Below are 224,664 nucleotides of genomic sequence, written 5' to 3'. Positions count from 1 at the left end.
GCTGTTGTATTGTTTCCAGTAGCAGTGATCTCATATGTGGTCCTCTTATTCCTCTGCATTACTTATTTTCAACTGTAGGAGGTAAAAAATGTTTGTTTGTGTATGTGTAAGCCATCTTAAAACCATTAAATAAATCAAGCAACTTTAGACAAATAAAGTCATTCTGTTCAATCACTGATCATTTAACAACTCTCGTCTAGTGTTTGACTGAAAATACAAATTCACTCTTCAGCTGACATTTACAGCTCAATTCATAACAATATATGACAACTTCAATTTATCTCAGTGCTTCAGTTTTGACCAAATCATGAACTCCCTAAAGATAAGATAAGAGATAAGATGACGAGGTGAGATTAAATAAAATGAGATGAGATGAGAGAGATCATTAGTGATCAGCCATTGGAGGATTAACATGTTGTAGCGACAGTTGAAGTAATGTAAGTGGACAAGGATAAAATGGCTTTTTAGGTGTTAATATATAATGCGTGCTTAACGAATGCTTCAACCTCTCTTAATATTTACACCTTAAAAGCCATTTTATCCTTGTCCACTTAAAGTAGCCTACTTCAACTGTCTCTACATCTTCTTCTTGCTTAAAAAGTGGAAACATTTAACTTTCAGCTGCTCACAGAACATTTTTGTAACTCTTTTATATCACTGGCAAGCTCTGATTTGTCTTTTATTTTATTAACACCTGTCGAATGAGTCATCAAAATCTATGGTGACGTCTTTTCTTCAAACGTCATCGTCAGGACATTTTTTATAAATCCAATACTTTGACCTTCAACTAAACTTGTGGCACTCCTCAGACATTAGCATGTGTATACACTGAACAAAGAAGAAGGGTCATCATTATGGCTGCTAAATGTTAACGTGCTAAGGTTGTCATTGTGACCATTTTAGCATTATTAATCCTAGCATTAGCTCAAAGCACGACTACGCCAAAATACATCTCCTGAGTGGTTTTAATCAGACAAATCAACTACTAGTGCATACATGATTTTAAACAAAACAAGTTTATTTTAATGGGTCAACTGAGGTTGGAATCTTTTAAGTGTGAACATTTAATACTTATTGTCTGCTCTGCTTTTTACAATGCTGATGAACAGTCATCGCAATGAAGTCAGAAAGTGTACAACAAGAGTAATGCGGGGGACGGGCAGTGCCTTGGTTGCTGCCATCACCAAACCACACACACACACACACACACACACACACATACACACACACACACACACACACACCCCTCTGAGGCACTAAGAGATCCATAAATCCTGTCACAGCTCCCAGACAGTGACAGGTCTGGCCTTTGCCTCTCTTCCTCCTCGCCCTGACTCATCCAGTCATCCACTAAACTGCGGCCGGGCCTGCACCTCGCCAGTTGTCTTTTCTTCTAACACCAACAGGGAAAAATGAACAAGGAAGTGTTCATATTTGTTAATATTAAATTTGTATAAGCAGGGACCATGAGAGTCGTTTGGGTTGCTCATGAATGTGTGATTGAAAGTGAAGTGTCTTTATCAGGGAGATATTGGGTTGACATTTTGCCTGCTAAAATGTACATTCAGAACTATGCTGCCTGTATGAAATAACAAGTAAATCAGCAGTGACACTGATTGTACTCACCACTAAAAAAAAAAAGGGTTCTCAGTTTGAACAATGGAACATTTTATCATATGCCCACAGACTGCAGCTGGAAAATACATTTGCACTTTGTCAAACTGGTCCCTGGGAAGAAATTCTAATATCATCTGTGTGTCACGTGTAGAGTTTTGTGTGTGCATGTGTGTATTTGATATTCAGGAGATGACTGGAATGCTTGAGAACATGTGTGAAGTGTAAAACCAGCTCTTGGAGCTTCCAGTGCTGGCTGAAGCCACCTCAAAAGAATCATTAATTAACATGCCATTATCAGAGCTGAATGCTGGCGGGGGGAGATAAATGCTGCACGGAGCTGCCAGTGGATTAAAGGTCACATCCTGTGTGTTAATCAGCCAGCACCCCTGACCCCTGGAAGGAAACATAGTAGAATGGGTACATTATTGCCACCTGGCTGGGCACCAATCACTGCCAGGATCAAAATGAGGACTGTTCCTCTGAGAAGACAGTGAATAGCGGGATAAAAGAGAATAAAAGAGATTCATTTTATGTTTATTTTTTGCATAACAATGACAGGAGAGAGAGGATATTGGCAGGGGAGGAGGACTTGAATATCATAATTAAGATTAGGCACATGCAAGGTTGAGGTTTCAACCATAGACCGTACATAGCCCCTTGTTTTAAAAGGGAAGCTATACATGCCTTAATCCTGCATTCTTTCTGAAGGTCTCAAGGGGGATACTCTTAAATGCAAAGATTAGTCTCTTTGTATGGAAACAGATGTAAATTTACTGTGCTAATCGTTTTATCTCAAACATTAATCAGTGAGATTTTTGGTCTCAATGCATATTTTCAAGTCTTTTGTTTACAATATGTTGTTTGTTTGTAAGTTATGGTCCCATTTAGTTTAGTTTAGTTTATTTGTACATTTTTTGAAAGAAGAATCAAACAGAAAATAAAAAATAAAAAATAATAAAAAATAAAACACATGTGCAGGTGAGGTAGAAACCCATGAGGGCTTATCTCAAAACCTCACTTTAAGAGATTAGACAAAGTTAAAATAAAATACAGTAAAAAATAACAAAGTAAGAATATTTACTATCGCAAATAAAATTTACCCAATTGAAAATGACATACAAACATTGAAAACAAAAATAGAGCAAAGCAGGACATACAGTATGTAGACAATATAACAAAATCAGGACAATTCACTATTCACTACAAATCTTTCTGACATCAACACATTTCTGAGTCTCAATTTGTATCTAGAAAAAGACAAAAAATCATCAAGTAAATAAATATGCATGTTCCATAATTTGACTCCACGGTATCTTATTGAGTACTGTCCTCGAGATGTACGACACATTGGTAGGTATAGGTTATTGGTTTGTCTAGTTGAGTAATAGTTCACTTGAGAATTCAAAATGAAAAATGCTTTAAAGCTTTCTGGCAAGTTTGCACTCATGTATTTAACTTTAAAAATAAAGCTACTTATTTGAAGAATATTGACATCAAAGATTGTCAATATGTTACACTTCAGAAAAAGAGGGGAGGTTGCATCACAGGGCTTGGAAAAAGTTGCCATTCTGACAAAACGTTTCTGGAGTAATAGAATTTTATGAAGGTATATTTGGAAAGTGCTGGCCCATACAATATTGCAATAAGTAAGATACGGATATATTAGGCTGTAATATAATGTTGAGATACAAGAAGAGTGTAAAAAACCACAGATTGTTTTAGCTCTATAATAATGTCATTTATCTCATTACAGTTAAGAGGTTCAAACGAGCAAAATGATGGAAAGCTCTCTGATATAATCGGTTGGACTTTCATTTGTGTTTCCAAACTGCTTAGAGATGGAAGTTCCCACATTCACAAAAAACTCATTGAATTTGCAAGCAACATCGAAACAACTTGTGATGGATGTTTTCCCATCGGAAAAACTAAGCGGAAAAATTGTTGATGGTTTTTTCTTTTGGAGTAGCTGATTTATAATTTTCCATGTAGCTTTGATGTTCCTTGCAGAATTCTTGAACTGCTGACTGAAAAAGCTTTTTTTGGCTACTCTAAGAAGATGATTATATTTATTCTTATACAATTTATAATTTGCTTGATTTAGGGGTGTAGGACATAAACTATATCTTTGATGATTTTTTCAAGCCAGCAGTAAACCAAGTATTATAATTATTATCTTTATCCAACCTTTCCGAGCAAGTTACTAAAGGAAAACTTTTATTGAATACTGAATTAAATGAGTTCATAAATATATTGTAAGCCAAATTAGCATCACTCTCCTTAAAAACATTTTCAAAAGATACCTTTTCCAACATATCTTGAAATTTGCGTATGTTACTCGCATTGAATTTCCTATAAGTTCCTGTGACAACTTCATTTTTGGTCTTAGCTCCATCCATCATTGTAAGTTGGAAGACTGGAAAATTATCTGAAATATCTGAATATAATATTCCTGGAACTGACAAATTCTGCATAGAATTTAGACTCAAATTCTGCATAGAATTTGTCAGTATATTATCAATCAAAGTTGCCGTTTTATTTGTTACCCTGGTTGGTTTACTAATGGTTAGATAAAAATAATTTGCATATAAATTATTCAGGAAATCTTCAGTCGGACAGTGAGTTTCCCCCTTAAAAAGGTTGATATTAAAGTCCCCAAGGATGTAGCAGGTTTTCCCCTCCTTATTTATTAATTCCAGTGTAGTGTTCAAGCTATCATTAAAACTATTTATGTCTGTGTCTGGTGGTCTGTAAATACAGCCTACAATCACATTTTCCCCAGAATCGTGACAGCAGATTTCAGTAAACACTGATTCTGTATCAATTTCAGGGAAAGATCAGATCTATTCTTAAAACTGTGTTTTCTATGGACATAAACTGAAACACCACCTCTGATTTTATGTTCCCTAACAAAATGAATAGAGTTATACATAGACAGTTCATATAAATCCTTAGTTTCTTCAGTAAGCCATGTTTCTGTTAAAGCAACTACTGAGAAGTCATGTTCTAAGAGTGATAGATAATGCAAAAGCTGGTCATAGTTTTTTGGAAGGCTGCGGGTATTGAAATGAAATAGTGAAAAAATATTTGATTTTGTTGAAAGTGACTTGATATAGGCACGATGAGCTTGTCATATCGTAGGTAAGCTATATCACCTCTCTCTCGTGCAGCTTTCATCTCTGGCAAAAGTTCATGTAGCAAGTACATTGTGGAACATGTTCACCATCTTTGTTAAGCATCTTGGTATGCAAACATTTGAGAATAACCAATATACCAAAACTGTGTTTTGTGGCTAAATGAAATATTATTTATTTGCTTCTGTAGCTGTGTCTGCTACACTTCTGGTTTAAAAGAAGAGAAGATGGTGACTGACAAGAATCCTGAAGTTGAGGTTTCAAAAGGGGGATTTATAGGCCATGGGTTGAAGTCACATATGTAAATCCAATTCTTTGATACACTCTACAGTCCGTACCTTTAGTGGTTTGATGTGAAGGCTGAGGTCACTGAGTGCAAAGCTGCTTCAAGGCAGCAATTAGATCTGCTGTTGTCGACACAGCACAGAGACAGGGACTTAGCAGAGGAAATGTTAATATCATTAACATTGATATATAATAAAAAACCCATGGTGAATGTGCTTTGAATGCAAGCCTTTCAACACATAAGGTGTATTGTTGGGCTCTGCCATGGTCTCCTCTACTAACATAAACAGATTTGAAAAACTAGGCGATAGGTCTCTTACAAACACTTTTCATTTTTAGTGTGAAAAGCCTTGAGGACTCTTCAAGGTGGATGGATTAATTTCTGGGTGTTGGAGAGAAAAATGCTCGCAGGCTGGATCAGCGCTTCTATATCATATTTCTGCAGCCCACACACACCTCCCACTCTCCCACATCTGACAAGAATCTCTCAGATCGGATGTGACTCACACGCTTTGGCAGTCGAGGGCTAAATTCTTCTTCTGTTACTCTCCTAAGATGGCCACTCAGCTCTTTCCACCGCCTTGATTTTTTTTCATATACACTGTAGTCCGGCCTCAGATGTGTGTTGACATATTGAAGAACACACTGTTTTACAGGAATTCCCCGAGTGCTAAAATGAGGGTTTGATTACACTCACATGAGCACCATCTGACAGCTGTGGTGGTTTATTTCACATAAATCAGTGATGAATTCTATTCTATTGTTTTCAGAGCATGCGCATGCAGGAGCATGACAAAGAGGTTTCTGCAAACACACCTCGAGTGTTGTTTCTCCTGTGTTAGAGGACAAAGGTGCAGGTCAGGTGGAAAAACGGAACAAACACTGTGAATGCTCAGGGAGGGTTGTAGATGCTTACAGAGCGGCCTCTATTCTCAGAGGACCCTGTATTCCTGCATCGACGCTTTCCAGGATGCAGGCGCGTGGTTCGCTGCTCATTTGATGGACTATTTCCCCTTCTTCCCGAGCAGGGCTGTGTACATTTTGACCTTGGTGTCAGCAGAGCCAGACAGAAGCTGCTGAATAGGATATCTCCCTCTTCCTCAAGGACGTGCTTACAGCAGCACACTCCCTTTGTGTTTCTTCAGACGATTCTGAAAGGATGCAATGAAATGCATTTGTTCTAAATATATTTATTTGCATTATTACAGCTACAGTAATGTGTAATCAATTTGATAGTAAGTAATGGTAATCAGAAACATGCTGATCTACAATTTCTCTAATTAGATTAAATCAAGTACAATGTTACATTTCACTTAGCAGACGCTTTTATCCAAAGCAACGTACATCAGAGAGTACAACACTAATCCATTCATACACCGCAACTGAAGCAGCGGGAGCAATGAAGGGTTAAGTGTCTTGCCAAAGGACACATCGGACATGTTGCTCAGCTGGGGATCGAACCCTCGACCTTCTGACCTTCTGACCTTCTTGAGAGGCGACGACTCTACCAACTGAGCCACAGCCGCCCTATATATGGCTGTGAATATGTATATATATATAGCCTGATGTCTGTTTTCTAGTCACATAACCACTTGTGTCTTAACTGTAATAACGGTGAATGCTTTTACATTTTGCAATATGTGTCCCCTAAGGCTAAACCATGCAGATTCTTAAAATGATTGGTAGCATGGCTTGAATATGTCTCAACAATGAATGGATCAGTTGCAATGAAGTTGTCATCAGCTAACTTAGGACTCGTAAGCAAAGCTTCATGTGCTAACTTTTAAAACAGAAATGGCCAACATGGTTAAATTATAGGTTAGCGTTTTAGCATTGTAATTAGGAGCATGTTAGCTCTCTGGCATTAAGCTCAAAGCACCTCTGCGCCTCAATACAACCTAATGAGAGACATAAGCATGGTTATATATTATAATGTTAAAGGGGTCCATATTAGAGAATTGTCCCTAAACTGTATGGTGGACTTCGCAATTGTCTTGATTTTTCTGGCCAACATATCTTCTGTTTGAGTACACTCTCGTTTTTGGTTGTAATAGGAAGAAGTAAAAAAGAAGTCTGAAAACCCACTAGAGATTTGTAAAAAGTAAAAAACCAGACTTTATCAGGCCTATTGTAAAGAGGAGAATAATGAACATGCTTTTTTTTTTAAAAAAAAAGGGAGTCAGTTCAATCATTTCTGATGCGTTACAGGTAGTCAGGGAATCTAAACACTATTGTGACTTAAATGATTTATGACATCCGGTTACAGAGACAAATCAGAAGAATACCATCGATGGGACATGATTGTCACTAGTGCGGATAACAGTCCGCCTGTTTATTGTTATCCACAAAGACCATTTTACCTATGTACACCAAGGCCTGCTGATACGTGATTGGTCAAAACAGCTCGGACTACAAATGTAGTACAAGCGGAAACCAGAGCGCGTCATATGCTGATAATAACGGGCCCTGTGTAAAGATTCTACATTTTTATGTAGGATCTGAAATGAACTTATAGTAAGAGGGGACAATACAGCACTGTTGTGTTTTAACGTGCGTCTTCTGCCCCAAGTGGCTGAAGTACAAAACAACTGGAAGAGTGTGTATCACATTTAGGTTTCTTTGTCCTTTGTTTGCTGTTGGTGCTTAAAAAACGATATAAATAGATAGTCTGTAGGGAGCAACAGCACTGAAGATGTACCTACAGCTGGGAGTAAAACTACTAAATCTGTGCAGCAGCTTATAAATAGCTCAATCCTCCATTGTCCTGTCAGGGTCTGAGTCTCGGGCTGTTGCAATTCACTAGAGAGCTCCAGTTTTATGCCTGGAGACTCTTCCTGCTTTCATCGTCAGACGTTGCCTAATCAGGTTGTCTGTTTGTTGAAAGGCACGGCTGAGTGCTGAGTGGGGAACTAAACTCTGAATAACCCCGCTAAGGCTTACAGTGTTGTCTCAAAACACAGAAAAGATAGAAGTGAATGACGTAGCACGGTGTAGAGGCTTAGCTTTGAGGAGATCCAGTCAACTTCATTTTACTCTCTAGAATGCTTAAATCACTGAGCTTCACAAGTCCAAACAGCAGCGTTTCTCTTAGGGGGAAATCGGGATGGAAGCAGCACTTGGTCTCACATTTGGAGTTGGAAAAAAAAAGAACCATGGACTGCAAGATAGAAAGTGACAAGCATTTGATTTGATGTCTTTCTGTGGCCCGTTTGAGTGTCAAGCCTCCTCCTTCCTGCTGAAAAGCCCTTCCCTCAGGGCGTCTTACTCAGCCTTGACACAAACTCTGCCACTACCTTGTGATCTCACAGCAAAAAGCACAAGAAAGATCACTCCCTAACATAGAGAGAGAGAGAGAGAGAGAGAGAGAGTGTGTGTGACAGAGATTACTTCAATCACGCTATCTGCTATTGCACGCTATTCTTATCTCTACACCGTTATCAACTCCCTGTAGACCATAAGCTCTGTTGACATTTCACCTCGATTCTGGTGTAAAATACTTCCAAGGCCTTATTATCTCTATCAAAAACCTCGTTTTAATCCACTTCTCTTTTTTTTCAGTGAAGAAAACACTTCCTTCATTCTTTCAGTATGCCCCATGGGAGCGTTTATATTCAGAGCTCTGTTTATAGCACATCATAATCGTAGGCATGCGTACACCTTTCCTGCTCTAGTTTATCAAAAGCAATGTATATGAATTAGAGGAATCTTATCAACAATTTATCAGTCTGTGTCGACATTTCCTTTGATGATAGCTCCATGCGTCATCTGATCCGGAGAATGAATGCTTATCTTTACTCCATCCACCCACAGAATGAGAATTAAGGCACCATGTCTATGTCGGAAATGACGAATGCATCAATTTCCACAGCCTGTGAGATGCATGTGAGCATGAGCTGCTGCGATGTGCTGAGCATGTTCTGTTCTGTACATTGCGCTGCCCCCTGCACTGCTCCCCTAAAGCAAACCCATCCCCCACCTGAGACATTTCTGCTCTCTATGTGTGACTACATTACGCCTGCTTCCTCTCCCCCACTGAGTGAGCCTTTTCTGAGCTGGTCCCTGGGGTGGGAGTTGGTGTGGAAAGCAGGCCTTTTTCCCTGTCCATGGGATGTTATTGATGAGGTGAGGTAATGGATCTCCCCACTGTGCTCGCAGGGACACTGAGGATAAATCAGACACTGGGTAAGACCCAACCAGCCATTCCACCTCTCTCCAGACTCAACTGCCATTTCATTAGCTTTATTTATGGGGGTGCTGCACTCTTCTGAACCCCTCCCCTTACCGTTCTCCCACTGAAAATGCTGCTATTCTTTTCCGTCCTCCCTTATAGTACTATGGCAACCCATACACACCCCTGTCCTTCTTTCCTGGCCTTTTCCCGGAAAATCTTTTTTTCCCTCCAGCAGATTTTCCTGGGAACCATTCCTGCTAAATCTTGTGAATGTGGGAGTGAACACTGTAACCATCCCACGTACCTACAGCCCTTTATCATGCAATGGACAAAGGGTCGGGAAGATAGTGTTGTGGTTGAAGGACAGCGCACTGGCCAGGCTTTTAAAATTACATGCAGCAGTGCAAGTCTGTCCAGCTCAGCACTTCCTGCAGAGACGTATCTGAGCTGGCGGAGCTGCAGCAATTCACCTCTGGGCTTATGGCTCAGCCACTTAGTGAGAAAAACTGCAGCCAAAAGGGGCTTTGTCCTTGAGGGAAGAGAAAGAAATTCCTTATGTGTCCTCGCTAGAAAGCACTATCTTCACCACAGGATCAAATGTCAATCCCTCTGTCAAAGAAAAACGTCCATTAACTGGTGGACAGACTTTCTTTGGTCTGCTTGATAAAGGTGACGAGCTGACATGTCATTTCCATATCCATGCTGGCAGAATACCCTTTTGATTCCCTTTGGCTTTCATCACAGAGTGCTTCTCAGCTGCCAAGATTTATCTCACATTTCAGAATAACATACTGAAGAAAATCCACAACACCTTGACTTGATTTAATCTGTACAAGGCACAAGTTTTTATCAGTTACCGTAGAGGTTGTGGCAAATGATCAAAAGGTAAATATCCAGGCTGACTAACTGTTTGATTTGTCTGAAAAGCCTCACCAGTGCCAAAATGTGATCCATATGTGAGTGCTTACGCACATATATAATATATGTTGTATCATGTCCCTGTATCTAATTTATTTAAAGCAAGGACACCTGGATTAGACATGAAAGGCTGTGAATCACACTCTGCTCGCATGCTTTTCCATTACAGAAAGACAAGAATGGTGCTTTTTATTCGTTTCATGGTGAACATTGATGTCATGACAATCATACTTGTACATGTCCATACAAGGTCCACTCTGGTTTTCTCTGCATGAATCCATGCAAGCTAACAGATGGTTGACTGCGCTAAGCTCCAGAGCTGCTGTGCCACTGCCAGTTCATAACAGAGGTGCACTTGGACATGGGACAAGTGTCTGTCACGCCCCTGGCTGCCAGTGACACTGAAGAAATGAAGGAAGTGTTCGCTGCATGAAAACAGGGGAAACATAACATCATTGCATGCCCTTTATTAGGTTTGATTAAGTTTAGCCAGAGAGGTTTGTCTGATGCATTGCACATCCTCCACCATTAAAGCATGTATGTATCAGAGTATGTGCTCTTTCCATCAGGCAGACGATACAGGTTTCCCTGATGCAAACTGAACCATTTTAAAAACTAATTTGTGCCTTGCACAATTTATTTTTCTAACAATGTTTCTTGAGGCTGTATGGGTTGTGCAGTATGTGGTGTTAAATGTTCAACATGTTCAATGTCTATAATCTATAATATAATGTTCATTTTATGTTGTTTTTGGTTTTCATTGGTAGGTGCTTCTGTTTTTTACATGTGGATTGTTGTTCATTTTTATTTTTTAATGATACTCTGGGTCAGCTAAATGCATACAGCACTTTGAGTGCAAGTCAAATCTCCCTAGAGGATAATAACGTACAGTATGTTTCATCGGATCGTATCAAATCGTGTAGTATCGTGTAGTAGTGTAGCGTATCCACTGACACAAACACTGCCGTGCGTGTGATTTTAATTATGGTGCATGTAAGATTGAATTGTCAAATACAAATTATTAAACACATCATGTACCATTTTGTGTGCATTACTGCAGTTATAAAGGTTCAATCAAAAACGTGGAAAAAACACTTCTTCTCAGCACAGTTTGAGATCAAAACCAATCCAGCAACAAAAAAAAAAAGCGGTTTAAATTCTTGTTAAATGATGTAACAGAGACAGGGAACACAATCCAACTTTGTATTACCTCTGGTTGAAAACCTCTTTGAGGTTGGAAAGACTCATATTTTTGTCTCTCTATAGTAAAATTTAGTCTACATATGATCTTGATAAAGGGAAGGAAAGGAAGAAATGAGAGAAAAGCGCATGTTGGCGGTCGTCCAGGTGTGGACAGACTCAGGAAGTTAAGCCGGAATTCCAACAATGCAGGCAGTCGTTTCACTCTTCCCTGAGATGCTGCCATTTTCGCTCTCAGTGCTGTCTTCTTGTTGCTGTGAGGACGAGGCAGTTAGGTGGCTTTGAATGTGCATTGTAAACCAGAATAATTAGTGAATGATAAGAGGAAAACAGTGTTAACCTGAAGCAGATAAAACAACAGGTTTCTCTTAGGCTTTCGGCCTCTGAATTCTACAGAGAAAGATCATTTTCCCATTCTGTTTGAGCCCAGTCATGACAATAATAAAATGCCTGCCATGGCAGAATGAATAATGTCTCAGCTAAAAATGTACATCATAGCCAAAGGAAGAACCTGGCATGTAATTACACCAGTGTTATAAATAGAAACACATGCCATTTTGTATCCATCACGTCATCTAAAAATGGCCTTATAAATGAAACACTCAAGACATTTTACAGCTATGATTCTTTGTTTGATTTAATTGCGCCTGAATTAAATTAGTGTTAGTTGCACTGAACACGCCTTACCCTTGAGGACAATAGAAAACTGAGAATGGCAGGGTGTAATAATGTGTTCTTAATCAGGCACAGTTTTGGAAAATGGCACTGAGCAAAAGAGTTATTTGAATTTGTAATCAAAGCCGATCAGTTACAAAGCGGAGCTCCATTAATCTGCTCGACTCCCGATGGCAGGAGTGTTGTTTTGATGAGGATTTTCCCTCAAGCCTCTGCTCTGTTCTCAAGGATTTTCTGTTGTTCATCTTTTATTTCAGAGCTGTAATGACAGTCTGCAGTGCATCTATCAACCGACAGCCTTCAAAGGTCGAATACTGCTTAGCTGATGCAGTCAGTCTCTGTGGAGCCTTTCATGTGGGCTCTGTGTCTATTGAAACAATTCTCCTCCAAATCCTTTTAAGAAACTCTAGAGGGGAAAGCTCAGGTGTTTCTGCCCTGAGTAGGCTACAAATTCATTTTTTTTAATCATGCAAAGTGTGCCTTGTCCAGATATCAACTTTTATATTACTGGTTGTGTACATGTGGCCATTTGGGCTTTGTCTGCAGCTCCATTTAACTCAACAGGGGATCTGGCTGCAGATGAAACACAGCTGTTGACATCAAAACTGGCAAGTGAGAAACATTTGTGCTTTATCAGTGGGCTGACAAATTGGGCATTGCAGAGATGGGGGATAGATTATTGCGATATGTGCTCTTGTCCAGAAAGCCTGGCTGAAATAAACAGCTCTTTCCTCTTCCTCCGTGACGGCTGGAAGAAGAGATGGTGGTTATACTGATGGTTGGAGGGGGTCTCCCAAACCACAGAGCAGAAAGAAAAACACGGGGAAGAAAAACAATCCCATGTGACATCATAGGAAAGGCTGCCGCTGAAATTTAGGTCAGGATATAGCCTGCCTGAAGTGTGCCAGATAGTTAGATGGCAAAGCCAGGACGCTGTTGCCTCATCCAAGAAGAATGACATAATACAAAATTATAACTACAACATAAAATATAATTAAAGTAATGACATTACCCCGTCAAAACCAGGATTACAAAGTAGCAGGTTTCTTTCTTTAATGAGCCCTGCTGACTGACTTTAATGCCTTTCCGTGACTGAGAGATCCACAGTATGGGTGGCTGTGAAGCAGACAGAGAGGTTTCAGACCATTGAGAGGGCAATGGCTTCAACAGAGTCATCAACTATGTACACAGCTTGCTATGTTGTAATCGCCCAAATACTATCATTCAATGTTGAGTCACTGTATTCACAGCTTGTACTTCTCCACGGGCATCAAGCAGCACAGATGTAGACTTCCTGCAGTGTCAACGCTTGAACTGACCCCCCTTTTGGACCCTCTAAATTCAGGCTGGAGCAGGACAGGAGGGTGGGAGAAAACAGAGGTGTTTGTCTTTATAGCCGACTTGTCTCTATAGTCTTCATTGCTGTGGTACAAGAGGTACACTGCAAGTTGTTTATTATATGTTTACAAACCTAATGATGTAATGAATCAGAGGATGGTATATCTGAACAGTTTTGCAGAGTGTATTTATTATGTCAGTCTTCTCTGTAATTAATTTGTGGAATATTTGCATTGTAATGCTTAACATGCGATGAAGCATCATGAAGCATATTCGTAATTAAATAGTGTTTGTCAGCATTTTACATTTTTAGATAATGTTCCCAACATAAGTCCACTTACATTAGTCTAAGAAGGCTGTGTAAATGAAGGCATAATAGTCCCATATGTGTCAAAGGTATTGTTATACCCCCCCATGAAAACAGAAACTTTGGAAAATACATTTTGCCTTATAAGAAATATACAAGTACAGTACAGAAACTAATAAGAAGCCTATGCATGTTTATAACATGATATGAGAAGAAAATTGCACAGCTTGTGTGGAGAAATACAATGTATGTATTATAAATAATGTTCGGGAAGTAGTAGATAAAAACAGAAAAGTGTTTCCCATTATTTGCCTTTTGTGTGTTCTGATGCCTGACTTAAACAGTATGGCTATATTTTTTAAGAATTAAAATCGTAACGATAAGCAACTGTGCAGTAAAAGATCACACAGTGGAATCGAAATTGCGTTTGTCTCCGTCCCACGGTGCAATACAACCAAAATAAGGTAAAATAAGATAAAATAAGATAAGGTAAAATAGATCAAATAAAATGGGGTAAAATAAGATAAATAATATTTACAGTAATAAATTCTAAATTGTGCAAAAGGTACAAAACAAAATGGTAAATAAAATAAAATGTAAAGAAAAAGTAAATTTGTGCAATATGTGCAGTAAAGTGAGTGTACTGAGTGATGGCTTTACACTTGATCACTAGATTTGTTGTGGGCATGAGGAAAGTGCAGTGCTTGAGTAAAGAGGAGGGGCGAGAGAGCATGCGGACCTATGGAGAGAGAGAGGCGGTGCAGCCCTGCTATGGTCTCAGCAGCAGCGGCTTAGGGGAGTAGAGCTACAACACTGTGTTGTGCAGGAACAGACACGACAGAGCTGAAAACCGCCAGCGGAACAAATGAAAACGAAAACTACCCTTTCATTTGGATTAATTTACCGGAGATACACTCAGCCGAAGAGGGGAGCTATTTAGGCGACATTGGAGCGACTGACGAGGACTGGGGACATCAGTGTATGATAACACCGCCGAATGGTTTCTGCTGCCCCGCCGCTAAGGTTTGTTAGCTTCCATTGCTCTCCTTTGGTTTGGGGGGTCTGTGTGTGTCTGTGTCTGTTGTTGGGCGACGGGGTCCGGCTATTCTTTGGAGCAGGAACACACACAACAGTGTTGACCTTTTCCAGGCTACACGATAACGTTACAGGCAAGCTGTTCGTCGACCCTTTTGAACAATGAGTGTAGTGCCAGACAGCAGTCAACAACCTTCTTGCTTACATCACTGTAGTACTCATAGGCGGCTGGCTTTCGTCCGCTTGTTTAATTATTTTTATAAATCAGGAACACGTGCTACATGGCTAAGCTAAGCTAGCTACGGGCTAACGCTGATAGCTGCGGAAGCTAGCTGTCAGAACTGCGGAAAAGCTAACGCAAATGTTACTGAACTGAATGAATTCCTACATTTGTGTTCCCAGCGGAAATTAAAAAATGGTATCCCTCCGCCACACATTTACGGCAGTTTGTTGATAAATCATGTCAGCTCCCCCCCCCTGTGTGTGTGTGTGTGTCAACCTTATTGTGGTGTCTGGCTCTTTTCGCTAGCCTGCTAACTTGGCTACACAGAAGCTTCAGGTTTGTAAACAATGCTTTTATTTAAAGTTGACTTACTGCACTGGAGCAATACCTCATCTACAGTACACCGGGAACACATTGTTGTGTTGTCATTTTGATGGTAATATGTGTATTACTGACTAGTTGGTCAACAATATTGATGTGAAGTGAGTGACACAGTCAGCAGGATCTTTAGTTGACTTTAATGATTGGTTGTCTCGGATTGATTTATTGCTTTGGTAGACTACTGTGTACAGTGTAAGAGCTTTGTGTTGGGCCGTGGTGCTTAACCTTATGTTTTAATTCAATGTAAAGGTAATTTTGTTTGAGAGTTACAACTATATCATCTGTAAGCCTTTATATTGTATAGTGTCTGCTTATTATATGTCTACACTCATGCACTTTAACTTATGTCAATGCTGTCCATTTACAACTCTGTTCTTGCACATTTACATTTAATCTTTCATATTTAATTTACAACCATTTACAACTCTGTTCTTGCACATTTACATTTAATCTTCCTATTTAAGACTAGTAATGCTTAGTTAAATCCTGGTTGTATATATTCACATTCTTATTTTTGATATTTTTAGTGCTTATTTACTTTGTATTTAATATTATATTGTGTTTAGATTTGCTAACATTGTGTTTTTTACTCATATTGTGTGTTGGATAACCTGCTGCTGTAACGCCACAATTTCCCAGTTTGGGATCAATAAAGTAATTATATTCTATTCTAAACAAATATTAGGCGCATATTAATTTCTCACCCAAGTGTAATGTTGTCAAACTTTCTAAAGCAAGGTCAAGTTGATGTCTTTAACAAGAGAGCCAAACATTGTACCAAAACTCAGGTGATCATTGCCATGTTACAAAGTTACCATGAATAGTTGTGTAAGATGTAGAAGTATGTTTATTGTTAGTTGCTCAATCTCTACAAGCACTTGCATGATAAGCAACCAGAGGCACTCAGCAGTTTGATTACATTTTCCTTCCACTATCACCGCCTCGGGAAAATAAACTGACCATATAACAAATGTGGTTTTGAATGCATATTTGCAAAAACAAACAATCTCTAATTGTGCAAGCATCCGCATAGTCTGTCTTAGTGAGAATATATATAAATAATGAAACTGCTGTGCTGTTAACATTAAATCTGCAAACCTCTTAGGGTTTATGGCTATATAGCTGATGAATGAAAATCAAACACACAGGGAAGTGAGAAACAGATTTAATTTAAAAGATGTATGAGGAATAGTCAAAGCTAAAGTTTTATCTGTTACCCTGAACTGGGGAGGTAAATTAACTTTGGTTGTATGATGGGAAAATGTCTAAAATTCTGGGAATATGTCTACATCGCTAGATACTTCGAGTGATAAGTGACACATTTGTTGTGCCTGTGGTGAACTCTCCTGTCTAGTTATGTAACCCAGGGTTTCCCCCAGGAAATGGTTTGGCTGAGGTAATAAGCCACAAACTTGATGCATCTGATCTTGTGATCCACTGAATAGTCGATGATGAACAAACAACAGCCTCACTCGTTACAACATTTGCTATGTAAATGACAACTGTTGTCATTTCCTCTTATGTTTTATTTCATAAAGGGTTTATCAAGATTTATGATGATAGCAGAGATGGTCTTTTGTCTTTTATAACAGAGGTGGGTTGTATCACCTGAAACGATACAATCGTATTGTATCAAAAAAAAGGGGAGACTGTACATTAGATAAGTGTATTGATCATGATTGTTGATCCTATACATATTAAAAAGGAGAAAAAAACTAAAATGGTCATATTTTCCCAGCTTTATATCTTGGTCATTGATATCTTCATCTGTTGGACAACTGCCGGTGAAACTGGCCCAAAGCAGGAAATTACTGGTTAACGTAAACCCTGATTATGACATTACTGACTTGATCCCTGTGCACTCATAGTACAGTGTCAGCTGAGTGTTTTTGGTTTTAAGGAGTTATATAAGACTGTGGAGATATCTCCCCTTTCAAAAAAGGGTAATGGGGGCAAAGATAATCCCGTGCTCAGCGTGGTGCCTTAGGGAGACCATTTTACTGCTAGTTCAATTTCTGCTCGTATTATGAAACAACACAGTTATGAAACTGGAAAGGGGTGAGTGCTTGCTTGTTTTATTGTCGGTGAAAGATGAATCCTCACAGAGTTCTTGTGGGAAGCGAAAACACACTGCGCCATCATTAATCACAAAATACTTACATTTACGTTAAGTCCTTTAAAGCCAGCTACATCAGAAATTGTGAAGTAGATCTGTGAACCATGTAAAATCTTATTTTGATAATTTTCAGAATGACAAAGAAAAACATGTTTTTCATTTAACTACTTTCCCACCTGGAACTACCTCTCAGCTTCAGAACAATAATAAAGCGTGTTAATTACATAGTTATGGTAATTTACTATCCATATAATCAGCATGTAAGATCAACTAGAAGTTGATCAATCTCTCTTGCTCTGTACCACTTGCATTCAGTACATGCTGCAGGTTTATATACTATGCAGGTGACCAGATAGATAGAGAAAGACAGAGATGTCTGCTGCTTAGTGTCTTTAAATGTGATGATTGCAGTGCAAAGTTTGTAATACAAAACTTCTAATACCATTCTTTTTTTTTAGTTTTTTGCGGCTGCTTGTTGTGGATGAGATTCTTCTCTGTTTTGGATTTGCTGTGTCTTGATAAAAAGCCTAACCACCAAGGCTCACCTGTTGTTGTGATAATTGCAAGTTGTTTGTTTTACTTTCTTGAATTGAGGACTACATTTTCCTCTGTCCATTGAGCTTGCTGAATTGGCTGAAGGACAGATGTTGAGGGCTGACTGGAGCCAGCAGCTGGCCCTAAACATCTAAATGCAACCAACCTGTTGACAAGGTGTGCAACAAGGAGTGCTTTTTAAATTATGTACCTCCTTTGAAATATATTTTCATCCAGATTCCCCTTGAGCCAAAGGTTTTTGGTGGGATAAAAGCTGACATAATGCAATACAAAGTACAGCTTTGCTTCTTCATTTTCTGGTCTACTAAAAAAAACAATTTAATTGGAAAACACCAATGCTACATTCTAGTTGCCGTTTGTGCATTCTGCAAAGGTGCTGTTATGAAGTTTCATCTTCACGCCTTTGTACTTTATAATCTATACATGGGTATACAAGCTAAAGACTCCCATTTGACAATCCTTGATCATTAGCTACTAATGACCATAGAGTAGGCTTTCCCAACCATGGGGTCCCAACCCCATGTGGGGTCATATGGAATCCAAATGGGGTCGGACTGCCCGAAGTTCTTATTTATTGATAAGTATAAAATATATCGTACTATTGAACACAATATAAAAACGATAAAATAATTAACATCCTTTTGATCAAACTTCAATTTCTCAAGTGTACCTCGTACCCAAACTTAAGACCCATTGGTCTTAAAAAATATTTTGATACATTTTTGTGTAGAAATAAGCTGATTAGTGGGATGGATGTGAAATTCAATCCCGAGTTAACATATTCCTTGGCCTTGTTATTTTCAGCAGACGTAAATAATCTGTCTCAGAGTGTTCAAAGGTGAGCAACTTTAATTTTGGTAAATCCATCTATGTTTGTATGTATTTGAACTGTTACACCACTACATATTGTCCAGAAATGTGGAATCATTGAAAGTACAGTATATGAAATAATGAATTGGGGAAATGACAGCATTGGCATATTGTGATGCACTCCTTGAACCCTTAAAGTTAACGTGCAGAGACCAAAGAGGGAAATATGAGACAGTCACTGTGAAACTGCCTCCCAGGCGCATCCCCTCCTCCCACCCAATTTCCCTCTCACTGAATGAGTAACAGCAGCTGTCTAGCGTTTCTTCCTTCCTAGTGGAATGCACCTGGGAAGTTTCGTGTATGGAGAATTATACTTGACTCGGGGTGGTACAATCTTATTATCAGATCCAGGTGGACCATTGCAGCACCTCAAAATACTCACAATCAAGAGTGTCATTGAATTGGACGTAGTGCCATCTTAGTTTGAGTGGTTGATCAGTTTCAAGATTATCTGTGCTTGCTGAATTAAGCAGAATTGTTTGAGGAAAGTAGAAAACATGATGATTCTGTGAGATGCCATTCTCTTCTTAATTTTTTCTCTCATCCTTAAATTTGCCCCTTTCATATTTAGGTCACAGTCGTAAGGGCCATTCGTCAAAGGATGGGGGTTGGGTGTATTGGAGCTTCTCGCCTCAGGGGTTAATGGGGTCTGGAGGTCAGACTGATTCTGTGGCTGTCACTCTGCAAAGCTCAAAAGAACCGCAAGATTTATCTAACCCTCCAGGAATTTGTGAGGCTTCTTGCAATAATTGAATTCAACAAATCAGACAAACGAATCAGACAAATCATGCGTCTAATTTTCTCTAATTACCACACTGTCCAGCATAAAATCCAATGAAAAACAAAAGTTTCCTTTCTTTGAGGAAATAAAACAAATCTTTAACATCAAGACACAACTTACATTTTAACTGAAGCATAACGTTTTTTTGCCATTAAAGGTCCCATATTATGTTTTTTCTGGTTTTATATGCCCTTTAGTGTGTTTTCCAAGTGTCCTGTGCATGTTTAGGCACATCTATGTGCAAAAATTCAAAGTCCGCGGAAACGCGGCTTCTCCTACGTCTTCCTGTTAGCTGTAGCATTAGCTGCATGTAACGCTCGGTTCTAGCCCCCCTCGATAAAAATTTGTCAGTCCGACGTCATTGTCAGTGTGAGATCACTGATCTAAGTCCATTGGCTCGTTGTGGCAAGCCCTGCAGCTCATGTTGAAATTTCCGAGACGCGTGCTGAGCAACTGACCAATAACGACAGAGCGGATCGGCAGACCAATCAGAGCAGACTTGGTCCACGTGGGGTCTAACAGTGGGGGCTCAACAGAGTGTAGCTGACAGACTTTGAGCGTAGAGGGAGCAAGGAGGAGCAGTACATGAAAACAGACACTTTTTTCGAACTTTAGCTATTGTGAACGTACAAAAGTAGATACATAGATTAAATATACGAACCCCAAAAGGGCATAATGTGGGCTCTTTTTTTTTTTTTTTGTTTTCTCATACACCCAATTCACCAATGTGTTTGTAACACATCTTCCAAGAGCTGCCAACTTAATTCTCAGCAAACCAATTCAACATCCATTGCTTTCTGGCAATTAAAATGTTCAATAAAGTCTTGTTTAATTGTGTGCTTTACAAGTTCAACTCACTTGGGGACCTCTGCTAGCTGACATTTTAAGGCTTTACACATTTTTTAACAAGCAAACGAAACAGATCAAGCCATCTCGCAGCTATAGTGTGTCTGGATTAAGCCACAGTCAATTCGAGGTAAAGAAATAAACAAGAATGCTAGGGACAGGGGACTTAGACCTAGCTGCTAGCTGACTAACATTCGCAGACGTCATGTCAACATTTGACAGTGACATATGTCTGTACACTGAAAAAATGACACTACAACCCACAAAAAAGTTATCACTAGTTATTACTTACCCATCCAGTTAGTCCACTGTTCTCTTCCATGTTGTTGATCCTGCAGCAGTCATAGACGGTAAATTTGCATAAAAGCGTCTGCCAAATACCTAACCATAACCAGCGGTGGCTGCACAACACTGCCATCTACTGGTTGTTCAGGGGAGGGTGTACTCGTATTCGATTTCGGGGGTATTTATTTGTGGATTGCGGTGCGCGGTAAGAGTCTCAAAATTACGTCATCGAGAGAAAAGCCCAAAAGCTATCCACGAATGCAGAATCCACACACAAAGTCAAGCATATTTATACAAATATGTTTATTTATAAAATTAGATTATTTATTTGTATGTCACGTTTTTATTTGTATATTTATAAATGTATGCATATTTATACATATCATTTCAATATGTATAAATCTTTTTGAGACAATCTATCTCCATATAAGGATTTGTTAAAGGGGCTATATGTAACTTTCAAAAATACTGCGTTTGTAGTGACACCGCAGGCCGTTAGGCGAACTGCACCAGTAACCCATTGCTCGCTATCGCTCGCGTCCTCTTCATAAGTGCCTGTATGTACACAAACGAGCATCACCATCGACCGCGAAACACTGGATATTTACCGGCCTAATGTTTACAGAGGAGGTAAGTGGTCATACACATGTGAAAGTCTGTAAAGGAGTCTGTGGTGTGCTTGAGGCCGGTCGTTTATTTGTACTAACAGTTTCCATATTAGATTCATTCGCCATCCTACAAACAACAGTCTCGGCACGCACTGGCTGAGAGCAGCGTGTGGAAGTCGGCCTCTGGCTGTGGAGGTGAAAAGTGGGAGTGTGTGATGAGTTTGTACTGTTGATCTCTGTAAGCGGAGTGAGGAGGACGTTGAGAACACACATATAATGTTTTCCGCCCCGAAAAATGCGTCTGTTTGCGTTCACATATAGCCAAAAGCCCCTCCGGGTAGCCTAATCTCCAGAGTTTTTCAGGAGATTTCCTTATGTGTGAAAAGGGTTAAATATTAACAGTTACAGTATAATTCGACATGGCGAGACTTTCACCAACATTTGATGCTGTTCCAGTTGTGGATTTAAACTTACCTGAATATGGCGATATTGAATCATTGTCTGGACTGCATAAAAGCAGGGGGAGGACTAATACACTTGTTTATGGAGGTAACACCATGGTGTGTTGTGTGTTAATGTGACCATTGCTGTTTAAAATGAATAGTTGCATTTATTGAACTCCATATTGTATCAGTGTAAATGCAGCCGTCTACCCTCTGCAGTTTCACATTGTGTGTCGTTTCATAATGGCACAAATAAGGGTTTCATATCTGATATTTATAATGGGGAAATGAAACACAAAAAACAACAAAAGACCTCCGTCTTTGAAAAGAGGAGACTGTGGTTGCACATAGTTGGACATAAGGCAGAGTAGGAGTCAAGAAACCCAGCGCAATAATGAATCACACACAATCACTTTAAAACACTTAATACAGAATGAGTCAGAGAAATCAGAGATCACCTGCTGGTAGAAATGAATGAAAGCGAGTAGGTATGGATAATAATTATTTTAAATTACAGTCTTGGAAATCAAACAACTTAAGCTATGAAAGGATATTTTTCTAAACTGCATGAACAATTTTTGACAAACTTTCTTAAGCATGTCTCAACATGAGAACTGGCCCTCTTGCCCAGAGGCAAAATTAAAAGGCTCCAGGTCAGCTGATGTCACGTTCCAATTGGGCCAGTTAAAAGGCCTTAGGTGTTTTGTCATTGATTCTAGTGATTTCATCTTGTTTATTTCTACATCAACGTTTCCTAAGTGCCTGTGCACCAGCACAGTCAGCCACTGCTGTCACTCTTGCGAGCACACTCATTACACTACACAGATTGTAGCGTGTGTTTGGTCGCTTAAACTAGTAAGGTTGACTGTTTTTGAAACCATCGGTTCTCTGCCAAAAGCTGAGCAAAAATCAACCCCAAGAAACAAAAAGGCAAATCACTTGAGCAGTGACAGAGAAACGTTTTTTTAAAATAAATTACATTGGCATCTAGGGATGTAACGATTCACTCAACTCACGATACGATTCTCTCACGATTTATTTTACAAAATAAGACTGAAGACAAATTATGAGATTCCTCATGAAAACACCAATGCACATCGTAATCTCTTTGGCTCTTGCACTTGTTTTGACTAGCGGTGCTGCATACCGGCTTGTTAGTATGGTTTGGCCTCCCGACTGCCATGATTACGCCTGCATCTTTGAATCGATTTTTAACTGCCTCACAATTAATCTTTACATCCCCTTTGGCATCAGATCGGAGTATGGGTAGTTATGGCGTAACATATAGTTGTCTTGGGCGTTTAACTACATTTCTCAGCAGCTTTGTGTTGGCATCAATGTTTTACTATATATTTCATGGATAAATTAACATGGTCTTTCCTCCTGTGGATTTATTTTCCTGCTACATGAAGAAAAAAAAAGAAAAAAATAACATGTTTTTTTCTAAAGCTGCTTGATATACATTTCTTTTAGTTTTCATTTATAGCACTTAAAGAATTATTTATATAAATCACAATGGACTCAAGTCAACCAATGGATCAGCAAATGAGTTAGTGACCTAATAACTACTGACCACAATGTGTTAAATTGGATATCTGAGAGACTTTTAATTAAACTCCTCATTTATAGACCTTTTTTAGTATGTCGTTGTTTGGTGTTTATTATAAACTAATAAATTAAGTCATTTATTATTCATATGGCTTTCTGTTTTGATTTCCCAGGCTATGAATTGGAGTTGCTATTAAAACCAGTCAGCCATATTTAAACACAGTAACAGAGAGGCAGACAGCAGATTAGCTGAGATTACAGTTGGCTCTGTGGTAAGTTATTCACTTGACTCTGTTACGCAACACAGATGACAGGACATTACTTGTGTGTGTGTGTGTGTGTGTGTTTGTGCATGCTTCAGCTGCCGGAGCGTTAGATTTATCCCTCTGATTAGCCTTTGTTTTTACTAGAATGTGTGTTACGGCACATGTTGTTTTTCACGTTCTGAAAAGCATGTTTGTAAGTGCAGCCAAGGGCACACACCTCAGGGTTGATCTTTTTGTGGAAATATGACACACTTACAACAGTGAAACGTACAACAGCCTAAGTGGAGCGTAATTACAGGTTTTGTTCTGCTCATGCAGCAGGATTCTTCTCCGGATATGGCATATTTAGGCATACATGACGGTGCAGTTTGCAAGAAATGTGTCCTCCCTACGAATCAAAACATTAACTTGATGTGATGAGGACTATTGGTTTTACAAATAGAATATTCTCTGCCCATAATTAAAATAGCTGTGTATAAAATCTTGATACGATGTGTTGTGTAGTATGTTGTCTATTTAAATAACACCAGCATCTATGTGCATTAGGCGCAAGCCCCCTCTCGAACTGTACGCACACAATCAAGCCCTCTCATGCATAAATTGCAGCTTGGTACGGCTGCTGTCATGAGGGGCAAACAGAGGCACTCGGCATGCATGCTGCCATACAGAAGAACATTTCAAAGCTGATGAATAATTAAGTAGCAGTAAGGAAGTAGGTCAGCCCAGCAGACAAGTGCACTCCTCAGTTTCATTTCCTGCTCCTCTGCATGGAGAGCCGAGTGTCAGGTGGGCTTTAATAGAAGAGAGAATAAAGAGAGATTTGTAAATAGAGCTTCATAGATCAGAGGGATGCTGTCACATTGTGTCCTGCAGAGCTGAGGAGTGTAGGTGTAGAGGAGCGTATTCCTGGCTATTAATGATAAACAGATAGGAAAAAAAATACATTCACAATAATCCTTAAACCTCAATCAATGTGTGATTATTTGATGTTCATGTCTGTTTGTTGCATGATGTCTGGGGTGATACATTTAGACTCATTTGATATTAAATCATGTACAAGAGATGGTCAGGAAGAAGGGCTTTTAAAATACTGATTTCAGGCTGACTTTGACTGGCTTTGACTACTCTTATGCTTCTTAAATTTATGCACAGCAACCAGGCGATACTTTTGATACTTGTAAGTAAGACCAGATATTTCTATGAGAATCTCTTACCAAAACGCACAAAACATTTAAAAGAGATAACTTTAGTGTGAATAAATGTAGAATAATAATTTAATAGACACAAGTTCTTGCATAATGTACCATAGTCAACTACACAGATTAGGTTATAACCTTAAATATAAGAGTGAGTCACATCCTGTCTCTTACACATGAAAAACAGGTCATCATAGGAAAGAAGCAGCATGCCCTTAAAAGAACATTAATGGAGGAATCTGTTGTGACCAGGCCGAATAGTGATGCTTTTCTCCCTGATGAAAAGATCAAGTTTGAAAATACTACTTTATGGTGAAAAAGTTACTTATTGCTTCTTTAAATTACACCACAACATAACAGCAATGTTTTTTTTCTGTTAGATTTGTTCTGGAAGTGTGAAAATATATTTACAATGGTTTGGGAACTGATGACTACTTTTTAAAGATTGCACCCATATTCAACAAAATTCAGTGGTATTCCACAATAACAGGTGTCCCTTTTTTCCAATCAGATTCTGATATTCTGTCCGTGTTTGCTGCATCACGAAAATCACAGGACTGCTTTCTTTTCCTGTTAATGCAACATTGTAAACAAAACAAAAAACCCTATGTTGATATCGTAGAATCCCTGACAGATTTATTCATTTAATAGTTCTTTAACATTCTTACATTACAAAACTAATATAACATGTATTGATTATGTGTGTCCAAAGAATGTGTCCGAAAGCAAATTCAATCTGCAACCTGCAAGTCACACGGACCCGCCATGTTGAAAATCAACAACACTGAAATGATTAAAGATTGGAAAACTTGATGAGCTTTGATGTAGTTTGCTCAAATGTCACGAAGACAATTGGAAAACTTTGGTGATTGTTTAAAAGAGTGAACTGAGTCAGTGTTGACGGGATTTGGTGCGACAGAGCTCTCTGACTCATTTCTCAGTGAAGTGAACAAGTGTTTTTCCCTATTTTGTTCTTCTTGTAATGACATGGATTACAAAACAACTTAAAGCAAAGCTTAACTGTTAAATGTCTGTTAGGGATAATTTCAGGAAGACTGCTCAAGACATTCTCCTGACCTGGCCGTTCACATATGCTCCTCACAGCTGGAGACTATCCCTGTCAGATGGGAGGGGGGGTGGGGGAGTCTCCTGAGATAGGACAGGACGTGACGTAAGGTCGAGTGTATACATTCTATGCACCGTGCAGCAGTCACGGTATATAAACGTCACTCCCCCTACTATTGGCTCAAGGTGAATTTTCCGGAGATTATCTGCTGCGTTCTCACCTCACTCGGACTTGCTGCCGAAAAAATACTAGGTGTCTGGTAGGAGAAACTCTGGGTGAAGTCCTAGTGAAAAATGTGGCTGCTTGCCTTCACATACAGCTCCTCCTGGAGTCCTTCTCTGCCTTGGACACTTTTATTGTAAAATATTGCTTGACCTACATGAATGTAGTTATGGACTACACCTAGAGTGCAGACAGAGCTTATATACGTTAAAAAAACTATATTGTGTAGTGTAGATTTTTACAACAGACTTGTGTAATTTTAGATTTTTTAAGTCATCATTGACTCTTAAGAACTCAAATCTATCGACATTGTACGTTCATTTCAGTTAATTATTAAAGGCTTTATATGCGATTTTTCACACTTAAATATAATAGAAATCAAGTATATCCTCTGAAAATAACTCTGAGTCATGACTGTCTCCAATGAGTGTAACACCCGAGTCCTATCTTCAGTTTGTTTACATCGCCGGGACGGCCGGCCGACTCCTCCCCTCGCGAATAAAAGTTGTTTAATTGAGGGACTAGAGAAAATAATAATAACATAATATACTCACTGCTTAACTGTGTTTTCTAGATCACGCTCATTTCGGGTAAATTTACATGCAGTGTGAAGATACGAGCATTAGCATGCTAACACAACAATGCACCGCAAATTGTTTTGGTTTCATGCTGGTGCTCAAGGGCGACATCTACTGGATCAAAAAATCGCATGTAATCGCCTTTAATGTATATTAAGTGATTAAATGCTATCAACATTTACGTCTTTGTAAAAGGATTAACAGTTAACAAAGTTAAGTACATTTTTGATCAACTGTGCCCCCCACTGGTTTTAATAGACCAGTCAAATCACCAGTATTATTTCTACAGTACTGAAGAACCTTAAGAAGACGTATTTTCTAGTTACAACTTTTCCTTAAATATTTGCTCAGCCATCTAAACAAAAGTCAGTAGTCGGGAACAATTACTGTGTGAAGTGCAGTGTGTCAAGGCCCCAGTATTCAGCCCGCCAGCGAGCAGGGTGGGGGAGGGGGAGAGCCTTATGTAATTTCACAGTGTGGCTGAGGCGGCCGGCGGCAGGGGAACAGTCAGGAAATCCAATACTGTCCAGCATGGATACAGCTGGAAGATCACATCTGGAGCAGCCAATCACTGGCCCTGTTGACCTCATTCTTCTATTTCCTGTCCGAAACATTTACAGTCTCTTACTTCAATCTTTATTTGTATAGTGCCAATTCATAACAAATGACTTGACTGATGAAATGACGCTGTTTACAGAGCCTGTAATTCATTCAATCTCAAACACACTGAGTAGTTTTATCGGGTTATGAAACAAGCTAATATAATACTAATGCCTCAATGTGACCTACAAAAGCAAATAAGACCATAAGAAGAATATTGATTATTGTTGTTTTTTTATTTATTTTTGCCATCACTGTCACTGAATCAATGTCAGACAAGGATTTTACTGCACACAGTTTAAAAGTGCGCTTGATCACAATTTCCAGAGTGACTTAAAACGGTAAAGCTATGATACCAGTTTTAAATTAATAACCTGTATTCCTCACAGTGAGGATTAGGCGGGGGATACTTTGTGTGTAAGGTTGCATCAGCTTTTCCCAACTTTGTAGACAACTTTAAATAAATCAATATATTCAAACTAACTTAATTACTGCTGCAATCTGACCCAAAGTCTGTTTACCACTTGCCATCACTCACCCTCTGCTGTCACAGTGAACCCTTGTTGAGATGCTCTGTATGTGTGAAAAAGCCGAAGCGGTGCACTCCTTTTTTTCCCCTTGCTTTTTCATGTTGCTAAAATTGTCTCTAAAATGTCATGCTCTTAAATAAAATGAAAAGGTTACTGCTCTAACGTTGTAGCTTCAGCTTAACGTTTTAGCTCCAGATATCTGTAGTGAATCTTTTAGCTCGTAGCACGGCACTGTGCTGTAACATAAATGGCTCCAGGTATCTGTGGTGAAGCTTTTCAGCTTTTACATCCATAACTCTTCTCATAAATGTTCTCATACGTTCTTGAAGGGGTCAGACAGAACTCCTTTAGAAATAATTATACTGTACCTTGTACCCTAGTGATTTGTTGCTTTCAAACCATCACTGAGGCAGTACACCTGGAAGTTTCTCTCATATTTGTAATGGGGACGACAAAGTTAACTATTTGTTGTAGTTTCATCTTCCTTTTTCAGATATTTAAACTGAACTTTAAACCACCACCCCTCTAAACATGAGCCCTGTAGAAATTGCTTGCAGTTGTGGAGGTTGTTGGTGTGATAAACAAGAAATACATACAAACTGTTTTCGCCTTTATTGCTAGCATCGTCCATGCTATGTTGGTTCCACCTAGCAGAATGCGTAGTTTTCCTAGCGCACCGATGACAGTGTTGACGCGCGTGCTGCTGTAAACACAGGATGGCCTAGAGCTAAGTTGTATAGATCAGCTCCATGGATCGGCCTATTGTCACCTGATCTAGCTATTTCAGCCAGGATCTGACCAAATACTGATAACTTATAAATTCAACTGATACTGATTTTAAATGTTGTTTGTCTAATGCTACTTGGTTCCAGTTGAATATGTTTTTCACTCCTGGCTCTCTGCAGGAGTTGTCCTTGAGCTAATCATAGTGTCGTTAACTTTTTGGGAAGTGTGCCGCTCTGTTGGATTCAAACAAAGGTGTGACAGGCTGTGGTTTACAGAGATGATTGTACCTCTTTCCGTCAGGCAAATTATAGCTGTGCCAAAGTTGACTGGATGTTCATGCTTTTCTCACAGTGCCTTGGGTTGCTGACTGTGTTGTGCTGCTGATTTCCTGGTTGAAAGGTAAGCATGTGTAGAGCAAGATCAGCTTGTGATGTCAGGATCTATTTCACTGTTTAGTACCTAGAGCAAAGCTCCAGCCACCTGCCTGCCAGGAGCTGCACTATATATCAAGTCTGCAGAGCATACAGGTAGCCTGCAGCCTTTTATAGCACTACTCTGTCACCTATCATTTGATTTTATCTTCCTCTTGGTAACTCATTCTCTTGCTGACGGTAATAGTTGTCCGACATTTGGTTTGGATCTTTGTCATATGAAATTGATGCCCATCCTGTTCTGCTGTTTGATGTTTATTATACTTAAAATAAATCATCTTACTTTATGACCTGTGCACTATAATGGTCATGTGTTGTATTCCTATTCTTCAATGTCAGTATGACAATGGCTACCAAGAAAACATCCATCTGCCTTGTCAGTTTTGGTTATTATTGTTCTTCAGTTTAAAGGAATGTGGATGTGGTTGCGTTACCCATAATAACATATTTATGATCATCCTTTTTTTGACGATTGTTGTGCTGTTATTTCCCCCTCTTCACTTGGTCTCTTTCCGTTAACTCAAGACCTAAATATTTAGCTGATACGTACTGTGAAATGAATATAACACAGATAGATTGACATTGTGAAACACTGTACTGTGATATGAAAATCCCCCAGCAAATTTCACCAGTTTAATTTAGTGTACAGATCTACAGTTTAGAATCAGTCTGTTTATCATCTGAGTAATTCACAAATCTATCATCATTCAAAGATACCATTGTTTGGCACCTTCTCCAAACAGTCTGGGACTCAAAAGCTGGTTCTCGATGTGATTCTCAGATTTTTTATGCTATGTTAGTGGTGTCACAATAATCTATATTTATTTAATAAGTATGTATTTGGACAGGCTTTTGCACAATACAAGACTCTCAGAGTGTACAGAATCAGTGTTTCCCATATATTGATTAATCCGTGGCGGCCCGCCACATAATTGACAAGGACCGCCACGGATACATTTTTTGTATTCATAAAATTGCTGCGTGGACGAGAGAGAGCGCAGGCGCGCTATGAGTATGAAGAGCGTTAGATGTTTTCCCTGCTCCTCTCTGCTGTCATGACTGTGAGCATCGTGGGGAACATTGCAGCACAAACGCGCGCACACACACACACACACGCCCCCCCCAGAACTCCACCACCCAGATATTGCTTAATTCTGTGGGAAACACTGAGAATACATCGTCAAAGATATCTTAAATATCTCTTTTTAATTTCCTATAGGGGAAATTGCTTAAAAGTGTCTATGCAAATTGGCTCAAATATTAATATATTAACGTTTGAGAACATATGATTTGATAACATTTAATACACTATGTTGTCTATTATCAATTACTATAATTTAGTAGCTCATCATCAACCTACTAGTGGGCTAGCCAGCTAGATCATGCTAGCCTGTCGTGTTGTGTACCTCATGGTGAGGTCTGGGTGTCTGACGCTGAGGTGCTTGGTGAGGTTTGAAGTGTATACTTGCTTGTACGACACAGTTTTGTTGCATCTTTAGCATTCCAGAGGACACGTTGGTAGCCTGTTCTGTTTAGAAGTACAGGACACAGAGGTGATCGTAACAAATGTGGAGGCAGAGGCAATGCTTCTCTCTAACTTGACTGCCTTGCTTATACTGCAGCCTAGAGTAGATACAGATAATCATTTTTAATTATCTCAGTATCATACTCTCTGTCACTTACACTGGAGCCACATTTGACCTTCAAAAAGTACTGAACATTGGGAAGTTCTAGTGGCAAACCTGTTTGAATAAAAAGGTCAGACATTTTTATATACTGTGCATTAGGCACAACATTAGGCTGCGTTTATGTTTGTAGTCCATGACACCATGACACACAGAATCTTCATTCACAGCAGCAGGGTCCGAAATTAACACCCGCCAAGCGCCAAATGCGGGTAGATTTTCTGTTTGGCGAGTACTTTTCAGAGGGCTATCCGCCACAGGAAGGTTAAATGTTTTATCAAAAAGTCATAAAAAACTATGCTATGAGTATTAAGCACGGTTGATGTAGCCTAGCTGCAGCTACTTTTCCCTGCTCCTCTCTCTGCTGTCATGACTGTCTGTGAGCATCACGGGGCACGCTGAGACACACCAACATACATTGCAGCGCAAACGCACGCACTACTGCCTACAAATAATACAAAAAACAAAGGCCAGCAAATATATATATATTTTTTTTTACAATTTCTCAATTTCCTGATCTGATGACATGATCGAATCTGTGACTTAAATTTGTTATTGATTAAACAAAACATAATGCCTTCTCAATTAAATGTACTGTAACAGATGTGTATAGGACACAAAAACAAAATTTGTTATTTTGGCAGGTAAAAAAATATGTTTGGCCGGTGATTTTTTTCATCTACCTGCCACCTTGGCCGGTGAGTCAAAAAGTTAATTTCGGACCCTGCACAACAGTAAGTCAGATGTTTGCTCTGCTGACATGCTCCTTGTGTTTTGTAATTTCAAGCGAACTTTTCTTGTAGATTAGTCACATAAGCATGACTTGTTTTAGCTCATTTTTCTCAGATTACGTTGCTTCATGCAATGTGGCAGGCTAGCATGTATCCATGTTGATGGTTTTGTGCAGCATTATATATAATTAGTGGTTAAACGGATCAGGCTTGATATGTGATCCTTTTGGATCATCCTGGGTCGGGGCCCCACTTGATCCGTGGATCGGTGGAAAATATATTGGTGTAGACGTTAATAAAAAGGCTACTGAAATGAAAGCAGTTTTTAAATATTGCCATGTAGACCTAATAGTCTAATAGTCTTTAGTCTAATATATGTAGTGCTTTCACAAATGATATAAAATATATTTCATTATACTTATGTTCAATAAATGAGGCTTTACTGCATGGATGTTGTTCAAAAAAACAAGAGGGCCTCTGAAGGTATTAGGTTTTGCAAGGTACCCTGGGTATATGAAGTGCTTTGCAGTACACCATCCATCTTTCTGATGAAGACAAGAAAACATTCAAAGTCACATGGAAAGGAAAAGTGATCCTGCTGGATCAGTTTTAAGGAACTGTGGTTACCGAACGGCTTGTTTACCACTCAGATTACCCTTGTTTCTGATCCCTGACCTTAATAAACCTCTTGGGTCTAAAATACTGAAGCTTTAGTGGATTAATCGTAAGAGCTTTGTTTTCATGTTTAATGTGGATGGACAGTTTGGGAGGGGGAGTCTGGAAGTAGAGAAACGAACACATGATGGATGTTGAAGCCAATACAGGAGTTTCTAGAGATTAAGGCTGTTTGATGCCTCCTGTCGTTTTGACGTGGAAAGGATCGCTAAGTTTCTCTGAATCATACAAAATTATACAAAATTTGCAAACGGTATGGGTAGGATATAGCAGGGGTCTTAAGTTTAAATTTAACAAGATCGGGTTCGAGGAGATTACCTCACACCATGGTTGGCAGCGTATACAACTACTACGCTTAGTTGTATCAACTATCTGTGTGTTTCTGTGTTATCACACACCCACAGTGTTCACTGGCAGTGCTTGGTCTTAGAAAAGGATTTGATTGGCAGAGAGGCCACACACAGATAACGCAGTCAAAAGGGTTATTTTTAACTAAAATAATCAAACATACCAAATAACTCGTGATATCTACTGTCAGTGTGAGAAATCAGTCATAGTGGAAATGTGGTGAGATGTTTGTGGTAAATGCAGCAAACCAAACGAAGGAAAGGCTGAGTCAGTTAGAGTCTCAATCAGTACAGTATCAATCACACAGTATATTGCTTTTCTGAAGGGCCCACCCAGCTGAGCAGGTAACAGGTGATGGCCCTCCCAACTCAACCCACATGCCAACTCCAAGCACCTGAAAGAGCAAGACAGGGCTGAGAGACATGGTGCTGCCTGTTCATTTAACACTAAATCACTTTTTGTTCTGATAAATTGATCTGGACCACCCATGCTGGTCCTAAGATGAAGGTCATGTGTGAATCAATCTTCAAGCTAAGGATTGCTTGTATGCATGGCGATTTTGAGTGGTTCCATATTGATATGGAGGGTAAGCAAACGAGAGCCTTCTTGTCCGGGGCCTTTTGTTAATGAGGCTCCAGATAAATTCTTATGAGACCTGACAGGGTGCCACATTCCTAGGCTGAGAGTCCTAGCAGCCCCCCTCCCCTTAGCTTAGCTCTCTCTGGCTCCGCTTTAAAGAATTCTGATGTTGTTCCCAGACCAAGCATTGTGCCCATTACTGTTTACTCATCTGCCTCTTAGTACCAGCTGCATGTATTTGAACTGAGCCAGATTCTCTCCTGGTTGTCAATGTAATAGTAGACCTTGTTGCTGACAGCTCAATGCTCTAATATGATTGTTTTCTGTGTGAACATATTTTTTTGGGCTGAAATTAAGTCTAAACCATTTATTTTAGGCCGATTGTCTATTCACAGCACCCTCGCTTCTATCAGTTTCCAAGCTATGCTATTAAGGCTCTTAACAAAAACGTGTTAAAAGCTGATGAATCCCTTGTTCTGACTTTGAGACTAGAGCTTCAATGTCAAGCTACCAAGTGGAACCAGACAGAGATTTGATGAACTGTTTATGTCAGGAGAATTAAACTGTTGTTTTGAAGTCAGCCTCCTGCTCTCCTTGGCAGACGGGAAGCCGTCTGTGTGCTCTGTGCTAGTATTTCCACAGCCATTCCTGAAAATGTGGAGGAGGGGTGGGTGGGTGTAGGGGTAAGAGGATGAAATATTGGCTTGCACCGCTGAAAGCTGGGGCCCACTCTACTCTGTGCAGAAGACGAAAGCAAAAAGAGAGGGGGAGAAGGAAAAGCGCGCTAGAGTGAGAAGAGTGAGGTGAGTGAGTTCATTCGCAGTGCTGGCTGTGAGCCAACGACTTCCCTGTGGGTGTCTGTAGCAGTGCCAGTGCATGTGTTTAGCCTCCTGTCTGGAAGGCCCCCTTGCTTCAGAGTTTATGTCAAAGCTCTCTCATTGTGTTGGCCCCTCTCGTCTTGATTCAGGTTTTTTTTTGTCCTGAGTAGATCTTGTGACTGCCTTCAGATTTGTTTTTGTCCTCCTCAGTGAAATCTCTCTGGACTGGCCGGTCATCAAAGAGAGTCTTCAACAGAGGATGGCTTATCTCACCTTCTCCTGCTCACCTTTTTTTCTTCACACATTTGCATGCTTTGTCAATATAAAATAGTCTTTCACCAGCAGTGAGGTTGGTCTACTGGAAGTTTAAACCACTTCCCCTTTTGTGAATTGTTTACCTAGGTCTGTCAGATCAAACCATGAGAAGCTCCAGTTACTTGAAAATATTTGAAGCCGCAGTTTTGGCTACTTGACACAAAGGCAAAGTCCCGGGTCAGTGTGAGAATTTCAGCAGCGCTTCCCTATATCATGGCCTCTCTGAGCCAGTGTTTACAGAGCTTCTCTGTTCCTTAAAGCCTGAGCAATGTTCAGCTGTTGGTTATAGAGCCCTTTGCATAACTAAAATCAAGTGACACTTTGTGTTTGTGACAGTCGAGCAGGAAGGAAGGACAGATAGTGCCTCTCTTTGTTCTCCTAAAAAGTCCAAACTCAGTCAGACAATGGAGACTGGCACACTGGCACTCCACACTATTAGACCATGTCAATAAATAATGTAAGTTCTAGGCGGTGTTGTGATCTGGTTTGTGTGACTGGCCATTACTGTCTAACTGTCTAACATTTATTTACTTCACTATTTAGATTGGACATTTTAAAGAACTACTGTAAGGAACTATCACCACCAGGGGAAATAGTTGCCCTGTCATTGGTGCTATTAAACTAGTATTACATAATTTATAGACCACTTTTTGGCTGGGGATTAACAATGTGTTTTTGTGTTAAGGTACAAGGTACATTTAGATGCCATACTTCTGTGAAAAAACTGTATTTTCCCAACAAGTGTAGATTGCTTCCTGGACTTAACTATCTTATCACCACTTATCTTTCACTAGAAGAAGGCACAACATAATTCATGTACACAGTGCACTACCTGTGCCAGCAGTGACTTGTGACACTGCCCTGGTTTGTGGACATAAAAGTACTACTTAATGCCAATGAACTCCACTGTTGTGGAGAACAAACACATGCTCTGTTATCAGATCCAAACTGACAAAAAATCCAACTAATGTGGACTGACAGATGTTATGATTTATACAAGGCCAGTAAACATGACCTTGTACTTTACTCCACTATATGTTTACATCTTTCAAAGCATCAAGGACAGCTCTTCACTTAGGACTTGTTTTCTTTATTGATAGAAAGCCATTGTTAACATGCATTGAAACTTGTAGTTATCATCTTAATGCTCCTTTTTTGATTCTTAAATATGGACATAATTTCTACCCATATTACTTATACTTAACCTCTGTTTTAAATCTCTTTCTGACTTTATTCATTACATTTTAGGGAGGTCGTCTTGGTGCTGATGGCTTTTCCATTCAGTAAACAGATTACGTGAGCACAATCTTGTCTAGATTTTGATCAGTGCCATGTTGAGCCCATATTTTTCTTTCCTGCCAAAATCGTCCGGTCACGGTCACCCACTGATCTATCAGTGCACCTTTAGTTGAGAGTACTACTGACTAATTTCACATGCTTTTGAGATTGTCTGAGTGAAATGGCTGCAGTAACGAGATGAGCACGGCCGAAAGTTGAATTTTAGGTGAAATACACCAAAAGTATTAGGGATGGGATCACCAGAGGCCCCATGATACCATATTATTACGATACTTGAGTTATTATTGCAATTTTAAACATTTTGCGATATTCTGAGAATTGCATTACAATATATTTCAATTTAACTTGTTTAACTGCATATTATGTCCACAAAATTAAACTAAATCAAGAACTGTTTTGTCAAATAAATCTCTTTATCTCACTTCAGTCTTTTTATTTCTACACAATGGAGTCAAGCCCACACACTGACCAACACTGTGGTCAAAGTAATGCTGCATGCACCTCTCAATCTGAACTGTTAGTATTTCAGTCTAATTGAATGTGAGCATGATTTTTTAACAATGCAACTTGTTCAAAATGAACTGTGCTGCCGCTTCAGCAATTCATAATTGCAATAAAAAAAAATCACATTTGCTATTAATATAATAAAAATATCAATACTTAGCGGCAAAAAAATCGATATAATATCGCCACACCAAAAATCGCGATTTGTTTCCATTGCGTTGTCTTTGAGAGTTTTAGGCTATTTTTCATAATACTACTTATGAATATCTGTTTAGATCCATACTGCTGAAACAAAAGATCTTCTCAAAAACATTCAGGGACTTCACCAGGAGATCATCAGAGACACCACTATGTTAACATGACTGGCTGAATGAACACCATGTGGCATGAGAGTGATGTATGGAAGTATATTAACAACATAGTAAACAAAATGAATATGCAGTTTCAGCTCCTTAACGTTAAACTAGTGTTTCATCAAACTAGTAAAATGATAAACCACGTGTAGAATACAGGAGACAGGAATAATAGGCCATGTTTCATGTTCTCAGACGGTCAGACTTTGTGAAACATTAGTGCTTTGGCAAGCTCATGGTGTTTCTGAAGACACATTACAAGCTTCTATCGTGACAAAAAACCCCAAAAATGAGCGAGGAATTGATGTGTGTTGTTGACATGGTAGCTATTACTAACTTGATGGCAGCTCCTACTGCGGAGTAATATGAAACTTGCCATTTCTTTCCACACTCTAGTATTCTTAACAAATTTAAAGTTTGATATGGAGATACATAAATTCCCATTTGTAGTATGTTTAGTCATCCTACATGTTGGTGTGTACCCGATTTTACTTATTTATCATTCTGATTCATATCTGACACTCCTTGTTGATAAGACCACTCTGGTTTGCATAATGTCAGCTGGAGTTAAAATCTAGTGCCTGACTCTCGAGGTCTACATCTCGATCTGTCGATGAGTTATTTTTGTTTGCTCCAAAGCCCCATTAGACCCAGAGTATTTTTGGGTTCGCAGGCCAGCGGCTTGACTTGGCTGGTGTGTGTCTTAAGTGTGAGGACAGTGGGCCATTCAGTCAGCAATGGAGGAGCAGTTCAGCCTAGCAGGTGCAGGGGCGCTCAGTCCTTTACTCTGAGTGATGTAGGGGGGAGCAGCTGTGTGAGGGAGGTGATATCATTCTGTCATCCTGGGAAGACAGACATACACACACAGTTTCATCTATCACTACCTTCAGTGTTAGCCACAGTAAACATCATTGTTTCTGGGCAGCAGTTACACATATTGCATAATGTTTTATACATTGTTCTGTGTAGCTCTAAAGGTATCAAAGCCATCAAATGGGGTTCTTCTAATCTAATCTAATAAAAAAAAAAAAATTGTCCTCTACAGGTTGCAGGCTAAGAGAAGCAGCTGATAATGCCTGGCATCTCCTCCGGATCCACACCCACTTCCGGCCTTTAGAGGAAGCGGCTGTGCCAGCATGTCCTCTCATCCTCAGTCTGTACCCCCGGGCCGGAGGACTGTGGATACCCGGCACCTGCCAAACCCCGTCACTCTACCACTGCAGCTGCAACGGGCACACACGGTAAGGGGCGTTCAATGGCACCACTGCTAGTGCCTGAGATTTTTAGAGATTCGTCTGTCATAAACAATATGTACTTGTTGGATATTGTGTAAACAAGGCATTACTGTGAACCAATGCAGAGAGCATGACCCCAGGGGCCCCTTCTGATGTTTTAACAACAGAAACATTCCAAGGTTGCAGTGTTGTGCACACAAAACTGTTCCCTCATTAGATGTTTGAGTTGAAAGTTCATGTTTTCGTTGTGGCCTCGCATTAAGGCCTTTCCCATTATTTTCACCCACATCACCTAATTATCAAGATTATGTTCCTCTACATATCAGGGCTGTCTATGCTTCAAAGAAGAGGCCTCTAGCTGATGCACAAGTTAATTCAGTGACCTCCAGTGTTCACAGGTCTCTTTTTGTTCTGGTTTGGCGGTAGAATTGAGGGCTTACCCCCCCAGGATCCCCACAGCTGCACCTGTAGTTAATCCTTCCCCTCTCTCTTATCATCACATTCAGCAGGAGATCAAGGTTGACAGGCTGTGTCCCACAATCCCTGATTGGCAAACACACACTTTTACAGTAGCTGCATGGGTTTCCCCACTTGTGTGACACACAAATAGAAGCAGAGGGAGAAAAGAGAGCTGGAATGAAAAGGACTGGGTGTTAAATGAGAAAAAAGGCAGGACATGGAAATGCTTAAAATGTTTTTTTTTTTTTTTTTAATATTTATATTTTTAAACAAAGGATTAAAGTAGGGTATCTTATTCCCCACTGACAACTTGTCATGATTTATTTTTCCAGGAAGTGGGACTGATTGACTACCACTCTCATCATGCTAGAGACTACAGCTCTCACCTGGCACAACCCCATCGCCGTCGGCCGTCCTTGCTTTCAGAGTTTCAGCCTGGAAATGAGAGGTATGTCCATCAAGCTCACAGTCTTTTCTTAGGAGCAAAAAAGTACAACTACTAAAGATGGCAGTGTGTTTTGATTGTATGCATTTTCCCCATTGTATGTTTGTATAAATGATTTGTGCAGTGTTATTGACTGTACAAACACAACAGAGGGTAACCCCAAATTCACACATATTCCATCCCCACTGGATCAGTTTCTGGAAGCGTAGTGCACTGATGACCAGCTGTACACACATCAGAGGATAACTACTACAATATCCCGCTGAAAAAAAAACATGCAAACAACATGTTCCTTTGTCTTTCTTTTTTCTTTTCATATATATTTTATTCATTTTTCACATAACAAACACAGCACAAGACAGCACAGACGTAGCCAAATTACTGAAGAGAAAAAAAAAAAATATATATGTATATGCTTTGTCTTTCTAAAGATGATTTGGTGTTCATTCTGTGCCTGTTTTGACATAATGTTGATAAAGTGATGAAAAATATGATCGCGAGTCCGTATGTTGTGTTTTATTTTGAAAATGACCGGATGCTCTGTGCGTTTCCTTGTCTGACTTCCTGTCCGGGCTGTCATATTCTGTCCAGCTTGACGCGTGCCCGCAGTGTACTCTGTCAAAAATAGACTCGCAGCGTATTCGAAATGGAGCAGAGCGTAGTGGCGTTGGCGGCACGCTCCGGAGACGGACCGCAGTGCTCGCTGTGTGAACACAATGATTGACTAGAGTGGCAGCTAACTATGGCCTAGTGTGCTGACAGACCGCGGCGTGCACGGCGTATGTGTGAATTGGGGGTAATGTAACATGAAAAGCACAATATTTATGATTTTATACATTTTTCGAACTGCATTTTTGTGTTTCAACGTCAATCAGTGCAAGAATATTGTATTCCATTAGTATCCCAAGTGTTTTTTTAACCTTTTTCATGCAGTATTATTCTAGTAAAGCCTCCGCCTGTTAACCCTCCCCCAGTGTAATCCTTATGTAATTGGCATCCGCGAGCCGTTCTCTGTAATGTTGTGTTAAACGGCTCTGCGGGGCAATGGAGCTTGCAGGGTTTTGCCATCTTCAATAGACCAATAGTAAGTCTGCCAAAGCATTGTATGTATAGTACTTTCTCTCTGGAGACTCTGGTCTTGTACCTACCAAAGGTTGTTTATTATTTATTTAGCTGTGCTCTTCGAGGATGAGTCTCGATGAGCATTTATAAAAGATTCATGGGAATATCATGAATTTAACATTATGCACAGAAGATAGGAGGATAAGTCACAAGATTGTTTTTTTTCTCCCAGTTGATTGTCATGGCAAATCTTCTGGCAGATGTTAAAACATGCAAGAAGCACAAAAGTAACCTTTCAAGAGGCAGAATTTACTAGAAAACAGCTGGAAGATGTACAATGTGTTGTGTACAGAGCAGGGCCAGTCTTTCCAAATATGCCAGATCATTTGTGCACCTTTAGCTCCGGGAGCACAATGGAGTAATAACAGCAGACAGCAGATGGTGGAATGACTCTGTAGCAGTGTGTGGTCGTCGCATGTTGTGTCGGTGTCTTTAAATATCAATCAGATGGGATTAGGGTCTTCACTGTAAAGCACTGAGCTGGTAGAGTCAACAGTTAGCTTAGCCCAGGCAACACACACTACGGAAAATCTGGTTCTGGGTTGACGCACAAAGAAACTCTTACTGTTCAACCAGCTCCTAAATAGCTTCATTCAATGACTGGTGCCTTTGACAGTCACTATATTGGCTGTGTTTCTGCAAAATAGATGCCTTGTTTACTTATACTGTGAATATAAGATAGTTAGCAGTTAGTTTCTTTGTGCAGACTGGGAAATAAACTGCCTTTGCTGGCAGGTGCCCGTGGGTGGTGAGTCTTTCAGTTAGATCTATCGAGCGTTCAACATTCCTTCACAGAGCTTAGTATCCGGCTTGAAGCCCTTATTCTACACTCTCATTCAGAGTGTGAATAGCGTAATTCTGGCCTTGGCGATTCTTCAATCTATTCTGCTCTCAGATGTGTGTTCCCTTTTTTCACAAGTCTCAGTAATTCTGCACACCATGTCTCCATTTGTGGCGGGCTCAGGGTTTTTCACATTCTGAGTGAGAATATAAGAGAAGTGTGATCTCTTTTCTCTGTGTTACATCTACATATCCTTCATCTCCTCTTCAGTTGTCTTTGACTAAGGACAAGAGGACATTTTGCTGTTTAGTTAATGCTCTAAATTAACCCTAATTATAGGTCAGAAAACCACCACAGAATAATCATTTGTGGGCCACTATACTTGTGTGTTTGTTTCATGCCCCTCTTAACTCGAAGCAATATATCAGTCACTCCGCCTCTTCCCATCTGTGTGAGATCACCCAGACTACTTGAGAAAGGAAGAGAATACATTTTATAGCAGGCATAACAACACAGAGTAAGCACTTAACAGGGTGTCGTTTCAGGCCAGAACAGAGAGTGCAAACAAACCTGCTGCAGTACTGCAAAATGAGTTTGTGTAAAAGCTGTGATTATTCTTCTCATGGAACTGTGAACTGTGAATAATGTCGTTAATGGATATCAAAGTAGTATCCTTAGGGCTTCTGTTTAGACCTCAGCATGCGCATAGTTGTTAAAGAAAAAAGAAATCTGGATATTTGCACTAGGGTTGTCACGATGCAAGAATGTTAATCTTTGATCCGTTTCTAGTCAAACTCAAACAATATTGATACCTGCTTTAAAACCATGGCAAACAAAAATAAAGGTCCCAGGCCTCCAATTTCAGGCAATTTCTTTTTAAAACATTTTTTATAACCCAAATTCAGACAGTATGCAAAAGTTTTTGATGTTGAAACATTGCTAATGTATTTATGCAATTCAGACAGTGTCTCCTCCATTGTCACCTCCTCCGCTCTTTGTCTGGTAGTAAGAGACAAAAACTTTATTTTAAATACCCTCGATCATAAAGATAAAAATAATGGGCAGTGCAGAGGTGCAGTGCAGTACTAGGGATGTAACAATTAGAAAAATCTTGCAATACGATATCGCTGTAACAAGTCCATGGTACAATATTTATATATATATATATATATCTATATGCTATATATTTTATATCAATGCTATCAGTATTTGAAAACAGCTGTTTGATTTTGAATGAAAGGTTTAGAAATTCATTCATTTAATTCCCAATTGCAAATATGTGATCAATTACTTTTCTGGACCATTCCTATATGTAACCTTCCGATCTCCATTTTAATTTCAAAAATATGGTTTACATTTATTTCAAGCATTCAGTTGTAAGTACCTGAGTCACTGGTTGCTTCAAACACTTAGTAACATTTTGTTCAGCAATATGAACGGAAAAGTTTCGGGCTAAAGCAAATTTTGCATGAAGTTTTTTCGACTACACCCGTCCCTCCTCTTTCATTCATTCCAGCTGTGGTGCAGTTTGCTGGCCACTCGCTCTGTTAACAGTGTCTGTATCGTGCACAGCTGTGGAGCTGCTCCTCTGGGGAGTTATGCAGCGATTGGCAGCAGCAAAAGCGCTGTAGTGCTTTTATAATAACAGGCTGCTATCGGGTTCACATGATCTCTGCTCAATCCTAATGGGGCCAAAACCAGTAAAAAATAAATGGTGGTGGGGGGGTGTTGTGTTGTGTTGCCCCCAGTCCCCCACCTCCACACGTATCTCTTTCTGTCACCCTCCAGACAAATTCTCGCTGGGGATCAGATTATTCTGCACGCTCACAAGAGGGATGGGGAGAAAGAAAGAGGGGGGGGGGAGGGAGAGTGGGAGTGGGAGTGGGCTAGTGCTTGATGATCTGATTATGTAAGTGCCAACCCTCAATGGAGATGAGGAAGTGTCTGACTGAATGAATGAGAAAAATGTGTTCTGGGAAGTAGTCACACACCATCTGGGTATTAATTTTATCCCCTTATTTTAAGGTTTAACTTAAGCAATCACATGGATAACCATGCACAATCAGTTTCTTTCCTCTACAACCGTGATACATTTTTAACATGTATATTTATTCATATTACATAAGTACACATTTATCTCCCTTATAAATCTCTGGGGATTGGTGTGATTGTTACGCCACGCCACCAGCGGCCTGCTGTGCAGAGAACAGGCTCCATGCTCTTGGCACATACGGGAACCACACACTAGACTGTTGTGGGCCTGGACCAGCAATTATGGTTGTGTTTTCCCTCTTCTCTACAGATGCCTCTTCCATTTTAACACAGGCTGCAAAGTCACTGACATTCTGGCATCTGGCTGCAGGGCCAGTGGGAGAGAACTGTTACCTCAAACAGAACCGAGAGAGTCATTTCCACGGGGCCTAATATCATTTCTTAGTAACTTCTGCAGTCAAAATTCAGAAGCTGTCATTTAACTTCACATGCTCGCAATCTTAACCCCCCTCCAATAAACTAATGAGTTAAACGAATGTGATGAACATATGCTGAAGGTGGTTTACACTAGCACCACACACAGTGGATCACGATCAGATCACATTACAGTGCGTTGCCCCGTTCTGTTTAAATTAAATCGTCATTGACCCTCGTCTCTCACTCAGAAGATCAAATTTGTCTCAATATTTTTAGCTGACTGTACATAAAAGATATACATTCAATACATTGACATACTTTTCTATTCTGTTTTGTTGTTTGTGTTACAGAGGACAAGAGCAGCATATCCGCTATGAACACCTCTACCTGCCAGAGCACAGCGGGCAATCAGAGGTGGAGTACACGGAGATCAAAAGGCCTCGTTTAGACATGGTACCAGAGTCTTTGATGAGGCCTTCATCCCACCGGCTGCCATTGCCTCTGGGAGGGGCTGAGGATATGGCAAAGGTCAGTAGTCCCTGTAAAATACAGCGCATGATGTCGAGATGTTTGTGTATACGATATGAAATACGATTTGTGATACGTGGCCCACAATAATAACAATTATATCACAATACATAGAGATACTGTGCTATTTGATATATGGCAAGACAATCTTACTTTTTTCCTCATTTCTTCTCAAATCTTTTCGGGTTGACGATTTGTCAAAAGGCTTTTCATATTACTTGTTTCCCCCCACGTGTAACTGCTGCAGTCTGGCAGTGTCTAAATAAATATAGATTTTTTTTTTTTGTTGGTCATCTTCTCCGTTCTCATTTCCTGACCCGGGGAAACCGAAATTCTTTCACACAGTCAGATTTAAAAGTTGCTGTAGCATTTACAATTTCAACGACTCTCTGTTCTCCCTCGCAACTACTGCCGGTGTCGGCCATTTTCGCTAAACTGAGGCAGCGAGCGGATGATTGCAGCATGGGACGATGCTATCTGTAGTTCCCACATCCATCCGCTCTGCTCAACTGAAGACATATTGTTTCATACCATCACAGGTCCATGATGGTATTGAGACACTTTTAAAGTAGCGATATCATGAAAATGACGATACCGTTACATCCCTAGTTTACAAGCTGCAATGAACAATGCGACTGACTCTTCCTTTAAGTATGAACCAGTTGATTTCAATTCTGCTACTAAGCCATATTTACAGATATGTTGACCACTTATTTCCTGTTATTATTCACACTGTATTGTGGAAATCTTTTGTGGTTGATTAATCCTGGCAGCCTCCTTCTGAGCCCCGCACATTATTATTAGACGCGCTGCAGCAGAAGTCGTAGACATGAGACTCTGCTTTGTAGGAGCTGGAGCCCTGTGAGCAGCAGCGGGAAGACTAAGGGAGTTGTGAAACAGCAATTAATAAATAATAGAGCTGACCTAGATTTCTAAAGACTGAGGATGAAATTGTGTGAGCTGCACATCAAAAGGACTTGCTTGCAGTGTTGAAGCACTGATGGGGAGGTGTTCCTGGCATTACACAGTGCTTCAATCTGCCAGGGGAGGCAGACAGCCAAGGAATGGTAAATAGATACACCAATAACAGAGGGTACAGGAAAAAAAACATTGACTTTTAAGCTAGCAGGGAAATATTCAGGAATGCCAGTAATTCCCCTCAGAGCGCAGCGGGCTGTAAACCCATTATATAAGACATGTCAGATGCAATCACTGCATGGAACAAGTGCACAGAGTGATAGAAGGGAGAGAGGGAGAGCTGCATCTGAAAATGAGGCAACGGGTGAATGCAGAAAAGGGAAAGGGAGGAGTAATAGACAAAGACCAACAGGAAAAGAGGGAGTACAGGCCAGTAGTATCAGACAAAGCTTACACTTGTGTTATGACTCACACTGACAATGAATCACAGAAGGACAAAAGCATCGTTTAGTTACTGTTACCAATGTTCAATGAGTCTGATGTGACCCTTAGTGGTAAGAAAGGGAATAAGGTGCAAAATCATAGCAGAAGAGACTTGGTTTACTTGGGTACTGATGGCTAAAAATTATGACTACTATCTGTAAATGACTCAAAGACTGAGCACTGATATCAGCCATATTTATACTGTTAAGCAACTCTTCATGAGACAAAGTTGAATAAACCACGAGAAAGGGATCCTGCTCAGACCACTGCTGGCAATGTGTGTGAATGGGTCTGTGTAAGCTAGCATGGTGTCCTTCATGACAAGAGCTAGACCAATAAATCATCTTGGCTGACAAAGTGAGTGTTTGCCTATCAAAGATGAATATGTGTTGACTTTTGAAGCTTCAATCTAAAAGATAGATAATTCTATCATGAGGCAAGAAAACCCTGAGTCACATCATGTTTTGTCAGTTGATTCGCTGCAATGTTTTTGCCTAATTAGCTGGTCTGTGGTAACCATGGGAACAAACACAGTCATAGAGTGCAGGAGAGTGTGTAGGTTGCTTGGGAACAGGTAAGGTTCAGTTAAAAAGTAAAAGATGAATTTGAAGTAAAAAATGAAGTCTTTACAGTTTGATTTAAAAGGCATGAAGCCTTGTGCGTATGACTAGATCACAGCAGTGCTGACATTCAGTGCATCACTATCTCTTGTGTGATATTACATTCATTTTTATATTTTTATACGTTTACTGTATTGCCAAAATATTAAATTTACCAAAATAATTTGTGCAATGAAAGTTATTTTAAAGCTCCTATTAGGAACTTTCACTTTGTGTCAATTTAAAGTGATCCCTGGGGACAAATGTTAATGTCTGATCTCCTTGCCAGTTTAGTCCTGTACATGTGTAGGTATTGCTTTTTTTCACACAAATCCTATCCAGCTTTCATTCACTTCAGTCAAATATATCACTCATCAAAATCTTTAAAGTTAAAAAAAAGGGCTGTTTCAGCAGAGTGAGGTCAAACACTGTGCCTGGCACATACTGTATCCCTGGCAGCAGTTTCATGCATCAAAATTACTTTATAGAATGAATCTCTCTTAGTCTCTTTCGCTTTAGTATTTCATAAAGAGAGATCAGTAGTTATTTAATAACTAGCTTAAAAAGGACATATTATACCCCATACCCCATATTTCCACCTTTTAAAACAGTCTCCTGTGGTCTAAATGAAACATCTGTGCTGTGCTTTGGTCAAAATATAACATGAATCAAGCACCAGATGAGGTTTGTGACCCTTTATAAACAGCTCTCTGAGAACGCTCCATTTTGGTGTGTGTGTCTCTTTAAATGCATTGAGCTTTATTCATGTGTTGTCTGGAATGTGAATACTCATGAGTACGTGACTCAGTTAGACAGGCTGGTGCTCAATAAACAGAACACATTTACACAGACACGCTACAACACCTGGAGGTTATTTAAAAAGAAATAACCTGACACATGAACAGCCGAAGACGACATGCAATGGTATGTTCTAAATGTGACTCGGGTTGTCAGGGCCGTATAAGCTGTAAGCCGTGCTGGGCTTGGGGCTTAGCTATTGCCCTTTGACCTTTTCACACTATGCCGCAGGTGTAGTAGCTGCTGATGTGCTGCTGTCATTTTGACAGGGACAATATAGGACACAAGATCAGGTGGGACACCATACATAGTCTGAGGAGAACTGCTTTTCATAGGGGTGTAACTGAGGTTACTGTTTGGTTCAGTCTTTGGGGTTACTGTTTGGTTCCAGTTTGGTACAAGAGGAAAAATCAACAAAAGTACTGAATGCATAATTCTAGGTTTCTCTTATTTAATTTGAACCATCAGTAATTCAAGCTATAGAGGTTCAAGCAAAAACAGGTTGTAAGAATTGTAAGAAAGGTTGAATGTCCCTGACCTGTTAAAATAATCTGAAAGTATGAATAGTTATTGTAAAAAAACTAAATCACAAACTAAATGTTGTCATGCTTTGCTTTAACAACAAAAAGGGTGTAAAATATATTTGCTTTACCTCACATAAATACTGATGACATACATACTGATGACTCTTAATTGAAGTTCTTTCATCGTGGGGTAAAAGTTCTTATACTAATACCAAAGGCACACAGTACAATTAAGAAGCCTTAGCATTAAAAGATTATTGATGATACCATACAGACTTCAGTCACTCACTGCTTGGCCAGACTCGTTAGGTTGTTAAACACACCACACACTCACACGTTCACGCACACATGTGCCTGCACCTCCTGCTCTGTGCCTGGGAGCCCACACACACCTGTCCTCTCTCCTGCTTGTATTTTGACAGACACATTAGACCCACAGTGGGAAAAATAATGACTGACGGCACACTGCTTAAACTTAAGTCCTGTTTCATCTCGTTACCGAAAACATAACTCACATGTTGTAAGATTGTTTTTATTATCAATGATCTACTTTCAGATTGCCACGTCTGGTCTTTGTTTTGATAAAAGGTTGTTTAACAATTATTGTTTTTATTCATTGAATTATCACCATTATTAAGTAAAGTTTATTAAAACAGTACATTTAAACAAAGCGCAGGCTGACCAAGTGCTGTACAACACTCTGCTCAGCTGTCTGTGTGCGACATAATCAGCTCGCGACATAATCAGCTCGCATCACTGCGATTGATGGAAAAATCGGGAAACACAACAAAGCGATAGTCCAGTTTGTTGCAGCCAATTTTAATAATCCATTTTAAAAAATGTAATCGATTCGTTATCACAGCTCAAATGAAAGCTCACCCTGTCCTGAGCTGTCTGTGATTCACAAAACACTGTGAGCGCTGCAGGTGTAGCCGATTAAAGTAAACGATCAGCAGCACATCCGCACTGCCAGTATGTTTACATGAACAATCACCTGGACAAGGGGTGGCTGATAGCAGGATTAAACACATTTCATATCTGTGATTTAGCGTCTGCCTTTAGCGCTATGTCGTGGTTTGTGTAGCATCGTCCCCTGTAGCCCGTACACTTTTACATGCAGGGGACATGCAGCCTGTATCAGTGGTCAGTTCAGTGTCAATATGTTCAATGCTTTTTCAACCTCGATGGGCACCTCATGTCCACAGTGCTGCCGTGTTAACTTGTGTGTGTGTGTGCTTGTCTCTTTAGTGTTTGTGTTGATGTGTGTATCGCATTAAATGTGCAGATTGTGTACCAATCTGACATGGGCATACAATTTAATATACATTAGAGGATCGGCAGGTCACTGATCACGGGGTGGGGATGGGTACACCACTAGATATAACCATCCTCAGATTTAAACAGGACATATAAATTCTCTGTTTACACCACGTTTCTGTATAATTTCAGTTTGAGGTTAAACTGAATTACTAGTAGGTCACATTTTTGCACACTCAACACTTTAAGTGGTTTAATGACCTCTTACTGTAAAACCAGTTGTGGTTGCTGTTATTTAGACGAAGGACGGTTCATCGTAGGCTCATGAGAGCTTCATAATGTGAGAAGTGTTTTCTCACAAGGTGTGTGCATTGATTAGAGGTGGGAAAATACATTTATGTAAAATCGATTCATAATTTAAAATCGATTCATAACTTAAAAAAATCGATTAAAAAATATATATATTTATATTATATTAAATACATATATTTTTTGGGCTAATCAGTCACTCCCTGCTAAGTGCTAAGGCTAGCTCTTTAACTCAGTAGAATGGCAAATAGAGCAACATGAAATTCAGCCAGTCCCACAGATGACTGGAGTAGATCTTGAAGTATGTACTCATTCAAAAATAGACTTTGAACCCATGTATCAATGAATCCAGAATCGCTTTGAATTGAAAAAACGATTCTGAATCGAATCTTGTCCCCAAGAATCGAAATCGAATCGTGAGACAGCCAAAGTTTTCCAGCCCTAGCATGGACTATACAGTACTATACTCTCCCTGAGATCAATAGTTTGATGCATCACTCATCAACACTCTCATTAGTACCACTGCTCTGTTGATGAGCCGCCCTGTGTGTTGTTTGACTGACACACGCACACCATTTCCATTGTTCTGCCAGAAGACTATTACAATTCGGATATTATCTGCACACATGTAGTACTGGCCTTTGAATTCCCCTCTACAGCCCAAAGGCGTTTTATTTCACATTTCAAACAAAGTCTCTTAAACAGAGCCAGCTGCCAGGGCTTAATAAGATGCATGCATAATGCTGGCGAGGGAGGCTGTGACCTCATATTCATTAGTGTGGTCGAGTGACACTGAGACACTACGCTGGCTTTCATCACTCAGAGGACTTAATTATTGCCGTGTGTTACCTTCCAAATGATGCACAGACTGTTGGGATAATCTCCTGTAGAGTAACCTACAGACCTTGCAATCAGAGGAGGGCAGAAGTTTAAACAAGAGAGTTCATTCATCTTTCCTCTCCCATCACACTGTATTTTAATTTATTTCATTTGACTTTTGATGAAGCATAAAATAGAAAGTACTTTTGAAGAGGGTATTCTAAACCTCCTAATGTTCCTCTCTGCTTTTCTTCAATAGGAGCGTGGAAGTGCCATGGGAAAGCTGGAGCCAATCTCCCCCGTGAGCCCGGTCCATATGGACCCTGACTTGGATCTGGTGCCGGCTCGCTTCTCAAAGGAGGAGCTGATTCAGAACATGGACCGCGTGGACCGGGAGATCACCATGGTGGAGCAGCAGATCTGCAAGCTTCGCAAGAAACAGGTCTGCACACTCATTGATCTGATCCCAAATTGAAAATGTGTAGACTGATGCTTTGCCAATATATATTATATAATATTTTTTTCTGCTTAGCTCTTTGATTCTCACAATGATTTATCCTTCACCATTCTGATGACTAGAGTAACTCCACTAAAGTACTGGATTGATCTGTTGTTGGGAACATGTCCAACTGACAGGGCCTTTTAACCTAGATGACAAAAGATGAAGTTCTCTAGCAACTTTATTGAGCTCTGCCTGGTGTGTTTGCATACTTTCATTCGCTTTATAATAGAAATTTTGCAATGCAAAGAGGGCAGAGTATTGCAGAGGATACTTATACTGTGTGCTTCAATGATGTTTCTTGTGTTGTTTTTGTTTTATACAGTTAGACTGGCTACACACTGGACGATTTTAGGCCTGTTTTCTCGGCACCCCCCGCCCAAATGATTAAGATTATGTGACCCCATTTAAGGCATTTTGGCGACGATAAATTGTCCAAATAATGCTCAAGTGTGTGGTGTCAATACAATTGCTTTGCTGCTCCCAAATAGAGTCGTAGCCTACCGATCTTGAATTGTAAAAAACAAATGTTACGATTACAGATGGAGCTGTCTCTGAAGGAGTAAACCGCAACAGCCAATGAGAGCGAGCAGACTGTGAAGCATCACCAACTGGATTTTACATACTTTTACAGCTCAAAAACATATATAAACATAACTATGTCCCGATCCAAGTGGAAATATGGCAACAACACAAGTGCCATTATAGTGCCTTCTATACAGTCACGTTTGATCACGAGTTTCTGTGAGATCTTGTGTCTTTGGAAATCACACTGGGAAATCATAACTACAAACAGCAGGTGTGTGGTCAGATCGTTTAGTGTTTGGGTTCAGAGGATTGTAATGTTAAAAATAGTTTGAAACTGTCCTTATGTCTTTTACGTTTTTAAAATCGGTAATCATCTCATTTAATATGCAATCAGCACATCTGTTGACCACGTGAGCAGGATGCCTAAAAGCACATAGAGGTTCTGAAGAGTTTATTTGTCGTGGTTGTAGATATCAAAGTGCTGGACGCCTTGTTACATATTTTCATTAGCAGTGTTTGGCTTGTTTAAAATGATCATGTAGGGTTTAGTGCGACTTTCCCTGCCTGACTTCAGTTGGCAGCACTGAAGTCTTAATAAGACTTTGCTTTGTTGTAATCGCTGCATTCAAGTTCTGTGGCTGTTTGTTGCTCAGTGCACCACATTTCTGCACACACAGTCCTCCAGGCAGCTGCATTCCCTTTTCTCTTCTCCTCTCTTTTGCTTTTTATTCAGGAGAAAAGTAGGTTAAAAATATATAAGGCTATAAATAACCGTTTCCCTGGGGGAGGAGGAGGATTATGGCAGAGGTTTTGTGACTGCTAAACCACTCATATCCCTGCCACACAGTCTGATTTTTGGCTGCCTGCCATGTTTCAGAGGAACTGTGTGGTGGAGCTCACTCTTTCTAACTGAATCCCCCACCGTGCATGCTGGTATATTAAAGTACTGTTCATTTACTCAATCATTAAAATAAGAAATCATAATTTCAGACATTATTATTGCTCACAATTGACTCTTGTAAATGAAATCCTGACATCTTTCTAGTGTCGTAGCTTGAGCTAAAGCTGGCTTCAATGACTCATAGACGATGGGAAAAAACTCAATTTATCCCAAGGGAAATTGTTGTGCAGCAGTGTGTAACAGTCAAAATAGGAACACCGCAAAAGAAATGAAGAATGAAAAGCTTCCATGTATCTTAAAAATCCTGGATGTTACTTTGTAGGTGTTTTTGTTTTGATAAGCAAACAATATCGATAATAAGTTTGATCATGATGAACTTATCAATCAGCTTTCTGTAGTTTAGTTTAGTATTTTTTGACTTTTTTGTTTGAAGTTAAAGTAAATTGGCTTAAGCTGATCAAATCTGCCAACAAACTAATTTCCCCTGATGCAGTGATGTTTGCCAGATTATTGAGAAGCATCCACCTTGACTGATCGTATGCTGCTCTTTGGTAATAGAAAAGATTTAGCACTAGTGTGAAATAAATGAAGCTGCAAAATAAACTTGCAAGTTAAAACTTGTGAATGATCGAGAGGCCAAGCTCTGCTGCTTACAAGCACAAATCAAGACCCTCCCCCCTTCTCTCAAAACACACACAGTGTTTATACGGATATTTTCTTACAGTTTGGCTCTCTTCAAGCATTAAAACATCTGGAGTAATGAAGTGTCACGGTAAAACTTTATTTAAAGAGTCCTGGCAGAGTCAGTGGAGAGGCGGGGGTAACAGCTAAAGTTACCGCCAGCCTGTGTCGTGTCTGCCAAGCCAAGGATGGCTGATTTATTTAGTTTTACTCTGGGGTGGGAATGTCTGTGTTTTGCTCACAAGATGCTTATCCAGGCCTATCATGACGCATGATGTTCCATCATGCTCTGCTCTCATATGGATCCTCTTGATTTTAGGGACGGGACGGATTTTGTCCCCTCCCTGAAGCCCTGAAGAGGAGTAGGGGGAGTAGGGGGAGTAGGGGGAGTAGGGGGCTGTCTTTACTGTATATCCACTACATGCATGCCACTCAGGGACACTTGGCCTCGGCCTACAGACAGCTAGTTATGGCTGAATACACTCAGCTGCTGTCTCAAGATTATAGACTCGAGTGTGCAATAACGGTGTCCAAACACTTTGTTATGCAAGGTATGATGTCAGAGGGTGTTTCTGATGTCACAAGTTTTGTTCATTCAGCAGTCAATTATGGTGCTTTAAGTCTTTTGTTCCTTGTAAAATGTATATATTTTTTTAATTCTGGTAGAAAATCCAAAGTTTTGAAATCTCATGAAGTTAAAATGAAGACAGGATTTGGTGCTCAGGACACTTCTAAGTTGACTCTCAATATTTAAGTTAATTGGAGTAGAAAGTGGTTGCCTAATGATCCTCTTTTTTTTACTTTAACTGATAACAGTCAACATTTGGTCTTGCTCTTTATATACTGTAACAACCGACCGTAAGCAGGATAATACACTGAACAGACCTTTAAGTAAAGGCTTTTAACCTGAATTTTAAATCAGTATCAAATATCATATATAATTCAACACATGAATTGTTCTTGTTATTTAATTACTAGATGTCCTAAATATACCCCGGTTTGGAACAACGTGGGACACCAAAGTTTGAACACTAGGCCGTGCTAACAAGTAACTCACACAGACACATTGATGAGTTACAAAGCTAAAGACTTGAATGTAAGCTGTAAGGTACATACAGCAGCAATTTCATGACAGTATTTAGCAACGCTTCTGTTTCTTAAATTGCTTTGGAAAATTTAAAGTCCAAATAATTTCAGCGTTTGAGCCGTATCTGTCTCGTTTCTTATTATTATTGCAGAAGGGAGAAAGTGAATACATCCAAATGCTACTTATTCAGAAAAATGTCTTCCATTAATTTACATTTCTTTTGGTTAGATGATTATGAAAACTTGAGTTGTACTTTAGAAGAGGACTGCAGCTCACTGCAACTGAGATTCTGGTCTCTTATAAACCCATGAGGGGAAGGGTACTTTGTGTGCATGACACCTAAATAATACAATCAATCATATTGTTGTAGTTAAGGGTAGGAGTGTTGAGAGTTTTTAACATCTGCACAGAATGGATATCAGTCTCTCTCTAATCATCATGGTTTTATTTACATTTGGCTGTTTCAGCTTCTAAAAACTATCCAGGCTCCAAAACAATGCAGAAAATGTGCAGTGAGAGCCTAATGCAGCTTAAATACCTATGGTACATGTCCTTCAGCTTCTTTAAAGGTTTCTGCTCTTCAAAAAGAGCTTCAGGGAAAGATTGAAGGAAAAAGAATGACTGAGTGAACAATGTGTGATAGGCATTGAAACATAAAAATTAACCAGCCAGATCGTCTGTTTTACATCCTCAGTTTATTTTTCTGCCACCTCAGAGTTCTAACTTGATGGTATGCCTGTGGTTTGTGAACATTTCTTCCTAATTATCACTGTTTTGTTTTTTTAAACTTAAAACAATCTGCAGATGGATTAGTTATTTAAAGGACGTTGTTTTTCTAACCATCGTCTGATATTTATCTCCTACGTTTTCCTTTTCCTCTCCCTCTGTATTTTCTCTCTCTCACTGGATGTTCCAGCTTCACAGCAGGCTTTGGCTTTGTTTACAGCCTGTTGTAGTAACTCTTTGATTAACAAGGCCCCAGGGAGTTAATAGCCATTACAGCTAATAGGACAGTTAGTCTGGTCCCTGCAGGAGAGGGACAGCCTCTAACACACACTCTCTCTCTAACCTTCCAACAGGAACTGGTTAGCCACATGTCTTACTGGAAGATGCTGGCCTTATTCTGATTTGTAAAGTGCTTACCATCATCTTTGTGTGTGTTACAGCAACAGCTGGAGGAGGAGGCTGCAAAGCCCCATGAGCCGGAGCGGCCCATCTCACCTCCACCCAGTGAGGCCAAGCACCGCAGCCTGGTGCAGATCATCTACGATGAGAACAGGGTCAGTAAAATACACACATGCACCACATGCACTCAGCCCCTACTGAGCCAAAACTACCTTATAATTGAAAGTGGTTTAACTTGATCACATAAACAAGTTTGACATTTACTTGTGGTAATGAATAGAGAGAGAGAGAGAGAGAGAGAGCTGGTTGACTTTAAACCATGGTTTGGTTTATTTTTACTCTGCTGATGTGAGAAAACAACCGCAACCAGGTTCTATGAAGGAAGTTTAAGTAAATTGATACTGCCACTGCGTCTCGTTGATCAGGGTCCTATAACGTGGTGTCATATTTTCAGTCGATTCATGTCTTTCATATGAAATCACAAACATACTGTACATTTTGCCTAATAAGGTTTTTGCATAAGATGTAATAATCAGCCAACAGATATTTAACCACTTCTCTTGCTTGAGGGTGAACCTCCATGGCCAAGCACATCAACACTGTGCATCAAATGAAAGCCAAATTGCAGTAACTTTGACTATCATATGTTTGAAAAAAAACTCCCATCAACTTGTACAGTTATCTTCCTCCTCCACTCAAAGCAGCTAGAGTAAGCTCACCCAAACGTTATAGCCAGTCCCATTAGCTAAAAAAAGTAAACGTTGAATAATAAAAAATTAGTAAATGTTGAAATCCCTGTTGAAATTGGCAGGATAAAAGTTATCTAGCTAACTCAAAGATGTGACATAACTGTGCTTTATAATATGTCCAAGGTCAAGTCAGTGGAATGACTATTAGACAAAGGTTAATAAAACGTCATCATGATGTGTTTAAATGTAATGTCATGAAAATAAAATCAAGGTGTTGGTGAGAAACTTAAAGACCTTTGTTTGTTTACACAGCAACAGTCATTTAATAAGCACTAAAGGCAAATCCAGTTCTGATCAAAACATAGGTATTGATAAAGACTTGCATAATTAGTGATTCTTGATAAAAACAATATCAAAAACAATGAAATGTCCCCATCCCTAATAAGGATGACTCCTGTACCTTTTATTACACTGAAGTCTCTGAGGAGAATTTTTTTTTTCCAGGAAAACTGTCTTTTTTCTTTTACTTGGTTTCTGTAATCCTCAAAAGCCTTCGTCAACAAGTTCCAAAGTGTGTTCATGTCCTACCTGAGCCTCCCACTCTTTACTGTCATATGAGGCGGGACTCTTGCCTAACAGAAAAGGCTACTAAAGGTCAACATAGCAGGCATGATGAATCACACGTGTAACATGCACAGACGAGCTGAAACCGATCTTTTATCAGCTATGCAAGAATAGCACATTTCCTGTTCTTTCAAGGAAAGATAACCCTTGGAGCTCAGAGGTCATATAAAGACATTTGAATTTGTTAACTGTGTCCTAGTCTCAGAAATGCTTATGTACAGCAGAGCTCTGTGCAGAGGATTAGTTGAGTGATTCTCAGTGCTCTCAGTCCCCCTTGTGGTGAAGTGCGCAAGTGCCTTTTCTTTTCTTTTTCTTTTTCTTTTTACTGGAATTGGCATTCAAAGCAGAGAGCTCCTCTCTCACTGTATCACAGCCCAGATTCAGTCGCTTTGAACAAACCCCGCTGGGAAACTGGGAGTAATGTTAAATCTTCACAGCTAAGAGGGGAAAAAAAAGCTGCTTCTCTGACACATTCAAAGCAAATCATTTCATAGAATAGTAAAGCAATGTAGTGTGAAAAGAAAATACATGCCAAAGGAGGACCTAGTTTAAGGACTGTGTCCACCTGTGCCAGCTTCTTTTTTCAGTTGTTCCCAATGAGGAGAGAGCGTTTGCAGCGCCCAGTGTCCTTTTCCCGAGCACTCCACCTTTTTTGTGCACAATGCTTTAAGTGTCATAGAGCAAGATACTTAATCTATATATCAATTCTGGGGACGTATTTGTGACACGGCACTCTAACCTGCTCAGGTGTCCCCAGATAACCGCCACAAAGTCCTGAGCAGTCCTTTAAAATGGAAAAGCACAGGACAGGGAGTGTCCTTCATGACTTTCCCCCTCACTGTTATCAAGTGCAGCTAAATCACAGCATTTTTATGTAACAGCAGGACACTGCAGATTGCTCAAGACCATTTTGGAAGGCTTGATGTTTAGGAATGACTCATAGCTTACTCCACAATGCAGCTTGACCTCTGTAACACTTTCCACTTCCCTCTTAGTGCCTGGATGTACTCTGGCCTACTGCCTGTCCCTCTTACCTCTCTCTCTCTCTCTCTCTCCCTCTCCCTCTCCCTCCCCCTCTCCCTCTTACCCTGGACTGAACTTGAATCTTCAGCTTTGTGTTAGAAAAGCTTTGTAGCATTTGTAATAACATATGAATAAACATTAAGTCAGCTTAATTTACACTTTGTATTTTTGAATCTTACCAGGATATAAGACACCATGAACATCCTCTCCATTTGCCAGATTATACACCTGATTACATCATCTCAATTTTCCTGCAATAATGCAAATCAGAGCAATCAGCTACTCCTCCCTGAGTTTGGTGATGCACCAAAAACATTTTTATAACTCAAAAAAGCACTTTGCAGCTTATTTCAGTTAATACAACTTCAAATACTACTAACAACTGGGGATGTAGGGAAAATGGATTCAGCCCTGCATCACATTATACAGCATATATTGCAGTAATGTGTTTGTAATTACTCCAGTGTTTCCCCACACATAGACGATACCTGGACGGGCCGCCCAAGTAAATTTATGGCCGCCCAAGTATATTTCCGAGTCTGACCTGTTTTTATTTAGTTTTTCATTTATTCATAAAATTACTGCATGTGCGAGACAACGACAGCGAGAGAGACGCGGATGTGCACAGTGGACCTTCTCTCTCTCTCTCTTTCTATGAAGCTGATGTGATACTGCTCACTTGGTTTTCATGTGTCTGCCATTAGGTCCAGAGAGCGTGCGCCTGCACTCTATCGCACGCTCTCTTGTAAATGCACCGGTTGAGGTGTCTTGCTCTTCTCTTGGCTTCGTTTTAAAATGTTAATGTACAGCTGCTTGCTGTTGATTCTGTGCTGAACTCCTATTAATAGTGGAACTTTTCAAAACGAGAGGCGTAGTCGTTGTGTCTGTGTGTGAGCGTGCATGGATAAATTGAGCAGATTTTGAGCAGAAGTTGTTTTTTTTGCAAAAACTACATTAATTTAGAGGGAGAAACACATTTGATATGAATACAAACATAATATTGAAATAAACCCTAAGGTAAGAGAAAAAGAAAATCAATTAGCCTTTGTTTTTTGATTCCTTTAACAGTTATATTGCAGATATAATCAAAGCATTGGCTCTAATCATGCAATCATTATCACACATCATGTAAGGTAATGCTTATTTAAAAGAGTTTACTGTAATGATCCAGTCCGACTTCTTCATTTGAGGTTGATTAAGTTAATTGTAATCCATTTTTATTTATTCTAAACTTCAGTTTAACTTAAAACGGTTTCTTGTTAGATGTAAAATAATAAATCAAAGTTAGTTTTATAGCAAAAACTCTGCATTTTGCACTTTCCCCCCCAAAAAAAATAACAACAATTTATCTGTCTTATATATAATATCTACAGATTTTTTGTGATTCTTGCCCTACAAACGTCAATAAACTTAGATATATACAACGATGAAACACATTAATAGCCAACTTTTTCACCATTTCTGACTCAATGCTCTGCCTCGTCCTATTTGGATCCATCTACGCCGTAGAAGGTTTATTTGTTATACTGATCATAGGTCATGTTTGTATTGTTTGTTTTAATTCCTGGAGCAGCTCCTTCCTATAACTTCATTAGCCTCTCTTATGCTGCCTTGATCACAGTGGACCCTCTGAATGGTTTCTAGAAATCACTACAGTTTATAGTAGTTATATTATATAGGGATGCTGGTATATCGCCCCATATTCTGAGACTACAGTCCTGGATGCATCGGACAATGGTTCGACTCCCGGCCTCAAAACTTTGATGCATGTCTACAACTCTCTCTCCTCCCTAACGTTTCCTGTCGCCCTCTTCATCTGTACTTTCTGTAGGCAACAGACCCAAAAATAATCTTAAAAAATAAAAAGCACTAACATTATAAGAGTGCTGATGAGCTGATTTAGCATCAGGCTTGAACACATAACAGCTTGACTTTTGATACTGGATAGATTTTCAGTCTTCAGTCATGAAGTGAGTAAATGTTAGTATATGTTAAGCCTGTAGAATGTGTATTTTATGTTCATACATGGTGTATGTGTGAGTACAAGCACCTGGTCATAATTACTCCAGCCTCTGCATGCCTTTAAGCTCGTGTCTCTATGGTGTCGGCTGTCCCTGCTGTGATCAGTGTCCCCAGCTCTCACAGACAGGTTTACAGTCACATTTTCACTTATAGCCCTCTGTCAAACCTCAGGGTCGGCTTGACCCCAATTCACTGTTCTTATATTTGGGGACATGGCTGTCATGGGCATGAACACAAGAGAAGACAGCCCCAGTGAGACTGCATTTCCGTGCAGTATTATGATGTAAGGTTTTATTTTTTTTGTCTCTTTTTTTTCTTCTTTTTTCTCTAAATGGTAGATACTAAAAGTGATGTGATTTTAGTAGCGTTTGCACCCACATTGTTATTTTGGTAGGTTTGTGCCAAGTTCTCACATGCTTAAAAATAGTAATCATGCAATCCCCGTGGGAGAACAACATTTTTATAAATGCCAGACAGCCTGTTCATATAATGAAATAAAGTCATGGCCACATTCAGGTGCAAGTATCAGTAATGCCTCGATTACCAACTGAATTAATGGAGAATGCCTCTCAACTTGGTTTTGTAATGAGGTTGTGTGTGTGTTTGTAATTGTGTGGTCGAGATGGATCATCAGAGAATTTACTAGATCAGCAGCGCTCTCTGTGTAATTATCCACACTTGTAGAGTAAAGGTAACACTCTGCACAGATTCTGTTGGATCTCATTAACCCCTCTCCTCTTTGCTAAATGTGTCATTTTTAGCATTTTAGTTTTAAGGTCAGTAACATGCAGTTTTGAAAAATGAAAATAAAGAGACATCCTTGAGCTTTCCCTCTGCCTTAGGATGAGAGGCTGTTTTTAATAATGCTGTTCATGAGCTGTTGCTGTAGTGACTGAGCTCTGTGAGGCAACACTCTGCAGCCTGTTACACTTACACCTTCTCACTAGCTTTGTTAACATGTACATTATTTATTCAGTCTGATTTAAATCATTCACATTTGGGATTCCAATTTCACTGTTTTCATGGAGGCTAAATAAAATAATCGAGGTATGACGTCTGTGTTCATGCATCAAGCATTTAATCCGAATAAAAGAATTCTGACATGCACAGTGCTGTCCTGTCGGTCTTATCTGTCTGAAATAGCAGCAAAACAAGCTGTTCCTTCCTGTTAACATACATAGAAATGTGCTCTAGCTTGTGAGAAATTGATCTCTGATCTTAAGTGCGTCAGGTAGGCCTATATGTTTCTGTTAATGGGCATGTCTTAAAATAGTTCTCCTCCTGAGGTAGATCATTTCAAGCAGAAATCAAGCCCTGATGTGTGATTATTCCTTTATTATTATTTTCTGTCTAGTACACTGCTGTCGCTGTACATCTCCAGATATTGCAGCTCGGCCCTCCCTGTTTCACTCAACTTCTGTCTCACATCTGTGACTTTGAATTTATTTGAACCTTTCTTATTTTTTTTGTTCTCCTCTTCTTTATAATGTAGAAATCTCGGCAGTACATAATTGCCCTGAAATCGGAAAACGGCGGGAGAGTGCAGGTTTGACGGACCATCAGACATGTGCAGTTAGGAGGCGCTGGTGGCGCAGTTGTGCGCGCACCCCATGTATGTCAGGCTGTGGTCCTCCAAGCGGGTGGCCCGGGTTCGAGTCCAACCTGTGGCTCCTTTCCCGCATGTCGTTACCCAATCTCTCTCCCTAATTTCAGAAAAGACATGTGCAGTTAGAATACTCTTACCCCATCCAGGAAGACACGGTCAAATCAAGCATGTACATGGATATTGATCCAAACAATGATTGGCATAAATCACCCCACTCGTCAATAATGAAATATGGTGATCAGTCTCTTGTGATTTTTATTCTGATCAGACTTTTATTCAGAGTATTTTTGTCTATGTAAACGATGTTGAGGAAGCAGCAGGAATGAGGAAATCTTGGATCAATGCAAAGTGAAGAATAATGACACTGAGTTGTTGCATTATATTTAAACATGTTATTACATTTAAGCGGGTTGTTCAGGGACATTTTAAAACTTTGGCCATTCACTGATTTGCCTCCTCAAATGTGACCCAGTTGGAAAACTGCATTGACTCAAGTTAATCTGAGTGCGTGAGCTGCTCTGGGGTCTTATATCCAAGTATGTTAGCGTGAGACTTGAAGTAGATCCCAAACACCTCCTGCGTTACCTCCACAATGAAGACAGAGTGAACAAGACAAGGAAGCAGCATGACAGAGAGGCTGCTGAGGAATAAAAGTTGATGTGCACATACGCTCTGGCAGGTTCGGTCTTTGTTATCAGCGTTAAAAACCTCTCTCCCTCACTGTCCTACCCTCCTGTCTGCGAACGTGTCAGCCCTGACATCCTCACTGTGCGGTCACTGAAGGAAATGAAGTGAGATGGAAAGCAACAGAGCATGTGGCGTGTCACTAAGGAGAGTCTGTTTGATCGATGAAGCAGAGAGAGGGAAATGAGAAAAAGTGGAGCGAACATGGAGAGGGGCAGTCTGGGACACTGCTCACACGTTTGTCTGATCGAGCTAAATATAAGTCTATGAAGGAAGGGGGGGGGGGGGGGGTCATCCACAGACACAGATGTGAATTTTGTTTTACTGCACAGCTTCCTTCCCAAACACCTCTCATCTTGTCTTCGCACTCTCTGCCAGGATTTTCATGTTTTGAGGCTGATTGTTGTAGGTAGAAAGCTGGAGGTCAAATCTTCTGTCTCTTATGAGATAAGCACCAAAGCCCTTTAGCCCCCTCCTCCTTTCCCTGACTTTTTTTTTCCCCTCTTCCTCTCCCACTCACTTTCTCTTCCACTCCCACTTGTTATCCTGAATGCCTGCTCTTTTTCTCTACCTCTCTCCGCTCAGGGGAGGTGAGTTAAACCTTCTTTTTTTTTTCTGCCGGAGGAGAGAGAGGAAGCTGAGACAAGGAGTTGTGGCTAGGCCTGCTTTTAAAAGCTCTAATAATAGTCTCTGCACCCATTTCTCCATCCCTCCATACCTCCAGCCATTCACCCATCCAGCGATGCAGCCCGTTGTAGCCTCGGTGATCAAGTGAGCATGCTCACTGTGTTGCCGTGGTGATGGCAGAAGTGCAGGCGGCCGGCTAATGTACTACCTCTGTTTTTGTTCCCTCTCCAGAAAAAGGCAGAAGAGGCTCACAGGGTACTGGAGGGACTGGGACCCAGGGTAGAACTGGTGAGTGGAGGCTTTGATTCTAAGTCAGATTTCTGGTTTTGTATTCTGTTTCTGCTGCTCACATGTGTTTTTGTTTTGGCATGGTAAAAAAAAAATAAAAAAATCTTGTTATAAGACCAGCGGATGCTTTAAAGAGATGGCGACTAAGTCTGAAGTATAATGTTCTTATCCACAGTGTGAAATAATGAAGTCAAAATATCTGATTCATTTCAAAGCTCCATTAAGCAATATTGAACATTGTGTGAAATCACACCAGGGAGCAGCGGTAATGGATCGCTTGTACCAAAACCTGCTGAGTAAATGAAACTCAACCCTGCAGATAACTTTTCACCTCACTCTATTGAAAAACTCTCCTAATACTCCTTCACTTTATTGTTTTTTAAAATACAAAATCTGCTCAAATCCCTACTGTTCTGTCAGCCTACAAATTGATCAATACATATTCCTCTTAAACATACATTCACCCAATTAATCTAAGCAACATGTAAACATCTGTTGATGTTGATCAAGTTATTTTACTTCAGTCAGAATTTTAGGTCACTGATATTATTTAACAACAAACGTCTGCAATGTCCTGATATCCTGCATTTAGTTGTTGTTTTTTTGCATGTGAGCAGTATTTATCAGTTTTTGTTTATAACCTGCACAACTGAATGTATGCATAACTGCTTTATTTATTTGTTTGTTTGCTGCAGCCTCTGTACAATCAGCCGTCTGACACCAAGCAGTACCATGACAACATCAAGATGTGAGTCTTTCTCTTCACATGCCTACACACCTGTTTCTATGAGGAGATGACGTTCATCTTTAGATAGGCTGATAAACAAACGGTGTCACCACACATTTCTAAGATGGATGTGTTTTTTTAATAGTTAATATACTGAAATAATCATCAATTGTAAATAATCATCATGCCATGTAGTCTTGATGCACTTGACAAAAGAGTTTGAACCTTTCAAATGTTAGAAGATCAGAACATGTTTGAGTAAGAAAGATGTTGAAACACAGGATGTGTGGGGAGAGAGAAAGTGGGAAACAGCATCAGGAACGAAAGTTGAACCTGTGACCAGTGCGACCAGGACTGTAGCCTCAGTATACTGGGATCCTGCTCTACCAGCTGAGCTTAACCAGTGCACATAGGGCATTTTTGTTTGCATTGTAAAAAACATTATTTGAAGTGGTATTTTTCATTGGCCTGGGGGCATTCAAGTATTTTCTCGTTTTTGTGACACTTAACTGACTTCCACTACAAACAGAACAGGTACTTATTGACCTGAACAGTTGTTACTTCCCCGTAGCTGTTGTATGTTGTATATTTGCAGCTGGTCTGACCTCAACTCCCTCTTCCCCTTTGGCAGACTGCAAACAGGGAATCCTGGGGGATATGAAATGATCATTATGTAAGCTCAGTTTTAAAGCAACTTACTGAACTAAACTTGAGGGCAGTTTGGACTTCTATCACTGAAACAGCATGCAGTTTAGTTTGAGTATGACATATATATAGATTTACAGAAAAACTATTTTGTCAAACATTAGCAACCCCTTTAAGTCTAAAGTATCTACATGTACATAGACAGATGCAAAGGTAGTGCAAGTCATGTTTGGATTGTAGTTCTGTGTAATTGCTGCTAACAGAGTTCAGATTGTGCTAAAACTGAAGCTGTATTATTCAAACAATTAGACAAAATTAGCTATAAATTAAAATGTTCTCCCTCTCAACATGAGGTTTTCTCAAGGTTGTGTCAAGTGAATGATTAATAAATTTTTTATTTAGTGGATATCTGCAGCAAGAGTAGCAGGAGAGTAAGCCATGTCTATCAGTAAGGCTTATGTGCATCTGTAATCTTTTAAGTACCATAATTCACTGAGGCACATCAAAGGGCTGAGGGAGGGTTATAATAGCTCGTCTCCATCGTTGGCACAGAGGTTTGGGCACAGTGGCAGCATACCACAAGACGTGTCTGACCTCTTAGCCACACACGGCTCTGTCTTCACTCCTTTTGATCTCTGCACCGTTTCATCAGTATTATTGCCTCAAAGGAATTAACTGCAGACTCTCCTCTCTCCCTCTGCACATGTCATTAAAAACCACTGTGTAGCTTTGACCCAGCACAATTGACTTCTTTGTTTAGTTAACCAGTTTGATAACCTTGGCGCTCGTCCCTGCTGGGATAGATGGGTATGAATATCTCTGTGGAGCTCTCCGCCTTTAAATCCTGCACGTGAAGTTTATCTTCCGCTCAGATGAGGAAAAATTTACAAATATCCTTTGCATCATGCAGAATATTAAAATTATGGACACATGTTGATGTCCTGAAAGCTTTCCTAAAGTGTGCTTCTATCACCTTTTAAACGGTCTTTGAGCCGTAATGTTTTGGAAGTATTCTACTAAATTTGAGTGAATGGCACAGGCTTATTAGTGCAGGACAAAGGAAACCTTTCGCAGGAGTTCAGGCCTTCTAATCTTTCACTTTGCCATCTGGTGTCCAGGGTACAATGCCATCTCTGTCCTGAATCTATCATTTTTTTTTTTTTTTTTGCTGTACCATGTTAGTTCTCACCCATTATTTCCCTCAATGGGTGCAGATATCGAACATATTGAGCAGGATTTGGCTGCTGTTCCTTTCTGATGCAACATTTGGCTCAACCTGTGTCTGTTTGTTTGTGTAGGAGTGTTTATGTAGGATGGGGTTAAGGCTGTTTAAGTTGAACTTTTTAAGGTTTGTTATTGCAGATAACGTGTTTGCTAAATGAAGACTGGGTCATTTCGCATGTTTATCCCTCTTAAGTCCATAAAGTTATCTTGCTATCTTCTGTTTTTCTTGAAACCCATTTACCACTAGTAGTAGCCCACTTTCTCGTCTTCCGTCCTTGCCTGTGACCCGGCAGGCCCTGCGGCTCAGCTGAAGTGACTAATGTAGAATAAGATTACATTAATCAGCAGGGAACGTGACCTTACAACTGACAGATTAAGTGTCAGGAGTAAAATTCTGTCTTGCAGCAAAGAAAGAGACAAACTGAGAGGCAGCCTAAGGAGATTACTGGCCCTGACCTTTATTTGAAGCGGGGTGGCTGGCTGTTCCTGCCCAGACAAGTTTTATAACTTTGGCTCACCTCGCTGGCCTTTCCACCCAGAAGCTAGTTTCACTTCATCGAGGGGTGGCAGACGAGGACAGTGTGTGTCTGTGTGGGTTTAGTTTATTTATTAGAGAAAGATGAGGGACAGAGAGGTGCGGAGGGAAGAAAGTGTGTACCAAAGGATAGCTGAAATATTGTTCAATTTATTATGTGATAAAAGCCGCAACACTAACCGAAGTGCCTTATCCTTTGTTTCTATCCCCCTTCCCCCTCTTTTTTTCTCCACCATTCTCTTCCTTTCTTAATCCCTCACAGAAACCAGGCGATGAGGAAGAAGCTCATCTTGTACTTCAAGAGGAGAAATCATGCTCGTAAGCAGTGGGTAAGTACAGCGCTCACATATTTCTGACTCTCTCTGCTGGGAATCAGCCCATGATAGATGACTGGTGTAAACTGGGCCAGCTGCTTCTTGAAGTATGTGGCCATTCTAGACAAACACGAGAGGAATAGAGCTCTCTGGTTCATGATCTGTTGTCAGTACTCTTCCTGTGCCCTGGGGTAGTGACTGCTTTTGAACATCAACAACAACCCCCCACCCCTCCCCCTCACAAAAAAGTCTCCCACAATACTTTGAAAGAAAACCCAACATTTTGTTTTATACTTGTTACATTCACTGTCAGCCAAGCACATCTAATGAGCAGGGTTAGTCTGTGCTGGCAGTGATTGAGCGAGACGGAGCCAAAGAGCATGACTATAAATGAAGCTGGGATCAATTGGGGTGAGCTCTGATGCCAGAGCCAGGCAGACATCTTAAAATCAACTAGCTTGACAGAAAATCATTATAACAAATCAAGTCCAAAGTTTTACTATGAGCATTCCGCTACCCACAAGTGGGAAATATGGTGGGAAAATTGCATTTTTTTCAAAACATCTTTCAAGCTATGAGTTGGTGCCAACAGCAGCCTTCTCACAGCTCTGCAGTTTGAAAGTTTATGTGAGTGGAGAAAGAGGAGTTGAAACGCAGCACCTGCATCAGAGCCTGTTAGGCGTGGGCGAGTGTCCAGTCTTCTCTCTTGTTGAGTCTAAGTGGGGGAGGGAGCTCCTCGTGGGCAGTGAGGTGGGAGACATCACCCTGTGGTTTACGAGCCCGCAGAGGGCCATGTCTCCTCCAGGTTTAATGGTTCGCTTTACAATCTGCCTGCAAGGACGCTGGGAAAACAGTGGGCTTCGTCTGCCAGGGTCGTGGCTTCAGGCCAGACTCCCCATAGAATACCAACAGATTCCCCCCCCCCCCTTAGACACATGGTTTGACACAAAAGAGAGCTCAAGAAGGTCCCTTAATGTGGTTAATTGGAAAAAGATCTTTAATAGATAGTGCAACCTTTGATGACAAATTCAAAGGCACTTTATGGAGATTATCATGACATAGTGATGCCAAAACAGTGCAATCATTACATTTAAAGCCACTTGTCTCCCCCACTTAGACATACACTCCCCCTTGGCAGATTGCAATCCAACATTTTTTTGGCATTATGAAACAGTGGTGGTAGTTTCATGACTTTGTGCCTTTAGTTAGTTTCTCCCTTTACAATAATGTAGTAAATATGTTTTTTTTTTTAATGACACTTGCTAATGAAGTGTGGACTAGCTCTAAGTGAGGAGAGTTTCTCACAGAGGTTATTTTGTCTGCTTCAGAATATAACTACTAGCTGCTATCTATCCCCCAAAACATCTAGAGAGGCACATGATTGGACATAACAGAGAGCCGAATAAAAGGTTGCTGAAAATAGTTATTGATGAAAGGGATCTTTGGATTATAATGCAGCCTTTAATAACAAGTTCAAGGAGGCTTTTTTAGGCCACTTCAAACATAGTAATTGTCAAAGCAGTACTAATAGGAAAAGTACAGTTTTCAAGATGGAACATTAAAACAAATTGTGTTAACATTACAGTGTAAAAATTTAAGATTATCTTTAACTGTCACTCTGTGCCACTGGGGATGTTTTGGTACACAATAACTATTCAATGTTGCGCATAAAGACATAGTATTGATAGTTCTGTGAATAGCAACTGCAGCATACTGAGCTCTTTTTTCTGCGGTGCTTCAGGAACAGAAATTTTGCCAGCGCTATGACCAGCTGATGGAAGCCTGGGAGAAGAAGGTGGAGCGCATCGAAAACAACCCGCGGCGCCGGGCCAAGGAGAGCAAGGTGCGGGAGTACTACGAGAAACAGTTCCCAGAGATCCGCAAGCAAAGAGAGATGCAGGAGCGCATGCAGAGGTGAGATCACAGATTTAGTTTTCTGTTTCACTACCACAGTCTGTGATGTTTAAAGAGCAACTAAAACCCCAGACCACTTTTTTCAGCTCAAAACCTCTGTGTATGGGTAGAGTAAAAGGCGGATCTATTCTGGAACACAAGTAATTATTTGATTTGTTGCTTCTTAACAGCGCTTATTGAGGCTGACATTTGCTTTATTGCACAATGTAGGTGTTGTAGTTACAGCACTTTGTGGGTAGCTGTTACTGACGGGCCTTCTGAATTTGTCCTTGTAGCCGTGTTGGGCAGCGAGGAGGTGGGCTGACCTCGTCTGCAGCTCGCAGTGAACATGAGGTCTCTGAGATCATAGATGGAATATCAGAGCACGAGGTAAGCTCTCCTGCAAGGGTGGTTCCCTCCTCTTCTTGTCCTTCTCCACTACCTTGTTTACACTATCACAGTGTTGAAGTTCAAATTGCTGTGTTGCTAGACATTTGTTTATCCGATTATTTTTAGTGGCACACGCCCAAAGGGTTGGCACTGCTATCAGATTCTTTAAAGAGCTGGATGAAGCCTGTCTGAATTAGTTTAAATGACATGCACATAGTGAAAATGAATAACAGAAGTCAGATGGACCATGTGACTTTAAAATGAAAAATTGTTTTCTTTGTAGAAAAAAACCCCAATAATATGAATAAATGTTACAGTATAAATGATTAAAGATATAAGTACCCACGTCATGATAATATAACCTGCAGTATGTGACCCAAGCCTTCCTAAATCTCTGCAATAAAGGTTTTTTTAGTTGAAGCATGTGCCAAGCAACATTGGCATTTAAAGCAGATGTTATACAGATGCTTTTGTATGCCACAGGAATATTTGAGGTACCTAAGCTAGCAGGGCTAACCAAAGCTAAATACTAGCCCTTTAACGCCACCACAGCCTAGCAACACGCTCGGCAGCACAGCTGCTTTTAATTGAAATGTTTCCAAAACTTTGATAGTTTCTGGCTGCTTTTACTGCCTGTCTCTTTGTTTTGTTTTTACAGTCTTTTCCTGTTTCTCTTTCTTCCATTTCTAATATGTGCAGTTGTCACATGCTGTCTGCTCTTGGTGCAGCAGTAATTATTGTCTGTGTACTTAGTATAATAGTTCTGTGATGAATCTTCATTTGGAGAATACAATGGTTAATGTCAGTATAGGTACAAATGTTAAGGCCTGCATATTCTGCTGCTTTTGGATATGATTCAGTTTCAGCAGTGTCAGTCTTGTCTGAGAAAGCATTTTTTAGCCATTGTTCAAGCTCTCCGAGGAAAATTACGTAAATAAATGGGCTTGACTTGAAACACATCTGCCAAATTCAAGCTGTTTGGGATGACAGAGTTGCTGTAGTTACACTTCAAATTTGTAAAAGCTCATAGCTCACACATTTTTATACCAATACAAACCAAACAGGTATTCACAATGAGATTTGTTATTTATTTCAAATAATTCTATCAATCTGTTGGAATAGACTTAAGAAATCCTCAAACACCAACAATTTATTTGCACATCATATATGCTAAAGGTTAGCGTGTGAATTATATTCAGATCTCTGGTGCACTAATGATGATTACGTGATCTCACACTTGGCATTTTTCTTTCCTGGTGAGTTCTTTTTGTAATTGTCGCTGCAGCTATACGTGTTCACATGTATAATTGGTCATGTGCTGCTAGCACCACCTCCACTGTGTGAACACGCTCATTAAACTCTGGGTTAACTTATCGAGGTGAAAACCAGCTTCATGGGAACACAAAGGTCAGTCTCCTTTGTCAGGGTTAGTGAAGCCAGATAACCGAAAGATACCCTGGGTTTGCTGAATCGCTTTGTAGTTCAGGCCTCTGGTCCCATTAAACTGAGCAGTGTGTCTAATGTGGTTGTCTTTGCACCTTTGTCAAGATAGCACAACCATCAATGTTGAGCCAGCTGTTGAGACAATGAAACACCTCTAACTTCCTGTTTTGTTTTCTGAACTCTTCCACACTTGAAAAGAGAATGTATTCACCACATTAGGTGTTATAAAGAGCATGCTAATGTAAACACCATGTTGTCAGATAGTTTCCCTTTGAGACCAGCCCACTCATTTCAACATGATGGTTTATGTGTGTGTGTGTGTGTGTGTGTGTGTGTGTGTGTGTGTGTGTGTGTGTGTTTTGTTTGACACTTTTGTACATCAGAACACAGAGAAGCAAATGCGACAGCTGGCGGTTATTCCTCCCATGCTGTTTGACGCTGAGCAGCAACGCATCAAGTTCATTAACATGAACGGACTGATGGACGACCCCATGAAGGTGTACAAGGACCGGCAGGTGATGAACATGTGGAGCGAGCAGGAGAAGGACACTTTCAGAGAGAAGTAAGAAAAACACTTCAGTGATGTCACAGTGGCTAACATCATTTCCTCTTTTAATATTGTTTTATCTTTTAGGTTGGATGTTGTTGGCAAAAAAGTGTACCTCATAATACTACTGACTGGAACAATAAAGCATTTTGGATGAGAGTGCTTTGACTGTCCTTTTGACATTCACGCTTAGAATTTTTGATCAAATCCAATATTATCTTCCAGCCCCATTCTCATGTTGTAAACAGTGCTAAAAAGCTCCCTTTAAAAACAAAGCAAATCATCTCTTTTACTTCCTATGAAGTGTGTATGACCAACAAAGGGCTCGTAAGTTGTTGGTAAGGAAGTGAATCTTCTGTTTTCGTGAGAAATGAGTGGAGGCGTTACAAGCTGCCAAATTGGATCAAACCCACACAGTTAAAAATCTGTGACTTTAGAGTCAACCCACAGGCAGAGTAAGAGCTTCAGTTTCATCTGGTAATATCACTGATTTAAAAGTGTCCAGTTATTAGATCTCTTGTAAAATATTTGATTGTGTATTTTTCTGTGCCAGAACAGACGTTGGCTTCTCAGTGATTGTCTCCGTGTTTTTTCTACTTTTGTTGGAGTCATTCGTTAATTGTTTTAAATTCTTCAGGTTGCAACAGTTTCTCTGCTTTGCTCCCCCCAGGTTCATCCAGCACCCCAAAAACTTTGGTCTGATTGCGTCCTTCCTGGAGAGAAAGGTAATGATTCAATTTCTCTCACCTTTTCCCCTCCAGTTAACTCAGGACATTATCAATTCAACAAGCCTTTCTTTCTTGTTTTAGACTGTGGCTGAGTGTGTGCTCTTTTACTACCTGACCAAAAAGAATGAAAACTACAAGAACATAGTGCGGAGGAACTACAGACGCAGAGGAAGAAGCCAGGTACTCTCCCATTTGAAGTTCTCTCCAAATGATACTCTGCTTTGCTTCAAAGCTAGATGACACAACCAGCTTTGTAAGCCTGACAATCTGAGGAAAACCATCCATCATTTGTTTGAAGAAGATCAGTACAGGCAGAATTACTGGATGTCTCTTTATCTATTGCTAGGCAACCATGAAATCAGCTGCTGTCAGTCTCTGAGCCATATGCTAGCTAAAGACACTTGATTTTCATGTCAGTCATTTTACTCGAGGCCTGCAGCCTTTCTCTGATGTCAAACAAGTTTGTCAAGATCTACCACTTCTTATTTCCTCATCCTGTCTGCTGTTATTGTTACTTTAAGACATGACTCTGATTTAATCAGGATAACAGAGACACATTCACATTTACACTTTTCCATGTGCAGTTTTAACCTTTGGCTGCACAGGGCGCTCATTCATACAACTGAGATAAGGGATTGGTATCAGGCATAAAAATAGCACCAAAATGACTTCAACACTTCACATACAACAGAATACGGAGCATTGTTTTTCATTTTAACATGCCCTGTATGAGCTGGAGATACACTGATGTCATTGCAGAACAGTGGCATACTGAAAGCTGCAGAAATTCCACTAAAAAGGGAAAAAGTGTCACTAATAATAATAGTGTAGTAATCATAAAGTTCTGTCAATCATGTGCTACAATTGTCTTTTTTTTTTTAAAAAAAGGGTAAACTCTATTGCCAATTAGCTAGTATTAACTTAGTCTTCAATCAGATATTAGCTGCGAGACTACATAGAAGCCGGCACTTCAGGGACTGCTAATTAATTTACCAGTGACCTTTTCCTGTGAGTACGAGGATGTTGTCTCCTCATCTCTCCTGAAGAAAAACCCTTTGCTCATTAGTTGAGTAGCAGCTTGCACAAATAGCTCAGAGAAACAGAGGGAGGCAACTACAGAGGAGGAACAGAAAGCGCACCACTATATGTCAGAGCAGCTGCAAAATGCTAATAGAGATCATGTTTGGGTGTTGGAGAGATGGGGAGGACAAATACTAGCTAAATGTTAAGAAGAGAAGCTGCTCTGTCGTCATCCTCTTTCTTTAGAGCTGCCCCCTTGTTTAAGACTTTTTAGTCTTTCTTTTCTCTCTGCTGTTTTGCTCCTCTGTTGTATGATAATGCTTGCTTTCATTCTCTTGCACTCACTCCTTCTCTTTTTCAATTCCTTTCTTTTTTTTATGTTGCCTTGCAAGCAGCCTCATGTACCATCTTTATTTAGGGCAGATATGTAGTAGAGATCCACAAAGGTTCTTTAGATGAGCAGTACTGTAGCTCAAAGGCAAAGAGCTGAAAATACATCTAATAATAAAAACAAGTTTGACAAAGCAAACATACTTTTTCTGATTCTGTGTTAAGTAGTGGTTTCATTTGTTGGTCAGATGGCATGTCTGCGTTCATTTGAACTCTAACCCCTAAAGGCCAGACAGGCAGGAAATCAGTAAGGAAGTGGTTCATGGGTGCTTAACGAGCATATTTTGGAACTTTCGCATCCTGTTTTGTTTTACGTAGGCAGAAAATGAATAGAATTCCCTTGGTTAAATCTATACTGTATTAAAAAAAACAACAACAATAAGTCATTCAAATCAGCAGGAGAGCTGTTCTATGGTTCATGTTTCTTTGTAAATACAGGATGTGGGTGTTAAAACATCTAACAGCCATCCAGACACCAGGCCGTATACGACTGTGTGCTGAAAGTACATTTAAGTCTGATTAATGTTTGAGATATCAGATCTGCTACAATGCCTCCTAACTGTGCCACACTCGATGGTTATGAGGGAGAGATTTGTAGCTGGTAATTGTAGGCAGAGATTTGAGAAACCTGCTGAAGTGAAACCAACACATTTGCCTGACATACACTGAAGCAGCCTAACTCATGTCATATTAGTTTTGCAGGCGTTTACTCGGATCATTTAGGCAGAAAATTCATAATTTACCTGTGTTGGGCTCATGGACCCAGTAACTGTACTGTTAAATGTTACCAACATGTTGTAGGTGTTCATTGCATCTATTTTTCATGTATGCGGTAGCACACATTGTGCACGAGTGCATCTGTATTGGGTGTACGGGTTACAGGAGAGGTCAGGGTGTGTGTTAGTAAGTCTGTAGATCAAGTTACCCGGTGTTCTCTTTGTAACAGAGTGCATTGTTTGTTTCTGTCACAGCACGGCCAGCAGCAGCAACAACAGCAACAAGTGCACCGGAGCAGCCAGGACGACAAGGAGAAGGAGGAGAAAGAGAAGGAGGGAGAGAGGGATGAGGAGAAAAATGAAGCCGAAGACAAAGAGGATGGAATGAAGTGAGTCTCTTTTTAATACACATTACAACTCATTTTAAACAAACATGGTTGTTTTGAATAGATAAGCCAAAGACAAGATCAACTTTGTTTACAATTCACTCAGGGAAACTCAACGTGTTACAAGTTCAAGAGTCTGAGAAAAATCTAATGGGTAATCAAGTGGTTATTAAAAAACAAACGGTAATAAAATCAAACTAAATGTACAAACATAATGTAAATAAGGGCTGTAACTGTGTATGATCTATTCATTAGATGAATTTATTTCTTTTTTTTTCAAAGGTATTTTATTGGCTTTTCATGCCTTTATTTATGCGATAGAACAGTGGACAGAGTCAGAAACTGGGAAGAGAGATAGTGGGGAATGACATGCGGGAAAGGAGCCACAGGTGGGATTAGAACCTGGGCCGCCCGCTTGGAGGACCACAGCTTCCGTAAAGAAAGTTGCGCTGCCCTGCTCCGAAGTCACTCTTTAACTTTGATATAGGACTCTTTCAATCAAAAAGCACTCAACAAGGTTTATTTAAGGAACAATTTCCCACCGTTTTCTGTAAATGTATGATTATGACCTTGTGAGGGAGGAAAGATGTGAAAAAGTAGCGCTGCCAGCCTGGTATGTTTCGCTGTCTTTCCCAGCACAGCGTGCAATCAGCTTTCAATACACAATGAACAGGGATGCATTTTTAAATCGCATCAGGTTACAGTGATAGTGGCTGCTGCACCTGCGGTAATGATGGCGCGTGTGTCAGCATTTAACTGTATATTGGTCGCACAGGTGTATAAGACGTAACCAACTTCTAAGATGAAAAAATAAGTGTTAAAATGCATCTTATACAACAGATTTTACGGTAATAGCAGTTGACTTACACTTAGCATTACTGCCACTTGGATTGGGTCTTGGGTACAGCCATACGTTACTGCCTTTTTTTCTTTAGTCAGACGTATTCGTCCATTGACTGCATGCACCGACGTGACTTCCATACAGTGTTGGTTCTGGACAAATACCAAAACAGGCCTAGTTTAAACATTTCCCAAAAATGTGAGTAACTGTGCTTTGACAAGATTACATTACTCACTCATTCATTAGAAAAGCACAAAATGATTTGAGAGGGAAAGATGCAGCTGAGAGGGAGCATTTTCCCCATATTTTATCAGCCTCCACCTGCACAGCTGCAGCAATCTTTTCCCTTTCTCTAATTCTTCCACTCACTATTTTCGAATTGTTCCAACTCCGCTCCGGCAGAAAGAGTAGGAGTGACTTTAGGCCAGGGGGAGCAGATCTGGAAATCTAATCAAACTCTTACCCTTGAGCTCTCACTCACTCACCTACAGGCAGACTTTCCACCTACAGCAAATACTAGCTTCCCTTTCTTTCCCCTTATTAAAACAGCTGTTTTCCTGTTTATGGTTCTCCCCTTCCACACAGCATGCCAAGTATCATATTTAAAATGATGTGCTTATTTTGTTTGTCTGGGATTCTTTGGTGGGGAAAAAAGGCAGAATGATTGACCTAGCTGTCAATTTTTGTGATTTCAGTGTGCAAGGAGGAATGTGTGTGTGTGTGTGTGTGGGTTGGTCGGGTGGGTATGCAGGTGGGAGCAGGGGTGGTGGTGGAGGAGGTGTTTTCAGGCACAGAGCCAGCAAAGGATACAAAACAACAGATGGAGTATCACTACTTTGTAATCTCTGAAAATAAAAAGATGAATACAACAGTTTTCTGTCTGTATTTACGCTCTTTATTATGATGTCTGCTGAGGATGTACACTTCAGCAGATTGGACTTATAGCTGGTCGTATTTATTAACAGTTGTGTCGACAAAAAGATGATGATGAAGCACTGCCTTCTGCCTCCCTGCTCTGAGGCGAGGCCGGGGGACTCTGTGACTCCCAGCACACCCTGCTGCCTGCCTGTCCCTGGCACAGCTGGCTCGCCTATATTTAGGGTGCCACCGGCTCCCCTCAGCAAGATTAATGGAGCGCAGGGAAGATGAATGGAGGTGCAGTGGGTTCAAACTCCATGGCTGTCTCCTGACATGCCACTGTGCTGACACTCAATAAATTATCTCGGAGAAAAAAAGGCAGAAAAAGCTGTCTCCATGTACACTTTCACATTCAGTCTTCTACGTTTATGGTTCACTCTGCAGCATCCTCTTGTTGACTGTCCTCTTGCAGATAAACATGACTGTTTCCAAACTGGCTTTGCTAATACCAATGAAACTTGGATGCAAAACAGCACAGGGGATATCATTGAAAGAGATGTCCTGAAACCAAATGTTCTGTCCTGTTACTGAGTCAGAATCTTTGACTTGACTTTTGGCTCATACAGACTTTTTGCTAGCTTTGACTAACATTGCACCATTATGGGGTCAAACTTGTATCAAATCTGGAGAGAGCAATTTAACATACCCATGAGAAATAATAATGACAAGGTTTGGTATAAATTTGGTTCATTGACAGAGCTACCACTGGCTGATTGAAGATATCCAATTTTAGCAATAATCTGATGCTTTTCCAGGACTGGTAACAGTATTTGATGAGAGTTTACATTTCTAAAAAGAAACATTTGTGGCCATCTGAATATCGGGATGGCCTATATTCCCATGTCAAAAAGATTCAAAGTGTATAATTTGACTTTTGAGTAGGCCTGTAATGGTATTTGTATTCAAACCTGAACTGTCTCGGTTCAGACGTCACGGTTTGTTGACCATGACCCCGACATGGAGGTACAAACTGAACCATGACCTCTGTCAACCGTTACGTGTGCTACTTTTTCTGATTTAAGCGTATGATGTTTACACTTGCAACGGTTTACTGAAATTAAGGATATTTTTTCAATTACTGTAAAATTTTAGATTGAAAGTGTCATTATACTTATTTGGTAAGCATAGCCTGAAATCTGTGACTCTCTCATGAGCCATCTCTTTATCTTCCTTGGTGATGCTGTGCTTTTGTTCCTGTATAACATTTCAGTTACATTTTTGTGTCAGGTTTTTTTTTTTTTTTTTTTTTTTTTTTTTTTTTAAACTTCAGTCTGATTATTGTCATTGAAACATACTCAGTTGGACTGGGTACATACATGTATTTGGCATTAATAACCTACATTATAAAGCATAGCTTTGCTCTGAACTAGTCTTTTACAGTGTCTCCAAAACTTGGACCAATCTCTAAAGGGCTTTGACTCTGTGACCCATTAAATGTACACCTTCAAACACCCTGTGTGTCTTTTGTTGACCGTGTTGACATTTCTCAAACACAGGGATGACACCTCTGGTGAAGATGCAGAGGACAAAGAGCCCACTGTGGCTTTCAAGGGTCGACGCACAGCCAACAGCCAGGGGCGCCGTAAGGGCCGCATCACCCGCTCCATGACCAGTGAAGTAGAGGAGACCACTACACCGCCACTCAACAATGAGCTCGGTCAGTCTCTGCTGAACTGCTCCAAAATGATGCTTATTTACTTCTATGAATTTAGTGTTGGGAGTGTATGGTAGGGCTCAGTCACATGCTGTTAAACCTTAGAAATAAAGGTGAAAAACACACAGATATGAAGGAAAACTTTTTAAGTTACCGGTAAATAAAGAAAAATTCTCTTTCTGAATTTTACAAGAACCACAGCCAATAATGTAGGGGGAAATAATTTCCACCCTGAGGTGTGAAAGCAACAGTACACCAGTAACCAAGTATTTCACCAACATCATGTGGCATTGACTTTGTCACCTTTGTCCTAGTTTTGGGCCTCTAACCCACACCACAAGGGTGCACTGTTGTTCCTTTGTTTCACTCCATTAATTCAGTCCTGTGCTCACTACTTTGCTGCCCCATAAATGGCATAATAAGAAAACAAAACAGTGAGAAAATTGTGACAGTATGAAAACATTTTTTTAAATCCCATCTGTGGGCAAAAGACAAAAGTATAATTTAAGGACAAAATAGTCAGTGTGTCAGCAGTGTCCTCCCACTTAGCTCTTTGTTTCCCCCGCAGATGGTAACTCAGCCGTGAACACACTAACACTCTTGCTGCAGGCTATCAGAGATTTTTGATGTATCAGCGGTTGTGAGTATATGCTGCAGTCTGTCCTGCAGCAAAGGTTTATTCACAGGGAATCCCCAGGTGACCCAGGCTGTAGAAGCCCTCCCCCCCAACAGCCATTGTTTGTTCCCCTGCTGGCAGCAGGGCTAGCTGGCCCACAGTGCCCTTCACGGGTCCAAATAGAGGACACACAAGCTCAGGCTTCCACTCTACTGTCTGCCAGGCAGGGCCAGAGTCGGCCTGGCTTCTGGCCTGTGTAGGGACAGAAGCCAGTTGTTATGTCTATAATCATTAACTGACTTCTCTCCTTGGATTTCCTGCTTCCTCCATTAAAACAAACAGTCCCCAGCGACCCACACTGCACTGCCTCACTGGCAAGCAGCACAATCTACCCTGCCCCCTCCCCGTTATTCATTTTTCTTCTCTAATTTCTCTCTCTCTTTCCTCTTGTCAGTCACTCCCTAACTGACTTTGTGACAACTGCCCACCCCACTCCTCCCCCTCCTCCCCCTCCTGCCGCCTTCTCTAACTTTGTGGTTCTCTTTTTTTAACAGCCAATCTGGAGATGAATGAGAGCTCTCGCTGGACTGAAGAAGAGATGGAAACTGCCAAAAAAGGTAAACCTTTCTTCTCCCTGTGAAGTTTAATTTCAACACAGTTACAGTGCGTAATGAAAGAGATACAAAAGTAGACAACACTTGTAGAAACCCGAGCGCGCTTGTTCTTTTTCTAAAGCATAGACGTGTGATGCGGCTGTTACTTCCTGTTAGTGAGACAGGAACCGCCACGTGCTGCTACGTTGTGTCTATGCAACTATGTGTCAGTCTGCCTGGACTGCCTCTGTTGCTCTTTGGAGCCATTTCCCCATCTCTCTGGGTCAAGGCAGCCTGTCTTTTTATCAAGCAGGCTGTAAAGTCTGCCTCTTATCAGCCAGCCCTTGTAAATGCACCAGTTATTAACTCAGCCTGTTTATTGTCTCTGACTGAAGATTACCCAGAAGCCTGTGGCTGATTCACAGAGGTCACTGACATTCTGCCTATTTTCCTAGCACCAGCACTCTGTCTGAGTGTGCTTGACAGTGTGTGATGCGTGCAATCCAGGAGTCTGTTACTGATGTATCTCCTAACCCACAATGCTATCCAATACATACTTCTCTTTGCAGAGGGATTCCCTTCAGGCAGATCTGGTTCTTATCTGTTATTGGTATTGGTTTCTGGATGCTACAGGCAGTCATGTTGATTTGAATGAATATCTTTTACTTTTGACTGTCTGCCTGAACTGTATGTCTAAATGCAACATTTGAGCAGCAATTTTAAGAAGCCAGGTCTTGGGTGGAAAAATGGCACCTTTGCACTTTCAAGTGCTTTCTGTGCACAACTCAAAGCAGTTTCACTGCAAGGCAGCCACTTTCTGCCAATCTGTAGATGATATGATATATCTTGGTTCTGCGTCTGTGACTTTTGCAGCGGGCTACGGTTCTCTCGCAAGTGCATGCAGTTTTACGGCACAAGTTAATTCACCAGCCTTCAGCTAAATAGAAGCCAGTTAGCCTATTTTGGAACTGTTTGATACAATAGCTAGGGCTAAGACACGGAGAGGAAGGTGATGGATGAAGCTAAGAAGAGAAAAAGAGTTACTGAGCAAGAAGACAGAAATATTGGACCTTTTCAGTCGACATTGTTCTTTGACTTTTCACAACGTCTTTGCCGGTGTTCTGTGGAGATGTGCTGCCTTGTCAAAAAATGCTACCATAGTGCGAAACAATAGCAGAGGCATCCCCTTTTAAGTGATGAGCCACCAGAACAAAATAACTTAATATTAATTCACTTCTTACTCTGTATGCATTATCAGAGTATGGGAAGCAATGTTTAATACCCTTCTATTTAAGATTACAGGGAAAGCCTGTCTCAATGGAAAACTACACCTTATCAAATAATGCTCCCAGTACTAAATGACTTTGAAACATCACTGCTTGCTGCATTTGCCCTGTAAGTCTAAAATCTACTTTGAAATCAAACGTATATGAATTAGCTCTCCCAGTAGTTATCAGCAGCTTGAATGTGATATTTAAAACACGTTTGGTCCAGAGGAGTTATTGCATCTGGTTTGCGGTTGTGTGTGTGGTGTCTCCTGCATATTGGGGTCCAAGTATAAATTCGGATTTGTGTGTTAAGGGGTTACTTTGTGATAACTGGCGCTGGTCTGGCTCGAACACGGTCCTGTGTAGTAATCCTGGTTAATGTCTTCAGTTCCATTCTCCTGCAGCGGGATTAGTGGGGCTCTCCATCCCAGAGGATTAGCCTGGCGGCTCAGTGGGAGCAGGGCTTCTATGAAGGGCTTATGTAACCACAACCACAGAGCCCCGGCTACAGTACCCAGGGTTGAAGAGGTGGAGCTGCTCTTGCCTTTCTTCATCAGTTTAAACAACCACCAACTAACCTGCCAGAAGGAATTCCCCCTCAAAGAATTTATGCTCCAAGTTCATAGCACCCTCAATTTCCATGTTGTATTTAATTAGCTCATCAAGGTGCTCCGCTTTGCAGGTACCTGACATGTATATGTTTTAAAGAGGCTTAGGTGTCCTGATGCTAATGTGTGCATCCCCTTGAGCGAAACAGATCTGAATAATGGCATTTATAAAGCCTGGCAGGAAATCTGCATTCCAGCGTGGCAGCTGCCAAGCCAGCGCTGCCTTCGAGGATGGCACGGCCACATGGGGAGATGGATCACTCTTCTCTTCACTGCTCATAAAGACGGCAGCCTCTAACAGGGGACAGCCAATGTTTGCAAAACCTCCCTCTTAAATCCACCAGTTCTGCCTGCCTGCCTCTGTGTGTATGTGTGTCGAACTTGGTCCAAGCTGTGTGTTTGCATGTGCACCCTTCTTGGCTTGCGTTCATGTTAGTGTACTAATCTGGCAGGCTTTGCTTGGGTGCAGGCAGGCAGCTGGATAATGGCCCCTGCTCTCTGCTTGCTGGAGAAACCCATTTTCAAAGAGCAGCAGGTAGAGAATGCCACGTTATTTTCTTTTCCCGTCTTTCTCCTCCACTGTTGCTCTATCTCTGTCTCTCGGTTTGTCCGTCTCTCTGGGATTGGAGGTGGCAGTGGTCCAGGTTGGCAAGAGCTGTGGAAGGTTTGGCAAGTGCCTCTTTTCCCCCCACTCACTTTGTCTCTCGCCTCTCTCGGTGTTGTTATAGACTGGAGAGAGGTCACATTCAAGATGAAAAGCAGGTCAGTCAGGAAAAATGTGAAAGCCTTTATGCTTTCTCATGGTATCAACATCAAACCCCCCTCCACCCGCACCCCTTCCCCTTCTCTCTCTTTGCTTACTCTCCACTTCTGTATCCTTTCCCTTTCTCCATTGTCTCTTTGGCTCAGCGGCTCTTCTCTCTCTTTTTCTCTTCCCTCCCCCTCTCTCTCTCTCTCGCTCCCTCTCTCTCTCTCTCTCTGTTTACTCTTGGACTGCCTGAGTGTGTGCGTTTGCGTCTGTGTGCAAGGGTATTAACGAGAGAGAGAGAGAGAGTGAGAGAGTGAGGGAGGGTTCGAGTGAGTGTGTGTACTCATGCGTTTGTGTGTGTGTGTCTGTTCGTGCCGCTGTGCCTGCTGGCAGAGTGAAGTAGGGGGAGGGACGGACCGACGGAGAGAGAGTGAGGGAGGGAAAAAAAAGAGAGATAGAGGAGAGATCAGATGAGGGGAGAGAGAGGCAGAGCACATAGCACCGCCCCACAGTCCCACTTTCCTGTGGAAGTCTTCCCAGACGACCGCCATTGGGGAGAGACACGGCAGAGAAGAACAGAGCAGCGCTAACTGAAGCACGGGAGGACAGAGTGAGAAGAGTAAAAGGAAGGGAGAGGCAAAAGAGCATGTGCTGTTTTGGAGCATGTCAACCTGACACCGGCTCAAGTATCAAGCCAGCTGGCAGGAAGAGCACAGAGACTGAGCTGTTTTCATCTCCTCTGCTCGGGATCGGAAGGCCCAGCCCTGAAGAGCTTCACGGCCGGCCCTCTAGAGATCAGACCGTCTGATAGTGTTATCCATTACAGGGCCACGACACGGCGCGAGCAGTGACAGGCATGTGACAGACAGGAACAACCACTATCTGGCTGCACCAGGTGTTGATTGCACTTTCCAGGGGAGGAGCTAACGGGAATACAGTGTCCTGATTGGGTGTGAGGATACCACCTGCTTTAGTATTGCTTCTGCTGATTGGCCGTTTGTTCCATGTGTTTTGCTCCTGCAACTAAGGCCCAGAGTCGAGCAGAGCTGATTTGGATTTTGTTTTTATGAGCTTGCATGTGATGGAATAAACTAGATATTGCAAGAGGCCATAACAAAGTGGCTTTCTGTAAATTATTTGCATTTATAGCTTTAGGTTCAGTGGGTGCAGCGAAGTGTGGTCTTACTTGTTTAAATGCGTGTGATAATAGACCACTGTTTGTATTCTGTCAGAGCATGTTTATGTGAACTCCGTCGGGTCAGAGGTAGTCTGACTTGTAGGGCAGTCTGCTACAGCCTCCTCCCTTCTTGCGAGGCAGCTGTAAAAGGTTAATAGGTGTCGGTCACGTGTCTGAGTCCTTTTGGAGCTCATCATGCTGACCCGTCTGCTTTTTTTTCTTGCTTTGGGAAGTCTTCCTAGCAATGCACTCAGCCTCAGCGATGAAAGAAAAAAAACAAAAAACTTCACAGTTTTAACACTTGACAGGTTGTAGGTGTGCAGTCGCTTTTTAGATAGCAGCAGCCCAGACTGGAAGATCACCTTTGCTTGTTATGGTTGTTCCTTTTTTTTCACCGGCAGGATTCAAATCTCGGCATGACTGTGAATATTATTCATCATCTCACATCTGCTGGATGATACACAGCTTTTCCAGCTCCTTTGGAAAAAGTGTTTTTTTGTTTTATCACTTGATACGTGTGACAGGGGAAGTGTTTGAATAATATCTGTGCGATGATAAACATTATAGCTGATGATTTCATTTAAGCAGTTTTCAAATGCCAACTGTCTTTTGGTGGTTATTTTTTTTGAGAGGTGATGTCTTAGTAATAGAGGTGTAAGAAAATATTGAAACACTTTAATATTGCAAAATATTTTTTTGGGACACTGTCAACTTTCTAGAAGACTACAGTAATTAAAGGATGAAAAGCAAAGATTTAATTTATTTTCTAAAATGTGGAGTTCCGACCGATATGTTTTTCAGGGCCGATACTGATGTTGATATTGGATAGATGCCATATTGGGGAGGAAAAAACTCTGATACTGATATATTGGCCGATATCTTTCCAAGCTTACATCTGTTTGATCTGTAGAGATAGATAGATATAGATACACATGTATTTCATTGATCCCTCAAAGGCAGTTATCAAACACTTGCGAAAAAGATATGAAGTATAACGCAGACAAGATGGTCACTCAAATGGAAAGTAACTGTGCATGTACAGTACGTGCATCACCGCTTGACACTTAGGAGACTGATATTGCTTGTCGTAATCTATATAGCCCACTCTGCTGGTGAAAGAGAAGTGCTAGTTTAATACAATGAAACTCAAATGCAATGCTTTTTAACTGGTAAATAAATCTAGTAATATCTGCGCATATCTGCAATGAAATTAGCTGATACCAATAGTCCGTGGATATGCTAATATCGGCTAATATTATTGGCTGGCCATTTAAAAAGGTCAACTTTGATCCCTTATTTGCTCGAGTGATATGACAGTTTCCTTCAAATGAACGTTTTTTAAAATACCATTATATTGCCTTGCTTAATGTATTGCTTTGTATTGAATTGTAACTCCTGCATCGTCATAAGATAATTACCAATATATGGTCTAATTTTTTTTTCTCCTTTTAGCTTGATTATGAGAGTCCCTGTAGACATGATTAATTAAAGAAGCGTGATTAATACTCTTGAAATTAGCTAATAGACTAGCTTTTATTGCAGATATTACTCATTAATAACATAACTCGTTAAATTCTTGGAATCAGAGTCAGCCTCTCTGATTAACAAGAGGGGCTGAAATGACAGGGCTGTAAACAGCTGTCCTCACCTCTGGCTAGGGTTAGGACTTGTGCTTGTTGTCCCACTGCCTCCATTAAGTGATGAGATGCAGAGACCTCTGAACCCGTGTCCAAGGTTATCCCATGGAGATGTTGGCTCTCTGCACGTTAATAACACCACCCTCCCTGACAACCCTTTGAGAGGCTGTCCTGTTGCCAGGACCTGTCAGGCTGGCACAGGAAACAAGTGGGTGGTGTAAGCTAAGCCTCTTACAACACACACTGTTAATGAGCTGCCTTTAGCTAACAGCAGACTCTGGTGTGGGGGGGGGGGGGGGGGGGGGGGACACCGGAGCAAATTCTACGCGATCTGTCTTACTCAGTCACTGCCTCTTACACACAGACTGCTCTCTACATGTCTTCTTTTACCACACATACTTTGAGCTGCTCTGTGTGTGCGCGCGTGTTTCCTGACAGGTTGATCTATCACAGCTCAGCCCCAGCGGGTGCATGTAGACTCTTGTGTAAGGCACAATCATGTGGTTGACTGGGTGAGGGACCAAGGTTTCTTGGAAATGGGTCACATCAAAGTCAGTCAGAATTTGACACAGAGTGACCCTGTTTTTAGTGATGTCATTGGTATGACTGCCTGTTCAGCCACTGCTCCAGCCTCTCTTACACTCTATCTCTTTTTGTCCCTTCTTGCATGTGGCACCACGCCATGCTGCTGCTGGGAGAGTGTTTCTATGCAGCATTGTGACTCCCAGGCTGCGCTAAAGCTATGACCGCTGTATAGAAACAGATGTTTACTGTTCTACTCCTCTTACTCTTGATTTGCTTTAAGGAGATCTTCATACTGTGTGCCTCCAGAAATTGCGGTTTGAGATATTGTTCATTGTTTAAAAAACCAAAACAAACCTATTAAATTCACAATCTTTACAACGAGTGCTTTTTGCAATGCTTACATCATATTTTTTTACAACTGTATGGAGAATATCATTTGATATGAAGAATTTGTTCAAGACAACATCTATGTCATCCATCTTTGTTCCTGTCTTTATTCCTTTGCCTGTCCTTCTGCTTATTCCAGGCCTTCTCCAGTATGGTAGGAATTGGTCCGCCATCGCCAAGATGGTGGGATCCAAAACTGTGTCGCAGTGCAAGAACTTCTACTTCAACTACAAGAAGAGGCAGAAACTGGATGAGATTCTGCAGCAGCATAAAATGAAATCGGTAAGCACAGCGACACATATTTTTTTTTTTATGTGATGCAGGAAAATCAAAGACATTCCTGCTTTTTGTGAATGATCAAACTGTAAGAATGTTCCTGGCTTTCTGCAGTATCTTAAGCCCTTTGGTTCTTTGGGCTGTTTATATTTAGTATCTGTTTGTTTTGACCCAGGAGAAGGAGCGAAAGGCCCGGCGTAGGGGCAAATCCTCACAGAATGAGGAGACCAGTGCTACGTATGCAGCAGAGGAGGAGGAAATGGAGGGTTCAGGAGCAAGTGGCAATGAAGACGAGGCCCCTGAAGATGGAGAAGGTACTCCAAAGAGCTCTGAAATCATTATGAAAATCAACCCTGTATTAATGAAGGTTCCATTATCTCAGCATATCTTTACTCTTTACAATGTGATGCTGCTATTTTATTTAAGTTGAAATAACTTTTGAGGTTTGAAAGTGTAGTGATAGTTTAGTTCATCATCATTTATTGCTGTAAAATGAATTAAGTTATGCTTTTTATATTGGATTCTTTTTAGTTAAGCCCAAATCTGGGCTATCTAATATATTTACTCCCAACTTTTAAAAAGCTTGAAATGTAGGTTGTAAAAAAGGTTGTAATACCACTGTGTGTTTATTACTAAAGTGTTAGTGAGCTGCCCTGTTGCCCTGTACTGAGTATTTCTAAATTCTTAACCATTGATTTTTTTATTTGGATTTAGCAAAACATAGGAAACACATCTCGATATCATGTAGTGGATTGTAGTTTCACACCCCTTCAAACTACAGCCTAAACTAATTTTTACATTTAGAGATCGATTATGAGTGTGTCACAGGACCAGCTACACCTGATCATTATTATCTTTGTCAACGTAGGATTAATGACTGAGTGGTTTTGTTGCGTTGGTAGCAGCTACCTGTTAGCCTGAACAATCATGTTCTGCAATGACAGAAACAGAAAAGTATCCTCATAGAAGTGTACTGTGTAGACCGTACTGCCACAATAGAGCGCCGAAGCCCCGGGGGATTTCGTCCATCATCCCAATTGGTTTTGTGTTCCTCCTTATTGTACAGTGAAACCTGATTAGGCAGGAGACTGGCACTGTGAAGAATCTGGTTTAGCAGAAAGAGATGGGGTAAAGATGGAGGAAAAAAGGACAGGGACATGTAACATGATTTACAGTACAGTCTTGTCTTCTGATCTGTGTCTCCTTTTGTCCTGCCAGGTGGAGCCAACAACAGCTCTGACACTGAGAGCCTGCCCTCGCCACACTCATCAGAGGACAGCAAGGCTAAGGAGGAAGGCTCGAGCCGGTCAAAGGCTAGCTCCAACAGCGGGGACAAAGAGGCTAGTGGGTCCGACATGGGCCAGGCAGGGGACGAGAGACCTCCTGTAAAGGAAGATGCAGACTTAGCAATCAAGCAGGAGATAAAGACTGAGACAGGGGAGCCCAACAAAGAGCCGTCAACAGCACCCAGCGATGCCACAGATAAAAAACCTCCTTTAGCAGAGACAGAGGATGTCAAAACCTCTACCAAGAGCTCCAAGAAGGAGCATGGGGCCAAAAAAGACTCCCATGGGGACAGCGACTCTAGTGCCACTTGCAGTGCCGATGAAGTGGAGGAAACAGAAAGCACAGAGAAGAACAGGTAGGAACTCTTAGCAAACGTGAGGTTGAAATTTGATCATCTTCCCCTTAAAAACATAACCTTATTCATTTAATAAATTGTCCTGTTCTGTTTTATCAATGACATCATTCAGTCTGCTGGAGATTATTAGTGTCGAAGGTCCTGTGCTTTCTGAGCAGTGGTTTAATAGATGTCCTACTTCTCTGGTCCTACACAGCAGACATCAGAAAGCAAAGCAGCGGCCGTTTTGAAGTGTTATTAGTTGCCTAGCTACCCAGTAAAGCAGTGAAGCCTTATTTGGCAGCCCACTTATGTCTCCACCACAGATATCTCTTTTTCTATCAAACTGTGATTTTATTTGTACTCTGTATGAATGGCAATATAGAAAGCCATATATATACACACAACCACACGTACACACAGACTTCTACCGAGTGAGTTTTGTGAGTGTTTATGAATGAGACCAGAAGAAATGGGTGTCAAAGTGCGTGGGAGGAGTGATTAGTCCTGTTTGCACGGTATTTGTTCAATTTTTTTTCCATGACAGCAGACTGCATGTACTGGCAGAGCCAAGGGAAACGCTGCCCTCTCTGCCAAAGCAAACAAAGGGAGTGAGTGAGTGTGTATAGTTGTGTGCATGTGTGTACACACTTTTGTGTTGTGTGCATCAAAGTGTGTATGTGGCCGTCTGTGATTCGGAGTATCATGTGCACTTTCGACAGATGTGCGAGACATGGATATGGATTTTTCCTTGCAGTTTGTTTCCGCAGTATAAGTCTGTGTCAACACACACAATACATAGAGTATAACCCCACAAAATACGCACAGACTGTTGCGCACACACACACACACACTCACCAAATGTATTTCCCCATCATTTGAATATTTAAGGAAGTGAAGGTTTGAGATTGTGCCAACGCCTCCTGAGGTAATGCATTGGCAGACAACATGGTTGGAAACATGAAAAATCACTGCCCTTGTCTTTTTCTTCTAGACTTTTTTTAAAAGATGCCTCTGGAAAACTGATATGCTTTGTCTCAACATGGCAAGATTATAAGAAATGTAACATGGGGTCATGAATAAAGGGATGATGTAATGTATATATCTGGTCCCATAGGATGACTTCACCTAGGCCAAGCCTGCTGAACTACACTCACGATGGGGTCATATCCTCGCCGCTGCAGAAGCCCCTGGACCTGAAACAGCTAAAGCAGAGGGCTGCTGCCATACCACCTATTGTGAGTCAAAAGTTAAACTTTGTGCATCTTAAAACAGCCAAGTGAAGCCTTGCAATGCATCTTTTATGAAGTCGTGTTTTTTTTTTGTAACAGGAGACTGATTTGCCCAGATGATACTGACACATTTGAACACACACTCTCTTCTCCTGCAGTAGTATCAATGTTATGTTGTCTCCATGCTTACAGAGAGAACAATCAAGCAGGTGAAATTGTTAAGTCATATTTGTATTAGATAAGCCGACCAGATGGAGGCTGTTGGGATACAGTGCTTCATGGAAAAGAAATAAGATCCCCGGCATTAGGGGAACATTGGCTTACCAAGAAACAAGAGATGTTTATTAGATATCATGTTTCTGAGATACTGTATGTGGATTAACCAGATGTCAAACACCAGGCAGGAATTGGTTTGTGTTATGTGTGAAGTGTGATTGTAACCTTCTTTTCTTCTCTTCTTCTCATCCCGTGTGTAGATGCCAGAAGCCTCAATGCATGCTGGTCAGCGAGGCGGGGGCGGTAAGGCAGTACTGCCCCCCCACGCACTGGCACTGTACCAGCAGCAGATCACCATGGCTCATGGGGAGTCCTCTCAGGAGGTCAAACAGCAACAGCAGCAGCAGCAGCAGCAACAACTCTCAGGCCAGCCAGGCAAACCGCAGCCTTACAGCTCACAGGGAGAGAGGGAGAGGGAAGCTCTTCACAGCAGCAGCCCTCGTGTTTGTTCACGCAGCCCCTCCGCCAGCGACAAGGATGGTATGCACACCTCCATCACAGACTTTAATATTGTTACGTCAATCTTCATGTTGTCAGTCATACTGTTACATAACCAGAAAGATTGTGTTTAGAGTAGTAAATAATCTTTAAACTTGAAAGCGTTACATATAGAGGAACCTCTCTCACAACTTTTTTGTCTCATATAAAGCTGGATTTCTTTTCCATTTCACATTTCATCGTTCGCTGTTTGATCCCTTGCTTTACATGTCTGCAGGTTGTATGTATGCACAACAGGGTACTCTGCTATAACTCTCTATTTCAACCTGTGTGTAAGACATGGGTTTATGGAGACGAGATTAAAACTGTAAATGAGGATTATTGAAATGCTAAAACGTGCATGGGGGTGGACAAAAGTGTTCTATATCGCACAGTTTTAGTAGCATTTGATCTAGTTAAACTTAGTTGGTCCTTGCTACACGCGCTAACCTTGAGCTGGTTTTCTTCAGTGCTCAGGGTATTGAGGTGTTTCTGGGACACTCGTGGAGAGAGAGATCTGATAAATGATTTGGTATTGCTATTGACCCAGAAGGGAATACAGTCTAGTTCAGTGCACTTCCTGTGAGCTGGCGGGATGTGAGAACACAGAGTAGTAGCAACAGAGTCAGAGATAAGGTCTTTTATAACCAACTGGCACAGCAGCTGTGAACTGTGAAGTATGGCAACCACTTTTTTTACTTTCTTAGGAAAAAAAAAAAAGGTAAAGAACTCATTTCATAGAGTGCCTGCCACAGAGGTAGATGTAGCAGACTTACGAGCTACATGTAGCTTTTACTTGTACTGCTTTTGGAGATAAAAGTCAGGCAAATGTGGTATTAGTAGTAAAGTAATTATGCTGTTAGAGCTTTTTGAGATAGAGAAGGATGCGATGATCTGTGGTGTGTTTGTGTCCCTTCAGAGCTGGAAGGCAACGAGAGGTGGTTACTGATCCTCCTGCAGGGATTAAGTAGGTTCACCAGTTGCCACACCATTCCCTTTTTAATCGCACCTTAACCACACTGCAGGGTGATCACGAGCCCTGGGGGATTTCACTGTGTTTACTTTACAATGAATATTAGCAGTGGCTTTTTGTGTATGTTGCGTAATAATTAAGGGATGATATCACCCTGTCTGGGAAGTGATTTGAAGGGGGTGTTATGTGCTTGGATGATTATGATGAAAATGTGAGCAGAGCCTGGAGAACAGCTTCTTGATTAGTCAAAGTTTTGCTAAAGGCTGTGCTTTAATCTGCACTCTGTTTGTGTGTTGTTGTTGCAGAAAAGTCCCGGGATTTCTCTCCACACGGTGAAGCCAAGAAGCAGGCGCTGGGCCCTGATGACCTGAGGACCTCCAACCTGGGTCGGCAAGTTCTCTCTCCGTACCCCATGTCCCCACGAGACATGGCCAAAATCAGTCACGACCAGCACCTGCTCCACTTCAATTGTGAGTCCTCCTCTCTGTTAGGTCTTTGTGTTCTTATTCTCTTAATAAACCACTCTCCAGAAAATCAATCAGTCTGATTTCAATCCCATATCTTTTCTTCCCTTTCAGCTTTCCAGCAAGCAGGCCACCCTTCACTGTCCAACCTGCCCCAGGACAGTGGTAGGTTAGCAGCAGTGAGGCCCCTCACCATGCCAGATCCACCACCACTCATCTCCTCCTCCAAGCCAGGAGGCTCCATCACACAGGTCAGCTAGTAACAAATTAACACTAACTATCTGACACCAAAAAAACCATTGTGTACTGTATCAACAGTATGATAATAAGGGTTGTACTTGTTTTCTTAGGGCACCCCGGTGCAGTTGCACAGCCCAGCTCATGGGATGGACCATGGGAAGATTCCTCCCACACAGATGGGTCTGTCTTGGATGGACCAAAGGAAAGTGGGTGAGTAAAGTTGTCTGGAGGGAGACGTGACAGATGTCATTATTACTTTATTTGTAGCTTTAAGTTACCATCCACTTCTATCAAAGCCATCCTAGGATCACAGCATCACAGATTTAACTGTTTTCTCATATATGCGTCTCTCTTTGTCCCTTGCTTTTGTCAATGTCTGCACTGTACAGCAGGACCGTACCCCGTGGTGAAGCAGGAACAGTTGTCCCCTTGCAGCTCTTCCTCCCAACCCGACAACCTGTCCACCCAGGGGCCGTCTCATGATAGTGCTGCTGGACGTGGTGGGTTATTCACGTTTGCTTTATTTCCTTATAAACTTTACCAGTATCGCTTCTTTGCAACTATGTTTCCATTGTCCTGTGTAGTGGGAAAAGAATGATACCAATGCATCTCATACCGTTTTCACATATGCGATTCTGAAAATATTTAGATGATTTAATAAAACGATAAGGAAGTAGCAGCCTAAGCAACAGAGTCCGCTGTAAGACACTATAATGGGAAAATCTGCCATGATATCAATGCTGAGCGTAGTTCAACATAATCACAATGTCAACAAAACTGCTGAACTAAAACATAGTGCAGCAGTTTATTCATGTGTTCAGAGATCGTAGTGGTTGCGTGCAGACAATCTATGCATCGTGCTCTGGTCACAGGATATAAATGTCACCACCCACTCCCCCTGGCTCGAGGTGAATTCTCCGGAATATATCCTGCTGTGTTCAGCATCAGCTCATTTGGACTTATACCAGGGGACTGGCAAGTGTGAAAGCTCTATAAGAGAATATTTAGAATCATTTAGTCTAAGTTTTGTTGCATCACAGATTTATTTGAAACTCTTTGGATTTTTCCTATCAATCAAGTCGTACACATTTTAAATATCAAAGTCAGATCTTGGGTTTTCCCACATGTTTTGTTCAGCACTGTCATGCTGACAACATTTTCCTTCTCTGCATGAGAGTGGCCTCAGGCACACAGCAGGGACAACACTGGGGTGACTTTGGGACAAGTCTCTAAATGCACTTGATTGGCCAGGGTTAGAGTTGAATCTCAGCGTAGAATCGGTGGGGAGTTGAGTTCACCGAAGCTTCTCTAATCTGACACAGCTCGAGAGGATGTGAGGAAAAGTACAAACTGCCCAAATCCATGTGTGCAAAGCAGCTAGATGCAAACTCAAAGCGATTGAAGGCTGTGATTACTGCCGGCAACGACTGACAGAATTATAAATACAACTCTAAATACATATAAACCAAGAGGTTGGTGTTGGTAGCAACTTTTCAATACCAGCGACTTTTCAAACCTGTATTACCAGTGCTTGTTTTCTAGTGTATACATCAAAGTATTGAATGTCCCTCTCATTCTCTTTACAGCATCTATTCCAGCCGTCCAGGGGGGGAGTATCACTAAGGGCATCCCAGGGACCAGAATGCACCCAGATTCCTCAATCTCCTACAGAGGGGGCTCCATTACTCAGGTGAGCACAGACCACCATCATTTTATTGGTTTAACTGTTTGTTTGGCCGTTTAGTCTCTTGCTGCCAGTCCAAGGGGAGATCTGTGGGGAATTCACAATATCACATGACTTCATACATGAAGATCTACATAAGATCAAGTCTGTCAAACCTTGATAAGTTTGAGAGGTAGCTGGTTTTTGAATAAATAATTTTTAATTATAAGTTTTTCTTGCTGCAGGGAGTCCTTACTGTTCTCTTTTAACATTCTTGTAAAAGTTCCACCTAGAGGTGGAAGCTGTTGAAATCACAGTTAATGCTCTGCCACTATGCCTGTACTCTGGCGAAGAGGAGAATCTCATATTTGTGCTGATTGTCATGGCTGCTCTGTGTGCAGAACAGCATGCAGTTATGAATATTTTGCTGACAGTGTTAAAGTTTGAGAAGTGCATTACGACACACAGCTGTAAACCGTTATCTTCCTCTTTATTTGGAGAACCTCTGAACAACCCCCTGACATTCATTAGAATAAGTAAGTCTAGAAAATGAGCTGCTGCATATGAGCTGTTATTCACATTAAGGAGACACTTACAGATACAATTATATTTGATTCAGAGGTTCTCTGAGGTGTGGCACACTCAACCTAATGTGATTGCATTTGTCTAGATATAGGCCTGCTGGATATGAGAAAAATATGCAATTTGCAATAAAATGTTTCCATATATTTTACCAGTGTTATTATCCATTACTATTATCTGCTGTTCCTCATGTGTCTTCTTCAAATTACCTGTGTTTGTGACGGGTTTCTTTTGAATCCAAAATACATTCTTAAAGCATTTATTTTTCATTACTTTATTGGCAAAGATTTATTCAGGGGATTCCTTCTCTAAGACAGGATCCAAATATTTTTTGTTTTTATGGATCACACTAATCACTTAATGCCAAATATATTTATATATTTATTTAAATCAATTGGCCATAAGTGATTTGTGTGCTGCAGAAAGGTTTTTTCTTTGGATCCTAACTGAGAGACGGAGTCCAATGAATTATATTTTTTGAACGTCTAAGGTCCTTCTCTGAGAGTGCCGACCTCCATTTATGGAGTGGCAGAAGCGCAAGAGTTTTCCTCTACTTTGCAAATCTTAATCTTAGGGTAGCTGATAGCGAGCTTAAGCTTATAAAACTGAATGAAAATAATGTGAAAGCATGGCCATTATACTCAGGCGTCCATCCAATGGGTAAAATGTACGCACTCTGAGGGAGAATCTTAACTTGTTTACACAAAATATTTTTTCTAATTTATTGCAAAAATTCAGACGTTTGAGATGTGTTTGTTGTGAATGCTCGTCACAATAACGAGAGGGGAAAAAATGTAATTAATACTGCACGCTTCAGAGACTGATGGAGGTCTCTGCTAAACTGAAAATGACGGCATGACAAACTGCGTCAAGGTTCATCGTAAAAGCTTAAATGGCCGGTACACAGACAGCCCACATTTCCTGACCTTATTGCTGGTTAAAGCTATTTGGCTCATATCAGTTCTGTCTTTTATAAAGCCACTCTTGTCAAACTAGCACTCTTTGTGTTGGCCTTTGCTGTGTGTGCTTATGATGAAAGAAAGCTATAAAGACGTCATTAGGCGAGCAAAGTGCTGTAACGGCTGGATTTCCCTGCTGCTGTGACATAACCACAGCTCTGAGTGGCCCTGTCGCCTTAGCAACAGGTACACACTGTACCGCATCTGTTCCCTCTTTAATTTATGTTTTTACTCCAGACTCCGGCCAAATCCAGTCATTGATATGCCCACTGTTATATCACCTCCAACTGGCATTAGAGAAAACAAGTATTTAGGGGGCTGTTATCCAACATGACAGATTAGAAATTGAAAGGTGAGAGCATTAAAAAATAATCAGTTCTGTTGTAAACACCTAATTATGGCAGTGTTAGGGGCAGACAAGGACTGCGTTTGCTTTGGACAGCGCCATCTGATCCTCTAAATGTAAGCCTGTACTAGTCCAACTATTAGCTGTGTCTTCTTGGAAAAGCTGCAGTCAACAGATAAGAAATGTGATCTCAGGCACTTCTGTGTCACCCACTCAGCCCTCCACCTCCGCTCTCACTCTAAAGTTGTACAGAAATATTACTCATAGTCATGGTACGAGTGATGTGAGTCAAGGTTTTAACAAAGCTGCGTTGTCGTCAAGTGTTGCCAAGTTGTCTCTCCCCCGCTTCTTCTGGGACTCCGACTTTATTTTTCACACTTGTGTTTGTTTGTTTATTGGAGGGGGGTTGGGGGTGAGGGAGTCCTCATCATCTGTCACCGTTGTTTTTCTGTTACTTGAAATGTTTGTGCCCCAGAAAGAGTTTCCGTTACACGTATTGTATGTAACACAACCTTTGATATGCATTACAGTAAATTAACAGCTAACTGCTGACTCAATTAAATTAACTTGAAGAAAAACAATGAGTATTACTTTTTACTATCACCTGCACTGTGACTCATTAAAAGCAGAACGTGCAAGACTTTACACATATATACAGCAGGAATCAAATATATCCTTCATACATGTCTCTCTGAGTCATGACTGTCTACAATGAGTGTGAAGCTCGAGTCCTGCTGGCTGTTGTTATTGTGTTATGTTTACATCATGACATGTTTACATGGACGGGAAGGCCTTACGTATAAAGTTGTTTTAGTCAAGGACTAGATAAAAGAAGAATAACATACTCACTGCTTATTTGGATGTCATGTAACTGTCTTTAGCTCACTCTCATTCTGTGTCAATGTATGTGCGATATGAAGCCATGAGTTAACTAAAGTGTGCTAACATTAGCCTGCTAACACAACAATGCAGGACACGGGCAATTGCAGCTCGAGCAAAGGACAAATTTTGTCTGCTGCTTGTGCTTAATGGTGCTTAATTATGGTGCGTTGTAATTCATAACTCCTTAGTGCGAATACGAGAGCAGTTTGTTTTGGTTTCGACATCTACTGGATCAAAAAGTCACACATTCTTCTTTTAATGGCCCGGTTTGATTGATAGCTTTGTAACTAATGTTCATTAAGTTGTTGTGTCTTCAAGTGTTAAGGGGAACCTGTGTTCATTTATGGATCGCCATGTTTCGGGATAGTGCTTGTCCTTAAGAAAGACCATTTGTTTATAGAACAGAATTACTTAATTTAATCACCTTGACATTGTAGAGAATTTAACTGAACTGGAGAAAGTGCATTTAAAGTCCTTAAATTGTGTTTCCTCAAAAGCACCGTTACTAAGCTCAGCCATCATTACGTCTATGTGGATTCATATTGATTCCATGACAGAGTAATATTGGTGTTCCATTGTATGAATCACATTTTGTTTTAGAGTTCAGAAAGCATGGCACAGCTGGAGCTCCCCATACTCACTCAGTCAGACATGCACAAACACACAGCTCTGCACTTCCCTGCAGGCAAAGCTGAAACCATCTCGCCTCTGTAACGCCTCTGTTACTAACTCTGAAGACGATACAGAGGGGGCTCACGTCTCCCGTCCATTACGCCTCCACAACATTCAGATTGAAAGCGTAACGCCAAAGGGACGTAAATATCACGTCTTTAGACTGCGATATCTGGCTAAGTTAGCTGGTCCCTTTGTAGGAACAAATTGATTTTAAATGACATTGAGGCAGGTACATCAGGCTGCAGATGTTTTCCCAAATATATTTTTAATTGTGGTCAAGTATTTGCTGGTTTCATTTAGGCCTATTTCATATCTTTTTAATGTATTGTAGTCACGTCTCCTGTGATTTGTTTATAAGTAAGCTGGAAACTTGCTGTGCTATGATCGCTTGTCTGGACAGGGCACTCTTGTTGAGATAAAAAAAAAAAAAAGTGAATTTTGTGCTCAACAAGTTTCATTTGCTTGAATGAATACTAAAATGTGACATTTAACAGTCCATTCCCCTGAGCCTGTTTTGTTAGCGGACATATTGGCAGCTGCTGGCCAGTATTAGTCTGTCTAGTTATCTGTTTGGAGTCTTTAGTATGTAAAGGGTGGTTCATAAATCCTTTTTTATAGAAGTAAAGCTTAATAAAGGTGCAGACTGTAGGTCTTTGACAATTTGTCAAATACAATGTGTCATCATCCAACTTTGAGTTTTCTGTACACTGCAGTTAATAAGGGCAGGTCTCATTCTCCCTCTCTTCTCCACAGGGGACGCCGGCTGATGTGCTGTATAAGGGAACCATAACCCGTCTGATCACAGAGGACAGCGCCAGTCGAGCTGAGAGGGAGCGGGATGAGGCTCTGTCTAAGGGCCATGTGGTTTACGAGGGCATCAGTGGACACATTCTCACATATGACCGTGAGTACAGCAGCTTGACTACAGTGTATATCATGTAACCACCAGTGTTATTTTTCGTTTTGAGTAAGATCTGGTTCAATAAATTGAATGATTTTAACTTGCAACAACAAAATCTAATCAAAATAGTCAGACTTTAATTGGATTGCAACACAAAGTGCTTCCCACAAAATACCCACCCTACAAAGCAACACATGGATAAAAAACTGTTATTAACAACAGAGACACATTTTAAACTTTAGCTTTGTATATATTTTTGTCATTTGTAGGCTCAGCTTCCCAGACCCCCAAAGATGAGGGCCGGGGCTCCGGGCAGCCTGGGGAAATTCTTGGCCTGAAGCGTCCTTATGACGTCATGGAGGGAGGCATCTCTCGGGGACAGCCTTTGAGGGATTCACTGTCTGCACCGAACTGTGAGGGTAAGAGACGATCTCATTAAGCCTCTGTCACTTCAATGAAAAGCTACTGAATTTATACCTGTTTAAAAAAAGTCCCATTCACCTCCCATTACTGATAAACTCCTGTATTAAACATCTCTATTGTTCCTTCTCTACCTCAGGTCTGATCGGTCGAGCCATGCCTCATGATAGGGACAGTCCGCACCACGCACCTTACAAGGATGCTCATCACATCCGTGGTTCCATATCACAAGGTAGGACGACGTCTTAAATTAACACACAAAATGTGTCAAAAAACCTTGTTATGCTGAATGCTCAATGAAAAAGCATTTAGACACGGTATGTATGACACCAGGAGAGAAGGGCTGATTTTGCATCGCTGATCACAGTTGACTAGGAGATAATATATGGTTATAGGCTAAGTAGATCTGTGATACAACATGACTGAAAGATGTTGCAGCAGATTAAATCCTTGAACTGAAAGGAAATATATCTTCCTGCCAGAATACACTGTTTAAAATCATGTGTCTTCTCTGTTTGCATTCTTGTGTTGTGTATTTTTCCTGAAGGTACTCAGTCATTGTGCTCTTTCCTCTTTTGACTGCACTCTTAGTCTCAACAGAGCTGCAGCTGCTTTTATTTTTAATTTTCCTTTCAGGAAACAGATTGTACCAGTTTATCAGATCTTGCCTGATGGCAGAAAAATTGCATGATAATATTTGTGTTTATCTGAAAGCAGCAAAGTCAGATAACCATCGTGTTTTATTTTACCAGAGATAGTTGAAGATAAAGCTGCTTGTTCAACTGAGTTGATACAATTATATCAGAAACTTTCTTTGTCTCCTGTAGTTCCTGTCTGTCTTAATTCATGAAACATGAAATGTGCTGCACACTCTTTGTGTAAAGGTCAGAAATAGAGAATGATATATTCTTGTTATTTCAGGTATACCTCGTCATCTGGACCCTCAGGATGGTTACCTGAGGAGGGAGGCTAAGCAGATGAAGAGAGAAGGTTCCCCCCTCCGTGGCCCTGGTTCACTCTCAGACCCGATGAAGGGCAGAGAGGGCATGGTGCCCACAGTGAAGGAGGGCGGGCGCTCCATCCACCTCATTCCCAGAGAGGAGCTCAGACAGCCTGGAAAAGAGGTATATATATACTTTTTTTTAAATAAATAAAAAAATTCCAATGCACTGCACCCCAGCATGTATAGCTAACTCTAATTTATAATGCCTGTCCCTGGAATGACCTTCAGTAAAAAATACATATATAATATGAAAAGAGCATGCTTACAGACAGAGCTTACATTTGGTTGACAGTTATAAGGAGCTTCAATACTCACTTAAAGCATACATGACTGTATCATCCATGTACATATTTAAAACTGGCCCCTACACATGATTCAGGGAGGTCATTTATCTATAGACTTTTAGAGTCTTGATCCTAGGACAGATCCCTGTGAGATTCCTGTTTTAGATTTTTAAGAAGGATTACTTTTTGTTATTTATTTCAACACATGGTTGACGGTTAGAGAGATACGATTAAAAAAAATTCCCAGGATTTTTCTGAAAAGTTATACTTTGAAAGTTTGGAAATTAAAATGCTATGGTATCAAATGCTTCCTTGAGGTCCAGGAAGAATGCCCCCACCAAGTTCACTTTGTCCGTATACGCTTTCAATTTTTCAAACCCTCTCTATCTATATCTGTAGCTGTGTCAATCACCCAGACAGTTGGAGTAAAATTATTGACAAGTTCTCCAACTGATTTGATAACATATTCATGAACATGTGTGCAAGTTTTTCGCTTTCAGAGATAAGGGTGTCAACTTTGACTTCACTCTAACAATACATGCTATCCTCTGGATTCACACAAAATGTATTGTGTTCTCTAGACTGAAATCCTCTTTTGCTTTCCTTTAGGGAACACCCATGAAGCAGGAGGCAGCTGGTTCAGGGAAACGCCATGACGTTCGCTCCATCATCGCCAGCTCACCACGTTCCTATCATACCAACCCCTCCCCCCTGGAGATGCGTACTGAGAGAGGGCGCTATGAAGAGGCACCTAAAGGGAGGCCCAGTGCTGTTGTTAGTACTGCTAGCCCTATCGCCCGCTCCTCTCCACTCACACTGGGGTCAGATCAGGGAGGCAAAGCCCATCATAGTCCAGTTGGCTATGATGACAAAGGTGGCCTTAGGACCCCTTACCCTGGGCCCTCACATAGAGGCTCCCCCCTCTCCAGGGAGGCAAGCCAAAGGCAGCATGATGGTGGGTACATCTCATTTAGTTAAGAGGTTATTTTGGTTGTCTTGCTTGATTCTTACTATGACCATACCATCTAAAATGTTTAAAAAGGTCTAACATAAGAGGTCTAACATAATTTTTTCTTCCCTGGTGTGCACTCTAGGTTCAAGTAAGAATCCATCTCAAGAGCGCAAAGCTACGCCATCCCCGAGGGAAATGACTGCTACCAAATCACCACTACAGGGTGTTACCGATCAGCAGACCTACGAGCGTCTGCTGCAGGGCCTCGGAGCAGCAGATGTGTACCGTCAAATCCCCTTGGCCTTCGATCCTTCATCTTTGCCCCGCGGCATCCCCATTGACCCAGGTACATCCCAAATTGAACTAAGTAAATACCAGTATAGCTTAGCCCTTTTCTGTGCAAAACCCATGTGTGAAGTTCATGACGTGTTTTCAATCATTCTGTCATGAACAGACCTCTGCTTATTTGAGGTTGCGTAGAGCTATGTTAAGTCAACAAATACGTTTTAATGATGATCCTAAAGGCATAGAGTACAATTAGCTTTAAAAAATGCAGCCTGGTCTTTTATTGAGACTTTTATTGAAGTGTGCAAACCCAAAAACAGACTTATATTCACTTTAACATACTGTATCGTCATTTAGCATCCCACCGCATTGACCAATCATTAATATTCAAAGAGGTGGGCAAAAGCTTCTCTCATTGCTTTCAACCTTGACTTCCAGGTTGGTATTTTGTCTTCTTAGCAGTACCTATAGTTTTACCAAAGGGCCTGTCGCTTTAAATAAAGCCTAACAGGTAAAACTGCAGATACAAGGAGATGCCAATCAAACTCCGTTTCCACACAGGCCTGAGAAAACATATGTATAAGGAAAACATGTTGTTGATGGATTTTTTTTAAGTTCAACATAATTGACATACAGTACATATCCTGACAGACGTTTCCTTCTCTCATCACACAGCTGCCTACTACTTGCCACGCCACCTAGCCCCCAACCCAGCATACCCTCATCCCTACCCCTACCTCATCCGTGGTTTTCCCGACACAGCGGCCCTGGAAAACCGCCAGACACTGCTCAACGACTACATCACCTCCCAGCAGATGCACCAGTGGCCTGCAGCGGCTGCCATGGCCGCCCAGCGCTCAGACTTGCTGAGGGGTCTTACTCCTCGAGACCAGCAACTTCCTATGCCCTACTCAGCAGCCCCACGTGGTAAGACCCGGTGATCAGAACCAGCCAGGCCACTTTCAATCATACATTACTTTTGGACAGAAAATAGCTTTGTGGCATGTTTTGCAATCATCTGATCGATACCAAACACTGCCAGCACAAACCTGAAGCGTGCTAAACCTGCAAAGGTCAGTCAGAGCAGAGGGGTTCATGTTGACTGGTTTTCTTACAATAATAGAAGCATCTGTTTGCTGAATCACAGAAGTGTAGTGCTGTTCGTGCTCTGCTTAACATTACACTTTACACTGCAAGTAAGGTGGATGATGGGTTCTCAAGCATTTCTATTTGACATTGTAATTTTCTCCAACAACTTTGATGGATTCAGCTTCATAGATATTTAATTCCATTGCTCCTTTAGTCCATTGTTTCTTCACTCATGGTTATTTTTTGTAAGCTGGATCAAAATGTATTTCTTAATCTGCATGTGGCATGTCCATAATTGATTTTTATGTCTGGCACAATCAAGTTGTGGATTATCAGCTGGTGTTCTCCCTCCAGAAGCAGTGAAGGTAAAGCTAAGTAGAAGCTGCCTTGGACAGAAACATCATGAATAGTATGAAACTAGGTTGTCACTGTCCGCCTTTATTCAGGCTTTAGATAAATGGATGTAATTTGTGAAAGCATTTATCATTCGTATTCCTGAAATCAATCAATTTAATTTAAAATAATGCATACAGGCTGGTTAAATATTGTCAGCTAGGGGCAGTAAGCGAGCAATTAGTGAGTTTGGATTTCAGTTTAATGAACGTCAACAAACTGAAAGTGCAAGTATTAACAGTTACATGGGTTGCATCTGACTTTAGTATCTTGGTCTTGAAACACTCACTATAGCAAAGTCTTATGGTATCAACTATTCTCTTCTCTTAAGCCTCTGTTTTCACTTTCATCTTTGTTTCTTGATTAAACATTTTCCATATTTGAACCAGCGGGTAAATTCTTCCCTGGAGGCGATTCATCATTTCTTATTTATTTTTATTCTAAAGTTGATTTCAATAATATTTATTCATAACAGGTTTTTGTTAACTGCATATTCACTATGAAATAAACTCAGACCATAGCATTCATAATGACAAACAGCAGTTCCCTCTTAGGTTTAATAAATACCTTGTGCTTGATCTGTGTAACAGCTCAATGTCAAGTGTACCTTAACCTGCAATCTCTTATCCTCTGAGACCCAAACAAAACCAGCTGTTATCTTTTGTGTTCCCTTCAACAGTCCCTTCTTTCTGTTCTCTAGGGATCATCGATCTTTCTCAGGTGCCACACTTACCTGTCCTGGTCCCTCCCTCTGCAGGGGCAGCCGGCTCCCCCATGGACCGCATCACCTACATCCCCGGGGGAAGCGCAACCTTCCCTGGCAGGCCATACACCACCTCCCCCATCTCACCAGGTAGAATTCACTTCTCATCAGTAACTGCTCTAATGTTGCACTGTTTTAGTTTTGTTTGTAATGTTTTTTCTCTCTTTGCCTTTTCTTACAGTTGGGTCCTCACACATGAACAAGATGCCGGGCGCGTCCTCATCTTCAGAGCGCGAGCGTGAGCGAGATCGTGAGAGGGACAGGGAACGTGAACGAGAACGGGAGAGAGAGAGGGAGCGTGAGCGGGACCGTGAGAGAGATCGAGGAAGAGAGCGAGAGAGAGAGCGGGAGAGGGAACGGGACCGCGACAGAGAGAGAGACAGAGACAGAGAGCGTGACAGAGAGAAGGGCGGGTCTATTGGAAATGTGGAGCATGCCCCCATCTGGAGACCAGGTACGGAACAGATGCCATACCTGATACTTTTTTATCTACAATTAAAAAGAAACATACTAGCAGCAAAACCGTTTTAATGGAGAGATAAAGATTTGTTTAATAAAATGAACATGTTTGTGCCTCTTAGGTACAGAGCACAGCTTGGCAAGCAGTAGTAGCAGTAGTGTGAGACCTTCCTCCCAGCCGTACAGCCACCAGCACTCCCCAGTGTCCCCGCGCACCCAGGAGAACGTGCAGCAGAGGCCAAGCGTCCTGCACAACACCGGGGGCAAGAGTCTCTCTGTCAGCGAGCACTCCAGCTCTTCTGTGTTTCGGTAAACCAAACTAGTTCTGTTTTTATAACACTGGGACATTTTCAAGATCCAGTGACTCTCACAAAACATTTTCTTTGCCTTGTTTACTTAGTGTGTTTTGTTTGATTTCCAGGTCCATGTCCTCTGGGCCGGGCCGCTACCAAGTTTACCCCGGCCACCTCCAAAGGACCGGTGTGCCTCCTGAGGCCTACCCACCTGCCATGGACTCAAGTGTAGCCAAAGAGCAGAGTCGGGATGGAGGAAAAAACAGGGGAGGTCTACCCAAGCATGTACAGGACCAGCACGGGCCCTCAAGCAAATCTGACCCCAAGCTGTCCAGCCCAAGTCCAGGAGGAATGTACCCGGGTCCCTATCCCACGGCTTCAGGCCGGCAACAACACCTCCTACCCCACCAGTTGGATAACCCTTCTGGCCGTGGAGAAAGCGGTACTCCTAGTAGGGAAAAGACTCAAAACAAACCGATGTCCATTCAGGAACAAGAGCTCCGAGCACTCGGTAAGACCACCATGACTGCGGCCAACTTCATAAACGCGATTATTATGCGTCAAATTTCTTGTGAAACGGGGATGCCAGAGACCGGTTCGCTTGTTGCCAGCAGCGCCACTGATGGTAAGACGCTCTGGATCCCAGGGTCCCCCCTCATCACCAAGACCCTCCCCCGTCAGTCTGTGGCCTATTGCACGCTGTGGTGGTTGGCATTATCAAATCAGCCCAATTCATTTACATTATTTTTTCCTTCAATGCTATACTTTTTTGCTTTATTCCAGTTTTATTATTAGTTTTTCTTTACAGACTTAAAGACCACCAAGGGTGCCCTCTGGAAAACCAAACCTCTAGCCAGTTCAAATTGGACTTGACTGGCTGAGATCAGATAAAAAGAGGCAGTGATGATAAATCAGTGATCTAATATTGAAGGCGAACAACTCAACCAAAATAACATTTTCCATGAAGAAGATCCGAGGTGTCCTTTAAGGTTTCCTTTTTAAGGTAGTAAAGCTGCTGGGACATCAAGGCAGAACATCCTTTGCTGCTTATTTTCATTTTCTTTTTGTAGAGGATGTGTCTTGAATTTAACTTGCGGCACCCCTTCTCCTTCCCATTCGGCTGCGTACTTTATAACAAATATTTCACCACATACAATGAGGCATTTCATTGCCGGAAGCTTCTTCCGATGTTAAATGAGACTGCCTGTAATTCAGACACGGAGGCACTCCTTCCTGTCTATACTCCTAGGCATATTTGAATTTTTCTGTGGCCCATATTTAACCCACATGTCTGAAGGAGAATAGAGAATTGGTGTGAGTCTCTTTTTTATTAAACATCATTGAAAGCATTACCAACCACCAAACTGACTCCCTGGGGTCCCAGAGAGCACTGGTGTTGCACAGGAAGAGGGTGGGTAAGGGGGCACGGAAAAGACTTCCAGGCGGAGAGGGGTCCTGCAGCATCCCCCCTCCCGCACACACACACACAAATCTCTGCATGTACCTATTTATGGCTCACTGTAATTTATGCTGATTGTTTTTGTTTTGTTTTTCTCACACATGCCACACGCTCAACACATCTCTCTCAATCAAACCTCTGGGAGTTTGTCCGTCATTTGGAATGTGATTCTGTTTTGTTGTTTCTGTAGAGCAACGTGTTTCATTTATATAAATTACAAGCCTCTGGGGCGAGTAAAAACCGCATGCTGAGTCCAGATGAGTGTTGTGGTTTAAGTCAACAGGAAGCATGCTTCTCAAAACAGACAAGACTGCTAGGCAGACCTATTAATAGGACATCATCACCTTGCTGTTGGCATGCAATCACAAACCAGAGTGAAATGAAAACTATTGTTAGCTGCTGTTGAAATGAACCTATAGTATCTTGTGTTTTTGCTAGCTAACAACAACTACCACAGCATCCTGTCCTCTTGGGGACAATCCCCCTCCCTAGAGTTAATACAGTCCATACCAACCCCCCCACTCCGCTTACATCAGCATCTCTTGAGATGAATAGTGCAAGGAGGAAACACAAAATGAGACATAATGCACGAGGAAAACACCTTCTAATAGGCTCCTAGGAACAACAATAGTTAAAGTACTAATATATATATGTATATAAATATATATATATATATATATAGATGGTTTGTGTGAGTGCCGCGGGGTACTTTGAAGACTTTTAGAGCTTATAGTCATGACAGTCAGTCAGTGCTTTTTAATGGTATTTTCTTTAGGCAATACGTTTTGGGGTAATTTAACAGAGAGATGACGTCAGTTAAAATCTGAGGTTCTGTGACTTCTCCATTTATGAATCATTGATGCAAAACTATTTAATTTTAGCACCATTTCAGGGCAGTGTTATGCTTGCTAGGTCTCTATGCAAAGAGTATAATGTATTTAAATAGAAACCAGTGTTTCCTACAGAATGACCTGGGTGGTGAAGATCCCATGGGGGGGGGGGAGGTGTCGAAACCTCAAATGAGATTACTAGTGTTTTGAAAAGTTTCACTCGCTATTCCGTTATCACATCAACTGAATTGTGTATAAGGGGTCTTATTGATGATGGCGCCAGGAGTGCAGGACAGCATCAGCAGCAAGCAGCTTTAGAAAAATTCTCTCTCTCTCTCTCTCTCGCTCTCTCTCTCTCTCTCTCTCTCTCTCTCTCTCTCTCTCTCTCTCTCTCTCTCTCTCTCTCTCTCTCTCTCTCTCTCTCTCTCTCTCTCTCTCTCTCTCTCTCTCTGATGCTGATGTAATTCTACCTTCTCTTGGTTTTGCTGAGTCTGGATAAAAAGCCAGGCTCAGAGGAGGCTCATCTGTTGTGAAAACGGAACCACCAAGTGAAACTTCTTAAAATTGAGTTTATGAAACATCCAAAAGCCCAGTAAAAAAAACAAAAAAAAAAAACAGCCACTTGCAAATCCGTAACCACGGTTTCCAAATCCCTGCAGCAAACTGTGGTCATGGTTTATTAACTGTGCGCACGAATTTGCATTCGGTATCTGTGCTTACAGTGAGGTCAGGACATTGTCAAGTTCAGTGCAGCATATCTCTCTCTCACTCTCGGTTGCTCTCTCGCTCTCTCTTGCACATGGCAATTTAATTTATAAATAAAAGCAGGTCTGAAATATACTTGGTTGCACAGCGATGAGTATAGTATCGTCTATGTGTGGGATACATACATTATTTCTGTAGCTTTCATGTGATGGTACCACTTGAAATGTTTTAAGTTTCACATTTACCTTAAGTCCTTATTGATGGCCAGATATTTCTGAATTCTGCATTGTTAATGAGAATATATTCGAGATCTTTGTGTCCCCACTGACTGAAAAACAATCTAACTTTTATCATTGTGTGGATGTCATGTTTGTCTGTGTGTGTGTCTCTTTGGATTTGACTCTCAGCTCAGCAGAAGATGGAGCCACATGGTCTTTACGGTCCTCCGCCTGAGGACAGACTGTCTCCAGGCCAGCAGCCCCCATCTCCCCATGTGAAGGGCAGCCAGAGGGTGGTCACCCTGGCACAGCACATCAGCGTATGTCCCACTGACCAAAGTATCAAAGATAACAAACACAGCACAATAACAAGAGTAAAGATACTGCATGGAGAACTCAGTATTTAAAGTGCTGGACAGAACAGGTTTTGTCATGAAACGCTGATGTTATTGTCTGTCTTTACGTAAACAGGAGGTGATAACTAAAGATTACACCAGGCAGAGTCAGCAGCAGAGCTACCACGGCTCTCCTGTCCTGGACCTGACCCGTCCTCCCAGTGCCTCCCAGCCCCCTCCCACCTCACAGGAGTCCGCTCCAGGGCCCCGATATGTGGACAGCCTTGGTGGAGAACGAATCAGAGAACGGTAGGAATCTCCGTCAAACATCAACATTCTTAAACTACAGAAAAATGTTTATCACATTGAGGGAGCGCTGTCTACTTAACATGCCTTTCACCCTTTTGTACTGGTGTTAGTAATACTGTCAGTCACTTTGGATTGATTGGATTCATGTTCAGTCTAGGCATGTTGAGGTTAACTGCTTACACTATTAAGCACGGTTTAAAACGTCATGGTTCATTAACCATCCGGTGCATCGGGTGGTTCTGTTCTCACGCTCAAAAAAGGGGGCAGAGTATTCTATTTTGTCCAACCTATTCAGAACGATGTACGAATACATAACCTAAAAAAAAATGTATTTATCATTTTGTACTGTATTATTGACAACTGTTCTGTTTCCAAAGGCAGCAATAACTATCATTAAGATTTCTAAATTTAATTCATGCATGATAATTGTGAGACTGAGGTTATTCTTCAGACTATAAAAGTACAATCAAAATCTATAATCATTGCACCCCTATCTCAGTCCCTATCTCAGTCCACATGGACTCGGATTTTGTAAATATAACCAGTAAAAACTCTAAATATTCAAAGTCTGTGTTCCTTGATGCTCTTTGGCAAGCACATGACAAAATGAATCGACGTCTATGAGGGGATCTCCAGCTCGTTGTTGGAGGTTGTTAATCTTTTCTTTTTGGTTAGGATTCATTTAGCTTGCTCCCGTGTTCGGGACGGCCAGCGTGTTTGGTAAATATTTTGTAGGTTGATACAGGAGTTTGGTGTGGATCTAAAAGTCAAAGCTTCTAATTTGAACACCAAAGTGTGATTTGACTGACAAAATTCTGATTTGGGTGCAGCCGGAGAATCCTTCTGTAAGTGTTTCTGTCTTTGTTTACAGATCTCCTCCTCAGCTCAAGTCATCCCCGGTCTCAAATGACGGAATTGAACCCGTGTCTCCTGCCGGAGCAAACTCTGAGCCTGAAGTCCAGGGAGGGGCTTCCTACCCCAACGAGCAGGGGGATCAGGGGTAACTAACGGCTCACATTACTGTAGACGTCCACAGAAAGAGCTTGCTGCAAATAGTTTTTATTGCTTGTATTAACTTAAGTGGGTGCTGTCAGTTTTAAGTTGTCCCACTGAGAAACCTTAGACACTTTTTCCCAGGCAGGGTCGGCTGTATTACCCCCTTCAGGGTGGGAGTCAGAGGCTGTCCTATTTTTTGCAATTGTATACAATTTCAAGTTCTCAATTTACCAGCCAGTTGATGCTCCAACTCTCACCTCTGGTCATGAGTGATTTACAGACCATACTTCATCTTAACTACATTTAGTAATTGTTGGGTATTTCACAGGCCTTTGTTAGTGTGTGTATTAACCTGGCTCTCCTTCCCCTTCTGCAGGATGGGCTCCCGTTCCCCTCCCAACGCCTCGCAGCCTCCAGCTTTCTTCAGCAAGATGACTGAGAACACGTCAGAAATTGTCAGGTCAAAGAAACAAGAGATGAGCAAGAAGATGACTGTGATGGGAAATGAGGGGGATTTCAGTAAGTGTGCGCTCAGCACAGACACGAATGCACATTTGAGAACGAGTAGATAACGCTGGATTTGATTTGATGAAGAGAGTTGACTTCCAAACTGACACTCTGTTCCCCTCTCCAGATGCAGGTCAGCCTGGGACAGAGATCTTCAACATGCCAGCATCTACAACTGCAGGTAATCTTCTTTTTAAACCTCAACAGTTATTGAATATATTAAAGTGAGACGAGTTTATAAAACACTTAGTGTTTGATGCCCATGAATCAGTAAAAATGAAGAGTGGATCATGTTTATAGAAGGTGTTAATTGAGCAGCATTGTGTAACTTTGTGATCAATACATGTAAAGCTCTTCATTCTGCAAACATAAATATAAATGTAACGTTCACATCATCCTCACACTAATGTTAAGCAAAACAAATAAATACAGTTTGAACGCCACATCTTTAATATGAATTCAATTATGACCATCAGTATAGAGCTTAAAAGTAGCTAGTATATACAGAAAACGTAAATAAATCATCATGACGTGTATTCTCAATGTTTATCTGACAAACTGCAGGCAGCAATGTTAATGAGCGACTTTTGTTTTGGTTTCAAACTTTGTATTTTACAAACATCAACAGGAAAATGTAGATCCACTTATACTGCTATCTAAAGCCACAGCATGAATTCTCAGATTTAAAATGAGCATGTGTTTATTTGTAGAGGATAACATGTTGGAAAGAAGGATGTTTTGTGTAGTACTTCTCTATGGAATCTGCTTTTTCAGCCTCTCTTTTGTCTGCTCTGTAATGCTGTGACCATCATTTCTCACTCTGTTCAACGCTGTATCTTCCGGCCCCCTTCCCACCCTGTCTGTGTGATTGCACTCTCTGTACTGGCTTTCTTCCTCTTAACTTTTTAAACACTTTTTCTTTTTCATAGGACCTGTGAGTGTACGCTGCCACCCGACCCCTGAGACCCCCGGAAACTCAATCGGCCTTGAGGCCATCATAAGAAAAGCCTTAATGGGCAAATATGATGAACAGTCTGAAGAACGTCCGCCATCCAACGCTGCCAACATGATGGGCTCCGGTGTGTCCTCAAATATGCCTGACGGACGCGGTGACGACTCTTTCTCACAAGGTGAGACGTCCTGTGACACCAATGTAGTCTCTCCATGCTGTCCATTTTTGAGCAGTTTTCAACATCCTGGAATGACATTTGGAGTAATTTAAAAATGTGTCCTTCAAGACCCTGGTTCTGGTTCTCATGGCTTTTTTTTAGTGCAGAACACAACTGAACCTTTAATAATCTGATCTGCTGACTCAGTGGTTCTACTTAAAAAGTCAAAGAGTCATCATTTAATCATTTGGCAAATATGCTTACTCATTATTGTGTTCAAGTTTTTCCTCCCTTTTAAATGTTTCCAGTTAATTCTTATTTTTAAGTCTTCTTTGAAGCCTCTTCTAACAGCTTTGTCGATCTTATTTATTACAAACAGTTAAAAAATTAAATACTGAGAGATTGAATTATGTATTTGATTATTTGCTTTCAATTAGTTTGCACATAACATTAAAGCAATATTACTGTTCTCTTTAGCCAAAAGCCTGTGGTTCAGTTTTCTCATCTGCACTGTGTCAGCTCTAAAACTGAGCCACCGGGCTCTTAAGAGCTGGTTTGATTTCCACACTGTTGAGACTGGGACACTGGGTTTAAGCTCCGACTCCTCTGTCTGCAGGTGGGGGAAAGTCCTCAAAGGGCAACGGGCGCTCTAATGGACGGAAGGCCAAATCTCCAGGACCGGGCCTGTCGGGGGGGGAGAGACCGTCGTCTGTCTCCTCGGTCCACTCTGAGGGAGACTGCAACAGACGAACTCCTCTCACCAACCGTGTGTGGGAGGATCGGCCTTCATCCACCGGTAAGAAACCTTTTTGTGAGTCTTTGATTCACTTTCCTCTGGTTTGATGATTCAGTTTATCGAACTTGTTGTTCAAAAAGAGGAGATAAATGTTGAAACATATCATAACTCTTCTGTCACTCTGCTCTCTGCAGGTTCAACTCCTACCCCATTCCCGTGTAACCCGTTGATAATGCGTTTCCCCAGCGGCACAGTGTCCGCTCCCTCTCCTTCCTCTGGGCAGCAGGGTGGCCAGGGACCCGGGTTAGCACCTGGACAGGGCCGTTCCTGGGAGGAGGAACCAAAACCTCTGCTCATGTCTCAGTATGAGACCCTGTCTGACAGCGAGTGACCTGAAAATCTGCCGTACCACAGGACCTGCTAACAGTCAACCCACTCATTGCTGCTGCAGCAACACACACACACACATACACACACACACACACACACACGCACACACCTACTGGCACCTGCAAACCTCCCTGCACCATTCCACTCCTCTGAATTTCCTCTGTCAGTCATGAAGCAAGCATCATGTCAACAACACTGAGCTGTAACACTGCTGCTCCATGTGTGAGTATATGTGTGTGTGCGTGTGTGCGTGCGTGTGTGTGTGTATGTGTATGCGTGTGTTAGCACTTGTGCATTCACTCCAGAACTACTCTAAAGGACAAATCACTTCTTTTTTTTTTAAACTTTACTACTTTTCCTCACTGGCCTTAACAATAAAGACACATGGACCTGCACTTTTTAGGTGTAGCGCTCTAATGTGCTGACACTTTGCAAGTAGGGGACTCTGAGGTCCTGTTGTTGGTCTGATCATGAACCTGACGACGGCTCGAGTGACAGATTTTGAGTACAGATCGGACCAACACAGCGGTGGACCCTCTCATGTTTCCTCACAGTGGACTCCCGGTGCAGGCGGCCTGCGCGCTGCTAACACTACAACAATTCATACAAGCGGACGAGAGGAGAATCAACATCCTGTTTTCCTTTCTTTTTTTTTTGGTTATTTCTTTTAAATTCAGTCCAGTCCTGTGTTTGGAATGTGAGCTGAGACCTGTCGTACATTTTGATGGTGAACCTTTGATGGTGTCATTTGTTGTCTATTATCTGCAATGATGTATCTTTTTTGGGGGGGAATGGACGGGGGTCAGAGATTGTTATGCGGGAGGGTCATATCATGGTTTACAGGGTAAACATGCTGTTCATGCTGATGTCATATATTAGGGGAGGGAGGGGTCCTGAGGAACGGGGAAGGCCTGTTGACTTCAGGCGTCCATGCGGGGAGAGATGATTTGCCAGATGGATGGCACTGAAACCAGTGACACTTTCTCACTGTTTTTATATTAACCATGTCTGTGTTTGTTGAAACCGTTTTTGGATATTAAGCACTTAGTTGTCAATCTGTTCACAATGGCATTTTTAAGAATCTGTGTTTCCTGGGGGAGGTGAAAAATTGATTTAAGAATAGACACCTCATCACGGAGATATCCTACCACACTTATGGGTTTAATTTTTGTCATAATGTTCTTTAGCGCTCCCACACTCAAAGCGACAATCACATTTCAGTGACGACTTAGCCGCTTCGAGCAGGTGCACATCAACCTTAAAGCTGCTTACAGACAAACTCCACAGCAGCACTTGGAGTTTACTCACATTAAAGTGGTGAAAAAAAAGCCATCTTTCTATAACCCTCGGTCCAAAGCGACGTCGGCTTCAGCTAGCTCGCTAGAATCCCGTCTAGGAACCGTTTGTGACGGTCTGACTTTAACCTTTTACTGCCTCGGGAAGGAGCTAAGACCTGACTCCTCAATCAGGCAGATTTTTGTACATTATGAGATAGTCCTAGTGTTAAGTGCCATTTATCTTACATATACAGAACTGAATTTATCAATTGACGCACAACCTTTTCTTTTTTTCTTCAAGCCCCCCATGAAGGGGGAAAACTATCCACGCAGGGAAATCTGAAACAAGCAAACAAAACGTCCTTTTTTAACAAGTTTTACATGTGCTTTTTGTCATTCGATCATCAAATCAATCACAGATTATTAGATTTTAAAACTTTAACTGTTTAGATATATTATTAAAACAAACTAATACTGCGAACCAGGGCCTGCATCTCATGTTATCTCCACTCACACATTTGACATACTTCCTAATCACACTTCACGTTTTCTTCTGGTTAGATGATGTTAAGGGGAAGATATTCATTCTGTTAAGTTTCTGAATCATTTGGGCACTTGTTAAATTTTTTCTGCCGTGTTTAAAACATCCCTCTCTATTTTAATGTTGCGGATTAGCATTTGACTTTGTGCAACCGGGGTTCCTACCTCTGATTGACAAGTCTGACACAATGTTTGTGAACATTTTTTACAAAGGCTAACCTCTCCTATCTGTAGTTCATTTTGTCATCACACAAACATGACTGTTATATGACTACCTCCTCTCCCTCTTACATCATACCTGTCCTATGGTCAATCATAAAGCATGCCACATCTGCAGAAAATGGTTTTAGGTCTGAATTTTATCCCCCTATAGACGGTTTGTTATTTCATCCAGTTAGGGAAAAGTACAGCCAGGTTTGTCCATTGATCTCTCTTAGTGTTTAATAATCCATGATCATATTGAAGAATGTGACAGTTAAACAAACTAAGCCATATCCAGCTGCTCCCTAAACCGATGACAGACGAGTACATTGTTTTAACAGTACACTGATACGATTTTAACATGCATCATTTTGTTGTTGTGCATACAGCTTGTTTTGATTTCTGTCATGTCACAAATCAAAAACAGTCATTCAATACGTAAACTTTGATTTCTGAAGTGTTCCCTGGACTGTCCAAACATGGGCGGGGGTGGGGGGTGGGGTGGGATTGACATAAACGGTAAACATTGTTCAACCATTTTTGTGCATAATGATTTTTTTTTTTATTGTAACCCACTGTATAATAGCAAGGATTGTATATAAAACTGAAGAGATGTAAATATTTATGTGGCTTGCTTTAAGGTTGGTATTACGATTTAAAAAAAAAAAAAGAAAGAAAAAGAAATATTCACATGGTTTAATTCTACATGCCCACCAGCAAGCTTTGTGGATAGCAGTGTAAAAATGAAAACAAAAAAAGACACTGCCTTAATGTTTAAATAAAAAGCTTATTGCCATTCATAGTCTCTGAGTCATGTTATTTATCCTTGTGTATGTATTCATACAAACCTTGATTTATTTGGTCTTGCAGGGAATGTCAGGTCCAAAGTAATAAAAGTCAAGCACCACCAGGGGGCAGTAGTAATATATTTTTGAATGTATTTGATGTTGATAATTCTGGATTCTCCTCAGCATCATATAGAGTAGATGGCTCAAAATAAGATGCCTAAATGCGGATTCCAACTCTTGTTTCTGCTGTTTTTAACTCTTACCGTCATGATGTGAACAATTGATGTTCAAAGTGCTGTTCAGCTGGGACTTATCGGCTCTCATTTGTATAAAGGTCAAACAGTCCGATATGACCCCTTCATCCTAAAATTACGTCAGGCAAAGCTTTCCTTGGTGGTTAAATTTAGCAGCACAGTACACAGGCTGCAAACAAACTGACCCATATTCATGAAAAGGCAGTCCCAACAAATAAGGGGGAACATTTTAAGGTACTACAGTCATCCATTATATCACCACTTTCAGCGTCTACCTTCAGAACAACGGTACAGAATCCCCTTTGCAAAGACATTTTTTATGAAAAATAGTTTGACCCAGTTGTCATTAACATTTTACAGTCAGCCTGCTACCCCATAACACTATATCATAACTCAGTAATCGAGAAACAGTGTTTTTAGTGTGCCAACATGTGTAAACCTTGTTACCTTGTGTTTTTTAACTGCATGTATTTGCACATGCAAGACATATTTATGCCCACAAAGTATACTAAGAACTTCATCAGGCTTCTGTTCTCCATTTACATTTTAGAATTGAATCCTACTTCCAACCCCCAAAAAGTACCCCATGTTGTTCCTTTTGAAATGGTCTTACTTAGCTGTTTTTAAACAAGATGAATGAGTACTTAATAGAGACATGGTTTCTGCTCTCTTGCCTGTAAACTGTAAACTGATCAGGTGTTTTGATTGTACAGCACCAGTTTGGCCAGACCACAGAGGGAGCCTCCAGGACTGTGTTTCCATAAATCTTAACTTGGCTTTGGATTAAATAACAGGAACAGAGCAAAGAAAGGGGGTCCTCTCTACGTCTGGAGAACTTCCTCTTTCCCATTTTTTCAGAAACATAAAAAATGAACTTGTGCTCAGCAGGAAGATAAAAAGTAAGACAACAAATGCACTCAGCACAGAAGCTTAGGGTTTGGGAATTCTTTTTTTATTCAATAAGGATATACATCTTTTTAAATTATGTCCTTGGATCAGAACAGGAGCAATGATTGACGTACAAAAATATAAAGAGAATTATGAAGTGCCTCGATGCCACATATACAAGAGGAAAATATTTTACAGTTACAAAAATCAAGTGTTCGGAAACACAAAAGTATCTCTCACAAAACCACCAACGTTTTAAACACCCACCAACTTTCTCCCATCACTCTCTGACATCTCACAGACCACCAACACATAACAAAACTCTACATCACCTTCTCCGTCACCTCACCCAGAACGTAACCATTTTTCATAAAGAGCCTTCTAAAAAATAATCCTCTCCAAATTGTCTTCGGAAAGAGCAGATTGCTTTTCTCATCTTGCTCTTGGTTTATCTTCACTTACAGTTCCCCTCTTTGAAACACAGCACCTTATCGCACAGTACTGATGCATCACCTCAGCTTTATGCCATCCACATCTCTCCTACACTGAACCGCAGGGCATTTAAATCGTGAAAAACAACACCACCAACGCAAACTCAAGACCTCGAAGGACAGTCAGGAAACACATTTGTAAAGAAATAAAACTCATATCTAAGACAATTTGAGGTAAATTCCAAAGTTTCAATATTTTCCATGATGAGTTATCTTATTTTTTGAATACAAACTATATATCTCCAACTACTTCATTAGGTCCGAATGTACAGTTTAATGTGATGTGAGTTGCTCTGCCTAGAATTATTTCTCTACATTGCTTGTATTTCAGTTTAAATTGTCTCCATCACAAATGTTAAATGGTACAGTTGTAGCTCATTAAGTGTCTGGTGAGTGCATAAAAGAAAGACCCAACAAAAAGTCATGGAAACACTCAATTAAAATCTATTTTACATCTTCAGCAGGGAACTCAGGTTTCACTGCTCCCCTTTTTACATGTCATTTATTCATTGAATCAGAAACTGCCTTATATGACAACCTGTTGGTACCTGAAAACAACACGAAACAATCAGTTGCACCAGCTATTTGTAATTTCAAGCTAAGTTCAAACCAAACGGTCCACCAGTGTGAGTTTAATAGATATTGGTTTCAATTAAATATTTGTATTTGTTGCCAATAACTGCCTGGTGTTGGCTACACTGACAAGACCAAATGACAAAGCTAACGTTGGCTTGCTAATGTACAAAATGTTAAGAGCAGCTTAGAGTGAAAAATTAGAGGTAATATTTGATATGTATGAAGCCAATAACCTGAAACTAAAGATTTTTAATAGCGTTTCACAACAAGCCTTAAATTACCAAAGTTAATGCTAAGACTAAACGACCAAATGATGTTAGCTAGGTTAGCTTAAACCCCAAACATCTCAACGTGCACATAGATTAACTGAAGCAAGTATAGGTTATTAACAAGTATATTAACAAGGACAGATACTTCAGTTTTATATATTGTCTGCCTCTTTAAAGTCTTATTTGTGGGGGAAATCGATATGCTAAATGACTTAGCATAAACTTTATCTTTAATGGCTAAAACAGTATCAGGTTTTGTGTATCATCATTTATCTTCATAGTCTGAAACTATCGACTTATCCTAATCTTGCACACACTTTAGTGTGATGTGACTACATCACTAAACTTGTCACTTGAACTGTTTCTTTGCACCCTTAATTGTTTTTTGCCACCTCATCTGTTTTTGTCACTTCAACTGTTTGTTTACTGTCTGACTTTTTTGACACAAACTTTTTTAATCCACACATTTTTTTTTCTACCTCAACAGTTTTAAGACACTTTGTATCTGCATTTAATCTCATGTGTCTACCTTTAAATTCTCAAATGTCTTCATCACAGTCTTAGAGGAACAAAATTACATCAAAGAGAACTTGACTTCACATACAGCTGGTGCAGACTTAATCCAGAACAGCTTTTACATCATTTGAAGTTGAAAAAGATTGTCATCAAATACTTGTAGAACTAAACCATCCAGGAACAATTGCAGTTAAAATAATTAATGTTTTAGTGTTCAACAAAGAAGTATTTAAAAGTAAAAAAACTTTTCCCTGATGGTTCCCTCAATTTCAGGTTTTTTTGTGAACAGCTCCATCATCTGACTGAAAAACAAAATAATGATTGTCATCATTAAAGGCCCCAATCAACATCCTCTAACTACAGAGGATGAAGTCCCACCAAAGCCCCAACTAAACAGATTAAATGAATGTCTTAACTCTTAATAAATAACAAGGATAGTTTTTTTAATACCCAAACTTCTTGATTGTTGCTATTCAACCCTTCTGCACCTCCTAAAGACCTTTGAACAAAAACAGCCTTAAATCTGACAGTCTCTTAATCAAAGTGTTCAATAGAAGATAAGTTTATCTTACCCAGTTTAATATTCAATAGAGAGAGACACTAATAGCTGGGAGATTGTGACTTAAACAATTGTACAATTTAAAGGCCATCTCCAAAGTCAGAGTTTGGTTTGTCCATTTATGGCTTCTTTGAACAATATTGCAAACATTTCTTAAAACTATTTTTAAGTGATTATACACAAATGAAAACTTACTTATAAAGATAATGACTCACCTCGCAAAATAGATCTCATTTTAACACATTGAACCTTTAAGATTTGAAACCAAGTTTTAGAGGATAGAAAAATGTCCCTTTTATTGTGCTTTCGTCCTTTTGATTAAACACCAGTCCTTACCCTGGAGACTATTCTGCCTGTGGAAAAATTGAAAAATGCATTTTATCTCGGTCAAATGCTTGATCAAAGTCTTGTGTCTCGGTATGTCGAGGTGATCCAAAAACAATACTGTTCAAACTATCTTTGGTCCAACTTTTCATATGCAGCACTGAAATAACCTCCTGCAATGTCGAGTCCACTGAGAGGACTGCTGATATTCAGAAAACAAGTGCAATAAAGCCACATTAGAAAGCTTTGCATTGGTGTGACTCATCTTAAATCCACGACATATACCATCATGACTTTCCTCTATATAAAAACACATCTGTTTCTGCCCTCACTCCAACCGGAAGGAGAGCAAAGGCCACCAATTTGTCAACTCTTGTATTAAATAAGACATTAACTGTTGAAACAGCCAAAGGACCCCCTCCCCTTTTTAAAGACTGCATCAGAAGAGAGTCTACACTCAGGTGAAGAATCACTAAAGGGTTACTAGAGTTTCCTCCATATTGAACAGAGTAGAGAATCCAGATGTTACTTAAAGTATTTCCCTTTCAAATCGGGCCTTCAAAGTTTCTCGTCCTCCAAATAAAAAACAAGAAGACCAGGACGTCCTCTCTCTAGTCTGGGCTCTACAGGTCCTCTGTGTAGATGATACAGGGACTCGTATCCTCGCTTGACTCCAGCTGCACCGTGGACACAAACCAGCGGCGTGACCCAGTAGCATTGTAGTTGAGCGTAGTGCGGTAAGTGTTCTTTGCGTGTTTCGGGTAGATGATGGTGGTGCTCCGGTAGCTGATGGGCTTCTGCCGTGGCTCCAGGTACACCTGGGACTTGTAGCTCCTCCAGGTGCAGTCTCGCACAGCCACCACTGTCTCACTGAAGGAGGTTGCAGTTGGAACAGGGGCGCAGTAGACCTGGTCCCGGTAATGCTTGTCGGAGTCGTACTTGACCTCTGAGTTGCACCTGAAGAAAAGAAAGTGAAAGCTCTTTAAAAACCTCAAAAGTTTACCACCAGGGGGGGGTGTTGACACAGGAAATATTGATCAAAATAAGCTCCATATTAAAGGAAGCTCTCTTACTTGATCTCCTGTTCTGGTTTGGGGTTGACCTCGATGCTTTCTCCAAAGAACACAGGGTGCATGCGAGTCTTTGGGTCCGTCCCTGTGGAGTTCAGCAGCAGGTAGGGCAGCTGTGCAGAAGGAAACACAAGAGTCACAATCTCACACAAACCTCCATGAACTGCTGAACTGTTTGTAATCAGCCTGCCAACGTGTCCATTCAAGGAATTCCAGTAAAAGACCCAAAAATGTCAGCGTTTTTTAGGGTTTCAGCCAAGCCAACAACACATCGCTCCCCTCCCGCATTCAGGAAAACACACTCCTTGATCAGCTCCTCATGAGAACTCGCATGGTGATTACTACAACAACAATTAGACAGAAAAATGCAGCAGTGGGGGCAACACTTCCATTTTAATCCATATAATTACGCTGTGTGGGTCTAGTTAAATGAAGTGTTGGTGGTAAATGTCTCTCCTGCAAGGTTTCACTGCAGCTCAGGCCGGCTGGAGACGTGTGATCCTTACAGCCTGTGAGTGTCAGTGTGTGTGTGTGTGTGTGTGTGTGTGTGTGTGTGTGTGTGTAGACACAGATGTTGGGTCCACAGTAGTTACAGAAAAGTGAAACACACTTATTAAAATGAGTCTACAGAGCAGCTGTAACCAAACTGAGAAATGATGATTCAAGAAAAAGGCAACTTAGTGTTTCAAATTGCTCGGTAGTAATACTTTCTGTAACAAGTTTCCTGATATGAATAGTGGTTTATTTTCATTGAAATTTACATTTTGCTTTAGAATAACAGTCAATAAATATAAATCTGGCCATTATTATTTTCCTAGTTTTATTAAACATCCTTATACCAGCATAAATTAATTCAATTAAATTTAAATGATTAAATGAGGTTAGATAGGCAGACACAGGTTGCTGGATAGCAGGAAGGTTCCTGGTTCAAATCCCTTGCCCGACAGGAACCTTTCTGTGAGGTATTGGCATGTTCTCCCCGTGCATACCCTCTTGGGACTCTGGCTTTCACCCACAGTCCAACTAAATACTTGTTGGGTCAATTAGTCACTCTACATTTCCCATCGGTGTGAATGTGAGTGTGACTGGCTGTATGTCAGCCCTGGGATTGACTGCTGACCTGTCCAGGTAAACTGTCCAGTTGCCTCGTCAAAAGACAACTGCTGTAAGCTCCAGCCCCCCACAACCCCTAAAAGGGTGAGCAGAATAGGTAAGTACTGTATTGATGGATAGACAAAGTAAAAACATAACCACTTCTTTGGCAGAGCTAATTACTCAACATTTCTATACTGCTACCTGGGAATTTTCTGCCTGATCACTGATTTATTTTTTGATTACTTGTTTCAGCTGTAAAATAATCTTTTATGAATTCAAGGGATTCTTTCAGAGCTTCTGTTTGAAGCAGTGCAGATATCAGATAGGATATGATTTCCTCATGATAATATCGGTACCCAATAAACCTTATGAACAGGGTCTGTGCCGATCCCTAATCTTTGACAAACAGACCTGTACCAATAAGAAACAGATCCTTTCCAACACTGTGAATCGTGGTGTTTGCACATTTGTCTCCACATACTGACCACCTCTGAATCAAATGGCCCACCGTCCACAGCGCCGGCCTCTCTCACATTTCACATAGGAGGCTGTCACATGCTGTGGTTTGGCTGCAGTTGAGCGCACATGCCACTACATGGAACGAGCGAGAACAGGCCAAGGGCATGGCGGCTCGTCTTACCTATAACCTGATCATTGACACACACTATCAGCACAGTGGAGCTGAACTTTCACAGCTGCTAGTTTCACCATAGAGGACTTAAAACCCTTCATCTGTGGGCTGTTTGTTTTCTGCTGTTTCTTCTTCATGTCCTGCAGAAACATTACAAATATGTTGTTGTCTGTCCTGCTCATATTGTGCGGGCACGGTGAGCATCCCAGGTATTCCTGCACGGTGCATTCTGGAAACTTCTGCAAATGCAAACACTCGTGAATTGCTGGCAGGTCACCTCTAGGATCCCCTGGTGTGCACACAAAGCTTTACCCCCCTGGAAACACATTTCTGCCCAGTAAAAACAGTCTGCAGCTGAGAAACCCACACAGTGTACAAAGCACAATGCAGAGCTGTCGAGACAAACGCCAACGCAAACACAAGTCCTCCAACTGCTGCCTGTTTGTAAAGTAAAGCCTCAGATTTTACATCCTGAGTTTGCAAGGACATTAATTTTGCAGCATCGATATCGCCCAGGGAGGCAGATTTTAAAAAAAGTCATGAGATCTATCCTCCAGTCTAATCCCACTGACACTTGACCGTTATCCTTAAACAGGACATGTTAATGACCTTTTAAAGCACTGAAGCACCCGAGATGACATGACCACACTCGTATTTTTCATGCATCTGGTCCCTCTTGTCATTTAATAACATGTTAAGGCTTATATTAGATTAATTATCCTGGATTAGCATAAGTTTTTCTCATGTTTGAAAACAGACAGAGCGTCTGAGCATTTATCCACGTTTAATTTAGAAGTGAGAGGTCATCAAACACTTATGCAATGTCCTGCAGCCGCCCTAACAAGCCCCCACACCCCAGAAATAGACCCTGGGGATTGTTCTTAGGTGGCATACAAAAACAACACAAAAATGTATTTGCGATGAAAATAATCACACATAGGTCTATCCTCACATGCTGCAAACAGACATGTACCGAAACAACCCAAGGAAACTTTTATAAAAACAATAAGTGGTGGAAAGTTTGACTCTTTCCGTGCAAACAGACAGGATTAGAAACACAAACCTCTATCAGATCTGATCTTTAAAAAGGGAAACCACAAAGAGGGCAGTCCTTCTTCTCTGAACCTCCAGAGGATTAGAGGACTTCTCTCTCTCTTTCTGTCTCAGGCTTCAGCACACCGAATGTCACGCAACTCCCAGGATGCAGCACTGCATTTCTGAGGCCTCCTTCAGACTCTTTAAAAGCCACCCCGACTTGCGCAGACATGTTCTTAAGACTTTGAAGCTGGGAGTGACCTGGAAATTATTTTTCATTAAAATCAGCATCGTTATGTCACGAGCCACACAAATCACTGCAGGATAAGGAAGGTAGAGGGTTGGGAACAGCATTAATTAGCATCCATTTCTATGGAGTCATTTATATTTTTGTGATTTGTCATGTCTGTCCCTGAGCTCTCTATATACTAATCTCGGCTTGGGTTGCTTTGGTCCGTATTTAGAGAAGCTTTTTTTTCACAAATCGATGGAGATATTAAGCAGTTTTAACCCTAACATTTTATTATTCAGTAATCTATCTGGCTTTAAAAGCATGGCGATATATTGTTCAAAAAACACAATACAGTTTTATGTATGAAATTGGTCATTTCTGTGGTGGGATATGAGATGACATATTGAAACAAATATTTTATAGTACCATTAGGAACAGTGACATTTTTCATTGAGAGCTGAACATTATTTAAACCTGCAAGATCCTGGCATCCAGCTGCAGATCTAGCTTTATTCAATCATTTGTTTTGAGCCTTAGATTAACACACTTTATTGTGTTTGTCTGCTTCCTGCACTTTTTTATTTCAGCATTTTCTTTGATTGATGATTTTGATATCAGTGTTCACAGACTGAGCGAAACACATGTGGACCATCGTGCAACAGCAACAACATCAACACTGGCAGATTCCAGCAAGGGTGGCAAAGTGATTAATAAGACGAAAGCAGAAACAAATATCTACATTCCTGCTACACAACTCTGACTTTCATCACTTTGTTATTACTGCATTATCTCTACAGTTGTCCTCGTTTGGGGTTGTTGGAGGGCTGGAGTCAGTCCCACCTGTACATAATCAATTTTTCATTATGGGATATTTACACGTTTAGGTAAATGACTTTAAAGAAGGTGTTGCACATCAACATTGCTTCACTTTGCCAAAGGAATGGGGAAGTACTGATCTAATAAATAAGAACTACGCTTACTTCTTCCCATTCATTTTAAAAGGTTTTCTAAGGAGGACAAGAGAGCAATCAGCAGCAGATGGCTTATTTAAAAAAAAAAATGTTGGAGCTTAAAGTCCTGCTCAGTGATGATTATAACTTCACTGAGACTCAGCCTTCTAATCAACATGACAGAAATGACACACCATGGAGACCAACCCAGAGTTGAACAGTCCCCATGTTAAGCCAACACCATTACCGTGTCACAATAGTCATGCTCATATGTACCTGCACTCATATACATGCCAACAGCCATTACAAACCTGGGTTGATTACGTCCACTTGTAATAAGCCTGCAGTGGGGCCCTGAATCCTGGCAAAGACCCCTGGGAGTCCCTGGACCCCAGCTTGGAAACTCAACTGTGCCTAATCAACCCACTGACCCCTCTGAAACCAAGTGGTTAATGCTCAGCTGATGCAGCAGAGTGAATCTTTTCTTTTGTATCATTATTATCAGGACTCTGTGGCATCTTTAGCACAAGTGCAACATGTGAAGTTTGCAGCTGAGGAATTTAGTGCAGAGTGAGAAAGAGAGAGAGGGAGGGATTGAGAGAGACAGAGAGAGAGAGAGAGAGAGAGAGAGAGAGAGAGAGAGCTTCCAGATGTGGTGAGTGGGTTTGAAGTAAAATCAGTTTCTTGCCAAACACTAAACTGCTCTCAGATTTTCAGTTTCTCTCACAGCAGCTTTATTATTTGAGTGTTTTTATCCGTTCATTCTGGTTGTCAAATAAGTGACTGAAGGCGAAATTATTCAGGACAGAAAGCAGAACAGAATCACTGCTTCAGATCACAATTGTTTCAAAACGTAGAATAGCCTAAATGCAGCGATGTGTCTCTTACCAGTTTGCCTTCTCTGTTTTCCTTTTTATAAAATCCATGATGGCTTTCGACGGGCGTCGTGCAGCTGCCGGAGCGCGACTCGATCAGACCCGGAGAGAGGGAGCAGAAGGGCGGACTGGGACTGGGTGGCAGACCCGAATCCGGACTGTCGAGTAGCCCTTCTCGGTTCTTTCCTTTTAGACTATCATCCATCGCTTGTAAATGTAGGTGCCCCACCATTTCTGGGACCGCTCAGTACAATTGAAATCAGCCCGGACGAAGTCGCACTGACAAGTCTCTCTCTCTCTCTCTTTCTCTCTCTCTCTCCTGAAGCGCTGCGAGCAGCTGCTGCGCGCTCCTCGGTCGAAATGAAACAATCCCTGGGAAACTTTTCCTGGATGACTTCTGAAAGCAAACAAGTTGTAAAAAAAAAAAGAAGAAAAAAATCATAAAATATTCGTTAAATCATTGCCCGCACCCACCGTGGACAAAACATCCACAAAGTGATGTAAATCCCAGCCTTTATTTCTCCAAACTTTACCCTACCTGCGCGTAGTGACAGTATCCAACTTTAAATCCCGATAATATTCCAAATAAGCGTCAAAAAGAAACACAATTTAAATAGGCCACACTTGACACCAGAGTAAGTAACAAACAACTCTTAATATAGTTATTTAAAAAAAACTTCTCAAACGTTGAACAAGTCGCGCAAAAACAAAAGTCCTCCGTGCGTCTGGCACCGATCTGGAGAGAGCCTCTCTCTGCTCTGCTCTGCTCTGACTGTGTGTCAGTGTGTGTGTGTGTGTGTGTGTGTGTGTGTGTGTGTGTGTGTGTGCGCGCGCGCGCGCGCGCGCTCTCCCTCTTAATGATCCTGCCAGGCTTTTTCTTTTTTTTTTTGCACCTGGATCCAGTCCAGCCCTCATGATCTGGATCACTTCCATGTACAACCAGCAGCGGCGTGCACGTCCTCCTAGCTCCTGCTGTACAGTGCAGAGAGTGTGTTTCTGAACAGCTTCCCTGCTGAAAAGACTTTAAGCAAAATACTTCAATCCTGTCATGCAGGTCGAGTCATTAGCTCAATTAGCCTAATCGAGGGATTAGCATTAAATAAAATGCCACTTTTAGTTATAACTAAGTGAAAACTTAATTGATCAGCAGTTATTAATTGTAAGCAAATCATTTATCACAATTTGTAGCAGCAAAATACTAACAAAATGACAACAAGAGTCCCCTGAGTTGTGCCAATATCCTCAATGCCTGTTGGTTCCCTTCTTGCATGAGAAAACAAAACGATTTATTTTGTTATCATGATGAGGCACATTCCACATTTAGTCAAGAATTTAAAATACATAAATATCACAGGCAGGTGATTTGATTAGACTACTCCTTTTGAGAGAAGCACCACAGCTATAAAAAAACAGTATCATCAGCATAACAACAAAAATTAAAGTTAGAAACTACATGTTGAATCATCAGTATTGCATATCCCATAGGCCCACATGTACACACAAATATAACAATATTGCCCATATTCCTGATTTGAGGAATCTTGTAATTAAGGCACACTGATTGGGGTTAGGTCAAGTGTCTATGGATGAACCCGCACATTACGCTAGCTGTCCTTATTGGGAGTCTAGCAAAACAATATTAGCCTTAGCTAAAACTTGTGCTCCCTTTTCTAAAAAAATGTAACCCTAATGTAAGCTAGCAGGTCGCACAGCTTAGAGTTGAAACTGCTAAATAGCTGACTAGTCGTGCTCTTAATTCTTACTATTAAAACGTCACTGGGTAAAACAGTAGGCTACTCCTTTATGAGATATAGACTAAAACATTAAAATCAGCTAAATTGAATTTCTTTAAAAAGTCAGAAATAAAAGTTGACCCCCCGAATGTCAATGTTGGCTATTATTCACAATCTTCACTTTCTTTTCCCATGTTAACAGTTTTTGGTAAAACCTTGAGTGACTGAGGTATGATAATTAAAATGGGCTTCGACTTTAGCTTGAGAAAAAGTATTACCTTAAACCTTAAACAATCCAAGTTATCCAAGTTATTATCCAACAGATTTCTACCCCTGTAATCGTTTGATTTCCCCATGTGAGAAAACCCCCTGATGATGCTCCGCGTTTAATCTAAGCCTTTGTGAAATCAGTCAGTCGCCTTTGTGGATACATTTGATTTGGTTTAGAAAGTAAATTGTCTCTAGAGGGATTATTAAAGGATTCAAACAGCTACTTTCATAAAGCCTGTCAGTGGATCTGTGTCTGTTACCATCTTGCCTGGTGTATTTCAGGACTGGGTGGAGATGGGTGGGATCGCTGCACATCCACCAGAACCTAACCAGAGTTTGTTGTACAAACACACACAAACACAGGGACACACATTTACTCACAGCGAGCAGACACAGAGGACCTGAGTGAGCCGTCAGCAGTCATCACAGCAGGCAGAGGAGAAAGAATTGACTCCTTTTTGATCGCTCCCTTCAAATAATGTCGGTTCTTGCTGTTCATACTGTTACTCTTACAAAAAGCAGCTCTGCCAAAAAAGAAATCAGAGCATAAATAAGAGCCACTCAGAGCCGCACAGAGCTGACTGTGTGTCTAAAGTAGTTGATTGTATCGTTGATGGTCCACCAGCTCTCCATGGTGATTACCACAGATTGCCAGGAAATCATGCGTGATGTTTTTATTTTCTCAGCTCTCATAAAATCTCAAAGATAACTATGTGTTTGCTTTGTTGTCTGGAAGATATTCTTAATTACACGTCTGTTAAACTCGTGCAGCTGTAATCCTGTTGGCTGAGAAATGGTTTCCCTATTGTTCTAAATCTGCAGCAAGAAGTCGTGGAGCGCAGTGTGAGTTTTACTGCCATTCCTTCTGTCAGGTGCGTTTTTGTGTCATCATCTTAAAGAGGCCATCATGTTGATCCTCAGGCAATCAAGGGATTATAGAACAGGTCTGGTATAGATTAGCCAAAAAAACACTGGGACACAGACGATGAGCATGTTTGTGGGTATAGGCATGCAGACTGGAAAGTTTCTTAATTTCATCATCACTGAAGGAGAACCCAGAAAGCTCTGAAAATGACCAGAGTGACCATGCTGCAAATTCATTTAGATAGTCAAACATCTAGTTTGTTTGATGGTCATCTCCAGGTTCAGCCAAGCACAAGTCAATAACGGGGTTTGGTTTTGAGACTTTGCATGGCCCAGATTTTAAAACCATCTCTGGCTCTATCAGGTGTTATTATACCAACTTTCCAGACTGCAGGGAAGTTGCATTATTGTCATCTCCAAAAAGAATCACATCCAGGTCAATAACTCAATCAACCTTTATTATTTTTACAGAATTTGTAGAAAAGAAAATAGTCATCTCAGGACACTTTACAAACAGAGGAGGTCTAGAAGGGACTCTGTTATATTATTTACTGAGACCCAGCGTTAATCCAGCATGTGCAAAGCACTTGGCAAAGTAACAGCGGCTAGAAAAAAACACAGTTTTAACAGTCAGAAACCAGTAATAAAAGAATGTGTGGTATTTGCAGGACAGTGATATATGATAATCGACTGATGTGTTTAATATTAACATTTACAACTATAATGACGATAAAATTAGGAGGTCTTACAATGTTAAATATAAAGCAGGTTGAGTCAAGTAGCTCTGATTCACAATAATATTGGTAATAATGAAAGTAGTAGGTAGTAGACTCACAAACTCCCAGGAAGATATATGCTTAGTAACTTGAACGGTACATGAAGATTTAAACTTAGGGACTTCCGGTAAAGTGATTTGAATGCATACAGATAGAGGGAGAGATAAGGGAGAGATAGGAGCTTGGTCTGCCAGATCCCCTGGCAGTTTAGCAGCATAATTAGGAGCAGGTCCAGGCCTAAGCCAACCATATCTATCTATGAGGACCAACAAAAGAAAAACCAAACACCCCCAGAACAGTTACTTCTTAACTTCATCAAACCTCATAAACAAGACTGGGATACCTGCTCACAACTCATCACTATCTCTCAAATATTAGAATTCATTAGTTTATATTTGGCACATCTCATACTCTTATTTTTCCCTTGGGTCATCTCTTCAACCTTCAATCTCTTTCTGTTAATAGTTAAAATTTTGCACCAAAACTAAAAGACAAAATGTGATACCTATGTATAAAAATTGTTTCGGATCATCAAAGATTAGTGAGCATAAACTAGTCACAGTTTTAACAAACTAAGAAACAAACAATAAAACCATGTTTTAACAGGTTTTCCCCATGTTTTCTCCCAAGTTATTCTTAGACAAACTGCAATTATTCATTGCTGTTAGCATACCTGTGTTTTATCCTTCTCATTCATTCTGTACAGTGACTTTAAAGTTGGATATGAAACCTTTGACCTTTTAACATGAAAGGTAGTTTAGAGACCTTATGGAAAAGACACCTTTACCATTAGTTGAAGCGGCCGCCCCCGTCATGTGGGAGTTGATTGAGGAGATCTGCAATCAGGATTCTGCTCCTGAGAGCTTTGAGCTCCCAGGAGGCTTTGAGACAGACACTGAGAGGGAAGGACCGCCCGGCAGTCTGCTGATGATTCATATTTTTGTGCTCCATCATCCATCTCCCTCACAGGGCGATCACTCACATCCTGCCACTAACACACACACACACACACACACACACACACAAACACAGGACAGAGAAAAACACAAGGACACAAACATGTTTACTGCTGACTTTAAAACACATACAAGGAGAGAAATTGAGCTCTCCTGATCTGCAGAACTCTGTAGCTCGTTCTCACTGCGTTCACATAACGTTGCTAAGTTAGCTGTATAAATAAAGAAGCGTATTTCAGGTGTGTTTTTATGTGTGTGTTTTTGTGTGCATGCGAGTAAGAGTGAGACAAACAGACAGAAAGCGGTACCATTATTTCGCCCCCTTGACCGATTTTTGAGGCCTGTTTTTTTCAGTTTCAGGCATTTTCTCGGTGTGTGTGCGCCGCGTTGTGCACATAGGCGTGTGCATGTGCAGTCTGGAATAGCTCTCAATGTAAACAAACCACAGAGAGGCCGGTCCTGGCAGGGAGGTTGTTTTGAGCTCACGGGGACGTCACTGTGGTCTCCACACACACACACAATCCTCTTCTTCAGACTCCCAGTCACGAATCTAGTTCATTTCACAGATAGGTGACCATTCTCCAGTTTGCTTTTCACACAACATACACATAAACACATTCACCTGACCCACAAACCTCTGCGCTTTTCCCCTCGACTTGTCAACATGCTTTTACCTGATGATGGATGAGTCTGACAGATTCTAAATATGCCATGCAGACCTTCAGGTTCACTCTTAAATGCTCCTCTCATCTCGGGAGACAGCTGCATCTGGTTTTAATATGTGTAGGCCTTTAGCCTTCTCTCTTCCAGTCCTTTACAATATCTATCTTTTATTCTCTTCATGAAACACCTCTTACCGTGCACATTTGATTATTTACTTACCTCTTTACTTTCGGTCAATCTTTACATTTATTTTAAAGAAATCTCCAAAATACTTGGAGGGATTTCGTATTTTGTTTGAAAATGTAAATGTTCTGGTCAAGTTCAGTAATTCAAATTACAGTAGCCTAATATAATTTAGTACTTATTCGATCTAGATAATTTATTGATTATCATCTGGTTATATCTAGTGGATATTAAAGGGCATTTTGTATGGCACCCTTATAGTGTGCTGCCTAAATACCAAAATGTGAAAATAGAATAGGGCTCAAAATGGGGGGAAGCCAGAGTACAGGAATGACATTAACTGCATCAGGAAGTGAAACCTGAGACTAGTACGATGAGTGTCTGTGGCACGCCTGCTCTGCCAAACTGAGCTAAACTAACGAGCCAAGAACACTGGATCTTGAGAAAGAAATATTGAACTCAAGTTTAAATTCACAGGAATCGGGGGAAGAATCATGTTCTATTCGTTTTTGTAGGCCTTTATGAATTTAATCTGCATTGGGTTAAGATTTAAGACTCAAACTTTATGTTCTGTTGTATTTCTTTTAAAGTGCCGTTTTGCTTGACAACAAACAGCAAATTGGTCCTTTCGCCCCTCTGGATGAAAACCTGTTGTCTATTTTCAGACATTTGCCGCCTGCTGTGTTCATGATTCTTTTGGGACCAGTTTTTAATCTTGTCTGTTTTTAATTAGATGCACGGCTGTACACTGATTAAGCATGGCCGTCATGACACGTTGGCTCTTCACAAGTTTTCCACAATTTTACTAGTCTAAATCTTTGTCACAGAGAAGATGGTGTGTGTCTTGATGCAGCCTTCACACTCTGTGACCTCCGCACTGAAACCTCCCCGAGGCAGCACAGCTGTTAGCCTCGCATGTTAGCAGCTCATCCACTCGGAGCTGTAATCAGTGATTCACCTGCACATGCTTCCTCTGACATTTGCACTTCCTTACAGCTTTGTGTGTCCAGTCAATAGGTAAACACAGGACTGGCTTTTGTTTAATGTGTAACCATCAGATATGTGGATAACAGTGTTTAGTGGCATGCTCAGTCGTGCAGATGTACAGTATAGGTCGTTATCTGTATATATGTGGATCCATATTCTGCTTAGGTACATTTGCAGAGACAACATGAATGCATGAAATATCGTTAAAAATCAACTTTCGGTGCAGACGGTCAATAGTTGTGACGCTGCTGCAGAAATGGATGGTGCACATGACTCACAGATGTCAGACAAATATCAGGGAGTGGGATTGTCAACAGTTTCAACCCTGAGAAAAATGAAACGTGGACGTAGATACAATCTGTGCTTTGTGTCAGTACGTCGATTCTCAGTGTTATTTATTGACTAAACAAAGTGTACAGTGGTCACAGGGAGAGCCGAGCTCTGCAGAGGAGCAAACATGGCCATCTGAGTGAGTCGAAGAAGACGGGAAAAGGTCACAGCAGGGGTAGAGTACGGAGATAAGAGCTGTTTGTTTCTTTTCCCATTTATCTCCATTGAGATGCATTCATCTCTACACTTAAGGAGAAAAGGCCCTGCCCTTTGACCCGCTCTCTGTGAGTATGAAGCATAAACAAGTCCCACTCTCGGGTCCTGAATCAGCCCGGCCTGTTTGCTCAGGGTGTTTGCTTAGGACTGCGGTTTGGATTTGAGTGTTAGCTGTGCACAGGTAGCTCTAGAAAAAATAAAATCAATGCAACAATTTCAGATTAATGTCAACATGACGGCAGCTCGCCACAGTAACACAATATTTATCACCCTGCAATTACACCAGATGATCGTCCCTCGATGTAGGAAGAACAAACATGATGTGACTTCCTCTTCAGTGACAGAAGGATTTATTCTCCACATTATATTCTCACAATGAAGTGTCCTTTCTGCCCGACAGATAGTTTAATCGCTGACTGCTTTATAGACCGAACCTTCATCTCCAGGTAATTTGTGCTGCACTCAGAGTTCATGGCTTGTCTTCTGTCAGATTTAGAGCTGCTCTTACTCCCAGTCATCAGGGGAGGTTGTGTTTCTCATGGTGCTTTGTGTTTGCCTTCTAGCCTGCAGGGATATAATGACAAGTGTGGACCACCCATGTCTGCCTTGGCCTCAATGTTATTTAAGGAATTCCCCCGGCTTCAGTGAGTCTGTGTGTCTGTGTGTGTGAAAAACCTTAAGCTCAAGTTTATGTTTGACATGCTTGTGCTTAAGCCAATGTGATGAACCTTTATTTTTAAAGGCTATTAGAGTGACTAACAGAGATTACGCTATAATAACTAATAATTGATCTTTTTCTTTTTACTACAAACAATGCTGAAACAACCATTCATACAGTCTGGGCTGTTCCTGGCAAACAGTCATTTTGACTTTTTTTGTATAATTTCTAAAATTGTCCAATTGAATGTGTCAGAAGTCAAAATAAATCACTCTCATAGTTTTGTTTTGTGTTAACAATGATCTATAGGTATGTTTCAAACAATTTGTATGTTGATGCATCACTTGGACACTTTTTTCAACTGTTGAATATACAGTAAATATCTTAAGTCACATTCACCTAATACACAGTTACTGTGTGCATAATAAAGTATTTATGGTAAATGGAATTGAGCTTGTATTGCGCTTTTCTAGCCATTCACACCCTGAGATAAATATGTAAACTGTCCAACAGCATTAACTAATCACATTCATACACCGCAGACGAAGCAGCGGGAGAAACTTGGGCTTAAGTGTCTTGCCCAAGGACACATCAGACATGAAACTGCAGTACGTGGGGCTCGAACCACCGACCTTTCAGTTTGAGAGTAGATGGACGCTACCACTGAACCACACAGCCACCCCAAGTTATTATACTGAGTATACTCATTATTATATTAAATTGAAGAGTTTGCAAGGTCCTACTTTTTTGATTACATTTTACAATTTAAAACCAAATTTGACTGTTTTGATCATATGTCCTATCTTAATTCGTCCTAAAACATATGAGGCAGTTGGGACTTTAGGATGAGTTTAGGAGGTGAAAGTCAGGACTTTGTATGACATGGCCTGGTCCATCACATCTGGTGTTGGTTGAGGGCAGTGATGGTAGGGATGTTGTCTTCACTCAGGATGTTTCTGCTGTTGGGTCCATCTTCCATCTGATTTTTGAGGATTTCTTCTGTGCCTCTGGTGCCTTTAAGTTCCTGCTGTGGTCTAGGTTACTGATCCATTCAAGTATCACACAGTTGTCAGCTGCTGCATGACCCTCTGTGCAGCAGATGTGACATATTGTAGCTAAAACTGTTTATATACTAGTTATGTGTTTTAGTGGATAAACCATGGTGGTATAAACTATGAATATATTTTTTGTATTTTACTTTTAGATGCTGAATAAAGTGGGTTAGACAAAAGTGAATTTGTTTGTCTTTAGTTTTAGGAGAGTCACTGCTGACTGGAAGTTAAATAATTCAAACAGTATGATCTGTACATTCAGACTGAGCTTTGCCAAAAAAAAAAAATTCACTGGGTACAATGTTACATGTAGGATCTATAACCACTGACAGTGCCTCTGTCAAAAGTAATCAACATTTCATGCCCCCCCCCCCCCCCAAAACATTTTTTTTTGTTTATCTCTGCAGAGTCCTGAAGACAAAATGAAGCTCCGGTCAAAGGAGAAGCTCGGATGTGCAGACTTCAGGTGGAGCAGCTTTTTCTCCAGAAGTCAGGAGATCAACTACACAGAGTACCTTTTGCAGCAGCCTGATGACAAACCCATTTCCTGGCTCGGCTCGTTTCCAGGGGTACAAACTGCTGTCCATGTGTTTCTTTCTGCAGCGTCAAAGCCATACATGTGTTTCCAACTTGTTGAGCATCCTGGGTGAGGCATTCACGAGGCCTATTGTGTGGGGAAGTTCATACTTCTCTCAGGAAGCTGTGTTTCAAGAACATATGGTCTAAATGTATTAAAACACAAACATTCATAGACATTGTAACCTCGGATAATCACAGCAGCTATATAATAAGGAATTTCTTACGTTTGCTGGTTACAAGCTTTTGTCTATCTTTATGTGTCCTCTTTGTCCTTCTTCTGCCTCTGATCCTTTCTTCATTATTCAAAGTCACTCAGTTTCACTCACTCATGCAATCAGTTACCCACTCACTAACTCAGTCTGTTTACTTGTGACTTTTGCTACACTTCTGCATGTGCAAGAGCCACAAATAGGTACACAGAGCCACAAGTGCACGTGGTCATCCATAAATGGTTAAAGCGACCCACAAATGTGTGTGCCAATGTTTGTTTTTATTGCCCTGAGCTTGGGCTAACAGGCTTACAGTGGCTTACTCTTATCTGCCCAGCGACTTGTTGGTCACCTGCTGTCGTGAATTAAGGCCAGTTCATTTCACTTAATGGAATAACAAGGGGTATTATGAGATAATTGGGGAGAAAATCTGTTAAAAAGTTGCATAGGAAAATATTAGATATCAATGGTCCCATCCCAGCAACAGAAGACAACCTGTGTGGTGTCATATGTCCGGGTGAATGTGGGCGGTGAGTTTCATATTTATTTCCCTAATGATGAACACATTTTTAGGGAATTTTAAATCTTTATTTCTGTCAAAAATGGCTTGAAAATATCTCATATAATTGCAGAATGTGCCCCCCCCCCCCCCTTTTTTTTTCTATTTTGTCGCCTTTTTTATTTTTTTAATTTAAACAGTTTTCTGGGAGAACCACTGGTGAATGTTTGCACAAATTTGTGGATCTGTTAAAACATTTACAAACAGTTTTGCTAGAATAATATCTCCATAATTATACGTAAAAAATAAAATTAAAGCTCCTATGAGGAGTTTTAAGATGGTAATCAAACAAAATGAAATGAATGGTGATATTGCTTCATAGCCAATAGAAGCAAAAAGAACCATCAGCAACAAGACAGATTCTTTCTATATTATTATAATAAATGCCTAAAGCTGCTGCTGGGGGGTTGGTGTCAGATGAAGTTATAAACAACCCGCTGCAGAAACCGTATTTGTTTACATTCTGCATGGCGTTCATTATTAGTTATATCGTTGGCTATTAAAAAAAAAGCAGGATGTTAAAAATACCGCCTACACATTTACAGGACAACATCGGCAAAAAGAGAAGTAAAAAAAAAGTTCCTCACAGGAGCTTTAAGTTAATTTTTCCCACCTGAATTGGTCAAAAAAGGTTATCCAGTTAATCCAGTTCCTCACTGACTCACTCATTCACCTTCTTTCAGTCCCCTTTCACACTCCCACATCTTCTTTTTCCATCTTCAGTCTGACATTACCTCTTCAATGAAGTGTCGACCTCTGACCTTTTAGAGATGGACCTCTTTCCACTGACTGACATTTCCTTCCTCGCTCTCTTCCTTACTGGCAGGGACATGTCATGTGAAGTAGGTTGCCATATTAGGATTGAGAGAGTTAACATCCGTGCGTCCATCTTTGTTTTCCAGCACGTCAAACTTCATACCTCCTGTGTGACATCTGAAAGAGGACGAGTGCAGATACAGTTTCAGTCCCAGCTCTACAGTTGTGTGTAGGACTGAAAGTGTCTGGAAATGAAAGGGAGGAAAATTCCTCACATTTTACCCTATTATATTTTCTGCTCAGGGATCCAAAGTGAAAACCACTTCAACTTATGAAAGATTCCCCCTGCTGAAGAGCTAAATGGTGCTCCAGAAGCTCTTCATGCATTTGATGGAAATCTTTGAAAAATTCAGAGTGGCCTGTGAATTGATTGGAAAATGTATCATCACTCAGAGTGCCTAAAGGCTCCTGTTGATGGCAGACTTGTGAGTCAGACTCGTCTGTCGTGACACATGCTGACAACGCTTCTTGTTTTCTGCAGCCGCTGTCTTGCCTCGGGCTTCAGTGAGGAAACTCTCCGAAACACACATACTCACAAACACGCACACACACCCCACACATCTCTGAACTGTTGCTCAACACAGCTGTGGGTAAACAGGCTGTGTTTAGATGCCCTTGTCTCAACTTGTACACACACACACATGCACACACACACACACAATAATTCTAGGACACATACACAGAAATGCTACAAACCCTGCTGAGTGGGCGTATTTGCAGCGCCACACCAAACACTCTTGCCATGACTTGTTACAGTGAAGGAAATTGCACAGTTGCACTAAAGTACAACATAATAAAATAATGCACATCTGCATTCTGCAGCTCAGAGATGTACAACAGCATGTAAGTGTGGTAAGTAATTGATATAATTGTTGCTTTGTATTAATAACATCTGGTCAAAAGGCTTTAGCTGGCATTAAAAGAAAACTTGAACACAAGACCGTGGAGAGATTCTCTGTTTGGTTCTAGTTGATTTTTGTGCAGTTTGATGCATAACATTGACCAAAAAGATAAATCTTATTACTGATATCCATGACTTTTATCACGTTATTTGAAAAATAGACTTAATGCCAACGACAAACATTAGGAAAAAAACAAATGAGGAAATATAATGCCAATGCTTACAGCATTGCCCTTAGACGTTGTGTATGGCATTATGGTGTAATACTCTTTTTAAAATCTCTAATCACGATTTAAGTTTGTTGCTCTAATCAAATAACAGTGTAATTTTGCACTGTAGAAACACGCAAAAACACACTGTATACAGTATACAACATAAACACAGTGACATTAGTGCACAAAATAAAAACATTAGAAGAACGGGGTCAAGATTCAAGAATGTCCTTTAAAAATAGGGAAAATCTGTATGTAGGTTTTTTTTTTATAAACAGATACAAGCTGTGGTCAAGAAGACACTGCCAGGAAACAATCGTTCAATCAATAATCATTCCATCTTTCGCAAAAAAAAACACTTTTTGCTGAATATCCCATGACTGAGCCAGAGATACTGAACATGAATCTGCCGCATGTAAAGGATCTGTTGGAGTTTAAAAGTGTCTGAACTTGGTCGGGATGAAGCTCTGTGATCTGGTGAAACATACACAGCAGTTTGTCAGTGTAGCTGCCACATTCCAGGATGTTATTCCCTAAAAGCAGGTCAGTCATGTAGAGTGTGTCTTTACAGCTGATTCAGGCCAGGTCGCTCGTGTAGCTCACAGGGAAACAACATATTTGACCTCCTTGATTTTGACTGTTTTTGTTAAATGAGCAATCTGGCAGTAGATTTCCATCTTGTCTCAATCTGTTGATGATGTAAAATAATTGCAATACCTCCAAGACTACCTGCTCCAGAAGAACAGGAGCAATTGCATTTCATTTTGTTTGAGGCATAGACTTTAAGAAGAGGATTTTGTCACTCAGATGTACAGTATGCTAATACACATTTATATATGCTTATATTGTATAACAGTATCTGCATACACATTTCTGTTTATGAACATTTTGTGCAATAGGGCTATGCACAATTACACCAGCACGTATGCCAATGTGCAATTACAGCAGGCTATATTCACCACTAACACATTTATATGAATTAACATAAGAGTAATAATGATTTTTTAAAAATCTCTGTACCACTTGACCCTTTGATGGCTCACGATTGGTCCACTGACCCACCAATCAGAGAACTCCCACTCCGGTAACGCAAACTTTCGCCCAGGCCAAGTCTTTTCAGTGCGCACAGATCTGTAGCATCTAGCTCTAATTGATGTTGCAGTCATCGTCAAATTGTGCACATAACTCTCAACGGTGTATCAAAGGCCTTATCAACTTTTCAACTTCTTCCTTTTTCATGTGTTGCCTTCGTTTACAGTCAGACCAGGGACTTGAGAACCAAGAAGCTAATTGGTGTTGAGAAACAACATACAAGACGGAACTGTTAACTACATCTGCATGCAGGTATCTGTTTAAGGACATTAATTGCACCAAATTATTGTCAGATGACTGCCGGTAACTTCTGGGATTGTTTTACGGCAATTTGCATGGCCACATGGATTGTGTTCCAGCATATAGCAAATGCCAGCTAAAACAGTGGTGGACGGTGAATTAGACTGCTAAAGGTAAGTCAGAACACTTCTCATACCAAAATCTGGACCTATACCAACAAATTTAAAAATTTTATGCAGAATCTGTGGGTAGAGATTACACAGTAGCAAACCATCTGGTGAACCAACTCTAAGCCAAGAGTATTCTGGAAATATTATTCAACTTGATTAAAACTTGATCCTGTAGAGTCCCGTCTAGACAAACTGTTGCATTAATTTATCCTCTTCTGTTTAAGAGCGTAAGAGACACTGCTTTGGTCCCTTTTTAAAAAAAATAGGAAATGAGGGTTCGAACTTGGACTAAAACTTGGTTTTGGCAGGGTGTCTTCTCAGCTGTGTGGAGCTGGGCTGAGGTCAAGTCTTAACGACTGTCCCACCAGTCCAAACTGATCCTGACTGACCTGTGGGCGGATTGAACAAGCAGCCAACAGCAGCAGAACACACGGCTACTGGCCTCCTTTTGACGACTAAGAAGTCCATGAGGTGGGCGGAGCAAGTCAGATAAAAGTAAGAAAGCTGCTCCCTTGTCGGCCCTTCACGGTTTATTTCTCTCTGAAAGGTAATATTTTCACATTGACTGTATTGGCCCCCTAGCATCCAAAGAGCCAAGTCATAATACGTTTTGTGCATATGTAAGCTATAAAGGGCTTGGATTGTTGTGGCAAGTGTAACTCTGGCATAAAACCCCCGGCCTTATTTGAGTTGGAGAGGAGGGATTTAGATCTGATGTGTTTCTTTTTGCTTCTCTGCACTTTCAGCCAACTGCTCCATTATCCCCCATCAATTTTCACCAGCTGCTTTTATCCCTCACAAAGCCCAAATACCACAGAGAAAATGGGACAGGGCCGATTTCAAACGACAGCTTTAGTTTTATGTTTAATGTAATGAGAAATGACTTTTTAAATGCAGCTCTGTATTTGTTGCCCTACTGTAAGAACTCCGTTAATGAATTAAATGTGCAGTTGTTGGCACTGGAAATTCATTTTTCTTCTTCGTTGGATTAAAAATAGAAGTGATTTACAGCTGCAGCGGGAGTGCTTTGTCATGTGGGCGCCTTATTATGACTCCAGCTCCCCTCATTTGCGTCACTACCGTATCACACTGTGTCAGACATCTTGTTGAGTATGTTGTGCTGCTGGTGAAATATTGCGTCTCAGTTGTAACTTGAAGACATTTCTCCAAAGTCTACAGCGCTCCAGGCCGCTGACTGACAGATTGAGAGTGAGTGTGGCACAGACACACAGATGCACGCTCCCCTCCCTCATATTCATGTGGCAACTCAGCATTTTTCTGACAGAGAAACATTCTTTTAGTTAAAAGAAGCATCTTAAAAGAATCTCGGTTTAAACTATGATCGGTCACATGAAAACACAAAGTTGGGGCAGCTATATTCAGACACACAACCACGCTAACATGGATTCAAGATTTACTTCTTGTCCTCGTGAATCAAATCAAACTCCACCTGCCTGCTGCACATAATCACACTAAATCAGCAGTTTCCTAAACCATTATCTGTGCAATAAGCCTTAACAGTTAGATTGCATGGTGCTTATCCTGCCTGGTGTTTGTATGTTACAATTTTAGAGCACTTAATTTGCATCTTCTGTGTAATTTGAAGTTCTAATGAAAATTTTTGTGGACAACAGTGAGGGAAGTGGTGGTACTTATCTCCAGAGGTGGTCTGACCTCAGCCCCAGAAACTCATGTGTTATAGGGCTTTTATCAACTGTGAATGTGCTGCGTGTCACACTGAATCCAATCATATCACCTAAATACTGCAATCATAAGAACAACAATAGAATCACGAATTATAAAGAATTTGCAATCCTTATTATTATTTTTCAGACTTCAAGTTCACAAGCTTTGCAAAAAAGTCAAAGCAAAGAGGCTCACTCATATATTATATGTAATTAATGAGATTTTATAGCATTTTAATCTTAAGGATAACTTCAGAAGATAATTAGCCCTAACATATTTACATTTAGCATTTGGCTTAGTATGAACGTTTAAAAGCAACAACCCGTTAGAGCAACATTATGTAGGAAGCTGGTTTGGTGAATGGCACTCTGCATTAAAGACAGCCAGCTACTTTGCATTTATAGCTCACACTCATGCAGGCAGATGTCAGAAAAGTTGGATCTGCCAGGGCTCTCTGGCTCTGCAGTACCAATCTACTGGAGAACAGGCGAGTCTGCGTTTCTGCCCGGCACAGAGGAGGAGATACATGTCAAGTTTAATTGGTCAAAACAATGAATTGGAGTGAAAGGAACAGAGCGATATGGATGTTTCCCCCTGCATTTTATTTGTTTGTATTTGCATTAAAGAATGGTCTGCCAAAGACTTCTGCTTCTTTGTCAGACTCCACAGCAAAAGAGACACAGCAGGAAAGTGGCGAGCCAAGGGATTTTTGACGGAAACATTCTTGCCCCCCTGCTCCCTCGACATTCGCAGGCCATAAACATGATGAAGATTTACTGCTGATGCTGCTGATGGATATATTTAAAACCATCAGTCTTTCACTGCTAAGTTAGTGAAATCTCGTCCTTAGGGTACAGTGGAGTGCAATGATAGCTGTATCTCATAATTTATCTGGACTGAGTTGACAATGTGATAATTGATAAGAAGCCAAGCAGAGAGACGAGAGATCATTTGTTCCGTCACATATTTTTCTTCTGTTTTAACTTGCGTACTACCTGTCAGACCTCAGGGTCTTCTATAGGTTGGAAAACAGAACTAAGGCTGCATGCTTTCAACCTCAATATCATCGTTATTTCGTTCATGAAATCACAGAGATACAGTATATGATCATTTGTCCAGTTAGCTTTAGCATGTTCAGCATTACTTACTGAAATCAACCCTGCACAGAGACTAAGTATGTTTCTATAGAGGCGTATTGACTCACAGAAACAGAAACGATCTAATAAATATCTCAGAACGAGTTACTTTATCTCGTAATTCTCAAAAACAGAGTAGATCTGTATTTGCTCATGTGAATGCTGTATTTATCAAATTATTTCTGTCACACAATAAAATCATCTTTAATTGAAATAAGCAATTGAAATGTCTTTTTTCTTAACAATTGGAGGAGAAGGATGAATGTCTATTTGGTAATGTAGTTCTGCTATGCCCCATTTAATGTAGTATGTTAGTCATGTTGAGATCACTGAGGTATAATCAAAATCATCTATGCTGAGTTAAAGGAGCTATGCATGTAGTATTAAGTTCAGAGTATAGTACCCTACATTTTGTTGTTAACTCTCGCTGGCTCCGTTGTGTTTATATTTCACTGGTTCTATGGTTGAATCAAATAAGATTACTTTTAAAGGTCCTGGTTGGCTGATTATGTTACATTTGGACAAAGCCTGGTTAAGTGTTTTCCAGGGTTTCCAATCTTTATGCTATAAATGTTTGTACAATCATCAACTGTCCCAAACTTTAGCCCCGGCCTTATATTTCTGATTCAGTTTGATATTTTCCATGTAAAGTAGAAACAAGTTCTGCTCAAATGGAAAACACTCACAGGGACACTTGTAATAATAATAATAATAATAAAAACACTTGTCCTGAGCAAGTCATGATATTGCATTTGGACTGCTGCTCCGTGATATGCACAAATCTGATGGTGTGTATATGTGTGAGTAGGCACTTAAACATGCTAGCACAAGCATGCAGGAAGTGTGCTAACTGAGCAGGACTCATGTCTTTGGTGGGTGCTCGTAAGAAACACAAACCCCGTAGCTGCTGGGTTAGGGTGTCTGTGTGGACGGGGATGCAGACTGTGACTCATGCAACATATGAGACACCTGCATCGTCCAGCCTGTCACATGTCACTGAACCACACCCGTCTTGTGCAGAAACTCCGCTTATGACGTAAATCCTGAAAATGAGTCCTGCCTGTCAAACCCTGCAGGCACAGAGAGACCTTTCAGCCTAACAGGGCTTTTAGGAGCCTTTAATGGCTGCAGCGGTGATGCCTGCGTTTCCATTGATTAATTCATCGATTTCCCCAGTCATGTGTCGAACTTAATGGGCACAGCGGTTTTTTTTTCGTGGCCGAATTTTTCCTCCACATGTGTGTTGATAGCATGTGGTTCCATTTAATGTAGACCCATAAAGCAACGAGCAGGAAGAATTAAAACCATGTGAGGCTGGCTGTGCCGCTCTGCAAAAGACCCACTTCTCAATCCAGCATGTGTACTCACAGCCTGAAACCAGGACACACACGCACGCACGCACACACACACATACACACACACACACACACACACACACACACACACACACACACACACACACACACACACACACACACACACACACACACACATGGTATTTACCTGTTCAAGCAATTAGAAACGCCTGTCCTCCATATTAGAATAATAAATACAGACTGAGTAGTCCTGCAGAACTGTACCGAGTTAATGCTTCTCTTTCAGCCCTGTGCGCCTTATTAGAATAAACAGAAGACATTTGCTTGTTTGGGGAAAGTTGACGAGTGGCAAACAGACGTATGAGTTCAGCCACTATGAACATGTATTTCTTGTGGTTTGTTTAACAAGTTAGGCCCTTTAATAAACTTAGTACAGTACTCATATTATTAGAAAATGTATCAATATTAAAATAAAAGTTGAAATTTGCAAAAAAAAAAACACTTTTCTTCCTTTAAGTCACATGTTGCTGGGGCAACGGGATAGGCTATAGCACTAACTACTCAATTCATGTTGCTGTCAGGATCAAATAGAAATTATGCAAATGTCCCTCTGAAAACAAAAAAAACTGTTTGGTATTTATAAGACTTTTCTTAAATGCTAAATTCTGTTCATTTAAAAAAACAACTTTATAAGTCAAAAAGGTTAAATGTAAACAACACAGAATTCTTTACTGGTCAAATGTTGGAAATAGTGATGTGAAAAGCAGTTATTTTCAATGTACTGAATCAGTAGAATCAGTTCAGTAAAGCGATTCGTTCAAAAGATTTGTTCAGTACTTCTCCGCAGCTCTGCCTGTGAATTAGAATTTAATAGGCCGAACGTTTAGTTCTGCTCGCGATCGTACTGAGAACAGCCGGTGGTGAATAATAAGCCAATGAGCTGAGAATTTAGTTGTATAAAGCTACAGTTTGCAAACTGAAAGTATGGATCGGATGCGTGCTTTCAGGAAATGAATTGTATTTTAACTCCCACAATGCTGTGCGAGAAGTCCCGACTGAAATCGCTACTTTTAGTTAACAACAAAAAATGTAATAAATGTCTGCATTATTATAAAACCTTTCCCCCTCTATTTAAATAATGAATTCACTATTTAAATGTGTCTTTATTGGTTTATTTTATATTCTGTATATTACTGTCTTTCATTTGTACTTTCCTTTATGTACTGTATGTTATTTAGTTATTTAATCTGCCTTTTATTTGATTTACATTGTGATATTGTTTTTTGTTTGTATTACTCTTCTTGAATAAAGCGGGTGGATGCGGCCGGTTCGGGTAAAGTAAATGACGCCACTTCCTTACTGAATGAATCAGATGAAGTAGGAACAAATATCTGCCTACTGTGCGTGCCTACTGAATAGTAGGTACTAAACAGTATACAGCACGGATAGTAGGAACATACAGTACATAAAGGAAAGTACAAATGAAAGACAGTAATATACAGAATATAAAGTAAAATAAACCAATAAAGACGCATTTAAATAGTGAAATCATTATTTAAATAGAGGGAGAAAGGTTTTATAATAATGCAGATATTTGTTATATTTTCTGTTGTTAATTAAAAGTAGTGATTTCAGTCAGGACTTTAACTCTAGATTAAAAATTGATTCAATTAATCCCTGCTCGTTTGTTTTGATTTGGAGGCGGACGTGACGTGACGATTTACGTTTAATTTCGCACAGCATTGTGGGTGGTAAAATACAATTCATTTCCTGAAAGCACGCATCCGATCCATACTGAAATGTTCAGTCTACTGAGGTGGACCCAAAAAATGCATACTGAATGACCACGAAAGTTCAGTATACTGAAACTCCCTACTGAAAAGTACGTACTGTATACTGAACTGTGGCTATTCGGAAAGTGCCACTCACTGAGCATCAGTCAGTCAATGATTCGTACACTGAGTCTCTCTCTCCCTCTCAGTCAGTCAGTCAGTGAGTGATTCGTATCGGAGCTTCAGTCAGTACGTTCAGTGAACGAATCACTGACGGAACGTGAACGAGCGAGACTGCGAGTCACCAGCCTCAGTCACACACACACTGTACTGACTGAAACACGATCGTTAGTGGATGTTAAAACAGTCAGCTGAGTGAAATTAAGTTGGATATAAAAGCCGTTTGCAAACTGACAGCAGCTATAAAAAGCACATACATTTTTGCGACACCTAAATGTTAAATAATATATTTGCTACTTCCTCAATTTTCGAGACATGAGAGGGAGAAGTAGGGGCGGGCTTGAGCGACACAGAGCTCCCAACCGACTCCGTCCTGTTGGTTCAGTCAGTACGTATCACTGACATGAAAGGTAGAGGGAGGGCGGGCTTTGAGCGACTCTCACGGTCTGGAGAGAGAGACATGAAACGGGAGAGAGGAGAGCGCAACTGAAGTTGAGAAATGAACGACTCTTTTCAGTAAGTGATTCAGTTCAGTTCGTTCACCCAGATGATTCGTTCATTTTGAACGTATCGTTCACGAACAACACATCACAAGTTCAGCCTTTGGCACTTCCCCTATTCCAATTCAACCCTATTTAAAAGTAAATACATAAGCCTGGTTTATTCCAAACCTGGGATATATGTATAAAAGTTAATGTTTTTTGTCTTTCTATTAGAGACCAGACTCTATTTTAAATGTGTTGACACAATCAACCCCACTCATGTGCTTCTCTGAGGAAGGGAGACAAATGCTTATTTGAACTACTGTTTGACCCAGCTCTGTGGCTTGATATCATTTATTTATGACACCTAATCGTGTGGAGTGCTCTTAGCGAGATTCCCTCCATGGTAAACAGTCATAAAAAGCACAGGATTCAGTTGCACAAACATAAATAGCTGACTATTCATAGCACTAATGAGAGCAGCCAGACACACCAGCGGGCCTTGAAATGCACTGTCGCCACTTGTAGAGTTATGGCATGACTCAAGGTGGAAACCATGGCTTGGTTAAGGGCTGGAGGTGCAAAGAAACCCTTGAATAAATTCACTTTTCCCCTTTATTTTTGTCTGCTCTTCTAATTTTTTTTGCTTCAACAGTTAGGATCGCCCCATTTTTTTTCCTCTGTGTTCTCTCTCTGCCCTGTTCTCTTTGCTCAAACAAACCCACTCCCCATCTTAACTGCTAGGATGACCATATTTTATCATGATTAAGATGCTTTCCTCCAGCACATATATACATCACATTAATCGTACTTGTGTCTGCTTTTATAAACAGTAATATGTCCTCACATGACCTCATCACGTGAACCATGCTGCACATTGGATTATGGAAGTGTCAGGTCTCTCCCCCGTGGTCAAAAGCAATTTTCTAAGTGAGACATTAACTTGCCATTACCCCCCACCAACCACAACTAGGGGGGGAGTAATTTAGCAGCGTACTGATTGATTGGTCTGTTTATTTTTTCATTGGCCTGACATGAATTTCAGACTTCAACCTTCAAATTCCTTGCAGATGGCCAGCCAGCACTTTGAAGCCCCTCTGTAATTAACCTTTGGAGGAGAATAACAAACCGGTCCACGGGGGCACTGTGGTCCGGCTCCGCTGCTTTGATGTGGCTCCTGTGTTTGCTCTGCTGTTCTTTGGATGGGAGGTGAGCTCTGCTGACATGTTCGGGGCTGCGGAGAGGCACGTCTAAAGCCGGGGTCCTAACTGCACCCGTCGCAACTCTGCCAGCAGGGAACGACCTGTTATCGCCTTCATGAAACATTGGCCTACAGAAGAGCTTGGCCATCAGCCACAGTTTTAGTTGTACATATCATACCATGCAGTTCACTCCCCTGTTGCCTCAAATGAACCAGTGAACATGATTTTGCTCTTAAGCTTGGATGACTTGATAATGTTTGAGTGTCGTAGCCTACCTGTAAAAAAAAATCTAAACAGCTGCCAACTTTTCCCTCCTCTATGCCTGTGATTGTCCTTGATAGGTTGACTTTTATTGTTAGCTTTCTTTCTCTGTGGGTTAGGGTTGTCTATCCCAGTCGTTAAGCTTTTCTTTGTCTTGAAGCTAAGCCCATATTATGCCCTTTTTGGGGTTCGTATATTTAATCTATGTACCTACTTTTGTACGTTCACAATAGCTAAAGTCCGAAAAAAGTGTCTGTTTTCATGTACTGCTCCTCCTTGCTCCCTCTACGCTCTGAATCTGTCAGCTACGCTCTGCAGAGCCCACACTGTTAGACCCCACGTGGGCCAAGTCTGCTCTGATTGGTCTGCCGATCCGCTCTGTCGTTATTGGTCAGTTGCTCAGCACGTGTGTCTCGGGAAATTTCAACATAAGCTGCAGGGCTTGCCACAACGAGCCAATGGACTTAGATCAGTGATCTCACACTGACAATGACGTCGGACTGACAAATTTTTATCGAGGGGGGCTAGAACCGAGCGTTACATGCGGCTAATGCTACAGCTAACAGGAGGAGGTAGGAGAAGCCGCGTTTCCACAGACTTTGAATTTTTGCACATAGATGTGCCTAAACATGCACAGGACACTTGGAAAACACACTAAAGAGCATATGAAACCAGAAAAAACATAATATGGGACCTTTAACTTTGTCTTCCAATTCCGTCATCAGTCATCTCACGTTATAGGAGTGAATTGTTTATGACACACCACCAAAGCTGACTTTTGTTTTTGCTCACACTTAATAGTCTGATTCAAGCACAACCTTAGTGTAGCCTGCGTCACAACCCGGCTCATAGATTACAACAAAGTCGGGGCACAAGTCGAGCTGGCTTTTTTTAACAGGAGATTTAATTACAAAAACATCAGCAGGGCATGTGTGAATGTTTGTGTGCTAAACAGAACAGAAGATACATTTTTGACAGGTGATGGATTCTCCAGAGCCTGAATCAGTGCCAAAACCAGAACCAGAGTCAGAACAAAGAGTTAGGCCTAGTCCACATGTAGGCGGGTATTTTTTTGTGTGTGCATTTTGGCCTATCATACTCACACAAACTGCGTATTAAGTCACTGAAAACACACCTTTGGAAAACTCCTTGGAAAACAGAGTTTTGGGCTTGTAACATCACACTGTGTGCAGGTTTCTCCTCTGTTTGTCGTGATTGTGCAATGCTGTCACTTAAGTGTACATGTGTTGAGTGCGATGGCAGACGTAACCAAGCTAGTGTTAATGTTGCTAACTGGACCTTTGACAAGCCTGCACATACATGACACAGTTGCTCTCCCACTATGTTGACGAGCAGAGACGCCTGAATGGACAACTTTGTAAATTAAATGGTCATTGCAGAGGAATGGTGAGAAAATGTTAGCATGTCAAGGACATCGTTTTTGACTTGGCATGCTCATGACAGCCGTAACAGTGTGTTTTGCGTTTTCATGAGGACAAAGATGTTTTTGAGAACTTAGCGTTTGTGGACAGGATTATTTTTCAGAGGACAACCTTTGTTTAAATAAAATACCCATCTACATGTGGACTAGGCCTCAGAGTTTTAGAAACTGCATGTCTGAAACCACAGACTGAAAAATGAATACCTGTGACACCTTTTCAGCATTTTTCATCACCACCTTCATGCAGTACTTTTTCACCTATGCTGAGAGCTAAGTTACAGAGAAATTGATTTTTTTTTCCTTCTTGCTCAGGACTAAGTAAATCTCTGTATTTGAGTGAAAACTCCAGAAGGCAGCCATGTTTGTCTCAATCTAGCAGTTGGGTCTGGAGGCTATTTTGGCTCATTCCTACTTCAACTGTGGTGGCTTTTAATTAGCTTGGGCTTTAGAGGGAGTTCAGTCATCAACAGAGCGTGTCGAACACATTTCTGTTTCTCTGCTCATTAGACCTGTAGAGCAGCTTTTCCACTTGGCAGGCTGGATGGTGTAGCAAGGCAGGCACCTTATATGTGATCTTTATCATTCACATATAAAGCGCCATTCACCGTCTGTGCTGCTGTGGCATGAGGCCAGTCATCTGTGTTCCCTCTAAAAATATGTTACACATTTGTGATGAGTTAATTCTAAGCAGACCAGTGATACCTGGCTTTGTATTTTCCCCCCCTGTACGGTAGGCTTCTTGCACAACTCTGTTAAGTTGAGTAATATGTGAGTGTGTTTGAGCTATTTACAATATGCTTGTGTATCATTACATATTTTCATTTCCTGTTAATGTGTCTCCAACTACTTTAAACTTTTTTTGATAACCCTTGTACTTTTAGTTCAAGACTTTGCTCTTAGGTTGTGAGTGAAATCCAATTATTAAACATGATGCTTTCCTCTCCCATTGTGAGAAAAACTAAATAATGCCACTGTGGTACTGTAATTGAGACCAATACCCTACAAATAATAGGTGGGACATTTGCTCACCCACTTCTAAAGATCATATCTGCCAATGGCCTAATTTCTCACCCACAGTGCAGCAGTAGGCTTTTTTCCTTCAACGTCTCCATGTTCATTTTAACAGGCCCGAGGAACAATGTTGGCCTTGTGAAGGCTTCCCATGCGTTTTCTGTTGAGGACGTGGCATTTGGTAGAGAAACAGATTCCTTTGAGCACTTCACAACAGCGATGGGTTTTGTGTGTCAAAATGTGGGCAAAGAGGGCTCTAGTTCAGTGTTAAGAAAAAAACCACTCACTCCAATGAAAATGTACTTGTAGATTGACGTGTGTGTACTTGGCTGCCAATGTCCTTTGCGCGTGCATATATCGTGTCTGTGCTGTGAAGGTTTCCACTGGCCCTGGAGTGTCGGTGGTGGGTTGGAGGCGGTGGGGAGCAGTGCAGCGCCTCTAAGCTGTGGACAGATTGGTGCTCCGTCCTATCTGCTGTGTATGGCTGACATTCTGGCTCAATGGGCCGTTTCAACACCTCGACACTCTATCCACACGGGACAGCAAACAGAGCACACGCTCTCTCTCTCTCTTGCTCTCTCTCTCTCTCTCTCTCTCTCTCTCTCTGTCTATCAGACCATCTCTCTGTAACTTTTTATCTCTGTCGAGACAGTTAAATGTACTTTCTGTTTTCTTTCGTGCAAATTCTTTTATACAACATTTTCAGTATACCTGGTTATCTTGAAATTCCAAAGCCCTGCATGAATCGATATTTATAATAAAGTGAGAGCGTGTTTTTTGAGCCTCTTAAAATGAACTTTTTCGGAACTATTTCAGATCCAGCCAAGTAAAATAAAAAACAAACCCATGTGTTACATAGCCTAAATCCTGACCTACAACGATCACTATGCAATACATACTTTTACTCAAACACTGGATGCAGAGTACAGTGGTAACAACAACTTTCACCACAATAGTGCACTCCCTTTCCGCCATAACCATTATAGGGCCTGTAAGTTCTGCCTGTCCAGGTTAAGTTAGCATTCAGTTAATTTGCCATAGAATTGGTCACTCTTGACTTAAAAATGAAAAATGTGTCTTTATAGCTATTCAATTAATAAGTGAACAAAGCAAAATTTGTCTTTGAAGCTGTTATATAAGTAATGGCTCTAAAGGCTATACTGACAGATTTAGAGAAAAAACACCTGACTGAAGTTTCCTTCAGCTTTAGAGACTGTTTTAGTGTCTTTGAGCTTTTATGACTCTGGTAGTGGGGTTGTTGTAGGCTCATCTGTAGGGGAGAGACGTGTAGGTGGCTTGGGGGAGCAGTGGCAGAGTTAATTACCACAGGTGAGTTGTTAAGTGATTGCTCTCCTTCTCTCTCTGCAGTAGAAGGCTGGAGCTGGAGAGAGACACACACGCACAAGCCTGAGCAGCAGGATGTACTCCTCGCTGGAGGAGCATTTTCTTTTAAGACTTTAAAGATAAAAGAAACCTGAATAAGGTCTGGAGACACCAAACCCACTAGCAGTCAACTGTTAAAATGACCAACGGACATGTTTTTTCCAACAACTTGGTGTATTTCCATTTTAAAGACAGGATAATCCCACAGAATCCTAGCCATCACCAAATAACAGACTGAAAAAATGAATGCATGTCCAGGGCACTGATAGCCTCGCAGTCGCATGTCCCATGTATGGAGGCTATAGTCCTGATCGTAGGAGCCGTGGCTTCACACTCGAGTCCCTTCTTGACTCTTTGTTGCATGTCATTCCCCACTCTCCTCCTAACATTTTCTGTCTCTCTTCAGCTGTATTACTGTATCTAATGAAAGCAAAAAAGCCCAGCAAATAATAAAAACAAATTGATTGCATATCTTGTAAATTATAATGTGACTTACTGTGTAATAGCCAATGAGACAGTTGGTACCTCAACAGAACTAAAAGGAATCTTAACATTGGACTAACATTAATTATTTGACCAGAAACCAATGATAAGGTTGCACAATCTCTGCTTGTGTTAGTAAGCAACTGTGTACTAATATAGTTACCATTACAGTTGATGATAACATGTCTCAATTGGTGATAATGGTTAACAAAATATTGCCAAAAAATCTAGTGATTTCTTTGACAAAACAATCCATGTGATCAGAAGCAGAACCGTGTTTATTAATCAAATAAAAGAGAATGCTACAACTTTTTTCTTCAAACATAAAATGCTCCTTAAATAAATACAGTCAAATTTAATCATTTAGTTTCTAAGCTGTGCACTTAACAGCCTAAAGGAAAGGCAGTCGCAGCTGTCAATCAAAGTTCCTAAATTCTGCTTCTTTTTTTCCAGATGAATGCCACGATTGAGGGGCTTTCCGTAATGCTAAAGGCTAAAAGTCAATAGGACAACATTATGGGTTATAGCTGGTTAGCCAACCACATGCAAGTATGATAATAACATGCATAACAACTATTGGTACTTTAATTTTCAGAGCTGAATAATGGATGGATATGAGTGAGAGCTGATGGAGAGCTTCAGAGAGAGGGAGTGCCCTTTAGCTTGCTCTTTTTTTAACTCCCCGTGGGTTCATGGAGGCTCCTGTGTGGCTGCCCTCAGCATTTGGTTACCTACAAGAATCTCATGTGTGTAAGCTTACATCAGGGGCCACCGGCTGCAGGAGCATTGCTCTGATGATGTGACAGTGTGCGTCACCTTTACTGGAAGCTGAATCACAGAGGTGCAGTTTTGGGGAGCATGCAATAAAGCATTTGTGGAGGCTACTGCTTTGAGCATTGAGTTACTGTCAGATTTCTTTCTCTGATTATCGGTGGGTCGGGTATAATTGGAGTGTTAAGTGGAGTGCATAAGTATGCTCAGTGATGATGATGATGATGATGCTGGAACACAGAAATGGAACACGTTTTCTAAAACAGCTTATTCAGTCATTATTTTCTTAAATATATTTTTGTTAAAAAAAATTATATAACTTAGTATTAGTGTTGTTAGTTACATCATCTCCTAACGGTCTGATCCTAAATTTGCCCCTGCATGGTTCCACATCACTACATCATGTGAAAGTATGTTTCCACAATATGAACACAACAGTCTCATAATAGTGTAAAGACAACTGAGGATGGCAGTACTTTGATCAATCTCAGTACCCCTATTCACACTGCCCATTTAAGGCACAATATGCCCAGTGGCCTCACGCATTCACTGTGAATGTCACATCGGGGTAATGGTGGACGAAGTGATCCCACCCACCTCTGTGCTGCCATCTGAGGTAGAAAAAGATGCGTTACAGGGGCGTGCCGAGAACGGCATAGTGCTGTGTGTGTGCATGCCTCAGTATGTGTGTATGTGGAGCTCTTGATCTTCACGTTGTGCTTCTGCAACGCTGTGATGTAATGTGAATTTACAGACTGGGACAAAAATATCATGCCATTCAATATGGATGTATGAATGTACAAAGACATAATGACGGTAGAGCTTCGTGAAAGCGCTGTTGTGAAATCACTCTCTGATGAGGGCTAATAACATCATCAACCTGTCCTCTCACGTGTGAGGAATGATCTACACTTTATCCTGTTGGCAACCACAACTTCAGGCAGACCATTTTTTTTTACCAAGGATAGATTGCATAGTCTGGTTCAACAAATTTGGCCATATGTGTTCACATAGCACCACTAGCGAAAAATGTGGGGAAATATTCAAGAGTGCAGTGCATGTGTGAAAGGGGCTAAAGACAGTCTTTATATCTATTTTGTAAACCTGTCTGATCATGGGACTTCTGTTTCTCACCTAGCAGGATTTGATTCCCGTCTCTGCTAGTGATGTTAATAAAGGAAGTAAAGATGGCTAAAAGTCTGTCAATATTTCCCAAGTTATAATGAAGATATTGAGAGTTAGAAAAGGGAATGATCAGAGCTTCTCATGGGAATATCTAAGGCCTCTGTGGCCTCCATTTTGACAGTTTGAAAGCAGTGCAGGTGGTCCAAGCATGTCTCGGGTTCTGAGCTGCTTATGTCCTCAAACAGTCAGCAAACACCCTCCGCCCACACACAAACACCAGTCAACCATCCCACAGCACCTAATGACCATCAATCTCCTCATCTTAGGCACCGACAACCAGGAAAACAATCCACCAATCAGCTTCTCCTCTGTCTTCATTGCCACCTTACCCCTTTATTTAGTCCTTTTTGTTAGTCTTCTTCTGCAGACAGCCTCACTACTTCATTGCAATCATTCTTTTACTCACACACACTGCTTCTCTACTTTACCGCTGTATGTATAACAGGAATCCACGGCTCGGCTCCAATGAAACTCAATCCTCTGTGTGGGAGTGGAAGAAGGAGCTGCATGCTTGAGGGAGGTCACACAGGTTTATGGGGGGTCACGCTGGAGCCCACCTAACAATCCGGCCCCAGCGCTGATCAAACAGATGGTGAGGTGCTTTGATCATGCGCCCTTAGGTGCTTGCCACATCCCATGTCCTCCAACAAGTTCTGAAGTTATGTAAGTATCTCAAACGGGAGGCCAGCTTCTGGTCCAGCACAACAGCTCTGCCCTCCACCCTGACCTCCTGTCCCCACTCAGTCTTGTGACTACAGGGCACGGGGGACGGTGTTGGGCATCTGAGCCATGCCTGGAAGGTGACTCCTGGAGCCAGTGTTGGGTTTCAAACTCAGCCTACAAAGCGAGAAGCAGGGGCCATGTACCACCGCTGTCAGGGCAGTGAGGGGGATATACAGGGGGGTGGGGGAGTAGACATAGAGTTATCAGAAGAGGAGAGGGAAAAGATCACAAACCCGTAATCAAGAGTAGACAGAAAATAAATAATGGAAACCAACAACAAATGGAGTATTAATAGTTGACAGGTGAGGCTGAGAATGATTTCAACATCCATCTACAATGGAAAACTTACTGGCTGGCGAGCTCCGCCATTGGACGGTCTGCAACCCCAATGCATTTTAGGGGAGTTTATTATGACCAGTGTGCTCCTGTATCATACTTTAAAAACATGGCCAATATAATGATGATGATGTCATATTTAGTATGAATAGTTTTGCAAACCCCTCACACCTGCCTCTACTCCAAATATGGTAACTTCTGATAAAAAAAACAAAAGAAAACCCAACATGGCAATGACCACAATTCCAAACTTGAGGTCTCAAAAAAATGGATGTTGATGAACCAATGGTTTAAGTCATATTGTCTTCTTCCATTTGCTATGTACTATGAAGACACACACACACACACACACACACACACACACACATTAGTTTAAAATATCATTCTTAACGTTGTGATCCTAAGACTGTTATGTTGCCCTGCCCAAATATTTGGACAAACTGCTTTTTGAGTGGACTACATTCCTCTTGAACTCTCCTGCCAATAAAACCCTTTGATTGAGTCAAATATTAAATGAGAGAGAAACACCAGCTTCATAAACACCCCTGCGGCCGCTGCAATGCATGCCGGGCATGAATATGTTTCACCAGAGAGCTTGGGTTCTGACCACAACTGACGGCCCACAGACCCCAACACTGAGGGAACGCTTCATTTTAGGGAATTTGATGGTTTCTGGCACTAAATCCTAAGATTTTATATATTTCAGTTTGGTTCATAACTTGTTATTATATGTTGGCTCTGAGCAAACACTGACCACAGGCTAGCATTAGGCTCCTGCAGGGACAATGAAGTCTTAATGAATAGCACCTCTATCATAAGCCAATACAATATCCCACTAATTTAGAACAAAGTTATTGCACCATGAAATACGTGGTAGAGTCTTTTATATCGAACACACAGAAGAAAACTGATGTTTCGTGACTTATTCACTCTTCTGCATAGCTGTCAGATCTGCTCTGTTTTCGCAACAGATAATAAGAGATTATAGATCTAAGTCCCAACAGGTTGATTCAAACACTTGAGGTGACTCCACTCCCACTCCAGGCAGGAATGATAGGAATGAACTCCTTACCCACATCCTCGATTGTCATCTTGGGAAGCTGGCGGAGGAGCAAAGTGTTTATGGAAGGAACAGTCATGTAACTGCCATCTGCAAGATCAGTCCATAATTAAAAAACCTTTTATTACCTCTGTTGTTGTGTAACTTTGAAGTGGATTTGTATTTTGTTGAGTATTATCAGTTCATTTCACTGAATATAATTTGACCTAATCGGTGCAGAAAGTGCCTTAAGTTATGTAAATACAAAATAAATATGGCTGGAATTTTTTTTTTCTTCGCTAAATGGACATGTTTACCATCTGATTTTAGTGTGTTAGCTTACATAAATCTGCTAAAAAGCAATAAACACAAAGTGCAGCTAAGACAGGGGCTTTGTCCATAAACCAGTGTTGAACTCATTAAAATGAGTTGGGTTATGCATCTACATAAGAATTCAGATGATACCCAAAGTCATGACCAGAAGTGACCTGAAGTCCAGGTATCTTCAGGATTTTCCAGGTTTGTAACTGTGGGTTCAGAATTCTCACCTGTAAGTAAAACTCAAAATACCTCACTTTTAAAAATCTTTCAATCAATGCAATCATTAAATCTTCATCTGTATATCACCAATTCAAAACAAATGTTATCTCAAGACACTTTAGAAGAAGAGCAGCAGGTCAAGACAGTACTCTTTGTTATATTATTGACAAAGACCAACATTACAGTAATCCATCATCAGCACAGCACTAAGCAATGACAAAGAAAAAATGGTAACCTCACAGTTTAACCAGAGAACGTTAAGAATATATCTACCAAATTTCATGGCACTTGATCTTGTAGTTGTTGAGAGATTATATTAAAATCACAACTACAAGAAAATGGAATTTCAGATTATACAATTTAGCCTCTGAAGACCATTTATAGCAATCATTCAGTCATTACTTTTTAATATTTAAGTCCATACCAAAGTGGTAGAAACACACAGGGACAAACAGAACAATGTTGCCACACCGGGAGCTAGGACGCTGCTGTGGCAATTACAATAAATAACTCATGCTCCACAACCACACCTGTGACCAGAATGACAGACAAGTTAGAATGGATATACGTACTGTATGTGCTAAAGTATGCATGCATCATTCACATGCTGCACGCTCTGTTACACTAGTGTGTACGCCATTCGAATATTTTTTGCACTCTACAGAAATAAATCACAGCTTCAATGTTAATAATGTGCAGACGCAGAACATTCTGCTCTAATGTGTCTAGACAGCGGACGGCAGGAGATGTATTGGTCACATGCAGCATTCATAAAAGAGACAGAGACACGATAGCGTGATGCGGCAGTGTTGTGGTGTCGATGACAGATTATACGACAAGGCTACATCTCTGTCTCTCAGACAGAGGCATTTCTGGATCGTCCTATCACGCTCCTCCCCTCGCTCCCCCTCTATATGTTTGTTGCTGGGCCACAAACTTGCAACAAGCGGAGCCAGTTCAAGTGGGCTAAACTTAACTCCCAGGCTACATGAATTTTGGACATTAATTACCACACCCTTCCCTGTCAGTGCCGCCTTCTTTCAAACACATGTGTCTCTGCCTGCAGCTAAACTAAACTGCAGCAGGCTATAACTGACTAGAGGGCAAAATAATAATGTAACATGCCAGCTAAATGTACAACACAAACAAAATACTGAGAGGGAGTCCATCTAAATATATCCTGGAACTGCACCAACTATAGCGCCAGTGGCACCATCCAAAAATATATGGTATTGTTATGGGAGGAGGCAGCAGGCTGGGTGTTTGGGCGGATTTGGATATAGTACGTGTCTTTTTTTATACCAACAACCAGACTGTTGCCTGGAGAAAACCTGAGGCTTAAAGAGATGATAGATCATGCTTGATAAAATGTCTACATCTTTTTGAAAATATGCAACAAAGTTTAATTACATTTATCTGTTTCCCAGTGTGTTTGCGTGAGAGGTCAAAGGTGAGAGTGGGAGTAAAAGTGTGTTTACATTTCCCAGAGTTCTTATCAACACTGGCAGCTGAGAGGGAAACCTAATCTCACCTTGACCTTGAACCTGGGAGGGCGAGTCCCGCGTGAAAGAGCTCCCACCCAACACACACACACACACACACACACACACGCACCCACACACACACGCACTCACACACACACACACCCACATACACACATGCAGACACACCCAACACACATCACCTCCCACAAAGGAGATTTTGCACATTTTTTGTAAACGTGTCTTATCTTTAGTTTCCACTTCCCACCCTTTTTGGTTTCAAAGGAAAATCTGTATTTTCATTCCATTTACCTAACTACTAACTTGACTTATGGGCTGATAAATATTGAATACCGGTTGCGCTAATGGATCTCATCTGTTTTGGAAACTTTAAAAAAAATGTGATTTCAATGGACTTTGCGTCAATAGGTTGCTCTTGTGAAAATAATAGGATCTAGATGTGCCACTCCTTCTAGCTGTATGACCTGATTAAAGGGAGTTTGTCTGAGTGATTTTACTGCATGTAATCCATCTCTGTTTGGATACATGGGTAGATCCTTTTTCATGCTGGAACTGTTGTGTCTAACATTTCTGGCAACAGCAGCGCGGTTGCAATTTCTAAAAGAATAAAGAAGAATAATGGAATAGTTTAATCCATTTAAAGTCCAAATTCATTGAGAGAAAAAGACTAAATGTAAATGAGACACTGAACCTTTAATAAATGCTTCAATGTTACTGTCTTGCATAATTTTATATACTTACATTGTACACAAAGATGCTAAGAATCAGACAGACTGACTAGATTTCCCACTCATAAAAGTTTTATTTCTTCACTAAAGGGGCAGAAAAAAAAGTGATTGTTTTTCACATCTGCATTTAACAGCTTTACTTTCAGAACTGGGCAAATGGTCTGTCAGCAGAGTTTTACTTGGACTAATGTTAAGATATATTGCACGAGCTTGTGGGCGGTAAGAAATCAAGTGCTGCTGACAGTCATGTAGTCAACCAAGACTTAGTGCTTTTCTGGGAATCTGAGCCCTTTATTAGATTGGAGGGGAAAAAGCTACTGTGCGTCTAGTGAAGAAGTCCTCATATTTCTCTATCAACACCAGATCATCCGGTCCGACCGTGAGAGCGGACGTCCGGTTGGCCGGTCAGGTCGTGGTCAACCAGAGGCTCCATTACTCCTCTTCCACCACCGAGCAGAAGCTGTGTTACCTGGGGGCTTCTGTAATGTTTTTTGTCTTATAGTGGGAGAAAGAAATGGTAGTTCATTACAGAGCGAGATTGAGAAAGCAGCAGCTGTGCAAACAAGGAGTCCAGCAGGTCTGCGGCACATAGGGAGCAAGTGTTAGAAGGCCTGTGGACCAGGAAGAGAGACTTTTTCTACTTGACGCTTTCTGGTCTGCTGATGTGTTTGTCCAGACTGCAGATTTAATCTAGTCTCTCCCTCAACTGGCTGATGGTTGTCTGAATAGGAAATCTCCAGGTATATTATGTTATTCATTGTAGCTGAAGTTTCCTGTGAAGAGAACATTGGGTCATATCCACTGACATCTATTAATGTCATAAAAGGCAAGTGAGAGAAGAAAAGTAGTTGATTCATTCCTACAATGTGATTGCCTCTCCCTTGTGTTGGGGACTGGATAAAAAAATAGAAACCACTTTTATGGGAGGATATTTTATAACTGTGCAGTAAATAAAAAATTCCAACCTTCACAAAAAAACTTCACCTACTGGCACTTTTTTTAACATGTGAAACAGGTAAGGAAAAAGGATATACAAGAACTTAGTAAAGTTATACCGGCAAAAAACCCCAACTCTTTTCACCTGTTTTGGACATTAGAGAAGTACGAGGAAGTTAAACTAATAATCCAGACTAAAATCACCACAGCTGCATTAGCCAAATGAAGGGAAAACAACTGTGAACAATACAATCTGAGCATGAATGCACACATTTAGACTTCTAAAATCACTTTCCATAATAAGTGGATCAGAGATGTGACTATAATAACATCTACCCCATTGAGAAGTAAACCAGCTTCTCATTCCTGAAAACCGAGAGTTAACCCTTAGCTTTGAATCCTGCTTTGTAGTACAGGCCCCAGGTGCAGGAAAACATCAAGAAGAAAAAAACATCAAGGCTAACACCGGCATCTTTTCCTCCTGCTGATTGCCGGAGAAACTGTGACCACCATAGTGCACATTCTTCCATTAATAATTCCCATGCATCTTGCAGGGATTGAGAAAATTGCTGTCATAAGTGGTACACAGACATACGGTGTTTCCTCCATAGTAAAGTACACACAAAGGAAACCCCACCCTCTCCTTTGTTTACTCTGTGTTTCCTGCCCCCAAACAAACAGCAAGATGGTCTTAATCAAAACATTGTGAAAGTGCAAATGATTTTTGAACGCAGCCTGCTTGTCTAACTTGAGCAGCAATCCCATTTGAAACATGTGACAGAGAGTAATGTGTAGCATCTCTGTGCCCTCTAATTCTCCTGCCCACACAAACTTTTCTCTTTCTCTGCAGCCTATTTTCTCTCTCTGCCTCTCATCTGTTCTGCCTCTCATTTCCCCCGCGGCCTCGGCCATTAATTAGCGCTCACTTATAGGAAACAGATGACTTTTAACAAATAAGGGTCATGTTTTGAATTGCTTTAATACTTCCATTCCCAGTCCTGAGTAACAACATGAAAGCATTTCTCTGTCAGTTCAACCCAATGGCCAAATATTCACAGAGGTTTAAGAGTGGCAGGACAGCTGGAGTAAGAGCTCCAACACACACACATACACACACACACACACACACACAGGTTCAGAGTTATCCTTTTGGCCACCACTGCTCACCATGTTTTCCCAGGCGCAGTCAATGTTTTGATGGGCAGGCAGGCCGATTAATTTACTATAATCAGTGCCTCTATCTAGAACACTTCCTCATAACCATTTCAGCACTCAAGATTAAGCCCAGGCAGTATCTTACCTTAGCCCTGCTTTCCCCTGCACTGTAAAAAAAAAAGAGTCATGATAACATAAAATTCTAAGTTAGTTTTACTTCAACTCTATGAAAATGTTGTGTTAACTCAATATTATACGTTTATGTCACCTGGAAAAACCTGTCCTTTATGAGTAGAAACACATTGTATATCCCTGTTGACAAAAATATAACACATATTACCATTACGTCACACCGACAAAACCATGCAGAGCAACGATTCAGAGAATAATCCTGAAACACAGACGGATGAGATTCTTAATTCCCCCGTGTTACATTGCAAGGCTCCTTTTTTTTTGGTATACAGAGTTTTCTCAGAATTATACAAAAAGTTTACCTTCAGAACCCTCACTTCTGTGTGAGGAGATAGTGGTATGTTTTCTCGTCACCACTGGATGATTTCTCTACCAAAGCCTAAAAAAGAAGAACCCACATCTTAATGTAGGTAATGAAAGCCATCGAATTATTACAACTGGTGACATCAAAGCCATGGGTGCAATCAGACAAACATTTCATGGCCAGTCACAGGAGTTCACTTGTAGTGTGCCTTATAAACACTCTTACCCTGGTGAGAAGGATCTCTTGTGGGGGACTGTTAAGGACCGAGCAGTAAGGCACAAGACAAGTTTAAAGAGCCTGGCAGAATGAAAGCGATCCAAGACAGCTTCCAGGTGTTCCAGGTGTTCTGGCCACATATTACTGTAAATGACAATGTCATCCAGATATGCTGCAGCAAAACCAGAGAAATCACACAGTACCTTGTAGCTACTCTGGTCCAGAGACTTGGATGTCAGAGAACATGTAAAAAATTGTCGTACATGTCCACTTTACAAACCCAAAAACAGAAAACTTGCAGGAAAACTACAACAAACTCAAACTCACCGCCCATGGGAAATGCTGGGAATGGATTTAATGGGTCCCTTCCCCAAAAGCTCCAAACAAAACGTTTACCTCCTGGTTTTTGTTGATTATTTCTCCCGGTGGGTTGAACTGTTCCCCATCAGAAATGCCACGGCTGAAACCATCTCTCAGGTGATGGTCAAAGACATCTTGACCAGGTGGGGCATTCCTGACTACATCCTGTCTGACCGTGGAACACAGTTTGTGTCATCAGTTTTCCAAACTGTATGCAGAACCTGGAATGTGGGACACAAGTTAACCTCGGCCTACAACCCCCAAACCAACCTTACAGAGGGAGTGAACCGTGTTCTAAAATCAATGATAGCGTCCTATGTAGGGGACAATCACAAACACTGGGACAAGCACCTGTCTGAGTTTCGGTTCGCAATTAACTCTGCAGTCCAGGAGTCAACAGGCGTTACTCCTGCAGAGCTTAATCTTGGTCGCTCCCTCAGAAGACCTCTGGATGCAATGTTGCAACCTCAGCAAACTGCTCCAGACACCCCTTCCTACACCAAAATTACACAGCTGAAAGATCTTTGTTTGTTTGTTTCTAAAAATCTGGACTCTGCTCGTCAACGGCAGAAAAGAAACTACGACAAACACAGACGAGACCTTGAGTTTCAGGAACAGGACAGAGTCTGGTTGAGAGCCCATCCTCTCTCCAAGGCAGAGAAATCGTTTGCGCCCAAATTAGCCCCAAAATGGCAAGGACCATATCGGGTAGTGAAACAAGTTGGGCCTGTGAATTATAAAGTTGTTCTAGAAGATTCAGGCAAGGACTTGAAAGTTGTCCACGTTACCCGTCTTAAACCTTGTTATCCGACTGCTAAGGATCTAGAGGAGCAGGAGAAAAACCAGATTCTTGAAATCCTGAATGAGGAGTCAGATGAAGAGGACTTCCTTGGGTTTGCGGACACCTCCCGTTTTCTGCGCACATTCATTTTATTTGCAGTGTGGTTGATACATGTGATAATATATATATATATATATATTTGAAATTGCATTGCTGTTTTGTTTGATTGTTTTGTGGCTCTTGCTTATGTCATATTTTGTGCAAGTTGACTATTTTTTGTTTGCATTTAATTTTTATTTGTCAGACTTGACTCTGACTGGCACCCCAAATTAAAACCTTGTCAAACCCGCTACAACCTGGTCCATAAGTCTGTGGAAAGTTGCTGGTGTGCCATGCAAACCAAATGGCATTACTGTGAACTGGAAAGGGCCCCGTGGTGTTTGCTCTGAGGGCAACTTTCACAAAACTGAGCAACATCTCTGCGCAGGCCAGGCCAGTGGAAATGTTTTCTAATGTGAGCTGTGGTTTTGTGTTTGCCCAGGTTGCCAGCCCAAGGAACTGAGTTCCTCAAGGCAAGTATGGTGTTTCTCGCTGCTTGGGGAATCACTAGCTGCAACGCTGACTATTGTAGACGACAGAGTATGCCATTTTGCAGGATATATTGTCGCTGGTACTGCGTCGAGGCTTTCAACAGGGCAGATCGGGTTCGATCTCATCTCATCTCTCATCTCATCTCATCTTGTGGAAACGACGGATATGGGCTTGGACAGATGGGACCAGAATGTCCTTTTCCTGAGATGGAAAGAGTGGTAGTTGATAACCATACAGGCATTGGAATGGTGACATACCTGTTGCAGAGGATGGCAGGGTATTATGGGCATATACCACCCAAGGCAGTTGGGAGGACCAGGAAGTGGGAATTGGTGGACACCAGGCAGGGGAGTGTCTATTCAAGTTCCTGGTTAGCTCTCTCTTCAGGTTCAAGAACTTAGGTTGGTTGGTTTCCATGATAAAACAAATTACCAGTACCTTTTTTAAAAAAGAGAATCACTAAAAATGTATAAACTAAACTGATTTAAGTTGACTAAAATATAAATATATTTTCAATTTAAATTGATGAATTCATTTAACTCAATATTTTAGGTGGATTCAACTTTTTTTTTCAATTTTTGATTTCAAGTCAAAAGAAATTGATAGACCATTTTGCCTTGACTAGATAATTTCACAGGAACTGAATTGTTATCAAAAGTTTTGTTAACTTCAATATTTAAGTACAACTGACTTGATGTCAAATTTATTTAACTAGAAAATTGTATTTCTTAAGAATAATCACAAATGTATCTCAACTTATCTTTTTAAGTTCAGTTAACTTAAAATTTTAAGGCAGCCCGGACACTAACTTTTTTTAAAGTTATAACAACTTTTTTTTTTTTTTTTACAGTGTGGAGTGGACTGCTTCCAGACATTTTGTGGTTCCATCTCAAGTTCTCCACTTCAGGGAGATTTTCCTGATTACTGTCAAAGTGCTCGGTGGGCGAAAATGGCTGAGATTAACCCTCCTCATACAGAGTGCCTCGCCTGTACAGCCAGATTCTTGTTTTCCTCCATCTTTTTACATCTACAGGATTTGTCATGCATGCACTGCAGCTCTAATCCTCTTTAAACAAGTCTCTCCCAATGTCACACTGTGTGTCCGCTCACTTTCTTTTAGTTTCATTTGACTGGACTTGTGTGGCCTCCCCAGATTTTTTTTCCTCCCGCTCTTGGCAACTTCAGAGGCACAAGCGTGAAACTCTGTGTAACATCTGAATTGGACGTCAGCCCGATCACTGCTGAAGGATTAATGTGCATTGATGTTCCCTTCAGTGATTAACAAAGGCAAACAAACACAAACCAGTTCTTGTAAGCAGCTGACCTCCCAACCCCTTTTTTATGCACCTCATAAATCCATGTGGTCATTCTTCCTTTACCACGTTATTTCGAAAATCTGTTACTGCAACATCTGAGTCATTACCCCATTTCTTTTTATTTGTATTCCACTTAATTTTAGCAGTTCAAATTGCTTTAATAATGTCCAACTCTCTTTTTGGCTGCTCACAGCGTAACTAATCCTGGTATGGCTGGCGTTCTGCTTCTGCACTGTGTCGCTTTCTCTACTCTGCTGCATTTTTTCAAGAAGAAAAATGGCTTTCATTTAGGCTGAGAGAAACAGAGCACCAGGGGAACTTGGTCCTGTGACATTTCTTTGCTGTACTTTGTGAGCAACAAAACCAACTGGTTTTATTCTCCTAATGAGACAGATAATTTCTTGGCTTACGCTAAGTATGGGTACTTTTTCTTATTGACCACCTTTGGCTTTATGAATTTGGCATTCTATGACACCACAAACCATTGGATTCAACTTTAACTGCATAAGATGTTGAAATTTGATGGTTTACAAAGGATTGTATAAGATACTCTGTTTCTTTCTTTGTTCTGTGTGAATCGATAATCTCTCTACTGAAGAGTACCTCCATGTGTAACCTTGTGTAGCATGTGTAGCCTTTATGGTTGATTTGAACCATCTAAAAGTGATCAAAATGTATCTCTACGCAGATGACACTGTTTTATACTGCAATGCTGATGACCCCCACGTGCAGCGAGCACTCCAACTTTACACACACAGAATGCCCAAAAGTTTTAAGCACAACACTCCTCAAATTCAAGCAAAACTTGCATAAAAGTAGACTACCATCAATTTTAACGTTTTAACATTTATTTGATCCAAAAATGGTAAAAAAAAAAAAAAACTACCTACCGAACAGTTTAACTAGGTACCGATTACCAAACAAATACAAATCAAACTTTCTTACCTAGACTTCACGGCACAAAATGGAAAAAGGCAGACGAGCTCCTAATTTGTAATAACCTGGCTCAAGGGCCATGACAAACATGAAAACGGACACCAGTTAACTTCAGAAAATAATGAATTATTGTAACAAAGTAAACTAAAGACCGGAAAACAGCAAACATGGAGTGTATCTGTCAGTAGTGTGAAGTGTGGGGTGTTGTGAAGCAAACTGCAACAATGTTCAAAATGTGCAATGGTTGAGGATGTGAGTCCATGTGGCATGCAAAAGAGAGAGAGAGAGTCACCCTGGGGTTGGGCTTTTATGTCCTGAGAGCAACAGGCCCAGGTGCTCCAAAATGGAATAGTCCAAGTACTCTAAGAATCAGAGACAGAATCAATTAGTAATAGCCTGGTATTCAGCCAAGTCAGTGACCGTCACACCTTGTTTATATTAAACTAGGACATCGTATAAAAAAAAACATCCATTCAGTTCTCTGAATCAAGAGATGAAGATATATGTGCATATCTCCACTCTAATTAGATTTAACAGAGATGAAGAAGTGTTAAGAGTATGAAAAAAGAAAAGAGAAAATGAAGCCCACCCCTCTGACCTGTAAATGGATCATTTGTTGACATGTACAAGGCCACTGGTACATCATTGCTGGTAATTATGACACACACCACAGTGTTATGTATGATGAAGTAAGTTGGCCTTTCCAGTCAGGGATGCAATTTTCATCAAAGCCATTGTAAGTGATTTTCCATAGCCTACTGGGTCCACAAATCCTTTCAGTTATAAGTTGATTTTTCAGGAACCAGAACATATTTATGAGAAACTCCCTTTGTGTTACATTAATCAGTATCTGGGAGCTGTGATGTCAAACAGAAACACATTAACATTAGTGAGTTTATAAACCTAGACAAAACTTCAGAAAATTCAGACTAATTTTTTTGGGGTTAGCTACTGAGTTTATCCCGAATGTTTTGTGCCAGCCCTCTAGTAAAAGTGAGAACATAACAGGATATGTTAAGGAACATTCACTGCGAACAAGCGAGGTAAGTGACTGGTGTGTTCATCTTGCACGTAATGAAAGTGCTTCATTCTCTTTTCTGCTTGCAAAAATGTTCTCAACCACTTTTTTGATACAGTGAATATGTCCAAATATAGTGTGAAAATAAAGTCCCCCCCCTCCCCCCTCCTGTCTCACAGCGGAAGTCTCTTGCTGTAAGGTGCTTATACAGTATGTATGTGAACGAAGAATTTCCGAAGCAGCTCGGAAAAAGAAAGCAACAGTGTTGTGTTTTGAAGCAACATTTTGTTACTTGAACTAATGGTGTGCGAAATCAATGTAAAGGTGGGGTGAATTATTAATGTCTTCTCTATTTCAGTAGAAATAATACGAGGTTAAACGTAGATGTTTTAATTATACCAGAGAGCAGCTTGATTTAAGAAGTGGACAAACTATTTGACTATAAAATGGCATGCAATTGTCCTGGGTATGTTCACCATACCCTCTGTTGGTGGGGGGTTCTGGCAGCTCCTTAATGCTTCCTCCATAGTTTTAACAAGTATTTTTTTTACTTGCCTCTGTGTGGATAGGCCACATTCCTGCAGCGTCATGCTCCCTGCTGCTGCACAGGAGAGCAATTTTAACTGCACTGCATAGCATTGAACAAAGGTGAACACTCACTTTCTGTTGTTAACTTCCTTTTTTATTGCCCTGAAGTAGCCAGAAGAGAAAGGTGCTATATGAAGGATTTTTTATTGTCTGTGTCTGCTAACCAGTTTAAAGATATGGTAACGTGCAAGAATTCAGGGCTGAGCTGTAAGAATTGGTGATGAAAATACTTTGAAATGGACCATGGAGATGAAAAAAACCTACCCTACTGTACCTAACAAAATAATTATGATGAGATGCACGAGGCACAAATGGAGGGACGGGTGTAGCGCTGCACCAATCAACCTCCCAGGCCAACCCACTCCTCACCCTCCTAGTCATAGCAGCGCTTATTGGCAGCCCCACACCCTACACTAAACAAATATACAACCTGGTCTGGTGCTGTTTAGCTTCCTCTCCCTCTCCTGCAGCCTCCATGGGCTGAGATGCCCTTGACTTTGTCTTTTGTGCTAATTCTCCGAGGTTAGGAGAATAAACACCACACTGATGGTCCTGAACTCAGGGGAGGCCACGCTTCCTGTCTGCACAACCTGCTCTGTGGGAGAAAGAACAGAGGACTGACAGGAAAGAAGGTCAGGGAGACAGAAAGAAAAGGCAGATGAGGCTAAGAAAAAAAAGGCAATAGAACATGTGTGTGAATAAGTGAAAAGGCAAAAAATGGGGAAATATAGTTGCAGAGGAGAAGAATGTAGTGCATGTTTCTGATTTGTTTGACTTTGGTATTTGAGACTGAACAGTCTGGTGAAGTTTCTGTAAACAAACTAGATCTTTTCATCTTTTCAGTCTACTTCACTTCCTACAAACAACAACTGCTTTCATATTTGCCTTGAATGCAGTCTAAGTCCTGTACTGCATTTTTTATTGGCCAAACAACTTAAACAAATTTGGCTGCTGATACATTCTCATATGATCTGTTTGTTTTTCAAAGAACAAAACTTACGGGTTGTGCATCCCGCCCTCATTTTCCCCTGAGATGGGAAATCTTTGTATTTCTAAGTCTGAAAAGGAGCTTCCAGTGACGCAAAATGACGATTTTTGCGTCACTGGAAGTTGGCCACAGGCCGGGCTCCGCGACATAAGACCGGCCTGTCGGCAGCAACCATCTCGCGGCTATATTGCTATATTGCCGCTATGGAGAAAGCTGATAATGGCAAAAAAATATAAATATAGCGGCGGGACGGCTGTCGGTACTCTCACTGTTTGCCTATGGACACAGACATAGAGTCTGTTTTCTGCCAGGAATTGCTAAGATCAATTCTGGAAGAAATCTCTGAATCAGTTGAGGAAACGGCCTTATGTGTTGAAGTAAAGATGTCTGTACATTTTTTTATTACCTTATTTCTACTGCTATACTGTATATTTTGGAGAAACTGTATCGATCGAATTTCCCTCTGGGATTAATAAAGTATTTCTGATTCTGAACTAGAGGACCTTAGTGGGAGTGGCCTGCGGTGCTGTGCATTCTGGGATTTGGTGTCTTTCATCAACATGAGCCAAAAAGACACTTTCTGCCTTTTCTCGGTCAAGAAAGCACCAACTTCAAAATTTATTTCACAATTCTACTACATATATGACCCAATGTCAATACAGATTCATGTTTCAACGGGTGAAGTATCCCTTTAATCTTATTTTGCCTTCAATTCTTACATTTATTTGCACCATGTGGCTATAGAAAGTTTTTCTGGAGTATTGGTGCCCTGCAGTGTGTGAGCCATCTTTTTTTTTGTCTTTCATCGACTTCCTTGTTCGACTCAACACCTGCCCTCTGTGCTTTGGATGTGCATGTTTCTTGGTTGCTTTTAAGTAGTAATTAGAAGAGCTCTTTGAAGTTATTCATTCATGTGGTCCTTGTTGCTCTAACTTTGGAGATGTGTTGGATTGAGCTTCTGCAAGTCCTCTATGTTCCAAATTGTACTTTTTCTTCTAAATATTAATACATAGATGAGTTTCCTGCACCCTACTTCTTTATGATTATTTTTTATCTATTGATATTTTAGGTGAAAAAGCGAATAGGACACCAGCTTTTTCTGGGATAATTGAAGATATTGCATTCCATGAAGATTTTTGAGCCTTAAGAAAGCTCAAACATTTGACGGGTTCCAAGTTGCCTCTATCGCTTCCTTTTCCTTTTTCTCTGTCTTCAAGACATCTGGCTGCAAGCATCTTTCAGATTCCATCAATACCACAGTGAGGGGGGAAACCCCACAGCTGAAAAAAGCAGCCTCAGCATTTTGAGTGTGGGCCAACTCATATCGACTCCAACAAGCTCTCAGTCATCTCACGGAGCTCTCTGAGCTACAGACCTGTCTCTGCCAAGAGGAGGGGAGCCAGAGGAGTGAGGGGTGAGGTGCGAAGAGGGAGTCCATGTATGTCCCAGTAAAAACCAGGGGGTCAGTGGCAAGAAGGAGTAGTTGTGTGTCTGTGTGTGTTTGTGTGTGTCTGTCTGTCTTTGAATGGCAGCAAGCTCCAGCTGTTGTGTTTCATCTCGGCAATTAGCTGCAATCAACTCTCTGAGCTCTCTGGGTGTTCTGAGACACTTTCACACGCTGGCGATCCACCGGATATCCCCCATCTCCATCTCCAAATAACGCACGCACACACACACACACACACACACACACACACACACACACACACACACACACACACACACACACAGACTTTTACCTGGAAACTTAACACTATAGTGTGAAGCTTTTTCCCCTGTAAAAGCAGAGAATGTACCAAACAGGGTTTACTTGCACATGTATGTGTGTTGGTGGTTGTTTGTAGCCAGGTCTCTGTGGGCCTCTGCAGCCCGTGGCTCTCGCTCTGTTCAGACTCCACCATGTGCTGCACACATGTTCCCATCAGCTCTGTGAATCAGTCTTTGTGCAGAGCAGCATCCTCCACAACAGTCACCGTATTTCCCCTAAATGCGTACGCAGAACTCATCCACCTTTTCACCTGAGTAAAAGCACCCTCACCCCAAAATGCTGGACAACATGGATGCATACACACACAGGTAAATGCACACACATAGTTTAAAAATGTCTGAACGCATACGTGATAAATTTGTTATTGTGGACACAGGCACACAGAGAACAAATTCAATCCCCTACCTTTGTTCCATTATACTGTGACTGATCCCTGTTACCAGGTGGATTAGGGGACAGTCCTGTGAGCTTGCTGCCACTTGTGATCCCCCTGCAGGGTATGGGTCGAGTTGGCCTCAAGAGACACCGCAGGCAGGCAAGCATGACTGCTGCTCTGCTGCTCTGGGCAACAGCTGCTGAACAAAACTGATCTGAAAATGTCCACTCCCAGCTCCCATAAACAGGACTGAGATTTGATTTGTATGAGGTACTTAACAACTGTGAGCTTACCACGTACACACATACACCATGTACACATGAAAAATGGTCTGAGCTTCAACTGTTCATTTCTATATTCTTTAGTTCAAAAATACACCAAACCCCAGAATACATTTAATAATTTAATTTACAAACATGATTGCATGATTATTATCCTAATTCACCTCACACACATTAACGCTATCATAAGAGTTGTTTTGTGCGTCAGCTCCATTGTTTGCTTATTAAATCATTGGAGTAACTAGGGCTGCACTAGTTTCCTGTTAGGGGCTGGTGACAGCAGAGGGTCAAGTGAAAAGTCAAATAACTTGCTTTTATGTTAAGATAACACTCTTAAGAAGATAAAAAATGAAATATTTTAATGATTGGTGTCCTTACTTAAAACATGACAGACTTTGATATACATACATTTAGAATTTTTGTTTCAATTTTCAATTTACGCCTAAACTACAGGTGTGTTTAAGTGTGTATATTTCAAAAATGGAAAATGGTATTAATAAAATAATTGTAATTAATTTCAATCTGTGAACATCTTGTCCAAATTTGCTGACATGCTGATTTTGATTTCCAGAGACACATGTGATGAGGCAGAAGCTGTCCCTTTTGGAGAAGCCCTAATTTTCACTACTTTAATTTTTTGATCACAAAAAACATCCAAAAAAGTAATTTTGCAGTAAAATATTTTTAACAACCATAGGTCAAGCACACCAACCACCAGGTCACCCACGCCCTGATTCAGAATATTTCTATCATAGTAACAAGATGCTAAATAATTTGCATGTAAATATACAAATAATAACTTTTTTAATCTCAAATTTGTAAACACTTCCCTATATGAATGTTGTAGACATATTGAATAACTCAAATATAAATACATGAATTAATTTGACTTTTAAACCTTGCAGTAGCAACAAAGTTAAATCAAACTGTGACTGACTGTACCAGTTATTGGTCAGTGATTTCCCCCTCTGGCACTGAAGGACCTCTATCACTTGAGCTCTTTGTCTATCAGCTCACTCTCCCTAAACCCCGCTCAAACACACATGAATACTACCCACATATGATCACACACATACATGAATACTACACACATATGACCACACACACACACACACACACACACACACACATACTGAACTGACCCTTGGCCGGAGTGAAGCTCAGCACATTCTTGCGGGCCATGTTGACACCCTGGCAGGATCTATGAGGAGGGTCTGGCATCGAGAGCATTTTTGTTATTCCAACGTTTCTGGTCCTGTGAACAGTTCCTCCCCCAACTCAGAGCCACAGACCAAATAAGAACCCAGCCAAGTATTTCATCGGCACCACATGCAACATTAGTGGATTTTGGATCAGTACATGAATGGATATATATTATTACTTTTCTGGCTCAGTCAACTTTACTGCCCAATGTATTTTCATATATTTTTGCTAAAAAATAGTTTGGCTGCAATGCAAATCTCTGCGGTGTGCAAACAACTGAAGACGTGGAACTGGGCAAATGGTAAGATAGCCACAAAGACAAGCACATTCACATATACAATCACACCTGCTTCATACATTTTTTTAAAACCAAATACCATCAAATTATAGTTCAGGTAGCCACAATAATGTTCAGAGCACAATAATTGACCATAGTGGAAAAAATGAGCTTCGCATTCCTGTTTCATTGTTAGACCCAGAATGAACAGCTCAAATGTAAGCAGTTAGATATCACACTATAAAGTCATACATTTGCCTTTCTTGTTAAAACCTGATGCCTACGATTCCAACAATGCATCTCCTAAGCTGACAGGTCAGGTGGAGATTCTGGTGATACTCTAGTAGGAGCTAATGTAGCCTCAAGCTGCTAGCATCAATCAGAGGTGAAGATCAGACTAAAGAGTTTTGTCACACAATTTGTTCGATCTCCACATACCAAGATTTATCATTTTGATTTAAAAATTTCAGTCTTCAGCTTTTATCAACATTGCCTCAAGTGACATCACATTGAGGCACAAATCAAGTCCCACATGTAGAGATTCTTAATTTGTATGCAGAATCTGTAAACAGACTACCAGCCTAGCACCGAAACAGCAGAGAGATAACGTTTGTGAAGCATGATGAGTTAGACAGAAAGAGACAGATGTTAACCTCAGAAAAAGGTGAAAGCCAAAAAGGGGTGAATATTGGGCAACAGTTAACAAAGGGGGTCAGTAAAAAGTCTCAAATTAAAGAGATGCTGTAAATGTCTGATTTGATATGTTTCTGTTATTACTATTTAAAGATACAAAATGTTGTAAGGCAAATTATTTTCGACAACATGTCCGGATAATTACAAAATGCTGGCAAATTTACATTTTCACAGTCTCTGCCATAAATGTCTTAACTTTTGTGCTTTTAAAAATTCCCCCCCCCCCCCCTTTGTTTCACTACAGTTCCAGCTCTGTGATGAACCTGACTAATTGGTGGAGGCTTGTTGTGACCCAGCTCTATAAATAGGCTTCCTTGTGCCTCGGGCCTCCTTTTAGTCAGCCTCTCTCAGAGGTCTTTGAATGTCTTTACCAATGTGGGGCACAGGACAGCTAATGTCAAACACATGTGCCGAGGAAAAGGGTTTACAGCAAAGGAAAGCAAAGGTGCCTTGTCTTTCAAGTGATAATTACTTGATTCCTTCTCTGCTTCTCTCAGCATTAGCCTTTGATCCCATGCGAGCTGACGAGCGTACGATTACAGAGAGTAATGAGTTAAAACGCACTATATTTACAGTAATGCATGTAATTAAGGAACTTCTTTCCCTCCCTCATTCCCTGCTTTATTCTCCCTTATCGGGCCTCCTTCACAAACAGTGCGTACGCATGTGCTAAAATGGTTAGTACAAATGTTTGACACATAAATCTGGGATTCATAAATATGCTCTTACTTGAATTTGTTTGAACATTGTGAACAAAGTTAGAACTGCTCTCAATCCATGAGTATGCACAAAAGATGGAGGACCAGCTTTCTCAGAAAATGTCAAACACACCTTTTTAACTAAATACATGAAGTATTAAAACTACATTCAGTAAACAAAAAAGTAACAACAATAAATAAAGCTGTGAATTTACTAATGCATTGATTAAAAGTATTAAATAACAATGAAATTGGCGCCTTTTCATCCTTATCATACTTCAAATCTGTAATGTTAAATTAAAGATGTTGTTTACAATCGAGAATATGACAATGTACATATTGAAATGTAACAGTTTTGGCTTTCATTAATGTGACCGCTTCCACCAATAGTGCCATGAAAATGGGCATCTGTTGCCAAAACCAACTAATTAATTCAAAACATGTTTGAAGACAGAGACGAACGGCTAGTCAGCCGATTCTGCCAAGGCATGCATTGCTACAACTTATACCCTGAAACTGCATCAAAGCCTCCAGACACACCGCTCTTTTTTGCCTTTTGGGGCCGTCTCTTACAACTTCTACTTCGATTCACCAATCAGATGTCCTTATATTGAGAGATGGGTGCGTGGTAGTATGCTAATTACAGGTTGTAGGTAAGCACCTGTCAATGTAGAGTGATTCTGATTCTCCAACATACACAAGGTGGGGAGAGAAAAATGTGCCGATGGGCACGTGTCATGAATCCAAAAATTATTAAGCAAACACATTGTAAGAACATTTCTATTCATATAAGTGAATGACGCCTAATGTCTCTATTATTTAAATTTTGACACTTGTTTGCTGTGTGTGTGTGTGTGTGTGTGTGTGTGTGTGTGTGTGTGTGTGTGTGTTTCTGCGCCTCTTGACACATTCACCACTGACCACGGCGTGACTCAGATGCCAGTGGAACAGGGTGCGTCTCCTCCTGCCAACTGCACATATTTTCGAAGTCAAGATTTGCAAATGTCTTTCAGGGAGCCCCCTCCCTTGTGAATAGAACAAGGGTCTGTGGGAAGGAAACTGGACTCCAATTTGCAGCAGTTCACCATGCTGAATAGTCTATTGTGCTTTCTGAGTGTCCCTTTTTAGTCAAAATCTGAAATGTCAGAGTGCGGTTCTGACTTTAGAAAGAAACAAAGACAACAAAAGCACTAAAGCTCTGCCCAAAATGAAAAATCCTTCTCTTACTTGGTCCAGCTTTTTATAAAGTGTGTGCTCTTTGAGTTCGTGCTGACATGCACTGAGCTCCAGAAACTTAAGAGACCATTCAGCGCCGCAGGGCTCGGTCTCTGGCCTTGTTTGCCTCCTCCCCCTGTCCTGCCTGTACCTCTCTCCATCCCCTGACCACTTCCTGCTGCCTTTGAAGCTCTGCGCCCCTCTTAGCCGCTGCCAGACAGGATACCCCACATCCTGTGAGAGGCAGGAAGAAGCTCTTGACGCAAAATGTGCACTCCAGCAGCCTCAAGCAACCCCTTCTTCTCTCTGCTCACAGACTTCCAACAACAAAAGTGTAACTCCAGCGAAAATATGGAATCAACAGCGACTGCAGCTTGCTTATCCAACTGAAGCAAACCAACTTTGATCGAAGAAAGGTTAAAACAGAAAACAGATCAGAATCAGTTTTTAGAGGTGTACCTCAAATCTGCGAGGATCTCAACAGCTGACACCAATTTGCCTGAGCCTCTTTTGGACGGGCTCGCCCATGCTTCAGTGAACACAGGCCAGACCTCCATCTGATGCAGAGTGAGCGGTGGTTTTGGTTGCTGAACTGATAAACCGCATGCAGATCAGGAATTTAAGTTAGCAGTATTATGCAGAGGTTTTCCTTGAACTCATACAAATGCACAGTCAGATTCTGTCGAAGGATAAGCTTCTGTCTCAGAAAATGGGCTGCCTTATGGAGGGTGATGGTGCACCATCCAGGCCTTTGGAAACAATCTGTGAAGCGAAACTTGAGGAAAAGAAGAAGAAAGGGGCATTAAACTGTTTGAAGTACACCTTAAAGGAGTGTCATTCATTCACTCTCCCTCCGTCACTCACCTCCCAGTCTGTTGACTCATGGCCCAGGAAATGCAGCGTCTGCTCTAAGTCAGAAAAAGGAGCTGGCCTGTTTCAAATTGCAGCTTTATTTAAAGGAGACATTATTTTTAATGTTGACATGTATTTAGATTTTACTGCTAAATTTGACATACTGCAGCCTCACCCTCCACCTCCGCCCAGTGTCGCAGCAACTCTGTGAGGCTGTTCCCTGATGTGGAGCTGCGCCTGCTTTCCCATCCGACTGCAGTTTGAGGTCAAAAGGAGTCAACCTGGAACCCAACGCCCCAAAAAACCTGCTCTGATGCTCAACTGTCACTTCTTTTTGGACAGACAATCAGCTTGTCACAATATTACTTTTCAGTGCTGTTAAAATAGGCACACACCCAAAAATCTATGCCACCTCTCAGCGAGTTGAGAGGAGGCGGCTGTGAACAGTATAGCTCTAAAGCTTTAGGAGAGACGACTGTTCGCAGTCCAGCAGAAATCAGCCTCTCTGCTCCGTCAGCTCTCAGGTGTGGGAACCTTTCCTCTGCCAGGCAGCCATCAAACCCTGTGCTTTAATTTTAGACCATTAAGATGCAGCACAGAGGTCTGAGAGCTGCTGTACGGGAAGCTGGCAGATAGATTCACATACCACTCCCTGCTTGAAACGGCCAAAAAGAGAGATGGCAGGGAGGACGATTTATGAGCCAACTGAACTCCTTCACTGAGCTAGAACCTCCTTAAGTCACATCAGATGCTTTTAATGTTTTTGTCTGCTTTGCCCATTTATTATTTATTTTGTACATGAGAATTTGGCCCTGATAGTCCATGAGGTTCCTTTTTGCTGCCAGAAGTGTCTCTGTGTGACTGAATTTGTGTCCCAAGGCTCATAAAGTCTGTTCATGGACCCTAAAATAGTCTCCATGTAAACAGCTCACACCGACATACAGCAAAAAAAATTAAACTGGAGTCTGAAAATATGAAGCAGGAAAGCCAGAAAAATATGAAGCTATTTTATGCAGGGCCTGGTGCTTTTCTATTCAATGCAAGTTCATCCAACTTCTACTCCTCTTTGAGCTTGTTTCACACACATGTTTTTTTTTTTGTGTTTTAGTGATGACAACCTGTTTCAGTCGACCACATTCACCAACTCTGTCGTATTCAAAAGCCAACTCTTCAGCTTTAATATATGAGCCGTATGTGCGGATAATGCTGCTGTTTTTGGACACAAGGTGCAGTGTCTGGCATGCACTAATGCTAATATATGACTGCTAGCTATAACACTGTGCTGCTGTGTTTCTGTATCAGTGCAGAGGGAATGAAACTGAATGTTTGTAAGCAGAGACAGGAGACATCTAGTGGCCTGTTTGGATTTTGGTCCAGAAAAAACTGAGCTGGTAATAGTACTTAAATAATTTGGAGATAGAAGTGATCTGATTAGAACTACCAAGGCATTAATTTATTGAATTAAATCAAATATATGACCCTGATCATACTAAATGAGTGTATATTTTTTACATTATTTTCTCAAATTTACACCCATAAGAATTGAAAGGAATTTTACCTTGAATGGAAATGACCACAAGCCTCATCCACATTTAATTATAGTATTCAGGGGCGCCTGTAGCTTACTGGTTAGTATTTCTTCCCCATGGACAGAGGCTATAGTCCTCTCAGCGGGTGGCCCGGGATTGAATCCAGTCCGTGGCTCCTTTCCTGCATATTATTCACCATTCTCTCTTCTGTCTCTATCCGATGTCCTATCTCTAAAATAAGATTAAAAAAGGCATAAAAAAAACGAAAAAATTAACCTTTAAAAAAATCATCATTGAGTTTAGGATTTTTCCTCCACTGAGTGTAGTGTGTCTCGTTGCTGCAGGCAAAATGTTTCCTTTTTTTTTTTTTTAGAAAAAAAAAAAAATTCCCCACTTGGGATAAATACATTAAATACTCTTCTTTTTTTGTGGTATGGCAAAGCTTAAAACAGGCTTTAACTTTTAGCTTTAATCAAGGGGGGGAGGGGGTTACCAATATATTTTCAATACATTTACAGAATAGTCTTTGTTTACAAAAGAAACACTGACTGATCTGGATGTATACATTTTAAACATGTCCATGAAGGTTTATACACTGCATTGTGTTATGGCTAGATTCCCAAGGAAACTAGGGTCACAGGTTTGCTCGCTCATCAGGAGCTAGTGACTGCACCCGTGATGTTCTCCTTAAGAGATCCAGCACGTTGGCAGTTTGTTCCTCAGACCTTTTTTTCTCACAGCTGTCGAGCCATAACATCCACATCTTGCCAATCAAAATCATACTCTCTGCCCAGCTTGCCATGCAGGCATTATAATGTTCCAGAGTTTTGAAATTTGTAGACGTCGTCAGCCTTCGTTATGTACATTAACTCCAACCTCAACAGTCGAGCAGCTCTGCAGCTCAGAGGAGTGGGACCACATGGGGACACGCTCGCATGATGACGCTTCAGCTTTTAAGATGCTTGATTTGGCTCAGGAGTTCATGTAATGCTTACCTTACAGTTCAGGTTTAATTATGTCCTGACTATGAGCCCCGATCTGCCATCAGGCCCACTCACCATGATGCTAGCCATGCAGATTGTTTCTACCACCCATTAACCTGGCTGTGCTTTGACGCATTTGTTGATGTTAAACAGTCGGGTGGGTCAGCAGCTGAGAAAAGGTGTTAATTATTAAATCAACAGAGCTAACAGTCCAAACAATAAATATGATCCACATGAAAAAGTCAGTCCTTGCAGAGAGTTGTTAAACTGTTAACTGTCCGTTTAACCACCTACTGATGTCTTGGATTGAGTCTGTTGACCAATCAGAGTCTTTTCCCCCTGACTTTCCACAAGCAGAGGCTTTGTGATGTTTCAGCACTTATCCCAAAGTGTCACTCTAAAGATGAGATTGTCCTCAAATTGGACCCTCCCCTCTCACACTCCTTCAAGAAGTGGACACCTTTTTAAGTGACCCTCACAGTTTATTCAAGCATCTCCGTTAAAGTGGGATAAAGTGGCAAGCTTGGGGAAAAAGCGTCCCTCACTTCATAAATATGAACGTTGTTTAACTATGGTATATGTCACACATCGAAAAGAATATTCTACAATATATTACTGTGAGGCAGACTCATTTAAATCACTTCACATCGTGAGAAAATAACTGCCTATCTTATTTGATAGCATGTCTTTCTGGTAAACATGTCAATGTTTTCATTTTAATGCCTATTAGATACTTGTTTTTTCAAATCCAGAAAAATATAAAAATCCTTCATAATAAAATAAATGTGTACAATTTTCAGGAATTTTCCCCAAAAATGTAAAGTTTTAGATGTTAGTCTTGATGCTATGGTTCCATTTAAAACAGAGCCTTCTTGAATACAATATCAGTGTTCTTTTTCCAATTTAATTTAGTGTCCAGGAAGACACCAAGGTATTTATAAAACTGGATGATCTTGATCTGCTGACCCCTAATGATCACTGGAGAGATCACTCGTCCCTCTTTCTTCTAAAATCAATAATATGTTATTTTCTTGCACATGCTCAGTAAAATAGCAAAGGTGCAGAATTGTTGTTGGAGGGTCGAACAACCCACTCTATTGTCAGAGGTTTGAACACTCAATGTGGTGCCAAAGGAGTGGAACTGCTCAGGGAGAAGGTGTAGGGGGTGATTTGAGAAAGGCCTAGACTAATCTACAAGTCTCTGATTGATGGTTTCATGCAGCACCTGAAAAAACAATTGGGAGCGTGTAGATGTAATAAATAACATGTAGATTATCCTTTGAGCATTTCATGGAAATTTACTGAAGTTTCGTTAACTATCATTAATTTTAGTCTTGGCATGGAAATCAACCAGAAGTGATGGCTTCGTTGGAGTGGTTTTTTTTTCAGCTGCTCAAAGTCGATGTGTTATGATTTACACATAAAAAATCCTCAAAACATTATGACTTGTATTGAAACTTTTCACAACATCAGCAGCAAAATCAGGAATTTCAGGCCACAATAATGACACTAAAAGGCTGCTAAATCCTGGGGGGGGGGGCTGACAAGTTTATATACTCAAAAAATACGTGTGAACATTAACTTCAGAAATCTATGTATACAAAGTTAATCATAGAGCCCTATAGGTGAGTGGTTGGCATTTAAACTACTTCTGCATTGCTTCTTTGCAGTAATAGAGAGTTGTTTGTTGCTCGGCCTCACGTTGGAGGTGGGTCATCGCTCAGTCACACAGTGGCTGTAACACATACATCACATGTGCACCTGTACAAACATACAGAGGGAGGGAATGTGGCGTCACCATCCAAGCTTGAATTTGAACTGGAATAGTAGGCCACTTTTTGTGCACAAAAAAAGCTCTGTAACCAGGGTTTGTTTCTTCTTGGAGCTTCAGCCATGGGTGAGAATGACATAGGTTGATGCCATGTAGGCTCGATGATTTAGGCCTACAAATACATAACTACTGCATGAGGAAGGCGTGTTCATTTTTTTGTCGTTTTCTTTTATATTAAACTTGTTCCACTTTGTGGTTAATCTCAGAACAAGGACTCAGGACTGTGACAAAGCCAAAACCGCAGAGGGAATATATATTTTACTGCCTTATTTGCATGCAGCAGCAGCACAACAGCTCGAGCTCTTTATAGGTCAGAGTCTATAGCTTTGTGTTACTCAGCAGTCTAACCACTCACACAGATGAATGCAGTCAAGCCGATGCCAAAGCCTGTGTGGTTTATAAGTGTATGTTTAGGCATGTCTGGAAGGAGCAGGGTGTTATTTTATGTCAAAGGTCTGCATTCACAAAAGCAGAATGTTTCTCTGAGGAGAAGGCTTCCTTTACAATGAATCAAAAAGAACATGCAGGATACAGCTAATTTACTTTTTTAATTCTTGTCAGAAAAGAGTGAGATAAAAATAAGCGTTTCATTGTTAAAATAGATTGTTATAAAGAAACATGACTGACAGTTCTGCTTTGAAGTAGAGTTAACATTTCAACATATTTTTGTAAACTGAAAAAAACGTCATGCTAGCAGCTCTGAAAGGCTTCACATTGGCACAGGGGTGCTTGGAACCAAATGCTGTCAACAGCATGCTAACAGGCTCACAATAACAAGACTAACATGCTTATGCTTAGCCAGTTTAAAATTTACAATTTTTTATTCATTAAACCAATAGTTACAATCCCATTTCCTAAAAAGTTGGGACGTTGAATGTGAGGATTTGCAAAACATTAAAAACCCCATACTTAAACATCTGTTTTTTTTTTATGTCCTTCCACTGTAGCCGGCTTTCTCTTCCTCTTCTCCTTTCTCCCTTAATGCTACTTCTTGACTTTGTTGTTAGCTAGGCTGTCCTTCCTGCTCACCTCTGATGATGATGTAATGTTTGTAGAAGAATATTAGTAAAATCATAAGGCCAGTGGAAATGATCTTGGTCATAAGGCCCATTTTTTCATACAGTGAAATGTTGACCTGAATAAAGTACTAGACTCAAAATGACTAAAATTCACTCTTTCATTCCTTAACATATTAAAATAATATTCCAAAATCAGAAAAGTGCAAGTTTACAGTCATGCTAGCAGCTTTTTAGGGTCCTTCAAGTGGTGCTTCAAGCTAAATGCCAATGCTAAAACAATCAAACCTTTATTTATTCTCAAAAGGACATTGAGGTTTCCCTCATTTTCAATGCCAACGCTAAATGCTAACGACAGAATGCTAACTTGCAACAACAATGCTAACATGCTTATGTAAAGCAGGTATAATATTTAGCATTTTACCAATATTTACATTGCTACTAATATGATTTGGAATGCTACAATTAGCTTACAAGTGCTTTGTCCTCTGGGCACATGCTCATGAATCAGGGTCAAAGTCTGTCTGAATCCTGGGTTTAAAGAGCCTACATGGGAGGAAACTTAGACACTGTCCAACAGCCTGACATTGTATGCTAGTGCCTTGACTGGCACAGCTTTACCTCAGTGTGTAAATGTTTTTACAAGTTTACTCACATTGTCTGAGAGTTTGTGATCTCTCATGTGAAAAGGTGTCTGTCCCACTGTCTCTCCCCCATGTCTGTCTCACTCTGGCATAATGGGCCGTCATGTATGACCTCAAGTAAACAACCTCTTCAAAGTTGTGCTCTTTTAAAGTATGAATAAATTGCTGCTGGCCTGTAAACTTTAACAGCTGTTTTGTTGCTCATTTGCACTTTCCTGTGTGACTGTTTTGCGTGGAAAATGTCCCTGACAGCTCGCCTGTTTTGAATCTGCTTGTTCCCGTAAAACATGTCTTTATTTCTGAAGATGTTTTTTGTGGGGGTTTTTTCAGTTCTGGGGCTTGTAGCTCAGTCGAGACATTTTTTTTTTCATTGAGGGAAGCTTGTAAAGACAAACTCCTGTAAAGTGGTTTGTTAAAATAGTTTATAACTCCTAGTTGATTAAGGAGGTTTTATTTAAAATTACAAACCATTATAGTGCATAAACAAAAGATACAATGAAATACAACAGATTTGCATTCTGAGGTCGTATAGAGACTTAGAGCAACAGGAACCAAATGTTTCTTCTCCCACATTTCGTCTTGGGTTTGATTTATTTTCGTAGGGACTGTTTTGTGTGGGTTGTTAACTGTGAATCATACCTTTTAAAGGATGATGGTTTTATAATGTTGCCAGTAATCCTCTGAATAAGCCTCAATTAGGGCTGGTACACCTGAGCAAACAGCTGCTGAAGACGCTGTTGGTGTTGGATATTGGCCTCCCCTTCCCCAAGTTTTATTTTGTGGCACCTGAAACGGGACATTCTAGATCTTTTCACTGCTTGGAGATATATCTGCCATATATATCTGAATATACTCTAAAAGTAACAGCTGTCTTTACAAGTAACATCACCTTCAAATACACAGTTTTTGTACCTCCAGATCCTAATTATGGTGTCCTGTTTGAGCATTTACGCCTTGTTTATCAGAAAGGTTGACACCAGTGTGTGGTGTGTACACATCCTAAAACATTGTTGTCCCTGTTGGCAGCAGCAGCCCATCATTTTCAGAAAAGTAATAAGCAAGGTTACTTGCAGTCATAATCAGCAGTGCGTCTGCATGGCTGCAGCAGATGTGCCCTCTCCGCCCCTCATGGTTCAGAGGAGACAGGCTTACTGTGGGAAACTTGCTGAGGAGAAGAAAAGGGCTGAGTCTTTATTAGACCAGGGTCTACTGAAGTTCAAATTGATCTTTATACTACAAGTGTCGTTGGTGCTTTTTGACCTCTTTGACAGCTTCTCTGTAGCTTGCAGCAGTACAAGCCTGTCTTGTCCCCTAGGGGGCGGTTCGATATCATGAAAATAACTAATTGTTTTATGTTCAACAGTATTATTTAAAATCCTTTCCTATAGAAATGGTAAATAGGAACAGTTAGACATTTTGTAAAATGGGCTTATGTTCTGCCGTACTGGGAGAGAGCTGAGAACACAACTCTCATGTCTACTAAAGCTTAAGTAGAGCGCTAAATCGCTGATCTCAGCGTAACAACTGGAAAAATCTGACTTGGTTCACTCTTAAGTTGAAAAATACGCCACACATAACACACAGACATTTGATGGTAATATTTTTGCTAACCCCAGGTTAACAAAATAGACTATCCTACAAAATGTCAAACTATTAAAGGAGATCTATCATGCTGATCAATATTTAAATTAACAAACATAATGTTACGATGTTGGATGTCCATACTAAACATCGGGAACATTTTTTTAAACACAAGATGCACAGTTGAGATGTTACGAGAACTTTGTGAGACTTGGTCAGGTTTTGCCAAGGTATTAGAGCAAAGCATGGAGGAAAGTCGTAGGACCCACCCAGCCCGGCAGCTCGTTCAAGGATACGCCCACCCAAAAGTTCACTCAAATTTCCCTGCGACTGCTTATAGAGCTGGCCAATCAGATGAAAGTGGGCACTTGGGGAGGGGGGCCTTAAAGAGACAGCAGCTGAAATGAACCATTTCAGGCAAAGGCTGAAATTAGAGATTTTACCAACACCAGTTTAAGATAAATAAGGAGGTTTTTGAGCTACATATCTCACAACACTACTCAATAGGTGTCCCAGACTAACATAATTCATGAACGTGAAAGTTAGTATAATAGATCTCTTTTAATTTCACACTTTTGGCAATCAGTAAGTCTTCATCTAACTTGATTGATGTAGCAGAGCTCTGTGTGGTTTGGTTGGTTGTGTAGTTTACACCTTCCCGTCAAGTTGTGGCCAGAGTGTGGGGTCTCTGTTTATTTATGTATGAGAAACGCAGGAATATATGTGGGCTGAATTAGGGAGTTGGAGGCTCTGCAGACCCACTCAGAGCCCACCACCAGAAACCCTCCATTACACCACAACTTTATTTTTAGCCCACATTTATTTTAACTTAACAAAGAAGTCATTCAAGTCAATCAAGGAACAACAAAAATATAAATGAATATAAGAGTTATATAAATAAATCATGGCATTTATTTATGCCCCTGTGCGGCCTTACATTTGCTTCTGCTGTGTGAATGCACAAGATATTAAATCCAAACTTAAATATTGGGTTTGGTATTATGAGGAAAAGTTTTTGCTGGGTATAGCCTCTTCATAAAGTATCAGCTGGAAGAAAAAACAACGATCCTGCTCATTGGGTTTGACCGCTCCACTTCTTCAACAACATTTGTACATTCTTCAGTGGCATTAGAAAATATTTGGAGAGGGAGAGAGAAGGAGAGAAACCAAAGACATAAACACGTGGAGCTGGGAGAGCTAACAGGCACAAGAGGACGACCTGCCAACAGGCGCTGCGCTTCAAGGAATGTGCACAAACACACCGCCTCTCTGTTACCCTCAGAGCCGGGTATCATCTGTGCTCCCATTTCTCTTGATGTCTGTCTCACATGCTACTTTACTTGCAGACCTTTTTAAAGTTGAATTGTTGAACTGAAAACTGATGAATGCAAATCTTTTGTTCCAATACAGTTTACTTTTTTCTAAATTTTTCTCAAAAGCCCTTAAAAGGACAAATTGTTATTGTTTGCTGTTTGCAAAATAAGAATTAATTTATAAGCCACTCTGAGCCAGTCTCTAAGTAGTGTAGTGGTGAGAAAACAACAGCTATAGCTAAACCAGGGGAAAATGGTGAGTCCTGCTTTATGAAATGGTTAAGAAATCTACCTGTAGGAGCTTTAAATCTCTCTTATGTGTGTATTGTATTTGTTTGATCCATAATAGGATAGAGTAGCAGGAAAGACTCAATTATGTTGAAATTATATTGTACATTTTGTACACTCACAATAACAGTGGACATCAGGAAGTTACCCAGTCATCAGTGGCTAGCATTTTGAAGCCTTAAGTTTGGTACTTAAATTGTTGCTTTTTCTTTAAGGCCAGAAGTGACTGGATTGAAACACCCTGTTGGATACCAGGAAGGTCAAGTTTAGTGGCTTGAATTACAGCTAAGTTGAAACTTTGAAGCTCAACATCAGCAACCTCCTACTAATGGCCTACCAGTTAATAATGCACAGGAAAAAAATACATTACATTATACATTTATACAAATGAGTATTATTAATGAGCTTTAGAGACCTAAACAGGCTGTTAATGTGTTAATTTATAGGCAAAGTTTAACATTTTAATATGGGTAGGGGTTAGAGGTAATTACCATTTAGAGTCAGTCCCATGTAACCATTCTATGATTTTTTCTTTCAGAATCAGAATCAGCTTTATTGGCCAGGTATGCTTAAACACACAAGGAATTTTAATTTGGTAAACTGTGCTCTCTTTGTACAAAGGTATAACATTAAATATCAACAATAAACACAAAAATAAACAAATAAGCAAAGACTAATATTTACAAGGCTAAATAGGATAATATAAGATAATAGTGCAGTGGTGAGTAGTGCAAAGATGCTGAAGTAAACATGGGGTAGTTTTTACAGTATTTACATTAAAACGTGTGCGTATATGATCATTTAAATTAAATAATATATGTATATTCTGCTAAGAGAATTGTAACATTGTATATGTCCATTCACAGTGACAGTTTTGTTCCAGGGTTATTTCACAGCGACAGGTCTGACACTCTGTGACTGTTTAGCATTCATCAGAGTGACAGCCTGGGGGAAGAAACTGTTCTTATGACGGGTTGTTTTGGCGTACGGTGATCTGGGAGGAGTTTGAAAAATTTGTGTCCAGGGTATGAGGGGTCTGCAGTGATACTACCTGACCGGTACAAGTCCTGGATGGGGGGCAGGTCGACACCAATGGTTTTTTCTGCAGTCCTGATTGTCCGTTGCAGTCTGTGTCTGTCTGTGTTTTCACCCATTGCTCTATGACGTTAGCTTCATTTTTTCATTCCCGGAGATTTCTCTATGTGTTAATTTGTTAATTCTTTTAACTTCATTACCTCCAGGTGAGCAAAGCTAGCTTTTCCTTTTTCCTTTGTGCTAAAGTAAGCTAACTTCCTGTTGGATTGTATCTTTACATTGGAGACATATAGCCTACCTAATAAATTAAGTTATCAACCCAACCCCCCCCCCCCCCCCCCCAATAAATAATGCCAATATGAAAGAGCCATCATGACTGGACAAAATGAACCTGTGGTTTATACTATTGCTTCCCTTGTCCCCTTGACTAAGGCATTACCATATTAGGCACATAACTAGTGATGGTGGTATGTTGTTGTTCCTGCCCAGTTCACTTCACCTTGACGGCTCAGCAGCTGCTCGCTCAGCAGTGAGTCAACAGCACAGACAGCAGATTAGTTTACACAACCCCGGATTCCAATTTTTCCCTCCATCAAGTCTGTGTCATTTATTTCATGCATGTCTACCTAATCAATATAATTACTTCATCATGCCACTCAAGTACAGTTTTTGTCACCGATTTACAGAGTTTAAGATTTGGTGGACTTTAAAGTGTCTGTCTAACATTAATGCTTCACACCAGATGGTATGTCCTGTTGTCCTTGCAGCATGTGTCAGCCTGACCTTTTTGGACTCATACATCTCAATATGATTGGTAAATGGCAGGTAAATTCTTATTCTGCATTTATAACATTACTGCAAGGTATTTAGAGGTGCAAGTCAGAACACTGTGTCATCTGATGTTGTTGTTATTAAAGTCTGTGAACGCTGCCAAACACTTGATTTACTGCACAGAAACAAAACAGTCAGAGGAGTGATTTATGTCAAGGTGTGTTGATCAGTTTTATTGCTGCAGGGAATAAAATGGTATTTGAAAATTACAGTCTGATGGGGCTTTGCCATGTGCTGATTTACAATCACAGCAGTTCAGTTGATGCAAATGCAAAGGAAAGTGAGAAAGGCTGCACAAGGAAAGCCTATATATTTTTGTCAATCAATAAGGTGGATACACCCTCTATTCAAATTGTTGATTCTTTGTTTGAGTAATAAAGACTAATTGTTTTTGGCAAGGTGTCATTCGTGGTAATGAGTTTGAGTGAGTGGCAGATAAAGACTCTTTTCTTTGCGCACTCTGGGGCTTCAGAAGCAGACTTGTCATAGAGTTCCAAGGCAGAGCTGAGCCCCCGCCTGAATGAAAATACAGCGTGGAAAGAATTTCCTGAAATTAAACTAAATCACATTTACCACAACAGCAGAATAAGCACAGGAGGAGTCATAGGCAGAAGCCTGTGTTTGAGTGGCTGGTTATAGTCGTTCTTGAAATGTAGAATAGAAGCACTCCAATTTAGAGAAAAGAAATAACAAAACAACATGCAAAAACTCTATTTGTTGATGAATCAATGAGAATATGATCTTTAATCCAAAATGTACTTTCTTCAGAGTAGAAGTCCAGATGGAGTGTCAGCCAAGGACAATTTTGGTGTTAGTGAAGATGGTGTGGCAGTGGAGACCATAATCCATGGCTTTCCTGTGCTGACTGGTCTCACAGTGCCCAGCTGGTGTTGGATTTCCATCCAAGCAGCTGGGCTGGGGTGTCTTGTGGTCCTCTTCAGTCCTCTTTGAAAAAGGATAGTCAAGTCGAGTCCCTCCATGAGGCCCCGAGGACCCTGACACTGCAGCTACACAGAGGAGAAGAGGAGACTTGTCCCTGAATCAGACGTCTAACAGAACGACGGGCCGGCAGAGAGCAGCTGGAAGACTCTGAGATGTTGGCAACAGGTGAACACAGCACCAATGAGAAGGAGAATATCTGGCAAGTGACTTGGAAGGTCTTAAACCAAAGTGGGAAGTCGGGATGTTGTCAATATGGGTGAAATGGTTCAGACTCAAACAGTAAAGAGAAATTAAAGTCACTTGTTTAAAAAGAAGAGTGAAAGAATGTTTCTCAGACAGGTTGGGGTGAGCTGAGTGTGAAGTAGCTCTCCTGCTGGGAGAGGCACATGGTCGGGTGAAGTTTTCACGTACCCCCGCAGAGGAAGTGGACAACTTTAGGAAAGGCCTTGACAGTGTGTTGACTGGGCCTTTTCGTCAATCTGTCTGATCTAGAGTTTCTTGATCTGAGGCGGCCTCGGGTTGAAATGGTTTCCTTGTATTTTGCCTGGCCACACAGATGGTGGAAAACAGCTCTGTAGTTGGTTTTGCTTGGCGAGGCAGCTCTGTTTTATTTGGAGCCCTGCGCCTAAGGATGAGTCGCCCAGTTTGACTGGAGCACACCCAAAGCCTTTGGAGATCACACAGGCACTAAAATCCATATGTGAGACATACAAACAGCAGCCAGGGTTTATTTACAGCATTTGATCCTTCAGCATGTATGAAGTGCAAGCTAGCTGCACACGCTGAACAGAGGAGCTTAAGTCTTACATACATGGGTTGAAAAATAGTAATGATTTTATAATGAACCCAAACTGAAATTACTTTCATAAACATATTTTTTCAATGGAATTTGAGTAACCTGATACCAATAACACAATGTAAACTTCTTCTTTGCATATTACAGCAACCAAAGACTTCAAGGGTGCTCAGCTTGCCCACCTTCAGCATCCATTTAGATAAAGGGCAAGTTTTAACATTTTGGGAAACGTTTTTGTCCTGATGAGAATAATATAACTACAGTATAACTACTCATATGTCTGTAAGATAAAAAACTGGTAGCGTGCATCCAGCAACTGAATGGCTCAGCCTCCCATAAATACAATACCTTTTTTGTCAGGATTAAACATCAGAATATTGTTACCACTCCTACGTCTGTATGCTAAAGACTTTGCTTCATCCAGCAGCTGGTTATCCCAGCCTTTGCAAACAAATTGGAAACACTTATAAACAGTTTACCTGGCTCCTCCAACAGTGACAAAATCTCCATATGCCATATGCTCCAAGTGGTTGTTTCCAATACAGTAGATTAAACCATCAAATATCATGTTCATTTATAAGTTTAAGAGGTGGTGGTAGTTAGCTGTCAGTCACTCCCTACACCTGTCATTATTCTGAACTAAGCACGAGTCGATGGTTGGTGAGGATTAGGGTCTTCCTTCACCCACAGGATTGAACTGCAATTCCTTTGGGGACCTGAAGTAGAAAAAAAAAGATACATTCCAAATTTTGAAGACGCAGTTTTGTAGTGGAAATGGAAACAATATTCTGCCAATGCCATAACGTTGCATTTCACCTGAGTCAGATCCATATGATGCTGATATCATGTACTAATTCCACTCTGTAAAGACACAAACAGGCACAATGACATTTCAAGTACTGATCTAACACCAACAAGTCTTTTAGAGTTTCTTTAACATTTCCATGGAGTATATATAGCTTATGTGAAAGTTAGATTCTCTATACATACATGTTTACTCAACAGTGGTTTTGATGTATAAACATTGGCACATGAAAATAAGATGTCAGCAAAATTCTCATCCTTATTGTGAACAGACACAAGAGTGAAATATTTATATTGAAAACAGGGAATATCTACAACCAGTCTCCTCTTTCTTTGGAAAACAGAGTCTTTGGACTGTATCTGAGTGCAGTGATTATGGTTGTGCACGGTGGATGGCTGAGGTGGTCGAAATAGGAGCCTGGAGGATTTTATGACTGCTGTGAATCCAGGGAAGGAATGTCTGCTTCTGCTTCTCTTCTGGTTGTCAACCAAACTGTGATAATCAGGGAGGAGAGTGTCAACCACAAACCACACACTGTTTTGCACAAACTGTATCACACATTAGTCCAAAGCATGACTTTATTTAGAATTATTCTGAGACTCAATAGAGCTTTACCTCAACATCCAATGAATAGCACAAACAAATACTGGTAAAGGTAATTTCTATATTGGAACAATAATAAGTATCATTTATGTATTTAAAAGCATATTAAACAGTTGCTCATATTTCTAAATCTAAAGCACAGATATCTTAAAAATCTAACAGCATGAAGTGCGATAAACTTACACTTGAACCTTCCTGTAATATAAAGGTGTACCTCAGGGATCAGTGTTAAGACCCCTAAATTAGTCTATATACTGTATGCATGATCTTGATGATCTTTAAAACCAACAAGGACTATTGAAACAATCACACTTTGTCTAAAATTTTGGCAAATTGCTAAAAAGGAACAAGAATAAAGGTCTGGATTCAAATGTAATGTTTCAATGACCATGTTGAATATTTGGAAATCTGACAAATGCAACTTGGCAAATTGTAGAAAATGGTACAATAATATTTATTGGTGAACTAACTTAATTATTCCTACTTAATTGATTTGTTTCGTTTTGAATACAAATTACCTTGCTACAATGTGCCTTGCTTGATGTTTTGTTGTGGCACAGAACTTATATTTTCCAAATGAATTATGCATTTCAATCAATATTTTTTTCAAATATGTTTTACTTTATATGCAATTACTTGGTAAAAATGTAGGCTTCAAGAAACGGTACTTAAGTCTTACTACTTGTTCCCAATTTGTGGGAGGGATCACACGATGGCACACATTTTTCCTGCTGAGGCTGGCAGTGCAGGCAACCTGAATTACAGCCACTTCAAAGTTTGACGTTAGTGGTCCATTAACCGCTAGTAATTAAAATGTCACTTTAAATGGCAACGAGCTCACTGCTCTCACTGGACTGTAAAAAACACTGTAAAAGAAAAAAAAATTGCATAGAAAGCATGGTTTCCTGCAGTCCACCCTCATTACCAGAATAAAGGCAGAAACATATTGGCAGTGGCCGTGCAGTGATTCCAGAGCTAGGCTTTCCATGTGGGCTCGATGTGACATGTTGGCTACAATTACCTCTCTGTTTTCACCTTTTCTCATGTTTTGTCAGCTTGTACATTTGTCAGGACTTAATTGGCGGGTACAAAACTCTGTCAGTGAAGGTGATTGCTGTTGAAATAACCTTTTCTTTAAGTGCTTGTCACACATATACTGGCTGTTCTATATTAAAGCTCCTGTTAGGAGTTTTTATGTGGATATGTAACAGACTGAAATTAATACTGATGTCGCTTTAAGAGCTACAAAAGCAAAGGGGATCATCAGGAAGAAGATTGATTGTTTCTATTAAGTTATTCTTATTGTCTGTAGACGCTGCTTCAGGGTAGGTGTCAAGCGAGGAGACTAACAGGACACTGCAGAAACTGACATTGTTTACATTTTTCACAGCAACGATTCACGGTGAGTGATATGTTTGATAAATAAAGTAAGATGAGATTTTCTGTCAGAAAACACAACTTACATACATACGGCACAAGATCAACAAAGAGATAAGACTTGGCTTTGTCCATAGGGGGCACCAAAATTGACAAAAATGGAAAGTTCATCACAGGAGCTTTAAAGAGCCCATATTATGCCCTTTTTGGGGTTCGTATATTTAATCTATGTACCTACTAAAGTATGTTCACAATAGCTAAAGTTTGAAAAAAGTGTCTGTTTTCATGTACTGCCGCTCCATGCACCGGCTCGCTTCTGACTCTCTCTCTAAGGCTCTGAAGTGCCCACGTTCAGAGTCCCCACGTGTGCCAAGTCTGATCTGATTGGTCGGCCTGTCGGCTCTGCCGTAATTGGTCAGTTGCTCAGCACGGTTCTCGGAAATGTTCCGCCTCTTTTACCATATTGGGAATGCAGCCACTGGCTCTGTCCGAGAGGAGCAAAAACATTAGCACCTTAGCACTACTGTGCTACCGCAGGCTATGGCATATCGTGGGTGTGCTACAGAAGTTAATGGGCGTGCAACATGAGCTGCAGGGCTTGCCACAACGAGCCAATGGACTTAGATCAGTGATCTCACACTGACAATGACGTCGAACTGACAAATTTTTATCGAGGGGGGCTAGAACCGAGCGTTACATGCGGCTAATGCTACAGCTAACAGGAAGACGTAGGAGAAGCCGCGTTTCCGCAGACTTTGAATTTTTGCACATAGATGTGCCTAAACATGCACAGGACACTTAGAAAACACACTAAAGAGCATATAAAACCAGAAAAAGCATAATATGGGACCTTTAAAATGGCCCCATATGAAGTCCAGGTGCTACTGACGCTCACACTGTTGATACTGTGTCAGGACCTGAAAGGAGGACAAAGACTTTCCATACCACACAAAATAGAGCAAATAAAAAATAAAGCAAGTTTCTATATCCGGTTAACATTAACAGAGAGAAGATTTGTTTTTTTGTTAAAGACTTATATGTGGCTCAAACAGGATGAGCAGCACTGTATACAGCACATTATGTTTACTTCTTACACTGTCGAGAAATTATAACATTTGTAAATGTCATATCAAAATTTGTGCATATTCCTTGTTTCTCATTCTGACACAGTAGACCCAGTACGAAATACTAAAAAATGAAGTAGAAATAAGTTGATGCCAATGTACTGTCACTGACTTACTTTGAAGTTTTCAAATAAACGACACATTCAGTTCAACAGTCGAGAGATTATGACTTTCCTTGGACTAGCATATAAAAAAAAGGGTCTTGGAAAATTAAATTAGGTTTTCATAGTTTTAGAGCCATTTTCCCTTGCCAAACTCAACATAATAACTGTAAAACTATTACAACCTGAGAAGTGTTGGTATTGGCTGCCTGTCAGAGCAGGGGCAGTAAAACAGGGCCAGAGCAAGGCTGCCGTGTGCTTGGATTTCTTTTTTTATTGCAATAAAAATGACAAGGACCTTCACTATCTGCTCACAATCAAGCAATTAAACCAATGAGACTCATTCAAATATGCTTTAAGATATATATTTTTTACAGTCATTGATGCTCAGCAGTTGTTACAAAAGCTTAATAGTTCACTCATTACTTTTCCAGCAGTATGTCCAGCAGCCTCACCACCGTCTGTATGGCACCACTTGGAACATTTCTGAGTGCATGGCTGAGTTTAAAAGAAAGAATGTATTTCCTTGCTTTCTTTACAAAAAGTAGTATAAATCTACAGACACACTTGGCTGTAAATCTCAGACACATGTATGAGGGCTTCTAGATTGTTAAAGGAAATCCCACTGTGGTCACTTTAGCAGGAGAGAAGCTTTGGACAGTTTCTATGTCGGACATTTCTCAGCTGGATCTTTTCCAGCCCCGGATCACCTGCAGGCAAAGGCCTAAAAAACAACGTCTTTTGGGGGTGTTAGAGCCATAGAAGGAGGTTGAGGTCAGACAGCCTTGTTTTACTGCTTGTTTTCTCTCATTTTGCTGCCGCTTTACTACCTGTTATGATATATTGAGATCTCTTGCAGCGTTTAAGTTAAGGGAATCACAGAGAAAGTAGGGGTCTCTATTGGGGAATTATTTTTCAGCTCACTGTTGCAGGGGCAAGGATAACTTACCTTCTGCTAAACTAGTTCCTTTCTGAGGGCAGCTGGGAAGTGTGCCAGAATCACTAAAAATACAGAAATGAGAAGAATTTAATCCCTATCACAAACATGCCAAAGCCACTGAGAGATTAAAGGCTGCTTCCAAAAAATAACATTTCTGAATGGTGGACAATAATTCCATTTATTCCACGAGATATTTTCTTTTCAAATATGAGACTCTTTTTTTGGGGTCAGGAATAAAAATGGATGCTTTTGTTTTTGGTTTGTATCATTTTACGCAGTAGCTTTGTCACTTAGGAATTTCTCTTGCCAGGAATAATTTAAGGTGATATTATAGGTCAGTATTAAAAGGCTACTGTTTCTCAAGTCTTCATACCTTAGACCAGGAAACTCAGAGTTAATAGTGCTCATATCACTTACAATTAGATAAAGTTGAATAATTCCTCTTGAAAATGGTCTTATACGTATAGCCTAAATTTAAGAATAAGGACAAGTTCATTGTTTCAAGGGTAGATATCACTGACCACTGCCCTGAACACAAAACTGCCCTGAACACAAAACAAAAAGGGGGATGAGAAGGAGCAGAAGTTATGAATAAAAATACACACAAACATAGCCTGAGAAGAAAGTAATATTGCTGAAGTAACAGAAAATATACCATACATGGTTAAAAGCTAGATAAAATGTCATTCAAATTAAAATCTATCAGCTGGGTACTTTTTCTAAATATATGTATTTATTTGTGTGTTTGTTTATTTATTGCCAATGAAGCAATACCACACTGAATTGTGCTTTTATTTAACTGACAGACAATACTCTGTACTCTATATAGGGCCTCATATCTGTTTTAACACTTGAAATAGATGCTTAACACCATTTGATGTGCATAACAGGGGCATGTCCAGAGGGCTCGCCAGGGGTGGCATGGGCCCCCCTAGAAATCTGATTAGCCAACCCGGGTGCCACCCCAAAAATCCTAAACTGTGATTGGCTATTTTTTAAAAACCATATACATATGTAGCATATTTTTGTGCTTTACATTTTTAATAAAAACTTTGCACATCTATGTAATAAAACAGGTGCATAGGAAAGTAATGCACACTGTCTTCCTTGAAATGAACTAACTGGCCATTGTGATGGACCAAAAACATTGCTAATTAATGTATTTTTGCAAGATAGGCTGTGCAAGAGTTTACATGCATTATTTTAAGTAGGCTACTTTAAATTGTGACTTTGAAAATAAATCTTCTTTTTGTTTCATTCAAAAATTAAGCTCATGTTGCCATTATCTTGTGTTAAAATATAGATATTATTGATAAGGTTAGAAAGGGTAAATAATTGATAGTTAATTGTGTGTGATTGTGCACATATTACAATTCAGTTCTCCCCTGCATAAGTCAGGGCTAGAATGGCAAACTGTGCATTAATATTTTTTTAAATTATTTTTTTAATTTTGCTATGATAGGAAACAAACATCAAGTTGTATGTATTGCTATAGGTGCCCATGTTTGACATTGGCCACATTAGGGTCCAAAGTTTTATTTAAACAAGCATTTCAACCTATGCATACATTCGTGCGAAATATTAAATAGTCTATTATCATGAAAAATTAGAGCAATTGAAAACCAAAGACCATTAGCCCCGGCCCCCGTGTGTTTTAAAAACAACAACTAGATTTTTAATCATCTAATGGAGTGATCCCAGCTGCTGTAGATAAAGTCCCTCAATCTGCCACTGAAGGACAACACCCCCCTCTGCTGTACACCAGCTGTACTTTGTCCAAAAGCTCTCATCTGTTTTCATTAATATAATTACCTCGACAGTTTGACACATGATGGACATTAAACCCGACACTCAAATACAGTGCTGTTAGAAGTGTTAATTGTTATCAAATTCTTCTCTTATTGCAGTAAGGCTATTTCCCAGTGCTGTCACTAGATGGCGTAAATGCATCAATATGGAACAGGTGACAGACTCAGTTGCTATGGTGATGACGCTGGTGACAAAAACTAGAGCGACTGTCTGGCAACTGTTACTTCAATGTTTTATATTAAACACTGTTAATAAAACACGTTTTAAAGCGTTTATCTTGTTAAGACTGTAGTTTAAATTTGTTTTGTTGACTTAATGATTAAATGACTGTGATTGAATGGCTCTAGGTTTAGATATAATTTCCCCTGGTATCCCACAATGCATCGCTTTATTTTGTCTTGTAGCTCAGGGAGATGATAGGAAAGTGACACAGCCACCCTCCCCTCTCACCCGACCGAGGCGAGCCCCCCTGACAGCATCACCGACATGCCCCGCAAGGCTGGACGCACTTAGCCGGTGCTGCTGGTCGGCTCAACGACAAAACACGACATTTTGCAAGATATTCGACGATCGCTTATTATTAGCCACAAGGTAAGCTCTCTACCAGATGATGTGCTGCTGCTAGCCTCGTTAGCTTTTTCAGCTAGGTTAGCATCATTAAAGCCTCACACGTCCTTCCTATGAATGGAGATTGTTTCATTGAATGACATCTTAAAATTGTATAATATTAGTGTCGCTTTGCTTATTCGAAGACGCAATAAAGCGTATTTTTGAGTACTATAAAAATATTTTCTGCATTAATGCCTGTAGGTTGACTTAACCAAGACATTCCTGCTCCTTTGTTAGAAATATTGTGTTTTTTTTAAATAATTTGCTGCTGTTTTGTACGAGACTAACCTTACTCAGAAGACCCATTTGATGGATTAATCATATGCCGTATGTATCAGTATGTGTGTGATAAACTCAAACCGTGGTTGATATATTTCATTTTGCAAAGCAGGATGTTATTTGCTTGACAGATTGTAAACGAGGTTTGCCGTGTAAATATGTTTTGTTTTTTTAAACTGGACAGCAGCAGCAGTACATAACATTAGCTGCAAGGGCAGCCTTTTGTGATGAGCGGACGAAATGCAGTGATGGCATCCAGCAGCACAGCAGGTCATAAAACAAGCAAAGTGTGGTGTTTTAGGTCGTTCACTGGCACAGCTCGCAAGCCCCGGGTTCTGTTTGATAATGATAGAAGACGGTCAAGCCCCTGAATGATAACGATGTCTGAAGCTTGACATTTTCAGGGTTTTGTTAGGTGATGATCCTCTGGCAGCCTTACAGCCAGCAGCAGCAGCAGTGGTTAAATGTGAGATGGGGGTTCTGGGTGCTGTCCGCAATGCAGGTGCTGAAACAGAAAGTGCCGTGGAAAGTAATAGTACACGCAGTTTATGCCCTCATATAACAGAAGACGGTGTTATTGCTTGTTGTATTGGTTTAGCTGGAATTAAAACCCGGCGTTTCTCTCTGTGTCAACCAAATTCTGTTGTCATTGTTGCAGTGGTAGGAGTTTAGCTGTTGAAGTTTTCTATAACATAAACATGTGCAAACAAAACATATTGATTATTTTACAACTAAAATACAGCTGCAGAAATAATGAAAAAAACCCATAAAGAAAACAACAGTACACTTTCTTTAAAGCAAAGGTGAATAATGGACAGGTGTATGAAGATACAGCTCCTTCACAGGAAGACCAGTGACTGCTTAGCCTTGTTGTGGCTAAGGATGGAAGCTACTAGCTAATGTTTCATGCTGCTGCAGTTCATTGATTATTTATGTTCTCTGTATGAGGTATGCTGGTTTGTTTATAAAGAAAAATAAGTCCACGCCTGAGTCATGCTTTTTGTATTATTCTCTGTCTTTTTAAAACAGTCATAGTTGTTTGCGTTTACCCCCCCACTGTGTCCCTGAACAAAGAAAGGTAAACTTTGTCTCTCTTCAATGTATTGATAGTATGTTCACCTTTTGTACCAGTGTCACCTTCATGATTTGGCATTAGCCATGTAGTGAAGCTGGCTGAGGTCATGTATTTGTAAATGGAAAGCTATTCTAGGAAGAAGCTGGGGTGAGAGATGTGCCTGCAGCCCAGGGTTTACCGGAAGGACTCCACATTACTCATCAATAATAGATCATCTCCTCAGCCTTTATGACACACTGCTTGCTCTTTATTTGTGATACTAGTCTTTGTTTTCCTTTTTCTTATCTTTGCCTCAGTTGCTAATGACAAAAAAGACTCACACAGACAATTACTGAAACCAGGGAGTGTGTCCAGCAAGGTGTCATGGGATTTATTATTTATGTAAGTGAGCTGATGATGTAAGAGCGAGAGGCTCTGGGATGTTTTATTGAAGCACACTTATGTATGCAGGGAGAGGCTTTCTCTGCACTCAGGAGGGCTGTTGCAGGGATCAATGTGCTCTCAACTCTCAGTACAGCACAGTTGTCTGGCAGAGGGTGGAGTTGTTGGAGCTGAGTGATTGTTTCTCTGCCTCTGGCTCGTGAGACAAGGAAGACCAGGGAAGGGAGGAGGGGGAGGAGGAGGGGGAGGAGGAAGGTGGGGCAAGGCAGGGAAACAAGGAAAAGGCATGCTTAATACTAGCAACCTCCATGCCACACCCAGTGGTTTTCTGATTACTATCAATGCGTCTGGTTTATTTTTAAATTCTTTATTACTTTATAATAAACAGGGCCATGACTCAACATTAAACCAACAGATTTAAAGACACCAAACCTCCCTTAAAGGCGGTTTTCCATTGACAGTCAAAAACAAGATACTACATTACAGTGAAAAGCAAATATACACAGTCAAATAACATCGTGTGGATAAAGTTAGAGATATGCTGCTTTGTGTTTTTTTCTTTTTTGTGCTTGTTTGAACACAGAAAAGTATGTTTTCTAGCAGTGAGAGATGTCTGTTATATTCATTATAGTAACCAACGGAAGACAAACTGTGCTGAAGTGTACTGTATACCAGAGAAAGAGTCTAAAGAGAAGACCTTTCTAATTCGACTTTCACTTTATATTCTTACCTTTTTGTCTGCTCTAAGCAAGCCGAGATGTGGTAGAAAGAGTATTCCCACTGTTTGTCCTAATAACATTACAACAATCATTGTGTATTAGATTAGTGTGTATTAGATTAGGGTTACCTTACCTTTCAGATGTCTGACTTAAAGGGTCGCACTTCTCATTCTAATGTTTTCAATCGACAGTTTACAGCAGGCGAAATGCTGCTGTAAATGAGTGTGCCTATTTATGGTCACCAAGCCTTTCTCTGCTACAGTCACTCCGCAGTATTGACCTGGCCTTATAAAAGTTGATAGCCTACACACCCACTCTGCGTATTCATAAAGGTCTTCCGTTCTTTGTCTTAGCATGTTCGCTGCTGTTTTGATCAACAAATAGGAATACAGGTTTTACACTTGATTTGTTGTTTTAAGTGCACAATAGCCTGCTTTGCAAATGCATTTTTATAGTATTATATAAACAATTATCAGTTCAAGCTGTCATACAAATCCGAATGTCTCGTCTAGCTGGCAGACAAAGCAATGTTGGAAGCCTCTGAAAACCCCAGATGTTTATGGGATAAACTGTAAGAATTGACATTTTGGTTTGACGTATTGACTTTTTATTTTGCTCTCCTTCTCTCTCTTTTTTAACTGCCTCTCCTGTGACTGGAGGTTGTTAGGGCTGGTGTGTCTGTGAACATAATCAGCCATGGCGTCAGCAAATGTTACACTGGAAAATCAGCTGCACAGTGCACAGAAAAACCTGCTCTTCCTCCAGCAGGACCATGCCAACACGTTGAAGGGGCTTCATGCAGAGATCCGCAGGTTACAACAGCAATGCACAGGTGAGCACGGCCACGAGCAGCCGCCGCCCTTCTCTTTCAAACTCTCACATTAAAGAACTTCTTAGAGGCTCTCTCTCTTTATCATGAAAGCAGAAGGCTTGCTTGAAAACAAACAACAAATGTCAATAAAGATCCCATTAGTATCCTTGAATTCAAAACAATGCACATGTACGTTGTAATACCTAAATGGATGTTTGAGACCTAAAGAGAAAAGATGCAGTGGTGCCACTGTTAAACCTTTTAAAAGGGAATTGAATGACTTATTGGAAATGCACTCAATGGTAAGTGAATACACCCCGCACACAGCAACATCTGCATTCAGCACATCAGCACTGATAAATGTACTTATCGATGGTGACCCAGGGAAACAGAACACTGTATGCAATAGCCCTGATTTAACCTATCACGAAGCTGACGTGGCACTCACACTAATCTTGCTCTGCCATTTGGAAAGCACTGACATGCATCCCTGCTATTTGCTCAGTGTGAGGATCATGCTGTTCAATAGCTGAACTGTTGCAACATCATGTGATGAGGACATGTAATTAACCCTCTTCTTTCTTTATAGACCTGACATACGAGCTCACTGTGAGAAGCTCTGATCCCTCAGGTAAGCCTCCATAATACCAAACAGCACACACACACACATCTGTTTTTACACTGATGTCCAATTTCTAGGTTGATACGTTACCATCAGTAATTAAAATGATAGAAAATAATTGAATGATCTGATTATTTTAATCTGTGATTTTGTCAGGGTAAAGCCCCATGATTGTTGTTTCATTAAGAAGCAGTGATCTACTGTGTGAGTTACAGTAAACAAACAAATACACGGTTAGATTGGACAGGAAACACCTCAAGTATTTAAATCAGGTTCTTATTTCTTCAACCTGGTTTAATAATGACATTTATTCTAGTAAAATAGCAGTAAAGTGCACAACAGCAGCAGCAGCAGTAGGAGACTAAACTTTACAAAAGTCAGCGCTGTAAATCTGTGTCAGCGGATGGGCCTGTGAGCAGAGAGCGCTGCCTGTTTCCTGGTAACACACATTCCCACCCAGGAAGCGTTGCATTGTGGGACTCCCTGCTGTTCATTAGAGAGCCCACTGCTGCGCCCCTCCCCCGACATTACCATGGCTGTGACATGGAGTCACAACCAGGTCCACTGTCTTTGTACTGGCTTCAAGTACAGCCAAGTACAGTCAGGGAGGCCTCTGGTAGACTGCACACAGTCGAATGTATTTACAGGCTGCTGCTGATCACGCTGATGTGTGTTTTAGAAACATATTTCAACTCACCAGGATTAACTACACGTTAGACTTTTGTCTAACCCAGATCTGACCAGTATTGTTAGGACCTCCAGCTAGAGGCACTATCATGTTAATGTGGGGCATCTCAGAGATTGGAGTGCAGGAAATCAGATTATCTGTCACAGCGCTAATGCACAGGCTCCATCCTGCTTAGTGCAGCTGGACCCAGCTGATCCAATTTAGGGGGAAAATTCACCAGATGAAGGGAAAACAACAGTTATATGCACATCTTAAGAAATAATAATACACAACTTTCTGACATTGTGTTGTATTATATAACTATATTGGTTCTTGCAACACACACAAACATGACTGTATGTGCTGTCTCTGGGTGGGGCAGGTGGAGGCAGTGTTGGTGAAGGTCAAAAGAGGGCGATGTGCTTATTGTCTGGCAGAGCTGTAATGTGAAACTGGAGCTCTCTGCTCACTGAAGATGAGTCTCTTTAGGATCAAACTGTCTCTGTCTGCTGACAGACTTCCCATAGTCAGCACTTAATGTATTAACGATTTGTCCAGTCTGTGTATGAGTGTATTCCTTGTGTGCACCTAATGATGTTTACTTGTGTTCTTAACTTTTTTTGAAAATTGTGTATGCAGACAGCAGCGAAGTCCGATGCAAGGAGCTGCAGAGAAGATGTGAGGAGCTGGAGGCCCAGCTAAAGAAGAAGGAGGAGGAGAACACAGAGCTCCTTAGGGACCTTGAGCAAAAGAATGCTATGATCTCTGTTCTGGAGAACACCATCAAGGAGAGGGAGAAGAAGTATCTAGAGGAGCTCAAGATGAAGAGCCACAAACTGGCTGTGTTGTCTGGGGAGCTGGAGCAGAGAGCGAGCACTATAGCTTACCTGACCTCTCAGCTTCATGCCACCAAGAAGAAGCTGTTAGCTGGCAGCTCGTCTGAGGCCAGCCCCAACGTTAGTCCAGTCACCTCCTACAAGCCCACTCCTCCCCCTGCCAAGGACAGGCAGCCTGAAACCCCGCGACGTCGCATGAAGAAGAGTCTCTCTCAGCCTCTGCACCCTGAGTTAACAGAGGTGTATCGGCTGGGGCCGGATGGTAGACGGCTGGTTCTGCGAGAGACAGTAGAAGCCATGCCCGACCCCACACCTTTCCTACAGGCTGGGAGGGACTCTCCTGAACCACAGGTCGTGAGAGAACGTCCTGCTGTTATCCCCCCTATTGCCTCTGAGCGCCCCCCTGTAGTTCACCTCGGCGCCACAGCCAGCCCGCGTCACAGCCCAGCTCGGGACCGCCAGTACAGGGCTCATGTGGGTGTTGCACACCGCATCCCACACGGCACCCCTCCACTGGCTCCACCGCAGGCGGAGCTGGAGACATTGGCGGTGGACCAGGTCAAGGAGGAGAAGGTTGTTCGGAAGCGCTCAGGAGCTGACAGGACAGTTTAACACTGCAATGCTAACACGCAAATAAACACACACACAGACACACACAGACACACACACACACACACACACACACACACACACACACACACACACACACACACACACACACACACACACACACACACACACACACACACACACACACACACCTACTGTAAACACACAACACTGCAAGAGCAGGACGGAGCCTGACCCACTGTGTAGCCTGCTTTCTACGCAACACTGCAATATGAAAAGTACAAAACTTAATCATCCTTTTTTTATGGTATTCCATAAAAACTTGTTTTTTCTTAATATACATTCGAAAAAGGACGACTACAAAGCATGCCAAATGTTTCTTTATCACCACCCATTGAGATTGTGTATTATATACAGCTTGAATTTTTGCTTAGACTTTTATGTCATTCTGTCTCATGTGGTGTGAACAACCAACCTTCAGCCAAATATCTGCATCAGTGCCTGCTCCACCTGATCAAACGTACACACGCTGTGTAGAGTAGTTAAGGCTTACAGTTACCATTACAGGTCTCTATCTGCTTCATCTTAAACAATAGTCTGGACATATCAACAAGTATAACAAGATTTCTGCAGCTGCGTAGGGTAGAACTGATAATATAAACTGAACATACTCTTCATACTACGTCTGTCATCATCTCGTCATATCGGTATAATAACTGTAGGTTAATGTTACTGTAAGTATGAGCTGCTAAATGTGCAAGAAGCACTAGTGGTGCACATGTGTAAATGCAGTATGGAAACGATGGTGAACAAGCAGTGTTGTTTGTGTCCGAGAGAGTGAGGGAGAGGGTGTGTGATACAAAGCGAGACACTGAAGGCCTTTGAGAGAAGTAAGTGTGGACTTATACGATATCTCTTGATGTTATTTGTGATACACGGGGAATTTTTAAAACACTGCTGTAATAGGATTTTGTGATATAACCTACTGTTCTTTATAAAGGCTGCACATTTGTAAGGAATTATTTTTTAATTTATTGTTTCATAGAGAACACAAAAGCACCTCAGATATTGACAGAAACCACTGCAACAACGACATGACGGTAATTATACTCGATTAATAACCTGCTTTTCACAGTAATATCACCTGTCCTTGAAGTATATGTATAATTCAATACAATAAAGCAATGCTTTTTTGGTTTGGGGACTGGATTTCTTTTGTTTGGACTGATGGATGAAAAAAAGAAAAGATATGTATTTTGATAAGGGGACGTTACAATCCTACATCACATCTCTGCTCCTCAGAGTCTCCAAAGATCAACCATGGGTGTTCAGTTGATTTGATATGGGTTTATAAAGTCCAGAGCATATTGTTCACATCCTGTTCTGGCTCATTGAACAGTAAAGTGCCCACTCGTGCCTAATAAGCCTTCGGTGTAAGAAGAAAAGTAATGTGAAGGCAAAATCCTGTGAGCACTCAACTTCTCTGCTGGATTAGCTGGAAATGAAGTGTTTCATTAAAGTGTTCTTCAAAACTGAGTACTAAGGAGAGAAGGGGGGAGTGTATGTACAAAGGATTATTTGTCAGTACCATCACATTGGTTATAGTAATGACATTAGTTCATGTTAAATTGACTCATTAGAGTGTGCTATACCTGAACAGAGATGTTGTTTTGAGATGAGGCGTGTTTCCAAGAATACCAACATGAATGCAGTTCAGACAGTTGGCCACTAGGTGTCCTCATTTACAGTAAAAGCTGATTAATGGAAGTCAATGACAAACAGGACATACCATGAGTATCCATACCAACTACACAGGACTGTGCCGTATTCAAGAGTTTCACACAAAGACCAGTGTTCTGTTTGCGTAGCCGGACGAGAATCTGATCAGTCATATGATTTTAAAAACAGTTGATAAACTTTCCACAACAGGTCTTCAAAATGACCATGTTATCACGAGAAAACAACCTTTGTCTTGAAATGATGTGAAAATGAATCTGTTAAACAGCGGGGAGATCAGCATGGTTATTCAGAGATATGAAAACCATGTTGAGATCTTGAGAAGAAAACTGAAGTTTACTTATTATCAAGGTATGATATCATGTATGTACGAGTACCATAGTTACTACTGCTATGTTGTGTTCATTTTAGTCAATGGATATATGAAGCGGCCGTGTGAAACTATTAAGTTACTACAGAGCTATTCAAGCAGATCATTTACCTGGTTGAGTCAAAAATATCTATTTGATGGACAGTGACCCCTGGTGGCCAAAGCACTGAAGGCATTCACATAAAAGATGTAGAAGCAATAGACTGGAAATAATGGTAGAGGCTCTGCATTATCTTTATTCTTTAACAAGATTAATTAGTAAATTAAACTGACTTTATTAACAGGAGTTTCATGAACCAGGGGCTGACTGATCAATACAGACTTTAAAGGTGCACTTTGTAGATTTGGTAGTGAAATTTGAAAGTTGGAGAGGTGAAACAATTGCTAAATTTTCTGAACTTAATCTTGTGTGATCATAAATGCTTCATGGCACAAGTTGAACTGGATTCAACTACTCACAATGACTGTCAAGACTGAGGAAGGAGTGTAGTTAAGGTGTTTCCGTCACAGCCACTGACACTGACGCTGACAAATCACTCCAGGCATATATTTGATTAAAATAAATGTTTATTTTGAGAAACGTATTTCATTAAACTCACTTAAGGAAGGCTTTTCTGTCCTCACACATATAGTATGTTTCAGTGGGACTAAATACTGTATATGGTTCATTTGATGAGATCATTCATTCATTTGGCAAAGCACTCTCTTTACTTTCATATTTACAGGTCAAAAGGCCAATGAGTACACTTTATAGTACATTTTAAAACACTAACACAGACACAGTTGTTCTCTCACTGTCAATAATATAGCAAAAAATAAAAGCTTCACTGGTGGCGGCATACCAAAGAGAATATTTTAAACCATTAAAATGTTTTTTCACTCGAGACCTTTTGAATTTTGATGGCAGAGTCAATCTAAAGACTTCAAGTTGATGATTTAACAAAGAAAAAATATATATATATATTTATTAAAACGTTTTGGTAAGCCTCCACAGTAAAGATCTTGATGTAGTTTTTATTAGATAACAGAAAGTGCTTCTTTTTTTTAAATCCTGAAATAGATTTTACAACTATTACGTCACTGTAGAAGTCATTCATTAAGTTTCTAGTGCTTGATTTGAAACTGCTATGAACTCCGGCTCACAGAAATGCTTCAGGAGAGTTTGATATGTTGATGCAGAGCTTCAGACTGGCCATGCTTTGCTTGTGCGTTCAGTGTGCCGGCTCTAGTCTCTTGGCTGGCGATGTTGTTTTCTTCTGTTCAAAGCCTGGACGGAGAGGTGAAGGTGTGTGACGTCAAAACATTTATCTTACAGTGAATAGAGAACAAAAAGAGAAGAAACCTGAAAGTGCAAACCTGAATCTGTAAGTGTTAACTTATTCAACTCTTCCTCCAGCTGCTCATCGGTCATATCCATGGTGCTGTAAGGTACAGCAGGCAGAGAGCTCAGCAGGTCCATACCTGCAAGCCCCGCCTCCCGGGAGGGTCGCAGATCTGTTGTTGGAACATCAGGAAAGTCTGAGATTGAATCCGGTTTGGATTCGTCCATCAAAGATTTCAGCTCCTGCTCCAATTCATCCACGTCTTCATCTACAAAACACAACACACTTAGACCTCCTTCATATTCATACCTGTAATCAATTAAAGATTGTGGCACTGACAGTTTCACCATACCTGCACTGGCCATGCTGGATATGGTCCGGTTCACCTCATCTTGAGTGTCACATAGCTGGTTAAATCAAAGAAGAGATCAATTATGATGTTAAGGGTGTGATTACATTTAAATAATTGGATGTAAAAATGTTGAAGAATCACCTCCTGTATCTGATCCACAAGGTTCTCAGCACGTTCCACCGTCACGTCCTTGAGAGAAAGTCTCAGAGCGGCCACTCCAGCCTGATATGTCTGCATAACCTACAAACATATTCAGTGTGCACAGATTTAAAACATCCTGACTGCAAACCGTGTCACAGATATCTGCTAGAGAGAGCGTTCATGTCTGCACTCTCACCATCTTATCGGTCTGTGACTGGGCTATTCTGTCCAGGATTCCTCTGATGGACTCCAGCTGAGCACACAAGTTGTCCGCTCTCTTTTCTACCCTTTTGCGGCCTCTCAAACACCTCAGTGCCTGTGGGAAAAGGGGACATTGTCAATAAACCCAGTGCAATGGTGTTTGGTAGCATAGATTTGTTTTTGCAGTTAAAGGTTGATGGTACCTGGGATTTCTTTCCTTCCCGAAGCAGCATCCTTGCTTCCTCTTTACACCTGCACTTGGAAAATGCATGGCAGCTTTAGCAAAGCTGCTAAATGGTTTGTACTTTACACTTCATGCCAAAATACATCCATTCAAGCACATTCATAAACAAAAGCAGAAGCTGGAATGCAAAGTCCCAGCCATGTTCATCAGGATCTAAGGGTGCAGTCACACGAGGCACCGTGTCCAAGCACGTTTGACCCCCAGTGTCATCACTTCCTTGGCCCTGGCACAGTTGGAAGAGGTGGGCTTCAGCACTGTATGCTTGCTCATGCACAAGCACAAGCATGGGAACGCAACATGGACATGATGTAAAACCGAGGCCCGTCTTGCATTATCGAGAAGTGTCCCGGAGTGTTAGAAGGTCATTCATGTTCTCTGTGTTGTTCTCCATACTTAGACTAGCCTAGAGACACTATACCACTATACCATACTATAGACCACTATAATATAGTCTTTGCCTGCTATTTTACAACTGTCCCTCAGCGTGAGTTGACGTTGTGAATCAGTCAAGGCTGCTTCAATGTCAAAATGATAACTGAGCACTGTGTTTGATTTTATCGTCTCTCTTGCATGACACACTTTAGTGGTGATCAGATTTTGAAGCGCTCAAAAAAGTGTAAAAGAATTTCAACCAGATTATGCAAACTGCAAATATTCTATTTACTCACTTTGAGAAAAAAAAAGGTGCAGCACAAGAGGTAACCATGCTCAGGCCCAACATGTGAGTCCTGGCCAGCGGGGGACTGGGGAAGGGCGACAATTGTGCTTCAGTGGGAACTGTGCCTAGTGTGAGTGTGCCTAATTTAATTCACACATTTTTAACACTCTCTGAAATTGATTGAATAACCAAAGGGAGCAATATGGGATTCATTTTCTTGCCCAAGGACACGTGGACATGATGGGATTGAAGCAGCAATGTTCTAATTAGTTAATGGATCTACATCCTTAGCTCCAAGTCAGCTGTTTATAGTTTACTTGCATACATAATAAATGAATAATAGTTCTTTTTCTACTTTAAATTTATGTTTGAGTTAGTTTACTTGTCTGCCTCGAGGCCGAGTTTCTCCACCCGCTCTCCCAGCATCTTCTCACTGCGCTGCAGCTGGTAGATGCCCATATCCACCTCACTGACCTGGGAAACACGATCCTGGCCAGGCTGACAGAACTTAACAATCTGTAATGAAGACACACAAGCGTGAAACATAAGGAGGCTTCCTCCTGGTACATAATCTGCAACAAATGCCTTTAATGTCATCTAAAGAACAGGTCGTGATACGGTCATGGTCTCTTTACCTTTTCGCCTTCGTGCAATGAAACTGTCACTTGTTTGTCCCTCTGTAGCTGCAGGAGAGCCATGCACAGGGTGCTCTCGTCAGCGCACACATCAGCGGAGAGAGTGCAGAGCTCTTGAAAAGAAAGGACGGCGCTGCTTGCAAATTCACTGCTCCTGTACACGCCGAGTAATTCTGCTGCTTTCTCCTGCAAAACAAAAGACACATTTGTATCTAGTAGCTGCTACTGTCACTGTTATTTTCCATTGGAAATGTCAGAGAAACTGAAAGAGAAACCATTCAGCACGGTTGTATCAGGACTTACTAGAAATGTTAAGTTTCAGTTTACTTTTAAATGTCCTATAATGAAGTTAGCTCTTTTACTATGATAATATGAGTATGTGTGTGTATAAACGACACAATCTTACTGCATTAACTGATAACAATGCTAAAGGTATGGCAGCTCCAGTTTGATAACCTTGTATTGTAGTGTCTTTTCACTAAAGTATGAAACTCTCAGTTAGACAAACCTTAACAAGTTCAATGATAACAAAGGACTCCTCTATGGCCACCCCGCTGCTTCCCAGGAGAGTGGAGAAGGTCCATTTCAGAGGCTTTACCAGCAGCAGGCCAACACCCCAAGACAGCCAGCCACAGTCCACATTGGCAGCAAACTCAGACTCCCTCTGGATCTTACCACATCTGGCACAAGATAAAACACATTGTAAGAGGAGACTCTTCAGATCAGACAGCAGTGACAGGTAAGTCACATCAGAGCACCCACCTGGCCATAGACTGGATGACAGTCCCCAAGCCCAGCGGGGATTTCTCTTTCCTCCTGAAGCTCTTGTTCAGCTCATGCAGGCTGACACACACGGTGCCTCGGTCCCTGCAGGCTTTTATGATCAGAGAAGTCCAGAAGTCCATCTTGCTGTCCCAGTCCGTCGTGTTAACTTCTCGGTTCTCCTTGAAGTCGGAGAACATGAAGTTCATCCTTTCGTCGTCGTCCCATTCAGGTGGCAGTGACATTTTCGTAGATTTGGACATTTGATTACCTCAGTCTTAACCTTTATTACCTTGAAAGCGTTATATTATCTTATGTAGACCCAGCAGACAAGACACACCAATGAGTCACACAGCTAACGTTAGCTTAGCTACACTCACCTTTTGCCCGAAACAAATACCAACACTCACATTTAAGCTGACATATCGTCTGATGTGGGGAAAGTCTGAGGTGTTGCCGACATGTCTGCGCCAGCTGTGAAAGTAAACCTCACCCTACCATGAAGACGAGCTAACGTCTCAGATATCAACAAAAACAACACATGGTGACGTGTGCTTTACTACAAAGAAACACCGGAAAAAGGCGGTGACAGTAGACAAGAGAAAATGCCTTAACTCCGCCCTTGCGAGAAACCATAGAACTTAAAATAGGCGTACCCGGAACTTGCTCTGCCGTCTGCTCGCGGACATTGTGTCTGCGTCGTGAATGCGCATCTGGGCGTAAGACATTTCACATTTTTTTTCAAATATACATTTAAACAAGGGGTGTCCAAAGTGCGGCCCGAGGGCCATTTGCGGCCCTTGAGGGGATTTTTTGCGGCCCTTGACTTCAAATGAAGAATCAGAAGATTTTGGCCCGAGGCCTTGATTAAGATTGGCACATTATCTTATTTTTCTTTTTCATGTTAACAAGGGCTGAACAATATTCCTAAAATAGAAAATGTTCAGTAACATGTATGTCGTTGTTTTTTTAAATCTACAGCTTTTACTATTTTCCAATTTTTTTTGTAAACTATGAAAAAAAAACGTATGCAAAGTTTTTGCAAACAAGCGGACTGTTGTTTAACCATCTAATGACCTGAGCTAAATGCAGAAAGCTTTTCCAAAGAAATGAACTACGTTACAGGCTTGATTCTGAGAAAAAAACAAATAAAGTAGAACGAAGAAATCAAAATGTTTGATTTCCTTTTATTAAAGGGTTTCTTTAGCGAGCCTTTTCATTCTGATCTACAAAGCCTGACTATTTTTTAAACTATATTTTAAAAAACAAAACCTGTGGCCCGCGAGCGATTCTAACACGACAATTTTGGCCCGCAAGAAAAAAAGTTTGGACACCACTGATTTAAAGAATATAAGATTTCAGCGCCCGCTTATTTCTGAAATCATGCAAGTGAGTACAAACTGCTCATCATAAAATACAATATATTTAATACTAATTCTGATCATTGAGTTAGGTTAGTATGACTGTTTGCCTACATCACAAATAGAATCATACATCCATCTTCCATATTTAACTGCAGATACAAGTGCAGATTGTAACGTCTCTACAAGACTCCTTTGCACTTTAGTTATAGAGAAGCTGATTGTGGCTGCAGTAGTGTAGTTCAGGGGGGTTGATATGTAAATTGCAGTCAGATTAAGAAAGAACCATGATGTTTTAGGGATCATCAACTACATTTAATCATTCCCTCTTCCCACCAGACTCTCCATGTGCAAATATACACAGCAAAAAGTAAAACACAGTTTGTGAATCTACATTAAAAAAGAGAGGACTGGAAAAAAAAACATATATAACTTTAATAATACTCCGATCTTGTTATAGCTCCCACAAATCCCCTCATCACCAACACTTTCCCATTTTTTTTAGTCAAAAACCCAAATTTAAGCAGCAGCTATATGCTACTACCTAATTTTCTACCCATTAGTTTTGCAGTCAGTTCTAATACCCAGTCCCATCAAGTGAATAAATCCGTAGATGCACATGCATATCATTTCCACATTAGTAAGGTACACTTTACAAGATCTACGCCAATGTCAGGAAGTTTGGTGACGTTTTTTGGGTTTGGTCATTAAAACAAAATCAGATTATAAATCTTAAGAATATAAAGTCATATGGCAAAAAAACAGACATAAATATTCAGTTCATTTCGAGGCTTCATGTTGCTCTTTCCTCATGTTGGCTCTGATCCCTTGTTTTTACTGCAGAATGAACATTACATCTGTTACAACCAAAACAGATTCAGAGGTATCTCCTTTATAAAGATAAAAACAATCAAGGATCTAAAGTATTGCCATGGTTAGTATTGCTTGTTTTACATAGTTTTATGATTTGAACCATCACATGCAATATTCTACACAGATGACCTACACAGGGTAACCTACGAACCTCAGAAGTTTTAGTCATTTCTGATATCCTGTCTCATCCAGTGAATCAGTCAGAAGATGCACATGCATATCGTTTTCACATTATCAAAGCACAATATACAAGACATTTCTTTCAAAAATATTGGCCTGGATATATTTTATGCAATACAGAAGCGGTGATGCGGCAGTGACAAGACACTTGTGTTGGCATGTTGCTGATGCTGTGTGTTATCACATCACTTCATTCAGATGTTACGGGATAGTGCATATAATAGTTAAATTATTTAATTAGTAGCCTCGCTTTTACACGGGTGAAACAGCAGACCTTTAGTTACATGGCTTAAACATCTTGCAGTCTCTCGTTTATTTGGCACATGTTGAAATATACTCGGAAACACCTTCTTTTACTCTGCAAACATGTCTACTGTACATGTCTACTTTGCACTGAGATCCACCACCAGGTGCTGGTAGGCCAGGGTGTTGCCTTTGAAGCTTGCAGCCAGCAGGATGTCCTTGTTGTCAACAGAGACCAGGCTGAACGCCCGCGGGGCCCTCATGTTGAGCTCCTGGAATGGCTGAAAGCGCTGAGTGAGGTCATCCCACAGGTAAACTCTGGAGAAAGAGAAGTCACTCCCCAGGATGAGGTACTGCCGGAGGCCCACTGTGAAAGGATACACCGCCATCGAGCCACGAGACGGAAGAGTCTGGATCTCCACGAAGCGCTGCCCCTCCCAGCGCAGGATCTTGGAGTCACCTATGAAGCGCGTCAGGCAAAGGTAGAGAACCTTCCTCACCCAGAAGTGCTTCACCATCTGCACGTCAGCCAGCTCTGTTATCTGAGAGAAGAAAGCAAACTGCTTCTGGTTTCGGTTCCACTGGTAAACCACCGGAGGCTGAGAGGCGCTGGAGAGGATCAGATGAGGCTTTCCTCCAACATCAAGGAACTCCACATGGGTGTCCCGATGCCAGGGGTGGAGGGACTGGTGGGAGTAGAAGCCGTTGCTGTTCCAGCGATAAATGCTGGTTGAGCCTGCTTTGGAGCTGTCTGCCACCACAAAGTACCACTCCCCATCGATCTGGAAGGTGTCCACGAAGTTTGGCTTCCTTACACGGGTGGTGTCAATGTCTTGGATCTTAACAAAGCGTTGTGGGTCCTCTTCCCACCTGTGGTAACACAAAGGCTGTTATAGTTTTCCTAAAGTTAGTTCATGATTAAAGTCATAATTAGTATTTTAGGACTTTACTTGTGATTGTTACCAGTTGGCCTCATCGCAGAAAATTATACAGTATCATGCTACAGCAAAATGCAGATTAGCTAAGCTTAGTATTACACTGAAAACAAATGGAATAAGCTAGGCTCTATCCACCTACCCTCATATTTTTAACATGAAAAAACAGAGGAATAAAAACGAAAATCTGACGTTTTATGAGGGTTATTTGCTCGACTATTACTTGGCAGAGAGCAGTCGCCAGGCAACTTGTTGAGAATTAAAAATTGCTGTTCCCAGACAAGAAAGAGAATGCAATAACAGTCAAAAACCTTCCTTAATTTGTGTGCATTAAAGGTTAAAGGTTTAACGGTTGTGGCTGCTAGATGTTTTATAAAGAGTCAGACTAGTTTTTCTTTCCTTTTTTTTGCACAAAGAAGTAATATTAGTGTTTATCGCCTCACACAACTCTCGACTACATGGCAAAAATTTAAGAAATTACAATGTTACAATTTCATTTAGCGTACGCTTTTTTCCTCAGCGACATACATCTGAGAGTAAGTACAACCAGTGTTGCCAGATGTACGATAACTATCGTATTTGTACCATGATTTTGCCCTCTGTACGATGTACGATCAATAATTGCAGAAAAGGCCAAATGTACGATAATTCGGCAATAATTAATTGTCACCACTGGAGGCACCACAGAGGAGTCTATAGCAACTTTATAGAGTCATGGTTTCTTGATATGCTGGAGGAATTTATCAGGTTACAAGGTAAACCTTACTTGTAGATATGAGATCCACCAAAAAGTTGAGCCACAACCATGTAAAGACCGTCTGTGATCACCACAGGTTTGCAGTACACAGCCGAGCGAGCTGCAGAGAGAAAAAGCAATCAAGATGCAGTTTGGAGAAATATAATGGTCAAATATTCATGCTTGTATCGACAGAAACTTACAGGTTATGTTATGAAACTGCCTGAAGACCATCTCCACATGATCCCACACATACAGGGTGCAGAACCCTGAATCAGGCTGAGCAAAGGCAACAAACTGATCCCCATTGAACTCGTAGGACTCCACTGACACAGAGTGGAAACGGAAGGTCTCATAAACAGCGAAATCTATAAGAAACAAAGCACAATCACAATTCCCATTAACCAAGAAGATCTGCTTTGTCAACAACTTTAGCAAACAACTGGAAAGAGACGAGGTGAGACCTGCGCTTATGCAGTTGAAGTCTCGTGGTGCAAGGTCATGGATCCTGCGTCCCTGGAATTCAAAGGGGCTGGCACAGTAGATCGCAGGAACTGAGGTGTTGGTCTTCTCCATCCAGTCCACCAGCCACTTGATTTTACAGTCACAGCGGAAAGAGTTTCCCCGCAGGTCTCTGAGTAACAGAGGGGGGAAGTGAGAAATATATCAGCATAGATCTCTAAAACCTTACAAAAAGAACACAGCAGACAAAAACATGAGACAGAAGGGACAGGCAGTTTGGCAGAGTTCAGGACTCTCTTAAATCCCACAGGAGATTCAGCCAAGCAGTGTTTTGTAGTGACAGACTGTGGAGTCAAAGCCCTTGGGATGTGAAGATGCTGCTTTGTTTTGAGAGAGGGCACACTTACAAATCTGTGAGGATGTCAAGGTGTTTGAAGAGATCTCTCGGCAGCTGCTGCAGGTTGTTATTCGACAGAGATCTGGAAAAAATATAGAAATAATTGTCTGTTAATTTTATTCATCATTTTCCATCTTGTTTTAAAAATATTTTAGCATCAACTAACTAGTCTGTTGTGCAAAATAATCACGGGGGTTGGTTACTATCTGATACGTGATTCTTTACGTCGCCTATGATAATGATAATATCATGATTCAGGGATTCTGCAATATTTGAAAACAATCATACAGTGATGCCTCACAATATCTGATTAACTGAAGACTATAAAATGCCCCTAAAAAGGTAAATGTATTTATTCACTGCCCTTTGGTGTCAGTTTCACCTCTTACCACAATTCTTCCTTTAAAGGTCACATATTATACTCCTTTTTAATAAGTTTAAAATAGTCTCAGAGCTTTCCAAAACATGTCTGTGAAGCTTTTAGCCAAAAATCCAATTTTATCCTGTATTTGATCATGCCTATAAAGCCCTCTATTTCAGCTCTTCGCAGAACAGGCTGTTTCTGTGTCTGTAGCTTTAAATGAGTTGTGTTTGACCACAAAGGGCTTGGGTGGCTTGGGCTTTCTCGCTCCATGCCCAATTGTTTATGGTGAGAAGGCAGCAGTGTTGCCAACTTGGCGACTTTCTCGCTAATCTGGCGACTTTCCAAATCCTCTAGGCGACTTTTTTTGTCAAAAGCTACTAGCGACAAATCTAGCGACTTTTTCTGGTGTTATTGGAGACTTTTTTGGTGTTAGAAACTGATGTGAAAGCACGTATTGCTCTGCAGTTACTGTCCTCAACGAGCAGCGGGTGCTGCCGTAAGCCCCTCCCCCTTCCAAAAGCTCTCACAGGCTGTCAGTGTAGCCTCACGCAGCAGACCCAGCTGCAGTCAGAGCAGAGAGGAGACCCACACCACTCTGCGTCCAGACTGCAACGAAGCCACTGCTGTTCCCGCCCTGGTTTACAGAGCTTTGTGTAAATGTTTCTTCACTTTCACACAAAAATAAAACACTGTATTTGACTTGCACAGTCTTTTGATTAAATGTGATATTCTAACATTTAACAATACAGGAAAAAAAATGATTTATGTGAAGTGGGTCTAAGCATTAAAGTCATCAAATGAGAAAAAACAATTGTAGTTCATATTTGGTAAATGGCCAATTATGCAAATTAGGTGATCTTCTAGCGACTTTTAGGACAGCCAATAGCTGCTTTCCTTACTGAGGAGTTGGCAACACTGGAAGGCAGATTCAGAGGACAGAACAAACACCTAGTTTTTGGAGCGTCACCCACCTTTGGGAGGGTGTTACTGCCCTTTGTGATGTCACAAAGGGAACATCTCCAAACAGCCTGTTTGAGCACACATTTTCTAAAAAGTAGAGCAGGCAAAAAACGTAGAGGACGGACTTTTCTCATAGTTGGGGAGTTTGTCGACTAGGGACACATACTAGTGTTGGAAAACATTGTAAATTGTATTTTGCATTATATGTGACCTTTAACTATCTTTCACCCTCTGTATGACATTATCCTGCTGTCTTCTTCTTTTATCCCACTGTCAACTTACCGGATATTCAGGTTCTCTTGTTAGTATAACAGAATACTTACAGGTGAGTCAGGGATTTGAGTCCTCTGAAGGTGTACTTAGAGAGAGCCTGGATGTCGTTATTCTCAATGAACCTGTGAAAAGAACACCTCAGATGTCACACAGTAATGACACACTCTGGAATTCAGCCTGCATTATATAATATTGTTTTATTTTGCAAGATGCTAGTGCTGTCAGTGCATGACATGAAAGGAGCATGACTAGAAGCAGAAATTATTTCTGTAACTGCAAAGTCTGCATCTGTTGGATGACTGAGGAGAAACTGAAAAGCATCAGGAATAACATGAGAACAAATGAGGATGTACAGTGCAGATACACGTCTTGTTATTGTACTGAATGATCCTATTGACCCATTAAATCATTGCAAGAAAGACTTAAAAAAATAAATAAATAAATGACTCCTTACGTTGAAAGCGAATTTCCTGCTTTTGATTACAGAGTTAAAAATAAGACTGCATGCAGCGAGTTTTACAAATGTGTCAGCAGCATCTGATCCTAGCTCAGTTTTGTCTATTGATACATGAGAACATCCTGCACGTGCAGTCCCTAGAGGTGTCTGGATATGAAAACATGACTTTATTAGTATGCACAGCGGGTAGCAACAGTAGTGGCAGTGATGCAGAGAGGCCTGATGGCTGGTCCGCAGCCAAGAGCCACACAGCGAGCAGCCGGAGGTCGCTGCCATCACAGAGAGCTGCACAAGCAATCAGCTAACTAGTTTCTAAAGCCCATCAATTCCCAGAATGGCAGAATCAGCTTTATCACACTATAAAGGCAATATGCTCGCTGTCAGGATTTATTTGTATTTTTTCTTCTGATGTTTTTTGCCATAGTGCAGCCTCGAGTTAGATGTATTACAGTAAGTAAAGTTGATTTACATAGCACCTTTCATTAGCAGACATCACAAAGTACTTAACAATAAAAGATAAAAAGATGACTCACTGTTAAAGAAATAAACTCACCAAGATTACAGTTATCATACACAATAATAAACAGAGGTGTGTAGAGGTAGAGCAAAGTTAAAAGTCTGCAGAAATATTTCCTTTGAAGAAAGTTTAACTTCACTTCAGATAAAGCAATCAAACATATTGGTTGGTACTATAATATAATGTTCAACTAGCAAATGCAAAAAGACAAAGCGAGTTCACAAACCCACTAAATAAGATCAGACAGCAGGGTTTTGTATAATTCCCCAACACCCCCGTCACCATAAGCCCCCATAGGCTACTGCTCATACCAGACTAAGTAAGGCTGTATCACCTAAAAGCAAGGTTGTATTTTACAGCGAATCCTTTTCTATTTGTAATAGACGATAAAAGAGTGTAAAAGGGGATTCTCAAATGCTGCAAACGTTCACGTTCAAACTGCTCTTCAATAAAAGAAACACTGTTGTACATGCATCAAACTCCATAAAGTGTTTTTTATTAATAGTTTTTTCGTTAGTAAGATTAACGAAAGGCAGTGACTTCAAGCAAAAATACATTGTGTGTCAGTAGCTCATGATAAGGTAATACACTTACAGGTACTGCAGGTGAGACAGACCAGCAAAGGCATCATCAGCAATCATGGTGAATGTGTTGGAGTTCAATAACCTGCAAAGAAGAGGAAAAAAACATCAAGTCAAAAGCCCCCCTTTTCCACCGAAGACACACTAAACACAGCACTCGGCTCACTCCCATTGTTAATCAATGAATCCATTATTAATGCAATACAGTCTGATTTGTACAATCTTCCTGGAACTTCAGGCAGCCGTGGAAATGCTGACATGTTGACACTTTATATTTTTGGTTTACATTTTTAGTCTATCTGCACTGTCGTTAATTTACTGCTCTGTGCCTTTGATATGCCCCCCAGGGACAAATAAAGTTTTTTGAATTTGAATTTGAACCAAGGGCCACAGGAACCATTTAGTTCCTTGAATAGTTTTGGTTGAAAAGGGGCTTTAGAAAGTACTAACCCCTCTTTTTTAGGGGTAGATCTTCTACCCCAGATCTTACTGTGATTTAGACCCTGGTTCCTGCGGTCAAAATGCACATAGTTCCTCAAAAGGTCCCTAGTTTCAGGAGAAACGATCCTGCGGTCAAAAAGGGGCTTTATACAGAGAAACTAGAGATCAACATCAAAACAACTGATGTGAATATCTAAAAAAAAAACTTTTCCACGTGCCTCTGAGAAAATGTAGAAATTTCCTTTTAAAGAAGTGAAAAACTGTGTTCTATTCTCGATCATATTAAACCTTCAGATTAAATCCAGCTGATTTTATGTAGATAAGTAGATTTCTCTTTTTTTTTAAACTCATACACAGACAAACAAAAACACTTGCTGGGACATGAGCACACGCTCATGATTGCATCTGAGGAGATAAACGTCTCTTTGTCCTGCAGAGCTGAACTGAAGGGAGTCAGTGATCGGCTATGACACTGATACAGAGACACTCAACTCTTATTACTGCTATGTCACCACTGTTTTCAATAACCATTCACTTCTAGTAGCTGAAGTCACTTTTATTGTCACTGTTAAACAAGAGATGTTTGCAACTTCAGCTCAGTGAAAATACGAAGTGTGAGACCGTTTTTTAAAAATCTACATTCTTTTTACCATAGAGACCACCACAGACATGGTTTGATGGAGAATTAAGAGTTAATGATGTTTTAGAAAAATTATGTGTTGTGGGTTTGGGACACTCACAGGAACTGCAGCAGGTGAAGGTGTGAGAAAGCTCCCTCTGGGATTGTAGTAAAGGCTGCATTCACCATCGTCCTGTTAAGAAAAAAGAACTTTAGTTATCACGACGTGTTGCCATGATGACACAGACAGAGCCATAGCTGAAACGTATATGACGTCATGTGTTTCATGTGTCATCCACAGATCTGTTAAGTCATTCTTAAGTCTCCTGAAGCCCCCCTCCCCTCCCCGCTCTCTCTCAGGACAGGGCCCTCCTTGCAGTTTCAATATAAGGGAGGGGAAATCTTTTAGAAAGTGGGACACATAAGTTTCTTCTTCACTTCTTCTCTGTTCTCTAAACGAGGGCACCTCAACCAGACTGTGCTCTGTTATTCCCTTGACTCTAAATGCAATCCAACATCAGATGTAAAGGCGCACCCTGTAACCTTCTCAGTATAAGATAACCTCCCTTGTTTTTAATCCTTTGTGCTCACTTTGATTGAACATATCTTGTTATCCTCGTAAAGATTAAATCTCTCAGAGGAGAAGCTGGTCTCCTGCAGTGAGAGAATCTATTGTTAGTGTCCCTCCCTGGAGCTCGACAGGATTATACTGCCGTGAGCCCTCAAATAAGTTCAACAAATGGAATAGTAAAGGCACATCTTTTTTTTTTTATACTTTTCATGGAATGTGGTCTGGAATAACTCCCTGCAACTGTTAAGAAAGGATGCTTGAAGAAAACATCAGAACTACCTGTCTTCACGTTTAGCTATTAAAAGACAAGCAGGGATTCATGCATCATTACATAATGTAGGGTGACATCAGTGATGTAGCCATCTGTACCAGCCTGCACACTGCTGAGACCTCATACAGGTTAGGAAAAGATGCTTGCGGTGAGCACACAGACACAAACGTTGCACTCACAGAGAGATGATTCCTGGTGGGAAGCTCTTAGGGATGGCCTTAGTGTCCACACAGAAGGCACTGTCTTTGGTGCAGGAGCAGGTCGCAGGACAGCGGGGGATCTTGGGGGCTCTCCTGGCGTTCGATTCCCTCGGCAGGCAGAGACACAGACATAGGAGCGACAAGCAGATCAGCCTGATCCACCTCTGTTTGGGATCCAGCATCCTTTAGCTTCTTGAAGTTTCTCCTGTGTGAAAAGTGGCTTGTTTGGAGGCAGTGATCAGCCTGCCTACTACACCAGCAGCTCTGATAATGCTGAGCGCAGAGCTGGAAGAGACAGCATGAGAGAGAAAGCAGGGGAGGGGGAGTGAGGCTCGTCCTGTGTGTCCTCGGTGTGCAGCTTCCTTGAATCCGTGCAAGCTTTCTCTGTATCTCTCTCAGGGGCTGCTGCTAGCACACTGCAGGAATGACGAGCTGAGCTGCTTTCTCTGCACCAGGACCTGTAGGCAACGTCGCTGACTATGAATTATTGACTATTGCACAAGCAGAAAAGCCTAAAACAAATGAAGAGAGAGAGGTTGAGGAGGAACAGGGTTAAAGGCTCACATTAGTGCAGATGGAAGATTATACTGCTGGGTTCTGCAGAGCTCTTATCAGGGTGAAGTCTTGCCGGGGTGCTGCAGTCATGAGAGCAACGAGGAAGAAACAGGGAAAAGATGCAGGGAGACTTGTGTGTGTGTGTGTGTGTGTGTGTGTGTGTGTGTGTGTGTGTGTGTGTGTGTGTGTGTGTGTGTGTGTGTGTGTGTGTGTGTGTGTGTGTGTGTGTGTGTCCTGTGCATATACTGTATGTGTAAGAGGCCATGTTTGTGTGGGAGGTGTTTATGTTCTGGCAGTTTCTTTCTTCAGAGCAACAAATGCTGAGGCATTCTCCAAAGAGAAACATTACTTGTTTGTGTCTGCAAAAATATTTCTTTCAATGCATATATAGAAGTAAATCAGAGATAAAAATGATATTTCTGTTCTGAACCAGAAATAAGTGCATCGTGGAAGTTTAATATTGTTGTTTACTTCTGCATGGCACAGATTTATGATGAATAAGGAATGGTCTGATAAGAGAAGAGAAGAAAACTTATCCTAACTTATAGTTTTTAGTATTACCATCTTCTCTAGACCCTACAGTTCCCATAATGCAACTCAGCAGGGTGTTGACCCGTCCTTCCTGGGAAACATGCACCTCTCGAACATCTGCCTAAAGTTTATAAAATGATCTCTTGTTTCATAACAAGACAGTTTGTGTTTCCTTCTCATGTGTACAAGCTGCTCCACACCAATTGCACTAAGAGGGATTAATAAAGTAGTTTGAATTGAATTGAATTGACCAAGTTGAATTATAGACAACCCCGATGACATCACCATTTTTAATTTCTAAGGCTCAGGTAGTGTCACAAAGATGTTGTACAATTTTTACAAGATCTACATGCATACAACTGGTGATGTTCTCATTTAATATAACTTTTGATTCAAATAAAATGTAAATGTCTGCAGAGACAATGTGAAAGAATTAACTCTATTTTTTATACTATCTGTTTTGTACTTGAAGGAAGTATGGTATTTTAGAAAATTAATTCCATCAAATGTAGCTTTCTTTCTTTGAATTGTTACATTTTAAAACATCAAATAAGTAGCACATTTACCACAGGACACTAAAAAACCTATTTTACCAAGTGACTCAGGCTTCCGCCACCAGAGGGCGCTCCAGACTACAAAACAAAGTTCATCCATGGCGGAGGACAGTGCACTGAGTGGGAATGAGAGGCCACTGCAAGGATGCAGCCTCAGTGCCAGGCATTACCAGCCTGCCCTCACAACAAACCTGTTGTTACGAGAATGAGACCCTGAAACCTACTGACTGTCCACTTTTTAGACCATTGTTCCCACCCAGACATGCAACAGACATGCATCATAATGCATCTATATGTCAGATCCACAGTGGGAGAGATTTTGCACCAATTCAAAAGCAGACAACCACTACAGACAATGTTTTATTTTGTTTTCCCCTAAAATGTTCTTTCTTTCCTTCTTTCTTTCTGTCTGTCTGTCTGTCTGTCTGTCTGTCTGTCTGTCTGTCTGTCTTTCTTTCTTTCTTTCTTCATTTCTTTCTTTTTTTCTTCTTCTTTCAAGTCATGGTCCCATTTTCTTTGATTTACGCCTACTGCAAGCCATGAAATGAAATAAAAAGCATTATCTAGATGGGTGAAAGAGGGGAAAAGGCTCAGAATGTCTTCAGGGGATTCATTTGAAATCTGTTGGATGTTTTCTTAGCCCGGGGATCAGCTTGCTGTTTATCTCTGAAAGGGTTCAAAGAGTTGTGTGTGTCTGAACTGAAATCTGTAAAGTCTTACTGTACTCAGCAGTCATTTTTCATTTCTCACGTGAATCAGTAACAGAATTATGGGTGGTGTCTCTTTGTGCCTTATCCAGTTATCCTGCAATGCCGTTTCCTGTGCAGCAGTTATTTTTATGGTTTATTTTCTTTTGTGCTTCGGTGCACTCTGTTTGCATGCGACTTTTGACTGTATTTGTGAGTTATGCCCAGTGAGGAGCAGATAATGCCTCAGCTAACTCCTTGTTGAGCTCCACCCAATACTAACCTCCGGTGGGAACCAGAATAATTGCATGGCATAGAAAACAGAGCATGAGACAGCAGCTGGGAGCCTGAACATGCCCTGTGTGAGGCACAGGAATCTGAAATGCTACCAGGATTAATCCTCCAAATTCTCTGCATACAAGTATACAAACTAAATTATAGGTTTCCGTCTAAATACTGTTTTGGGAAACGTGCTTGGTGACACTTTTGGTTTATATGCTTTTACACTCTTGCTTAGAGTTAAATGAGATAATGGAAAGCCCAAAATTAAAGAGGAGCCTAACTTTAAAAAGGAAATAGTAACACAGTGTGAAAAATATGCTTACTTTATTTTCTTTCTAGCAGAAGGTTTGATTTCACATTTCTCATTTCTGTAGGCCTACGTTAGAGCCAGCAGACAGTTAGCTAGCTGAACAAGCAGAAACTGCTAGCCCTGCTCTGATAAAACAAAAAGCAACTACCATAGAAAACTCCCTGAAAACATATATATTATTCATAAATGCTAACAGTTGGATAAAAAAAGAAGAAGCTTTGAACAGAGCTAAGCTGTTTTAAACTTTCAGTCATTTTTTGCTAAGCTAAGCCAACCTTCTGCTACCCATAGCTTCTTCTACTTGTCTTTGCTGCTGCAACGTTCGAATTTCCCCTCTGGGGATCAATAAAGTATTATCCTATCCTATCCTATAACTAGCATAGGCTACAGAAATGAGAATGACAGAGCATAATCGCTAAATTGTCAATCTATATTTATATACTTGATTTATATTTGAACGTTGCAGGTTAAAATGTATGTACATTGTTATAGACACAACACTGAGTTTGTGTTGTGAAGCAGTTTCGTAGCAACATTAGCAGTAAGTTTATGTTTCTTATATTTCATTATTTAAGTTCTTGCTATTTTTGCGTTATTTCCTTTGTTAACTGTTTGTTACTCCCAAGACAAATTCCTTGTATGTGTAAATGTACTTGGCAATAAAACCCGATTCTGATTCTGATTCTCATGTTGACAAAAGTGTGTCCAGTATGTGCTTTCTTTTAGCGCTGTTTTGGTCTCTGTCTAGTTGTATTTTTTAGGGAAATGTCTGGCTTTTTAGCAAGTAGTCTTATCTCTCCTGAGCTGAATACTTTAGACTTTAGACTTTACTTTATTGTCCCCAAGGGGAAATTATTTTCCACTTCACAGTACAGTTATGGACAGCACGCCGACAGATAATCACAGATGGACAAACACAACAAGATAACATGCAGACAAATATATAGACAGCGTGGGACTGGGGTGTTTTTATTTTGGCCTTTTGTTGAGGGCTGCTATGGCTCCAAGCACCAGGCTTTTGCCATATCGAGCCCTCCTGCACAACAGGGACCTGTACCTGCGTCCAGAGGGCATAATGGTGAAGTGGCAGTTGAGTGGGTGTGTCTTGTCCAGTGCTATTGTAAGTGCGATGCGTGAGATGGCCTTGAGATTGAGCTCTGACAGTGTGGGTGTGGGGAGACCAATTCATTTGGCAGCTATGTTTGTGACACGTGTGAGTTTGACCTGGTTTTTGACAGTGAGCATGTTGAAGAAGCAAGTGGAACAGTCGAGCAGGATGGGCTGGACAATACTTTGATACAACAGCAGGAGGATATGGGGGGCAACATAGAGTCCTTTGAGTTTACGGATGGCATACAGTCTTTGATGGCTCCTTTTTTGAATGTCCGTTGTGTGCTGGTCGAAAGTGAGTTTATTGTCTAGTGTGAGTCCGAGGTATTTGAAGCTGTCAACTGTTTCAACTGTGTCGTTGTTGATGAGAGTGGGGGGCTGGGGTGATGGGGTACCTATTGTTATTTCTTTTGTTTTGGCTACATTGAGATGGAGGAAGTTGTGTTTACACCATTGGGAGAAATGTGTGACAGTGTTATGGTAGTCTGATACAGAGTTATTGTCTGATAGGAGGGCGAGGATGGCAGTGTCGTCAGAGTATTTGAGGTAGGTGGTGGTGGGAGAGGGGCTGGTGCAGTCATTGGCGTACAGGGTGTAGAGGAAAGGGCTTAGCACACAGCCCTGAGGGGCTCCGGTGTTGGTGATGAGTGTAGGTGATGTAGTTGTGCCTACCTGAACAGCTTGCCGTCTGTCGCTGAGGAAGTTGTGCAGGAGATGGATCAGAATGGGTGGAGTGTTGAGTTTATGTAGCTTCTGGATGAGCAGGTGACTTTGGATGGTGTTGAACGCAGAGTTGAAGTCCACGAAGAGGATCCTGGCGAAAGTGCCTGAGGAGTCTAGGTGCTTGAGGACAAGACGCAGCAGGCAGGCGACCTATAAAATCACTGTATGAGTGAGCGAAGTACTTAATTTTTTGAGTTTGGTTTATTTATTTTTTCATTGTTTTATAAAACATAGTAAACATTTATTTTAAAGATACAAAATTACTATCTTTCAGAGTATACTGTTACAAATTACATTTGATCTTGTTCTAGCCCCGTCATATTCCATTACAAGCTGTAATGAGATGGTAAACGTGAGAGATTTCTGCCAGTCATTGTTCTGATTTAGGGCTCATAATATTGATTCACAATGATAAAGTATGGGCATATTAGACATTTCCTGAATCCTTAGAGGCTTGTGAGTATTCCAGTTTCTGTGTTTTGTGTCTCTGATGTTCCTAGATGTCACAGGACTAAATGAGAAAGTATATTTTAAGCGGAAATTGGGTGAAAATGTGTGTTTTTTACAATTTCAAGAGCTACAGTTACCTCAATGTATGTCAGAAAGATTCACAATTGGTCTTGAATGAAAGCCAAGGATGTCCCCTTTAAAATGAGACCAAACACAATAGTATTAAACATTGACAAATGTCCTGAACATGGGCCTAAACCAAGATATGCACCAGCGTCTAAAATGCATTTAAGTTTGGGGGGTGGTCTCTTCATGAGCTGGTTTCTATGACTCAGCTACCACTCAGGAAAGTCTATCATACCAAAATATAATCTACAGACATGGACATTTTCAAAAATCATGACTAACCTTTGCCACCTTGAGTGGTACCGGAATCTGGTCCGGCCCATGGACTATGTATGCGAATTGGAAGGGGTCCAGTTGAGGTTTTACAGATGGGTGGATGGTCTTGAGCAGCACTATGTGAGAATTCAAAATATAAAGTCAAGTATCTCCATTAAGCTGAGGTGAGCTGCAGACTAACTTTACAATTCTCTGAAAGTAAATTACTATGAGTGACACTTTTACAATGTCACATTCATTTCACGTTTCCTTTGATACATTGTAATACCTATTATATAAGCTTCAAGGCCAATAGATAGCCTACTTCTAATTATATGTGTTAGGCCTATATTATGAGTTGTATTAACAAGATATTTTTATTGCATTTCTTCAGGCAGTGCAGCCTCAGCACATCTTACAGTCAGGTACTAGCTGTGTATTTTGAGCTGCCTTGTTTCATATAAACTTTGAAGTAATAAAGACAAGTTCAGCCAAGTTAGCACTCACTCTGAGAGCTCAACATTTAGAGGTCCTGTTTGGCAGAAATTAGTCATCAAACATCACATAGTGTCTGTTTCCTTTGCCAGACTCTCACCCTCTCATCATATCCTCTGCTGTCTGGCTTGTGTGTTTTCTGGAATCAGATTTTTTTCACTTCTTCATTGACCAGCCCTGCTTTAACAGGAATCTACTGTCTTTGGCCAAGTTAAACGCTACGTCACAAGCAGGTTTAAATCTGACTTTGTTCACTTCAGTTTCAAACCCACATCCCACTCTGATTATGGGCCAAAGAGCCTGAAAAGACCTCTCTGTCTGTCTGTCTGTTTCCATTTCTCTTTGGTTTTCATGGTTTAGCCTCCTGGCTGCACAGGAAGCAGGAAAAACAAAATAGGAAGAAAGAAGAAATGTGTTTCACCTCAGTTCTTTTCAGGGAAAAACCCAACTGCTTCAGGCGACATGCTCCATACAGGAGCCACAAAGGTGCAGAGACCTCACAGAGACATGTACGTACACGTTAAGGTGCGGATTCTGTAGTGGAGGAGACATGAATGCAACATGTCTGCACCTCGTCTGAAATTCCTCACACAATGTGATTAACAGAGGTGGAGAGGGGCAAAATAAATAGGCGATTCTGAGGCATTCAATCATGGACTTAATCTTCATGTGTCTGCACAGGGCCACTGTCTGATAGATGTTAGTAATATTGTTGGTCAAGACTGACGACAATCTGACGTCAGATGTCCTCCTTGGTGTGTTCAGGAGAATGAAATGCATTCACACGTGATGGAGAAATTCAATAATGTAAGTGTTGGTTACGACAAGCTCTGCCGAGTGTGTTTCCGTCATGTTTGATGAGTCTGTCATTACTAAGCAATCCAAAGGTTGCAAACATGCCCATAAAATTCTCAATTAATTCTTATTGGACAATAAAGGTTAAAGCCATGGACAAGTCTATTAACTGCAACGAAACCTGGGAAATAAAAGATGAGCTGTAGGATGCCTTTAAGATTTTATTCCAAAGTGTGCCAAGAAAACAACCCAGCTCAGTGACTGGAAGGTATGTCAGCCAATCTCATCCCAGCCTCAATTCAATTAAAGAGAGTACAAAGACATATGGCTAAGAGGGGAGTGATATGATTAGAGTCCTGTGCACGACGACGACGCTGCTGCTGTGATTCATACCCACTCTTATCTGGTCCCCTCACAGTCAAGAGCTGTAGGAGCAGAGGGCTCCCTGAGGTGGGCTTCAGTTTCCTCAAAGGCCCCCTGAACTAACCTACTACAATCAATGGATCATCTATGACTTATTTTTCTTACAGTGACGCCAGACTATAAACAGGAAAAAAAAATTTCTGAGAGGGTTTTTTTGTTGATCAGCATTCTGACATTTGAAGACTCATGGGATCAAAAAAATCCTCCAAATCGAGAGACACGCTGCTATCTTAGTTTTCAATCAGAACAATGCAGAGGAGCAACTGTATCCTAACCCTCCCCCCTTCATCCTTAAAGCGAGCTGCCATAAAAGACAGGTGATACGCCTCCTGGGACAGGGATGTGTCGGAGGAATGTGTGTGCAGGTATCCCGCTGCCTGTGGGGACTGTGGAGAAAGACCCAGTGCACCAGTTGATCCTGTTTGATAAAGGCCCTGACAGGCCCAGATTATATGTCCCAGCCTGGAGGAGGTGTCTGCGTCTCATTCCTGCACTGAAGAAAGTCGATCTGGTGGGAAAGAGGCGGGGCCGTGCCTGCAGGCGTCAGGTTTTGTATGGACGCCAACACACACCTTGTCATGCAGACACCTCTACCCTCTCCACTAGCTCTCTTCACCAAACAAACACCCTCACCCATCTCATTTACCTGACCACACCCGGGCCTCCAGACGCCATAAATACTCTCTCCACAAATCAGGACACAAGTACGTTCAGTTGCCAGACACTGTGCAATAAGTTTAGCCCCAAAATGCCCTATTTTCTGTCTTGCCTGCGCCATTTTTGTAGCCTTTAATTGCTAACGCTCAACCTTACAGACCACAAATTATAGTGTCATTGTGAAAACATACAGGTAAAAATACTTGCTGGGGACCTCTTTAGTTAGAAGAGGAAAGTACAGAGAATAGAGCTAGTGTTTAGGGAGAACTTTATAATAAAATGTGTATTTTTAAATTAATCCATGACAAAGTTGAAGCTCTTATGACCATTTTTTTTTCTACTGACCTCGAGATAACGACATACTGTATGTGTAGTTCACTTTCTAAGTTGAAGCATTTCTCCGCAGCTACTGTTTTTTTGTGGGGTTTTATTATGTTGCGTGTTCATTTTTAAGGGATATTTGGATAAGTGTGGATGACTTCAAGACTTTTGATGTGGAGGGAAGAAGGAAAGGGGCAGTGACTCAAAAACAACAGTGAGACACACAGTGAGTGGCAGGCCGTGCCCCAGGCTCACCTCTACTCTCACGTCTCTCCCACAGAGAAGTCGGGGCACCGGGGACCTGTCACACAGACAGCCATCTCACAAGCGCACACTCTCTCACACACACACACACACACACACACACACACACACACACACACACACACACACAACAACAACAACAACAACAACCAAAGAGCACATCAACTGCCTACTTGTGTCATTTCTTCTGCATGGGTTCAACAGAGGAGTCAGCAACAAATGATCATAAATAAGCATTAAAGAATTAGATATTTGTTTTGCAGCTAAATACATCCTGAAGATTGGACTACACCCTGAACCACAGTGGCCACATTTTGAACAAAACAGTTGTTCATCATCTTAACTATTGTTAACGAGGGCGTGATAAGTGTCACAGCTAGCAAACAACAGAAAATATTTGTTTGTTTTGAAATCCACAATCTTTGGTGCAGCAGCCTGTCTGCTGCGGTTACACCCACACCCACACACACACCCACACACACACGCACACACACACACACAATACTGAACTGTCTGAGGTCTGATTTTTTATGTACTTTGCTATAGGGAGCAATGCCAGGAGAGGAGACATGTCTCCTTCACCTTGTAGATGGATGCTGGCCAGAATGCGATTCATGACTTCCAATATTGCTCTGCTGTACACCTCTTCTCTGTCTCCTTACGAGCATCGAAAGCTCTCCTCCACTTAACTCGCTTCCCTCCATCATAAATAATCAGTTCATGTGTGAGGAGACAGGGGAGCACAAAAACAGGCTGATGTCACCACTCCTTATTTTCTACAGCACACTCACACACACACAGGTACCATCATCACCATTGGCGTCACCCTCCCAGGACCCCCTGTCCACTAACTGTAGCTAAGAAACGATCTCTGATTGATGACGTGTCTCTCGCTCAGGGTGTCACAGAGTTGAAGGGCAGGTCGTCCGTCAGTGCTGACAGAAAACGCACGTGGTGGAGATTAATGTTGGTGAGGTTCAGGGCTTTTCTCGAGACATGGAGATGATAATCCCAAACTGGAATAAATCAAACCCTCACTGGTAAACAGGAACAAAAAGCAATTCATCTAACAGGCCACCAAGAAGATAAGCACGGGTCTCATCTTGCTCGTATTACCGACACTGAGAAAAGATTTGAAGACTGCAAATGATGTGTTAGTTTTTAGTAATTTATATCTTCAAGATGTGATGATGCATTTACGGCCAAAGAATGATATTCATTCTTGTCAATGGGGGCAATTAACTGAAATATTTAAATGAAAAAAGTTTAAAATTCAGAGGATTCATTCAGCATAAGAAGAAATGACTGATAAAGCCTGAACTAGTGTGACAGCCTGTTTATAATAGCTACATAGTTATTGTAATCATTTTAAAAGGTTACTCCAGCTGTTTTTAGAATCACAAATAATTGTCTAACTTTATGGTGAACCACTAGAGACTACCTTTGGAGCTGTATAATGGAAGGGCAGCTTTGAGGCAAACCTCCTTTGAACAGGCAGAAACCTTGAGCAGAACCAGACTCATTGGTGAGCAGCCGTCTGCCTTGGACTGTCCATGGGAGAGTCGGGGTGTCAGTTAAATAAGACACCTAAATTATATCTTAACAATCCAAAAAGCCCTGCAAGATGATGGGAGTACAATCATTTTAGGGAAAAACAAACCAGTGTATGATGTCCCACACAGTCTAAGCCTATAACAGCATAACTACGGGCTGGTCCAAGCCTGAGCCAACCCTAACTAAAGGCTTCATCATAAAGGAAAGTTTTAAAGCCTTTCTTAAAAATGGAAAGGGTGTCTGCCTTTTGGAACCTGACTGACTCCCATACCACTTTAGGACACTTAAGAGGTTAGCCTTGTGTTTGGCAGAATAGTTGTGTTTAATAGGATGAGTTAAATATTTACCATCTTAACTATCCTAGTTCAGTATGCCAGCACACTAACATTTACTATTTACCTTGTACTGATGCGGCTGGACAATTTGTACTCAAACCAGATGTCAAATATGAATCCAAAGTCCTCCCAGTTGTATTTAATTATTGTTTGTGCTGTAAGATAAGTTTTAATCTTCCAAACGGTGCTTTGTTTTGGTCTTTTTACAAATAGTTAAGGGCAAAAATTACGATGCATATTATATAAATATCAGAGTATTTAAAACTCTATTGCTTTTGAGGCAAATGGGAAAAAAAGGTCATGAATTATTGACCGATCCCACAATGATGTAAACACTAAGATTATTTTTTTAATCGACATCTTAAAGGATACTTTTTTACATGATCATATGCAGGGCACTATCTTAAACATCCGTTTAATGAGGCAAATTATACTAGGCTAACCAGAATTAAAGCAGGGATGTTGCTGAGCTCAAAATATCTGTTAGAAGGTAAAGTTAAGAGGGCAAAAATATCAACAAAAAAAAAAAAACTAAAAAAGAAGGCAAAAATATCAACTAGTATCAACAAGTCAGCCTGTATTCCCTAATCTGTACTCAAATTGTAATTTATGAGAGGCAAAAAGGACATAGCAGTAATTTCCTCTTTTTTTGCGTTGATTAGATTACATTTAATTCAAAATGACGACCTGAAAGAAGTAACACCATACTTATCAGATTAAAGTCATTGTAATACAGTTACAGCAGATGAACTCTCCTCTGCTAAACTCTTATTGTGCCATCTGTCCGAAGTGATAAGACCCTCCACCTAATAGCACCTCTGCTCCTCGCTCTGCACCATTAGCAGGTTATAAAGCAATGCTTCTTGCTCTCCTTCTACCCTTAAATAGAACTCTTCATCACCTCAACCACGGCACAGATGATACTTTTTTATTACAATCCGTT

General features: G+C 40.9%; 5 protein-coding genes and 2 long non-coding RNA genes across 19 annotated transcripts; 4 read left to right on the top strand and 3 right to left on the bottom strand.

The window, feature by feature from the left end:
• Positions 1-14,449: 14,449 nt before the first annotated feature.
• On the top strand, positions 14,450-111,173 carry ncor2 (nuclear receptor corepressor 2). Of its 11 annotated transcripts, none has more exons than XM_061037626.1 (48): positions 14,450-14,665; positions 37,301-37,496; positions 38,282-38,397; positions 43,057-43,234; positions 49,201-49,383; positions 53,804-53,917; positions 61,269-61,325; positions 62,021-62,073; positions 64,719-64,785; positions 66,512-66,684; positions 66,771-66,824; positions 66,960-67,053; positions 68,880-69,058; positions 69,714-69,768; positions 69,853-69,951; positions 72,153-72,286; positions 75,539-75,699; positions 76,867-76,929; positions 83,395-83,537; positions 83,710-83,845; positions 84,750-85,173; positions 86,270-86,390; positions 86,861-87,140; positions 88,057-88,104; positions 88,416-88,580; positions 88,689-88,825; positions 88,925-89,024; positions 89,204-89,314; positions 90,401-90,504; positions 94,675-94,825; positions 95,092-95,241; positions 95,382-95,474; positions 96,164-96,366; positions 97,139-97,484; positions 97,624-97,827; positions 98,442-98,693; positions 99,928-100,101; positions 100,193-100,465; positions 100,593-100,779; positions 100,892-101,388; positions 104,165-104,295; positions 104,447-104,619; positions 105,491-105,619; positions 105,992-106,134; positions 106,250-106,303; positions 107,052-107,252; positions 107,848-108,027; positions 108,162-111,173. In XM_061037626.1, the coding sequence occupies exons 2-48, from the start codon at positions 37,392-37,394 to the stop codon at positions 108,356-108,358; spliced, it is 7,392 nt and encodes a 2,463-aa protein (XP_060893609.1). In that variant the 5' UTR covers positions 14,450-14,665; positions 37,301-37,391; the 3' UTR covers positions 108,359-111,173. The 11 variants fall into 11 exon arrangements, with proteins under 11 accessions (XP_060893609.1, XP_060893608.1, XP_060893613.1 ...); XM_061037625.1 differs by having other exon boundaries at positions 83,707-83,845; positions 89,207-89,314; XM_061037630.1 differs by having other exon boundaries at positions 83,707-83,845; positions 100,006-100,101.
• Positions 111,174-112,347: 1,174 nt separating this feature from the next.
• Positions 112,348-121,710, bottom strand: rflna (refilin A). The gene is made up of 4 exons (XM_061037623.1): positions 121,467-121,710; positions 120,942-121,325; positions 116,114-116,223; positions 112,348-115,997 (listed from the first exon to the last, which is right to left on the bottom strand). The coding sequence occupies exons 2-4, from the start codon at positions 121,158-121,160 to the stop codon at positions 115,664-115,666; spliced, it is 663 nt and encodes a 220-aa protein (XP_060893606.1). The 5' UTR covers positions 121,161-121,325; positions 121,467-121,710; the 3' UTR covers positions 112,348-115,663.
• A 6,126-nt stretch (positions 121,711-127,836) lies between these two features.
• Positions 127,837-132,864, top strand: LOC132973935 (uncharacterized). 3 transcript variants are annotated; one of them, XR_009673081.1, is made up of 4 exons: positions 127,837-128,352; positions 128,470-128,550; positions 130,024-130,262; positions 131,866-132,864. It is a non-coding gene; the product is annotated as an uncharacterized LOC132973935 (long non-coding RNA). The 3 variants fall into 3 exon arrangements; XR_009673082.1 differs by having other exon boundaries at positions 127,843-128,352; positions 130,024-130,185; XR_009673080.1 differs by lacking the exon at positions 131,866-132,864 and having other exon boundaries at positions 127,841-128,352; positions 130,024-130,429.
• Positions 132,865-134,110: 1,246 nt separating this feature from the next.
• Positions 134,111-135,402, top strand: LOC132973934 (uncharacterized). The gene is made up of 2 exons (XR_009673079.1): positions 134,111-134,397; positions 134,703-135,402. It is a non-coding gene; the product is annotated as an uncharacterized LOC132973934 (long non-coding RNA).
• Positions 135,403-190,264: 54,862 nt separating this feature from the next.
• On the top strand, positions 190,265-197,636 carry ccdc92 (coiled-coil domain containing 92). The gene is made up of 4 exons (XM_061037622.1): positions 190,265-190,454; positions 193,586-193,758; positions 194,327-194,368; positions 195,666-197,636. Exons 2-4 carry the CDS (start codon positions 193,623-193,625, stop codon positions 196,472-196,474), a joined length of 987 nt encoding a protein of 328 aa, XP_060893605.1. The 5' UTR covers positions 190,265-190,454; positions 193,586-193,622; the 3' UTR covers positions 196,475-197,636.
• Positions 197,637-199,088: 1,452 nt separating this feature from the next.
• On the bottom strand, positions 199,089-203,417 carry chmp7 (charged multivesicular body protein 7). The gene is made up of 10 exons (XM_061037620.1): positions 202,855-203,417; positions 202,601-202,772; positions 202,093-202,278; positions 201,840-201,973; positions 200,759-200,807; positions 200,551-200,670; positions 200,355-200,453; positions 200,214-200,268; positions 199,896-200,129; positions 199,089-199,806 (listed from the first exon to the last, which is right to left on the bottom strand). The coding sequence occupies exons 1-10, from the start codon at positions 203,115-203,117 to the stop codon at positions 199,751-199,753; spliced, it is 1,368 nt and encodes a 455-aa protein (XP_060893603.1). The 5' UTR covers positions 203,118-203,417; the 3' UTR covers positions 199,089-199,750.
• A 1,091-nt stretch (positions 203,418-204,508) lies between these two features.
• Positions 204,509-213,924, bottom strand: lgi3 (leucine-rich repeat LGI family, member 3). The gene is made up of 9 exons (XM_061037619.1): positions 213,275-213,924; positions 212,375-212,446; positions 211,207-211,278; positions 209,689-209,760; positions 208,052-208,123; positions 207,647-207,816; positions 207,386-207,550; positions 207,213-207,303; positions 204,509-206,381 (listed from the first exon to the last, which is right to left on the bottom strand). Exons 1-9 carry the CDS (start codon positions 213,475-213,477, stop codon positions 205,652-205,654), a joined length of 1,647 nt encoding a protein of 548 aa, XP_060893602.1. The 5' UTR covers positions 213,478-213,924; the 3' UTR covers positions 204,509-205,651.
• Positions 213,925-224,664: the final 10,740 nt, after the last annotated feature.

The sequence above is a fragment of the Labrus mixtus genome, chromosome 5, assembly GCF_963584025.1.
Source record: "Labrus mixtus chromosome 5, fLabMix1.1, whole genome shotgun sequence".
NCBI lineage: Eukaryota > Metazoa > Chordata > Actinopteri > Labriformes > Labridae > Labrus > Labrus mixtus.
This window is presented reverse-complemented; position numbering and strand designations above follow the sequence as displayed.

Bases quoted from the DNA above. Each gene is read 5' to 3' on its own strand.
- ncor2 (XM_061037624.1), top strand. From the start codon at position 37,392: ATGTCCTCTCATCCTCAGTCTGTACCCCCGGGCCGGAGGACTGTGGAT. The intron at 88,581-88,688 runs GTGAGTCCTCCT...CTTCCCTTTCAG, and splicing joins GCACCTGCTCCACTTCAATT to CTTTCCAGCAAGCAGGCCAC. The intron at 100,102-100,192 runs GTAGAATTCACT...CTTTTCTTACAG, and splicing joins CACCTCCCCCATCTCACCAG to TTGGGTCCTCACACATGAAC.
- rflna (XM_061037623.1), bottom strand. From the start codon at position 121,160: ATGGTGGGGCACCTACATTTACAAGCGATGGATGATAGTCTAAAAGGA. The intron at 116,224-120,941 runs GTAAGAGACACA...CCTTCTGCACAG, and splicing joins AAAACAGAGAAGGCAAACTG to CTGCCCTACCTGCTGCTGAA. The intron at 115,998-116,113 runs GTAAGAGAGCTT...TCTTTTCTTCAG, and splicing joins AAACCAGAACAGGAGATCAA to GTGCAACTCAGAGGTCAAGT.
- ccdc92 (XM_061037622.1), top strand. From the start codon at position 193,623: ATGGCGTCAGCAAATGTTACACTGGAAAATCAGCTGCACAGTGCACAG. The intron at 193,759-194,326 runs GTGAGCACGGCC...CTTTCTTTATAG, and splicing joins GTTACAACAGCAATGCACAG to ACCTGACATACGAGCTCACT. The intron at 194,369-195,665 runs GTAAGCCTCCAT...TTGTGTATGCAG, and splicing joins GAGAAGCTCTGATCCCTCAG to ACAGCAGCGAAGTCCGATGC.
- chmp7 (XM_061037620.1), bottom strand. From the start codon at position 203,117: ATGTCCAAATCTACGAAAATGTCACTGCCACCTGAATGGGACGACGAC. The intron at 202,773-202,854 runs GTGGGTGCTCTG...ATCTTGTGCCAG, and splicing joins GTCATCCAGTCTATGGCCAG to ATGTGGTAAGATCCAGAGGG. The intron at 201,974-202,092 runs GTAAAGAGACCA...TCTTCATTACAG, and splicing joins CATTGCACGAAGGCGAAAAG to ATTGTTAAGTTCTGTCAGCC.
- lgi3 (XM_061037619.1), bottom strand. From the start codon at position 213,477: ATGCTGGATCCCAAACAGAGGTGGATCAGGCTGATCTGCTTGTCGCTC. The intron at 209,761-211,206 runs GTAAGTGTATTA...TTCTTTTCACAG, and splicing joins CTGTCTCACCTGCAGTACCT to GTTCATTGAGAATAACGACA. The intron at 206,382-207,212 runs GTAAGGTTTACC...GTGTTACCACAG, and splicing joins GGTGGATCTCATATCTACAA to GTGGGAAGAGGACCCACAAC.